This window comes from Natator depressus, chromosome 5, assembly GCF_965152275.1.
Source record: "Natator depressus isolate rNatDep1 chromosome 5, rNatDep2.hap1, whole genome shotgun sequence".
Lineage (NCBI taxonomy): Eukaryota > Metazoa > Chordata > Testudines > Cheloniidae > Natator > Natator depressus.
In genome coordinates, this window is record NC_134238.1 from 125,386,010 (window position 1) to 125,674,367 (window position 288,358).

Consider the following 288,358-nt stretch of genomic DNA (forward strand, 5'->3'; position numbering starts at 1 on the left):
TCTGTATCCTATCCCTAACCTCCAGCGTATCTACCTCTCCTCCTGGTTTAGTGTCATCTGCAAACTTGCTGAGGGTGCAATCCACACCATCCTCCAGATCATTAATGAAGATATTGAACAAAACTGGCCCCAGGACTAACCCTCGGGGCACTCCACTTGATACCAGCTGCCAAGTAGACATGGAGCCATCAATCACTACCTGTTGAGCCCAATGATCTAGCCAGCTTTCTATCCACCTTATAGTCCATTCATCCAGCCCATAGTACTTTAACTTGCTGGAAAGTTTAACTTGATGTCCCTTAGGCCCTGATCCTGCAATGAGCTCCATGCAAGCGGAAGGGTCAGCTCACGCAGAGCTGGCTGCCAGATCAGAGCCTGTGACAACCTGCTCCTAGAAGCAGAGACTACAGGTTCCAATGGGTTTGTACGGAGCCCAGCCTAACAGGGACCATCCTGACTGGCGCCTTGGCACTGTACCATAGCCATGTTATAGTTGCACAGAGGACCCTCAGCTGAGATCAGGGCCCCATTGTGTTGGGTGCTATGGCCCAGAGCCTCAAAGGAATGGAAGTCAGGAGCCTAAACACTTTTGAGGGCCTGGGCCTGTGTGTTCAGAGACATAGTGCAAGACAGCCCTTGTTCTGAGATGTTACACTGTCAACAGGTGAGATGGACAAAGAACAGGAGAAAGGAACACCAGCTCCATTTTAGCTGGCACACAGAGGGTATGTCTACACTGCAATAAAACACCCGCAGTTGGCCCATGTCAGCTCACTTGGGCTTGCAGGGCTCTGGCTGTGAGGCTGTAAAATTGCAGTACAGGTGTTTGGGCTCAGGCTGGAGCCCAGGCTCTGGGACCCTGCCCCCTCGCAGGGTCAAATACGTTCAATGACACAGGGGAATTACTGGCTAGGCGGTTGTACTGCTGAAAAGGAATGGGGTGGGGGGGGTTACAGTGGATCACAAATTGGGTATGGCATCCCAGGGCCAATAGCCAGGCCACACATACCCAGAGAGGGGGTAGGAAAAGGTATTCCCCTTTGTTTTGGGTTGTGAATTTGTTACTTTTTGCTGGGCGAAGGAGCAGTCCTTGGGCCTGCAGAAAATCTTGAGAAACAAACCCCAGGTGGGGAAACAGCATCTGGAGTAGGGCTGACTTACTGCTGGCCCCTACCCACTGCGAGATGGGGAAGAGTTAAGCCCAACGAGACAGAGGAGGTGCTCTGCCAGAGGCTGTTAAAGAGGACGGTGATCAATTGTTCTCCATGTCCACTGAAGGTAGGACAAGATGTAATGGACTTAGTCTGCAGCAGATATTAGGAAAACCTTTCTAACTAGAAGGGTAGCTAAGCTCTGGAGCAGGCTTCCAAGGGAGGTTGTGGAATCACCATCACTGGAGGTTCTTCTGAACAGGTTGGACAAACACCTGTCAGCGATGGTTCAGATTTACTTGGGCCTGCCTCTGTGCAGGGGACTGGATTAGATGACTTGTTAAGGTCCCTTCCAGCCCTACATTTCTATGGTTCTATGACACCTTGCTGTGTTGTGAGTGATCCTCTCCTGGACAGTTATGCTGGCTTCCAGGCAGTTTACACTAGCTAAGTGCCTGCACTGAACCAGAGTGACTGATCTCACATTCCCCTTTTCACTAGTTCCAATGTAGCACTCATTCACTCAGCCCCTGCTGGATTGAACTCTTGGTTCAGAAGCTCCCAGCTGGATTCGATTGTAAAGTCACTAGCATATTCAGTAAATCAGGAACATGAAAACACCATGTTCTGCATCTGCTTCCTTTAGTTTTTGGCTTTTGGTGGACTAGGATGCTTCCTCCTTTGGTTTCCAGCCATGAGATTGCTTCTCTCTGATTAGCTAAAGAACCATGTGGCTGAGTTATTTCAGTATCATGCAATGTTAATACTGGAACAGCTGTTTCATAATAGGGATGATACTTTATTCTGGATTAATTCCTAGAGACTCCCATTAAAATGCTGCTCTTAAAGAAGGCAGATGTTTTTTCCTCCCTTAGCTGAAAGATATCATGGGCTGTGTCCTTTTCACCAGTAAATGTTAAATATCAGTTTGGTACCCACAATTCAAGAAGGATGTTGATAGATTGGAGAGGGTTCAGAGAAGAGCCACAAGAACAAATAAAGAATTAGAAAATATGCCTGATAGTGACAGAATCAAGGAGCTCAATCTGTTTAGCTTTACCAAGAGCAGGTTATGGGATGACTTGATAGTCTATAAGTTCCAATGCTCAGAACAAATAATGGGCTCTTCAGTCTCACAGAGAAAGATAGAACACAATCCAGTGGCTGGAAGCTGAAGGTAGACAAACTCAAATCTGGAAATAAAGCATAAACTTGTGACAGTGAGTAACCATTGGAACAATTTACTAAGGGTCATGGGGACCACGGACAATTTGTAGGCCAATAGTGCATGTGTTTCTAACAGATCTGCTCTGGGAATTATCTGGGGGATGTTCTGTGGCTTGTGCTAGACCCAGGGCCGGCTCCAGGCCCCAGTGTTCCAAGCAGGTGCCCGGGTCGGCAGTTCAAAAGGGGCAGCAGTTCCTCCGGCCGCGGCTGCAATTCAGCAGCAGCTTTTCTGTTCCGTGGCAGCAAATCGGCCGCAGCTTCTTCCTTTTGCTGGCAGTTTTTTCACTGCTTGGGGCAGCAAACTGTAGAGCCTGCCCTGGCTATATGGGAGATCAGACTAGATGATCACAGTAGTCCCTTCTGGCCTTGGAATCTATTATTTGCGTTTGTAAAGCTCTAACTGCCAGTGGGGGAGACTTCCCCCTTTTGTAGAGGGCCAGCCAAGGCTTGGGCAGTGACTGGAGTCCTCCCAAGGTACAATGACTAAAGCCCTATTTTCAGGATTGACGAGACATTTCAGCATTGTGTAGGCCTTGTGCATGGGGCAGGGAGCCTCCCACAATGGAAAGACGTAGACTCTCATTTTAAAAGGGTTTGGTGCATTAAGCTCAAAGTACATTGCTAGGCAGTGACCGGCACAGCCTAGGTGGTGCCTAAAATGTACCCCCCAAAAGCAGGGTACAGACACCCTTCTGAGATGCAATTCCTCCCGTGCTTTTTCCTTGCTCTGGGGGAAGGGGAGCAATTAGCAGCAACAAACTACTAGGACTTCCCTCCATGCAGTGCTGGTTTGTTCCTCTGGCCACCAAGTACAGGGAGAGAGCCCACTCCCTGGCCACCCACTGTGGGGAGGAGGTAAATGGTTACTCCAGAAAAGGTGCCTAAGCTTGTGAAGGCATGTGGTCCAAGCCCTTAACCACTGTCCATTCACCACGACTCTAGGCAAGAGACTCGCCAAAGCCCAGGAGTGCTTTAGCCCACAGTAGAGTTTGCAGGACATCCAGAGTGGGAGTGAAATAAGTCCCCTACAGGGAATTCGCCACCATACATGGGCAATTGGAAGCCTGTCTGACAAACTTCAACAAGCCTCTAACTGGATAAGGTTTGTGCAGATGAGGCTTATTTTCTTTGTTCCCCTGTAGTGCCTGTGTGTGCCAAGCACAGCACAACAGCAGTGGTGTGGAATTATTCCCCTCCACTCCCCATTTAGCTGCACAAAGCCGATCCGCGCCATGACTCTGCAAAACGGCAATAGCCGAGCCGAGGGGGGCTGGCAGAGATGCTTTTATTTTCATCTGCAAGAATAATCATCTGCGATGCTTGATGCGCATCAGGCTGGTTTGTGCGTCTGATCCATGTTATCAGAAGATTAAATTTTGTGAAAAGGATTAGATGGAGAAATGGCACATGCTCTTAAGGAACCATCCTGCGCAATTCATTAATGACAAGCAATGTGGAGTTAAAAGGCAGACAAGTGTCTGGAACAATGCTTGTTGTGCTTAAAAGGGATTTGGCGCACATTCACGTTTGTGCATTTAAGTCTTTGAATCCTGAAATGATTTATCTCTGAACATGGGACTTTTCTCTCCTTATAATCCACACTGAGAATATGTAATAAATGCAATGAATTTTCTCATTACTATGTCTAATTTTAGGTAAGGACAGGTCATAGGAAGACCATAGAGGATTGTTAGTTTAGCATATCTGTTTTCCTCGAAGATATTTGTCAAGATACTCAGATTTAAAGGGAACTAAGTCCTGGAGTCAGCAAAATACTTAAGCACATGCTTGCATCCCCCTAATTTCCATTAGATTTCAATATGTGCTTAAAGTCCAACATCTAGTGAGACTCAAGCATGTCCTCAAAGTTAAACCTGGGCTTAAGTGTTTTGCTGAGTCAGGGTCTGTGCACTGGTCAGTCACTTCTGACGGTTATTGCATCGAAATCCAGAGTCCTTCGACTTCTGTAAGCACCTCCCTGCTGGAGTGGAGTCTGCAATCTGTTTGACACCTTAATCCAGGGCAGACCTGTGGTGGTAACACTCTGCAGCACAAGCTGTTTCCCGCAGCCTGTATGACAGCTACAGCGTGTGTGTGTGTGTGCTCAGCATCCAGAACAGAGCACCTCAGAGTCCCATCTCTTCCATGTCTCAGTGCTCTCTAGACAGTGTTGTAGCCGAGTCGGTCCCAGGATCTTAGACACAAGGTTGGGGAGGTGATATCTTTTATTGGCCCAACATCTGTTGGTGAGAGAGACAAGCTTACACAGACCTCTTCTTCAGGTCTCCATTCCATTGCATAGCATCTGCTGTGCTTCATGCATGGTTTGATTAGCCATGTTGAATCAAAGGGGTTTCCAGACCTCCAGTGGTTTGACCTTCAGTGCAAAAACCTCTTTGACGGTGTTCCCAGCCCTTTGTGACCTAAAGCCATGGACAGCTGGTCAGGCAGCACAGCTGGCTTTCAGCACACCAGTTACTCAGAATGCCCCGTTGTCTGACTTCTGGGCTCCTGCTCCCCTTACAAACCAGGTCAGACCACGTACACGATCCCACTCCTCACTGGTATCCTAGGGGCAGTTTCTGCACTGGACATTCAATCACCTGCCCTTTGATTGGGTGTGCAGTTGGGGGGAAGAAATGAAAGGCATGAGGAGACTCTGCTTCCCCCAGCTTCATGTGCAGCCTGCATAAGGGCTGGAGAGAATGCCAGTCCCTATGTTCGGGGGGGGGGGGGGGAGGCACTGCTTCTAATCCCTTGGCGGGGGGGGGGAGGCCAGAGGTGGAGCTACAGCTGTGCTCCTCCTTCTCACTGGCCAGTGCTCCAGGAGCTGAAGCATCCTGGTTCATTGAGGCAGAGCAGCATTCTGGGCTCCCTCGCTGCCAGTGCAGGGCTGTACCTGGATAGCAAGGTCCAGGGAAGGAGGGGTGGAGAAGGGAGGGGTGGGGCCATGGTTGTCCATGCATCCCAAGTGAGATTTCCTGCACCCCATGAAGGGTGGAGCAGTGGGTGCTCTCCCGCAGTGCGCTGGAGGGATTCCCTCTCCCTGCAGTAGGATCCTTCTCAGAGCTCCACCAGGGAGCTGCGCCGATTGACACATAGGTGCCGACTCAGTGGGTGCTCTGCACCCACTGGCAGCCAAGCTCCCCTCCCCCCATCTCCTCTCCCCCCTGAGCATGCTGCGTCCCCACTCCTCCTCCTACATCCTAGCGTTTCCCACCCATCTGCCACCAAACAGATGTTTGGCAGGCAGCATTAGCATTCTCCTGGGGGTGGGGTGGGGAGGGAGGAGCAGGAATGTGGCATGCTCAGAGGAGAAGATGGGGAAGAGGTGGGGCCAGGGCAGGGATTTGGAGAAGGAGTTGGAATATTGGCAGGGAGGGGGCAGAGTTGGGTTGGGGACTTTGGGGAAGGGGTTGGAATGGGGGCAGGGAAGAGGTGGGGCAGGGCCTCATGGAAGGGGTGGAGTGGGGGCAGGGCTGCGGGGGAGGTCGAGCACCTGCGGGAAAGAGGGGGAATCAGCGCCTATGGATTGACACAGGGGCCTGTTCTGAAAGTTGCTGATTTTACTCCCATGCTGGCTCCCAGAATTTAAAAATAGAGCTGGTCAGAAAATTTCCAGCAACACCATTTTCCATGGGAAAATGCTGATTTGTCAAAACCAAAACCTTACAGGGGAACGTCTCCATTGCAAGAAAATTCTGATGGAAGCCAGGCTGGCTTCCTGCCTCTGAGCCAGGGCTCTCGCGGCTGGCAGGGTCCCTGCTGCGGAGCAGCCAGGGCTCCGGGCTGCTCAGGGAGCCTGGGAAACATTTCCAAATGGTTGCAATGGAATATTGGGGTTTTGTTTTGCAGGAAGTTTCAGAATTCCTGTTCCAAAGGACATTTCAAAATTTGCATCGATTCGGAATGAAATCTTTGTCTGGAATTTCCCAATGTGACCCACAAACCTCTTGGTGCCAACTGGCAGAGGGCATGGGGTTACAGGCACCCCTGGGCTCACCAAAGGGTCAGCTGAGGTCTCTACTGAAAGCCTGTGTCACATTCATCTGAGAAATGTATATGCAGATAATGTGTAAGGAGATATCCCATATATTGGAAATTATGTTCCTATGGCTGACCCTGGCTGACCACTGTGTCTTACAATGGAAGTCTGTTGGCATCTTGAGTCAAATGCTAATGCATAGATTGCAGGTGCTGGAGGAAAAAACACAAACAGCAAGGATCACCCTGTTGACAAGTAAAGTCAATGAACTTTTGGGATGTAACTGGGGACATGGAGGTACACTGGGCATCCTTCAGTCTGGGAAGACAAGCAGCCAGCAGGTGTGATTTTATAAAAGGGGGATCTCAGCCATCCTGGTTGAAAACAGTGGAAGAAGGACTTGGGGTAAGCTATCCTGTAGGAGACAGGGGCTGGCTTATGAGTTAAGTTGAGGCATAAGAATATCATTTTATTTTTATATGTAACTACTTGTTTCCAATATTCTTACTGGCTATCATTTGAATATCTGGTCTTGGCTAAAGAACTGATTCTTGTTTTCACTATCAATGTACCTAAGTGCTGTGTGTCAAGTAGAGTGCTGGTGATCCTGAGTTGAAGCTTGCAAGCTAGTGTGCACTATTCCTTTTGGGAGTAGTGCAACTGAGAGCTCCGTGTGCATTCAGTGGACCAGAGCCTGGATGCTATAGGTGGTGTTCCGGGTAGGTGTGCACCTTTTGCTAACCTGATCTGTCTCTATTATCTTTAAATTCCCTTCCCCAAACCTTCACTCTGTGTGTGTGTGTGTGTGTGTGTGTGTGACAATTTCAGTGCATGCCACTCTCACCAGCAGACAGGGAGGGAGGTAGGTGATGCTGACACTCATTGTGCAAGCTCTCTCTGGATAACCCAAGTGAGATCCATCACACACATGTCCAGAGAGTGCTGGCTGATGATGCAGGGGGCTCGCTTCTCCTCCCCCGAAGCCAGAAATGCTATATTAATTAATGCTGTGCTCCCCCAGCCTCACATCTGTTCATCCCCTACCAGAAATTAAGTTTATGACTTCAGGTCTACATCTATCCCCAGCCCCAGCTGCTTCTGTAAAGGGTCTTCTCCCCATGCCTCCCAGGCCACGGGGGAGGGAGCAGATCCAGTAGGGACCCTCTTCTCCTTCCTAAGCCTGATGGTGCAGGAGGGGAGGTGCTGACCCATTTTTCCCAGGAGGGGAGGGTGGAAGAGGGAGTGGACGAGCCCAACACCTCTGGGCTGGTCATCTGCTCTTCCTCCCCTCCTGTGAGAATGTGTTGGCTGCTCCCTCTCCCACTTGCCCTACTCACAATCTCTAAAGGAGAGGTGGGGGGGGGGGGGAAACGACACACTGTATGTTTCCTGCAGCAGCTCTGATTGGCTGCCTCCCTGCCTGCCCTGCCTCTTGGGAATGAGTAGCCAATCAGTGGGGCTGGGGATTGCATGAAGTTTGGAGCTTGTGGCATCACCCTAGACTGGAGCTTGTGACATCATCCCAGACTGGCCAAAATTCTGTTACTCCTCATGAGCGGCGGCAAACCAGCTGAGCAGCGGGGGACAGCAGAGCAGCACACAGCAGGAGTTTGCCTGGGAGTTCGCCTGCAGTAAGCCCAGTGAGACTTACATCTTGCCAACCTCTCCGAGGAAGCTCATAGTAGGAAGGTGATATGGAAGGGGGGGTTCAGCTATTGTGACCTGCACTGGATGTGCCATGTTTGTCTTTCTTCCACAGGACAGAAGTGACTTTGTCTGTACAAAGTGCAAGCTGGTCTCCATATTGGAAGAGAAGATTGAAGGTCTGGAGCAACAGATAACGACCCTGCGTTGCATACGAGAAACTGAGGATTTTCTGGACAAAAGTCAGGATATGCTTCTACGGGCACAAAGCTCTAAAAATTTAGAGCAGGTTGCACAGCGGAGCCAAGAGGCCAGTGAAGAGGCTTGGCAACATGTGACCTCCAGAAGAAGAAGGGGGGATGTCCAGGTTTCAGCAACGCAGACACAGGTAACTAACCGCTTTCATGTTCTCTCCACAGGTACTAATGCGGAGAGTGGACCAGATGATACGTCTGAGGGAAGGGAGCAGAAGGAGACTCCTCTGGTTGGAAGGCATGAGATGCACTGTCCTGAGATGATGGGGGGGGGGGGTTCCACGACCACCACTCCCAAGAGCAGGAGGCGGGTGGTGGTGGTCGGGGACTCTCTCCTCCGGGGGACTGAGTCATCTATCTGCCGCCCTGACCGGGAAAACCGAGAAGTCTGCTGCTTGCCAGGGGCTAAGATTCGTGATGTGACGGAGAGACTGCTGAGACTCATCAAGCCCTCGGATCGCTACCCCTTCCTGCTTCTCCACGTGGGCACCAATGATACGGCCAAGAATGACCTTGAGCGGATCACTGCGGACTACGTGGCTCTGGGATGAAGGATAAAGGAGTTTGAGGCGCAAGTGGTGTTCTTGTCCATCCTCCCCGTGGAAGGAAAAGGACGGGGCAGGGACCGTTGGATCGTGGAAGTCAACGAATGGCTACGCAGGTGGTGTCGGAGAGAAGGCTTTGGATTCTTTGACCATGGGATGGTGTTCCATGAAGGAGGAGTGCTGGGCAGAGATGGACTCCATCTTACGAAGAGAGGGAAGAGCATCTTTGGGAGCAGGCTGGCTAACCTAGTGAGGAGGGCTTTAAACTAGGTTCACCGGGGGAAGGAGACCAAAGCCCTGAGGTAAGTGGGAAAGCGGGATACCAGGAGCAAACATTGGCAGGAACGTCAGTGAGGGGCGGACTCCTGCCTCATACTGAGAAGGAGGGGCGATCAGCAGGTTATCTCAAGTGCTTATATACAAATGCACAAAGCCTTGGAAACAAGCAGGGAGAACTGGAGGTCCTGGTGATGTCAAGGAATTATGACGTGATTGGAATAACAGAGACTTGGTGGGATAACTCACATGACTGAAGTACTGTCATGGATGGTTATAAACTGTTCAGGAAGGACAGGCAGGGCAGAAAAGGTGGTGGAGTAGCACTGTATGTAAGGGAGCAGTATGACTGCTCAGAGCTCCGGTACGGAACTGCAGAAAAACCTGAGTGTCTATGGATTAAGTTTAGAAGTGTGAGCAACAAGAGTGATGTAGTGGTCGGAGTCTGCTATAGACCACCGGACCAGGGGGATGAGGCTTTCTTCCGGCAACTCGCAGAAGCTACTAGATCGCACGCCCTGGTTCTCATGGGTGACTTTAATTTTCCTGATATTTGCTGGGAGAGCAATACAGCGGTGCATAGACAATCCAGGAAGTTTTTGGAAAGCGTAGGGGACAATTTCCTGGTGCACGTGCTAGGGGAGCCAACTAGGGGGGGAACTTTTCTTGACCTGCTGCTCACAAACAGGGAAGAATTAGTGGGGGAAGCAAAAGTGGACTGGAATCTGGGAGGCAGTGACCATGAGTTGGTTGAGTTCAGGATCCTGACGCAGGGAAGAAAGATAAGCAGCAGGATACGGACCCTGGACTTCAGGAAAGCAGACTTCGACTCCCTCAGGGAGCGGATGGGTAGGATCCCCTGGGGGACTAACATGAAGGGGAAAGGAGTCCAGGAGAGCTGGCTGTATTTCAAGGAATCCCTGTTGAGGTTGACAAACCATCCCGATGAGTTGAAAGAATAGTAAATATGGCAGGCGACCAGCTTGGCTTAATGGTGAAATCCTAGCGGATCTTAAACATAAAAAAGAAGCTTACAAGAAGTGGAAGGTTGGACATATGACCAGGGAAGAGTATAAAAATATTGCTCGGGCATGTAGGAATGAAATCAGGAGGGCCAAATCACACCTGGAGCTGCAGCTAGCAAGAGATGTCAAGAGTAACAAGAAGGGTTTCTTCAGGTGTGTTGGCAACAAGAAGAAAGCCAAGGAAAGTGTGGGCCCCTTACTGAATGAGGAAGGCAACCTAGTGACAGAGGATGTGGAAAAAGCTAATGTGCTCAATGCTTTTTTTTGCCTCTGTCTTCACTAACAAGGACAGCTCCCAGACTGCTGCGCTGGGCATCATAACATGGGGAGTAGATGGCCAGCCCTCTGTGGAGAAAGAGGTGGTTAGGGACTATTTAGAAAAGCTGGACGTGCACAAGTCCATGGGGCTGGACGAGTTGCATCCGAGAGTGCTAAAGGAATTGGCGATGTGATTGCAGAGCCATTGGCCATTATCTTTGAAAACTCGTGGCGAACGGGGGAAGTCCCAGATGACTGGAAAAAGGCTTATGTAGTGCCAATCTTTAAAAAAGGGAAGAAGGAGGATCCTGGGAACTACAGGCCAGTCAGCCTCACCTCAGTCCCCAGAAAAATCATGGAGCAGATCCTCAAGGAATCAATCCTGAAGCACTTACACGAGAGGAAAGTGATCAGGAACAGTCAGCATGGATTCACCAAGGGCAAGTCATGCCTGACTAATCTAATCGCCTTCTATGATGAGATTACTGATTCTGTGGATGAAGGGAAAGCAGTGGATGTATTGTTTCTTGACTTTAGCAAAGCTTTTGACACGGTCTCCCACAGTATTCTTGTCAGCAAGTTAAAGAAGTATGGGCTGGATGAATGCACTATAAGGTGGGTAGAAAGTTGGCTAGATTGTCGGGCTCAACGGGTAGTGATCAATGGCTCCATGTCTAGTTGGCAGCCGGTGTCAAGTGGAGTGCCCCAGGGGTCGGTCCTGGGGCCGGTTTTGTTCAATATCTTCATAAATGATCTGGAGGATGGTGTGGATTGCACTCTCAGCAAATTTGCGGATGATACTAAACTGGGAGGAGTGGTAGATACGCTGGAGGGCAGGGATAGGATACAGAGGGACCTAGACAAATTGCGGGATTGGGCTAAAAGAAACCTGATGAGGTTCAATAAGGATAAGTGCAGGGTCCTGCACTTTGGACGGAAGAACCCAATGCACAGCTACAGCCTAGGGACTGAATGGCTAGGCAGCAGTTCTGCAGAAAAGGACCTAGGGGTTACAGTGGACGAGAAGCTGGATATGAGTCAGCAGTGTGCCCTTGTTGCCAAGAAGGCCAATGGCATTTTGGGATGTATAAGTAGGGGCATAGCGAGCAGATCAAGGGACGTGATTGTTCCCCTCTATTCGACATTGGTGAGGCCTCATCTGGAGTACTGTGTCCAGTTTTGGGCCCCACACTACAAGAAGGATGTGGATAAATTGGAGAGAGTCCAGCGAAGGGCAACAAAAATGATTAGGGGTCTGGAACACATGACTTATGAGGAGAGGCTGAGGGAACTGGGATTGTTTAGTCTGCAGAAGAGAAGAATGAGGGGGGATTTGATAGCAGCTATCAACTACCTGAGAGGTGGTTCCAGAGAGGATGGTTCTAAACTATTCTCAGTGGTAGAAGAGGACAGGACAAGGAGTAATGGTCTCAAGTTGCAGTGGGGGAGGTTTAGGTTGGATATTAGGAAAAACTTTTTCACTAGGAGGGTGGTGAAACACTGGAATGCGTTACCTAGGGAGGTGGTAGAATCTCCTTCCTTGGAAGTTTTTTAAGGTCAGGCTTGACAAAGCCTTGGCTGGGATGATTTGATTGGGGATTGGTCCTGCTTTGAGCAGGGGGTTGGACTAGATGACTTCCTGAGGTCCCTTCCAACCCTGATATTCTGTGATTCTATGACATCATGAGAGACAGCCACCCTGCTATAGGTGTTTGTAGCAGGAGGATGGCACACCATAATATGTGAAAATTCTTGCACGTGTCTTGAACACTCCATTGCCAGGAGAGGTCAGTCCATGAATCTAATGGTAAGATAAGTACATTCCATAGCGCGGATAAGCACCAAGACACTTTTTGATATGCCAAGAAGTTTCAGCTAAAATGGGTCAGCAGTGTCCAAGACTGAAGTTGAGCAAACCAGTATGTTTTTCCTATGTTACATTCTTATAAACACTTCATTAAGAAACTCTAGCACCCCTGGACTTTGTAGCAGGGACCTGAAATTTTGGCAGGGAATGTTGCCTGGTGTCAGGAATGTGCCTTTTGTCATCCCTGTGAAAACCTGCTCAAATTATAAGACTGACAATCTCAGTTTGCCCATGCTTGGTACAGACTTGTTAGAGTTTGGCAACTAAATTCGCTGAAGATTCCATCTGTACTGAGCATGCTCCAGCCTGGGGCCAAGCAGGCCTGTTCTTGTGATTACTGCTCCTGGCTCCCGTGGCCAGGGTGGCATCAGGAAGAGAACTGAGAGCAGGGGGATTGACTCTCCCATACTCTCAATGCTCCTCCCTGCCCCTGGAGGAGAAAGAGGTAGAAGCTACACTACCATGCAGAGGGGTGAGTAACAGGAGGGCGGGGATGAGATTGGGAGGGAAAGGGGTGTCACGCTTCCTGGGGGTACCCAGGGCTGTGAGTCAACTTCCCCCCACCAGTCCTTAGTGTGGGGATCTGCTGTGGATCGGCTCCCAGACTGCACCAGCCACAGGCAACACAAGCCCTCCCCTCTCAGTCCACACAGGCTCTGCTCTCCCTCCGCAGGTAAGTGACTCCAGCTGGCTGCTCAGAAGATCCAGGGGGTGAGTCCAGCCCCTGCCATACTGGGCACTCCCAGCAGGGCCAGAACTGCTGTTCCCAAAACAACAGCCCTACCCAGCTACACCTCAGAACACACCTCCGCTTGCACACAGCACATGCATTGGTTATAGTGCAAATGAGTTTATTGAGCAAGGCTCAGCCATGCTAGTGACAGCAAGCAGAAAGAGTGGAAATAATGGGTTACATAGAAACCACAATAACACTCATTCTAGAGCCTTAACTAGCAGAATGCCCTCCTGTCTAACAAGGTGCTATATACCCCAAAGCCTTTCTTCTCGTGTTTTCAACCATGATGGCTGAGCACCTCCTTTTGTAAGACCAAGTCTAGTCATCTCACTAGATGAAGCATGCCAGGATCTTTGTTCTTCAGCTGTAAACAGGGGTCCCTCCCCCGCTGTTCAACACTTCCTGTTAATTTCTTCTCCTGACGTCCACAATCTCTTCACTAGCATCTGACACTGGCTGCTAATAGACTTCCAGTGTAAGATACACAATGGTCAGCCAGGGAGAAAAGTGCCTCCCACTTCCTGTCTGGTGGGACCTGTCTTAAGGCATATTACCTTGGGAGACCTGCCTTAACTATAGAGCCTTAAGACCATAACTTCCCATACATGTCCGTATCTCCTCACATATGATCTGCACATGTATATCACAAAAATGGTGATCCATCTGACACAGGCTTTCAGTAGAGATTTTACATGACATTCTTTGATGGTCCAGTATGTACACACCGGATCCAGGGGATCCCTGTAACCGTTATACACCTATCTGCCCATTAGCATCGAGGTCCTGGGGTCACACGGGACTAGGAGCAGAGGGACAGGCATAGAAGGAGGCAGATGATGGGGATAAGAGGGAGAGAGAGGTGGGGGGAGAGGGGCAAGAGCCAGAAGTGGGGAAAGATAGAAGTGAAGTGTGTGTGTGGGGGGGGGGGGGGAATGAGTTAAGACAAGAAGCAGAGGATGAGAGAGGTAGATGGGAGATGAGGACAGGAGAAGGGGGAGCAGGAGGAATGGGTAGGAGACAGGGAGGAGAGTGGGGTGGAGACAGTCTCAGGAACTGAGGAGGGAGAATAGGAGCAGGGGGAGGTGTCAGGGCAGAAGAATGTGTAATCACTAGTGCACACCCCTGTCCAGAACCTGGAATTGAACCCCGGGATCCTCTGCTGTCCGCAAATTGCTGTGAAAACCACTGGCAAAGTGTGTGACCCCATCCTCCCCTCTAGCGGTAGATTTACATAGCAGTTAACAGCCTACTCCTGCTACCAGTCATGTTGTTAGCTCGAGTGGTAGGAACTGTGGTTTGGATCTCAAGAGCTCACCCCCTGCTGATGACTGGTCTGTGTTCTGTCAACATGGTTCAGCTGAAAGCTGCCCTGGAGAACTGGATTCAATCCATGCCTCTGCCCCAGCCTCCCCATGTGAGGCCAAGCAAGTCACTTAAACCAAAACTTTTTACAGGTGGCCACTAACTGTATTCTTAGGGTACCTGAATCAGACAGTGAGGGTCAGATCTGCAGATGTGTTAAGTACTCAGAACTGCAGTGAGATCAGTGGGAGCTCTCTATTCTGAGCATGTAAAGTGCTATGAAATGCTAAGTACTGTGAAAAATAATGCCCTGGGCTTCTCGCGTTGGGCTCCCCACATTAATTGACGCTTGACAATTGTGACTTTAATCCCGGACACAATTTTGTCCGTACAAACTGGGGATAATGCCATCAGACATCACAGGGGCATTGTGAAGATAAATGTATTAATGTTTGTAAAGAACTAAAATACTATGAGAGCATCAGAGAAAAGTCCACGAGGACACTGGTAATTCTGTATTCAGTGCAAGGCTTAGATGGTGAGCAGTAAATAGTGCATGGGGCTGAAAGATGAGGATAAAAGGAAATATTGAATAGCTGCACATTATGTGAGCACCATCCAGTCTGTGCACTGAATGAAGCAGAGGTCCTGGGGGGAAAATAGTATGCGATCATGTAATTAAAGACTGGATCATAATGCGTACAGTGAATAGAGGTTGCATGGGCAGCCTTAATTTGAGCATTTCCTAACTTTTGCTTGTTTGACACGGCAACCTTAAGTTTCTTTTAACATCTTTGGGGGGGGGTTAATTTTTATATATGTGTGTGTGTATATATATACACACACACACACACACACCAATTTTATGACTACTGATCTTCTGAATGCTTGGTTACATGGACCATTGTTCTGCTGCTGAAGTCGTCATTCTGCTGTCGAATGTGATTTCAGTTCTTCACCCACAGTTCCAGCAGGCGGACAGCTTTGCAAAGATGGATGTAGTGGCGAAGAAGAGATGCAGTTCTGTCAAAGGGAAATCAGGCACCCGGTACATGTGTTCCCATTGGTTATGTACACGATCATTGAATGATTAATAAACCTATGAACTGTAAAGTTGAGATGTTCAATTTTATGAATGCCTCAGTCCTCAATTGGTTAATAAGCTAGGGGGTCCACTGTACATGTGGGTGTTTATAGATCAATAGATTAGCTAGATATAAAAAGTGTGTATGTATGTGAAATCTTTGAGTCTGATCTTCCACAGCCTGGTGCCATATGGGACCAATTTCACTGGCACAAAATGAGTGGAAAGTTAGGGTAAAATTCTGTGGGTCTGATTCTCCAATCAGATAAACCAGGACTAACTCCATAGAAGTCAAGAAAGACATTGGTTTTACACCAGCATATAACTGAGAAAAGGATCAGGCCCTTGGATTTGCACCTTCCATTTCATGCTGATTTTGCACTGACTTTGTGTCCGTGTAAGTGACTGCACAAGGTGTGAGGCAGTAGCCAGCCAGGCTTTGTGGTCTCCAGATGCCCTGCTGAACTAGAGCTTGATTCTGCAAGTCTGAAGTTAATGGGTCAGATCCTCAACTATCGTACCTGGGCCTAGCGCTCTCAACATTTAAGGGGTTATGCCAACCTAAGTCAGCTGAGGATGTGTTGCCCAACAAGAATAGAATCAGACACTTAAGGGGTGTGGAAAGAGCCCACTGGACTTAACTGGTTGGCTACGTTTTATTTCTCCATTAAACAAATCAAAGAAGCACAGCATTCTGACATCACATTTTTATATATTCCATGCATGGCATGTAAGCCCTTTCTTTACATGAATCGCTACTTTTTCAGGCCCTGATTTAGCAAATCATCCCTACTCAGCCAAGAACTCAGGCACTTGTTTAAGTGCTTTGCTGAATTGGGGTGGATTTAACCACATGCTTCGGTCCTTTGCAGAATTGGGGTCTAAGAAGGCCAGTTTCAAAATGGCAAATGAGATGATTCTAGGATTCTGTATGTTGAATTATTCATTAGTACAGCTATTAACTTTCCATCCGAGATCTTGTGTACATAACATGAAATTCAGACCGTCCTCTTTGCCATCATCATGTAAAGCAACTTAATCTCCTTGGTAATGAAAGTTCTATCATGAACAATTTGCACCAATTCATTTCGTGCCCAGTGAAATGTAAAAAATAAAGATTATGGTGAACATCATGGGCTTGATCATTAAAGTCAATGAGTATCTTTCCACTGACGTGATGGACTTTGGATCATTGTCAATAGATGGGAGGAATGACAGTTTATTTGGTTCCTTTAAACCATCTGGTAGTTAGCTAGCTTTTCATCTAAGCATCCCTTCTCCATCCTCTTTGCCAAGGGACTTGAACTGTGCTGGAAGGCTGCAGGTAGCACTGGTCAGAAAATGGAATTTCCATTCCGCAGGAAATTCCCATTTGTTGAAATTTGTTTTCTTTTGAAATTGGAATGAAAACTCAAAAATCTAAAATTTTCTGTGAAACAGAAATCTCCCCCAAATTCTGATATGAGACTATTTAAACATTGTTTTGAGAATGTCAGAACATAATCTAATACACAATATGAGATATAATGGGCATATAGAGTAAAATACTAATTTAAATATAATATAAAAGTCAAAACAATATGGTAAAGTCAAGACAAAACACACTTACCTTTCCAAGATGATAGAAATGAAAGGAGAGACAAAATCCCTCTTTTTGACTTTCTCTCATAGAAAATTTCAGTGGAAATTGACATTCCTGCAAAATGTTTCCATTGATATGAAACTGCATTTGCTGATGGAAAACTGTTCCATTAACATTTTTTCAACCAGTTCTAGCTGGAGCCGTCTTGGGCCGGGTAGCACTGAGTACACTAAAGAGAGGTTCCAAATCTTTCCTCTGCCCAGGCTAGTGTTTAAGGGTGGTCACTGGACAGTGCAACTAGAAGAAATGAGATGGAATTGAGCAAGGGTAAATGTACACCTCTTTCCTTCTGTTCTGGCCTCTTTGTCCCACTTGGGGAATGCAAGGTGGGGGAATCTGGTCCAAGATGGCCAGCTGAGAATTTCTGGCATGGGGAGCTCTCAGCTCATACGAAATGACGTAGCTAGGTTCCACACCACCTCCCTCCCATCCCTCAGCCCTGCTTTGGTGGGGAGGAAGGATTCTGTTGGGGTTGTGGGACCATGGGGCAAAGTATGCCTGCCTTGTGCCAATTCACAGGTCCCATAGGGACCTTTGCCAGTTGGTGTAAACTGGATCAGCCCCATAACTGCTCTACTTTATTTCGAGGGGCTCTAGAATCTTGAATCTGTTCCTGAGGATTTTCTGTGAAAGGCACTTGGATACTGCAGCGATGAGTGGCAGTAAGAAACTAAGACAGATTTCGTCAGCAACACATTAAGAGGGGGAGCCTCTTTCATGAGAGCATCAGGGCAGAGGTGACTAGTAGAGGAAAGGGACTAGTAAACCTACAGGGAAATGATAGATGCAATACTCTTTAGTTATTTTAAGATTTCCGTTGCTGTCGTTTTGACCCCATTCCCTCTGTGTTTCTCTGAATATAACAGGTCAGGGCCCTCAAACCTTTTCATAACCATATATTTTTAAAAGTTCACCATTTTTCTGGGCAGCTGTAGCCTTATTTTAGCTTCCTTAAATGTGAATTATAGGGCTGGTCAATCAGTAATAAAGAAAATCCAGATTTCAAAGCATTTCAACCAGTTCTAGTGAATTGGCGGCTGGCTAAGAGGAGGAATCTGCATCATGCGCTCAGCCGCATCTCCACAGCCCAGCAGCAGGATATGTAAGAACCACAGCATGGGACCTGCTGTGAGAGAGCCATCAAAGTCACCAGAATTAGAGCAGGAGCAATGTTAGGAAGATTTTTGTCACCCCACTCAGGCCCTGAGCCTGCCCCCAGTGAAGTCAGTGGCAGCAGGAGCAGATATATAACAGTCCCTGATCTTGCAATCAGAGACGGGTGGGGAGATGCATGCACCCACACCCTGCCCCAGATTCAATTTATGAGCTACTCTTGCAGCAGTGTGGCCCAGTGGATACAGCATTAAGCTAGGACTCAGCAGGCCTGGGTTAAGTCTCTGCCACTGCTCTACTGGGTGATCTTGGGCTAGTCATTTCCCCGCTCTGTGCCTTTGCTTTCCCATCTGTAAAATGGTTATAGTGATACTGACCTCATTTGTAAATCGCTTTGAGATCTGATGACAAGCGCTGTAGAAGAGCTAAGGATTATAACTATTCTTTTATTACTTGCTCTGGATTTTCTGGACATTCCAACTGCATCAAGCATGCTCCCAGGCCCCCTTCAAGTCAATCGGGCTCCCCAGGGGGACAAAGGCTTGCCTGCACTGATCAGATTCCTGGCGCAGGGACTTAGGCTATGTTGCAGTGAAGCGGTACAGACAACGTATAAACAGAGCTTACTGTTGTTTGGGAGGCTGGAGAGATGTAAGTTTGAGGTCTTTAGGCACAGTTTCCATCAAAAAAATTTCGATTCTCATCTTTGCTCAGTGCTTGGATACTCATATATTGATGACAGCACTTTATGCAGTGCTATTATTATGGAGAAATGTTGCCATTTCTGATTTTACTGCTGATCATTTAGTGTGCTATTAAACCACATTGCCTCCAGTTTCACATGCGGGCGTTCTGACCACATCCTGTTGTTTCCATGCGAATCAGGGATGTTCTATAGATAGCTGGACATTTAAAAATATCGTTGCCCTGAGTGGATGATGTGACCAGTGGCCCTGCTGCTTTCTGCTTTGCTAAAGCAGAGTGCTCTTCCCACTGTCATTGTGCCAGTTTTTGGAGACCTCCCCATCTGTGTTCTCCAGCCTCCTTCCTATCAGAGAATGGCCAAGCTCTTGTTTCAAAATCTGCCTGTTCCAAAGATTTGGTGACCTTCAACTGCCTATTTGGAGATGACCTTAGCAACAGATCTATTCCCTGTATGTATTTTTTGTTCTGTCTTCTTGATGGCAAAGAAGCAGTCTGTGAGCTCTGACCAAATTCCAGTTGTGTGGCCTCCTGCAGGGTTCTTGCCACTTCCTCTGAAGCATCTGGTACTGGCCAATGTCAGAGACAGACCCTGATCTATCTAGTCCACTACCCTGATTCAGTCTGGCAGTTCCCCTGTTCCTATGACATATGAGAAGGGCAGGATCTAAGAAAGGGTGAGAAGCAAGACTCCAATTGGGGTTATGCTTAAGTATACCAAGCCCATCTCTCAAAGACCTCTCTGAGCCGCCTGTCATGTTTCCCTGCCCCTCTCCAGTGACACTGGTCAATCAGAGCTGGTAATGCCAAATTCCTAGGTCATAAAATGCCATCTCTGCCAGCTGCCTGCAGCAATTTTGCCAGCGCAAAGAACTGTTGAGGCCCCAGCCATATACTGGTAATTTCTACCTTATTCTATCCAGGTGCCTTATACCCTGCCCATTAGCTTAGCAGCTGAATGTGTTGGTGCTATGAATGCGGAGAGCTTGGAAAGGTTCCACCACTTGTTGTTTCCTGGTATGACCCCTGGTGGGAAGAATTGGAGAGTCACATGATATGTTACTGGGAAGGAGTGTCTGCCCCACACTGGCTAGTAAGGGGTAAACAGAGTGCTCTGGCAGCTGAGTGAAAAGCAGCCAATAGGAGAGGGGATGTGAGAAGCAGCCAATCAGGGCCCAGCAGACCCATATAAAAAGAGCCTCAGGGCAGAGCAAGGTTAGTAGCTGCCTAGAGCTTGAGGGCTGTGCCTGGAGTAGGCTGCAATCTTGTAGCACCTTAGACAAAGCAGTGCAGGCAGGGACCTGGGGAGAAAAGCAGGAGCTCCAGATGGGTGCCATGGCCACGGGGAAGTGGGCGAGGGAAATGCAGTGATAGTAGAGGCAAAGGAACACAGTAAGTGACTGCAGTTCGGAGGGTCCCAGGGCTGGGACCTGGAGCAGTGTGTGGGCCTGTGTCCCCCCCACTCACCATTGTAGAAGTGGTAGGACTGTTGACTGCAGTCACCACTGGACTAGTAGCTAAACTCCCCCGGAAGGGGGGAACACAGATAGTGACATGGCCACAGGGCTGAGTCATGAAGTGGACACTGCAGTTCCTGTGGCTGCAAGAGGGGCTGCAGGTGGATGGCAGAGATAAAGTGACAGGTGCAAGACTGCAGATGAGGGTGTTGGCCTTGAGCTAACCCCTAGAGCAACCAGAAAGAGATGCTGGGCTGGTGATGAGTGACATGCGCCATTCAGTTACTGTGGCGGTTCAATGACAAGACAGAACACAGCTTTTAGCAAGCAAGCAGGCTGGTCTCTGCTAACGGGCTTCCGCCTGTCAGCTTTCCACCTTCCCCTTTATTCTCTCTCTCTCCCCCCCCGCGCATTACATTCTCCAACAGATAAAAGGAATACACTGGCTTTGTTTAACATTCTTATTTACCAATTTCTGTCTACCGCATTCCTTGCTCTCGGGCCTTGAGCCCAGTCCTGAGAGGCTTCCCACGATACATATCATCTTGGCGAGATTCCAAGGTTGATGCCCTTGGATGGAGCAGTGTGTGCACTACTCCTACACAACACTCCGGGTGTGCCCTGAATGTTGCCAAGCGCATAAACCTTTATGAATCCTACAAGTTACACAAAATATTATTGGACTAGCTCCTGGAGACCCCAAATGAGATCAGGACCCCATTTTGCTGTACAAAGAGGGCTGATTCTAGGGGTGGACTGGTAGGGTGATCACTCAGGGTGCCAACTTTCAGGGGGTCTGGTATTGCTGTTTCACTCTGCTTTTTTTCTCCATTCTGTCTTGCTCTGATTGGCCAGCTGTGTTTGGAGGATGGGGTGCTTCAAAACTCTTTCTGCCCTGGCTGGCAAAAGGGCTAGGCCGCTCGTGTGTACAAGCACATACTAAGAGAGAGTGCCCAGCCCAGACAGCTTGCAATGTAAGTAGACCAGACAAAGGATTGGGGTGGTTAGGTGGGGCAGACAAAGAAGGGGCTGGGACATGCCAAGTCACACCCAATCAGTGGCAGAGCTTGGAATAGAGCTCTAGTATGTGGAGTCTGTACCCGACCTTGGGCCTCTCACATCACTTAAGTGACAAATTGCCGGGCAGCTCTTAAAACATAAGGCTCTACATGTTTTAGAAAGCATGGGCATCTCTGAGACTAATGGAGCCCAAAGTAATGTCAGAAGGAAATTTTCTTGTCTCCCGCTCCCCTGGCTTACCTTCTGTCCTCTGGGTCGAACGAGTGGATTAGCTTGTTCTTTGAGAAGCTTTGCAGAAGTGTTTAGAGTGCCTTCTCTCCTTGGTGGTTTGCATGGTATTGGGGAGAGGGGAATATTTTTACCTTTTAAAAAAGATGCATTGAATGAAACACTTTCAAATACAGAAATAAAGGGTGTGGAAGCAACATCACATCCAGTAGCAGGAAACACAATAACTACACTTAGTACTTTTTATCCATAGATCTCAAAGTGCTTTACAAAGGAGGTAGGTGTAATTAACCCCCCCTTTACGTAAGGGGAAACTGAGGCACAGAGGAACCAACTTACTCAAGGTCACACCGCACCAGAATCAGCAGTAGAACTTGTCCTGCCTCCCTATAGGAGGGGGCAGAACTCCCTAGACCCTCCCTCCCAGGTCCCACTATTTGTCATTTACCTTCTGTACTCCCCCAGTGGCTGCACCTGGGGCAATTGCACCCTGGGAGAGGGCTGGTTTTTCTTCCTCCCTTCCCCTTGTGAGGGAGGAGAATCTGGTTGGAACAGGGGTCAGCCTCTCAGACAGGGCTTTATGGGCTCAGTCTCTCAAAGTCTATTGCCCCTGTGTAGGGTTTACCTCCTACCCCTCTTCCTGGGCGTGTTGCTTGGCTGTCAGCTGGGGCATCTCTGGAAGTGCTGTGACCCCCAGCTGTCTCCTCAACCAGCCTGCCTGTTAATAGCAGTCTCTGCATGGAGCAGCCTTCTGCCTGGTCACCAGCCCTGCCTATGGTAAGCTTCCCCTTCTCCTCCAGGTTGAACAAGCCTTGCAGTTTTTCTTCCTTTGCACAGCACAGACCCAGAGGAGCTGGCTAGCCTCCTCCAGGCCAGTGTCTCCAGGGCTGTCCCTTCCTACTCCCTGAGCTGGGTGCCCTATCCACTGGGCCTCACTGCCTCTGGTTTGTTGGTTTCAGTGAGACCAGAATGAGAGCATCGCGACATCTGCAACAAGAAGAATTCTGGCAACTGTTCTCGGCTGGTTCCTCCCCATTTTGCTGGTGGCTATGATGTTGCTTCCACTTCTGTTATCCCTGGATGATAATAAGCAATATCCCAGGAGCCCCAAGCTGGGATCATTGTGCTCCATGCTGTACAAACGTAACAAAAAGATGGTGCCTGCCTCCAAAGATTTTACGATTTAAGGACAAGTGGCAATAGGTGATACAACACAGATCAGGTCCTGGAAGAGTTAAATTGTGTGACTCATGCCTCCTCGTCATGGCGTTTCAGGTCAGCGGGGACTCTCCTTAGGAGACTTGTCTGACCTCCCTGTATATCAGAGGCCACCAACACCACCCTGCAGCCGCCCATGAAACCCAACAACTGGAATTAGAGCAGGAATCTAGACTATTGTAGGCCATAGAGACAGAAAGGAAACAGGTTCCACTAAGCAGCTGATAGGATGTTGATGGAAAGCCAGGGCTAAAAGGCCCACATCAAATCTGGAGTGGGGATTTCAAGGAGGAACACAAAGGGGTTGGATTGTTTTTGAAAAATGACCCACTAGCTGTCCTGCAGCAGGTACTAGGCTTGCATGCCATAAGATGGCAGGTCTCCCTGAGCTTCCCCTGACGGCATGCTGTAGACTCGCCAACCACTGGGGTTTGCTTTGCACCTCATCCGAAAAAGTAGAGGTTATAAAACGCAGAGAGGCCTTGAATCAGGAGCCAGAGGGGCAGATCCCAGTGAGCGGCGCGTGTGCACCCGCAAAGCAAAATGCAGAGACAGTCTGGTTTTCGGTTCCGCAGCGGCGCATCCGGATTAAGCCCCCGCTTTCAGCGGAGTTACTCCAGGTTCACACTGAAATCAGCACCTGGCCCCGTGTCAGGGCTGGAGGGAGCTGTGCCAGCCCAGCCGGGGAGTGTGGAGTCTCAGAAATGCTGGGAGAAACCTTATGTTGTGTTCCGGCAAAATCCGGACTCCCCAGAGCCTCTGACCTTGACTGGAGCTCTGAGAGTCTAGTGCCCCCTCCCTTCCCCGTCCTGCCCCAACAGGGTCCATGGCTCTGCTGACTGGGGGCTGCAGGGGGACCCTTCCCCATGGCCTCGTCCCTAGTCTTTAGCAATGGCAGGAAGAAGCGAGGCGTGATCCCCCGACCCCACCCCGCTGCAAAACTGAGTCACCCCCCCTCCAGCGGGACCCCAGTTGTCCGGCTCCCCAGCTGGGAGTTGCCCTGCCCTTCCACCGGGATCGGAGCCCAGCCCGCTGAACCGGGGCGCTTGGCCGGGCGGCTCCCCCCTTTCACCCTTCAGCCGTTCCCTGTGGGAGGGGGATCCGTCTCCTCGGGCGCTTGGCTCTCCCGCCAGCCGCCCGCCCTCCCCCCGGGGCGTGCGAGCAGCTGGACGCCGGGCTGTGTGTGTGGACGCTCGGCGCGGGGCAGGGCCCGGGGCTTTGCCCAGGCTGGCGCGGCTCGCTCGTGGCCCAGCACCGCCGCTCTCTCCCGACGGCTCTGAGAGACACGCGGCTCCTCCAGTGGCAGCTCCCGCCTCGGGACTGACAGCCGGGCCCCGCGTACTGAAAGGCCGGGGTGGGGCCGGGGGCCCGCCGCTGCCATTGCCGCCCGGGAAGGTCCCCTGGTGGTGGAGGTGGGGGGGAGTTGGTCCTGCCACAACCCCCCCCCCCCCAACCGCTCCCCCGCAGCAGGAGCGCTGCGAACCCCTTGCAACCCCCCTGGTGCGGGCTGGGCGGGGGTGGGCTGACAGTGTGTGCGGGGGGGGCCGCAGCCAGGCTGGAGATGCCGCCCTAGCCGCGGCAGGGGGAGGAGGAAGCCGCCAGGTCCCTCCTAGCCGAGTGCAAGGAGGGATGGTCCGGAAATCCCGTGATAAAAAGAGGGAGCGGGGCAAGCGGGAAGCTCTCGGCTCGGTTCGGCTCTAACTTCAGGGGACCGCTCCGGCCCGCGCCTTGCTGCGGCTCCCCCATGGACCCGGCCGGCGGGAGCTGCTAGGGCAAACGTCGAGCCCCCGCTGCGGACCCGGAGGGGCAGGTACGTCTCGCTCCCCCACATCCCGCCCCCGGGGCGCTGTCCGCAGCCGCCGGGGTGCTGAGTCCGGCCCGGCCGGGCTGCAGGGACCCGCCGTGGGCCGGGAGGTTGCAATGCCTGAAAAACCCGCCTCTGCACGGGGTGCCTCCGCGGTCCCCTCCCCGGGCTAAGCAGCGCGTTTCCGGGGGGGGACACACCCCGATACCCTTCCTGGCAGAAGTTTGCAGAGGGGGGGAACACAAGCAGTGCGTGCAGCAGCCGGAGCTGGCGGCCCCCCCTCTCCATCTTGCCCCCCGCAAGAGGCTCCGAGCCAGGGGTTTGCAAGCTGTGCAAAGTCCGGCCGGTTACCCGAGCCAGCCTCCCGCTCCGCGGGTTACCCGGGGCTAGAGGAGCGGGGCTCCCCGGCCGCCCGGGCTCTGCAATGCCCGCCGCGGGAAGCGCCCTGCTGCCAGAGGGCTGACACGCCGCTTCCCCTTCCCGGTCAGGCTCCGGAGTTCAGCCGGCTGGGGGGTGGGGGCGTTGCGGAGCACACACAATTTGCGGGCATTTAAAAAGCCGCCCTAGCCGCAAAGCCGGGACCCCGAGCGCCCCGGGGTGCTGCATTCACAGCTTCCCCCCAGCCCCCGCCCGAGCCACGCTGCCCTCAACTCCCGCCTTTGCGTTTTGCACCAAACCCAGAGGCGGCTGCTCCCGGGCGCCCGTCACTGACACGGATCCGTGTCACTGGCCGGACAAACGGGGGCTGGGGCGAGCGCCCGGTGCCCCGAGTCCTGAACCGCCGCCCGCCCCCCGGTGCCCGCAGCGGTACTTCCCGGCTCGGGCTCGGGCTCGGGCTTGTCAGCCTCACGGTGCGGGCTCCTGCACCAGCAGCTGCCAAAGCGGAGCCGGTTCACCTTCAAACGTCCCCGCGGCTCTCCCCGGCTGGGGCTGCTGCCTTCCGAATACGCGCCCCGGCAAAGCCAGCCGCGGCAACAAAGTTGTAGAGCCCGGGCGCGGGGCTGCAGGGGGACCCCGCCAACCAGCCCCCCCGGGGGAGCAACAGGGGCGGTGCAGCGCCGTCCTGGTGAGCGGCCCTGGCTGTGCGTGGCTTGCTGCCAACAGAGGCGGATGGGGATGCGCTTGCATCTGGGAACGAGTGCTACCCGTGTAAGGGGATCACGCACACACACACGCGCACACACACACACGCGCGAGCACACTGCGCAATGAGGGTGGACTCACTGTAGTGTCAAGTAACTTCCACTGTCCTGAAAGCAACTGACAGCAAGCTCTCCGAGAAGGTTCCCCCGTGGGGATAGCCACACACACGCGCGGTCCGGCCCTCTGTCCTCTAGACCGACCTTTGTCTTGTCTTGCTTTGGGGGGTTCCCTCGCAGGCCGCGACCCGAGGACTCCTTCCCGTTCGACTTGCATGTGAGATCTGCCCGAGCGAGGAGGAATCTAAAGCCATCACCATGGATTTTGTTATGAAACAAGCTTTAGGAGGTAAGTGGGGTTGGGGCAGTTGATGCTTTGGGGTGCGTGCCGGACAATGACATGGGCCCCCCTCTCCGTAGCGCATCCCCCCCCCAACCCAGGAGTAAAATTGTATCTTTCAAATCCCACTGGAGAACCCACTGGAGAAGCCCCACGCAGTGCTGCTGGCACTAGGGCATGGCATTGCCCCACGGCACCCTCCGTTTTCTTTCCCCGGGAGGCCCAATATAAAAGTCTTTCGACCGGAGCCAACATCCTGGCCCTGATATCCCGGGGAACGCGGGGACTGCATGTTTGCTGAATTTGATCGCCAGTAGGGGGCAGCACCGTGGAGAGCAACAAACACAGGACTTGATTTCAAGCCCGTTGAAGTCAATGGGAGAGTGTCCATTGACTTCTGTGGGCTTTGGATCAGGCTTGCAGATAGGTGGAAGTTTGGGGCCCTAGGCAGACTGACAAACTTCCGTCGCTAGTAGCTGGTCGCCCATACAAAACAGCCACTGCGTGCTTCACTGCTCCTGATAGCGTGCTGGCTTCCGGGACAGCTCCCTGACTCGGTGTGGTTTTGCCAGTCCAGCATGCTAGTTACAAACCAAAAGCTGCCAATAGTGGTCAGATCTAGCCAGAGTAAGGCCAGATAAGTGGTAAAATCTTAAGTGGAAGAGCTGGCCCTAAATTCTACTACAGACGCAAAACTTTGTGCAAACTCTGACACAGCCAGATGGTGCAGACATTTTGTGCAGTACATAAGAACAGTTGGTTTTCTAGAACGGCTACCACAGGCAGAATCCGTTATATCAGTTAAGTATCTTTTTCCTGGCTTGCACCTGATGCCCTTTCTCCTTATTTTAATGCATTTCTTATTGTGGATGACAATCGTTTTTCACCCGGACAGTGCAAAAACGAAATGAGAGAAAAACACAAATGAAGAAAAATGTTTTATAACAGAATTCCCTCATTCTGTGCTGGCTGTGTGGCCCATTCCAACCCAGCCTTTAGCCGGATCATTACAATTCACTCTTTCTATAACACTGAATATATTTTAGGTACATGGGATGTTTAGGTCTAATAGGTGGTCAAGGGCACAATTCTCTGATTATTCCGGTCATATGGTAACTGCCCCATTTTTCCTTTGTCATTGGACCTACTGCGGTTTTATTGTACCGCGTTACTGAAGTCATTTTCTGCATTATAATCACTTTATAAGGACACTTGCCACGAGAGTCACTGTTCATGTCTATCAGAGGTTTCGATATTCAAGAGAAAATGCAGTTTTCACTTTTTAAAGTGAAATAAATTAACAGTCGTAAATTGCAAAAATCAATCAGTAACAAAGCACAAGTTCGCACTGAGGTGCTGCGGATAAAAGGGTTTAATTTTAATTCTTCTGGGTTGTACAGCATTATTGGGCAGAATATATCTGAACCCATAATTGACACTGCAGATTCACAATGTGTTGTCACATTTAATTAAATTCCGCGCACATTTCAAAGGGGAAATAATTTAATTGAGGGCAAATTCTGCTACCCTTCCTCAAGCCTGCACCATGAGCAATCCCACTGAAATTAATTTCAGCACTGGCAGAGTGGAGTACTACTTATTGCAAGTAGGTACGGGACACTCAGACCCGAGGGACTACTTAAGTAGTCAGGTATTGCTTATTATGATTAAAAATGGCAGAATCTGGCCTTTGCTGGAAAAAAAATAGAGAGACCAAAAGACCTGCAATGTCATATGCTGTGGAATTGTAATTAAGAAATAACAATTGAGGTGCACACCATTTCCTGTGGATTAATAACCAGCTGGGAAGAGTTGATGGCCCGAGGCATAGCTAAGGATCTTTGATCCTAACCAGGCATCAATCCCATCAAAACGCCAATGTCAATATTTGCATTATAACAGGGGCATTCAAAAAAGCTGTTTTAAAAACCATTTTATGTCTCTGTTTTTGCATTTTTGGCGCATCAAGCACATGCTGCGACTGGCATCACTGTCAAGTCACTTTGCAACTCCCAGGCGTTGGTACCATAGACTCGCTCACCATGTGTCTATTTCCCCCCCCCCGCCCGTTTGTCTAATAAAGAGAAGTAACTGCAGCATTGTTGAAAATCATTAAATGTTAATTAATGAGAGTGAAGTACCACAGCCAACATCATTAACAGGTTTCAGTTTTTGGAAGCTGAATTGCCACAGATACATAAAATCACAAGTAAGAATCACTCAGCCAGCTGTTTCAACATAACATTGTCGACACTGAAGAGCACTGACATGTGCATTATGCTGCAACAGCTGGCAGCGTGTTTTTAATTTGCATGTGTTTTTTTATTAATGTTCATAAAGAAATAAGCAATAAAAGCTACACAAAGGTAAACAACTTACAGTTTGTATGTTACCAAATACTGCACATTTCATGGGCTATCCAATGAAATTATGCAATTACACAACTTGTCAAAGCTGCAGGAGCAGACAACACAAAATCAGACAATATTACACAGACATAACATGCTAGGGTGGGAGTAACAATAATAGTAAAAACAGACATACATAAATGGGCACAAAAGGGAAGGAAGAGATGGGGTCGAAGGGGATATGCAGAGAGGGCAGGTGGAATGCCAGTCTGGTATTTGCTGCAATGGTATCTCAGCATTCTTTACCCAAATGTATCAAGAAACAGGGTCCATATTTTTTCATTTAACTGTTTTATACATCAATAAACTATTCTTTCTTTCTCTGCTAACTCAGAGAGGTTCGAATACCCCTGCTCTAGTCTGGACATAAGTCTACTCTTCTGTTTTTGTAAAATCATGCACTTGGTAATCAAGAACCAAAGTCTTTGTGGTGGAGTTAATCCTAGCATAGTAGGTACATAACATATCTTATAATTTGGAAGAGGTTTTTTAAAATTTTTTTTAAAGTTTAAAGAGAATTTTTAAAGTTATTTGTTTTATGTGCTGAACCCACGTAGAGATGCTTTTTGGTGTCTATTTTCTCTGCATTTTTGAAATATGAGTTGATTTTCTAAATCTCCATGTGCATTTCAGAGAACAAGTCCTCATGTCCATAAAGGATTTTATACTAAACGTTACATTTTGTTATTTTTAATAAGTGTCAACCCCTCTTCTTTCATGTGAAGACCCACTGAATCTTGCATTTCCAGTCAATGGAAAAACTCTCATTGGCTTACGGGAAAGAAAGCTTGTTTTTGCTAGAGTATCTTGCATGATATGGTTGTTGCATTTTCCATAGGCGTGTGCTCTAGGAATTATTTTAGGCAAGTCCTTTGGCCTGTGTAACACAGGAGGTCGGACTAGATGATCTAGCCTTAGAATTTATGAGTCTTTCACAAGCTCTTTTTGTATAAATTTGTCTCATTACCTTTCTATTTAATGCCATTTTGACCATCATTGTTTTGTTCTGAGAACATTTTCCACTGTGCAAAGTTATACCCTTCAGGTCCAATTCCTCTCTCACATGGGTAGAAATAAGAATTAATACCATTCAAATCAATGGAGTTACCCACCATGTTAGACTGACACGAGCAGAGAATCAGGCCCACTTACTGTTACCAGCATAATACCTTGGACAATGATAAATTATCCTCCTGCTATTTCAATCTGCTCTTTTATCTGGGTAGGGATAATTTCTCCCCACACGCAGCTCTCCTGACGTTGTGCACTTTCATGTAGTTTGGCCCAGAGAGACCCATTACTCATCCCTGTCGTGTAAGTGGCAAGCAGTGGAAATTCTGACACCAGTTGAATTGCACACCTCCTTGGGACCAGTTAAAGAAAACCAGGAAGAACGACGTTCCTTCAGAGGCTTCTGGAAGCAAATAGGATGGAATTTCATCATGCACTTTCCATGTGAACAGCGTTTTCTTCTCTTGAATCCAACAGCAAAGACATTTGCAAACTAGAGGCACTTAGGGCTGGATTTTGAAAAATCCTCAGCAGTGGGACCAGAGCTTAGTAGAGCCTGGATGGTTACACCAGCTGAAGAGATGGCTCTGAGTTCTACTAAGTCAGTGTGAGCCTGAACTTGGATAGCCTTATGTCTATGAACAGTGATATTGGAATCAATCAGTGCAGTTCTCCTGGCCTTTGGGACTCAACTCCCTTCCTGACTGAAGGGAAACATTGTGAGGAGAACTTTGCAGTTTGCTCCCCTCCACCAGTAGGTTTTCCAGTGGGAGAGGATGGCTTGGCCCTTAACTACTATAACTTCTAGGATACATGTTTGTGAGATTTGGGACCTGGTCTTTGACATGGTCCCTGATGACATGTCATTTGGATCTAATAACATGCTGACAAACAAGTCAGATTTGGTCCATGTATATTTCCAACCGGAGTAGAACAAGGCTGTAAGACATTCAGGGGTGTGGATTGGTTCTTATTGGAGTTGACTGCTGGGTCAGAGGAAATTATCTGTGATGGATCTGGCAAGTTAGAAATGGAATTTTGGTCACTTTTCACCAACATTCATATGTGGGAACTGGGAAGCTTTGTTGTAGGAATGTTCATGGAAGATGAATTTTGGCCTTGTGGCCGATGAGAGTTTTGGAGGGAAACTGTATTCCAGACATAGGAATCTTCCTTTACTACCCAATTGATTCGTCCAAAGAAGAGTGCTGTTTACATGCAGTCAATAACCATGCTTTGCACAAACTTCAGTGCCAGCTGTGCCATCGGCGTAATGCTGTTGTGCCCACACTAGGGTTATGTCTACACTAGAAACACTACAATGGCACAGCTGCCCCACTGTAGTGTAGACACTTATTGCAGTGATGGGAGGGGTTCTTCTGTCACTGCAGTAAATCCATCTCTGCAAGAGGCGGTGGGGCTTAGATTGGCTTAACTATGTCTCTTAAAGGGGTGTGAATTTTTCACACCCCTGAGTGACATAGGTAGGTTCCTCTAAGTTTTAGGTGTAGAGCAGGTCTCTGACTATCCCCTGGCATCTGCCTGGGCTCCAAATGTGTCTTTTTAGCACGTCTGTATCCCACCAGAACTACCTCTTGTTGAGGGTGTGCACTGATGTCCACTAAAAGTGGTGACAAGTACCAGCTAAGCAATGCTTTACACAGCAGAGGGACAGACCTACTAAATATTTCTCTGATCCTGAGCCAGAGCCCTATCACGGGGCTGTTCCACCTCATCCCGGCTAGGACAGACCATGTGCATCTATGCTGCAATTTTTGTATCTCAGTAACTGTGCTGCATAGTAATGGGTGGCAGAAAACTAGAAACCAATCTATTAAAACATTTCTCTTGGTACATTATATAAGCAATATGGTTCCATATGAGACATTGTTTAGTAACAACAGCTGCGGCAAAGGATGGTGTGGCTCCCACACCCCTGGCCAGAGCCCCGACACAGAGACAAATGCAGGGACTTGAGTAGGACCATACATAAACACTGCAGTTACTAATTTGTCTGCCACAGTGACAGTGGCAAATGGTGAGAGGGAACAGCCAGCTGAAAACCGGTAAATGTAATAATTGCACAAGGCAGACTCAGGAAATATTGCTGTATTGTGTTTAAAACCAGCACAGCACCTCTGGGAGGAACTGTGTTCCCCAGAGCCCAGGATGAACACAGTTAAATTAGATGGACGTTGGCGTATGACTTCACCATGGAAAAAGCCCCGATCAGTGCCCTGCCACAGAGACAATTAAATAGCCCAGATGGGAATCCAGCCACAATGTCTTCAGCTGGGATGCTGCATGCAAATGCCACACACAATTATTCTGTTTGACTGTGATGGGAGACAAAGCATTCTAAATCTGACCTCGCCTAGAGTTAGACTTGGCAGAATTAGTAGATGCTGAGATTCAAAAAGTTAAAGCTTTGTGATTGTTAAACTACAAATTGTCAACATCACAGGCCAAAATATACAAAGTAAATGTCCTTAAATCAAACTCTGATAAGTTCTCAAGCAGCATTGTTCTTACTTTGTCCATTTGTCAATTTTGATTATAATCGATGGAAGTATTTTTCTGTTGTTGGTTTGTGTGTATGGTGAAATGTACTGACATTTACCAATAAAAAATTAATCCTTTCAGATTTACCTACAGTACTCAAAAAGTTCAATTTCTCTATCAGCGATGTCTAAGACAAGGCCCCATGCAAGGTCACCTGGCCTTAAAAAAAAAAGAATAGGTTCTATAATTACAGCTGGACTGGAAATGGTTTTCCCATCCCCTGAGTTTAAGATTTCAATATTTTTGACCTGAATTGGGATGAACTACTGAAAACTAATAAATAAATAAATTTGCAAACCAATAATCCAAAAAAGAATTGGATTGGGTCAGTCAAACCAGTTCATTTTGATAATTTCAAGATGTTTCATTTCAATTTTGACCTTGTTATCTTTTAATTTCCCCCAACGTTCTTTTGAATTGGGAGATTCATCAAAGCTGGCCCTTTTCTGTGAACAGTTTTGGTTTTGATGAATTGGCATTTTCCAATGAAAAAATGTTTCACCGGAAAATTCTCAGCCAGCTCTACCTAAAATTCCCTAATCCTGCAGGCTTGGCACCTCCTAGTGCCATAAACTGTTCTCACCCTCTTCCTCGAAGAATCAATGGTCCAGTGACCTTATTGTTTATCCAGTAACGAAAGGAGAACAACACCATGTGACTAAGGTGACCGATCACACTGTGAAAATAACAATCAACAGCACATGCACATTTCAAGAGCAATGCGGAGGCTGACTTCCATTTGCATTGAATATTCAGGCCCCAATCCTGCAAGGTGTCCCAGTTCTTTATGCCTATGTTAGCCAGTGGGGTGCCATATGGACAATGGGGGCTGTCTGTGCTGAACTGCTGTTGGGAACAGGGACTTGCTGAATCACTAACAAATCTATGAACATCAAAGTCTGCTGGCAAACAAAAGACGTGGAGAAAAACGTGCTAAATTTACTGAACACATCTGTCACTGCAAATAGTTTATCCAACTCTAATTCTTACTATAGGTGTTACTCCTATGCATACATATAAACTGATTAGCGAAATGCAAAATCTTTTTACTTTATTAAGTGTTCACTTAATCCACAGACAGTACAGTGAGTTAGACAGTATGTACACTGTAATGATATAATAAACACAGAATAGGTCAAGATCTATCTATCATCAGTATGTCTACCCAGAAATACCATATATGCAATTCTAAGATATGTAAATACAGTTTTCTAATTTTTTCACTTTTCTGTATTATATCGGTATGTTCTTCATATAATACATGCACATCAGCAGTGTAACAGATCTCAGTGAACTAAACATCGGACGTAGATAATTGTGTTTCATATCGGATATTCAGTATGTTGTACTGATCACATTGTTTGGTGTTGGCAGAATAGAGCTGTGGAGTAAAATAACATTCATTTCAAACTCTGCCAAGCTGACCTCGTGGTATTTTTATATGGCATTCATACAGAGTCAGGAGGAAACACTGTGATTGATGGGTGCAGATGTACCCATGCTACAGGCAATGGGAATTTTGTCTGTAATGTATCACAAGGAAAAGTGTCTGTTCCACCCCCCTTGCTTCTTTGCATAATCATGGCTGTGATTCAGCAGCGTACTCAGACACATAGTGAACCTTAAACCCATGAGTGACTTCAATGGGACTGCTCAAATGCCTGAAGTCAGGCATGTGTTTAAGGGCTTGTCTTCACTACTGGAGTAAGTTGACCTAAATTACGCTACTCCAGCTACGTGAATAAAGTAGCTGGAGTCAACTTAGCTTAGGTCGATTTACTGCAGTGTCTTCACTGCGCTGCCTCAATGGGAGACACTCTCCAGTCTACTTCCCTTATTCTTCTCGGGGAGCTGGAGTACCGGAGTCGACCAGAGACCACTCTGCCATTGATTTAGTGGGTCTTCAATAGACACATTAAATTGACCTCTGAGCATCGATCTCCCCATAGTGAAGACCAGCCCTAAATCCCCCTGAAGTCAAGTGGACATGAGCATGGGCTCAAGTGATTTGCTAAATCAGGGCCAGTCCTGGGATTACACTAATTGAATATATGAAGATGTGTGACTCTCAGACACTTTGGGAGGCAGGTGATGATCATTATAATACTATTTCAGTGCCATGGATTTAAGGGTTTAGGATCAGGCCTTTTCCATAGTTTGTTAGGGATGGTTTTTACCTTTGCTGTGTAACCATGAATAATTCATTCACTTTCTCTTTGACCCCTTGTGAAATGGATATTAAAATACTGGCTTATTTCACAGAGCATCATGAGACTTAACAAAATTAAAGTCAATGGGGCTATGCACATGCTTAAAGGTATGCACAGTGATGATGAAGAGGGAGATTTTCAGAGGCACAAATGGGTGTCAGACATCCAAGACCCACTAACTTTCAATGGGTATCGGGGCCCTGATTGCCCTCAGTGCCTTTGAAAATCTCCACTTTATTGATTCGGCCTAAAATCCCTTTGGGTGTCTTGGATTCAGGCTACACTGAAGTTTGAAAGGTTGTTCTTGTTGTAATTAACAAGTAGCTTTCATATCTGCTTGCCTTCCATAGCCTCTGCTTGGATTAGATGAGTTTGAAGTGCATTTGTATGATGAATTGACAGCATAGATTTTTGATGGGTGAATTTAAGAGAAGCACTGACTATTTTTCCATTAAACTGTTGGCAAGTGATTTTCATCAGTGAATCTCAACGCAAATGGCTCTTTGGAAGGCAATAATCATGGTTGTTGCCGAGATGAGACTAGAAATGAAAATCACTGAGGTGACAGTATTATCAAAGGTACCAGAATGTGGTTTCAAGACATAGCACCAGATACTTTGCCAGTGTAAATCAGCATAGAGTCAGAGACCATGCCAATTTAAACCAGCTCAGGATCCAGCCTGTATATTCATTTAGGAACAGACCCAATCACCAGTATTCAATCCTACATGGAATAGCTTATAGAATCGGGGCTTTATTTTGCAGTCATTCCCATTGAGATCAGGTGGAATTACTCAATGAGGACGGTCCTATACAATGGATTCAGATCCAGTGTAAACTGATGTAACTCCATTGTAGACTAACTGATTTACAGCAACCTAGTATCTGGTGCAATGTGGGTAAAAGTGGCAGAATCTGGCCCTTATTTTTTTAGTCTCTATAAATCAGTGGGAGTTAGGTGGCAAAATACCTTTAAAACTCTGGCCCTATGCCTTTCTTTTCTCAATCCTGCTCGTCTCTATGCTTACTTTCTTCTGTTGATCCCATTGTCCCGGCAATAATGTCAATGAAATCCTGCCTGAGTGTTCAGTAGGTATTAGGCCTCCTTTTGTTGTATTTGTAAATTAATATCAAGAGCGGACTGAGCTTATTCAGAGTCCTGTGATGGATGTGTGGTCTGGATCTGCTGATTGTAGGGATATGCTGAACTAGGATGTGTTCCATTTAGCAGCCATTTGTCAGACAGCCCATCCAGAATGCGTCTATTTCGATAAGGAAAAATGATTAAAACTCACCAAGCTGTGAGAAAAATGATTTGCCTCTGGGGACAAAGGAAATCTGAGACGCATCAATGGTTTCATTTAGGACTGATCGTTAAAAAACAACAATAAGCAAACAAAGAATAGAGGAAAAAGAATTACTGTTGATACTGGAAAATCAAAGAGAAATAATTCTTTTTAGGAAGGTTTTGCTTCATCAGCAAAGTGATTTTGTCTTGCACCAAACGCTTTATCATTAAAGAAAGAGCAAAAAGTTACGTCTTAGCAGAGAAAATATTGACACATGAAATCAAAATGTTAAAACTCCATTTTGAGATTTTTCTAAGCCTGTTGCCCTTTGGCTTGAATTGTAGCATCAAATGCATAATTGCAAATGAGCATGGTGCCCAATAGGATAATAGAATCATAGGACTGGAGGGGACCTCGAGAGGTCATCTAGTCCAGTCCCCTGCACTCGTGGCAGCACTAATTATCTAGATCATTCCTTACAGGTGTTTGTCTAACCTGCTCTTAAAAATCTCCAATAATGGAGATTCCACAGCCTCCCTGGGCAATTTATTTCAGTGCTTAACCATCCTGACAGGAAGTTTTTCCTAATGTCCAACCTAAACCTCCCTTGCTGCAATTTAAGCCCATTGCTTCTTGTCCTATCCTCAGAGGTTAAGAAAAACAATTTTTCTTCCTCCTCCTTGTAAAAACCTTTTCCATACTTGAGAACTGTTGTCATGTCCCCTCTCAGTCTTCTCTTTTCCAGACTAACAAACCCAATTTTTTCAATCTTCCGTCATAGGTCATGCTTTCTAGACCTTTAATCATTTTTGTTGATCTTCTCTGGACTGTCTCCAATTTGTCCACATCCTTCCTGAAATGTGGCGCCCAAAACTGGACACAGTACTCCTGTGAGGCCCAATCAAAGCTGAGTAAAGGTGAAGAATTAATTCTCATGTCTTGCTTACAACACTCCTGCTAATACATCCCAGAATGATGTTCGCTTTTTTTGCAATAGTGTTACACTTTTGACTCATATTTAGCTTGTGGTCCACTATGACCCCCAGAACCCTTTCCGCAGTACTCCTTCCTAGGCAATCATTTCCCATTTTGTATGTGTGCAACTGATTGTTCCTTCCTAAGTGGAGTACTTTGCATTTGTCCTCATTGAATTTCATCCTATTTGCTTCAGACCATTTCTCCAGTTTTTCAAGATCATTTTGAATTTAATCATAGAATCATAGAATATAAGGGTTGGAAGGGACCTCAGGAGGTCACCTAGTCCAACCCCCTGCTGAAAGCAGGACCGATCCCCGACTAAATCATCCCAGCCAGGGCTTTGTCAAGCCTGACCTTAAAAACTTCTAAGGAAGGAGATTCCACCACCTCCCTAGGTAACGCATTCCAGTGTTTCACCACTCTCCTAGTGAAAAAGTTTTTCCTAATATCCAACCTAAATCTCCCACACTGCAACTTGAGACCATTACTCCTTGCTCTGTCCTCCGCTACCACTGAGAACAGTCTAGATCCATCCTCTTTGGAACCCCCTTTCAGGTAGTTGAAAGCAGCTATCAACTCCCCCCTCATTCTTCTCTTCCGCAGACTACACAATCCCAGTTCCCTCAGCCTCTCCTCATAAGTCATGTGTTCCAGTCCCCTAATAATTTTTGTTGCCCTCCGCTGAACATTTTCCAATTTTTCCACATTGTTCTTGTAGTGTGGGGCCCAAAACTGGACACAGTACTCCAGATGAGGCCCCACCAATGTCGAATAGAGGGGAACGATCATGTCCCTCGATCTGCTGGCTATGCCCCTACTTATACATCCCAAAATGCCATTGGCCTTCTTGGAACAAGGGCACACTGTTGACTCATATCCAGCTTCTCGTCCACTGTAACCCCTCGGTCCTTTTCTGCAGAACTGCTGCCGAGCCATTCGGTCCCTAGTCTGTAGCGGTGCATTGGATTCTTCCGTCCTAAGTGCAGGACTCTGCACTTGTTGAACCTCATCAGATTTCTTTTGGCCCAGTCCTCTAATTTGTCTAGGTCCCTCTGTATTCTATCCCTACCCTCCAGCATATCTACCTCTCCTTCCAGTTTAGTGTCATCTGCAAACTTGCTGAGGGTGCAATCCACACCACCCTCCAGATCATTTATGAAGATATTGAACAAAACTGACCCCAGGACCGACCCTTGGGGCACTCCACTTGATACTGGCTGCCAACTAGACATGGAGCCATTGATCACTACCCATTGAGCCCAACAATCTAGCCAACTTTCTATCCTCCTTATAGTTCATTCATCCAGCCCATACCCCTCCTAGCTTGGTATTGTCCGCAAACTTTATAAGTGTACTCTCTGTGCTATTATCTAAATCATTGATAAAGATATTGAACAGAACGGGACCCAGAATTGATCCCTGCGGGACCCCACTCGTTATGCCCTTCCAGCATGACTGTGAACCACTGATAACTACTCTCTGGGAACGGTTGTCCAACCAGTTTTGCATCCACCTTATAGTACTCCATCTAGGTTGCATTTCCTTAGTTTATTTATGAGAAGGTCATGTGGGACAGTATCAGAAGCTTTACTAAAATAAAGATCACTTTCACCAAAGCTGCCTTTCACTTTCAAATTCTCAACCAGTTCCTTCCTGTTTGTCAAAATTAAATCTAGAACAGCCTCTCCCCTGGTAGCTGTCTCCACTTTCTGAAATAAAAAAGTGTCTCCAATACATTCCAAGAACTTGCTGGATAATCTGTGCCCTGCTGTATTATTTTCCCAACAAATGTCTGGGTAGTTGAAGTCCCCTGTCACCACCAAGTCCTGGGCTTTGGATGATTTTGTTAGTTTTAAAAAAGCCTCATCCACCTCTTCTTCCTGGTTTGGTGGTCTGTAGTAGACCCCTACCATGACATCACCGTTGTTTTTTACCCCTTTTATCCTTACCCAGAGACTTTCTACAAGTCTGTCTCCTATTTCCATCCCAACCCCAGTCCAAGTGTATACATTTTTAATATATAAGGCAACACCTCCTCTCTTTTTTCCCTGCTGGTCCTTCCTGAGCAAGCTGTACCCTTCTATACCAATATTCCAGTCATGTGTATTATCCCAATACAGCCCTGATACTGCAATGTGGTCTGCTAGCATAGAAATATAGGGCTGGACAGGGCTTCAGGAGGTCAACCAGTGCCCCCGCCAAGCTGAGGCAGGAATAAGTACTCTTAGACTATCCCTGTCAGATGTTTTTCTGTGGTGCGGACCCTTACACTTTAATGAAATCAATAGGACTGGGTGCCTATGGATCCCCTGGCAGAGTCAGGGACTGTGGCCCTGATTTAGCAAGGTACTTAAGTGTGTGCATAATTTTAAGCATGTGAGGGGTTCCATTGAAGTCAGTGGAATTACTCATGTGCTTAAAGTTAAGCATGTGCTTTAGTACCTGGCTGAATCGGGGCCAGAATATGTTCTCTGTGTGTGTGTCCCTTTGCTTGTAAAGCTGTGTCCCTGAGTCATCACTGGTCCTGCTGCACAGGGCTGAGAGAGCTCTAAAATGCTCTGAAGCCTTCAAGACTAGAAGTCCATGCTTTGCCCGTCAGGAGGTTAGGGACCTCCCCTTTCCTATGGCACACAGCTCTTGTTTCTAACCATGGCAGGTCACCAGGATGAGCAGCCTCTCAAATAGCGAGGAGCTCACATAAAGAAGCAGCACCACTGTCGGAGAGGCGAATCGTGCCCATGGCAGGAGTAACTGGACACAGTGTGAGGGTGGTGGTACTGCGGAGCAGGAGGTGGGGTTATTCCACATTTGGTGAGAGAAAGAGGAAACGTTTCTAGGGTGGCTGATCTCTGAACAAGATGGCGGCTGCTCAGAGCTGCTGAGAGGTTTGGAATGTGTCCTGGGGGAGAAGGATTAGTGAGCAGAGGACAGAAGAGACTGTCCAAGGGGTATGGTGACTCCATACCACACGGCTCTGCGGTCTATCCCCACCACCACGTGAGATGGACGGATGTGTGGGCATTCATACATTTTGACACAGTCTGATGGATTTTACATGGGAAATTATCTGAGCTTACGTAGCCAATACCAGAGACAGGCCTGAACTGACCCCCTGTTTCTGACACCTCTGGAGCCAGGCAGAAGGTTAGAAACTGAATCTGGCTCTGACTTTTGCAACTGGCCCCAATGCTCATAATGGGCTGAATCCACAGATCTGAATGCTCCTCGGGCGCTGAAACCCAGATCTGAATTTTCTGGCTCAAACACTCCCTATTTCATACCACAGCAGCATCAGAATAGCTGTTCCTTTAAGGCCTGATCCTGAACTGCTGAACTCAATAGCATTTTTCCCATACATTTCAAGGAGCACAGATCCAATGCCCATTGAAGTCAATGGAAATATTTCTGTTGATTTTGGGAGGATATTGGATAGGCCCCAGTCCACAGGGTGTCTAACTGTAAGAAGGACAGGAGTCCCATTGAGATCAGTGCAATTGCTTAAAGTTAGGCAGACACTTAAATTCTCACTGAATCATGGTCTTATGTAGCTTACTGGCTGGTAGCCTATTATTTTAGCTGTAACTTGATCACAGTGACTTGCCTACAGCCCAACCTTGCATTTCTTGTGCATCCAGAACTCCCACTGGCTTCAGTGGGGACATGAACAGGGTTCAAAGTGGATAAAACTACACATAAGGGTTAATTTCCCCCCATAGGATTTTAGTCTGATGCTGACCATTTTGATGTATGGGTTAAACAATGAAATCAAGAAGAGTGGTAAAATGTATTAGTGCTCTTACTTACATAGCCGAAGATCACACGGCAAGATATTTACAGCAAGCTGGGTCTTTCAGCCTCGATTGATTTATTCTGCAATTTTAAATTAGCTAATTTCAAACTGGTTGGCCTCAGTCATTGCAGAAACACATTAATACAAACAAAATAAATTAAATCTGCTAACTTTTGATGTGCATCTTATTAGAGTTAAAATTTGTCATTACCTATACAAATGAAACTGCTTACTAGCTACTTATCAAGAATTTGCAGCATGACTTGAATCCCGTAGCTTTTTTGTAGAGCTATCGACCTTGCAGCAATGTCAAACGTGCAGCAGGCATCCACACGAGTTTGGAATTCAAAGTACTGAGAAGTATCGTTTAAGGAAGTAAATTAAAACAAACAAACAAGCAAAATGTCCTTTGGTGGGCGAAGTGGTGAAATTGTTTTGATAACTCTATGGGCTGGGAAAATGGAATGAAGAAACAGGAAAGCAGATGGCAAATAAAGAAAAGATAAAAAAGGATAAGAAATCCATCTGGGTGGATGGATAAGTAGATAGGCAGTTAGGCAGTACTTGCTCACTTCTATCTGTCTGATCAATCATTTTCACATTTTTTTTCTCCATCAGAGGGTGTAGGCTCAGCTGGCTGATTTAGAAAGAAGCATCTGCTTTGTGCTTATGGCACTGGGCAAGGAACTAGCTTCAAGTCTCAACCATGGCATGCATTCCTTGTGACTTTGGGAAAGTCACTTACTCTCTGGGCTAGATGTAACTTTACAGTCTGCCCTCAGAAAGAAGCAGTGCACATCTGTATCACCCCGGAAGCAGAGAATAAAACATGCTTCAGAGAGTCATAATAACCATTTTCCTTTCTCTGGGAAGGGAGAAAGTTACTTCACCCCTTCTTGAAGAGCAGTGCTCTCCTCCCAGCCAGCTGCTCTGGCCAGCATGTGGGAAGGAATGAAGCCTGCAGGCTCTGTGGCCTGAGTGTTTGTCCTTGCACTGATATTAGATTCATCCATCGAATCCCAGGAAAAATGATGTTTCAGTTAGAGCTGTTGGAAACTTTTTTGACAATTTTTTCTGTCAAACAATTTTTTTCTTCAAAAATGGTTTATTTCCTTGAAAAATAGTTTTCCATTAAACTATTCATTTTTTGTGCTGAAAATTGGAAAACAATTTTTCAGTTTTAAATTTTTCAACAGAAACTTGTAGGGAAAATAACAATTCCCCAACCAGCTCTGGTTATAATCTGTGGCAAGCAATTTATTTTACACTGAAATTAAACTTACATCAGCCATTTTCCCCATAGCCAATTTCTGATAACAACACAAACGGTGGTGTTTAATGTCTGTAGCCCCATTGATTTTTGGGACCCAGACCTGTTCCTGTTAGAGTTAATGGGAAAACTCTCATTTCTTTTGGGGCTCGGACTGTGCTGCTACAGTTTAAGGTGACCTTTTTCTTCTTTTTTCCAAGCCCTTTTACCGTTAATCGACATCCACCAATCAGATCCTTTTGTTCCAACCTCTCTGCTTCCCAACCAATCAAATACCAGTTCCAGAAACTTCTGTCCAATCTCCACATCCCCTGCTAATAATGTCTCAACTTACTTTTCCAAGAGGGTGCAGTTCCTACAGTCTCCACTAGGTGGCACAGTGAGCCACTTCAATAATGCTCCATGTGAGAACTTGTCTGCACTATGCGTTACTTCAGTATAACTACGTCACTTGGGGTGTGAATAATCCACACCCTTGAGCGTCGTAAGTTACACCGACCTAAGCGCTGGTGTAGGCAGTGCTATGTCATCAAGAGAGCTTCTCCCGCTGACATAGCTTACTGCCTTTTGCAGAGGCGGGTGTTATAACGGGAGAGCTTAGAGCTTAGAGCCTCGCCACTACAAATGGTGCAGCAGAACAGCTGTATTGGTGCAGCTGTGGCGCTGTAAGTGCTGTGATGCAGATGTAGCCTGACTCTTGAACATATAAAGAACTCTGTAGAAGACCAAGCTATCCAGGGGTGCTGGAGCAATTTGTATAGTGGGGGTGCTGAGAGCCACTGAACCAAACTGTAAACCTTGTATGTGATGGAAACCACTTCAGCCTCCCCAGCACTCCTAGTTCCAGCACCTCTGAAGGTTTCAGAGTAACAGCCGTGTTAGTCTGTATTCGTAAAAAGAAAAAAGAAAAGGAGTACTTGTGGCACCTTAGAGACTAACCAGTTTATTTGAGCATGAGCTTTCGTGAGCTACAGCTCACTTCATCGGATGCATAGCATATCGTGGAAACTGCAGAAGACATTATATACACACAGAGACCATGAAACAAAACTTCCCCCCACCCCACTCTCCTGCTGGTAACAGCTTATCTAAAGTGATCATCAAGTAGGGCCATTTCCAGCACAAACGTTCTGGTTAAACTTGGATTATTGCTGTGCACATTGTAAGATGAGCTATTGCCAGCAGGAGAGTGAGTTTGTGTGTGTGGTTTTTGGAGGGGGGCGTGTGGGGGGGGTGAGAAAACCTGGATTAGTGCTGGAAATGACCCACCTTGATTATCATGCGCATTATAAAGAGAGGTTTCAAAGAGGGATGGGCTATTACCAGCAGGAGAGTGAGTTTGTATGTGTGTGGGGGGGGAGGGTGAGAAAACCTGGATTTGTGCTGGAAATGGCCCTCCTTTTTTTCTTTTTTGTGTATTTGTAACTTCCCCCTTTTTGTTTTTCTTACTGCATAGTTGGGAGATCATAACTACACCTTCACTGTCACAGGGCTTGTTTACACTTACTGGGGGATCGATGCATGGTGATCAAAGCATCGGCGGTCGATTTAGCAGGTCTAGTGAAGACCTGCTAAGTCGACCACAGATCACTTTCCCATCAACTCCTGTACTCCACGCGAATGAAAAGAGGAAGGGGAGTCAACGGGAGATGCTCTCCCATCAACATCACGTAGTGTGGATCACATGGTAAATAGGTCTAAGCTACGTCAACTTGAGTTACGCTATTCACATAACTCAAATTGCTTAGCTTAGATCGGCTTTCCCCTGTAGTGTAGACAAGACCATAGATACACAAAAAATGCATTACTACAGATTGAAAGAGGCCTGAAAGAGAAAGCATCCAATTATACAGAGTTTTATATTATTATATTAATTATATTATATTATACGAAAAGAAAATAAGCAATCTATTTGTTAACTGGCAGTTTGGACAAATGTTTTTTGCAGGTTTGTCTGGGTGTGTTGAGGGGAGTTTTAGACTTTGTACAGTTAGAGTGTATTGAGGCAGAGGTGTATAGCTGTGTGGGAATTTTTTGACAAATCATTTTTTTGCCAGAAAATGTCAATTTGAAACCAAGCTTTTCATGGAAATTTATCTGTTTTGATGAAAATTTTGTTGAGACAGGTTTCTCAGGTTCAGGATGGAATTTCTCATGCAAGAGCAACCTACTAGCAATAGCTCAGGGATTAGGCACTCATCAGGGAGGTAGATGACTTAGGTCCAACTCACTGCTCTACCTAATTAGGAGCAGGGACTTAAGCCTAGTTCTCCCACATCCCAGGTGAATGCCCTAACCTCTGAGCTATTGGCTACTCTGGGGTAGAGCTTGCTCTGCTGTTTTTCCTGAAATATTTCAAAGGGTTTCATTTGTGTTCTGCACTGGAATGAAATCAAATATTGAACTCTCAAAATTTTTTCAGAAAACAGAATTCTGATTTTCTGGCCAGCCCTAATCTGATGCAAATTCTCTGCTGGTGTCAATTGGCATGGCTTAACTGAAGTCAACATTGAGGGCCATTGGAAAAGGTTGCCAAGAGGTAAGGTAAATTCTCCAGCACTTGGAAATTTTAAGGTTGTGTCTACGTGAGGGAAATTATTCTAGAATAGGCATGGCATCAACTATTCCTCTATAACTATTCTGGTATAATTTCCCCGTGTGGAGACTCTTTCAGAATCAAAGTGATTTTATTCCAGAATTATTACTCTGCTTTCAAGGTTATTCTGGAATAGCTATGCTGGTAAATTTCCCAATGTTGGCAAGACTTAAGTAAAAATTGGATGTCTCTTTTAAGGATACATCTACACTTGGAGCTGGAGATGTGATTCTCAGTTCAAATACACATAGGCTAGCACTCATAATAGTAGTGGCATGGGGCAGTGGCAAGTGATGGCATGGACTATCTGTGCTGAGTATGTATATGGGGGGCCAGACGGCACAGCTCCAAGTGTAGACATAGCCTAACAGAGATGCTCTAGTTCAACCACAAATTGTTGGGCTGGATGCTGGAATCACGAGATGAAATTCTCTGGCCTGTGCTATGCAGGCAGTCATAGATTCATAGATATTTAGGTCAGAAGGGACCATTATGATCATCTAGTCTGACCTCCTGCACAACGCAGGCCACAGAATTTCACCCACCACTCCTGCAAAAACCTCACACCTATATCTGTGCTATTGAAGTCCTCAAATCGTAGTTTAAAGACTTCAAGGAGCAGAGAATCCTCCAGCAAGTGACCCGTGCCCCATGCTACAGAGGAAGGCAAAAAACCTCCAGGGCCTCTTCCAATCTGCCCTGGAGGAAAATTCCTTCCCGACCCCAAATACGGCGATCAGCTAAACCCTGAGCATATGGGCAAGATTCATCAGCCAGATACTACAGAAAATTCTTTCCTGGGTAACTCGGATCCCACCCCATCTAATATCCCATCACAGGCCATTAGGCCTATTTACCATGAATATTTAATTACCAAAACCATGTTATCCCATCATACCATCTCCTCCATAAACTTATTGAGTTTAATCTTAAAGCCAGATAGATCTTTTGCCCCCACTGCTTCCCTTGGAAGGCTATTCCAAAACTTCACTCCTCTGATGGTTAGAAACCTTCGTCTAATTCCTAGTCTAAATTTCCTGGTGGCCAGTTTATATCCATTTGTTCTTGTGTCCACATTGGTACTGAGCTTAATTCCTCTCCCTCTCCGGTATTTATCCCTCTGATATATTTATAGAGAACAATCATATTTTCCCTCAGCCTTCTTTTAGTTAGGCTAAACAAGCCAAGCTCCTTGAGTCTCCTTTCATAAGACAAGTTTTCCATTCCTCGGATCATCCTAGTAGCCCTTCTCTGTACCTGTTCCAGTTTGAATTCATCCTTCTTAAACATGGGAGACCAGAACTGCACACAGTATTCCAGGCGAGGTCTCACCAGTGCCTTGTACAACGGTACTAAAACCTCCTTATCCCTACTGGAAATACCTCTCCTGATGCATCCCAAGACCGCATTCGCTTTTTTCACGGCCATATCACATTGGCAGCTCATAGTCATCCTATGATCAACCAATACTCCAAGGTCCTTTTCTTCCTCCGTTACTTCTAATTGATGCGTCCCCAGCTTATAACTAAAATTCTTGTTATTAATCCCTAAATGCATGACCTTACACTTCTCACTATTAAATTTCATCCTGTTACTATTACTCCAGTTTACAAGGTCATCCAGATCCTCCTGTAGGATATTCCTGTCCTTCTCTAAATTGGCAATACCTCCCAGCTTTGTATCATCTGCAAACTTCAGTCAGACCGGATGATCATAGTTGTCCCTTTTGGAGTTAAAAACTACAAATTAGGCCCTGTATGGTTAAATCATGCCTCCAGATCATTTTCATCTTCCTCTCAGTTGCTTTATATTTTATTTTCTGCTTCTCCATGCATAAAGCTCTTCTGATGCAGCTCACATAGGGGACAAGTATTTCTACATGCCTGTTTTCAATATATTTGTTCGTTTATCCTACTGGAAACTCTTGGGTCTTTTGCACTTTAGTAGAGAGTGGAATCTTTTCAGAACTAGGTGTTTCAGAGGATTGACTTTGATGGTTTTGGACAGTGTACTGAGGACAAGCTGGTAGGTGCAATTTGTGAACGCCAGCACTCTATTATGTCAACTTCAATTGGTCCCAAACCTCACTTTATGTTCCTGTCCTCCAAGCTGGCAATATCCTTAGGGGTCCATGTGGTAGAGGGCATAGAGATGGGATGCTTCCGGGAAGACAGATGGTGGGCTAGAGCCCAGGGGTGTGTGCCATCCTATCTCTATCCTGCAACCAGCACATGAAATGGCAAGCTCAATAGCAAGGATTTTTAATGACTCCATAAACTTGGGGGCCGTACCCTGTGGCTGGAGAATTGCTAATATAGTACTTATATTTAAGAAAGGGGGGAAAAACATGACCAGGGAAACTACAGATCTGTTAGTTTGATCTCAATTTTTTGCAAGGTCTTGGAACAAATTTTGAAAGAGAAGGTAGTTAAGACCATAGAAGTAAATGGTAATTGGGATAAAATACAACATGGTTTTACAAAAGGTAGATTGTGCCAGCCCAACCAGATCTCCTTCTTTGAGAAGATCACTGATTTTTTAGACAAAGGAAATGCAGTAGATCTAATCTACCTGGATGTCAATAAGGCATTTTATACAGTTCCACATGGGAAATTATTATTAAATTGGAGAAGATGGGGATTAATATGAGAACTGAAAGGTGAGTAAGGAACTGGTTAAAGGGGAGACTACAATGGGTCATACTGTCAGGCTAGAGGGAGGTTACTAGTGGAGTTCCTCCAGAATCAGTCTTGGGGCTATTTTTATTTAACATTTTTATTACTGACATTGGCACAAAAAGCGGGATTGGGCTCATAAAATTTACAGATGATACGATCTTGGGAGGTATTGCTAATACGGAGGAGGACCGGCATATCACACGAGAAGATCTAGATGACTTTGTAAACTGGAGTAATAGTGCAAAGTGCAAGGTCATTCACTTAGGGACTAACAACAAGATTTTTTGGTATAAACTGGGGACTTATTAGTTGGAAGTGACACAGGAGGTTAAAGACCTGGGTGTATTGGTTGATCACGGGATGACTATGAACTGCCAATATGATGCGGCTGTGAAAAAGGCTAATGAAATCCTAGGATGCATCAGGCGAGGTATTTCCAACAGAGACAGGCAAGTGTTGGTACCATTATACAAGGCAATGGTGAGACCTCACCTGGAACATGGTGTGCAGTTCTGGTCTCTTATGTCTAAAAAAGATGAATTCAAACTGGAACAGGTGCAGAGAAGGGCTATTAGGATGATCTGAGGAATGGAAAACCTACCTTATGAGAGGAGACTGAAAGAGCTTGGTTTGTTTAGCCTAACCAAAAGAAGTCTGAGGGGAGATATGATTGCTCTCTGTAAATACATCAGAGGGACAAATACAGTGGAGGGAGAGGAGTTATTTAAGTTAAACATTACTGCTGACAGAAGAACAAACAGATACAAACTGGTCATCAACAAGTTTAGGCTTCAAATTAGATGAAGGTTTCTAACCATCAGAGGAGTGAAGTTCTGGAACAGCCTTCCCAGGGGAGCAGTAGGGGCAAAAAACTTCACTGGCTTCAAGACTGAGCTTGATAAGTTTATGGAAGTGATGTTATGATGAGGTTGCCTACACTGTCATGTAGCCGATCTGCAACTGCTTGCAGCAAATATCTACAATGACTGTGATGGACACTAGATGGCGAGGGCTCTGAGTTACTACAGAGAATTCTTTCCCAGGTGTCTGCCTGGTGAGTGTCACCCAAATGCTCAGGGTCTAACAGATCACCATATTTGGGGCTGGGAGGGAATTTTCCTCAAGGTCAGAGTGGCAGAGAGCCTGGAGGTTTTTCGCCTTCCTCTGCAGCATGGGGCATTGGTCATTTGCATGTCTGAACTAGTGTAAATGGTGGATTCTCTGTCACGTTAAGTCTTTAAATGATGATTTGAGGACATCAGTAACTCAGCCAGAGGTCAGGGGTCTGTTACAGGAGTGGGTGGGTGAGGTTCTGTGGCCTGCGATGTGCAGGAGGTCCGACTAGATGATCATGATGGTCCCTTCTGGCCTTAAAGTCTATGAGGTCTGCAGAGATGGCTGCTCAATTCTTACACCTGCAGCTACGATTGCTCCTGCGCCTGCCTTGTTCTGAGCCTTGCTCCTGTCCTGCTCCTGTCATCCCAGTTCTGCTCCCTTGCCCAGATTCTGACTCTAGTTCTGACACTTGACTTGATTCCTGGTCCCTGACTCTGGCTTTGTCCCATGGTTCTGGCTCCTGTCTCTCATCCTAGCTCTAACCACTAGGCTGGACAGCTCACATTCTGGTTCAGAAACATGGAGACTCTTCAGGAGAAGTCATATGGCTCTGTTTACTGGAAGTGAAAATGAATGTGATCATTGTCCGTTGTCAGATTTGGATGCAAAAAGTGTTTATGATCAAAGACAAATACAGTAGGAAGACGAGGAACTGCAGGAGGCTCATGACTTTTTGGGTGGACCCTATGCATTTTGGTAGATCCACGTTTCTGTTATGGAAGTTATAGCTGGTTTAGAGAGTATACGGGTCCTAGTGAGCCCAGTTATAAACTATCCTGCATCAGTCATCCCAGTCAGACTGCACGGGTTTCTTCTCGGTGGGGTAACCTCTGGTTGGATGCCCTCCGAGGCAGACTCCAGAAAAGGACTGTCAGTTGTGATAGGAAGAGGCTATCTGCAGAATTGTGCTCCTGTGAGAAGCACAGCAGATGCCTGCTTCAGTCGGGTGGTGCAGAGGCCTAAGGGGCTCTGGGAAAGCAGGTATGTTACACCCACAAGCCCGATCTCCATACACACACACATGAGTTCAGAGACCAGCAGGTCATGCCCAGCTCGGGGGGGGGGGGGGGTGAGAGGATGGCTTTAGCCTATTACTGAGCTGCAGCAGAAGAACAAGGATTCTGTCCCTGCTATGCTTGACTTGAGTGACACTCACGTAGGTAGGGCTTTAGGTTGTAACACACCAAGCTCTTTAAAGCCCAGACAAAATATGTTCCAATTAAAATACTGCAGATTAGATGTTCTCTAGACCAAGAAAGAGCAAGTGGATCAGCCAGAGATATCCTGGCACAACAGGATCACCATCCTTGACTGGGTATGACTACATTGCAAATTATTAATAATCAGCAGCAGCAGCTGATATCAATCTGTCCATGTCAAGGGAGCTGTGTTGATTTATATCAGCTGAGGACCTGACATTTGGGGGAAAGCAAATGACTTGCTGGTAATGCAAAGGAGACACTTGCAGATCTTTTTTCCTGAAACTTTAATACCTAACAGGAAAAAAAACCTGAACCCAAATTAAAAATACTGCTTTCATGGCTCAGAATATTTATTGTTTCTATGAAAAGTTCCAGCACTAGGAATCGCGTTTGAGAACCTTACCAATACAAAAAAACATGCTTGTTCTGTACTCTGCCAAACAAGAGCCCCCTATGCTGGTTACATAAGATTTTAAACATTCCCTGCTTGCTGCATTGACACTTCAAAGTTAAGCAATTGTCTCTTTTGCTGCTCTTAAGAACACAGCGACTTAGTTTTGCTTTTTTCCTGAAGAGGTGGTCCACTTAGTTGATTAAACCGCAACTCAATTATAAATGGTCATGCTACAATGTGGGAATAAAGCAGATGTAACAGACTTCAGCTGATAAAGTCATTATTTTTTGCCTTGTTGGTTAACTGGAAATTATGGGAGGGATTAGTTTTAATAGCTCCTGGGTGGCAGGCTTCCCATCCTCGTCTTTGCTAACATTAGAGGATGCAAGAGTGGTTCAAAGAAATTTGTGCATTTCATGCTAGGATACAAAAGGTAATGGGGTAATTTATAAAAGATTTAAACTGAACATTAAATCCAAGAAAAGCCAAAGTAAGCAAATGATGAAGTGACAACTTAGTTAATATTTTAGTTGAAGTGAACCCAGAAAGCATGTTGACATTGGTGCATTATTTATAAGTATAATGCATCTGCAAAACGCCACGTTAAACCATCAAAGATGTCGGAAGGGCAAATAAGTCATCTAATTGGAGTCTGCAGAGCGACCAAAACTCTGCTGGAGATGGTCCCTCCTTGGCACTCTTCACTGACAGGGTTTCCCTTGGAGTCAAGCACATGACAGCTTGGTAGCTGTAGAAACAAAGCCTCTTGATGCTGGGTTCATGCTGAGGACATGCTTTTAAAATGGAATCTGATGCTGGTTCGAGCACAGTGTAATATTCCGTATTCTCCAGGCTGCCTTTTCCTCTTCACTTAATGCTTTCATCTAGTCAGGGGACAGGATGTGGGCTAGACAAATGTTGAGGGGAGCTGGGCTAGTAAATACAAAGCCAATATGTGGTTTTTCCCATGGATACCTGCTAGACCATGGCAACGGAGCACTTCTGCAATTACAGTACCCAACCCAAGAAGGCAAAACATCTAACTATAACCATAATCCTAGAAAGGGGAATGGAGCACCCCCTACAAGTGAGTCATGTAGCAGACAGCAAGATCCGGGCAAGGCAGCAGATTCACCTTGGAACCAGTTTAACACAGGTATTCAAGCTATTCAGACTAGAAGGATGTCTAGTGCTTAAGACATGGGCCTGTAACTCAAGAGTGCTGGGTTCAGTTCCCACCTCTGCTACAGACTAGTGGTATGGCCTTGCGGAAGGCAGTGGATTTCTCTGTAAAGTGGGACTGATACCGCTTCCTTTGTCTATTTAGACTGTCTCTTACTAAGTGTTTTTGAAATGTGTAGCATGAAAGGGCCCTGTGCCTGGTTGGTGCACCTAGGTACTATTGTAAGGCTGTAGTGGTCCCTAGGGCTCAGGCTCCTATGGAGGCCACTCTGTCTCATTGCATCAGACAACAAACATTCAATTAGTAGTCTATGGCTCTGGCCACCTGGGTGGGGCACAGCAATGAGCAATCTTAGCCAGGGCAGACAGCAAACACACAAGCCACAGGCCTGGGGTGAATAGGCGGCCACCCAGGGGTTGGGTAGGCAGCAGCAGGGTAGGGGGACCCGGGCCCACCCTACTCCACTGGGTCCCAGCCCTGGGCCCTAACAGTGGCAGGTGGTTCTGCCACTGGGTCAGCAAGGATCCCACTGCAATACAAGGACTCGTACTGAGACAGAATAACCAGACTAGTGTCTGGTTTCCCTGGGCTACTTCCTATCCCAATGTCATCGTGGCTCCCCAGTCGGTGAGTCCTCCATCTCCTCTGGGTAATCGGCAGACGGCAGCAGCTCTTCTCCGCACTTGGTCTCCTCCGCTGTCAGGGCGCTACATGGCTCGGGCCAGAGTCCTGCAGCAGGGTAGAGACATCTGTCTCATTTCCTGACTCCCTCCCAATTGAGCTGAAGGGCCTGCCTCTTATACCTCCTGTCCTGGCCCTCCACTTCTGGTGCCGGGGCAGGGCTGGCTTGGCTTTGCCTTCCAGGTGGAGTATAGTGGTCCCTTACTCTCAGGCTTGGAGGGAGGCCACTCTACCTCACTACAAACGTCAATAAACAATAACATCACCAGAGTAAAAACAACATATTGGGCTACGTTCTGGCCTTGGTTGCATCCACACAAGCGTACTGAAGTTGGTACCCTGAACACATATACTTACTGCTGAATATATGAAATGCCTCATTTGAAATGCCTGATTAGCTAAGCACAGCCATAACACACTGTCTCACTGCTTGGTCATTACTCTGTCCTCCTGAAAAGATCTAGGTGAGCTACAGCTATAAAATGCCAAATCCCTGTCTCCCAGTCTGGATTGGTCTGGGTTTTTGCCAGCTCTCTGAAGAACTAGCCATGGATTCCAGAGCCTAACTTTGGCACATTGGGAATTACAGATGATGAGCTTCCTTGGTGATCAACCTGATGCTCATAAAGAAGAGGGTGGGAGAAATAGCAGCAGTCCATTTTGTGTACGTTCCTATAGCAGGGAGGAGTGAAGGGGTAGGGGAAACAATACAGCTATTCTGGCCAATATTAAATAAGAGTGACATCAGGTGTGATTGATTTTGTGATTGACCATCAGCAGATCACAAGTTGTTTACAGACGGTGAAGGAGAAGGTTCTGATTGTTGTACCTGGACTGATCCAAATGAACGAAGCCCCCTGAAGTCCAACTGCCCTTGATTTCAAAAGGTCTTCAGAGTTACCCCTGCAGGTAGCGCTTTTAAGATGCTTACCCGCGTCTCTATTTGTTGCTTTCATACTGAATTTCGCTCTTAAGTTTCTTTCAGACCTTTCTCTGCAGCCGAATGCCCAGAGGCATTATCTGCTGGTCTTATTTTTCTCACTTCAGTGAAACCTCTGCCAGAAGGGACTCTGCCTCTCTGTGTTTTGCTCCAGCACCCAAACTGAGCCCAAGAAAGAGCTCCACAGCGGCTGTGTGAGAACTGTCTGAGTGAATCAGAACATCTGTGATCATTGTATCAGACTTAACATCAGGGATAGTGTCCATCCTGAAGGACAGAGGGGCCACGGCCAGGTCTACACTCAAAAGCTAAGAGGACCAGCTACGTCGCTCAGGAGTGTGAAAAATGCACATCCTCACCAACATAGTTAAGCTGACCTAACCCCCAGTGCACACAGCACTAGACTGATGGAAGTATTCTTCCATCGGCTTATCTACTGCCTTGTGGGGCAATGAGTTAACTACACCGATGGGGGGAATCCCCTCCCACTGCTGTAGTGAGTGTCTACAGCCATGCAGCTGTAGCATTTCCAGGGTTGAGAAGCCCTAACTCTGTGGGTCGCACCTGCTCTCTTTACTCACAGGAGTCATCTCTGCGATGGCAAAACCACTACTTGTGTGAGTAAGGAAGGCAGGGTTTGACCCTTTGAGAGAATCCTTCTTACTTGTGGTTTAAAAAGTCGTGTTTGGAGCACTGAGGAGCAAGTCTGCTGGTGTCCTCCATTTAACTCTAGCTCACTTCTAGCAGCTCTTTCTGGGCACCTTGTGATAGCCTGTCATGTTACCGAGCTGCACTGCACAGACGGTTCACCCAGCTGTCTTATGTGTCAGCATTAGGGGGCTGTCCCTTTTCTGTTGTGCTCTTTAGGAACATGGACTTCTTAGGGAGGTCTGCTGGCATCCCAGTGCCTGAACGAATCTGCTTGACATTTTATTAGTGGGATGTTAATGATATACAGTGTGACCAAGCTGCCTTCTGCGTTTCATTAAAATGTCAAGTTCTGCTTTGTCTGCTGGCTTATCATTTAGGGGGAGCTTGGAGTGAGGTTGTGGAAAACCAAATCCAGTTTGATTAAAAAGCTACGCAGTTCAGTTTAGTCCAAGATAAATGTTCCTCGTATTGCTTTTTGCACCCGGGCTCATTTCTTCCACCAGTACATGCCTGCTTTCTGATCCCTGCAGTTACCTCCATCAAAGTGGTTACTGGAACTGGCAATTGGAGAGCAAAGTGGAATGACTACTACTTTTGTGAGTTAGCACACCAGGGGAGGGCTGATCTCTGGGTTAATACAGATAGTGAGTTATGAACTGGGTTTGTGCGAGATGTAAATGGGGCATATAATTCAAGGTTAATGCTATTAAACTCTGTCACTAACTGTCTCTGGCTCTAGTCTGTTCTCATGCGCAATGATGTAAATTGGGATTAACACAAATGAAGTCAATGGAATGCTGGAAGAGCCTAATGTTTACTTCCCAATGTCAGGAAAATCTCCAGGCACTTCTCCCTGGCAGGGGCCTGGATCACTGACCTTATGGAAATACGAGTGGAGGTGTCAAAGAAAAACTCTCTGAGTCCCCTCCAAAATCATTCTGTCCCAGGAGCCAGGAGGGAGTTGTCTGAGCCAGTGACCTTTGGCATAGGTATGCCTCCTGACTAGTGCTGGGCAAGAATTTTTTGGCTGAAACCTTGTTTTGGTGAAAAATGCAGATTTGGCAACACTGAAACATTTCACAAACTCGTATTGGTTTTGCTGATTTGTTTTTGGGGAAAAAAACAACAAAGGAAAAAGTCAGCAAAAGCCAAAATGAAACTTTGATTTTTTCTGAATGGAAACAGCTTTCTGTTTTGTCATCATCTTCCGTTTAATGCTACATTTTAAAAAAAGGCTGAATAACACCATGTAGGGGTTGCCCAGAGCTGTGTATGACCTTTGTGCAGCGCTTGGCAATCCCCAGTCTCATCAGATCTCTGAATGGCACTGGCCTGCCTCTCTCTCTCTATACACACCTGTCACACTTCAGGATAAATGCACCTGTATTTCCCCCTTGTGGGCCAGCAAGGGCACTTATGCTCAGGCTTCCGGTTTCCCAGCCATCACCTCTCTTGGGTGGAGAGCTGGTATCTCCAGGCTGCCACAGCTCCCTGCCTTCACTGTGTTATTCCCAGCAAAGAGAGTCTGCCTAAGCAGGCCTGCTGGCTATCTCTTCAGAGACTGATCACAGCATAATTACCCACAGTTACAAGCTGCCCCACTGCTCTTTCTAAGCAAGCGCATTGCATTCTTAAGGTAAGCACATTACAGAGAAAACATATTAAAACAATAAAGGAGCCTACACACACTACTAAGCTTACCAGTGATTATCCCCACCCCTGCACTCCACAAGGGCTTCAGGCCCTCCCCCCATCTCCACTCTGCTGGGTATCAGTCCATCCAAACCCTTCCGTAAGGACTGGGGCCTCCCTTGGACAGAAGCTCCTGTTCCTTTGCTGGATCGGAATGAAGGCCCTGAGTCATCTTCAACTCCGGCTATTTATTCAAAAGTCCTTTCTTTGTCTGTTGGGCCCTGGAGAAGCCAGCTGGGATCTTTGAACTGTCCTAACATAGCAGACAAAAGGTCCTCCCTCTCCCCTGGCCCAGGGCAAAGCTTCAAAGAGCTGGTAACTGGAGGAATTATATTAGCATATCTCCTCCTCCTAGAGATGTTCCATACAGTCTCATAATAACAGACACACAATTGCATTTTTAACACAATGGACCCCAAAGGCATTAAACTTAATTCAATAAAATTTACCCAGGATATTGTCTCTAGTGTATCTCTAGCCCCATACAGACCCGTAATAGAAATGCAGGGTTGGAAGGGACCTCCAGTGGTCATGTAATCCATCCCCCACCCCCTATGCTGAGGCAAGGTTACATAAGAACATAAGAATGACCCTACTGGGTCAGACCAAAGATCCATCTAGCCCAGTACCCTGTCTTCCGACAGTGGCCAATGCCAGGTGCCCCAGAGGGAATGAACAGAACAGGGAATCATATACATACATACATATACCAAGCCACCTCCGACAGGTGTCAGTCTAAGCTGTAACCTGTCTAACCATCTATTTATCTGTACACACACACACACACGCGTACACACCTACCCACCATCTTTTTTGATCCAGTAAAGTCAGATTGAGGAGCCAGACATGCTTCACTGGAAGAATAAAGAAGCAATGAAAAGCCAGTCATCATTACCTAAAGTACAACTTCATTAACCTGTGATCAACTCATCAGCTTACCTTTCAAGCTGAAGCCTTGAAGTCGCAAACTAAGACCAGTACGGCACTCAGACCGATACGCAATCTTGCCAATGAAAAGTCACCTCGATCATTTTCATGAAAGACTGTTTCACAATGTAACATTTTAAAATGCCTTTTCCTCACGTATCTCTGTCGCTCTGGGGAACATTTGCAGCTTCTTTCTATGACTAAGTGTGTGTTCTTCTCTAACACAAAAGGTGATAATGAAGTCCTTTACAGGATCCGAGCTGCCTGCCATGTACAAGAGGGTGAATTACAGCATCTGAATACATTCTGGCCCCCAGTCTATGAAAGAGGGAGGAAGGTTATTTAAACACTTTAGGCATAATGTAATCATTTGGAACATCAAGATGATTTGCCGCTTGCATTGGGCCCAATCATATAATAAGGAAATGAGTCACAGCTTGCGGCTTGTCGAGTTATTTCACAATATGAACTATCTTTGAGCATATTGCATTGTGTGGCATGTCTTCATGACACTGCAGTACTACCTAGCTCTTATATAGCAATTTTCAGCAGTAGATCTCAAAGCATTTTACAAAGGAGGTCAGTGTCATGATCCACATTTTACAGATGGGGAAACTGAGGCACAGTGGAAGCAATCTGCTGAGCCAGGAATAACCTAGATCCCAGTCCAATGTTCTCTTCATTAGGCAACCCTGCCACTAGGCCATGCATGGAATATATACAGAAGGGAAATGGTGACATTATTGGGTCAAGTATTATATTTGCCAAAGCATGCAGTTTCATGATGAATGAAATTATTCATGAATTTGGGTCAAATTTAGTGAGTAGTTTTGGCTAAATAAAAAAGAGGATTTTTTTTTAAAGTCAAAATAGAGCATTTCAGCATTTTAGAAATGAACAATTTTGACATTTTGTTTCACCAGTTCACTTGGAAACTGTTTCATTTCTAAACGACGTTTGAAATGTTTTGCTCAACCCAAATGATTTTTTTTTTGGTTTCTTGTTTCGGTGAGAAAAATTGAAAAGATCCGGTTCCGTTTGAAGCAAACCAGGTGGGTTTTTGGAGGGTTCTGACTGGTTGCATGGTCTACCGATTCTGCACACCTGTGAAGACCTCATCCAAAGTTTATTGAAATCAACCAAAAGAGCCCGAATGATTTCAAGGGCTTTATGCTTACCCAAGATGCAAATCAGTGGAAACTCAAGCCCAGGTCTCTGCAGCTCTGAGTCAGATTCACTGCTAACAGAAAATGTTTGCAAAATGTTCCCCTTTGTTTTCAGCCCACTAAATTTGAAGTGAGTTAGATAACCTCAGTGCATTCATTTGGATTCTTTCCTTAAAACTGTTAGTGTTCGGCAAATGTGCACAATTAGGCTATTCTAACAACAACAAAGCTTTGGGGAAGGAATACCGAGCGATTACTGGAGCACCACTGGAATTTGATCTGTCGTATGTTATGTGCTGTCAGAGCCCCACAGTTGTCCTGGAACTCATCTCCTCCTTTCAAGGATTTAGATAATAGCATCTGTCTCAACTGTCCATAAAATATATATGTTTTGCTTTAGAGCCTACGCCGATAAGCCTAATTGTCCTCATATCCATATGAAAGGGCACTGGGAATTTGCAGTTGAAATGGTGTTTATGCTGTATTACTGCTGCGAATGTTCTCTCTTCATGGGCTGCATGCTTGATGGCATCTTGCTCTCTCTTCATAAGCAATATAAAACCTACTGCCACCATGACAACAAACAGCCCTTTGTTTAGCCCTCGTGTACAGTCAAAACACCCTTAGAAAGTTGGCATTTGCAGCACTGAGTCTCTGTATTATTTCAATTTGGCAGAGGAAGGCAGAGATGGGGAATGATTCTTTTTGTACTTTCAGCACCATCGGTTGGTATTATGGCACCACTGCATACTTCAAGGCATGCGTGATGGGGTGGACTAGGCCCAGAGGCCCCCTGCTGGAGGGCTCAGGGTCCTGCCACACCCTTGTCCCAGAGGGAAGCAGAAGAGAAGTCCTCCAAGTGGCTGAGAGTGGTTGCGGGAAAGCAGCCAATGAGAGAGGCTGCAGGGAGCAGCCAATCAGAGCTCAGCAGGGCCATATAAAAGAAGCTGCAGAACAGCACAGCAGTCAGTTGCTTCCTGGAGCTTGAAGAGTGGTGGATAAGGTGTTTGGCTAGCTGGAAGAGTAGCAAGATCACGGACAGCTCACTGCAGGCCAGACTGAGCCCAGACTGAGCCCAGGGAAGACTGCTGAAGCTTAAGACAGTTTGTGGGCAGGGACCAGGGGAGCAATGAAGGAGCTCCAGGCTGGCTGCTGGGACTGAGTAAGGACTGAGCCTAGGGAGGGCTGCAAGAAGACAGCCTCTTCAGGGAGGAAGCCTTGGGGGGATGGCCCCGTACCAGGGCCAGGATACGTTTTAAAACTATGTACCCTGGAAGGGGTTTGTTCTGTTTCACGTGCAGAGGCTGGAGGGCTGAGTCCTTGAAAAACCACCTGAGAAACCACTGACAGGGGTCACCATAAACTAAAGACCACAGAAACACCCAACCAGAAGGGGCTGTGCCAAGAGGTGGGTGCCGCTCTGTTACAGTGTGGTCTCTATAAGCTGTTTCCATCTGCTTGGTCTCCCTTTACCTTCTTCAGTGCCACACACACACTCAACTGCACTGTAAGGAGCTATTTCCACAGACATTAAGGACGTGCCATTAAGGACGCAGGGGGCACATCCCTCTGGAATGGGGGTGGCTGATCAGGGGAATGGTGAGTTCATCTTACAAGGTCTGTCTATACTGCAGTGTAAGCCCAGGGTTAGTTGAACTCACGGTAGCAGACTCTGCGCATGTTAAACTAGGGCTTCAACGTCCACACTCATTTGTAACCCCAGGTGAGGAATTGTTGAATCCTAGGGCTCCAGCGTCTGTGTTGCGTTATGCTGGCCCGAGTCCACCCCCCACATCCCAAACTTCCCAGGGCCACTCTAGCTCTTTGTTCTTAGTGCAGTGTGGGAAAACTGACTCTCCATGTAGACCTGTGGAAATGTGCAATACTCTTGGGAGGCTCCCAGCGCACGAGTCCAGTGGGGCTACGTCTACATCACAAAGCAATAGGGCTTGAATCTTGGGTCCCAGTTTGACTTGGTTAGTGCAAGGCCTAGGTTAGGGAAATTTATGTGTAGACCGAAAAGAAGTTAGGCTTGAGCCTGAGTTTGAACCCTGGGCTTATGTTGCAGCGTAAACACACCCTCAAAGAGCCTGGCTCATTTAGCCTAGCAAAACAAATGCTGAGAGGGGATCTGATTGTTCTCTATACATACATCTGTAGGATGCACGCCAGAGAGGGTGAAGAGCTATTGAAGCTGAAGGACAATGTTGGCCCAATAACAAAAGGGAACAAACTAGCCAGAAATATGCTTACACTGGAAATCAGAAAAAGGTTTCTAACCATCAGAGGAAGGAGGTTCTGGAACAACCTCTCAATAGGAGCAGCGAGGGCAAACAAACTAGTTTCAAGATGGAGCTTGATAAGTTTGTGAAGGGGATGATATGAAAGGATTGCCTGAGATAGAAGGGGACTGGACTCAGTGACCCAGGAGGCCCCTTTGCATTTTATGCCCCATCTCCCTGTGACAGGAAGGATTAGCTGGGAGAGTGGGGAGGAAAAGAGCTCTCAGTTATTCTCCAGATTCCCAGTTTTCATTTAAAAACACTCCTAGTTTGTACAGCTGTGGAGAAAACCTTCATAATGCGATCCTCATGCAACCAAGGCAGTGATGCCTGCCTGAATTTGCAGAGAGTCTGAAACAGTAGCTCTATGGTGTGAACTGCTCTGTTCATTTCAGTGGGTTCAACTCAGATGCCAATGCTGGTAGTTTAAATGCTAACATTTAGCATTTCGCATTTAACATTAGCAGAAGCTGGGAATGGACGACAGGGATGGATTACTTGATGATTACCTGTTCTATTCATTCCCTCTGGGGCACCTGGCACTGGCCACTGTCAGAAGACAGGATACCGGCCTAGATGGACCTTTGGTCTGATCCAGTATGGCCGTTCTTATGTTCCAACTCTTTGACTGCTTATCCAAGTACGTAAGAAAGGAGAGGAAGGATCATATTATGAAGTTCTACATCCAAAGTGTGTGTTGCTTACCCTTGGGAGGGCATGAAGGACTAGGTTAGGGAGCATATGAAGTGTATACGTTAGGATGGGTTGGTCTTTAACAACTCCAGGTGGTTGAAAGGAGGGAGATAGGGAAGAGAGGGCATAATTGGTTTCATTTTCCAGAAGCAGGGACTCAACTTTCAAAAGACTGGGGAGCACTGAATTCAGGGATCTTGGTGGAAGGCTATGCAAGATTTAGCATGTGCAGTACATAAAGCAGGACTGTGCCTTGTTATGTGATGTACAAGTACAGGGATACAGTGCCCAGAGATTTACAGTGTCCTCACCAGGCTGGTCACTAGCTAATTTTTACTTTAGCTGGTCTCTTTGTAGAATTGCGTTGAGAATCAAAATAATACTCCATCTTGTGGGATGTTTTCACATGTTATCAGGGCGTGCAAGTTAATTTGGCTGCTAACTTCTGACCTGCTTACACTTAAGCTGCTGAGAGCAGTTCCAAATGGCTACAATTAATGACTGATAATGCCTTTTTTGTACCATGTCTTCAAAAACCATTGGGAAGGTATTTCAAGGCTCTTCTTGAATTAGGCCAATATTTTCAAAAATAGGTGCCTAAAGTTAGACTCCTAAATCTATACTTAGGTGTTCAAATAAGTGGCCAGTTTTAAAAAAACAAGCCAATCCAAAACATCTAAGCAGTTAACATCTCCCACTGACTTCCCATTTAGGATCCCAGCATTGAAACCTTAGTTCTATGCCTTATGAATAGGGAAGAGCTATCATCTGATGAGGGCATGATGTGCTAATGATATTGCGTAGAACTAGGGGCTGCAAAGCAGTGATGGTTGTTGAGCCTCTGTCCAGAAAATGTAGTGTGTCAGGAAGCAAATTTAAGAGGAAATTCTCTGCTGGGTAAAATTAAATCCACAATTTTGTTTCCTAAACAGCCAAATGAGACCCTGTGCCAACTCTGTCCTATGTTCCACACCTGCTCAGCATATTGTGATGTGTCCATTTCCCGAAGTCGCTTGGCTGAAGCTTAGCTTCAGACATGAATAAAACAGAGGTGATTGGACGCTGCTAACATCTAATGCAAGGCGAGTCTCAGTGCTGCAATGCACCAGATCCTCCGCTGGTGTAAATGGGCGAAGATCTATTGGCGTTGATTTCCGCTAGCTGAGTGTAAATCATTCCTGGCCCTTCGTGTGTATCCATTTTGAATGGCATTTTCCTGCCACTGGGAACAGAAAACAAAGATCCTAGAAAGATCAGTACGTGCGTTCTCTCTTTGGGGAGTTGTTCTGTCCCGTCAGGCACCTTTATTTGGGTGGTGGAGGGTTCATACTTTATTGTGTTGTTCACCATGGCGATTGCTCCCTTTTAGCGTATTGATGTTGCTTTGCTTTCTTAGTACAACAGATTTTGTCAGTGCCAGATTGTGTTGGTTCAGGTAGAACCGATTAGAGAAGCACTGCTGAAAGTCATCAGTGACTAAGATGTGCATAGCAAAGGGCTTCTCTGGTGACTCAGCAGGCTATTTCTGCTCCCCGGTGTGCTAGGGTTACGAGTCAGTCAACTTCGCTTTGGGGTTGAAAGCACCAAATCACTATTTTTACACACACACAGTAGCACAATGTATATGAGACAGAGGGTCAGTAGGAAAAGAAAGACAGAGTAGACACATATCTTGAAAACAATGGGTATGGGATGATTTTCCAAGGCCAAAGGGAGCAAGGCGTCCAGCTCCTACTGACTTCCAATGGGATCTGAGCACCTTCCTGCTCTTTTTGCCTTTCAAAATCTCCCCCATAATTATGATGCTTTGTGGAACTGAAATACCCACATGGCTTCTGCCACAGCAGCCAGAATGAGGCAATGAGGAAATGAAATATCCTGGGAAAACATCTCTCCTATCACCCCCTTAGTGGATGAGATGGTATATTTCATCAACTGCACATCTTCATCTTCCTCCTAAACACGATGCTGATGGTAGCGGGCCTTCAAGTGTGTCTCATTTCAATGCCTTGGATTCTCTTGAATTATATATTGCTTTGGACCAGAGAATTAAAAAAAAAGCCCCTTCCTCTCCCCAAGCCTATGTATCGGAAGTAGGAGCAGGGAATGATGTGCCGGGAGTCTGACCCCTCTCTACTGCTGGAGTGGCATGTGATATCCTAGTGTTGAAGTTCATTTCCATAGCAGTTTGCAATGTGATAGTTATGCCAGAACTGCTGGGAATAAGATGTGGCATGGGTACCACTCCCACTGTTATGTCAAAGTAGGTCCAGTATTGCTATGATGCCCGCCATTGGGGTATCATGTGGAGTAAGGTGTTCCTCTAGGTCAGATATTCTCAAACTGGGGGGTGCAGAATGTATTTTGGAGGGGCATGAGACACTTAATTGAAAAAAACTCACTGCGCACATTTAGAGTTGGGCAGCCAAAGAGAGCTGGCTGCTGGCCAAGTGCCCAGCTCTGAAGGCAGAGCCACCACCAACGGCAGCAGGGAAGAAAGGATGATATGCTATTGCCACCCTTACTTCTACGCTGCTGCTGGCAGCAGCGATGCCTTCAGAGCTGGGCACCCGGCCAGCAGCCACCGCTCTCTGCGATGCCTTCAGAGCCGGGCACCCGGCCAGCAGCCACCGCTCTCTGTGCTGCCTTCAGAGCCGGGCACCCGGCCTGCCGCCACTGCTCTCTGCGCTGCCTTCCGAGCCGGGCACCCGGCCTGCAGCCACCGCTCTCTGCGCTGCCTTCCGAGCCGGACACCCGGCCTGCTGCCACCGCTCTCTGCGCTGCCTTCCGAGCCGGGCACCCGGCCTGCTGCCACCGCTCTCTGCGCTGCCTTCCGAGCCGGACACCCGGCCTGCTGCCACCGCTCTCTGTGCTGCCTTCCGAGCCGGGCACCCGGCCTGCTGCCACCGCTCTCTGCGCTGCCTTCCGAGCCGGACACCCGGCCTGCTGCCACCGCTCTCTGTGCTGCCTTCAGAGCCGGACACCCGGCCTGCTGCCACCGCTCTCTGTGCTGCCTTCAGAGCCGGGCACCCGGCCTGCTGCCACTGCTCTCTGCGCTGCCTTCCGAGCCGGGCACCCGGCCTGCAGCCACCGCTCTCTGCGCTGCCTTCCGAGCCGGACACCCGGCCTGCTGCCACCGCTCTCTGTGCTGCCTTCAGAGCCGGGCACCCGGCCTGCTGCCACCGCTCTCTGCGCTGCCTTCAGAGCCTGGCACCCGGCCTGCAGCCACCGCTCTCTGCGCTGCCTTCCGAGCCGGACACCCGGCCTGCTGCCACCGCTCTCTGTGCTGCCTTCCGAGCCGGGCACCCGGCCTGCCGCCACCGCTCTCTGCGCTGCCTTCCGAGCCGGACACCCGGCCTGCTGCCACCGCTCTCTGTGCTGCCTTCAGAGCCGGACACCCGGCCTGCTGCCACCGCTCTCTGTGCTGCCTTCAGAGCCGGGCACCCGGCCTGCTGCCACCGCTCTCTGCGCTGCCTTCAGAGCCTGGCACCCGGCCTGCAGCCACCGCTCTCTGCGCTGCCTTCCGAGCCGGACACCCGGCCTGCTGCCACCGCTCTCTGTGCTGCCTTCAGAGCCGGGCACCCGGCCTGCCGCCACTGCTCTCTGCGCTGCCTTCCGAGCCGGGCACCCGGCCTGCAGCCACCGCTCTCTGCGCTGCCTTCCGAGCCGGACACCCGGCCTGCTGCCACCGCTCTCTGTGCTGCCTTCAGAGCCGGGCACCCGGCCTGCTGCCACCGCTCTCTGCGCTGCCTTCAGAGCCTGGCACCCGGCCTGCAGCCACCGCTCTCTGCGCTGCCTTCCGAGCCGGACACCCGGCCTGCTGCCACCGCTCTCTGTGCTGCCTTCCGAGCCGGACACCCGGCCTGCAGCCACTGCTCTCTGCTCTGCCTTCAGAGCCGGACACCCGGCCTGCCGCCACCGCTCTCTGCGCTGCCTTCCGAGCCGGGCACCTGGTCTGCAGCCACTGCTCTCTGCTCTGCCTTCCGAGCCGGGCACCCGGCCTGCCGCCACCGCTCTCTGCGCTGCCTTCAGCGCCGGGCACCCGGCCTGCCGCCACCGCTCTCTGCGCTGCCTTCAGCGCCGGGCACCTGGCCTGCAGCCACCGCTCTCTGCGCAGCCTTCCGAGCCGGGCACCCGGCCTGCAGCCACCGCTCTCTGCGCTGCCTTCCGAGCCGGACACCCGGCCTGCCGCCACCGCTCTCTGCGCTGCCTTCCGAGCCGGACACCCGGCCTGCCGCCACCGCTCTCTGCGCTGCCTTCCGAGCCGGACACCCGGCCTGCCGCCACCGCTCTCTGCGCTGCCTTCCGAGCCGGGCACCTGGTCTGCAGCCACTGCTCTCTGCTCTGCCTTCAGAGCTGGGCACCCGGCCAGCAGCCACCGCTCTCTGCGCTGCCTTCAGAGCCGGGCACCCGGCCTGCAGCCACTGCTCTCTGCGCTGCCTTCAGAGCTGGGCACCCGGCCAGCATCTGCGCTGCCTTCAGAGCTGGGCAGTTGGAAAGCAGCAGGTATGGCTGGGCGCTTCAGGGAGGGGGGGCGTAACCTACTACAGATACAAATAAAGGGGGCACGATCACTCCCCCTATCATAGCACCTTACTCCATGAGAAGTCCCATGGAAATCAATGGGGCTACTTTGGAGGAAGGTCGCCAGCATGGGTAGTAGGGATGTCAGAAACTGACCTTTACAGATTTTCCATTCAGGCACAGACCCAGCTGGACCCTAGTGAGCTTATGAAACAGGGATCTTGGTGGGGTTTCACCTTCCTCTGCAGCCAGAATTATCTGTGTATATCTCACTTAATTATTTCATAGAATCATAGAATATCAGGGTTGGAAGGGACCTCACTAGGTCATCTAGTCCAACCCCCTGCTCAAAGCAGGACCAATCCCCAACTAAGTCATCCCACCCAGGGCTTTGTCAAGCCTGACCTTAAAAACCTCAAAGGAAGGAGTTTCCACCACCTTCCTAGGTAACGCATTCCAGTGCTTCACCACCCTCCTAGTGAAAAAGTTTTTCCTAATATCCAACCTAAACCTCCCCCACTGCAACTTGAGACCATTACTCCTTGCTCCGTTCTCTGCTATCACTGAGAACAGTCTAGATCCATCCTCTTTGGAACCCCCTTTCAGGTAGTTGAAAGCAGCTATCAACTCCCCCCTCACTCTTCTCTTCTGCAGACTAAACAATCCCAGTTCCCTCAGCCTCTCCTCCTAAGTCATGTGTTCCAGTCCCCTAATCATTTTTGTTGCCCTCTGCTGGACATTTTGCAATTTTTCCACATCCTTCTTGTAGTGTGGGGCCCAAAACTGGACACAGTACTCCAGATGAGGCCTCACCAATGTCGAATAGAGGGGAACAATCACGTCCCTCGATCTGCTGTCAATGCCCCTACTTCTACATCCCAAAATGCCATTGGCCTTCTTGGCAACAAGGGCACACTGTTGACTCATATCCAGCTTCTCATCCACTGTAACCCCTCGATCCTTGTCTGCAGAACTGCTGCCTAGCCATTCGGTCCCTAGTCTGTCGTGGTGCATGGGATTCTTCTGTCCTAAGTGCAGGTCTCTGCACTTGTCCTTGTTGAATCTCATCAGATTTCTTTTGGCCCAATGAGGGGGCCATTGAGGGGGCCTCGGGAACTGGTGCGCCTCGGGCCCTCCTGTTCTCTGCCTGTGGCACATAACAGTCTAGTCTCCCATGGGCTGTAATACTTTGGTCTCATTTCAGTTGCTGGGTTAGTGTGTGGGGGCTGGGGGGGTGTTGGTGGCCTGTGACTTACAGGAGGTCAGAACGGAGAATCTGATGGTCTCTTCTGGCCTTAATGGTGACCCTATGACACGTTTAACTTTAAGCTTGTGCTTCGGCCCCGTTGGAGTCACTGCTTGGCTGGATCAGAGCTCTGTGGAGCAGCGGAGCTCTGGCTCTTTGTCCCTTACTTTCCTTGACAAGAGTATTTCCTATCCCAACTGGCCCACCTGAGAGAGCGGGGTGTTTTCTCTGGGGCAGCTACCAGGACCCGCGTTCCTCCTTCCTGTGCTTCAAACCAATTTGTTAAACTCATGACCACGGGCTGCACAGAGTTAGATTTGATATTTAATTGGGTAATCAGAAGTTTGATTGGGGGTGGGGTCATAAAGAGTGAATCAGATAACATACAAACTGTCCCATTAGCGCTGGCAACAAAATCAAGGGTGTTACAGCTGGAAAGGTTTTACCCAGGAACTTTCAAATCATTCTGTCCCCATCCTCTCTCTCTCTCTCTCTCTCTGTCATTTTAATTTGAAGTTGTCTTTAAAAAAAAATAACAGAAAGGATGGCACTTCAAAGGGCTATTTGGCTGTTACTGGCTGTTTCTCCACCCTTCTCATCTCCTTGTCTGTCTGATGGAGTCGCTGTCTGTCAGCCTTGCCTCAAACACGCTTCAAAGGGAAAAGAAACAAAAACAAAAAACAAAAACAAATAATCTCCTGGCAGTTGTGTTGGCTGCCGGCTGGGTAGCGCACTCTGTAGCTTGGTAATGAAGCTCACTCTTCTTCACTAGCCTTCTGGGAAGTGGCAGGGAGGCGGAAGCCAGGAAGATCCCGATGCATGTGGAGCTGGCTGATCATCAGAAAAGGAAGAGGTCCCTGGAGCTCTGGTCTGAACCTATTTGTCATTATATGCCACCAGGTTTCCACATATTGCCCCCTATTCTACCAAAGCCCTTAACTTTAAGCCTTGAAGGCAATGGGACTATTCATGTGATTTAAATTAAGCAAGTGCTTAAATACTTTGCTGGATCAGGAGCTGACCTCTGTCCTTTTCCATACAAAAGAAGAATATTCCAGTCAAACTTCTATCTGTAGATTTATTCACCTCACACTGGTTCTAAGTTCCTTACAAATGGGTGCCTAAAGCTAGTGCTGTAGAATCAGCATCTCCCGTTGACTTCATGGGAGCCTCTGGGTGCTCAGCACTTGTGAAAAGCAGGACACTAATATAGGTGCCCAAATCTGGACTGAGGAGCCAACTTTAGGGCCCTATTTTTGCAAATCTTGACCTTGGCAACATAAATCCCAGCTACTGCCTAATATTCAGCTTCTGAACGTTTCCCAAATCATTTGGCATCTCTTGCACTCCACGGACATCCTGAATACACATCTCACCTGTCTCCTCCTGTCCCATGCCAAAGGTGGCTTTGCATGATTTAAAAATCCTAGTACCTTTAAAACTGTTTTTCCTCTGTCCACTATTTATGGTCAGCAGCAAACAATGGAACAAAACGGACCTGCTTTAAATATCGTATGGGACCAGAACCTCCACCCATGTAAATCAACATAGCTCCATTGACTTTACTCTGTTCAAGTCAATGGGGCGATACTGATTTATATCAGCTGAGCATCTGGCTGCAGATCGTGCTGCTGTTTTCTGTGCATCCATGCTACAGAAACATTTTTTTCAGAAACGTAAAGGCGGGTGAAATGGTGTAAGTAAGTCTGTACCTGATCTCGCATCAAAACACCACAATATGCTGCCAGTCTCTTAATTAAAGCATATACAGCAGCATCAGTACTGACAGTCATTTAGCGATGTCACTTCTGGGTGATGCCGTTTTACATCAGTTTAGTAACAAATGGGAACACCTGGGTTAAGAGGGGATTCCGCACTTCCTCCATTATACACTCTCCCAGGGTGTTTTTATTCCCATGATGACGTAACTTCGGGGAGGTTTGGCTCTTTTGCTAGACAGTCGATCAGACAAGCACTTTCTGGTTCGAGCTATGTGGATTTTCACCCATGAGCTTTGCTTCAAGGTTTAAGTTTGAATGAACTCACAATCTCAAAGCAAAACTCCATTGAATTGGCCAGGTTTTGATTTGTGTGTGTGAATCCTACATGTGACAGTGAATTTGTGATGATTTCAAGTGTATTTTGCCAAGTCATTTTGAAACTTTCTGAACACTGGGGATTTGAAATTCAGACCTGGGTGGTAACTAACTGCAGGAAACATCCTCTGGATTGTACGCCGTTTAGGGGAATCTGCATTTGTTACACTTTGATCACATTGCATTTATACTTTTTGATGCATGTGATTTCTACCAAGCCCTGTGTATGAATTACCAGCATGCTATTTTCAAACTGCTTTGACAATGTGTATGAAAAATAACAGCCCAGTAGTTCCCTCAGTTTATGCAGTGTATTTTTTTAAAACAGACTGTGAGTGGTAGGTGCTCTGTGACCCTGAGGCAACAGCTAATGTAATAATCCCTACTTTTATCACCAGCAGATCTCAAAGCGATTTATGAAGGAGGTTGGTATATTATTCTTATTTTACAGTAGGGGAAACTGAGGCACAAGGAAGGGCTGTGACTTGCCTGAAGTCACCCAGTGGTAGAGCTGGGATTAGAAGCCAAGTCTGCTGATCCCAATTTAGTGCGCTAGCTGCTAGGCCACAAGGGAGGAAAGAGAAACCATAGGCTACCTGGCAAAGGTGCTGAGAGAGCCCCCATCACTGTGGCTGAATGCCTCCCATGGCCCCTGAGAGAGGGCAGTGCTATTACCCCCACTTTACAGATGGGTAACTGAGGTGCCGGTCACATAGTGAGTCTCCGTCAAAGGAGGGAACTCTTTCCCAGGTCCGACCCTGGTGCCCTAACCACTAGTCCAGCCTTCCTTTTTAGGAAAAGGTATTCAGATTCCCCTGCCCCTCCCCACTCTGTGTAAAATATTTCTCTGGAATCCTTTGTGATGAGCTGCCTAATTCTCTGGTGACTGTCATAATGTACATAGCCCCAACTCCTACTGAAAACCCCTTTGCATCCTGTATGCCGCAGACATATTATACTTAGGCTGGGCAGAATTTGACTTCTATTATTTTTTTATAACTTTGACAGTTAATACTGATTTTTCATTTTTTGATTGATTTAAATGTTCACAGGTGTGGGAACTTATGGGTGATGGTAATCAGACAAAGGGGAGGTCAGACAATAATTATTTAATAACAGTAGATGTTGAGATCCATAGAGCTAAAGCTTTTGGAATTGTTAAAACACAAAGTGTCCAAATGGCAGGGTCAGAATGTACAAATCAAATATCCTTAGCTCAGTTCTCAAGCAGCATTGTTCTTACTTTCCCTGTCTGTAAATTTCAGTGATCCTGGATGGGAATATGCTGTGTGTGTGTGTGTGTGTGTGTACCGTGAAATCGACATTTACTGATAGAGATCTAATCCTTCCCAGCCTATGTATGCTATATGGATGTTTGTAGAGCGCATTGGAGAAGTAGGATGTTAGATGCAGTGACAGATTAGATATAGTCAATTTCAGCTGGAAAACCAAATGCAAAGATCTGGGAGCAAATGCTCCTCCCCTGGTTCTTGCACGGGGAGCATCCGCCGGCGGGAGGGCCAGCCTGGTAAGGGAGTAATTTGGGCTGCTGCTTCTCATAGCCGCATATTTGTCACTGCCTTCCTGCTTCTGCTCCAGCCCGCCGGGCAGCCGGAGTGCACCTGGGATTTGCTGCTCCATTACACAGCACCAAGGAGACACTTCCTCTGAGCACCGCTGTGAGCATGAAGGCATCCGAAGCTTAGGTCACATTCCCACAGAGGAATAAAGCAGAACTTCTGAATGCCTAGGACTAACCTTCCTAACAGAGGCAAAACAAGACAGATACACTTGAACCTCCAGGCCCCTGGGTTAACTCTGCTCATGGGAAGTGGGGGAAGGGGAGGAGGAGAAATAAGATTATAGACCCCTTTGAAGTTGGCTTCAGTTGCTTCTGATCTCACTCCTGTTCCAACACAGTTTGGATCTAAGTGGAACTTCCCCCGTGCCAGGCTGGACAGGAGGAATAAGAAGCTGTCTATTTCATACTACTGCTGAGGCTGGATTGGGGCTTTGGAGATACACAGAGGACTTGTCAGGCTGCAGTTCCTGAGATATTCTTTCATGGGTTGAGTAGATAATTCATGCATTCTTAGGTACTTTCCTGGTGCCCATCATGTCAGTATCTGAGCACTGCATGATCTTTACCCTCACAAAGCCCCTGGGAGGCAGGGCAGGACTGTTCTCTCCATTTGGGGATGGGGAAATGAGGCACAGAGAGACGGAGTGACTTGCCCAAGGTCACACAGGAAATCAGTGTGAGAGCAGGGACTTACACCTGGATGTCCCAAAGTCGCAGGCTACTACTCTAGCCGCTGGAGCATTCTTCCTTTTCTGTCTTGCTGAATAGGTGTTTGTTATGAGAAACAAATTTCTCCTGGCTTTCACGGCGGAAATCCTTCCCAGTTTTGGCTAGATCAATAGAAAAGTGTAACTGTCTCGCCTCACCACTGTGGCGCCGCCTGCTGGTCATTCTGGGAATTAGCTCAGTCTTTTCACAGGGCGCCCTCCTCCAGTGGTGTCACTTCTGCTCTGGACCCGCATCACCTCCAGGATCGTGGCGTCCTCTTCAGGACACAGCCCTCCGGCCGTTTCCCATCCCGTTCTCCCCCCGTTCCGAGGGAGCAGGAGTCCTCTGGCCAGCCACTCACCTCTGTGGCCAACTGCAGCCCAACGTTCTAGCCACTTGCCTCAGTGGCAAACTGCAGCCCTTCGCTGGCCACTCCCCACAGTAGCAAGTGAGGGGCGGGGAGACCCAGGTCCACCCACTACTCCAGGTCCCGACCCAGAGACCCTTTAAGCAGCAACACATGCTGCATCTCCTTCAACTCCTGCTGTCCGTTTCCCTGGGCCACTTCCCTGTAGCCCTAGCACCTTCTCTGCCCCTGTATCATGACTTCAGTCTTTCAGACAGTCAGGCTGGAGTTCCCTCTGCTCTCCTGACCCAGCCCAGCACTGCCCTATGCTGGCGGTTCCCTCCGCCCTTCAGGGACCAAGTCCTTTCTCCCTGGACTCCCAAGAGGGAACTGACTCCTCTGCCCTTCAGTCCTCTTTATATATGGGCCTGCTCTGCCCTGATTGGCTGCTCCTTGCAGCCCCTCACTGATTGGCTGTCTGCTGCGCAGCCTCCCCAGGGCTGCTTTTTTAACCCTTTTTCCACCAGTGTGGGGCAGATGCCCCATCACAAACAGACACAAAAATATTATCCTGGACCCAGAGATTCTGAGAAATACATGTGATTTTGGATGTTTTTGTTTCTTTTCATCTGCTTTCCTATCTCTGATTATACATATTACAGTGCAATATGGAGACATGTTGCCCTACAATCACATGAACCGATAATGTCCTTTTAAGCATCGAGATAATACTTTTAAGAAGATCTACAGCATAATTAAGTTGTATTGCATTTAATGGGCTACCCCAGTAAAACCCTATAAGCCCCCTTCCTGAAGAACTCCCAGTGACAACAATGGGAATTACACACATGTAACCTGCTTTTTGAGGCAAGGATCATCTTTCTGTTAGGTATTTGTACAGCGCCTAGCACAATGGGGCTGGGGCCTCTAGATGAGACGGCCATACCAATAAATAATAAGTAACCTGAATCTGCAAACATCTACTGCCAAGCATAGTGCCACTCTAACTGCATTGCCTGGTAAGCCCTACTCTCAGTAGTAATTCTTTGCAAGTTTGAGACTAGGACCAAAGTTTTTCTCAACAAGACTGCATGCCTGAAGACATGCTCTTTTTCTTTCTTTCTTTTTCTTTCTTTCTTTCTTTCTGATGGAGAAATATCTGAGCATTGTCTGACACTCTGGGATCTGTACATTCTCTTTGTATTTTGGTTACCTATTTTACAGCTTTCCCAAACTGTACATGAAAGGACCACAGATCTGAATGTATTTGGCCAGATCCTCAGCTGACATCGACTTCACTGGAGCTATGCTAATTTGCACCAGCTGAGGATCCGGCCCCAGACCTCTAACTACAACTCAGGCAAAAGCTCATCTGGTACGTAGCAGTATCACAAGTCGACAAATGTGCCTTGGACAAAAGACACAGCAAAATCAGCTACCTATGGATGTGACATTTTGAAAATGCTGTAAGGTCATAGAAGCTTTGTATTTGTTCTGTCCTCTAGATTGGAAATCCAAAGGGCAGAATAAATTACCCAGGCCTGGGATTTCTTCCTTGCCGAAACACAGAGCTGTTGACAATGGGGTAATTTTTTACGGCGCATCCAACAGGGAACAGTTTGTTACGAGTAAACCCAGAGCAAACAGGGACGTGATGCTGAGAGGTACCGAGTGCCTCCTGAAAAGGGCTGAGCCTGGCTGGCTGACTCGGAGTAGGTGCTCAGGGTGTAAAAAGATGAGGCTGTAACTTTGTAGCCAGCCAGCAGCAGCCTACCTGCAAACCCGGAAATATCAGATAAAACCCCTTTTATGCACTCCAGATAATGGGGACACAAAAACAATAAACAAATGAGATCAACAGTCAAATCTTAATATACCTGTGGTTTGATACTGCCATCCTAAAATAGCAGCTTATGCTGTGAGTAGCCCTTTGAATCAGAGACCCAGGAGGAGGGGCAGCAGAATCCGCCCCCTGAAGAATATTACTCATGCTAGAAACCAATTCCTCTTTACAGAAACACTTATTTTAAATCCCGTGGAGACCCACCTTAGTGACCAAGGCTGGGAAAGCCAGTTCTTTAGCTCTGTGGCAGAAGTCCCCTATGGAACACTGAGGAGTCAGTCCAGTTCTCCTCTGATTGGCTACTCTGCCCCAAACTCCCTGAAACATGGGCATGATTGGCTGACACGGGGCTCTGAATTATTCTCCATGTAGCCCCAGCAAAACCACCCTGGCTCTCAGCCACAGGGCTGTCATGAGGGTGAGTCTGGCAGTGGATTCCCCTAGAGGTCAAATTCCAGACCCCCTTGTTAGAGCTGGCATTTGTGTCTGCAGGACCCAGCTGTGGCGACAGTCATAGACTCATAGAAGATTAAGGTTGGAAGAGATCTCAGGAGGTCACCTAGTCCAACCCCCTTCTCAAAGCAGGACCAATCCCCAACTAAATCATCCCAGCCAGGGCTTTGTCAAGCCGGGCCTTAAAAACCTCTAAGGATGGAGATTCCACCACCTCCCTAGGTAACCCATTCCAATGCTTCACCACCCTCCTAGTGAAATAGTTTTTCCTAATATCCAACCTAAACCTCCCCCACTGCAACCTGAGACCATTACTCCTTGTTCTGTCATCTGCCACCACTGAGAACAGTCTAGATCCATCCTCTTTGGAACCCCCTTTCAGGTAGTTGAAGGCTGCTATCAAATCCCCCTTCACGCTTCTCTTCTGCAGACTAAATAACCCCAGTTCCCTCAGCCTCTCCTTGTAAGTCATGTGCCCCAGCCCCCTAATGATTTTCGTAGCCCTCCGCTGGACTCTCTCCAATTTGTCCACATCCCTTCTGTAGTCGGGGGGGGACCAAAACTGGACACAATACTCCAGGTGTGGCCTCACCAGTGACGAACAGAGGAGAATAATCACTTCCTTTGATCTGCTGGCAATGCTCCTACTAATACAGCCCAATATGCCGTTGGCCTTCTTGGCAACAAGGGCAGACTGCTGACTCATATCCAGCTTCTCATCCACTGTAATCCCCAGGTCCTTTTCTGCAGAACTGCTGCTTAGCCAGTCGGTCCCCAGCCTGTAGTGGTGCATGAGATTCTTCCCTCCTATGTCATCCACATAGTCACCTTTTCTTAGACTGTTGCGATTCCACTTTATTATAATAAGTATTAGGAAACACTATTTCACTAGGAGGGTGGTGAAGCACTGGAATGGGTTCCCTAGGGAAGTGGTGGAATCTCCATCCATAGAGGTTTTTACAGTCCGGTTTGACAAAGCCCTGGCTAGGATGATTTAGTTGGTGTTGGTCCTGCTTTGAGAAGGAAGTTGGACTAGGTAACCTCCTGAGGTCTCTTCCAACCCTAATCTTCTATGATTTTATGATTCTATTTGCATTATTTTTAGATCATTTGGGTGCCAAATTCTGCCAAGGGAGAGTCTCTATTGGAGAATAGAAAATCTGACCTGCATAACATAGAGAACAAAGTAAACCATGTGTACATGGAATTTTGTCATTAAAGGGGCACTCAGCTTAAAAAATATGGGCTGGTGTAAATCAGCATAATTCTGTTGATTTCAGTTGAGGATTTGGCCCTATCTATTGTACAAAAAAAAAAAAGAGTTTAACTGTGTGACTATTAAGACCTTTAACTATTAAAAAATGAGATTCCTCTTTCCTTTTTACCACATTTACTGCTTGTTTAATTTTTGCACTTCACTGCGGTCGGTGAAGATCGATGGAGTCCATTTCACTTTGGTTTTTAGTCGGTCACTTACAGGTTCCCTCCATGCTGCAATAGGTTGGTGCAGGTCAGTATTTATTTATTTTAAAAAAATCACACCCATGGAAAAATGTCTGTTGTTCTGAGGTGTTGTAAAAGCTCGTTTTCCCAGATCTGAATTTTGGGTCAAATTGGAATTGCCAGCATCCCTTTAAAAAAAACCCACCTTAATTGTAAAGGCTGGCTACAGCAGTAGCAGAGTACAAAAGGCAGTAAGTGTCAGGTTGTGATGTGGCCAGTGCCCTTTACTTCTTTCCACTCAGTCTGGGAGTGAAAGCAGTAGGCCTGAAAGTCTGGTTGATGCATGATGCAATGTGAATAAAGAGCTTTTGTGGCATTTGACATGCTTGCTTTCTGGCTCTGATGATGAAGGGTGAAGGTTATCTGCATAAAACAGCCATAAATCATACTCATTGTGCTAGATAAGGCTGCTGATTGAATTCACCACTGAAATTTGTACCTTATTTTCTGGAAATTAGTGACTTGCAAGGCATGATAATAAGATCCTACACCAGGCTGACTCCATTGTGGTGTGTGCAACTAATTGACAGTTGGAATCTACACATAGTGGATATAGTAGCTGGATACATTAGTTATCAAAGTCAATCTATCAGCTAACAGTGCTGATTTAGTCATTAGTGTATATTGTCTTCACCTGCATTAACTAAGGACATACTTTTAAGCCTGCACCACTGAAATCAGTGGGAGGTCTGCCAATTACTTCACCGCAGGCAGCATCCTGCTGAGCATTCTGGCCCTGATTCTGTACCCATTGGCTTTCAAGCGTCTACTCACAGGCTTAAAATTCAGCCTGTGTTGAAGTGCTTTGCAGTTCTAGGATCATAGAGACCAGCATTCTCTCTACACAATCAGAGGGTGAAACCTGGCCACGTTAAAGTCAATGGCAAAATTCCCATTGACTTCAGTGAATTTCACCCAGAGTCTCTGACGTTTCCTTGAGATTATGGTGCATATTCTTAAAGGGATTGAATTTTGGCTCTACAACGGCTCCTCTGAACAGAGCCGCATGAAGAACACAAAAGCAACTCATGCCAACGTTCATTCCGATCCTGTACCGCACTTTGATTCAACCAAGCGTGTGCCCTTTGGGGGTCACTGTTCCTGAACATTCATGCAAATGTGCATTTGTTCCCACACATCGTTAGCCAATGGCTGTCCTTTGTGGTTGCAAATCACCCTTGTGCAAAAGGCTAGCACAAGGCAAGTGCATTACTTAAGCCCCTCTTAAGCCTTCAAAATAAGAATTAGGTGGTGCATGGCTTTCTTGCTTCTCTCTGTCCGTAGGAACAAGGGTTATTCATAATTCTCTATTTGTTAACAATTGTTTGCCTGTAAAGAAACTTTCACTCATCCTATCAAGGAGCAGAAAAAATATCATATGACAGGCAACAAGTCACATATCCTAGGTCACAAAAATAAACAGCAAAGATCGAAAGCAAACGGTTCATGAATAACCCTCACTCAAATGCATTGCATTCAACGCTTATGATTAAAAGATTCATTTGCAGAAATCAGGATTAGGACATGATTTGTAAAACTGCTACATTCACAGTCAGTATGATTTGCAATGAATAATTTGACCAGCTCTGCCTCTTGGTCTTTCAATAGCTTATGTGGCAGGATGATGAATTCACTATTTCATATAAAACTAACCAAACTGAGTAATAGAGTGACTCAGGATATACACCAGAGTAACTGAGATCAGAATCTGGCCTGTGTTGTGTAGAAAGTCATAGAACTGATCGGTTTTTGAAAATGATTGTGATCATAATTTATCTCAAAGCTTTTGACCTTTGAAAACTTGAACAGATTCAAATAAAATATCAGCACACAAAGGCGACACTTTGCTAGTTTTTCACAAATTAGACATTAGAGCAAGGTACAAATGGTTGGGAATTTTCCATGACAATATTTTTCAGATAGAAAATATAGATTCTGCAAAATCAAAATTTTCATGGAAAAATTTCAGTTTGGGGCTTCTGCAAAATCAGAATATTCTGGTGAAACATTTTGATTTGCTGATTTTTTTTTTTTTTTTTTTTTTGGTTTTCCCTCTGAAAAATTGAAACTAAATGTTTGGTTTCAGGTTATTTTGACACTGAGTTGTGTCCACCTGAGCTTCCTTGGTGTCTCCTGGGAGTTGTAATTTGAGTACTTCATTCCCCTACTTTTCCTCTATGGGCTGGACTTCCTAGCTGGACTACATCTCCCATGATCATTGTCTCCTTTCTGGCTGAACTGTTGGGATGCATCATAGGAGGCTGTGATGCATTGTGGGTGATGTAGTCTGGATGAGTAGCCCAGCCCATACAGGAGAATGGGGTCATGAGATACCTGAACTACTACAGTTCAGTATGGTGTACTGAACTGTATGTATGTACTACAATGCAGTACAGTGGTGGCTCTGGCAGATCTAATTCAATGCTGACTGAGCTGAAATAAAATATCTTGAATTTTCTGAATTGAAATTTTTCAGAATTTTTGTTCCAGGAAAAACTTCAGTATTTTGATATTTCATCCTACTTTGGGACTGTGCAAAACATGGGATTTTTATGCATTGTGTGTGACTCAGTTTATCTGTTTAAACTTGCGCTGCTTGTTACATGACCTGAAGGGTTTAACTTATTTCAGAGACACTCACTGGGAGTGGGTAATCAATGGGCTGGTGTGTGTGTCATGTAGCCATGTCTGTTTTGGGCTAAGGGACTATAAAGACTCGCTAACCTATGAATAGTATACTTGGGCAGTACAATAGAGATGTAAAAGAAGGTGGCCAAATCAAGAAAACTGGTTCTGGCACGTGGGCTGGGAACGAAGCAAAGGATCTCCTGGTGCGGGACTTTGATCACCTCACAAGGCTGATCGGGGGTCACATGACAGAGAACAAACCCTTTGTAAGAGGGAAGGAGCAATACTAATCTCTTTCCCTGGCCATTTCACCACCACACCTGCTCAAGGCTGGGGAGCTGCCTGCTGAGGTGGGGGACTCTGCCTCACTGCACACAGGTGGACCCTCAAGGCCTCCCATAGGAAAGGTGAGCTAGAGCGAGGGGGACATGGTGGTCAGCCAGCTGGTGTTTTCCAAATGGTCTCTGCCGTGCTAGCTGTGAGTATGGCTGTGGGTTTGGGTTGGAATCCATTTGCAAAGCCTGGGTCTGTGCACTTCAAGGGTCACATGTCCCTGGAGAGATGAACTCTAACCTGGAAAAGGGTGGACCTAAGCAATTGGGAAGTCTCTGCCCTACTCTCAGGGCTGAGGCAATTGGGCTGCAGGCTCTCAGCCCTTGGAAGAAGGTGCTAGACTGAGAATCTGCACCCTGTGGGTTGCTCAGCACACTCTGAGCTAGAGGCAGTGCCTGGGCACTGCACAGACTCAGGGAGCTGAAAGCACCTGGGGGGACCCAAACGCAGTTGCCTGGTGAGTATCCAGCAGGAGGCGCTTGGCCAGAGCTGCCCCAGGCATGAGAACTGATGTTGAAATATCAGAATTTCCTTTGGGACAGAAATTCTGATTTTCAATCAGTGGCAGCGCAGAAATGTGTTATAAAGTGTATGAGCAGCCCCTAAGGGCATTAGGCACCTGATTCTCATTGAAATTCAGAGTTTTGGGTGCCCAACTCCTCTAGGATTCTACAAAAAATCCCAGCTTTATCCCCAGTTTCTTATCAGCAGTAAATATGCTACAGCATGAGCCATGCAATCTAAGGACTTGCGTACATGATGCCTTGATAGGTTTCATTAAGAAAATTCCAAAATGTTTCATTTCAATTTTAACTCTTTTCTTTTTTAAAAAACACCCCTTTTAGGCTATTACCATGAAATTTCTAAACAAAGTCACTTTGAACTAGAAAACCAGAATTTTTCACTTTTTGAAATGCCAAGTTTTGACAACTTTGAAAGCTTTTCTCTGTGTTTTTTTTTTGTTTGTTTGTTTGTTTTTTTGAGTTTGGAAATTCAACCACATTTCACAGACAGCTTTGGTTTTGACAAATTAGCATCTTTGGGTGAGAAAAAATGGTCATATTCCCAATCAGCACTATTCCTAGGGTCCTGTCAGTACCCTTGTATTCCTTGATTGAATCAGAATCTGTGCCTATGTATTTTATCTGTGACAAAACTTACTAAGGCTGAGATTGTCAAATTTGCCACAGGCAAACGGAGACCCAGTTGTCAACACTTGTATGGGAATTGAGCATCCAAATTGTTCCAACATCTTGGGGAAAAATCTCAGCACAACAGATTGTTTCAGCCCCCATTGCAGTCTGGGGAAATCCTTCCATTGACTTCCATAGCTACTGAGTTAGGCGTGATGCTGGTATTTTACCCATCTGTGGTAAAAGCAAAGGGAGAGGAGCAGAAGAACTAGCAGGCTTAGGGACACCATGAGGTGAAGATCCCAGCTAATACATCCCACTCAGAGAAGGTTTAGATACCAATTGTCTTCTCAGAAGGCCACTGAAAACACAGTGTGTCAGCCTCAAAAATAGACCCATGACCAAGATCTACAGGGAATGGAAGCGCTACCCCAGCCTCCCTCCCTTTTCTTCCTGGTGGCATGGCTTCGCCAGCAACCAAAGGAAGTTGTCTTCTGTGGGAATGGTGTACGTGGTATGTACACGCATTCCTGGCTCTGCTTGTTTAGATGATCTTTGTCCATGTTCGGTGGTTTGGGGTCAGAATTTTCTTTGTCTTTCCTGTGCTGTTCATCTCTGCCAAATGCAGGGGGTAACCAGGTTAGTGAAACATGGGCCTCCAACTCTACAGATATTATCATGACCTCCCCACTGCGAAATGTCAGTTATAGCACGTTTGCCATCCAGATGGAGAGCTGTGAGTAAACAAAACATGGTGAGGGGGAGGGAGTGTTAAAAGCCCCAGAATGTGATTAAAAATGAGAAGAAATGAACGCAAGCAATAATAGCAAGGTAACAAAGGTAGGAAGGGCCTTGTCTTTCAAGGCCTGGGACTCAGGAGAGCTGGATTCAACTGCCAGCTTTCCCCCAGGCGTCCTACAGATCCCAGCGAGTATGTGAAGTTTGGGGGTGAGGGGAGGCAAAACTACAGACCCTTTGGCCGAGCCAGTTCCCCCAACTCTTCACCAGAACTATTTGAGGAAATTTTTGCAAGGGGAGCCATGCAGGGTTCCTGCAATCCAGATCCCTTGTGAGAGTGTATCCAGAGGAATGGGCGACCCAAATTTCTCTTCAAATTCAGTCTGGTCTGGGCACTCCTAATGTCCATGGTCTGTTCCCAGCTGGCTGAGAATACAGGAGATGATCATCACTTGGAGAGGAAATGAGACGTTGCCTGTTGAGATGTTTACCAATCTGGTGACATTTAAAAGCTCCATATGATTATTTATTTGCATTGCAGTCGTGTCTAGCCCTCCTAGCCCCATTGTGCTGGGTGCTGTACTGAGGCCTGATCCAAAGCCCACTGATCTCCATAAAAAGGCTGCCTCTGACTTTAATGGGCGTCACAATGATCAGGCTGGTCATGCAGAATATGAGCAAACTGCTACAACATATTTTGTTTGCAGAGCAATGGGAGCCATATTGGACCCAGGATGTTGGACAGAAAAGGCAGGTGAGGTAATACATTTGCTGGACCAGAAAGAGACAAGCGTTCGAGCTACACAGAGCTCTTCTTCAGTCTGTGTAGCTTGCGAGCTTGTCTCTTTCACCAACAGAAGTTGGCTCAGTGAGAGAGATTACCTCATCCACCTTGTCTGTCACAGCATATTTTGACAGTTGTACAGAAGATCTGTGGATGAGCGGTGCCATAAAATTGCAAAGGAATATTTACTGGATGGCTGCAAACTTGCCTCTGGTTCTTTACCCGTGTCGTTTTTCAAAGGGCTATGGGATGATATTGGATGTAAGGCTTACACAATTGTTTGCATGCCTTATGCTCTGTAGACCATAACAACAGGCCCTATCCAGTGGATTAGGGAGATATTGCTAAAATCAGCTAGTCAGGAACTAAGTTATTCAAGAAAAACTTAGGGCAGAGCCTCAGCTGGTGTAAATTGGTGTAGCTTCATCAAAGCAGCTGGACACAGATTTACACCAGCTGAGGATGTGGTTTTGTTTCACTGATGAAACATGAGGGGCTAAATGTTGCTTTCCATTCCTCCAGGGTCAAACTACAATGCAATGACCCCAGATTTAAAGAAGAGCAACAGAGGCAGAATTTAACCTAATAGTTTGCAGCTGCCAGGTGTTAGAGAACTACTGCTGGAAAAATATTCTCAAGTTTTCTTGAAACAGAGGACCAGATACTTAGATTGTGTAAACTAGTGTCGCTCCATTGACTTCAGTTTGCACCTGCTGGGACCCTGGGCCGAGTAGCCCTGTGACATTTTAAAAAAAAAATCTTTCCTTCTAAATTCTGCTCCCAAATAGACAAACAATTCACACAAAGATTTTCCAAACTCTTGTTTGAGTCACTGAAAAATGCAAAGTATCTTGACAATAGCCAATGTATTTTTTAGTGTACCCAAGTCATTTAAAAAAAACACAATTGTGCATTTGGTGAAGCTATGAAATATTGCTTTTTCTCAGGTAGAGAGCTCATAAACTAACCCTGAAAATCTGGGCTTATAATGGAAACCCTGACAGACTCTTAGCTATTCCCGGCACTACTGAGTGCCTCAATAAATTCTCCCTGGCTTTGCACTTCCCATCATGATTCCCCCCAAATGTAATATATTTATAGCAAGTAATCACTTGAAAATGTAGGCAAAAGCTTTTAGATGAATAACCTGCTGTTTTGTGAATATCTTTATTAAGGAACACTGATTGAAATATTAGTTTCGCAGCGGGGGCGGGGGGAGTAGCTGTATTTTTCTGAATAGGGTTCTTATCAAAGTCCTTTAAACATTTAGCCACAGATGTTCTTTCTCTTTCATTAAAATTTTTAACAAATCTCCCCAGAGCTTTTATTCCAATTGTTTTTTTTTTTTCTTAAGAGCAAAACCCCTCTAAGATATTTCAAAATGGTTGTGATGAACTTTGTTTTCTTTAGGCTGCTCAGATCAGGTTTCAATGACAATCAAAAGAGGAAAGGGAAATGTGGAAAAGAGAATGTAAATAAGGTAGAACCACAGTGATTGGCACCTGTGCCTGGAGCTCTGATCCAGAGAAGTCCTTAAGAACATGGGTAACTTTCAAGCTGTGCATAAGTTTAATGCTAGGTACAAGCTTAAGTGCTCTGCTGGATCAAGGCCCACTGTGGAAAGGGCTGAATCCTGCACAAAGATCAAGCTGTTGGCTTGTGCATTGGAGTGATCTGGGGCGGTCTGGGTGTACGTCACAAAGTGGGAGGCTGTTAGTTTCAGCCCAAGCTTCTCCACCACTTCCAGACTATGCTAGAGGTGAGGAGAAAGGTGAAGATGGAAAAGGAGCTCATTCCAGGTATCCATTGCCTAAGCCCCTTACATTACCACCATGGGTACAATGTCTATAATCTCATCACTGGATCCTCCATTCTGAAAACACAGGGAATGAGATTTTAGGATGCAAGCTTGCCCACTGGCTTCAATAGGAGGAGGGAGCAAGCCTTTAATGCAGGAGGCCTCACTGAAGACCGCTGCTCTGAAATCTTTACTGAGGTGTCAGGTTAAGATGGCTCTGTGGTGACATTCATCTGGTTTGTGGATTAGCAAAATGGGATTTAGACAGGTCCTGATCCACTGAATGTTTGTTTCTAGTGGAAGTTCAAGGTGAATAAAAAGTCATGGAATATCAGGGTTGGAAGGGACCTCAGGAGGCCATCTAGTCCAACCCCCTGCTCAAAGCAGGACCAATCCCCAATTTTTGCCCCCATCCCTGAATGTCCCCCTCAAGGGTTGAACTCACAACCCTGGGTTTAGCAGGCCAAGTCTGTGGGGAGTTGAGCTTAGAAGCATTTCATCTCTTGTGGGTCAGTGGCATTTTGAAAGAGGGCGTTGTCAGCAGAATGCAGGTTAGTCTGAAGAGGTGCCAGACTGAGAAGAGTGTTTGATTTTAATAAAGCTAAGACAAAGCCAGAAGTGCCTTGAGAGCTCCTCAGTCGGAACAAATCCAAGAGCAAAACTGACCAATCTAAAAGCACAGGTGGTGTGAAAAGAGCTGATCTGATCGCTGGCAAAGGAGTCCGCCTCAACGTCAAAAGAGCACAGATCTTGCCGCTGTCTGCACTAATTAACAAATGAAAGCCTGCAGAAATAATGTGCCGTCTGTCAGATCCTTTATTGTTTAACGTGTAAAAAAAAATATATGACAAGCAGCTTTATTCGGAAAGGCTTTGAGATTCCTATTTGCATACCGCACTAGGAAAATGCACTGCCACTGCTCAGATGCGCTTGTCCGTCAGAGTGACGAGCCAAACCCTCAGGGCCAGATTGTGGCGCAAGCACTAAGTAAGGGGACGTGTGCAGTCGTGCTGCCCCGGCAGCAGAGGAAGGGCCAGATGTCATAATCTGGTCCCTGGCTCCTGCTCCAGGTGGAAGTAATCTTCAGCCATATACCGTCAGTGAGTAGGTGTGTTTCCAGTCAGGTCTTGCTGGACTCAGTTCTTGGCCCTACACTATTTAATGTTTTTATCAATGACCTGCAGAGAATATAACATCGTCACTGAAAGCTTGCAGATGACCCAAAAATTGGGGGAGTGGTAAATAAGAAGAGGACAGATCACTGAGTTGGATTGCTTGGTAAACTGAGCACAAGTAAACAATATGTCTTAATTACAGCTACATGTCAATATCTAGGAACAAAGAATGCAGGCCATACTTACATGACAGGGGACTCTATCCTGGGAAGCAGTGACTCTGTAAAATATTTGGGGGTCATGGTGGATAATCAGCTGAACATGAACTCCCATTGCGACGCTGTGGCCAAAAGAGCTAAAACAATTCTGGGATGCCTAAACAGGGGAGTCTTGAGCAGGAGCAGAGAGGTTGTTTTGCCTCTGTATCTGGCACTGGTGCAACCACTGCTGGAATCCTGTGTCCAGTTCTGATGCCCAGCGGCGGCAGGTTTGTATAATTTTTGGCGGTGCCCAGAACGTGTCCAAGTCCGCCGCCCCCCCCCCAACCCACGCCTAGGGCTCTGGGAGGGAGTTTGGGTGCAGGAGAGGGTGCAGGGGGCGGGCTCTGGGAGGGAGTTTGGGTGCGGGGTCTGGGTTGGGACAGAGTGTTGAGGTGCAGGTGGGATGCAGGGGGCAGGCTCTGGGAGGGAGTTTGGGTGCAGTCTGGGCTGGGGCAGAGGGTTGAGGTGCAGGTGGGGGTGCAGGGGGTGGGCTCTAGGAGGGAGTTTGGGTGCAGGGTGAGGAGTCTGAGCTGGGGCAGGGGGTTGGGGTGCGAGAGAGGGTGAGGGGTAAAGCGCTTACCTCGGGTGGCTCCCGGAAGCGACCCGCACACTCCTCTGGCAGCAGCTCCTAGGTGGGGGACTGGAGGAGTTTCCATGCATTGCTGTCTGCAGGCACTGCCACCTCAGCTCCCACTGGCCTCAGCTTGGGGCTGGGGCAGGGTGTGGGGGGACCCCCCCCACCAGGGGCCACAGGGACCTGCCGGCCGCTTCTGGAAGGGGAGTGGAGCGAGCGGGCAGGAAGCCGTCTTAGCCCCATTGCGCTGCTGGTGGCGGCGGCGGGGTCCTTTAAAATTGCCCAGGGGTGGCAGGTAGGGCCGGGGGGGACGCTGAGGGGATGCTCCAGGGGCACCAGGCAGGGTTGGGGGAGAGACCCGACCCCGAACTTTGGTGGAGCCGGGCCCCCATGCTCTCATATTGGTGGAGGACGGCCGCCCACAACTGAAGAAAGATGTTGATAAACTGGAGAGGGTTCAGAGAAGATCCAGGAGAATGATTAAAAGATTAGAAAATATGCCTTGTAATGATACTCAAAGAGGTCCATCTATTTAGCTGAACCTTCTCTTTGCTAAGGAGTGACTTGATCATGGTCTAGCAGTACCTGCATGAGGAACAAATATTTAATAATGGGCTCTTCAACCTTGCAGCAAAAGGTCTAACAAGATCCAATGTCTGGAAGTTGAAGCTAGACAGATCCAGACTAGAAATAAGGTATACATTTTTTACCAGTGAGGGTAACTAACCATTGGAACAATTTACCAAGGGTCATGGTGGACTCTCCATCACGGACAATTTTAAAATCAAGGCTGAATGAATTTAAAGATACATCTCTGACAGAGCTGTGCGAATAATGGCTAGTTTATTTCACTGGCAATTCTGAAGAATAAAAAAAAAGGCCTTGGGTCAATATGAAAAATGAAATTTTTCAAAATCTTCTTCAGCAAATTGAAAAGTCTCTCTAAAAAATTCTTTTCAGTTGAAAGAAACATTTAATTTGACTTGAAATATTTTGTTTCGATTTTGAGCTCTTGTCTCTCACCCTTAATTTTATTTTAAAAAGAAAATCTTTGGAACAAAATCACCCTAATTGAAAAGTTGTAACACTTTTTGTTTAGAAAATAACATTTTGATTTTTTAATTTTTTTTTGGCAAAGCAATATCAAAATAGACACAAATGCAAAATGTCTGTCACCTCAAATTGGCATCTTTTTTTTTAAAAAAAAGGTTCGGTCAAAAAATGTTGCCCAACTCTAGTCACTAGAAATAAAAATGGAGGGTTCCCAACCCAAATAACTGGAACCTGAAGAAGAGCTCTGTGTAAGCTCACGAGCTCATCTCTCTCACCAACAGAAGTTGGTCCAATAAAAGTTACCTCACCAACATTGTCTTTGGAATCAGAGTCATTATACAGACCATTAGTAAGAGACCCATTTCGATCTTAATAGGGATGGATGAATTGTGTTCAAAGCCAGCGTTGATTTTGCCAGGATCCATCCAGCTACTGTCTCACCGGTGACTTGTCAAGGCAGGAGGTCAGATAGAAATTGCACGGTAGGTATCCTGGAGAGTGGATGGGAAACAGACAGAGGAGGAAGACTCTTGAGGCTAGAGAGAGAAGACAGCCCATCTAGCAGTACCATGAGTCTTTGAAAATTCCCTACAAACATTGGCTACAGATCACAAGATGATTAAACAAGACTGTGGGAACTTCCAGTAGTGATCACAGAATATCAGGGTTGGAAGGGACCTCAGGAGGTCATCTAGTCTAACCCCCTGCTCAAAGCAGGACCAATCCCCAATTTTTGGCCCAGATCCCTAAATGGCCCCCTCAAGGATTGAACTCACAACCCTGGGTTTAGCAGGCCACTGCTCAAACCACTGAGCTGTCCCTCCCCCTGAATGATACAGTTGATGCTGCAACTGATATTCTCTTATTGATTAACTAGCTAGGTGCTTCTGTATCTAGATGGTACTGGGTCTGATTGCAATAGGAGATTCAGATAAGATAAAGTTGAGAAGAGAGGATTTCCTCCCCTTTCTCCTCTTTTAAGTCCTCAATTTATGTACAAAGCATAAAAAGAGAAAATACAATAACATCAGAGGGCGAGTAGGAGGGGGAGTACTTTAGAACTGAAGTAACATCCTAAGTATGATAGACAGCTTTGATAGCGTGAAAGAGAATCAACATTGAATAATGCTTCTCAATTACAGGAGGCAGCGCCAAACCATTGCGCCACAAAGGGAAAAAGGCATTGAAATAAACCAAGATTAAGATTCAGCCTGCCTGTCATGCTTTCTAAAGCAGAGCCTGATGCTGGTTTCTCAAAAGACATCAGAGAGGGATGGGTTGCAAAGGGCCCGATCCAAAGCTCACGTGGCTGAGATTTTGAAAGAGGCTTTTAGGATCTCACTCTGAGAGTCTTGTCGTTGGCTAGAATGGTCCTTAGGCTAGTCCCAAAGCTAGGCTCCCAAATGCAACTCTGACATCGACTTCAGTGCCCTTAAATAGCCGCAAACATTGTGCTCGGACTTTGTAACAGACCCCCTTCTAGGGCAGGCTGACCGACCCTCCTGAGAGCCATGCACAGAGGCGACGGGGGGGGGGCATGTGGGGTCAAGTGCCCCCAGATTTCAGACCCTGGCCGGGCTTGCTCTGCTCCGCCTGCTGGCCAGAGAGGCGGGCTCTGTCCTGCGGCTGCTGCACCTCTGCCCCGGCATGTCCAGCTCGCTCGGCCCCTAGCCCCGGCAGCCGTGCCTGGGTGGGGGTGGGACGGAGCCACTTCTCAGGGGGCGGACACTCCCCAGCGCAGCCCAGCAGCCGCCTTAGAGAGCGCCCAGCTGGGGAGGAGGCGCTGCCCCCCCGTCTCTCCCCACCTGGCTGGCAGGGAGTGGGGCCGAGCGAGCCGGACACGTGCTCGGGGCGGGGGAGGGCTCGGCGGGAGGAGGTCAGAGCCCTGCCCCCAGGTGACTCTGGCGGGGAGAGCACAGCGGTCGCTGGGAAAGGCGCCAGGAGCAGGGTCCCTCCGCTCAGCATGAGCTGGGGGCACTGCCTGTGCCCCTCCCCCTGCTCATACGTCCACGGGCGCATGGGTGCTGCGGGGAGACCGTGGGGCTGTGAGTCTCCCCAGGCTGCGGCCAGCCCCGGCCCGGCCCGGCCCGGCGGCGCGTGCTCCCGTCTCCCGTGGCCCCAAGACCTGGCGGGATTGGCTGCTCTGGCCCAGGGAGGTGGGGCTGGAAGGTTCCTCCTGGAGGCAACACATAGGGCAGTCACTTGCCCCACCCCCGCCCCCGCCCCCCGCCTTTACTTTGTGCCCCCTCAGTATCAGCAGGGACCAGGCGTCTCCGGCCATGCAGTTCTCAATGTGGCCAACAATTCTCTGTTCAAGTGCTTTTTTTCAGTGGAAAATGCCTTTAAATGAAATGGAAACTTTTGCAACTAAAAATTCTGCTTTTGTCAAAAAAAAGAGAACTGAGTTTTTTGTCTTGAGTTTCACTGAAATCTCCCAAAGAGTGTGAAGAAAACTTCTATATGAAATCAAATCATTGTTTTCATATAAATTTTCTGGAGGAGTAAAAATTTGCCAAGCAGCCTGAGTGGTGGGTGAGTCCAAATTATTTGACATTTTCATTTTTTAAAAAGACATTTTTGCATTCTCAGAAAATGGCCCATAACTAAGAGGACTTCACATCCATCTTCACTAGTCAAGATCCTCTAGTTAGAGCATTGGACAAATACACTTCTTGTTGATCTTCTCATGCCAGGTGAAGTGTTGCCAACTCTCACGATTTCATCATGAGCCTTGTGGCATTAGGTGTTTCCTTTAAAGCCCCAGTCCCTGGAGTGCTGTGACTTCATGAGATTTTCAGCTTTTATATTAAGGAGGAGATTTCTAACCCTCACGGTTACAGAGAAAAGCTGGAAAACATGATCCAAGTGGAACATAAATGTACAAAAGCCAGAAAGCAAATAAAAAGAACTCTTAACTTATTTATTTTTTAAAAGCATGATTTTTAAGCCCATCCTAGGCTATTTTGGGGGGTGACTCCAAAGAGCAAAAAGTTTGGGTTGGTGATATTGCAGGCAGAGAGAGGGATGTATGTGTTTTTTGGCTTTCCAGCCCCTCAAGTTCATGGGTCTTCGGTCTGATGGAATAGTGTGGACTTCAAGCCAGCTGGACTTGAAAGCTAGGAGGACATTAAAAATGGGAGTGAGGGAATAAGGTGGGGAGCTAAAGTAAACCACAGCAGGGATAAAAAGTTTCCAGTCTCCGGCAGGAATCAAGGACATAAAGCACAGAGGTGATCAGCAGATTCATAGATTCCAAAGCCAGATCTTCTAGTCTGACCCCCTGTATAACTGTTAGCAGCTTGTGGTGTGGTGATCAGTTAGCTGGTCAGTGGAAATAATACAGTAAGGGTGAAATTCACCCTTGTGCAGAGGGGCAGTGGTGTATTGTCCTTGCATTGGCTCTGTGCACTGGTGAACTTCATCCAAAGGCAGCAAAGAGACCACAGTGTTTTTCTTAGGGCTTTGGACGGTCTTGTCCCAGTTTGTTTTCTTTTTCCCTCAAACCCAATTAAGTCTGAGCCAAAACAATGCTTGAGAAAGAGAGACTGCCATCTCTAATTCCCACTTGTTCTCCCTCCATTTGTATAACACGAGGAGAAACGTGGTCTGGTCATGCTGCCCCAGAGAAAGGCTTTCACTCTGATCTGGGACACAGCTTTTAGTAACTGCTGTGAAGCTAGGATTTTAATCCCCCAGTCGAGATGCTCAGCAGTGTGGCGTGCAAAAGCTCCAGTGTGCAGTGAAACCTGTGTGTTTGGGCCTGGTCCTGAGGCTGAAGGAGGGTGAAGAGGAATCTCCCCTGATCTCAGATGGGAACCTCAGAAGTGCTTGGGGAAAGGGCCGGTGAGTTCATACAAACCAGCTTCCTGCCCCAGTGCCTTTAACAACTCCTCACTCTCTCTTCTTCTGGGGCAGGGGAGAGGGGCCAAGTTTCCATTCATGTAGGGAGGTGAGCAAGGATCCCCAACCTTGTTACATCATTGGCCCAGTGGCCCTGGGCTGAGCGCTTTGATTCAGGTTGCCAAGCAGGACAGACTCAAGTCTTGCACCCTCTGATCCATTCAGGTTCCTCAACTGGGAAGGGATGTGCAGCCTTTCCCACAGCCAGGACCTCAAAGAGGCACCATCTGAGGTGATCTGTCCGCCGGAGCGCTGACAGCCATACATGTCCACCTGGCAGGGAAGGCCATGGGATCACAGACTCTAGCTCTGGGAAGGGGTTGGGCTTGTGCGATTGTGTAAATGCCACGAAAGTACTAAGGGCAGGGGGTCGAGCTAGCAGCATGGTGTCATGCTGTGGGCCGGGGTTCAGCTCCCTCGTTTTGCCAGTCTGTTCCCGCCTGAACGACTAGGCTGTTACTGCTTTGGCATGGCGCCAGGGCTACAGAGCATCGCTGGGGCTGCAGAGTTGTTAATGCTGCTCGTGTTGCTATTCTTGGAACTCTGGCATCAGCTGCACTGGCAGAGAGTGAGGGGGGTGAAGCACTGGAATGGGTTCCCTAGGGAGGTGGTGGAATCTCCATCCTTAGAGGGTTTTAAGGCCTGGCTTGACAAAGCCCTGGCTGGGATGATTTAGTTGGGGTTGGTCCTCCGTTGAGCAGGGGGTTGGACTAGGTGACCTCCTGAGGTCTCTTCCAACCCTAATCTTCAATGATTCTATGAGAGTGCTGTATGTTTATTCAGCACACCTCAGTGTTAGAGACCAGCTCGGTTCGGTGGTGAAGGCGCCCGCTGGGCCAGGTATGTCATCACTGAAGCACACTCCAACAGGTCACAGGGACACTAATGCCCGTGCCAAGGTAATGGCTCAGTCAACAAAACAGGATGCTGTCCCCTTGGCCGATACAAAGTTCCCCCTCCTATGATTTCTCAATTAGTACATTGAGATGAACAAGTTACATATCACACTGCAGATGCGTTACCACCCTTCTCCTTGTACCTGCTTGTTCAAACCAAACATCCTCATCTGTTATCCCGTCCTCCCATCCTTACCTTACAGGGGTTGGTGTGTTCCTCTACCATCTCTTGGGAATGTGTTTACATTGTTACTTGAGAGCTTGGGTGTTCTTGTACTGTCCTCCCCGATCAGGAATGTGCTTCTGTGGTTAGCTGATACCTGGTGGTTACTCTACTGCCAAGGCTACTCTGGTTCATACTCTGAGTTATGCCTTGGGCTCCAGCAAGGCCTCTGTGGCGCCACTCTTATAATACATCAGTACTCACTCTGGGCTGCATCGTGGCTGGCCCTTATGCAGGTGCTCGATGTGTCGGTAGAGGGAGCGGGGACATGCCAGGAGCCATTGCTCCACAGTGTGGTCCCCTTCTGGACCAGCCAGACTTGCAGACCCTGTTCCCCAGGGTGTGCAGAGACGTTACCTTCCCCGCGTCTCAAAGAGGGTCAGGAAAGGGAGGCGAGAGCACACAGGACCATGGCCCCATCCCCTCCATGTCGTGCTGAGCAGTGAGATGGGTGCTCGGGGTAATGTACGCTGCACCCCCTGCAAAGATATAGTCACTGACCCTCTCCCCCATCTGAGAGCATCAGAAAGGACAGGTGATTTCAGGCTCTACAGTACCGCCTGCAGGGCTGTTCCTCAACAGCCTGCCTGAACTCAAGGGCTTGAAATAGGGAGCCAGAGTCTGATCCCAATCTGCATGGGCTCGCTTTACAAACAGAGGCAGCTTTGCTTACGAGGAGAGCAGAAGAGCACATTCCCATGTGTGGAATGACTGCCAATGGTGCTGCCTAGTGGTCATGCTTGGCGGAATGTCTCCCTGTTGAAGCACAGTCCTGTCCTTCAGTGCCCCCTCCCAAGGGTTCTTAGCCGCCCCTTTTAGCACCGGGGCTGGGAGGGCTGGGCCCTGGAACAGTCAGTCTTTTGTTGCTGTATTGTCCTCTGACAATCTGCTGTATTGTCCAGGGCCCAGTGTGAGCAGCTACATCCAACACCTTGGGGTGCTAAGCCACTTCCCCCTAGATCACTTCGCACCGCAGTCTTCTTCCGCTCCCCAAAGTAAATCACTCCAAGCAAGTCTCTGACCCGCACACCCCGTCCCCTGCTTCTCCTTTGTGGGTTTGCCCAGGTCTGTGTCATCAGGTCCCAGGCAGTGAACTCCTAGGCAGTACGCTCTGCTCAGAGCCACCATCTGCTGCCTTCCACTGTCTGCCTCTGAGAGCTGTTCCCTGCTCTCCAGTGCGAGGTCTGTACGCCCTGTCACGTTCTGCTACAGACGACCCAAGATCCATGATTGGAAGTGACTGCTAGGCTAAAGCAGAGGGATTACTCTTCAAGCATAGGGGCTGATTGACTTGTTTCAAACCCAGGAGGACAGACTGTAGCAGATCACAACCTGTGCTTTTTTTTGTTACAAGGTTGACTCTTAACAAACACGTGTACTGTAGGCTTCCAAAATGACCTGCTAACGTTCGTACAGCACTTTGGCAAGGGGAAAAGGCCAGATATACTGTAAGTGCTGAGTACTGTTCTTTATATAAAAACAAGAACCAAGAAACAATTTTCTGGAGGGTTGTTTTGCTTGCTTGGTGACAGTAGAGACTGTATAGACACTCTTGTATTCATTTTATTGAGGGCCTGATCTAATTCCCATTAAAATCAATGGAAAGATACCTGTTGACTGCCATGGGAGCTGGATTGTACCCTAACTAGTTTACTAACAGGGAGATCATGCCCCATGTGAAAGGAGGGCTGTTTGACAATGTTTTGCCAACATGTTAATTTGGAGAAAATAACGACACTTGGACCAATGTGAACAATGTTTGTATTCTAACTTCACTTTAAATTCAAAGAAAAAATGTATTTGAATTGCATGGAACTGAAATGAACTTCCTTTAATTTTCAGGGTTTTCCCCCCACTTTCTGTCTCTCCCTTCCCTCCTTTCTAAAGGAAAAAAATCTTTAATTTCAAATCAAGTTTGTGGAAAACTCAAAAATTTATGGGGGAGGGGGAATTAGAATTTGGGGGAGAACTTCAAACAAAATGAGAATTTTTATTCTAAATTTTTTTTCCAGAGAAAGGCTTTCCTGCTTTTGAGCCATTCCTGGAGGGGCGGGTTCTTCTGTGTACAGATCTTTCTCTACTGAGTCAGAGTCAGCCACTTCCTCAATGATGTCTATCTCTTTCCAGGGGCCCTCAGAGATGTCTCCATGCATTTGGAGAGTGGTCAGGGGGTATGAGAGTCCATATTCTCCCCACGCAGAGCCTATGCACGTTTGAAATGAGCAGTCATAGTCAGAAGCTGTATTAACTTTCCTCTCTGTGGGGGCAACTGCCCTTTAAGGACGCTTCAGTCAGTTATGGTTGGGAGTCAGCACGAAGGCACAAAGCCACCACTTCCTTGTGACAAGTTGTGTGGCAACTCTACAGGGTAGCACACACAGAGGCAAAGGAAAAATGAGGGCATTCCAGGGCATGTCTCCCCAGTGTGGAGTGTGATTGCGACTTCAGAGGTATTCCCACCAGTCATCATATAGTTCATTTGCATACTGCAGTCTTATTGGTTAAGATTAGTGCTAGTCAGAAATTTTTCATCAAAATGATTTTCCAGCAGATAATGCAATCTCTGCAAAACTGAAATTGTCTGTAGGGAAATTTTGATTTTTTTTCTGCAATTTTTCAGTTTTCCATCAGGAAAAGTGAAATTAAATATTTTGGTTTGGGTGGGTTTGACCCAAATTGGAATGTTTTTGTATTGTTAAATGGACACACAAGATTTTGTTTCGTGTCGGTTAAATATCAAATAGCATATTCCTATGGTGATGCATTGCCTCATGGGAGCTGTAGGTCAGACCCCCATTCTCACCTATGGACTGGGCTCCCTGGCTTCCCTCTCACTAAGCAGCATGGTGCATTGTGGGAGTCACATGACTACAAGTGCAGATGGGAGATGTAGTCCAGCCAAGGAGCTTTGCAATAGGGAAGAAGTGGGGCATGAAACTGCCTCATGGGAGTTATAATTCAGGCTAATCCCCATGATAGAGGAAAGTAGTTTAATGGTGAACTAACTTGAAACAAAGTGTTTCAAGCCAGTTCAGTGAGTGAAAATGGATCTTCTTGAAAGATTGCCTTGAAGTATGGCTGAAATTTTCCAAAGCAACTCATTATGTTGGCTGCCATTCTGCAGTGCCAACGTGAGATGGCTGAAAGGGTTCTGCTTTTTTCAGAGGCTAGGTGCTAAGTATTTCTACAAATCAGGAGCTCTTAAAGTGTTTCAAATCGAGTACCCTAAATCATTAGCTACTTCTTAAAATTTTGGCCATGTTGACTTTTTCAGCTAGTGGTATCTTTTGTGAATCCATTCAATTAATCCGCCTTTGCCGTCAACAGATTTAGTTGGGGATTCGTCCTGCTTTGAGCAGGGGGTTGGACTAGGTGACCTCCTGAGGTCCCTTCCAAGCCTGACATTCTATGATTCTAACCCATGCTCTGCTTCCACAATGAAGTTTATAGTGGAAAACTAGTGCCTTTGGATATTTACTAGGAACAGTGCAGTTGTGAACAGCTTCTGTTGTCACTAAAGATTCTGTGGCCAGGCTAGCCCTGCATGCATTAGATAGTAACGGCTATCATAAAACAGCTGAGATTCCTTCTGTTGAGTATGAAAAGTATAGTCTCATTTAGCAGCAAAATACTTCTGCAGCAGATGTCCCAGCATAATTCAAGATTCCTAGGGAATATAACATAGAATATCAGGGCTGGAAGGGACCTCAGGAGGTCATCTAGTCCAACCCCCTGCTCAAAGCATTACCACCCCCCAAATAGCCCCCTCCAGGATTGAACTCAGAATCCTGGGTTTAGCAGGCCAATGTTCAAACCACTGAGCTATCCCTGCCCCCAATGTTTACATGCATAATGCTGGATGACTGCTTTTTGTTGTTGTTCCCCGAATTGCTTAAAATTTTCAAGCTTTTGTTCTCAACAGCTTGGGGACTACCTTCTGTAGCTCCACTGATCTTAGCACAGCATGTCAGCATGCATGGAACCTCGTTCCCCATGTCAGCTTTTTACACAGCCTCATTAAGTTTGCAGCAGGCCAACTGATGATTCACAAGAAGAAATATCATCCAGCGGATCTTCTTAGCCCTGCGGAGCCAAGCCAGCTAACAGGAATAAACAATAATAAAATCTCATTTTAGCCAGTAGAAAGCAGACCTGCTTCTGAACACAGCCAGCAGGCAGATCCGTGGAATGCAAAGTTAATATAGTTACCTGGGCATTTTTCAGAGCAGAATCCACACTTTGATATTGATGGAAAAGCATAATTGTGTATTTTACGTAGGGCAAAAGCCTTTTACAAGGACTGGCTGGATGTTGATAATGCTAGCTATGAAAAGCATCTAACCAGAACTATGATGCTCTTCAGAATGCTGGTTCCAAATCTCTGTTCCAATTATGTTCATTCTTATTAAAAAATAAATAAAATCGTGCCAGGGTTTTTCAGCACCTTTTGAGTAAGAACTTTTGAAGAAGCCAGGCTATCCTGGCAGGGTGTGTGAGCGAGAGAGTTGGTGGCGTGAGAGACAGAGAAAGGAGATTCTCTGTGTTGATGTCTGGGAGGACATAAAATATTAACAGGTGGCCAGAGGCACAAGCCTACAGGAGTTCACAGTTTTCAACAGAACAAGGAAATTCTGCTTTCAACCAATGACCACAGGTCAGATTCTCTGCTCTGTTGCAGCCCCTCTGTACCATTGTAACAGTGTAGCCAGGCCGCATGTTGGCCAGATCTCTCCAGCGTAGGGAATTCCCTGGGGTAAGCAGGATCTCCCAGTGGGGGAGTGTTGGCAGAACAACTCGACACCTGCCCCCCTCATGTGCTTCCCGTTGTAGAGGACATGCCAAGGTCAGGGATGGGGAGTGAGGGGGTGTGTTGAGGATGAGGCAGGGCCATGACTCGAGCAAGCGGGGCTCTGGCTATTCTCAGCCGTGGAGAGGCCCATGGAGGGATTGTAACTTAGCGTAGCCCTGTGCTCTCTTCTTCCTTCATCTTTGATTCCCACCCATAGCTCAGCAGTGACAATGGGACCCAATAAAGTCTTTCCACCATGTTCTGGCTTCGTTGGCTTCCTTCATCTTTAAAGCTTTTTGTTCTGTGCCATTCTTCACCGTGTCCATCCGACACATCCTGGGATTTCCTCCATCTCGGGTTCCTTGCAGTCTGGTGTGCCTCTGGAAGTGAACTGGCAGGCCTTCCTGCCTTGGCTGGTGACCCCTTCAGGGCAGGGTCCAGGAGGAGATCAGAAATGTCCATATTACCCCTGGACTGGATGCACCCTCTGGAGGCACAGGAGGGACAGCAGCCCAAGGAGCACTAAACAGTGCAGACAGCCCTGAAACGCCTGAGCTGAATGGGAAAGGGAGACCAGCAGCTCTGTGCCCTGTTTCCTCAGTACTTCTGGCTGCTGGGAGGCCATGCTGGGCAGGAACTGGGCATTATCTGTGGAATGGGGACCAGATCCCCTTCCCTCCAGTATAGCAGTATGGCATGTATACAGCTACCATGATTTGGGGGACTATTCAGCTTGGCTGAGCCGTTGTTTGAGATCTGATGATATGCGCTATAGAAGAGCTAGGCGTGGCTCTGTTGTTATTCAGGTGCGAAGTAACGTAAAGAGCTTTTTATTTAATGAGATTGCCAGATCCGAACATGCCTGACCAAGAGCTGCAGCTCTGCATCTGCTGCCCGCCAGGTAGCCTCGCTCCTCTGGGAACCAAGGGCATAAGCTGGATGTGCCATGGACAGAGATTAAAGCCGTGCACATTCGAGAGGCCGCACCAGAGGACAACTTAGAACTGCACAGATGTCAAGTTCAACATAGCTACAGAAATGTCACCTTCACAACAAGATGGTGCTGCCATAGTCTCTGGTTTAGTGCTGTTTTGTTTGTGTGGATCACAGCATTATCCCGAGGCCAAATTAGTGAGATACGCAAAGGAAAGGGTGAATTGCCATTGTAAAAGGTCTTAAGGCAGAGTGGCCTAGTGCCTAGAGCACTGCGTTAGGATTCTGGAGAGCTGGGGTCCATTCCCAGATCTGCCACTGCCTTGCTTGGTGACCTTGGGTAAGACATTTCAACGTCCTGTGCCTCAGTTTCCCCATTCCTGGAATACTTCTCCTTTTGTAAAGGGCTTTGTGATCTATTATGGAAAGTGGATAAAAGCCAGGCATGTCACTATTGTTTTGTAAACAATTTTGATTCAACTGAGCTGAAGCTTACAAGCCTTGAGTCTGGCAAATACAGTACATTTGTGTGAACGAAATGGGGGGGCCCAATCCTGACCCAGTTGAAACCAATGGAAGGTTTTGCCTGCCTCGGAGGCTGACTTCCCTGCATTCTGTCACTGCAGGTGAAAATGGGTGATTTTACAAAGAACTGATGGAGCTAACTTTCAAATCAGCGATGTCGTGCTATAGTTCTGGGCTGGATTGTGGCCAGCTCTTTCATACTCCCCCTTCTTAATTCTTGTCAATTCTTTGTATTCCATTAGTACCTAGAGACCCTTGCCAAGATCTAGGCCCTGCACAGGCAGAGTAAGACAGACCATACCCCAAACGGCTTCCAGTCTACATAGCTGAATAATATAATTTTTCAATATCCCTGCGGTGTGGCTCCCCAGAATTGCAGCACTTGCACTCAGGTGTGGGTATGTCTACACAGCACACTAAGCCCGAGTTCTGACTCAGGTTTGAGCCCAAGCCCCCCTTCCGTCCACACACAGATCAGTCTGATTCAGGACAGCAAGCCCTCAGGGCCCAAGTTCTAGGATCCTGGTGGTCAGAGCCTGACACAGGTCAAGCCACAGACCCAAGTCAGCAGGTCTTTGTAGTGCTGTATGGATATGTTAGCATGGCTGTGAAATTGTAAATCACAGAATCATAGATTAGGGTTGGAAGAGACCTCAGGAGGTTCAACCCCCTGCTCAAAGCAGGACCAATTCCCAATTTCTGCCCCAGATCCCTAAATGGCCCCCTCAAGGATTGAGCTCACAACCCTGGGTTTAGCAGGCCTGTGCTCAAACCACTGAGCTATCCCCCCCTTCTGTCATCTACGACCCCTGAGAACAGCTGAGCTCCATCCTCTTTGGAACCTCCCATCAGGTAGTTGAAAGTAGCTATCAAATCCCCCCTCACTCTTTTCTTCTAAAGACTAAATAACCCCAGTTCCCTCAGCCTCTCCTCGTAAGTCATGTGCCCCAGCCCCCTAATCATTTTTGTTGCCCTCACTGGACTCTCTCCAATTTGTCCACATCCCTTCTGTAGTGGGGGGACCAAAACTGGACGCAGTACTCCAGGTGTGGCCTCACCAGTGCCGAATAGAGGGGAATAATCACTTCCCTCGATCTGCTGGCAATGCTCCTACTAATGCAGCCCAATATGCCGTTAGCCTTCTTGGCAACAAGGGCACACTGCTGACTCATATCCAGCTTCTCATCCACTGTAATCCCCAGGTCCTTTTCTGCAGAACTGCCACTTAGCCAGTCGGTCCCCAGCCCGTAGCAGTGCATGGGATTCTTCCATCCTATGAGCAGGACTCTGCACTTGTCCTTGTTGAACCTCATCAGATTTCTTTTGGCTCAATCCTCCAATTTGTCTACGTCACTCTGGACCCTATTCCTACCTTCCAGCATATCTACCTCTCCCCCCAGCTTGGTGTCATCTGTGAACTTGCTGAGGGTACAATCCATGCCATCCTCCAGATCATTAATAAAAATGTTGAACAAAAAATGGAGGTTACAGTGCAGTGTGGATGCTCAAGCACAGGCTTGGAAAGACAGAGTCCACCAGCTCTGAGGCCCACTGACCTGGAGTTACAAAGCAGTGTAGACATACCCTATGTGTGCCATGTAAGCTGTCCTTTCAAGGGCTTGGGCAGGCGTCTGGGATGCAGTGATTCTTGCTGATTTTATGTGAACATACGAAGGTAAGTGGGGCAGGGATGGCTCTGCCTGTTCTGCTCTGTTTTGCCTAAATCCTGTTATATCAAATAACCATTCCAGTGGCACAGTGCCAAGGAAACTCATTGCCAGTCTCTGAATTATTGGTGGATCTCTCTGGCCTGTTCATAATTCCACCCAATATGTGGGGGGTGATGGAGAACTGACAGCTAGTCTTGTTCATCCCCAACTGCCCTCAGGCATGTAACCGTGAGTCCCATATAAACAATCCAATAGCAGCATTGGGACTGTGATTCTGTGCCCTTACCCCCACTGAGCAGAGCCTCGATCAGCATATCTCTCCCTGCTTATCTTTGTTCTATGTCGGATGGTAAATTGCTGCTGGTCTATCCCGCTAGCAAATTCCAACTCCCAGTCCACCCGCTCTAGGGCTTGGAGAACGGTCTGGGGAGTTGGTGTGGGTGCATGGAGGATTCCTGCTTCCCTGCATAGGCATGTGGCACAAATCACACTCAAGACCTAACCCAACATGTTCTCAACACCTAGTGATCTAGGCTGGAGTTTCTATGGTACCTGAGGAGAGGAGGGATGGTCCAGTGTTTGCCCGGGCTGTGGAAGACTTGGGTTCGAGTCCCATTGCCCTGCAGACTTCCTGTGTGACCATGGGTAGGTCACTCAGCCTCTCTCACTATGTCTACACTACTGGCTGGGGCTGGCTTTCCCCGGTTCATGTACACGCATTCCAGTTAGTGCGAGTATCAATAGCGCTATACCCCCGGTAGCAGCAGAGACATGGCTTAGCCATGCTGCGTACATAGCCAGGGTGGGTTTGCACTTGGCACTGCTATTTATACACAAGCTAGCGCAAGTACCTAGAATCACACTTCTAGCTCGTAGTGTAGAAATAGCCTCTGTGTCTCTATGGCACTGCCCTGCCTCCCGGGGTGTTGAGGATAAATACATTAGATTGTGAGGTGCTCAGATGGGTGCCAAATAATTACCTTAGATAGCCTAACTCTCTTAGGTGTCTTTGAAAATCCAACCCCTGTGTCATCAATCTGGAGAGTCCTGGAAACTAGGCCACATGAGCTGTTTCAGTCTTGGGTGTCTGATGCTTGCATTTGATTTTTGACTGACTGACAGCTTGAATCCAATCCAGAGCCCAGCCAGGGGCTAACTTTTTGAACTAATCAGGTTGCTAATGTACAGTAACGTGGCTGTATAGATTTCACAAATTCTTTTGAAAGCATGAAATGCAGCAAAGCTTTAAGAACAACCATGCCAATAAATTATCGTTTAATAAACCCAGATTCATATTCAGAGTAGATTTCTTTGATGGATGCGTACAAGTCAGGCTTAGCTGTCCTGTAAATAAAGCTGCTGTCAAGTGACTCTGAGGCATTGTTCGGGTTTTTTTTAATATTCACAGGAAAAATTCAAAGTCTCGTGTCAAAGGGAAAAAAAGAGAAACCCACTGATGCTGAAAGATTAATGCACAGTGTGATGGAGCTTGTCAGAATAAACAATTCATTATTAAAAAGAACTGGGGCAAATCATGGCTAATCCTTATTTTACACAGAATGGGGGCAGGGGGGGAAGGAAGGCTACTATTTTTGTGGAATTGGTTTAGTGCAGAGGTATTTTGTGATGGGCAATTTGCACTTTGCGTTGTAGTCTTCCTGCTACCAAATGCCACTTTATTTGTCTTCCCAAAGGCTTGCATTCAGCTGATCACAGATCTTAGGCACTCTTTCTGCTGATCAGAAAGTAAACATTTCTCAGTGTGCATTGGATGAATCCAGAGGGGGCCTGATTCACGGCATGTCGAAGTTTAATCGGAGTCTTTGCTCTGACTTCTGTGGCTCTTTGCACCATTGATCCAGATTCTGCTTTGTATTCTGGCTGCTTTGCACCACTCCACTGCCACAAAATGGCGCTAGGGCTGGATTGCCTGTCCACTGTGGACTGTTCTAGCGTAGGAGGATCCCGTTTGGTACAGAGCTGCACTTCCAACCACCTTAAGCAACCTCTTCTTCCCCAGCTTCCTTTCCAAATGCCCCATTATGTAGTGTTCTCCCACTTTCTCTCTGCACCTTCTTCCACGAGGCCTTTGCATGCTGACCTGACCTGAGCAGGCACACAGCTCGTGTATTATACAGGACCGCACTGTGCCGTTGGTGTCCAATCGCAGTGTGAGACTCCTCGGGGCCAGACTGTCTTCCTCTTGGTTGCCACAGCACAGAGCAAGCTGACAGATCTTGGCAAAGAATACACCGTAATCAGCCGGCTGAGGACTCTTTTTGGTGATGATTCCGTATGAAGACAAAGAAATCTGAAAACTGATGAGAAGGACAGATGTACATTTCACTTACTGGCCTAGTAGGGCTCAAGCAAACACCTCCAAACTTTGGAGCACATGGATCTCAATCGCCAATCAGCTCCAAACTTCACCGCTGGACTCTATCTATCTGTCTGCTCAATGGGACAAGCCAGAACACTGGTGCCAAACAAACACCCTCAAAACTCAGGGACATTCAGCTGTAGGACCCTCATTCAGCAAAGCATATGGAAGGCACAATGTGATCTAGTCGTTAGAACACCAGATGGGGACTCAGGAGATCTGTGTTCTATGTGTGGCACAGCTACTGGCCTGGTGGGTGTCCTTGAGCAAGTCACTTCCTCTCCCAGTGCCTCAGTTTTCCCATCTGTAAAATGGGCATAATGATCTCTATCTCCTGTGTAAAGTGCATTGTGAGCTGGGAGGTATTGTTCTAATAATATAAACATGGGCTTAACCTGAAGCATTCAATTAAGTGCTTTGCTGAACAGGGATGGGATTACTCCTATGTTTGAAAATAAGCATGTGCTTAAGAGCTTTCCTGAATCAGGGCCTAGACCTAGATCTGGATCTGAATTTTGTAGCTCAGGCTCGTACTTGCTGGCATCAGCGCCGAAGAAGCAGTCTGTCCTGTGCTGTTTGTCTTGGATAATCCCCTCTCATCCTCCTGCCCACCCAGATACTACCCATTGGGAAGTAATTCAATATTTGCATTTATCATTCTGCAAACGTCGCGTCTCAAATGTTCTGTTCAAATGGAATGAAGGGAAAAGTTCAATTTGAACGCACTTCTAATGATAAATAACCGGTCCCATTCGAAAAGAAATTGTAGACAGAAGTCCATGTCTGCATAAAAATGAGTGACTGCAGAGTACCCACGGTGGATGCAGACATAACAGTAATGAGGCCTTGCACCTATATAGCTTATTCCCCTTCCTATATGGGAGTAAGTTATAACGGATATAAGCACATCTATACCCTGATCACCCCATCCACCCAAATGGGGGTTGTATCACTTTAACTGCACTGGCACGGTTAAAGCAGCCCAAGGGTTGCATGTAGATGAGCTCTGAATAAATGCCTTGCTTTGTTCAGCACTTCCCAGTGACTTCAACAGGAGCCCCTTTGTAAAGCGCTTTGAGATCTATGGATGAAAAATCCTGCTTCGTTACCGGATGCTCCACCCTTTGGGAAACGAAGCCACATGGTGGCTGATCCTGCACCCTCCTAAAGCTAATGTCAACAGTCCCACTGACTTCAATGAGCACATGACTGAGCAATTAGCCCCTGAGCCTGCAAGCCCTGACATGCATACTTAACTGTAGTGCCCTAAATAGACCAAGGGCAACCAATGGACTACTCATGAGAGCAGCTCAGCACAAGTGTAAGTACTATCAGGATCGGGGCCTTGTTTAGGAGTCTAAATATGGTATTTGGGGCCAAGCTTTGGGCACTTTTTAACAACCTTATCCCATGATTTTTGCTTCCCCCAGAAAAGAGCCAGTGAGCCAACAGCCTCTTTTATGGCATGTTTGCATTACATGAGTAGCTCCACTCGATTTGCATTTCAAATGAAGCATGCTAGTGTTGGTGTTTAGTAAAACATGACCAGCGGGGTACCTTCTAATTCTGTCAATGAGCAGATGGGGAGACCTCCTCTGTTTTATAGAGACAGCACTTTGCACTTCACAGAGGAAGCAAACACAGCAGAAATTTGACCACTGCTAATGGAAAAATACCGAGGAAGCAAAGACAGCCTGTGGAAACGCATTGCATGTGTGTACAGAGGATGTTATGAAGAGATTCTGTTTCAAAGTGCTGTACTTCCTAGCTTTAAAGAGGACGTGTGTATGTATGTGTGTGTGTGTATATAGCTATATATATCCCATAAGAACAATGCAGCTGTGATGAATAATAACCTACACAGCTACAAAGCAGAAGTTTCTCTTAGAGTATGGGCAAAATACCCTTTTTACCTTGGTACTGGTGGGACGACTGGATATATATTTTTAAAAGAAGTTAGTTTTCAAAGGAAGAATAGTTAATGGGTCCTCAGGAAGTAGATCTCTTTCCAACACTACAGTGAAGCCCACTTACAGTGCTAGGTAGGATAGCACTGGTATTATACCTGAGCGTCTGCAATCTCTTATACACTGTAGTATGATGAGCAGAATTGCATTAAACCCCAAACTGCTGTTTGAGCTGAAGCCTAGCTTTTAGAAAGACATCCCATCTTGATTTAAAGCCTTCAAGGGATGGAGAATCCACCATTTTCCTAGGCAAGTTGTTCCCCTAGTTAGTTACCCTCAGCGTTAACGTATGACCAGATTGAAAGAAATACACAAGTGTCTTGTTTTTTCTTTTTTGAACAAGAACCTAATGTTTAAGGTGGTCCAAAAAGAGACTGGAGACTGGGGAGGAAGTACAAGAAACCCAAGAAAAATGTCCACAAGATGGGGAAGTGGCTGAACTAGGTTTTCTTACATGAACCTTCCAAATTATAGTCTTAAGCAAAGCTATCTTGTGCAAAGACACTGCTTATAAGTACAGCAACAGGGTGATACATGAAGAAAACTTAAGATGGAATAGACACAGAAGAAGAGAGAGAAGAGAAAGGGGGGAAGTGGAGAAGAAGGCAGAAGAGAAATTTTGATGAGGACGCTCCAGGTGGCCCCGCCCCATACTGGGGGTGTGATGGAATCTTTAATGTAACCTGATGAAACATCTGTTTTCCCTGTTGCATTCTTCCCTTTGAAGAGCAAGAGAAGGCCAGATTCTGATTTTCATTACTCAGGTGTGATTCCACTTTCTCCAGATTTACACTGCTGTAACTGAGATCAGATTCTGGCCTGTGTTTCTTCACTTACAAATGATCTGTCAGTTTTCATGTGGAACCTAAAGAGAACTTTACATGCTAAATCAAGAACACATAAGTCTTTCTCAGCTGCTTCGATGCAAGGCTATAAGTAAATTCTCCCCAGGCTGTATCAATAGCCAAGATTTCCAGCCATTTATTATGAATGAAGACTGCTCTGGAGTTCAATGTAGAGGTGTATTTCCACCCCTTAGTGAGTAAGAGACATCCGTTTTATGAAACTAACAAGACTCTTTATATAAAATGTTCCTGGATTGTCTGTAAAAATTTTTCTGTAGGTGATGTCAATATAAGCTCACATATCATTTTTCTCCTATGACTTGAGGGAGTACCCCTCCAGCTAGTAATGAAACAGAAGCAAACATCAATTTAGTAGCCTATACATAGCTGAACTACATTTTGATCCATAAAGGAGTGGCCTTGATGGAACAGATTTTGGTGAGTCTGAACCATCTGAGTCTTCCTACGATGACAGATTTCCCTGAGGATTTTTTTCAAACCTCCAAGTGCTTGCCTAAGGAGAGAAAAGTCACAGACACAAATCAGCAGCATTTTTAGAACACCTTCCCTTGCTAGTCACTCCGGAAGATGAAAGGTAACAAAAGAAATTATTCCTTAATGGGCTGTGAAATGGAAAATAGTCCACAAAAGCTAATGCACATTGATCACGTCTGGGTTTATGAAAGGAAAGCTAAATGTTATGGTCAAGATTTTCAAAACGGAGGGCCTAAATCAGGGACTCAATGTAATGTAATGTACTCAATGCTTTTTTTGCCTCTGTTTTCACTAACAAGGTCAGCTCCCAGACTGCTGCGCTGGGCATCACAGAATGGGGAAGAGATGGCCAGCCCTCTGTGGAGATAGAGGTGGTTAGGGACTATTTAGAAAAGCTGGACGTGCACAAGTCCATGGGGCCGGACGAGTTACATCCAAGAGTGCTGAAGGAATTGGCGGCTGTGATTGCAGAGCCCTTGGCCATTATCTTTGAAAACTCGTGGCGAACGGGGGAAGTCCCGGATGACTGGAAAAAGGCTAATGTAGTGCCAATCTTTAAAAAAGGGAAGAAGGAGGATCCTGGGAACTACAGGCCAGTCAGCCTCACCTCAGTCCCTGGAAAAATCATGGAGCAGGTCCTCAAAGAATCAATCCTGAAGCACTTACATGAGAGGAAAGTGATCAGGAACAGTCAGCATGGATTCACCAAGGGAAGGTCATGCCTGACTAATCTAATCGCCTTTTATGATGAGATTACTGGTTCTGTGGATGAAGGGAAAGCAGTGGATGTATTGTTTCTTGACTTTAGCAAAGCTTTTGACACTGTCTCCCACAGTATTCTTGTCAGCAAGTTAAGGAAGTATGGGCTAGATGAATGCACTATAAGGTGGGTAGAAAGCTGGCTAGATTGTCGGGCTCAACGGGTAGTGATCAATGGCTCCATGTCTAGTTGGCAGCCGGTGTCAAGTGGAGTGCCCCAGGGGTCGGTCCTGGGGCCGGTTTTGTTCAATATCTTCATAAATGATCTGGAGGATGGTGTGGATTGCACTCTCAGCAAATTTGCAGATGATACTAAACTGGGAGGAGTGGTAGATACGCTGGAGGGGAGGGATAGGATACAGAAGGACCTAGACAAATTGGAGGATTGGGCCAAAAGAAATCTGATGAGGTTCAATAAGGATAAGTGCAGGGTCCTGCACTTAGGATGGAAGAATCCAATGCACCGCTACAGACTAGGGACCGAATGGCTAGGCAGCAGTTCTGCGGAAAAGGACCTAGGGGTGACAGTGGACGAGAAGCTGGATATGAGTCAACAGTGTGCCCTTGTTGCCAAGAAGGCCAATGGCATTTTGGGATGTATAAGTAGGGGCATAGCGAGCAGATCGAGGGACGTGATCGTTCCCCTCTATTCGACACTGGTGAGGCCTCATCTGGAGTACTGTGTCCAGTTTTGGGCCCCACACTACAAGAAGGATGTGGATAAATTGGAGAGAGTCCAGCGAAGGGCAACAAAAATGATTAGGGGTCTAGAGCACATGACTTATGAGGAGAGGCTGAGGGAGCTGGGATTGTTTAGTCTGCAGAAGAGAAGAATGAGGGGGGATTTGATAGCTGCTTCCAACTACCTGAAAGGGGGTTCCAAAGAGGATGGCTCTAGACTGTTCTCAATGGTAGCAGATGACAGAACGAGGAGTAATGGTCTCAAGTTGCAATGGGGGAGGTTTAGATTGGATATTAGGAAAAACTTTTTCACTAAGAGGGTGGTGAAACACTGGAATGCGTTACCTAGGGAGGTGGTAGAATCTCCTTCCTTAGAGGTTTTTAAGGTCAGGCTTGACAAAGCCCTGGCTGGGATGATTTAACTGGGAATTGGTCCTGCTTCGAGCAGGGGGTTGGACTAGATGACCTTCTGGGGTCCCTTCCAACCCTGATATTCTATGATTCTATGACTGATTTTTCCCAAACCTTGAGCATACACTAAGTGGGACAAACATACTTATCTTACCCTGGTCCTAATCTCCCATCACATTTCAGAAGCACAGACTGTTGCACCCAGTGGACTCCTATTTATTTCCATGGGACAGCATACAGATCCATGCAAGGAGAGATCCTGTGGCGCAGGGTCAGGTTTATAACAGTCAGCTTGGGTGATGCAAGTGGATAGAATTATAAACTGCATGTGCATTGTACAAAATGTACACCACACGTCTTTAACACACACGACACCATATTGCTGACATTTCTAACATTGAACATGTAGACCAACTTTACATTCTACTGTTAAAATGACCAGACCCTCCTCAGGGTAAATCTTTCAATGGCCACTGGAGTGAAGATGCTGCAAATTGGTGGAGGATCTGCCCCATCCCACTTAAAATCTCTTACTGTTGCCAGGCACAGCTTGAGCTGTGAGTTCAGAGCAAGAGCCTGAGCCCAGCCGTGAGTGTGGGCCCCATTGCAGTCAACTGAGGTTCAGCATGCAGAAGGATCAGGCTCTTTCATAAGCAATGACCAATTCCATCTCCTCACAATAATTTTTACATACATCATTTGTGAAACTTTCCACCCTCTGCTGCTGCTTTTAGGTCCCAATTCTGTCGTCTGGCTGAGCAAGACTCTGGGGTGCTGAGTCAGGAAAGCACCTAATCACATGCCTAAGTCTCGCTGACATCGGGGGCCTGAACTGGGGCCTCTGTGAAGAGCCACGGGGGTTGTGACAGAGGTGGCGTTAAGTGACGGCTTCTTTAGTGCTGGCGGGAATCCTGTCTATTTCAGGCTGGGAGGTAAATTTCACTCTTAATGGAGCCACTGCTGATCTCTGCTTAGGGGAAGCCCAAGAGGTTCTCCCCTTTCATCAGCCAGGATGGGTAGAGTCACAGGTGGTGGTTCCGACTGCAGATCCAGGGCCATGATCTTGGAAGGAGGGTGTTGTGCTGTCAGTCCCGTGCTTGCGTTGTTGCTCCCAGAGTCCTGGGAAGCCATTTTGGAGGCAGATGATCTTCGCTCGGCAGTAAAAGGTAGCTCCCAGTAGCGAGCGTCTCTGAGTTGTGACCACCTGGGGGCAATTGGGGTTCCACTACAGAGTGTGGGTTTTTTGCTGCCTCTTGCAGCAGAGATGCAGGTGGCTTTTGCCTCTAGCACAGCAGTGATGAAGGTCAGCAGGAATTCCCTGTCTGTCTGTATTAAACTATGTTTTGCAGAGCTCATGTTCTTGCTTCTTCTGTCCCAGGTCCTCCTAGGACCATGCGATCTGCCTGGCAGGGAAGGTGGCACTTTGGTGCTGGCAGACCTATAGCAGTAGACAGGGAGTGATTGCATTAATTCTTGTACTCCTCCTTCACCTCGTCAGCGGGTAGGGTTTTCTCTGCAAACACTGCTGGGAATTGGGCAGGATCAGTCATTTTCAGGCTGTGCCGTGGTGGTGGTTCTTCTCGCCTGTGGTGGGGAAATGTTTTTGGCTGCAACTCTGATTGCCGTCCGCCTGCTTTGCACCATTTCCAGGGGTGACTTAAACAGCTGCATAGCAATCCCCGTACGCTATGCTAGCTGGCTGTGATGTCCAAGAGACTTATCTGCCAGCTGGCAATAGCTGGCGTTCAGGGGCACTCCGAAGATGCCTGAAGGGCCTGCAGAGGGCAGTGGTGTAGGATCCAGCTATGCCAGCTGCGGACTGTCCTTCACTAGAAGACTCCCCAGCTGGGGAGATGCAGCCACTTTCTGGATCCTTTGTGCCCCTGGAGGGGCTGTAAGAGGTCGTATCACAGCTGAAAATATGGCCACTGTCTGAAAATCATCTGCAACCTCCTCTCCTCCCCCTCTGCTGCAAAACTCTACCATTTGCAACATCATTGCAAGGGGTAGAATGCTTGCCACCTTGAGCTTAATGGTGCTGAGCAAAGAACTGCAGAATTTCCCTTCGAATCTATGCCATTGCAAAAAAATAAAAATAAAAAAAAAATCTCTGTTATGCTATAGTTACTCCATCCCCCCAGTAGATGTCAGGCTATTTCTAGACCCATTTTTGCAATAATGACATACGGAGCAGTATTAACATTCAGCATAGTCCCCAGACAATGGACTGGGGGGAAAGAACAAAACAGGAGAATTTAATAGTCATCCTTGCCTGTGTGGGAAGGGGACCTCAGCATGACAGTGTTCAGACATCTCCGATCTCTCTGTTCAAACTGTCCAGTTAGTGCTGAACATGTTACTTTGCAGATTGGTTTGTATTAAAATCATTAAAATGCCGCGTCATGAACACAGGGATCCAGAAGAAGCAGGCACAGACATTTTCCACATAGACTGTCTAGTATAAGAAAGGAGACAAATGGGTCTTTAGTGTTATGTGTATTGATTCTGGAGCTTTCTAACCAATTGGATGGTTCCTCTTTCTTCAAATGAGATGTCCGTTTCAAAACTATTACCCAATGGCCTGGTGTAAAAAGAGAGAGAGGACACAGCTTTGTAGAGGGGTTTTCTGTAAAGAGCATGATATCCATCATTCCCAGGGACAATTAGAGACAAATCCTGCCCTCCGTACATGAGCCAAACTGACACGGAAGTGAATATTAAAGTTATCATGTTGATTGTCCATTCATAACCTCGCTATAATTGAAATTTGTTTCCAGTTCTTTGAGTACAGCTATTGTGCACCACTCATCCTTGTCAATGAGTCGCCAAGCTGCAACCCTTACCCATGAATAATCTTTACTTATGTGTGACCAGATTTCCCCCCAGGTGCAGCCCTTGAATGCCCATAAATGCAGGGACCTCACGCTCCATGTTTCCTGGAACACAGGATTCCTCCCAAGAGCTGGGAAGTTTTTAGGAGGAGCCAAGGCTGCGGTCCTGCCCTTCCATCCAGTGGCTATCAGAGCTAGCTGGCCAACCGAGAGATGGGGCGGGGTTTGGTGCCCTCCTGAAGGAGGATGGTAGTGGATACATTTCCCCCTGCAAGCTGGATTTCTCAAGGAAGAATTCTGCTCTGTTGAGGTATAACTTCTCCCAGAGCAACCTAGTGGGTTGCACCCTTCCTATTGTGGGACTCTGTCTTTAAGGCATAGTTGAGCCTCTGGGTAGTAAGTCAAAGGGACTATTCACATGAGCAAGGTGTCCAGTCAATATGCTGTCCCCGTGTAAATCCACTCCAACTCCAAGATCTAACTCTGGAATTTTTGGTAATAATTTTTTAAAAATAGCTCTCTACCCAAAATTCTAACTTATTTTACAACCCAGTTGACAAGCCTTCATTTGTGTAGTGTCTTTATGAGCGGTGGTATTGATCAAGCAGCGAGTCATTAAGCCTCACTTTAGTGTCCTCGCTAGATGGGAAGATGGATACATTTTACCATTAGGTTACCTTTACCAATCATAAATGGAAAGTAAATAGAAAAGTTTCTAAACAGGTTTCCCCTGGCTCTAAAGTGTTCTGTGCTCTTCGGTTATCTTTTGACTTTCTTGCAGGAAAAAAGGAAAGTACAAAAAATGACATCAATTATTTTTCTTGTCCAATTATCTCTTGATCCCCTGAGTTCTTCTAAGTAATTCCATAGACTGAGGTGACTCCATACCCGCCGTTGAAAACAGCATGGATCAATAGCAGACATGGCCTATATATTAAAAAGAAAGAAAACCTCAGCTATTCATTGAGAACTGAAAAGGAACATGCACAGCTCTTACAATCAGGGCAGTGAACAGACGTAAAACAAGTCATAGCGCTCTTGGTGCGTAACATTGCTGTAGAGCTTTGCTCTCCCACTGATATAAATTCCTGTTGATGGAAGAATAGGCACGGTAACTATATATATATATATATATTTACTCCATAGGAATATTAGGCACCAAGAGGTCTATGACTTGTTTGAGTTCTATTCACAGCCTTGACTGTGAGAGCTGTGCGTTTTCTATTTTCTCTCTCTCTCTCTTTCTCTCTCTCTCTCTCTGTGTAATATACTTCTAGAAGTGTAGTCAGTAACATTTTTCCACGACGGATTTCACCCCTTTGATTAAATGTGTTTGTATGGAGAGCAGGGCCTTGTAACAGAACTTTTCAGATCCTGGTGGGATGGGAAATGGGTTAAACTGAGAGCCCCCAAGAGCAATGGTTCAGATGAATCTCTACTGTCTTCCCCTTATTGTCCTAGTCAATGTTTGGATTTTTTTCTTTGGGTGCTCAGCGCCTTTGGACAACCAGGCCACTAATTTAGGCGCATAAATATGGATTCAGGGGCCTGGTTATGGGCCTGACCCAACACCCCCTGAAGTCAGTGGAAGGATTCCCATTGACTTCAGTGGGCTTTGGATTAAGTCCTAGAGGCAGCCAGATCTCGGTCTTCCTGTCTAGATCTTGATAAATTGGGATAATAACTGGGGGGGAGTGATTTCTATGGAATTTTCTGGGATGCAGGGAAATGCCACCCAGTCCTTACTCAGGTGCTGAGAGTCAGGGAAAGAATTTGGGTGGGGTATGGTTAGAGGCTCCCTGAGCCTGAATAGGCTCTTGTTGCGTTTCCCTTTATCGTATCTGCCCCAGCTGGGTTGAGGGGGGCTGTTTCCCTGGTAGCACTGCTGCCATGTTGGATCAGGTCAGGCTGATGGCAGGAATGAACATTTTGTCAGTTCTAAACCCAGCATGACCCTCACAAGATCGTAGTTCTCTTCTTAGGCTCTTTAGGTTTGACCTGAGTGTGTTTGGAATCAGCCAGCTGTCCCTAACTGTAACACTCAAGCGTGAAAGGTGTGCTTCTTGTCTCGCTTGTGCTGGTTGTGCACTGGGGCAACTCCTCAGTGGAGTTGCTTCTGCTTTAACTTGTGCACTTAAAATCTGAACAGGACCAATACAATCTAGACACCTAATCTGTCATAGGGACCTCCTGGACAATGCAGGCATCTTCTTTGTTGCGCGGTTAGTTTTGAGTTTCTAGTGCTTTTGTCCAAACTAATTATAAATGACCAAGGAGTGGGGGCTTCTGCTACTTTACTTGAGATCTTTTTCCAGAGCCCAATTGCCTCGCACAGCAAGGAAGTTTTACCAACTACTCAGCCTAAACTTTTTGTTCCTTGAGTCCATCCTATTACCTCGTGTTATAGCCTTTCCTTTTTCATTACACTAAATGATTCCTCTCCCTCTTTGGTGTTGACCTCCTTCAGATCTTACACATCTGAACTGTTCAGCCTTTCCTCAGAAGGCAAACCCTCAGTCCTAGAGCCAATCTGGTCTCACTTTGGTTTGTCCATACTTTCTAGAAAAGAGCTGCTGAGATAGGGGCACTAGCCCAAGTGTGGCTGTGCCACATCTGTATAGAAAAGGGACCTCTTCCCATGACATGAGGGGGCCTAATTCTCATTGACACAAAGGCCTCACTCCGGCAGTGAAAAGGGCCTTAAAGTAGGTATCAGTTCAGTTAACACCCACTTTAAAACCCCTTTCCACTGTCAGCGGGATATAAAGGTACCTTCGTGTCATGCCCTGCAGGTCTCAAACTTGGGTCTGTGGGAGGCAGCATACTCCAGTCTTCCACCCAGCAACTCGCACCAGGGTCCATGAAGCCCAACAGCGGCACAAGCCTCACCCCGAGATTCGGACTGGGTGAGCTCCAAGGCTCCTGATTGGACCACAGCCCCTATTTAAGCCAGAGGAGGAAACAGGAAGTTGTCTGTAGAAGTGGGCCTCACCCTACTGTGGATGGTTGATTGGGTGTGTACCTGTTCCTGCCTTATGATCCTGACCTCCTGGTATCCTAACTCTTGATCCCTTCCCTCCCATTCGTCTCGTGCCATTCCAACCTGGCCTGATTTCTGGCTCCTGGCCCCATGGCCTGCACCAGGTGCTAACTCCTAGGCCAGGCCAGCCATGCCCTGGCCCTGACACTTAGGGTACATGAGAACCTGGCTCTATGGCTCAGCATCTTTAGCCCCAAATGGCCTTTCCTATTTCCTCATAGAAGCCTGGTGAGAATTAATTCACATTTAAACATATGTAAATGTATTCCCCTCTGTGCCTGATCCTTAACGGACATGAGTCTGGTACAGCCCCAGCTGTAATTCTCAAGCTGTAGAGAATTAGGGGTCTGGAGATCCCTGGTTCAGTCCCTGACTGTCAAAGATGTAGATCCCACAACCTGAAATGGCTCCGTTTCACACATCCCGTTTCTTGACCTGTGCTATATTCTCCAATTTCTTCCTGCTCCCGTTCAGGGCAGGATTGGGGGCAGGCCACTCCATAATGTATAAGAGGCCATTTCTTTTCTACTGAGACAGATCATTATTGCTAGTGAAACATGCTGCTCATTGAGATGTCAAAGGCATGAAGCATTAGCCAGCAAGACCATCTCCACTCTAATTCTTGCTTCATCACTTTAACATCAGACATATTTCTTTTCAGTTCTGTGTGGCGAAATATTGCTTTCCTTTGCTGTCCAGAGCTAAGCATGAATAGGGGGAGGCAGAATAAATGTTCTCTGGTTTCCTTGGAGAAGTCTTGGCTCAAGTTCCTTATAAACAAAATCACTCTTGCCAACAAAGATATGAAAATAAACCACATCAAATTTCTCCAGCTAGAGTTATTGCAGCTGGAGCAGAAAAAACTTTAGCCAACTTTCCCTTTAAAATATGGATTGAGCAAATTATTCTGCTTGTTCCCTTCTCTTTCTTTCCCCGCCCTTATCAAACACTTTCAGACCCGCAAAGTCTCAAGTGGATTTTCAGCATTCTCATCTGTGCGGTGGTTTCTTGCAACTGGAAGCAATCTCACTTGTTAATGATCTACTTGCCAGCCTTTTAAAAGTGAAACTTTACATTCACTAGTGAAAGTTGCTTCTGCTTTTTGTTGTTTAATTGATGAGCTCTGGCATTTTGTATGTAACCCTTCTGCCCGTCAGAGTTGGCAGCAACAAGGGCCAGGTTCAATATCTAGGGGATCCATTCCAGTAACACAATGCAAACCGGCTCGAGCCCCCACCCAGTGACCTGGGACAAATATATACCACCCCTGCTGGGCGCCTCCAAGAGGCAATACTTCCCCTCTCGCAAGCACAGAGTCTGAGTGTAGCAAAAAGCCTTTTAATAACAGAGAGAAACAATGTGGCATTATGTTGGGGAAACACCACCAACAAGATTCATAACACAACCCATGAACAAAAAACCCACCCCAAGCAAATTGGGGCATGCCCTTTCCCTTTGGTTCTTGAGTCCAGCAACCCGAAATCACCCAAAGTCCCAAAAGTCCAATGACCCAAAAGTCTCTGTCCCTGGTCAGGGCAGCCCCAGAGTTCGAAAGTTTATCTGCAGAGCTTTACCTCCCAACCTGGGTGGAGATGGGGGCGGGGGTAAGAGGCACATTACATGATCTGAAGCTGACCACCCCACAGCTCCATAGGCCTTCGCTCGGCTCTGCCAGCCGCCCCACGAACTGCTTCGCTCAGCTCCGCTCCGCGGCCCACGAACTGCTCCACCAGCCGGTCCACAAACTGCTCCGCGTCCCACCAGCAGCTCCCGCCATCCCATGAACTGCTCCACCAGCCATCCCACAAACTGCTCCACAATATATCTTCAGGCTCCCCCACTACTTAACACAACGCTCAGTGATTTCAGCTCTTAGTCAGTTCAGCTCTTTGGTGAATTCACCTTGTAGTAGGGGAGCATCAGTGCTGGTGCACTACTAGCCCAAAGTGAGCTCAGCAGCCTGTAACTAGACTTCTAACGAAATCAAAATTAGCTCTGATATTCCACAGTGGAGAGAGGAGGAAGTGCAATTAGCATGTAAGGCCCTCACCAAGGGGCCCATGCTACCACATATTAATGCTTGTCCCCAGCCTCTCTCAATTCACAGAGTTTTGGAACCCATGACCCTTGCCTAGCGAATGCTACTTAGTTGATGGTGAGTCCCTCCATCATAACAAAAGGCCAAGTACAGTTCCAAGCACAGTTCCCATAATCAGGGTAATAACAATTTATTCTTCCTGCCCCAATAACAGAGACACTGGGGATCCCACAGCAGCCAAAGTGACCATTTGGGCAGCTATGGCCTCATTCTAGGCGGGGTGGGTGTGCCTATGCAAATGAGATCGGCCCCTGAAGTTCTTTTCCACAACTTGCCACACCTCACCACCAGATGTCAGGGTGGAGCTCATCCTGACACTGCTTACATCTACATCCCGGGGACCACGAATTCAGCAGAGACCCAGTGCTGTAGCAGGGCCCCCTCTGGTAGTTCTCAGCTCCTCTATGTTCAGAAAACTTGTCAGACAGAAATTCTTCCATGCAATTGTGCCTATTTCTTAACAGCCCATGAAAAACCATCTCTCTTAACTTAGTAAAAAGCAACTGGAGCAAAACCTGGTGGAAAAGGACAGAACTGGTAATAACTTTCACTGCCAGGTCCTGTGTCTGGCCAGTAAGAATTATGACACTGGATGTCTAAAGGGGTAAGAGTCAGACGAGCAGGTTGCTGAATTGTATGTCTGTTTCAATAGACCAGGAAGCTCAGTGCCTCATGGTAATCTTGCCTGCAGGTAGGCAGACTGTCACCTTGTTTCAGGAAACCGGTTCAATGCTCCCAGAGGGCCACTGTTGCCCTAGTGTGGAGGTTGGGGAGTGAGCAGAGGGGAGGGGAGGGATGGAGATTTTGTACATATTGTTTGACATTCACCTGAAGGACAGGCAGTGGCATCCGACAACAGGCGGTGCTGAGAACACGTCGGCAGCATTAGGAGCATCGACTGTGCTGACTGCATTGCAGGGCTTCTCTGCCAGCATACTCTGCCCTTTGCACCGTCAGTGGCAGCTTGCTGCATTGGTGATGAATGTGTAGAATGAGGAATGATGTGGTGGGAGGAAAGTCGCTCTAGATGCAGCAGGCTCGTGCTGTTAGATAAGCCCAGCTCAGAGGACAGCCCTCGGCGCTGCACTGCTCGGTGTCTTTTGTAGGGGTACTGCTCAGATAACGCTTGCCTGGCTCTAAGGGAACTCTATAAGGGTGAATGTACAATACGTGCCTATAAATAAGTCAGCTACAGTCCATGCAGCCTGCTCCATCAGTCCGTCTGCCTTACTGCAGCATTGCCAGATAGACAGCTCTCCTTGCAAAGCCTCCCTCACTTTACAACCACTGCAGAGAGCAATTGCCCTCTCAGCTCAGCCTGGCGCCTACTCCCCTTCGTGCTTATAGCCAAAGACAACACCTGCCACATGCAGGAAAGGCCCGATCCCACAAAGCACTTGAGTATGTGCTCAGTTTAAGCACGATTAGTCCTGTTGACGTTAGTGGGGCTACTCATGTACTGCAAGTTAAGCAGTTTGCAGGATCAGACCCAGAGAGCGCGTGCGAGAGAATGCAAGCTCTTTGTCAGGCAAGGCTTTTTGGAGAACAATATTAAAAAACCCCAAACCCTGAATGATGCTGTGTTTGTTAATGTGCCTAGTGAATTGTGACGTGGCTGGATATCAGGCAGAGGAACATCTCTGAAACAGTCATTCTGTTCTCGCTTTTTGGGAGTGGGGGAGGGCTTCGAGAGTTTCAGATGTGTGAGGTTTATCTTTTACTGGCTGTATTTCTCCTTCCATTCATCCATCCATCTATTGATTTGTCTGTCTATCTAGGATTTTATATGCCACCATCCGCACAACATCTGAGTGCCTCCTAAATAGAATGGAAAGAACACTAAACATCTTTTTCCTCCTTCCCAAGCTGTAGGGAAAATAGTTTGATTGGTGTCAAGGATTTTCATCTGTTTGTTTGTTTGTTTAGGGGTGTGTGTCTGTCTACCTCTGTTTGCACAAGAAGAAATAGCTGAGGGAAAGCTCACCCAAGAAGAGTTTTGCATTTAGTCCTAGGAGTGATCACAGTACTCAACACTCTCATTTCCTGTAGCAGGGAGTTCCACAGCCTAGACCCACCTCTTTTGAAAATTCTGTCTCCAGTCCTCACAAGCCTTTTGCTTCTCACCTATTGACTGGTGGACTCTGCCACAGTTGGCTAGCCAGTTATTAAACCACTTATTAATAATTGGTTAACCCTTTAACTATTTAGCAATGGAACCTTAATAGAAAGTGTGATTGTTAACAACACAAATAGAGGTGTTTGCATGGGTGCCCACTCTAGAGGTCTTAACTTCCCCGTTAGATAAGTAGCTTTCCCTGCTGAAAGGGAGTGTATAAATGGTGCTTACATGGCTCGCACTGTTACTGAACAACATTTTGCAGCAGTTTCTGATCAATGCGCTTAAGACTTAAATGATCTCTTCCACCAACTGGGAGGGTCTAGGCCTTAAGTATCTGTGACAACATTGGTGCAGAGCTTGCTCTGTTTGAGAGCCCTCTGACACTCTGCTGCAGCTGTGCTGGTGTCAACAGGAGGACTGGCTGTGAGCCGGATTAGAATGATGCAGGATTTCAGGGTTTGCAAAAAGAAAAGGAGTACTTGTGGCACCTTAGAGACTAACCAATTTATTTGAGCATAAGCTTTCGTGAGCTACAGCTCACTTCATCGGATGCATACTGTGGAAAGTGTAGAAGATCTTTTTATACACACAAAGCATGAAAAAATACCTCCCCCAACCCACTCTCCTGCTGGTAATAGCTTATCTAAAGTGATCACTCTCCTTACAATGTGTATGATAATCAAGTTGGGCCATTTCCAGCACAAATCCAGGGTTTAACAAGAACGTCTGAGGAGGGCGGGGGGGGGGTAGGAAAAAACAAGGGGAAATAGGTTACCTTGCATAATGACTTAGCCACTCCCAGTCTCTATTCAAGCCTAAGTTAATTGTATCCAATTTGCAAATGAATTCCAATTCAACAGTTTCTCGCTGGAGTCTGGATTTGAAGTTTTTAAGTTGTAATATCGCAACTTTCATGTCTGTAATCGCGTGACCAGAGAGATTGAAGTGTTCTCCGACTGGTTTATGAATGTTATAATTCTTGACATCTGATTTGTGTCCATTTATTCTTTTACGTAGAGACTGTCCAGTTTGACCAATGTACATGGCAGAGGGGCATTGCTGGCACATGATGGCATATATCACATTGGTGGATGTGCAGGTGAACGAGCCTCTGATAGTGTGGCTGATGTTGTTAGGCCCTGTGATGGTGTCCCCTGAATAGATATGTGGGCACAGTTGGCAACGGGCTTGTTGCAAGGATAGGTTCCTGGGTTAGTGGTTCATCTACAGCCAAGCTCTGCGATACAACCGCATTTGCTCCAACCCCTCAGACAGAGACAAACACCTACAAGATCTCTATCAAGCATTCTTACAACTACAATACCCACCTGCGGAAGTGAAGAAACAGATTGATAGAGCCAGAAGAGTTTCCAGAAGTCACCTACTACAGGACAGGCCCAACAAAGAAAATAACAGAACGCCACTAGCCGTCACCTTCAGCCCCCAACTAAAACCCCTCCAACGCATTATTAAGGATCTACAACCTACCCTGAAGGATGACCCAACACTCTCACAAATCTTGGGAGACAGGCCAGTCCTTGCCTACAGACAGCCCCCCAACCTGAAGCAAATACTCACCTGCAACCACACACCACACAACAGAACCACTAACCCAGGAACCTATCCTTGCAACAAAGCCCGTTGCCAACTGTGCCCACATATCTATTCAGGGGACACCATCACAGGGCCTAACAACATCAGCCACACTATCAGAGGCTCGTTCACCTGCACATCCACCAATGTGATATATGCCATCATATGCCAGCAATGCCCCTTGTTTTTTCCTAACCCCCCCCCCAGACGTTCTTGTTAAACCCTGGATTTGTGCTGGAAATGGCCCACCTTGATTATCATACACATTGTAAGGAGAGTGGTCACTTTAGATAAGCTATTACCAGCAGGAGAGTGGGTTTGTGTGGGGGGGGGGGGCGGGGGGGAAGAGAAAACCTGGATCTGTGGTGGAAATGGCCCAACTTGATTATCATACATATTGTAAGGAGAGTGATCACTTTAGATAAGCTATTACCAGCAGGAGAGTGGGTTGGGGGGAGGTATTTTTTCATGCTTTGTGTGTATAAAAAGATCTTCTACACTTTCCACAGTATGCATCCGATGAAGTGAGCTGTAGCTCACGAAAGCTTATGCTCAAATAAATTGGTTAGTCTCTAAGGTGCCACAAGTACTCCTTTTCTTTTTGCGAATACAGACTAACATGGCTGTTACTCTGAAACCTGTCATTATGCAAGGCGATTTCAGGGTTGTTTCTTCCCTCCAGTCTCACAACATTGTCCATTCCAACAGATCTCACTGTCTTGCAGTGGCTCAGTGACAGACAAGAAGCCAGGCACAAACCCCAGTTTGGCTGTGTTAGATTTCACCAACCAAGCATTGGGTGCAAACTCCTCAGGCGTGATAACAGCATAACCAGGGAGTCACAGACAGTCCCCAGGGTTACGCCAGTCAGTCTTGTCCCCTAGGCAAGCTTGCCTTTGTGATAGCTGGTCCCTTACACCAAACACCACAATAATATTCAGGTTACTCTCAGTCCCTAAGGACCAGTCACTTACCCCAGGTCAATTGCAGTTAGATCTCACACCAAAGACAATGGGAAGAAAATGAAAGGGAAAAAGGAGTTCAGGAGAGCTGGCAGTTCCTCAGGGAGAGTGTTAAAGGCACAACTGCAAACTATTCCGCTGCACAGGAAAGACAGGAAGAATAGTTAGAAGCCAATATGGATCCATCAGGAGCTTTTTAATATCCTGGAATTCAAAAAGGAAACCTACAAGAAGTGGAAACATGGTCCAACTGATGAGGAGTAGAAAAGAATAGCACAAGTATGCAGGGACAAAATCAGAAAGGTTAAGGCACAAAATGAGTTGCACCTGGCAAGGGACATAAACAGCAGTGAGAGGAGGTTCTTTAAATACATTAAGAACAAGAGAAAGAAGAAGGAAAGTGGAGGTCCTCTACTTGGTCAGAAAGAGAGATAATAAGTGAAGACATCAAGAAAGCTGATGTGGTTAATGTCTATTTTGCTTCAGTCTTCACTAAAAAGGTTAAGATAATCAGATACTCAACGCAATTAATACTTACAACCAGGGGGAAGGAATGCAAGCCAAAATAGGGAAAGAATAGGTTAAAGAATATTTAGAAAAGTTAGATTTATTCAAGTCAGCAAGGCTTGATGAATTTCATCCTAGGGTATTTAAAGAACTAGCTGAAGCAATCTCACAGCCATTAGCATTCATCTTCGAGCACTCCTGTAGGATGGGATAGGTCCCAGAAGATAGGAGAAGGGCAAACACAGTACTTAACTTTAAAAAGGGGAACAAGAAAGACCCAGGGGAATTACAGACCAGTTAGTGTAACTTCAATATCTGGAAAGATACTGGAGAAAATTGTTAAACAATCAATCTGTAAGGACCTGGAGGATAAAAGGGTTACAAGGAATAGTCAGCATGGATTTGTCAAAAACAAATCACGCCAAACCAACCTAATTTCCTTCTTTGATAGGTCTACTGACACAGTGGATAGGAGGGAAGCAGTAGACGTGATATACCTTGATTCTGACGCAGTTCTGCATGACTCTCTCATAAGTAAACTAGGGAAATGTGGTCTAGATGAAATTACTATGAAGTGCACAACTGGTTGAAAGACCATGCTCGAAGAGTCGTTATCGATGGTTTTGCAGTAAAATTGGGAGGGCGTATCTAGTAGCGTTCTGCTGGGGTCAGTCCTGGGTCTGTTACTATTAAATATTTTCATTAATGATTTTGATAATGAAGTAGAGCATATACTTATAAAATTTGCAGACGACACTAAGCTGCGAGGGGTTGCAAGTCCTTTAGGGTATGTCTCCACAGCAGCTAGACACCATGGCTGGCCTGAACCAGCTGATACAGGGCTTGGGCTGTGTGGCTGTTTCATTGGTGGAGCCTGATCTCTGGGACCCGGGACAGGTTTAAAGTACAAAATGACCTTGACAAATTGGAGAATTGGTCTGAATTCAACAAAATTAAATTCAATAAAAACAAGTGCAAAGTAGTTCACTTAGGAAGGAAAAATCAAACGCACAACCACAAAATGAGGAATAACTGTCTAGGTGTTGTACTCAATGATGAGCTGGAGCCGGTTCACACCGGTTCGCTAGAACCGGTTGTTAAATTTAGAAGCCCTTTTAGAACCAGTTGTTCCACGAGGGACAACCGGTTCTAAAAGGGCTTCTAAATTTAACAACCGGCGAAAAGTGGCACCTTAGGCGCCGACTCCGTGGGTGCTCCAGCCCTGGAGCACCCAAGGGGAAAATTTGGTGGGTGCAGAGCACCCACTGGCAGCTCCCCGCCCCACCCCCCTGGCCCCAGCTCACCTCTGCTCCGCTTCCGCCTCCTCCCGTGAACGCGCCGCCCCGCTCTGCTTCTCTGCCCCCCAGGCTTCCCGCGAATCAGCTGTTCGCGCGGGAAGCCAGGGCGGGCTGAGAAGCAGGCCGCGGCTTCCCGCTCAGGCCCAGGGAGGTGGAGCGGAGGTGAGCTGGGGTGTGGGGGGGCACGAGGAGGGCCGCCCGTGCCGCAGCAGGTAACCGGGGGGGGAGGGGAACCGCTCCCAACCCCAGCTCACCTCTGCCACCCTTGGCCTGAGCGCGAAGCCGTCGCCTGCTTCTCAGCCCTCCCAGGCTTCCTGCCGAACAGCTGATTCATGGGAAGCCGTGGGGGGCGGAGAAGCAGAGTGGGGCGGTGCATTCAGGGGAGGAGGCGGAGTGGAGGTGAGGTGATCTGGGGCGAGGCGCGGGGCGGGGAGCTGCCGGTGGGGTGCTTTGCACCCACCAAATTTTCCCCGTGGGTGCTCCAGCCCTGGAGCACCCATGGAGTCAGCGCCTAAGGCGCCACCTTTGATGTGATCAGTGGGGGAGCGGCTGCTCTCCCTGCTCCCCTCAACTACGCTTCCCTGCCCCTAGGAGCCAGGGGGACCTGCCAGATGCTTCCTCAGAGCTGCCCCAGGTAAGCATCTCCGGGACTCCCCAGCTCGCCCCCCAGCAGGTGCCTCTTGCTCTTACGGGTGGGCACCCACTACGGTGGCCCATGAGACCCTCCTGCCCGGTTCTGGGGGCAGTCAGGGGACAGGGGAGGGGGGTGGATGGGGTAAGGGTCCTGGGGGGGGTGTCAAGGAATGCGGGGGGGGTTGGATGGGGCAGGAGTCCCCGGGGGGGCGGGGGTGGGCAACGACCCCCTCGTGGGGTGAGGAGGGAACCCGTTGTTAAGATTTTGGCAGCTCATCACTGGTTGTACTGCTGAAAAGGATCAGGGGATTTCAGTGGACAACAAACTGAATATGAATTGTCAGTGTGATGCAGCTACAAAAACAAGTCTAATATGATTCTGGGGTATATTAACAGGAGTGTTCTATGTAACACAGAGGAGGTAATTGTCCTGCTCTATTTGGCACTGGTGAGGCCCCAGCTGGAGTATTGTGTCCAGTTCTGGACACCACAATTTAGGAAGGATGTGGACTAAATGGGGAGAGTCCAGAGAAGAGCAATGAAAATGATAAAAGGTTTAGAAAACTTGACCTATGAGGAGAGGTTGAAAAAACTAGGCAAGTTTAGTCCTGAGAAAAGAAGACTGAGGGGTGACCTGATAAATGTCTTCTAATATGTTAAGGGCTGCTATAAAGAGGACAGTTATCAGTTGTTCTCCATATCCACTGAAGGTAGGATAAGAAGTAATGGGCTTAATCTGCAGCAAGGGAGAGTTAGGTTAGATATTAGGGAAAACTTTCTAACTGTGAGGGTAGTTAAACTCTGGAATAGGCTTCCAAGGAAGGTTGTGGAGTGCCCATCTCTGGAAGTGTTAAAACAAGTTAGACAAATACCTCTCAGGGGTGGTCTAGGTTTACTAGGGAACTGGACTTGATGACTTCTCAAGGTCCCTTCTAGCCCTACATTTCTACGATAAAGGAGTTACAGTCTTAAGTTTCAAAAGGTAATAGAAGCGTCTATAATAAGCAAGCTCTATATGTACTTTAGGGCTAACCCAGGCCAAGCACTGGGGATCTTTTGCTTATGCCTAGTAATCCTTGCTCCTCAGAGTCCGAGCAGCATAAATGACACAGTCCCTCCTTGTTCGGGCATTTTATTCCTTTCTCCTTTCTGCTTTGATTGGAAAATTCAGCTGTTGGGAGGAATTCAGCTATACATCTTCTCTTCATGAGGGTGTCTGTGGGGGGGGACCAGAACCTCTGGAGAGTCTGCAAACAGAACTCAGTTTATTGAGCACAGAGGAGCTCATTCTTAATGGTGAGGGGCTAAAATGTCTCTCTTCTGCTGTGTTTCTTAATCTTTTCAATATTTCTAACCCTTAGTTTATGAGGGCTTGTGTATGTAGGGAAATTGACCTACATAGCTATTCATGAGTCACTCTGATTTGCTGTAGCTAATCTGGAATAAGTGTCCACATGAGGATTTATTCCAGAATAGCTATAGCACTTTAAATTCACATCCTCCCTTATTTCAGCATCACTTCCTCATGTAGACCAGCCCTAAAATGGATTGTGGGAGCACACAGGGGTGTGAGCAGGAGTAATGCCTCCTCTTATGTCCCTACATGGCCGCCTTGTCCCTTGTATCTGGGTGCGCAGGGGATAAGTGTGCACCTGTTACTTCCTCTCCCAGCAGGTGAGCAGGGAGTATGGTCCCCAGTCCACTGGCCAATGTAGCTAAGCGAGTCTGGGGTGGGGTGGACAGGTATAGTCACTTCTAACTGGTAAGTAGCAAATTCCTACCTCCCTGGAGCAAGGCCACGAGGGAACCATACTCTGATTTCAGGGGGACTACTCAGGGCGTAAGGTATTACTCAGCAGGAGTAAAGGTATCAGAATGTGGCCCATTGGTGCTCCCTGCACGATAGCTGGTAACCTACACGTCTCACTTGTACTATCAAGAGTAATACCAATGCTGAGCACCCAGGTAGGTAAGTATCCTCCCCATTTCGCCAGAGATAGGGGGCAGATTTTCAAAAGGGCTCAGCTGTCATGTAGCCATGTATATAAGGGGCAGATTTTCATTAGTGCTCTGCACCCAGCATGCATCCAGTAGGTTGAGTGAACTCCTTGAGAAATTTGGGCCAGATGGGTCCGGTGACTTGCCTAAAGCCATAGAGAGACAGAGTTATTGTCACAGTTAAGAGCTGTGTCCAGAGTCCCAGTCCTGCTCTTAGATCACTAGACCACATCTCTGTTACCAGCTGGGAAACAGTGTCTGCTGTAATGTGGCGGTGTATGTTCCATCACACTCAGTGGCTTCCTGAAAACAAGAGGCAGACTCCGTAGTCTGAAGAGTCATTGGGAAGTGTTGGGTATTATGATACAGCCAGGCTCTTTTTTTGTGTCTCACTTTTCAAACACCTGACCGCAAGCCCTTTTAAAACAGGCTAGGACCTGAATGTTGAATTCTGTGTATTCCCGTGAAATAAGTGTTAAAGAGATCCAATTTTCCAAGAGTATCCCGTTTCATTTCCACGAGAGCACAGCCGCAGCAGCCTCAGTTACCTCTTCCTATTAGGGGATGTCAGATGAAGAGCTGCATATAGGACTGTTAATGTATATAGGCCAATGCAACCCTTTGTACTGCCATGGAAGCCTACAAAAAAGATACTAGATTTCGTGGGCAAATAGAAGTGACCCAGAGTCTCATAAGCAGCATGTGTTAAGATAACTGGGATTTTAATACTGCACACTATTGTGATTCGTTCTTTCCATTCATGATTTTCATAGTACGGTGCAGCTTTAAGAGTTGAGGTGAATGGGAAGTAAATTGATGTGAAACAAAACTAGTTGCTTGATGCGGTACTGCCTCCTTTGCTGGGATCCGTGGCAGCTTTGCAGCAGAAACGTTTGAAGAAATGCTAACACACCAACCAGTACCTGGGAAACTCTTGTCAGTGCAAGGAGAGCCACTTGCAGGTTAAGCTTTGAAGTTGGAAGGAAGCGTTTCTTATAGGAAGTCTGAGGACAATAGGGCAAACATGTCACAGGAAACTCCTCATCCAGAGTTCATCATCGAACAGTGTTCCATTCATATGGCAAACGGCGCTTCATTGTGGGAAATTAAAATACCAGCCTCTGGTTAGAGAGGTGTTATAATTATTTGTACTGCCTAGAGGTCCCCAACTGTCAGTCATTTTGGTCCAGTGTGTATGAAATAATGGTCAGGTCAAGGAAAGGTGGAGAAAAGGTCTCTCTTTTTAAAGCCAGGATTTTTCTCTTTTCAATGTGTGTGTGGGGGGGTGGGGGTGGGGGTGGGGGGTGGGAAACGTGAGCTGGAGGGGGTGTCTACCCTAGAGTTTTAACCAAGTTAATGGATTGCCAGTTAACTTGGGATGCTACCACATGTACCACTGTACATGCAAGTCTGGCCACTGCACAGATGTTTGTTCCTTGCTCACGGAAGGCTGATCCTCAGCTCCAAGCCTGTCTGTTTTCCATCGGATTGCAATCTCTCTCCCCACGGGCTGAACTTCATCAGCCTCCCCTTTGCGGCCAGACTCTGAGAAAAAGGAGGATGCATGTGGGCATAATTGCACTGACTTCACAGAGGTGATGTGAGGATAAATAAATTAGAGAGTGAGGCATTCACATACTCGGGGGTGGGAGGGGGCATGCAAGTACCTTAGAAATGGCTGGGGCTATTCTGGATATGTCAGCAGGGAAATCCTCTCTGTGCTGGTGCTGAGTGGTGATTTTAGGCCCATTTGCCTTCTACACCTGGGGCTCCTGAGCTACCTGAAAAGGAATTAGATGAAGAGATGCACAGGCGGGCTCCTGCTGTCTGTGTTTGCCTTGCGAGCAGCAGGAACCCTTCAGCTCTGTGAGCTCTTGGTTTCACAGATGCCCGCTATTGAAATTGATAGTGACAGCTTGATCAGCAATTTTTGACACGTTGCTCTGCATCAAAGAAGGGGAGAGGCAATCTCCTCTTTGTGGAAACGTCAGCAGGCTCAATTATTCCAAAGTCGTCTGAGCCATCCGTAATTAGACCTCTAGATTGCCACTTCCTCCTAGCTGCCACTTCACCTCCCAAGGTGAAGGGTTTGCCTTGGAGGGTGCGTTTACATTAGGGATACCATTTAGATTTGGGCCAGACAGAGATCCAGAGTGGCCCATGGTATCTTTGCAAAAGGAAAGCAGCTTTTTGATTTTTAAAGCAGAAAGGCTTCCCATGCTCCGGCCTTGCTCCCTGCGCATTACAGACACCGGTGAGACTTTAGAGGGGCTGGAAGCAATGACTTAGCTTTAAAAAAAAAATTTAAAAATGGAGAGCTCTCAGGTAGTTCAGTAACTAGCCCAAAGGCTCTGAGAGACCGGGAGCGTGTCCCAAGCCCCAGGTGTGTTCTTTTCAGTTTCCCGCTCTTTTGGAAACATGATGCTACAAGCAATGGTGGTACAGTGCCTTTGTGCGGGGTCTGCAATGGGTGCGGTGGGAAAGATTCTGCGGATGACTTATGAGACTAGCGGGTTTATTTTGCTTCGTCTCTCGGCTTTGGCCAGCCTGCCACTGCCAAAGTGGCGAATGGTCTGCCAGACTGCTGAGGCACTGCCCGACCTCTTGAGCCACCAAGAGTTGAAGTGAGATGCCAAAAAGATCCATGAAAGGCACTTTAAATGCTGCCAGAGCCCTTCCTTCGGCATAAATGGTTCTCGGCAGCTGCCGGCTCCAGAGGTTTTCTTACTGTGGTAAATAATTTTCAACTTGTGTGGAATGTGGGTAACTTTGGGGTGAGTGAGGGACGTTCCAGAGGTGTGTCCATTGCTGAGAGTGTGTTCCCTATGGGCATCTAAGGCTTTCACTTCACCACCACACAGCTGGCTTATTTCCAGAGTGATAGTTATCTCGTTGTAATTCCCAAGGGGAGACCAAGTACTTGGGTTTACTGCAAGGCCAGCGCCGTCTCCCACACTCACACCCCATCTGTGGCTCACCTTCTCTGGTTAACGTTGCAGTACAACTCAAGTGCCTTGTCTCTGCTGCACGTTGACAGGATAGCTCTTGTCTGTTTTTACAGTCTGTGGGGGAGCACTTCTCTCTCTTCATCATTGGGTGCAACCACAAGTTAATTGTATATAAATGAGCTGCCAAGAGGAACTAATGAAATTGGCTCCTGGGGGAATGAAAGACACAATTTGAGGCCACTTGCATACATTGAAGCACTCACAAAGGCTGGGATATACACCAGGGCGCACACTTCATGCATATGAACCCACCTATGCACATAGCCACAAACATAAAGATCTCTGAGTGACCCATAAGACAAGAAGATGAAATAGCATTTCAATGGACTCTCTTTCCTTGGAGATATTTCAGACCAGCCTGGAGAAAGCACTGATAAACGTGCCCTGCCTTGGTAGAGAGCTAGACTAGCCGGCCTATGTCTTTTCCACCCCTCCTTTCTGTGGTAACCAGGTCCCTACATTTCAGCACTAATAAGGTTATCCAGGCAATGGATGTATGGACAATGAGTGGTGGTTTATACAAGAGCAGGAGAAACAGAAAGGTTCAGGTTTGGGGCCCACTGTTCATCACAAAGATGTACACAAATCAAGTTTAAAGAAACTGAATCTCAAACTTGGTGGTGCGATGTGCAACTGTAAGCCGGGCTTGCCAGGCCACCAGGCCTCTGTCCTGTTTCCACACCCTGGCACTGAGATGGAATTGGGAGGCCCACGCTGGGCTCACTCCAGTCTCTGCCTCCACGCTGCTCTCCACTGGCCATGCAGCTCAGGGAGACTCCTGGCTTCTCTCTAATGAGCGTGCTGGTTCCAGCGCTTTCCTCTTCCTGCTGATGTACTGGGTAACTGTTCTGATCCATGGTGCTTGCTTCATCATTGCCTGCTTCCAGCCTTCCCTCCATTCAGTGTGATTCCCCTGCCCAGGCTTAGCTGACCAGATGTAGCCTCTGTTCAGTCTCCTCAGAACTCAACATGGTTCTGGTTCTCGCTCTGGTTCTCCACTACATTGGAGCTTGAATGCTCATATGCAAAGGGGCATCATGGAGCTACAGCTGGTGTGAATGAGTGCAGAGTTCTGATTTTGCACGTGGTGTCATTTCCTTGATGTGCCAGGCACCGGACAAGCAGATCAGAATTGTTCACCTGGCTGTTTTGTGCTTTTTTAGAAGGCACCAATATTGAGGCTCATTGATTTAAACCTGCAGTGAAGTCAGATCTTCGGCTGGTGTGAACAAGGTTAACTCTGCTGGCTTCCATGGAGCTTTGCTGATTCACACCAGCTGAGAATCTGGCCCTAGACATGTTGCTAAAGAATTGTTCTGTGTGGAGTGATTAAGCTGGTTAAATCGAACTTGCATGTCAGAATAAGGGTAAGAGAAGGATAGTGGGTATGAGATACATGAGGAGACATCACAGACAGCCAATCAGGAACTTTAATTTGTTCGCAGCCTTCTCAATTTATTTCACAACTGGATTTAAAATGTCACACTGACTTCAACAGTAAAGCAACGAAGTAGGGCCCTTCTAAATAACTGCTACAACTAACACACTGACTGTTTCATTTTTCTGATTGTTTTTACGAAATGGAAATAGTAAACAACCATTGAGGGGGAAAATATGAGCCCCATGCAGCCTAGATATTCTTATTGTGGGTCTGACATCACATCTGAAAACTCAATTTTTAAATAGCTTCCTAATATATCACATGGATTTATTCCAAGGAAACTTTCCTGGTACAGCTAGTGCAATATAAAAAGGACTCTTAGCACCAATACAAAATAATAAATCATCTGCTACCTGAACAATTCAGTTAAGTGAGTGGATCAATAGGAATGTTCTAGGAAGGAGAAATATGCACGGATTTATAATGTCCACTTATGGCACAGATACCACTGAAATTAGCTATGGGGTCACGGACGTGTGCTTTTTCTACACAGCGAGGCAGCCTGACAGTGTATGCAGGCTTCTGCCTTCCAGAGAAAAAATAAAGAATGTTTTAAAAAATTACGAAATTATAAATGTTTTTAAATCTAGCAAAAAAATATGCTACCAACCTCCCGCGTGTCTACAACTGCATGACGGTTGCTGTGTGGCACATACTTGAAACTAGGTGACAGCAGTGGGCTTAGAGTTCCTCTCTTCCTGCTCTACAAGTGCAAGCTTCTTCCGTGTCACTGAAAGGAGAATCTCCTACAACTTGCAGTAAGAGCGAGTCTTTATTCTTAGCTGTATTGGGTATACGGCACACCCAGTGAAGCAGTTTGGTTTGCCTCCGGTAGAGGCCAGTGCCATTTCACTGCTGTACTGTTAACTTAGCACAATAACTCAAGGTCAAAAGTGGTGTGTGTTGCTTTTTTTAACCAGTTTACCATTTTGCACTTTGGCATCACATGCATTGTTGTGCCCCGAGGAAGTCAAACCTGAGCCAATATGAGCTGACTTGATAAAACAAGAATTCGCCTGCAAAGAGTGGTGTGCATGTACATATTTCAAATACTCGTCAGAAAGAGCTTCTGTAACCTGAAAGGCTGATTCCAGAGGAGAAGTTCTCTTGGCAACAAAGTCTGTAGGGATACCTGAATCGTAAAGGATGTTTACATTGCCAGCAAGACCAGTGTCAAGAAGGATGAGTCTGAAATAGATTGGACAGCTGAGGTTAAGATGACCTGTGACAATCAGATTACTGCTGGAGCAATTGTCTGACCTAGGGGCTAGAGCCCCTTGAGGGTTCTGTTCCTGGCTCTGCCTCTGGCCTGTTGGATAACCTTGGGCAAGTCACCGCCCCACCCTGTGCCTCAGTTTCCCTAGCTGTAAGAAGAGAATGACACTGGCCACCTTTGTAAAGCGCTTTGGGATCTACTGATAAGTGCTATGTGAGATCTAGGTATTATTATTTTTATTTTATTTTATTTTATTTTATTATTACTGTTGAATCAGATCAAATGATGGATTATGACTGGGGGGCTGGATCTCCTGCCCCTTTGTAATGGCTCAGTATGCTGGAAGCTCTGCAAAGGTTTCCCCTGGAGTTTCCCATCATTCCAGTGAGGAAGCAGGGGTGGAATACAAATGCTAGAGATCCCAAGGTATCATCAGACCATCCCATGCACAGAGGTCCTGTGTCTGCACACTAGTTCTGGAGACCGGGTGCTCTCCCTATGTCTTTGGAGCCTTCCTTGAATGGGATCCACACTGGGCACGGGAAAGCAAACACAAACCAAAGCTGTTACCCCCAGGTAATTACCACAGGGCTGGTAGGCAGGGCAATGAGAACCATATTACCTACCTTCATCCTTCCCCCTTCCTCCTCATGGATCCATCACCTATGGGGCTCCCCACTGCATAGGGGGACAAGGAGAGGCGGATGGACTCCTCCCCTTCCTATTCAGAGGTTGGGAGATCTGTAGGTAAAGAGCCCTCTACTCAGATCAGGGACACAACCTGTCCCATTGTTATCACATGCACTTGCAGGCTTCCCACAGCATCCACTAGCCTTCAGCTAATTACCATTGAGAGTCTGAATGCTGAAGCAACTTCTCAAGGAGGGTTTGAGTTTAATCTGGCCATTGGAAATTGCCCCAAGTGTTGAAGGTCTCGCTGTTTGTTTGATAAAGTGCTCAGTCAGGACCTGATCCAATGGACTCCAGCAGCCTTCGGGTCTGATCCAAAATAACCATTCCAACAATTCAGCCCAGGTTCCTTCTCTTGCAATACAATCAGACGAGGAGGAATCCGAATACAACTCCCTGCTTTTGTGGCTCTGGAGAATATTGTATCCATTCTTCTTCTCAATGTGTCATGGATTCTCACAGGTATGCATGTAGCAACAGCTTCTGAAAAGAGAGCAATGATGAATGAATGAAAGAGAGAGAGATTGTGATATTATACCAGTGTAGCAGAGAGATGAATTTCTTTCCATGGCATGTGGCTGAAAAGGTGGCTATTTGTGTAATGGATTCAAATGGTCCAGCTACTTTTAATGGAATGCACTTTTCTTTATCCTTTTCCTAATGGCCAAGCACAGGAGGGGAAGTTAAAATGTTCTGCAAATCTCCAAAATCTTTGTGTCTGCTATGATTCAGAAAAGGAACAAATGTACTTCTCCCCAACTTGATTAACAGAAGGCCGATGAATACCTGAAAAGCTCGTTACAATCATTCCGAAATAGCTAAATGGGAAGAGGAAAGAAAATCTATGCTAAAAAAATCTCTCCAGTCTCTTTTTCTCGTAAGCTGGAGGCAGAGGTTTGCTTTTATCAATGCAGTAACCTGAGATTTTTGGGCCAACAAACAGAGTTGAAAAGAGAAACTTTTGTTTCCCAAAAGTGCAGAGCAGGATGCTAAAAGTGCTCATTTAAACCTCAAAGCAGAACTCTTCTGCACCTTCCAGTCCCCGCACAGCCATCATTATCTGAGCCAAATGATTCAAATCCAGGATCTCTCATTTAGCTATGCAAATCAGCTTGCTTTTTATTTGTTTTAGCACACCAATGGCTCTAGGTGGCAGGGTGGCCTCCATCAAATCTACGTTGAAAATGCAGTGTGAACTACTAACCCTGTTTTTGTTCTGTAACAATCGGAAGACTTTGGAATGGGAAGGGAAAGCTATTTGGGATGCTAGGATTTTACATGGAAACTCTGGACCATGTAAAGCATTTTGGCAAAGCTGGAAGTGGAGGGAACAGGGACAATTAGAATCTGACCTGAATTCAGAGGTCTTCTGTGGGTGACACTTCCTGCAGGGCTTAGTCCCCCGCCCTGGCTTTGTAATGCATGGATCTGGCTCTGGCTCACAGTTGCTGGGTGGCAGTGTGGAAGCATTGCTCACCTTGAGCTTTGCAGACCTGGGTTTTCGTTCTCCAGCTCCCTGCAACATCCAGCCTAGGTGATGAATTCAGATTGTCCAGAATCTAAGCTTTAACTGACTCATGAATTGAGTTTCTAGCCCTCATGGACTTCAGAGAGAACCTTCCAAAGGCACGGGAGACCATTGTCCCCTATGAATCTGATTGGAGGGTCAACTTCAAAGCCCATCTGCAGTGTCAAGATGAACTACTTAATCGCTGGTCATGTCAATGGATGGAATGGGGAGTAGAAAATGGCAATGAAGACAGCCGGGTTGAGAATTGGGGTTTATTGCCAGAAAAAGGACAGAAAAGACTTTACAAAACGGGGAAGGGAGAGAGAAACAGAAGAGAGGATGGGGAAGGAAGAGAAACAAAAGGTCAGAGATAGCAGTGGCCTAAAGGGGGTAGCAGTGCTGAATGATGCCTGCAGATAACACAAGAAACGGGGTTACCCAATGACAATAATAGGCAGCTGTTTTAAAACAAACATAAGGAAGGATTTCTTCACACAATGCAGAGTGAACCTGTGGAACTCACTGGTGAGGGAAGTTGTGAAGGCTGAAAGTATAATTAGGTTAAAAAAATAATTAGAGAAGTTCATGGGGGATAGTTCCATCAATGGCTACTAGCCAAGATGGTCAGGGATGCAACCCCATTCTCTGGGTGTCCCTAAACCTATGACTGCCAGAAACTGGGTCTGCACAAGAGGGAATGGATCATTCAATAATTGCCCTGTTCTGTTCCTTCCGTCTGGAGCACCTGGCATTGGCCACTGTTGGGAGACAAGATACTGGGATAGATGGACCATTGATCTGACCCAATATAGGCATTCTTATGATGAATGCAGCAAAAAGACACTGAACAAATAGGTTTAGACCCAGATTCCTAAAGATATTTGGGTGCTTAACTCCCATTGGAACAAGGCTCCTAACTACCTTTGAGGATCTAGGCTTCATTACTACAAAAGGTCTTACTCTCTCTTTAATCTCTTTTTAACCATCCCACTGCCATCAGTGGACATCTTACTGTGTACTCTGGGGAGCAGCTGGTCGTGAATTCAGACTGCAGCCTAAGGGCCATACATAAACACAGAATTCAGCTGTCTTCTTCAAATGAGTTTGCAGCCCTGCTCCAGGCTGTGTGTTGGCAGTGCAGAGAGGGAGTTTTGGCCGGAGACATTTCAGCTGTGAAGAGGATCGCTGAGGAGCAGGGACAGAAAATTAAGGCTGCCATTTTTCAGTAAGTGTCATGCAATAGTGGGCCCATAAAGGATGTCACGTCTGGCTTGAGTTTTGAATTCCCTTTGTGGTTTTTCTCTTTTCAGAAAGAATAATAGCCCTTCACAGAGACCTGTACTGCACCTAGGAGACTAGAGTGGCCTCTTCAGAACTCCTGTGGTTCCTCAAGGGACGTTTTAGTTGGCATCAGCTACATGCACATTAGGGAGGCCTCACTAGGATGCTGGTATTATTTATCTGATAAATGATAATGGTTCCTCTGGAGCCATTAGGTTCTAATGGGTAAATACATATCTGAGTTTGCATAGAGTGCGTCTTTGGAAAACACGCATTACTTACCTGATGGACTGGTAAATCTGTATTTACGACTTCAATCAAAAGGGGATTTTTGATTAAGTAGGCCTGCCTCTTGTTTAGCTCCCTCTTCCCATTCACTCGATTGATGATAGTGACAAGGGGGCTAATATGGCTGCTAAAAAGCCGGCCCAAATTCCCGTTTTGCTACCCCACTGAAGCCAACAGAGAGGCGAGAGAGGTGGATTTAGGCCACTACGTTTAAATCTTAAAACTTCTCACAAGGGGTTTATTTTGCAGAAGGATGTGGCCGTTTGCAGAGAAACGGGTTCCTACACAGAACACTCATCATAATTTCTGTTTGATTTCTAAAAGCTCTGCTCCACTTTACTGACAAGTGGCCTGAAAACTGTGTCTTAATACACTAATTTGGACTAAATGGCTCCAGCACTGGGTCCAAGCCCATAACACCTTTCTCCATGAGTGGTTTCAGTGGGATTCAGTGCTACTCAAACTGACTAAGGAATTAGAAGCTACCACATTTGTCCATAGGTCTCAAAGCAGTTTACAAAGGAAGTAAGCATCACGATCCCTGTTTTATCAATGGGGAAACTGAGGCACAGAGCTGGGAAGTGATGTACCCAAGATCACACTGTGGGCTGATTACAGAGCTGGGAGTAGAAAGCAGGTCTCCTGATGCCCATTCCAGTGCTCTATCCACTAGATCACACTACCTCCTTATATGCCTGTAAAAGAACACCTGAACATTTGCAGTATTGAGCAGTAATCTTCTAATGTAAAATTACTGGAAATACATTTTAATCTGAAATGTGTCGTACCTGAGGTCTTCTATGCCAAGTTTCAACCTCACGTTAACATTTTCAAGATTTATATTTTAGCCCCCTGAAAACCAGTTATGACACTACAAGCTAAAATGCATTGCATTTCAGGAGTGCAGCATTCTAAAAGATCTGCAGGTTTAATGCTGGAATCATCTGCAGAAACCGCCATTTTTTTATCTATTTAGTTATTCAAACTATAGTAGCACCTAGAGGCCTTGATTAAATCTGGGCTCTCTTGGGCTAGGTGCTGACGTAGAGTGAATAACAGCCCCTGTCCCAAAGAGACTGCATTCTAGAAGACGAGATGTGACAGGCAGGTAAGACAAACGAGCAGGCTGTGGGGAAGGAAGACAAAATAACAATAATAACTGCATGTTGCCATCTAGACCGGCGGCACACACGGTTCGGAGATGTGGGTGACCCCATCGATAACTGAGAAATCCTTCCTCGAGCTCCTTGAGCCGTAGTAATGATGGGTCTATGGGGCCTTTGACCTGCAGTGCAAAGGGATGAGGTTCACATGGTCTCTAGTGAAAGCAGGAAAGTTCCCATGGCAAGGAGCTGGAGCTGCTGGAGGGCGGCCTTTGGAGCTCAGAGCTCAATCTGTAAGCCAGCCTAGCTCATGTGGCTGAGGCATGATACTGGAGGTCATTCATTACAGAAACCTTTGAATGCCTTGACATTAACCAGAAGGGGGGAAAACCCCTTGTACTCATTTATAAACAGATCACAAATTCCCTTTCACAAGGGCCTGAATAGCCCATAGACAGGTGTGTTAGGCTATTTGGCTCTGAATTTTTTAAAAAATCTTTTGGAATAAAGCCATCAGTGAGCATAGGAGCATCCCCCTCAACTCTCAGGCAAGGGCTGTAGCCATTAAATTCAGCTCTCTCTCTTTCCTGGCTATACTGAAGCTGTGTGGGTAATTTCAAATGGATGGGGAAATTACAGGTGCCTTGGCATCATGTATGGACTAATGCAGAGATGTTGGCTTTTCACTCATGGCGGTTTTGCTGACTTTGCCCCTCCAAAGCTACTCCCCTGGTGTAGCTGGGTCACAGGGACGGAGGAGCTGAGGATTAATGTTGAAATGCAGTGTCTTGCCTTGCTCAAGTCTTGGCCTGAATGGCATGCATGTAATCATCGAATGTAGTCAGCACCACTAGGAGGCCCTCGTGAATTGCAGGAGAGTTTAGATGAAAACTAACACCAGAAAAGAAGGGCCAAATGCAAAAGTTCAGACTGGGAGAGTGTAGCAGATCGCTGACTCACCAGTGCAGCACCTACTGCTGGTCAGTCCCGGAATTAGTGTACCCAGCTCAGGAGCGCCTTCCTCTGGCTGGTTTCTCCCTGCCCTTACCTGTCCCTCTGCAGTCCCTTTATCTCCACCACGTGTAGGCCCCATGTCCCTCCTGGACCGTGGTGCCCCTTACCTTGGGGTTCTGCCGCTTACCCAGGGAACTCCACTCCCCTGAGCCCATCTCGCCTCAGTGACCCCCTGCCAGACCTCATCTAGCCCCTTTACTCAGGGGCAAACTGCAGTCTGCAATGGCCACCCATCATTGGCTAGGGGGTTGGAGCTGCTGCCTTTCCCTGCAGCCCCAGTACCTCCTTAGGCCTCAGCCTGGGAGGTCGCCAGGCCTGACTTCCCCAGCTCAGCCTGCCCCTTCCAGAGCACTGCTCTTTTGAAGGTACCCTTGGTCTTTCTCTTGTCCTAATGTATTTGTAGAATGTTTTCTTGTTACCCTTTATGTTTCTAGCTAGTTGAATCTCATTTTGTGCCTTGCCCTATCTAATTTTGTCCCTACATACTTGTGGTGTTTGTTTATATTCATCCTTTGTAATTTGATCTAGTTTCCACTATTTGTAGGACTCTTTTTTGAGTTTCAGATCATTAACGATCTCCTAGTTAAGCCAGGGTGGTCTCTTGCCATACTTCCTATCTTTCCTATGCAGTGAGATAGTTTGCTATTTTGCCCTTAATAATGTCTTTTTGAAAAACTGCCAATTCTTTTGAATTGTTTTTTCCCCAAGACATGCTTCCCATGGGATCTTACCTACCAACTCCCTGAGTTTGCTATAGTCTGCCTTCTTGAAATTCATTATCTTTATTGTGCTGTTTTCCTTCCTACCATTCCTTAGAGTCGTGAACATGGATAGCTATGCATGCAAAGAGGATGAGAATGAAGTCTCACGTTATAAGGCACCTACTGAAGGGTCAAGAAGGGACTTTCCTCTCTATGGCACTGTCAACTGATACATACATTTCTGGGTTTGGAAAGGAGATTTTTTTTGTTTGGGGTTTTTTGTTTTTGCCTTAATCTGGAGCACTCTGGTGCTAGAGGTGGGACACTTGACTAAAAGGACCAGTGGCCTTACAGTGTATGGCTAATCCTATATTTTGTTTAATGAAGTCAAAGCTAATGAGAAGCAAGTGTTGCCACAGACAGAGAAGCTGTGAAGGATACATGCACTCAGAAGAGCAAGAGGGAGACATGAGGTCATCTGCTCAGAGGACACATACAAAGCTTTCTTCTCCATCATCAAGATGAAATGGCAAAATACTAACCAGGAGACTAGGCAGGTGAGGGAATATCTTTTATTTGACCAACTTCTGTTGGTGAGAGAGACAAGCTTTTGAGCTTACACAGAGCTCTTCTTCAGGATTAGGAAAGATATTCAGAGTGTCACAGCTAAATGCAAGGTGGAACAGATTGTTTAGCATATGTAGTTAACACATAGATGTTGCTGTTAAGTTTCTCGTCAACAGAAGTTGGTCCAATAAAAGATATTGCCTCACCCGCCTTGTCTCTCTAATATTCTGGGACCAACAGGGTTATGACACCACTGCATATGGCAAAATACTGTCTGTTTCCTTATTTAAAATGGATCCCTGTTGTCTCATGAATTAGATCAGTCAGAAAACAAGAATCCCGTCTGCCATCCCCAAAGATCACATAACCTCGGCAATCCCTGCCATGAGAAGTTGAGACATGAGGCTGATGTTGTTTAGCTGTGTGATGCCTCCACACAAAATCAGACTAAGGAAGCCAGTTCTTCCTGTCTGATCTCTGCTGAGGAGAGAAAATGCAATGAAATATGGGAATTGACAGCAAACAAAACGTGTCTCCTCATAACACAAAGAATAAGACATTTTAGAGATAGAAAAGATCTCTTTAGGTCACCGAGCCCATCCTGCAGAGACCAATTCAGGACGGTTCCCTTAACAGGATAGTCTCATCTGCTTTTTTCAAGCTTGCTTGTTAAGTATCTCAAGACCACTACCTTATCCCACAGTCCTAATAGATCTCACTGACTGAAGTTTTTCCTCCTATTCAATCTAAATGTTGCCACAGGAGACAAATGTAACAGTATTTTCCACTTATACGAGAGAGCCAATTTCTATGGCAATTTCATTAGAGAACACTGCGAGTCTGGAAATCTGTGGATGTCAAACTTCATTTACAAGGAATCATTTATGAAAATCAGCTAATGCAGCAAGGAAAGAAGCTGCAATTTTTTTCAAACCATGAAATCCATGCGTCAGATCTGGTTGATTTACCCCACCTGTGGATCTGGCCCTATATTTATTTTTTCTGGTTTAATGTTTTGATTTAGAATGTCTGAAACTTGCTAACAAGTATTAATGAATAAGGTTTTGTGATATCTACACACACACGTACCTCACATGTGTTTGGAGGTAGAAGGGAAGTCCCTTATGAGGATGTGGTGTCCATCATTGCCAATGCAAATGTACCACGTGGACATTAGGGTGTGGCTGAAGAGGTGTCTCATAACATGTTATTTCCTTGCTTTCAATGGTTTGTGTTGGGAGACATTGTCATACTTAAACCAGATTAATCTCTTTAAAGCAAATAAGTTTATGGGGTCTGTATCCAGACCTAGATTTATACCTGTGCCTAGATGCAGAAATAGATTTGCTGGTTAGCAAAGTTGTTGGCTATGTCAAATGATGAGTTACTAGATCTCTACTATTGGTTGAATCTTGCTCATCTTACACTAGTAGCCCTGTTGATCTCAGGTGAACAAGGCAAGGGGGTCAGAGGTCTATATTTTCATTTATTCCTGAGAATTAAAGGGGGGGGAGTGGAAAATTGTCACATACATTTTTGCCAGGCAACTGAGAATAGCATTATGTACAGAAGTGTCTCGTTGGCTTGGTAACAGAGAAACTTGGTGTCACTACAGTCAGAAAGAATTGTTTGGAGGCATTTGTGGAATTTATCGGTAACTTGGCAAGATATAAAAGCCAGGAATGAAAGTAATCTGATAAGAAAACATAACTGATTCCTCTGCATATTTTTCTTGTTTAGTGGCATTTGCATAAGAAAGCCCTTTGTGAAGTCTCAAAATAAATATGGCCTTGGCTTTCCTGCCAAACGAGCAAGTGGTAAATGAAGATTTCTCCTTCCCCACTCCCTAAGAAAACAGTTACCATAATTATTGCTACAGACTTTTTCAGTAGCTTCAGCTTCCTGGTATTGAATTAATCCTTGTTAAAGATATGGTGTGACTAAATGGGAAGACACTAATGAAATGGAGAACAACTTTTATCTGCAATACAAGAAATGTAACACTGTAGCCTTGAAGAAGAAAAGTCTCTCTGGGGTGGTATGTAAAAAGCTGGCTTAGATGTGAAATCAAGCTGAGTCAGTATAGAAGGAGGGCAGTTCTGAAGAGACATTGCAAAGAGAAGTGACCCTTTGACTTCTCCAGGCCCTCTCCTTCGAAGCACGCTAAGATTAGCTTCAGGAGTTCAGATGATTAGATCAAAATCATGCTGTGACTCAGAAACTCAGAGACATCAGGTTGTTCCTTCTGTTAGTTCTAAATAAGGCTCTGATACAAATAGAATGATCAAAAAGTCAGTTCTTAGGCTCTCTATAGTGTAAAGCACAGCAAAATGTTAACATCTTTTGTGGATCTTAATGTTTATGGCTCTAGATGATAGCACATTCAGAAAGTAGCTCATTGACATTTCATAACTTGAAGATAAAATTTTCAGACATTGACTCTGAAAATTTGGTCAGAATGTTATGAAATATCTATGAGCTACTCTCAGAATGTCTACCAGCCAGAGCCATATGTTGCACCCTTAGAATCTCCTTGCCATATAAACCTCACAAAGGCACAAGCAAATTGTCATTGGGGGGTACTTCTGCAAGCCGTTTTCAGATGGGAAAATGCAAACAAGTCTTTCTGCACATTCAGATGTAAGCTCTATGCATTCACCTTGTGCCCACACAAGCACTGCTGGCACAAATCACTCTTCACTGACAAGGTGTACCTTCTAGTCCATGCCATTTATACTGTATGGAAATTTCCAGGGTCTCTTTGCTTAGAACATTATTTCTAACATATTTCTGCTACTTTATCCCCTTACAAATCTCCTCAAAACCCACCATTTGCCATAGTCCACCCACCAAGTCCCCGAAGCATAAATATATCAGTAAAATTTTTAGGAAATTAACTTGGGCCCTTATTCAGCAAGTTAGTCCAGCAGGTACCCAACTTTAAGCACAAGAACTGCATTGGCTTCAGTAGGATTACTGATGTGCTCAAAGTTAGGCATATGTGGGGGTACCTTGCTGAATCATGGTGCCTGAGCAAAAGTCCATTGCAGCCAATGAAAAGACTCCCCTTGACTTTTGGGTCAGGCCCCTGATGCCTTGCCACCTTACTTTATGAAATCATCCCCTAACCAAATCTTGTCTCATGCTATTTTCCCCAGTTATCGTTCTCAAGGCAGATCCTTAGGGCAGGAATAGCATCTCTATGCAGTTATGGTGTGTGACATATAGGAGGTCAGACTAGATCATTGCTTGGTTCCCTCTGGCTTTCAAATCTATTGATGTTCTGCATCTTCCCATGGTGCTATATACAGCAATTAAATAATGAGTTAAAGCAGCCCACTGAATTACAGCTAGGTAGGAAAAATGGCTTATATCGAGCTGCTTCATAAGTGATGATACAACACGATGATGCTCGGACAATGAATATTAATCCCAATATGAAAAAAAGTCAGTATGATGCATCACAGGAAGTCCCAGGAGACAATGACTAAAGAGCCCAACGTCAACGATTTTACTGGGCAGTGACCACTCAGAGGCCTACTTCTCTTGGCTTTTAAACATGACTCAGAGTAAGGAATTCTAGGGTCACACAAATGGGAGATGAGAATTGTTCCCCCAGAGAAGCATGGATGATGTCATAGAGTTTAAGGCCAGAAGGAACCACCAGATCATCCAGTCTGACCCCTCTACATCACAGGCCACCAACACCACCCAGCACCCACACACTAACCCAACAACCAAAATAAGACCAAAGTATCACAGCCCACGAGAGACTAGACTTTTATGTGCCACAGACAGAGAATAGGAGAGACTGAGGGTAAGGGACTGACTAAGTGAGATACACCCAGATAATCCTTGCAAGCAATCCACACTCCATGTTGCAGAGGAAGGCAAAATCCCCCAAGGTCACTGCTAATCTGACTTGAGGGAAAATTCCTTCCCATCGCCACATATGGTGATTGTGTTAGACCCTGAGCCCCTGAGCAAGAACCAGCCAGCCAAGCACCTGAGAGAGAGAGAACGCTTGGTGTCAACTCACAGCCGTGGCCCACCCAGTGTCCCATCTCCAGCCGTGGTCATCCCTGATGCTTCAGAACAAGGAGACCAAAAGCCCCCAGATTACATTGTGGGGGAAGGAAATCCCTTCCTGACCCCCTTCAGGTGGCAGGCTGAAGCCCTGAAGCATAAGCTTTAGAAACATAGTTCATTAAATCAGATTCTCTTCCCTGCTGTGACTGGTTTGCCTGTCTCTGTAGCACAAAGAGGCCAGAGAATGGCTGCATATTATTTATTATTATTATTATTTATTATTATCATCAGGCCTAGGATGCCTAGTCATGGACCAGGACCTGTTGTGCTATCCCCAGCTGGAGATTCCCGTATCACATGGGATTCCTGGTGGGAAAAGCATGAGAATAACCAGTTCCTACCCCACCCTTCCCCTGCAGATTCAATATACACATTCAACCAGCAGGGTCTTGCTTTCTTTCCGTAGAAGCTTCAGAAGGCTAGAGGGAAGAACTGTCTACTGTTTCCTCCTGCCTGTTACTGTAATTGCAAGTCTCAGTTGAATGTAAATTAATTCTTAGGAGTCCTGTCACTGAACTGCTAAAAAACCCAGCTAAAAGCTGCTATCCAGTGGCCAATAATGGTGAAAACTGAACATTTGGAGGAGGAATAAAAGAGACATAAAAAAGCATTTCCACACCAAAATACGAGTTAAAATGTAACATGACATTGCAGCTTTTTGTAATACATTACATTCCCATCAATTAACAATGGGATCACAATGTAATATTCAGAGCAATTAGAGAATGGCTTTGAATTCTCTGATGAGTTAAAAGACTCAACAAGAACCCTGGGAACTAGGTTTCCTTTCTTCAAGGTGCCCTTTACACTGAATGATTTTAGAATTAAATATCTACAGGATTCAAAAAGTCAGCCATGCCTAGTGCAGGGGGGAAAAAGAGGATGTCTAGTCTATTTCATATATAACATGCCAGGTTGTGGCTGCATTATGACATAATGCTGGCATACAAAGCAATGCTTAAAGGCAATAGCCCTATCACTTTTTCTGTTGCAGAATTCAGCTTCCTGAGTAACTAGTTCACTGTGGTCCAGGCAGCTCCAGCTGGAGATAAACTAAGGGCAGATAACCTAGCAGTGCACTGAATCTAAAACAGTGTGGTTACCAGTGGAAATATTTCTGGGGAAATCAAGCTACTAAATATATATCACAATGGATTGTGAATGTATAGGCACAGGAGGGCTGCTTCAGAAGTTCACTGTATAATCAGCCCTGTGTATACCATCTTACCCTACCCTCCTAAGTTCTAGCAAGCCAGACAGCCCTGTTTGAGTCTCAGTTGGCCACCTGCTCTTTGGCCTTGGGCTCCATCAGACATGCAGCTCAGGACCCCCAAGTTGTCAGGCATGGGAAAGAAAGGACTTCCTTATACCCTCTTCCACCCTGCTCAGGAGAAGACAGAATGTAGCAAACATGAGCTTCTCAATAAGATTCATTCTGTCTCAATAGAATGCACAGGTCTGTCAGTGTTCATGGCAAACGCTGGGCAGGAACATGTCATGCAGAATGCTAGGGGGGAAAAGGACCGCCAGAAAAAAAAATCCCTGTAAACAATGAGAGTGTACGGGACTAAAAACCGCTTGTTCATCATTATTTTCCCTCATACAATTAGAACCACATGTAATAACCAGCTAAAAAACTACACAGTTCTCAGCTTTCATGGACAGGAATGGTGAAACAATGCACTCTTTGGATGAGATTTGGGAGAACACTCAGTGTAAGCTAGACACTTTAGCTTACCATGCTGGCAAAAGTCGAAGCCCAGCGAAATCTAAAATAGGCAGAGAAGAAATGTGCAGGAAGAAATCAAAAGATCTCAAAAATATTCCTACAGTTACTAAGTCATTCTGCTGTGCCTGAGAACCTTCTCATAGGTTTTGATTTAGAACAAAAACCTTTGAGATGCTGCCCAATTTGTCCTCCATTTCTGAACCAAGCTGATCATGAATTGTTCTGTAATTTGTTGAAAGATTTCATAGCTAGGACAAGTACCTTCCATTCTTATCCAAATAATCAATTGATAGAAGAGTTTGCCATAAAGAACCATAAAAGCTGATTCTCCTACTTCACCCAGGACTGGAGGGCAAGATATCGAGGTGCTATCAGTGTCTGTGCATGAACTTTGTCACTTTCATATCGTGAAGCGCTAGGTCAGGCTTTTGTTATGTTCTCCGCATACACAAAGAGAACATGAGATGGTCAAGTTCAGGATCCTGACATAAGGAAGAAAGGAAAGCAGCAGAATACGGACCCTGGACTTCAGAAAAGCAGACTTTGATTCCCTCAGGGAACTGATGGGCAAGATCCCCTGGGAGAATAACATGAGGGGGAAAGGAGTCCAGGAGAGCTGGCTGTATTTTAAAGAATCCTTATTGAGGTTACAGGGACAAACCATCCCGATGTGTAGAAAGAATAGTAAATATGGCAGGCGACCAGCTTGGCTTAACAGTGAAATCCTTGCTGATCTTAAATACAGAAAAGAAGCTTACAAGAAGTGGAAGATTGGACAAATGACCAGGGATGAGTATAAAAATATTGCCTGGGCATGCAGGAGTGAAATCAGGAAGGCCAAATCACACCTGGAATTGCAGCTAGCAAGAGATGTTAAGAGTAACAAGAAGAGTTTCTTCAGGTATGTTAGCAACAAGAAGAAAGTCAAGCAAAGTGTGGGCCCCTTACTGAATGAGGGAGGCAACCTAGTGACAGAGGATGTGGAAAAAGCTAATGTACTCAATGCTTTTTTTGCCTCTGTCTTCACTAACAAGGTCAGCTCCCAGACTACTGCACTGGGCAGCACAGCATGGGGAGAAAGTGACCAGCCCTCTGTGGAGAAAGAAGTGGTTCGGGACTATTTAGAAAAGCTGGACGTGCACAAGTCCATGGGGCCGGATGCGTTGCATCCGAGAGTGCTAAAGGAGTTGGTGGATGTGATTGCAGAGCCATTGGCCATTATCTTTGAAAACTCATGGCGATCCGGGGACATCCCGGACGACTGGAAAAAGGCTAATGTAGTGCCCATCTTTAAAAAAGGGAAGAAGGAGGATCCTGGGAACTACAGGCCAGTCAGCCTCACCTCAGTCCCTGGAAAAATCATGGAGCAGGTCCTCAAGGAATCAATTCTGAAGCACTTAGAGGAGAGGAAAGTGATCAGGAACAGTCAGCATGGATTCACCAAGGGCAAGTCATGTCTGACTAATCTAATTGCCTTCTATGACAAGATAACTGGCTCTGTGGATGAAGGGAAAGCAGTGGACGTTTTGTTCCTTGACTTTAGCAAAGCTTTTGACACTGTCTCCCACAGTATTCTTGCCAGCAAGTTAAAGAAATATGGGCTGGATGAATGGACTCTAAGGTAGATAGAAAGCTGGCTAGATTGTCGGGCTCAACGGGTAGTGATCAATGGCTCCATGTCTAGCTGGCACCCGCTATCAAGTGGAGTGCCCCAAGGGTCGGTTCTGGGGCCGGTTTTGTTCAATATCTTCATTAATGATCTGGAGGATGGTGTGGATTGCACCCTCAGCAAGTTTGCAGATGACACTAAACTGGGAGGAGTGGTAGATACACTGGAGGGTAGGAATAGTATACAGAGGGCCCTAGACAAATTGGAGGATTGGGCCAAAAGAAATCTGATGAGGTTCAACAAGGACAAGTGCAGAGTCTTGCACTTAGGATGGAAGAATCCAATGCACCGCTACAGACTAGGGACCGAATGGCTCGGCAGCAGTTCTGCAGAAAAGGACGTAGGGGTTACAGTGGACGAGAAGCTGGATATGAGTCAACAGTGTGCCCTTGTTGCCAAGAAGGCCAATGGCATTTTGGGATGTATAAGTAGGGGCATTGCCAGCAGATCGAGGGACGTGATCGTTCCTCTCTATTCAACACTGGTGAGGCCTCATCTGGAGTACTGTGTCCAGTTTTGGGCCCCACACTACAAGAACAATGTGGAAAAATTGGAAAGAGTCCAGCGGAGGGCAACAAAAATGATTAGGGGACTGGAACACATGAGTTATGAGGAGAGGCTGAGGGAACTGGGGATGTTTAGTCTACGGAAGAGAAGAACGAGCGGGGATTTGATAGCTGCTTTCAACTACCTGAAAGGGGGTTCCAAAGAGGATGGCTCTAGACTGTTCTCAGTGGTAGCAGATGACAGAACAAGGAGTAATGGTCTCAAGTTGCAGTGCGGGAGATTTAGGTTGGATATTAGGAAAAACTTTTTCACTAGGAGGGTGGTGAAACACTGGAATGCGTTACCTAGGGAGGTGGTGGAATCTCCTTCTTTAGAAGTTTTTAAGGTCAGGCCTGACAAAGCCCTGGCTGGGATGATTTAATTGGGGAGCGGTCCTGCTTTGAGCAGGGGTTTGGACTAGATGACCTCCTGAGGTCCCTTCCAACCCTGATATTCTATGATTCTATGAACTTAGATCAAAACATAAATACTCTGGCTGTAAGGTTGCCACATAACACAACTTTATTTCTTAGAAATCAGACTAACACATATGAGACAAAGACAGAGAGAGGAAAAAGGCTGCTCCCTAAAGCAGTGAGGCCCAACTCATCCCACTTTGTTTTAAGCTGGCTCTTACCAGACTCCTCTGATTGTACCCTTCACTCCAGAGCCCCCTCACTTGTGAGCAGGACCAGGAAACCCACTGCCGCACACATACTCTTAAAGTGATAGTTTGTAATTCCAACACAGTCCACAATATGCCACTGGGACTGGATTAGCACTTTACAGCCCACCCCAAGGAATCATAGAATTGTAGGACTGGAAGGGACCTTGAGAGGTCATCTAGTCCTGTCCCCTGTCCTCATGGCAGGAATAAGTATTATCTAGACCATCCACTATCTAGACCAAGGAAGGGTAAACTTGTAGCAGGGCAGGGAACCAAAAAGTCACAGTCTGCTTCCTGCTCTCCCCTTGCTCCAGGGTGCGAGCACTTCTTGCTAGTGCAGATTTCTTCCCCCTCTGTGCCCATTCTGGAGCAGGGGCCAGGACACATTGAGGGGTGGTGCTTCTGTGCCTTTTGCCTGCCCATGCCCTGGTCCCCAGGGTAGAAGAGGAGTGGGAGTCTGTCAGTGGCTGCTCGGCATGCCTGTATGGGTGCCTGCAATGCAGGTGAACCCGCAGTCTCCCTTACTCCACTGGCAGCCTGTAGAGCCTGGGTCTGTGTGGTCAGATTGATCGGTGTAACTGTGGCATCGCTCAGTCCTGTTCATATCAGTGGGACTGTAATGAAGCATTGCAGCGAATACCCACCCGACAGACCCAAAGGATCAACACCGTGCCCATGGTTCTAGGTGCCTCCGGCCTTGTCTGTAAGTGGCCCGAGTGCAGCTATGGGGGGGCAGTGGGGTGCATGCGAGAAGCATGGCTGGGCAAGGGCCACACACAATAGTGGAAAGTTGGCTCCGGAGAGCACCAGGCCTAGGAGCCAGAGACCAAAAAGGGAGACGAGGAGTATTCATAGAATCATAGAACCATAGAATATCAGGGTTGGAAGGGACCCCAGAAGGTCATCTAGTCCAACCCCCTGCTCGAAGCAGGACCAATTCCCAGTTAAATCATCCCAGCCAGGGCTTTGTCAAGCCTGACCTTAAAAACCTCTAAGGAAGGAGATTCTACCACCTCCCTAGGTAACGCATTCCAGTGTTTCACCACCCTCTTAGTGAAAAAGTTTTTCCTAATATCCAATCTAAACCTCCCCCATTGCAACTTGAGACCATTACTCCTCGTTCTGTCATCTGCTACCATTGAGAACAGTCTAGAGCCATCCTCTTTGGAACCCCCTTTCAGGTAGTTGAAAGAAGCTATCAAATCCCCCCTCATTCTTCTCTTCTGCAGACTAAACAATCCCAGCTCCCTCAGCCTCTCCTCATAAGTCATGTGCTCTAGACCCCTAATCATTTTTGTTGCCCTTCGCTGGACTCTCTCCAATTTATCCACATCCTTCTTGTAGTGTGGGGCCCAAAACTGGACACAGTACTCCAGATGAGGCCTCACCAGTGTCGAATAGAGGGGAACGATCACATCCCTCGATCTGCTGGCTATGCCCCTACTTATACATCCCAAAATGCCATTGGCCTTCTTGGCAACAAGGGCACACTGTTGACTCATATCCAGCTTCTCGTCCACTGTCACCCCTAGGTCCTTTTCCGCAGAACTGCTGCCTAGCCATTCGGTCCCTAGTCTGTAGCGGTGCATTGGATTCTTCCATCCTAAGTGCAGGACCCTGCACTTATCCTTATTGAACCTCATCAGATTTCTTTTGGCCCAATCCTCCAATTTGTCTAGGTCCTTCTGTATCCTATCCCTCCCCTCCAGCGTATCTACCACTCCTCCCAGTTTAGTATCATCTGCAAATTTGCTGAGAGTGCAATCCACACCATCCTCCAGATCATTTATGAAGATATTGAACAAAACCGGCCCCAGGACCGACCCCTGGGGCACTCCACTTGACACCGGCTGCCAACTAGACATGGAGCCATTTATCACTACCCGTTGAGCCCGACAATCTAGCCAGCTTTCTACCCACCTTATAGTGCATTCATCCAGCCCATACTTCTTTAACTTGCTGACAAGAATACTGTGGGAGACCGTGTCAAAAGCTTTGCTAAAGTCAAGAAACAATACATCCACTGCTTTCCCTTCATCCACAGAACCAGTAATCTCATCATAAAAGGCGATTAGATTAGTCAGGCATGACCTTCCCTTGGTGAATCCATGCTGACTGTTCCTGATCACTTTCCTCTCATGTAAGTGCTTCAGGATTGATTCTTTGAGGACCTGCTCCATGATTTTTCCAGGGACTGAGGTGAGGCTGACCGGCCTGTAGTTCCCAGGATCCTCCTTCTTCCCTTTTTTAAAGATTGGCACTACATTAGCCTTTTTCCAGTCATCTGGGACTTCCCCTGTTCGCCACGAGTTTTCAAAGATAATGGCCAATGGCTCTGCAATCACATCCGCCAATTCCTTTAGCACTCTCGGATGCAACTCGTCCGGCCCCATGGACTTGTGCACGTCCAGCTTTTCTAAATAGTCCCTGACCACCTCTTTCTCCACAGAGGGCTGGCCATCTACTCCCCATGTTGCGATGCCCAGCGCAGCAGTCTGGGAGCTGTCCTTGTTAGTGAAGACAGAGGCAAAAAAAGCATTGAGCACATTAGCTTTTTCCACATCCTCTGTCACTAGGTTGCCTCCCTCATTCAGTAAGGGGCCCACACTTTCCTTGGCTTTCTTCTTGTTGCCAGCATACCTGAAGAAACCCTTCTTGTTACTCTTGACATCTCTTGCTAGCTGCAGCTCCAGGTGCGATTTGGCCCTCCTGATTTCATTCCTACATGCCCGAGCAATATTTTTATACTCTTCCCTGGTCATATGTCCAACCTTCCACTTCTTGTAAGCTTCTTTTTTATGTTTAAGATCCGCTAGGATTTCACCATTAAGCCAAGCTGGTCGCTTGCCATGTTTACTATTCTTTCGACTCATCGGGATGGTTTGTCCCTGTAACCTCAACAGGGATTCCTTGAAATACAGCCAGCTCTCCTGGACTCCCTTCCCCTTCATGATAGTCCCCCAGGGGATCCTACCCATCCGTTCCCTGAGGGAGTCGAAGTCTGCTTTCCTGAAGTCCAGGGTCCGTATCCTGCTGCTTACCTTTCTTCCCTGCGTCAGGATCCTGAACTCAACCAACTCATGGTCACTGCCTCCCAGATTCCCATCCACTTTTGCTTCCCCCACTAATTCTACCCGGTTTGTGAGCAGCAGGTCAAGAAAAGCGCCCCCCCTAGTTGGCTCCCCTAGCACTTGCGCCAGAAAATTGTCCCCTACGCTTTCCAAAAACTTCCTGGATTGTCTATGCACCGCTGTATTGCTCTCCCAGCAGATATCAGGAAAATTAAAGTCACCCATGAGAATCAGGGCATGCGATCTAGTAGCTTCCGTGAGTTGCCGGTAGAAAGCCTCATCCACCTCATCCCCCTGGTCCGGTGGTCTATAGCAGACTCCCACCACTACATCACTCTTGTTGCACACACTTCTAAACTTAATCCAGAGACACTCAGGTTTTTCCACAGTTTCGTACCGGAGCTCTGAGCAGTCATACTGCTCCCTTACATACAGTGCTACTCCCCCACCTTTTCTGCCCTGCCTGTCCTTCCTGAACAGTTTATAACCATCCATGACTGTACTCCAGTCATGTGAGTTATCCCACCAAGTCTCTGTTATTCCAATCACGTCATAGTTCCTTGACATCACCAGGACCTCCAGTTCTCCCTGCTTGTTTCCAAGGCTTTGTGCATTTGTATATAAGCACTTGAGATAACCTGTTGATCGCCCCTCATTCCCAGTATGAGGCAGGAGCCCTCCCCTCACAGACATTCCTGCCTGTGCTTCCTCCCGGTATCCCGCTTTCCCACTTACCTCAGGGCTTTGGTCTCCTTCCCCCGGTGAACCTAGTTTAAAGCCCTCCTCACTAGGTTAGAGTAGGCAGATTTGTGGCCCTACCTGCCCCAGCATGTCCAGTGGGGCCGATGCAGTCTGTGCTATCCCAGTGGGTGGGGTGGAGCAGGTGCCCCCTGGACATAAGGAACAGCCCAGAGATGTTGTTGGCACAAATTTGTCCGGTGCTGCTTCTAGGGAGGCCTCGCTCTGCCGAGTCCCCTGACCAGGGCCGTGGCCTCTCAGCCACTATCTAACCCTGCTCATCTATAGCGTTAAGGCGCTGGGGCTATGTATTAACTCACAACTGCTGCCAGAGTGCTCCTTCGGCCTGGGATACTAACCTCTGCATTCAGGATTTTCTCCTCTGCTCTTGTAGCGTTTCCCTTGCAACACCAGTTAAATTACAGCGCCGCCAGAGCTCTGCACAGCAGGCTGGTTAACTGTCCTGCTACAGCAGCGCACACCCAAAGGTCAAGAGCCACTCGTGTTTACATCAACTAGGCACTTACATGGCGCTCTCTGCATTCTCCTCAATGCTCCATCTTACTGCTGCTGGGTAACCACGTCAAATGGGTCAAACCCACAATCACTGGCTGCAAGCTGGGGACTTGCAGAAGAGCTTGCCTGTGTATTTTTTGGCCTGTTTTGCTGTTTCCTTTGCTAAGTGTAGACCTTTTCCTGCCTCTGAGCTTGGCTCACCTCCCTGTGGCTGATGGAAAACCCTTTCCAGAGGCAGAGGAAGTGGGATGGGCTCATACTTTTAGCTAATGAACATACAGGAACAGAAGTTTTGTAAAGGGACCACTTAGTGCAATGAAATCCCCTCTCTACTCACAGGACTGCAGGCTGGGACCTTGCTGCTTTATCCAACTACCTAGGAGAGTTGGGGGGAAACTCCTACTGATGAAACAGGAAGTAAGGGGGGGTGGAGCATGGCTCCATCCCAGAATACTCTGGGTAGCCCAGTTAACCCCCATTATGGCCACTTTACTACAAGAAAGGGCTGGCTTGTATTCACCCGTCCCTTAATTGGTTCTTCCTAACATGCACGCTGTCTTCTTCTTGTGTATTTTCTTTAGGGGCTACCAAAGACATGGGGAAGATGTTGGGAGGAGATGAAGAGAAAGATCCTGATGCCGCCAAGAAAGAAGAGGAACGACAGGAAGCCCTGAGGCAGGAAGAGGAGGAAAGGAAAGCCAAATATGCAAAGATGGAGGCTGAAAGAGAAGTGATGCGACAAGGGATTCGAGACAAGGTAGGTGTTGCTTTCAGAGCATGCTGTGCGAACCTATGTGTGCCCTTCCTAACAGGGAGCTGGTATTTTATGCTGATTATGGAATCACTACGGGACGAGTTTGTTGAGTGATCAGGAAGCACCAGGTAAGTGCCTTGCTGCACTGAACTTTTAAGCTTGTACTCTTGCCCTGAGCCTTCTCCTGGCTAAACCTGCCTCATGTGTTGAAAAGTGTTGTGATGCCAGAATGGGAATTCTGGATGGATGGAGACGGATGGTCAGTACTTTGTACATTGCTCATTAATCAGTACAAAAATAACTGAAACATACCATGACCTTTCCCATCCCTACCCTTATGTCATTTGACTCTCCAAAGTCATATAATTGATTTATACAAAATACCGTCATCCAATGGTTTTTGTTCTAAGAAAGTCCAAATATCTCCTGCTATTCAATGCGTTGTTTCCAAGATTTCCTGAATGCTTATGAATGAAAAGGGACAACTAATCTCTACTTCCCATGTTTGTTTGCATGATTCTTGTCACTGAGGAACCAGTTTGTCTGATAGAACAGTAAAACAAGAGAGATTCACTTAACATCTGCAAGAATTAAATATCAGGAAACATTGTTCTAGCCTTCTTTGCACTGATGTTAATGGGAAATCCAGGTGCAGAGCAACCACAGGGTTAGGCCTGACAAATAAAGTAACACAATAATTGTGAGGATTTTAAGCAAAGTTTAAAGGGTGACTGGGGAAAAAAAAAGTACAAATCCAAGCATTGCCAGGGAGACTGATGTAACTTAACATGACTGGAAACAGATATGGCAGTGTATCAGCCCTTATGGCCCTGTGCGGAGGTGTAGAGCAGTTCTGCTGACTCACTGTGGTAACCAGATCAAGAGGGTCTCATTAGAACCAGATCCAAGATCTAAAAGTCTGAGTGGCTCTCAGAGGTGGGAAAAATAGCAGAAGGAACAGGAAGTCCTGCAGGGAGACATCCTGGAATTGAACAGACCTGAGAGGACTCTTGGACAATAGTCTGTAGAGGAGTCTGCAAGTACAGTTGTGCACAAGGGCTTTGTTACTTATGTTGCATGTCCAGAGGTAAAGGGTAACAGCAGATCCCAAGAAAGAAGGGGTTGAGTTTCAGACAAGATCTTATCGCATGGTGGTGGGGACAGGGCCAATTCTCAGAATATATTCAGGTGACCAATATGGGGATAGCATCAATCAGACTGGGGCTCTCGAGTGAGATGATGGTGCTGACTGTCAGAATTGGTGCTTGTCCAATATCTACCTCTAAGTAGGTTATGATGGCCTCCGAAAGAGACAAAGAGAGAATTTAAATCCTAGCACAAAACAGAAAGAATCGGGGTCTAAAGGAAATGGTTATGGACCGTAATGTAGGCAGTCTGGTGTAGTAGTCCAAGCAGGAGTCAGGTCTAGTGGGCAGAGCAGCATCCAGGTTGTGGAACGAAGCCAATGGTTAGCACCAGAGTCAACTGTCAGTTACCAGAGCCGAGGGTCAAGCCAGAGTCAGAACCAGGAATCGAAGCTGAGGGTTGGAGCTAAGGTCAGATACCAAATGCCAGAGCCAAGGATCAGGCCAGAGTCAGGGTCCAAAGTCTGAGGCTGGGGTTGGAGCCAGGACTGGTAACTGATAGTTGGAAGCAAGGTGTAAGGGCAGGAACTGGAGGAAAGGCAAGGATCAAGCCCGGAGGAGGAGCATGTAAGGGGTGAGTCAGGAGCGGAGCAGGAATCAGGAACAGGGTAGAGTGCAAGAAGAAGGGTCCAATGTAACCACAACAGGAAGTCACCTTGTTGCTCAGACTAACTTCCTGTGCCTCCTTCTGTCTTAAATAGTGCAGCTGGACCAACTGGTGGAGCCGGGTGAGGCTCCAGTGGGTGGTACCTTGGCTGAGGCCCGCTAGGTTTTGGCAGACATTGGGGGGAGGCCAGAATACAGTGGCTGTCTGGGAACTCCCAGGCCTGGGTTAAAGATCTGGGGCATCCAAATTGGGTCGACCATTCCAAACAGATCATGAAGATTCAGGAAAGGGATGCTCTATGAATAGATTGTTCTTGTGCCCCAGGTGTGAGTCTAGATAAAATACCAGCTTTCAAGGAGAATAGTCAATAACAAAATTGAGGGATTTCATTCTAAGAAAAAATGCTATTGAAAGGAGCTTGTCTCCTTGTGATGGTGGTAGATAGAACATTCATTAATGGGGAAGATAAAGGAAGCTCTGCTTTGCTGGATTGGTTCTTTAGCCAAAGCCAGCGGGCTATTTTAAATATAAGGGGGATAACGTGAGTAATACATTTCTTAACAGGAGACGAATGAACCCCCAGCACATAAGAAGGGTCAGACTAATAGTCCATTTAGCCCAGTATCCTGTCATCTGTCAATGGCCAGTGCCAGGTGCTTCAGAGGAAATGAACAGAACATGGAAATTATTGAGTGATCCATCCTCTGTCTTCAAATCCCAGCTTCTGGCAGTCAGAGGTTTAGGGACACCCAGAGCATGGAGTTGGGACCCTGACCATCTTGGCTAATAGCCATTATGGACCTATCCTCCCTCAATTTATCTAATTCTTTTTTTAACCCCGTTATACTTTTGGCCTTCACAACGTTCCCTGGCAATGAGTTCCACAGGCTGGCTCTGTGTCCTGTGAAGAAGTACTGCCTTATGTTAGCTTTAAACTGGCTGCCTGTTCATTTCATTGGGTGACACCAGGTTCCTGTGCTGTGTGACAGGGTAATTAACGCTTCCCTCGTCACTTTCTTGCCACTGCTAATTTTTTTATAGACCTTGGTCATGTCCCCCCTTAGTCATCTCTTTTCTCAGCTGAACAGTCCCAGTCTTTTTAATCCCTCCTCAGATGGAAGCTGTCCCAGACCTGTAATCATTTTTGTTGTCCTTCTCTGTACTTTTTCCAGTTCTAATGTATCTTTTTTGAGATGGGGCGATCAGAACTGGATACTGTATTCAAGGTATGGGCATACCATGGATTTAAGAAAGGACAGTATGATATTTTCTGTCTTATCTATCCTTTTCCTAATCATCCTGACATTGTTCACTTTTTTGACCGCGGCTGCACATTGAGCAGATGATTTCAGAGAACTACCCACAATGACTGCAAGATCTCTTTCCTGAGTGGTAACAGTCAATTTAGACCCCATCATTTTGTGTGTATGGTTGGGATTATGTTTCACAATGTGCATTACTATTCAGTTTCATCTGCCATGTTGTCAACCAGTTTTGTGACATTCCTTTGTGACTCTTCGCAGTCTGCTTTGGTCTTAACTATCTTGAATATTTTGTATTGTCTTCGAATGTTGCCACCTCACTGTTTACCCCCTTTTTCCAGATCATTTCTGAATATGTTAAACAGCACTGGTCCCAGTACAGACCCCTGGGGGACCCCCACTATTTATCTCTCTTCATAATGAAAACTGGCCATTTATTCCTACGCTTTGTCTCCTATCTTTTAACCAGTTACTGACCCATGAGGGGCCCTTCCCTCTTATCCCATGACAGCTTACTTTGCTTAAGAGTCTTTGGTGAGGGACTTTGTCAACGGCTTTTTGAAAGTCCAAGTACACTATATCCACTGGATCCCCCTTGTCCATCCTCAAAGAATTCGAAGAGTTGTTGGGGCATTATTTCCCTTTACAAAAGCCATGTTGACTCTTCCCCAACAGATTGTGTTCATTTATGTGCCTGATAATTCTGTTCTTTACTATACTTTCAACCAATTTGTGTGGTACTGTGGTTATGCTTACTGACCTGTAATTGCCAGGATCACCTCTGGAGCCTTTTTTAAAGATTGGGGTTACATTAGCTACCCTCCAGTCATCTGGTACAGAGGCTAATTTGAACAATAGGTTGCATACCATAGTTAGTGGTTCTACAATTTCATGTTTGAGTTCCTTCAGAACTCTTGGGGTGAATACCATCTGGTGACCTATTACTGTTTAGTTTATCAATTCGTTCCAAAAGCTCCTCTATTTACACCTCAGTCTGGGACAGTTCCTCAGATTTGTCACCAAAAAAGAATGGCTGAGGTGTGGGAATCTCCCTCACATTCTCTGCATGAAGACTAATGCAAAGAATTAGTTTAGCTTCTCTGCAACAGCCGTGTCTACGCTGAGTGCTCTTTTAGCACCTTGGTCCTCTAGTGCCACCTCTGCTTGTTTGACTGACTTCCCGCTTCGGATGTAGTTACACATTTTTGCTGTTAGTTTTTGTTTCTTTTGCTCATTACTCTTCAGGTTCTTTTTTGGCCTGCCTAATTATATTTTTACACTCAGTTTGCCAGAGTTTATGTGCCTTTCTATTTTCCTCAGTAGGATTTGACTTCCAATTTTTATAGGATGCCTTTTGGCCTCTAACTGCCTCTTTTACTGTATTGTTTAGCCATGGTGGCATTTTTTGGTCTGTACTGGGTTTTTTTTAATTTGGGGTATATGCTTAGTTTGTGCCTCTCTTATGCTGTTTTAAAATAGCTTCCATGAAGCTTGCAGGCATTTCACTCTTGTGACTGTTCCTTTTAATTTCTATGTAACTAGTGTCCTCATTTTTGTGTAGTTCCTTTTTGAAGTTAAATACTACTGTGATGGGTTTCTTTGGTATTTCCCCCCCCCCACAAGGATGTTAAATTTAATTCCCTTATGGTAGCTATTACTGAGCAGTTCAGCTATATTCACTTCTTGGACCAGATCCTGTGCGCCACTTAGAACTAAATCAAGAATGGCCTTTCCCTTTGTGGGTTCCGGGACAAACTGCTCCAAGGAGCAGCCATTAATGGTGTCTAGAAATTTTATCTCTGAATCCTGTCCTGAGGTGACATGTTCCCAATCAATATGGGGATATCTGAAATCCCCCTCTATTATTGGGTTTTTGTTTTTTTCATATCTAATCTCCCTGAGCATTTCACTATCACCGTCACCATCCTGGTCAGGTGGTCAGTAGGAGATTCCTACTGCTAGACTCTTATTCCAGCATGGAATTTCTACCCATAGAGATTCTATGGTACTGTTTGATTCATTTAAGATGTTTACTATATTTGATTCTATGCTTTCTTTCACATATCATGCCACTCCTCAACCAGTGCAACCTACTGTGTCATTCCTATATATTCTGTACCCTGGTGTTACCGTGTCCCATTGATTGTCATCATTCCACCAAATTTCTGTGATGCCTATCACATCAATATCCTCTTTTAATACCAGGCATTCAAGTTCACCCATCTTAGTATTTAGACTTCTTGCATTTGTATATAAGCACTTATAAAATTTGTCAATATTTATTTGTCTGTCTTCATGTGATGTAATTAAATAGGACTCTTTTTCATTTCACTGTTTCTCTTCAGTTCCTACCTGTGCTTTATCAACTTCTATCCTCTCCTCTTTACTAGGATATAGAGTACTGCTTTTAATAAATCCTCCCCTTAGGTATGTGCCTGTCTGAACTGTGTGCTCCTCCATACCTCTCGGCTTTCTTCCAGCTGTTCATTTAAAAACTCCTCTCTGACCTCTCTAATTTTATATTCCAGCTGTTTGGTTCTGTTTTGGTTTAGGTGGAGCCCGTCCTTCATGTTTAGGCTCTTCCTTTCCCAAAAGCTTCCCCAGTTCCTAGTGAACCTAAATCCCTCCTCCCTACACCGTCGTCTCATCCACACATTGAGACCCTGCAGTTCTGCCTGTCTAACTGGTCCTGCGTGTGGAACTGGAAGCATTTCAAAGACTGCTACCATGGAGCTCCTGGACTTCAATCTCTTACCTAGCATCTGAAATCTGGCCACCAGGACCTCTATCCTACCTCTCCCTATGTCACTGGCGCCTACCTGTACTACGACCACTGCTTCTCCCCAGCACTGCGCATAAGTCCATCTAGATGTCTTGAGAGATCCGTGACCTTTGCACCCAGCAGGCAATTCACCATGCAATTCTCCTGGTCATCAAAACCCAGCTATCTCTGTGTCTGAGGGCCACGCATTCCTACACGCATAAGCCCGCCACCTGCTCATAAGGCAGGTAATCATACAAGCTGCGCTCAGTGCAATAAACTGGCTAGCCCCCATTCTGCTGCTGGACTTCGGCCTGCAGTATTGTTACTCTTGCAGGGCTTTTTGTTTGTGCTTTGTTTTTTCAGGGGATTATTGGCCTAAGCTTAGAGTAGGTTTGTTCGGTGTATTTGCCTCACGCACTCCCTCGTCAAACTCCCATTTGCTAGCACCGCTGGTGGCTCAGGGGCTGGCTTTTAAACCCCTGTTCTCTCTGTGTTAGCTCCAACCCATTGCCAAGGGATTATAAAGGGGTTAGGAGTCAAAGGGTGGTAGGCTAGAGCCTTCTTAGGAAGCTCTCAGTCTTGCCTAGCCAGTCACTAGCTTCAGCACACAGTCCCCCCATACAGGCCGCATTATAAATGTCAAGCAAGCAAGCACACAACAAACAAGCAAACAACGAACTCACCACAAGGATCACATGGTCGCTCTCCTACACCAGGAGAACTCTTCCTCCCTCGCACAATTCCCCTGTTCGCTGCTCCTGTTTGCGAGGAGGCATCTCGGACTGCCTCTCCTGCTGTGCTCCGGCAGTGTCTCTGCAGCCAGGCCTGAGCAGAGACCTTGCTGTAATGTCAAATGTTAGGTCAATATTTAAAGTAGGAAATCTGAAACACAGCCTTTTATAAATCAAAGGCAATCTAGATGAGACCATACAATTCTTCGATATGACCAGGAAGTGGACCAATACTTTGGTGTGTCATGGGAAAAAGACAATATCCAAACAAAAGATATTCATCTAAGACATCCTAAGTAGTTTGGATCTGGCTGTCTTGGGGAGAAACATGGCTTGGAAAATGTCTATGTTCCCGAGTGACTTTTCTGAGCAAGGGATCTGGTCCTCAGTGAGTGCAAATCAGAATCATTGAAGTCAAATGGAGCAGCACCATTTGACAGCAGCTAAGGGCCTTTCCACTAGATCATAGAATCATAGAATATCAGGGTTGGAAGGGACCTCAGGAGGTCATCTAGTCCAACCCCCTGCTCAAAGCAGGACCAATCCCCAATTAAATCATCCCAGGCAGGGCTTTGTCAAGCCTGACCTTAAAAACTTCTAAGGAAGGAGATTCTACCACCTTCCTAGGTAACGCATTCCAGTGTTTCACCATCCTCCTAGTGAAAATTTTTTTCCTAATATCCAACCTAAACCTCCCCCACTGCAACTTGAGACCATTACTCCTTGTCCTGTCATCTTCTACCACTGAGAATAGTCTAGAACCATCCTCTTTGGAACCACCTCTCAGGTAGTTGAAAGCAGCTATCAAATCCCCCCTCATTCTTCTCTTCTGCAGACTAAACAATCCCAGTTCCCTCAGCCTCTCCTCATAAGTCATGTGTTCCAGACCCCTAATCATTTTTGTTGCCCTTCGCTGGACTCTCTCCAATTTATCCACATCCTTCTTGTAGTGTGGGGCCCAAAACTGGACACAGTACTCCAGATGAGGCCTCACCAATGTCGAATAGAGGGGAACGATCACGTCCCTCGATCTGCTCGCTATGCCCCTACTTATACATCCCAAAATGCCATTGGCCTTCTTGGCAACAAGGGCACACTGCTGACTCATATCCAGCTTCTCGTCCACTGTAACCCCTAGGTCCTTTTCCGCAGAACTGCTGCCTAGCCATTCGGTCCCTAGTCTGTAGCTGTGCATTGGGTTCTTCCGTCCTAAGTGCAGGACCCTGCATTTATCCTTATTGAACCTCATCAGGTTTATTTTGGCTCAAACCTCCAATTTGTCCAGGTCCCTCTGTATCCTATCTCTGCCCTCCAACGTATCTACCACTCCTCCCAGTTTAGTATCATCCGCAAATTTGCTAAGAGTGCAATCCACACCATCCTCCAGATCATTTATGAAGATATTGAACAAAACCGGCCCCAGGACCGACCCCTGGGGCACTCCACTTGACACCGGCTGCCAACTAGACATGGAGCCATTGATCACTACCCGTTGAGCCCGACAATCTAGCCAACTTTCTACCCACCTTATAGTACATTCATCCAGCCCATACTTCTTTAACTTGCTGGCAAGAATACTGTGGGAGACAGTGTCAAAAGCTTTGCTAAAGTCAAGAAACAATACATCCACTGCTTTCCCTTCATCCACAGAATCAGTAATCTCATCATAGAAGGCGATTAGATTAGTCAGGCATGACCTTCCCTTGGTGAATCCATGCTGACTGTTCCTGATCACTTTCCTCTCGTGTAAGTGCTTCAGGATTGATTCCTTGAGGACCTGCTCCATGATTTTTCCGGGGACTGAGGTGAGGCTGACCGGCCTGTAGTTCCCAGGATCCTCCTTCTTCCCTTTTTTAAAGATTGGCACTACATTAGCCTTTTTCCAGTCATCTGGGACTTCCCCTGTTCGCCACGAGTTTTCAAAGATAATGGCCAATGGCTCTGCAATCACATCCGCCAATTCCTTTAGCACTCTCGGATGCAACTCGTCCGGCCCCATGGACTTGTGCACGTCCAGCTTTTCTAAATAGTCCCTGACCACCTCTTTCTCCACAGAGGGCTGGCCATCTACTCCCCATGTTGCGATGCCCAGCGCAGCAGTCTGGGAGCTGTCCTTGTTAGTGAAGACAGAGGCAAAAAAAGCATTGAGCACATTAGCTTTTTCCACATCCTCTGACACTAGGTTGCCTCCCTCATTCAGTAAGGGGCCCACACTTTCCTTGGCTTTCTTCTTGTTGCCAGCATACCTGAAGAAACCCTTCTTGTTACTCTTGACATCTCTTGCTAGCTGCAGCTCCAGGTGCGATTTGGCCCTCCTGATTTCATTCCTACATGCCCGAGCAATATTTTTATACTCTTCCCTGGTCATATGTCCAACCTTCCACTTCTTGTAAGCTTCTTTTTTATGTTTAAGATCTGCTAGGATTTCATCATTAAGCCAAGCTGGTCGCCTGCCATATTTACTATTCTTTCGACTCATCGGGATGGTTTGTCCCCGTAACCTCAACAGGGATTCCTTGAAATACAGCCAGCTCTCCTGGACTCCTTTCCCCTTCATGTTAGTCCCCCAGGGGATCTTACCCATCCGCTCCCTGAGGGAGTCAAAGTCTGCTTTCCTGAAGTCCAGGGTCCGTATCCTGCTGCTTACCTTTCTTCCCTGTGTCAGGATCCTGAACTCGACCATCTCATGGTCACTGCCTCCCAGATTCCCATCCACTTTTGCTTCCCCCACTAATTCTTCCCTGTTTGTGAGCAGGAGGTCAAGAAAAGCTCCCCCCCTAGTGGTCTGTGTACCGCTGGGTGTATGCAGAGTTTTTTCAGGGGGTAATTAACTCATCTGGATCAGTGTTTCTCAACCTTGGGGTTGCAGCCCCCAGGGTGGTCATGGGATGGGTTTAGGGGGATTGCAAGTGCAGGGCTAGCATTAGGGGGTGGCAAGCAGGGCAGTTGCCTGAGGCCCCACACCACAGGGAATCCTGCCAAGCCAAGATACATGTTTCAGCCCCACCGCCTGGTGCTTGGGCTTCAGACAAGGCTCACAAGTGAAAAACAAGCTCAAGTCTCATACTGAAATGTAAGCGCAATATTTATATTCCAATCAATTTATTTTATAATTATATGGTAAAAATGAGAAAGTCAGCAGTTTTTCAATACTAGTGTGCTGTGACACTTTTGTATTTTTATATCTGATTTTGTAAGCAAGTAGTTTTTAAGTGAGGTGAAACTTGGGGTATGCAAGACAAAATCAGCCTTCTGAAAGGGATACAGAAGTCTAGAAAGGTTGAACTGCACTAGATGAGTGGGGTGGATCTGAGTTTAGTGACAGAAATGATAGTGTTTCCTGTTTGTAAGGAGTGGCTGCCTTGAAAAGAATGATGAAGAGGCAAGGGACTCCAATCTCTTCATTTTTCTCTTGAGCAAAATCCCTAATCGCCAACCTTTGAAAGAGGGAGCTGTTTCCTGAAGAATTGGAAAAGTTGTATTAAGTCTTTAAAGAGAAGCTTGAAAGAGTAGACATCTTTTTAACTGATAGGTCCACTGTGGGGGAATAATACCCTGCCTGTCAGAGAAATTGATTTGATGATAAGAGACAAAGACTTGCAATAACTTCGATGAGATCCTAATGGATGGAACTGGAGAATCTGAAATGAACCGAGATGCTACAGAAAGAAATTTCCAGTATTTGACAGTGTTACATTTTTGTTTCTCAGTTTAGTAATTGACCTTGGTCTTTGACAATCACTGTGAAACTGGAACTCTGGGGAAAAAAACAGAATATGGAGTGCAGCATGGATATATGTATAATATTCAAGATTCAAGAAGATCTTAGCCTCTTTCTTTCTTTCTTTCTTTCTTTCTTTCTTTCTTTCTTTCTTTCTTTCTTTCTTTCTTTCACTAACTTTTGAGTGCTTGACTTTGCATCCTTAATAGCTTTTAATGTGATTTTTAATGTAATTTCCTGCATTTTAAAAAAGCAAATTGAAAAAACAGAAATTCCATCATGTGAAACTCTCTTGAATTCTCATCAGCAGGGTTAGACCCTTCAGAGCCAGAGCACAGACCCTCTTCCACTTGAGCTGCAAGACGGACTGATAGCAATAATACGGTATCTTTCTCTTTGTGGACCCACCAGTAGAAGGGGGTGGGACACACATTTGGCCAGTGAGTTTCAAGCTATTTGCTGACAACAGAGGAATGCTGAGACTCGAGAATCATGAGTTCTACTCCAGATTCTGAGACAAGTGTACTCTCGAGGTAACAGACACTTCTGTCCCCATCTTGTTCCAGTAGTCCCATTAATTTTAATAGGCAATACAATCCCCTGGATGGTTTTGAGAATCTCAGCCACTGGCAATAAAGTTCTCTGCCATCCTTGGAATTTTAGAACTAAAACACTGGCAGAAACAAAAAATGAACTCCCTTTCCCCAGGAAAAGAATAAAAATCTTGAACCTTGATGAGGACTGCATCATTTCCAGAGCTCCCATGAGATATGCTAGCCTGTGTTGATTTTAACCTTGAGGAAGGTGACAACATTTGGGATGATCAGATTTGGATAAGCTGTCTAGAGGCTATCCCACCCACTCTTGCTAATGCTGGGCCTGCTGGCTTCCTTTTTTCATGTGGAAAAGTGTTGTCTTAATGCTGTCTTTTTGATCTGGTTGCCAAAGTCACCCTCAGGCTCTGAGTCCCAAAAAGATGAAATTGAGGTTTATATTTGTAGACCTACATCCTAATGTGAGATGATCAACCTGCAACATCACATAACTAATTTGCCTTGAATGCTTCACTCGAGTATTTGCATATTTAACTGATGCTTAGCCATGAAAATCTGGTCTGGAGGGCACTGGAATAACAGGATGTGTATTGACTCCGCTCTGCAATAACATAATTCCTTTGACAATAAGCTCCAAACCCAGCAGGGCAAATTTTCTCTTGGTAAAATTTTGCTTCTGTTAAACAGCTTTACAGTGTTTGCAAAGCTCTCTGATTTTAGGGAAACTGGGGGATGTTTTATTCTTGGAAAAGAACAACTTCAGATGTAGCTAGCATCAGGGGGCTTTAAAAATGCCAACTCAAACCTGCTTGAAAACCTGGTTGTGAAGATGTACCATTCCTGTGGAGGGAAATATAAAATTCATTCACCATCACAGACTACTCACAGCTAAAGAGAGCCAGAAGAATATTCTCCTCAAGTCAAAAGTTAAGGGCCTGGATAATACTTTCCCCAGCAATTAATCGTGTTCTGCTATTCCAAAGGTAAAGTTTATGGCCTGGGCAACTGAAATGTCCTGTCTGACAGACAGTGCACCTTTTACAACCCTAGGGAACTTTTCAGTTCAAATCTGTGGCTGGGGTGTGGTTAAGGCGCTGGCTCTGGGTTCAATTCCCTAACCCTAAGCTTTGCAGGGCAGTGACTGTGTTGGTGTATCTACAGTGTCTAACACAATCGGGCTCTGAGCTCGGCTGAAGCCTTTAGAAAAACCCACCTGCCTAAAAATCCTAAAGAACCCAGCTAGCCTATTTCCGTCTAGGAAGTCAAAAGAAGCACAGGTGGTGAGGGGGTTGCCTCCATGGAGACGTGAGCAGCCAAGGAGTTCCCTGAGCTCCCCGGATCCATCTATAACTCCACACCCAGCACGGTGCGACATCAGTGTGTATGAGGAATCCATTGGCTCATATCTTCTGCTCACATGCCAAGGATGGGCAGGGCCCAAACCACCCTCTCCTGCCACCTGCTCCAATGAGCTGGTGTTCCAGTATTATTCCACTGCGGTGACAGTGAGTAGGTCCCGGCTGAGAGGGCAATTGACTGAGGAGATGATTGTCTTCTGAAGGGCTCTGATCCACCTCCAGTGGGGTCAAGGAAAGGAAGGGATATAGTGGGGCTACAAAAGGGCAGGGCATATAAGCCAATATCTTCTGGCTGGGATTCTCAAAGGAACATAAAGGAGTTAGGGGCTCAGATTACATTGAAAGTCATTGGGAGTTGGACACCCATCTCCTTAGGCCTCAAGCTTTAAAAAGTTCAGGTTTAGTTTGGTTCTTCCTGTATCTCAACAACTTTCCTAGCTGCAGAGAGGGCAAATGACCCCAAGGGACTAGGAGGAAATTATCAAGCTAATCACCACGTGTAACTTCAATGAGAGGTGAAGAGTGAAAGACTGGCAGAGCTAACTCATTGGACACCAGCCTTGCGGCCTCAGCTGAGACTTGAAAGGCAGGACTGTGCTCATGGAAATGTCCTCCAGAACTGAGTGGAATTTGACAGCAATTTCTGAACCGACCTGTATTGTGGTTGTTGTTGTTTATTTGTATTGTGGCAGTGCCCAGTCAGAGACCAGGGCCCCACCGCGCTAGGCACTGTATAAAGAGACGGTCCGAAGAGCTTACAGTCTGTGATATTCTGTAGCGGAGCTGTAATTACATTTGTATGATAATTTTAAGGGGTCTAGAGAGGGAGATCCCACTGGGTATCTACAGTGTGTTGTAAACTCTGGTCTATGAGACCCATCTTTGTCTTTCCGTCTGTCTTTCCAAGCCTGCATCCACACTGCATTGTAAACCTGGGTTTACAATTGCTGGACCCAGGTCTCACAGTTGTGCTAATGCATCCATACTGCACGATGCAGACCTTCCGACTTGGGTCTGCAGCTTGAGCTGAGTCCATACGTCACAATGACAGGGCCTGGACCCAAGTCACAACAGGACTCGGACTCCTACCCACCCACCCCCAGCAGAGTCCTAGAACCTGGGTCCTGACTGATTGTTGACTGGAGTCATACTGGTTGTGTGTGGACAGAACGGGGGCTTGGGCTCCAACCTGAATCAGAGCCTGGGCTTAGCGTGCTTTCTAGACATACCTATTCTTTATTACATTCTATAGTTCTTTATAATAATTCTAGAGAACCTTAATTAGATACCCTATAACCACATTGGTTCAATCCTCATTACGTTCAATAGCCCTTTTCCATAAGCATGCGTGTACAGGCTCCGTTTTCATTGACTCTTTCATATAAACAATACCGAATTTTCTGGGCCATCTGAATGCAAGTCTACAGACCAGTCCCTCAGCTGGAGTGAACCAATATAACCCCACTGACCGCAGTGGTGCTCCGCCAACTTTCGCCAGCTGATTTTCTGTCCTTGTCACTTTTGATACTTTAAAAATTCAGCAAAGGAAGGCACCATTCCACAAATGTTTTATCTGGGAAACAAACTGACTTCATTTCTCCCCCTCACCCCCCCAAGTAATTTTAATTCAGTTATTTTAGAAGACTCCACTGGCTTAGTTTTTCCCTACTGTATTATTGGGCATGTATAGTAAATTGGCTTCCACATGCAAGACTGTTCTTGTTTAACTACATTCCAGTGTTCAGGGCTAATCCCAATCCCCTCCTAATTGCTGTCAACGAGATACTCAGAATAATAGGACAGCTCCTAACTAGGTCCCATGGGAGACACTCCCGTTGTTACTGTACTATTTTTAAAAATGAGGAATTAAAGTAATATTTTCTATTTACATAGCATCTTTCAGGATCCTAAAGCACTCAAGCGCTTCATCAATCACTTCATCCAGCGTTAAAAGAGAGGTGAAACACAACAGCTGTTTAAAAAGTGCTTGGCACTATACAACAATACATGGGCCCAAACCGCTGATGTTGGTTGCATGATGGTGATTTACACCAGTTGAGGATCTGACCCCTTAGGACTGGATTGAAGAATACCGTAATCCAAATTGCAACTCTATTTAATGTAATTGCCAGGACTGTAATTGAGACAGGGCATGAGAATGGTGCCACAGGCCTTTCATAACTGTAAACAATCACCCTGTGCGCTCTAGGCATTGTGGTTCACTGGCTAGCGCAGGGAGCTAACCGTTAAGAGTCCTGGGTTCTAGTCTTGCGTCTGGCAGTGATTCACTGTGTAACTACAGACAATTTATTAAGACTTCTTTGCGCTTCAGTTCTTCAGCTGTCGAATGGAGAAATTCACACTTGCTTTTCCTTGTACAGCACTTTGAGATCTACCAATGCAGCAGCATGTCAGTGCTTTATATCATCATCCAGTCGGCACTCCTGTATGATGCCTGTTCTATCACTATAACTGTAGCAGTACAGTTACACCGGTATAGTCCTGCCGCTGCCAGTAAATTTCCCCACATAGATAAGCCCTGAGCTGAGGGCTTGGGCCATTTGTGGAAAAATGTTTTCTTTCCTAACAAAACCTGACTCCGAAGGGCTCATTGAGCCTTATATAGCAACAGTCATTATCAAACGAAATATGGAGCAAGGACTTCCTCCAGATCCACTATCTCTCTAGGCACTGGCATCTCTCTCATCACTGAAGCATGTGAGTGCCTCACATTCATTGATGAATTTTATCCTCAGAACACCCTTGTGAAGCAGGGCAATGCTATTACCCTCATTGCACAACTGGGGAACAGAGGCACAGAGACCAAGTGACTTGCCCAAGGTTACACAAGGAGACTGTGTCAGAGGTAGACATTGAACCCGGCTCTCCCAAGTCCCAGGCCAGGGACATACCCTGCTGCCTAAAGAGCAGACAAATGGCATCACTTGAATCAAATTCCTGACCATTTCCTCATAGCCAGCAAAAGAATCATTAAAATGTAGGCCGTTATTGTTCTCCTGGGACCAGCAGCACTACAGGTGTTGTGACAGGGTCGGGCCAGATGGCTATAGGAGAGTAATAGAAGGCAGATATATTAGCCCCAGGCTAAGTAGGTCCCTTTTCCCTGGGTAAGGTAACAGGGAAGGTTCCAGAACAATCAGGAACCTTCTGGAGACAAGACAGGCTGATTAGAACATCTGCAGCCAATCAAGAAGCTGCTAGAATCAATTAAGGAAGCTAATCAGGGCACCTGGGTTTTAAAAAGGAGCTCACTTCAGTTTGTGGTGTGCGTGTGAGGAGCTGGGAGCAAGAGGCACTAGAAGCTGAGAGTGAGAACGCGGACTGTTGGAGGACTGAGGTGCACAAGCATTATCAGACACCAGGAGGAAGGTCCTATGGTGAGGATAAAGAAGGTGTTGGGAGGAGACCATAGGGAAGTAGCCCAGGGAGTTGTAGCTGTCGCACAGCTGTTCCAGGAGGCACTCTAGACAGCTGCATTCCACAGGGCACTGATACAAGCCACGACTGCCCAGCAGGAGGCTACTCGTGTCCAGGCAGCCGCCCAACAGGAGGCAGTGGGGCTGCAGCAAGAGACTAATCGCCTGCTGATGGACCAGGCTGCTCAAGACTGGGCCATGTTGCGGGAACTGGTAAACCAGGTAAAGGCCCTTACAGAGCTGAACCGCGGCCATGATGGGACGCAGATCATGCGGGCCAGCAATTGGCTGCAGAAAATGACCAGGGAGGATGATGTAGAGGCATACCTCCTGGCCTTTGAGAGGACAGCCCTGCGGGAGGCTTGGCCCCAAGAACAGTGGTCTGGCATCCTCACTCCATTCCTGTGTGGGGAGGCCCAGAAGGCCTACTATGATTTGCCTGAAGAGGCTGCGGCAGACTACCCCCAGTGGAAAGCAGAGATCCTGGCCAGATCTGGGGTAACGACCGCAGTGCAGGCCCAGCGATATCATGAGTGGAGATACCAGGAAAACAAAAGCTTGCGGGCCAAATTATATGACCTCATCCATCTCGCACGAAAGTGGTTACGAACTGAGTCCTGGAGTCCGGAGGAGATACTAGAGGTTCTAGTCATCGACCGGTACATGAGAGGACTACCGCCAGAACTTCGCGCCTGGGTAAGCCAGAACAAACCCTCCACCTACGACGAGGTTGTCGCTCTGGTAGAAAGGCGAAGGACGGCGAGGGAGCTGACCCGACCGGTTAAGGAAGAAGCACCCCGGGTTAAACTAGCAGCACCAAGCCCTAGAGCTCGGGTGACTGGGCCACCAGGAGAGCCCAGGTGGAAAAAGAGGGGGGCTGAAGGCCCACCAGAAGCCACAAAGAGTCGGAGCACTGGGGGGGAAGAGGATCGTGATGTTAGACTACCCAAACCAAGAGACCGGGGAACGCCTAGGGCTCCATATAGATGTTATGCCTGCGGGGAGTGGGGACACAAAGCTGCACAGTGTCCCAATGCCGAGGAGCCGATGCAGTGTAACCTGGGAAACTGGGCAGACCAATCCTCCCTAATCCACCTTGTGGGGGTCTCACTAACCCCACATATGTACACTAGACCAGTGAAGCTAAATGGGGTAGAGACCACAGCACTGGTTGATTCGGGGAGTGCTATCACACTTGTTTCAGGGAAGCTCGTGAAGCGTAGTCAGCTGCTGTGGGCTAAGCGTACGGGGATAACATGCGTCCATGGGACAGTTGGTTATTACCCCACCATCCCAGTAAAAATCGAGATTCAGGGGAACACTACTAAGGTAACAGCAGGTGTAGTCCCTAAACTCCCATACCCAGTGCTCATAGGGAGGGACTTCCCAGGGTTTGGAGACTTACTCCCGGTAGGGGAATTGGAGAAAGGGGGAAGCCCTGAAAGTAGTGAGGCATCCACAGTAGACTGTCAACCCCCAACCTTCTCTGAAATATCCCCAGATTTGTTCTCCACTCCCAGACAGCGTAGAAAGACGAAAAGGGAAAGAAGGGCAGCTAAGGCCTTGGGAACCAGAATACTGGCCCAAAGCCAGAGGGTCGCTCTTGTAGGTAGGCGGACCTGAGCAGCTGAAAAGGAGGCCACCCAGGAGGGAGAAGCACCCGAGTCTGACCCACACCCTAACACCTCTGAACCAGTAGAGGCAACAGAGACTGGCCCCCTAGAGCTCGGGCTGATTAGCCCCGGGAGAGGAAATTTTGGACGGGAGCAGGCTAAAGACCCAAGGTACGACAACATTAGGAAGGAGGTGACTGAAATAGATGGGGTCCCCATGGAAGGGAAAACCCAGGGACCAGGACCCTACTTCATAATGAAGAAGAATCTCTTATACCGGGTTGCACCAGTACAGGGGCAGAAGGTACAGCAGATCCTAGTACCTCAAAAACACCAGAATGCTGGATTAAGTCTGGCCCATAGTCATCTTTTTGGGGGGCATTTGGGGATAGAGAAGACCCTGGCACGGGTCCTGCGACAATTCTTCTGGCCCGGAGTACATGAAGAAGTGTGGAGGTACTGTGCGTCCTGCCCGGAGTGTCAGCTGCACTGTTCCCGTCCCCACTTGAGGGCACCTTTAGTACCCCTTCCCATCATAGAGGTCCCCTTCGAGCGAATAGCCATGGATCTAGTGGGACCCCTGGAGAAGACAGCCCGGAGCCACCAATATATACTTGTCGTTCTGGATTATGCTACTCGCTACCCAGAAGCCGTCCCCCTGCGGAACACAGCCTCTAAAACGATAGCTAAAGAGTTGGTGGGGATCTTTGCCCGAGTGGGGCTACCAAAGGAGATATTAACAGACCAAGGTACCCCATTCATGTTGAAGCTAATGAAGGACCTCTGTACACTGCTCCATATACATACCCTGAGAACTTCAGTCTATCATCCGCAGACCGATGGGCTGGTAGAAACATTTAACCGAACCCTCAAGGCAATGATAAGGAAAGTGGTAAGTTGAGATGGGAAGGATTGGGACACCCTACTACCCTACCTTATGTTTGCAATCTGGGAGGTACCTCAGGCCTCAACTGGGTTTTCCCCCTTTGAATTATTATATGGACACCACCCCCGTGGCATACTAGATATTGCAAAAGAAATCTGGGAAGAGGAATCCAATGAGGGGAGAAATATAATTGACCATGTGTTGCAGATGTGAGAACGGATAGCCTGGGTCACCCCGATTGTACGGAAACATTTGGAAAAGGCGCAGGAGGCCCAGCGAACCCATTATAATCGCCAGGCAAAAGTCTGACAGTTCCAACCAGGGGATCGGGTGATGGTGTTGGTACCCATGGCAGAAAGCAAGCTTTTGGCCCAATGGCAGGGCCCCTATGAGGTGGTTGAACCCGTGGGGGAAGTAACCTTCAAGGTGCGGCAGCTAGGACGCCTGAAACAAGAACAAATTTATCACATTAACCTCTTAAAGCCTTGGCACCAACGAGAGGCATGTGTAGTGGCCCAAGAGACCCCGATCCAGGGAAATAATATGCAGGAGCAGATCAGGATATCCACTGATCTGACACCAAACCAGAAGAAGGAGGTAACTGAGATGATCAACCGATACCAGGACGTGTTTTCAACCAAACCGGGCCGGACCACTGAAGCATATCACCACATTATCACAGACCCTGGGGCAAAGGTAACTTTAAGGCCCTATCGGGTCCCAGCAGCAAAAAGGGAGGAGATCAAGGCAGAGGTAAAAAGGATGTTGGAGCTGGGAGTCATCGAAGAGTCCCACAGTCAGTGGTCAAGCCCGATTGTGTTGGTGCCCAAACCCGATGGCAGCACTAAGTTTTGTAATGACTTTCGCCAGCTGAATGAGATATCCAAAGTCAATGCATACCCCATACCCCGTATCAATGAGTTAGTTGACCGCCTGGGCAATGCCCGATTTTTGATCACCCCTGATTTAACAAAGGGATACTGGCAGATTCCCCCTGCCAAAGATGTGAAAGAAAAGATGGCATTCTCTACACCAGAGGGTCTGTTTCAATTTACTGTTCTTCCTTTTGGACTGCATGGGGCACCTACCACCTTCCAGCGTCTTATGGACAAGCTCCTACGGCCCCATACCAGTTATGCAGCGGCATACCTGGATGACGTGATTATTCACACCCCCGACTGGGAAACCCACTTAGGAAAGGTGGAAGCAGTTCTGGACACGCTAAGGCAGGCTGGCCTCACAGCCAACCCAGCCAAGTGTGCTATAGGGCTAGCCGAGGCTAAATACCTTGGCTACATTGTAGGAAGGGGCATGGTCAAGCCCCAGCTAAACAAACTAGAGGCTATCCAAAATTGGCCCCGGCCGAATCAGAAAAAGCAAGTCTGGGCATTCGTGGGTGTGGTGGGGTGCTACCGACAATTTATTCCCCATTTTGCTACCAGAGCGAGTCCCCTGACAGACCTGATAAAAGCCCGGGGTCCAGACATGGTGAAGTGGACAGATGCCACAGAGAAAGCATTCATGTATCTACAGAGAGCCCTCTGCAGTAACCCCGTGCTTATAGCCCCAGACTTCAGCAAAGAATTCATTTTACAAACAGATGCATCTGAAGTAGGATTGGGAGCTGTCCTATCGTAGATGGTCGGAGATGAAGAACACCCAATCCTCTACCTCAGCAGGAAACTCCTCCCGAGAGAGCAGAAGTATGCCATGGTTGAAAGAGAGTGCCTAGCTGTGAAATGGGCCATGCAAACACTACGTTATTACCTTCTGGGACGACGGTTTACCCTTGTGGCTGACCATGCACCTCTCCAGTGGATGCAGCGAAATAAAGAGAAGAACTCAAGGGTGATCAGATGGTTCCTGTTCCTACAACCTTTCCAATTCACCATACAACACCGGGCTGGAAGCCACCATGGCAATGCAGATGGCTTGTCACGAGTACACTACCTGACGTCCCAAGTTGCCCAACCCCATAGTGTTGAGCAGGGGGGGTGGGATATGTGACAGGGTTGGGCCAGATGGCTATAGGAGAGTAATAGGAGCCAGATATGTTAGCCCCAGGCTAAGTAGGTCCCTTTTACCTAGCTAAGGTAACAGGGAAGGTTCCAGAACAATCAGGAACCTTCTGGAGACAAGACAGGCTGATTAGAGCACCTGCAGCCAATCAAGAAGCTGCTAGAATCAATTAAGGAAGGCTAATCAGGGCACCTGGATTTTAAAAAGGAGCTCACTTCAGTTTGTGGTGTGCATGTGAGGAGGTGGGAGCAAGAGGCACTAGGAGCTGAGAGTGAGAACGTGGACTGTTGGAGAACTGAGGTGTACAAGCATTATCAGACACCAGGAGGAAGGTCCTATGGTGAGGATAAAGAAGGTGTTGGGAGGAGGCCATGGGGAAGTAGCCCAGGGAGTTGTAGCTGTCGCACAGCTGTTCCAGGAGGCACTCTAGATAGCTGCATTCCACAGGGCCCTGGGCTGGAACCCGGAGAAGAGGGCGAGCCCAGGTTCCCCCCAAATCCTCCCAACTCCTGGTCAGACACAGGAGGAGTTGACCTGGACTGTGAATTCAGAAAAACGGCCAAGCTGAGGGCTGCTGTGAAGCTCCAAGGCGAGCAAATCCGCCAATAAGCGCAAGACCCACCAAGGTAGAGCAGGAACTTTGTCACAGTGTATAATGTCAGGCACATAGCACATTATTACTGGGTATCGGTCAATAGTGCCTACAACCCCAACCCACCAGTGTCGCTCAGGGACTCCCCCCACATTACTACCCTGAGGGCATAAGTTGCCCCAGAAGATGTGGGGTGAAAGGCACTGCCATAGATCTGTCCCATACCTTGCCCATAGGAGCTAGCTGGGCCACCTCTGGGGGCAGAGAGCTACACTGAGCAAAGGGGTGTATGACGGGGCAGACCACAAGATGGTGCCCTGGGGGTGATGGGAGACATTCTGCTTCCCAGAGGCAGAATACTTGCTGCTTTTTCCTTCATGCCTACCCTTAGCTCTGCCCACCAGGCAATATCTAGCTCATTGCTGAGAAAGAGGAGGGACATGTGCTGTGTTTGCCCACCATTCTAGGGCTATACTCATCGAAGAGCCAGATAGTCAAAGGTAGGTAGGTGCCTAAAGATACATGTAATGGGGTTTTGCCTAAGCAGGTTAAGCACCAAACTCCAACTGATTTGAAGTGTCCTAAGGCACCTAACTCAAAAATCCCACTAGGCATCTATTTGCACCTTAAGGGACCTAAATACTTTTGAAAATCTGGTCGTTGGGGTCTAAGCCCCACTGGCTTCTAGTAAGACTTAGGCTTTCAAGCATTTAGGTCACTTGGGCTCTTTTGAAAATTTTAGCCCAGGCCTTAGTCTAACACCATACTTCAAAAATCAGAGGAAAAGAGCAGAAGTAATGGTTATCTTATATGGCTCGGAACATCAGCTTTGCCATAGTGGATAGATCCATAAGCCTTTTAATTCCAGCTGCTGTCCCCACTTACCTGATGCTTCCAAGGAAGGTTAAAAGTAATGGCAGTGCCTCAATAGGTGACTAGCTGCATCTTTAGGCACCTAAATAGCTTTGACAATCTGGGCCTAGTGCTAACCTTTCCACCCAGTCACAGCGAGGGACCTAAATGGTTAGTGAGACTCGTTAACACATTTTAAAGCACAGTCCAGTTCCATCACTTCTTATTAACCTTCATTTTCAGTCACCGGTGTACACCATTAACAATAGAGCTGCTTGAATAAGATTCACCCAGCAACTTACTTGATAGATTTCATGCTATGTTGAATAGATCACTCAGTGAACATTATCCTCTATTTCTTCATTACTCACCCAGTTTTCAATCTGGGTAGAGAATTTATTAATATTGACACATTTCATGACTTTTCTCTTTACCAAAACATTTGCAAATAATCTTTTCTATTATCTGCCCAGCTCGGTTTATGAATTCATCCCTTTCCCCTTTCCTGATTATTCTGTTTGTTTCCTCAAGACTGAGGAATATGGTTCTCAGAGTAAAGAGAAGTAGTTGTTGGAGGGATAGCTCAGTGGTTTGAGCATGGGCCTGCTAAACCCAGGGTTGTGAGCTCAATCCTTGAGGGGCCATTTAGGGATCTGGGGCAAAAATTGGGGATTGGTCCTGCTTTGAGCAGGGGGTTGGACTAGATGACCTCTTGAGGTCCTTTCCAACCCTGATATTCTATTCTATGACTTCACATCAAGAGTGGTTCAACATAAATGTTTCCTGCTATACTAAGGAGCTATGTATAGCATATATGTGTATATATATATGTATAGGGTATATATGTGTAACACTGACAGACCCTGGTCGGCAGGATTGAACCTGGGACCTCTGGAGATTAGTGCATGAGCCTCTACCACATGAGTTAAAAGCCAACTGACTGTTAGCTAAGGCTGTAGAGCAGACTTATTTAACTCTAAGTGTCTCAGCACCACTAGATGGGACAGAACACCACACCCAGAAGGTGAACTCATTTTTGATGTCACTCTGAATATATCTCAGTGCTGTGTGTTAAGTGGGGCGGGGAACTGGTGAGCTGGGCATGCTATTTCTTTGGAAGCAGCAAATCAGTGAATACTGTGGCCACCCAGTGGACCAAGGGATGGAAACTCCAGGGAGATGCATGGAGGGCTGGAGTGGGCCTATCGCTAACCTGCAGCGCGACAGCAGGGCCTGTGAGGCCTAGAGGGGAGGGACCGTGTTGACAGTGGGCAGTGGGGCTGGGGAGCTGACCCATGGCAGGCGCAGACAAGGATTTTCTTCACGCTAAGGGCAGGTGGTAGCGATGTGCCTCAAAACATCACATATATAATATTGCTGCTCAGTATAGGAGTCAGCATCTATGCTAAACCACTGTACACTGACGTCAGTGCGTGTTGGATCAAGCCCTTACGCCAGTGCTAAGTGGCTGTGTAAGTCTGACCTGTCAGATTCTAGCACGGCAGCCATTACAGCCATTCTGTCATGACTGGTCTGGATCCGGTGTCCACTGAAGTCAGTGGAAAAGGCTCCTGTTGACTTCTTTCTACACTGGATGAGGCCCTCTTTGGCCTAGATCCTCCAAGAGCTTTCAGTGGGAGCGAGGCGCCTAAATAACTTTGAGGGTCTGGCCCTAAGTGACGATGCAAGATGCCGGGTGGTGGAGGACCAGACCCAGCCTGCTCACCTTCCCCAGTAAAGCTGACACAGCAGAGAGAAGTAGATGAAGACCCAAGCCTCTTCCCCCTTAGCTCCTTCTTCTGCTTGTCTGAGAAAAGCAGAGCTCATGTACCTGTGCTGATTGGACAGCTCTCTCTGCATACATCTATATGTGTAATTAGATGAAGTGGCAGCTCTTGCTGTTCTACGCTGGGATACTGCTGTTTGACGAGACAGAATCAGCTCTTGGATCAGTTCTTGCCTGTGATCCAGGACAGTTACATCCCTAACAGGGAGAGTTATTACTGGCTGGTAACAGGAAGTGAGAAGAGGAAAAGCGTGAGATGCCATTGCTTTTGAACCAGTAGACTCCTGCCTGGGATTAATTGGCAAAGGCTGACAGTAATAGGATAGCAGCTTTCATCCCAGAGCCCTTTGCAAACTCCAGCTCGATCCTGTGAATGCTTACTCTCATGAGTTCTTGATGGAACTACTCCATCATGAGTAGGCATTTGCAGGATCAAGCGTTAGACAATAATTCCTATTTCCATCTGTAGATCTCAAAGCATGCAACAAAATATGTCAGTATCGTCAACTCTATTTTATAGATGGGGAAAGTTTGGAGCACAGAGATGAAGTGCATTGCCCAAGGTCAGCCAGTAGGCCAATGGCAGAGCTGGGACTGGAACTCCAGAGCTCTCTCCACTGGACCAACCTGCCTCCCAGTTTACATTTCATCCAAACGATTACACTGTCAGCAGTATGGGGTATTACTTCACACTGCAGCTGTATCACCATCCAGCAACACCTAGGGATCCAAACTGTGCCCCTAGATTGCACAGCTGAGTCACAAATGGCAGACACGTCCATTAAAAGTAGGAACAGTGGTACCTAGATTGAACACAGTCAGCATGGATACAGAACTATCATCCTGCATCTGGAGGAGACCATCCACTGATGTCACCAGTTCATAGACTGCACCCAGACTGAATGAATCAGGGAGGTCTGAGGCAGCTAAGTACTTGGAGAGTCATCTTGCCACAACCTTCTCTAGGGCCTGCACTAGAAATGGCAGATGTGATGCTGGTTATCCAGGTTTTCGTCCTCAAGTGTGTGTTCTTGGTCGAAGGATGCACCCCAGCTTCTTTAAGAGAAGCTGGCACCCTGCCCTCCCTAACGGAGGTGTTGGCAGTGCTCTCCAGCAGTGGACCCAGTGCTCTCCTCCTGGCCTTCACCAGCCAAGAAGGACATGCATCCAGTGGACAGGTTGCAGGATGAAGTGCTCTTAACTCCACTAGTGCCTCAGAGAGCATCACGGGCTAAACGCAGCCCAGGGAGACCAAGCCCCTTGAGAAGTCTCTGTGTACTGAGGAGAGCAGACAGCTTAGCCTGGTTTTATGCACAAAATGATCTGGAATTTCCTCACAAGAAACACGATTCAAACCAGCCATGGAGTGGAGACAGCTTGGATTAACAAAAGTGTCTACCAATTTAGACCCCTCCACCAGTAGATGCTGTGGTACAGACAAAGAATCTTCCACACAGTGATGGCATTAACCTGCAAAAGTTTTTTGACACCGTCAGTCTGAACCTGAGACAGCCACCTCCAACCATGCTCTAGCCATCTGTTTGCAAACCTATGAATGGCGAGGAATACAACGCATATCTTTTAAAGCCAGAAGAGACAACTATGGTTATATAGTTTGACCTATGTAACACAGGCTAGAGATTTTCACCCACTGATCTCTTCTGTGTATCTGAATACAAGCACAGTAATTTGTGGCTGCACTAGAGTGTATCTTTTAGAGAAAAAATCTAATCTTGATTTAAAGACTCCAAGGGATGACGATATAAAACCCTGCCAGCAGGAGCAGTGGAAGCTCCCCAAAAGTGGGGCACCACCAGCACCCGAGCCCCTGCCCCCTGCCCCCTGCACCGCCCCTTCCCCCGAGCCCCTGCCCCTGCCCCACCCCTTCCCCAAAGCCCCCGCCCCACCCCTTCCCCCGAGCCCCTGCCCCCAGCCCTGCCCCTTCCCCCAAACACCTGTCCTCGCACCTCCCCTTCCCCCAAACCCCTTCCCCCACACCGCCCCTTCCCCCAAACCCCTTCCCCCACACCACCCCTGCCCCTGAGCCCCTGTCCCCCTCCCTGCCCCTTCCCCCGAGCACCTGACCTTGCACTGCCCCTTCCCCCAAGCCTCTGCCCCCTCATCGCCCCTTCCCCCGAACCCCTGCCCTCACATCGCCTCTTCCCCCGAGCCTCTGCCCCCTGCCCCACTCTTTCCCCCAAGACCCTGCCCTCGCGCTGCCTCTTCCCCCGAGTCCCTGCCCTCACACCGCCCCTTCCCCCGAGCCTCTGCGCCCCACCCCTTCCCCCTTCCCTCATGCTGCCCCTTCCCCCGAGACACTTCCCCCACACTGTCCCTTCCCGAAGCCCCCTGCCCCTGCACTGCCCCTTCCCACGAGCCCCTGTCCCCCTCCCCGCCCCTTCCCCCAAGCACCTGCCCTTACACAGCCCCTTCCCCCGAGCCTCTGCCCCCTGCCCCGCTCCTTCCCCCGCGCCCCTGCCCTCACACTTCCTCTTCCCCCGAGCCTCTGCACCCCGCCCCTTCCCCCTTCCTTCGTGCTGCCCCTTCCCCTGAGCCGCTTCGCCCACCCGCCCCTTCCCCCGAGCCCCTGCCCTCGCACTGCCCCTTTCCTGAATCCCTGACCTCGCACCGCCCCTTCCTCAAACCCCTGCCCTCACACCGCTCCTTCTCCCGAGCCTCTGCCCTCGCGCTGCCTCTTTCCTCGTGCTGCCCCTTCCCCCAAGCCCCTGCCCCTGCACTGCCGCTTCCCCCAAGCCCCTGTCCCCCTCCCCGCCCCTTCCCCCGAGCACTTGCCCTTACACAGCCCCTTCCCCCAAGCCTCTGTCCCTGCACCGCCCCTTCCCCCGAACCCCTGCCTTCGCACCACCCCTTCCCCAAGCCTCTGCCCCCTGCCCCACTCCTTCCCCCGAGCCCCTGCCCTCACGCTGCCTCTTCCCCCGAGCCCCTGCCCTTGCACTGCACCTTTCCCCTGAGCCGCTTCCCTCACCCGCCCCTTCCCCCAAGCCCCTGCCCCCTGCCCTGCTCCTTCCCTGAGCCCCTGCCCTCACGCTGCCTCTTCCCCCGAGGCCCTGCCCCCGCTCACTCCTCTCCGCCCCCTCCTCCCTGTCACTCGCCCTTCCGGCCTGTAAAAAGCGATGGGACCCTGGCCCCCTGTCACGATGCCCCTGCCTGCAAGGATTTCATCTGGTGGTCTGTCGGAGGAACCCTGACTTCCCTCACACCCCTCTGCTTTGATATCAATAGTCTTTGACAGTGGACCATCAAAACCTTGTCCTAACAGGTTAGGTGAGCAACAACTGAGAAATGCAGGAGAGGATGCTGATAAGATGTTGGGCTGGGATGCATCATGGGGCACTTGCATCAGTCATGTCCTATTTCATGGACTAAGTACAATGACATTGTCATCATTTGCCTAGTTTTTCACGTAGCATCTTTCTTCCTACCTAATTCAAGGACAAAAGACACTTTGAAGGTCTCCAAATGAGGAATTAAAGATCTGTTCTCCTCCTGCTGTATCTAAACTACCCCATTAGTTCTTAAGATGCAGTAATTAACCACATGGACCCATGGGGAGATTACACCCCTTCGAGGGGAGGTTAGTTATTGGAATCTTGAATAATCAGATAATAACTTACAGGGGCTTAATGAAATCAGCAGCATTGCCCTGTTCTGAATGCAGCCCAGTGTTCCCATGTAAGCTGCTTCACAGATCCATAATCAGATGCATCATTCTCTACTGTTAAGAGTAATACAAGCCAAACTCATCCTTTGAAATGCCAGAGCTTAGAGCAAGATCATGGAGCAGAGCTGTGCATCAGTTCTGACATGGCTTTCACTTTCTTCTCCTGGGATTTGTGATTGTCACAGAGAATTAATCATTTTAGGTGCCTAAAGAGGAGGACGATCTCAGGATATTATTAAGGTCATATGCAGGGCAGCGTGAGAAACTTTGCAGTATGTTTACTTGCAGTATTAGCCTGGCCTTTGCCTTCCTTTTCCAGTGCTGCTGAATCCCTTACCTGAGGGCTTGTCTACACATGGAGTCATTCTGGAATAGCTGTTGTGCCTTAAATTCACACCCTGCCCTAATCTGAATTAACTTTCAAGTGTAGATGAGCCCTAAGAGCCAGATTCTGCCACCCTTACTCATGTTCAAAAGGGTGTCACTGTGCAAGAGGCAAAGGGTTACATCAGTCATTACCCAACTCTAAGCATTCAAAAATCAGGAATCAGGGCCCCTGAAATCATGACATTTTAAACAGTGATAAATTTGAGGGAAGGTTCTTTACTCTGTTGGTTTTGAGCCTGCAGGATTCACATTTCCAAGCTTTTCGCTGCAATGATGAGGGCTAAACTCTTACCTTTTATAAAATTAAGCTGAAATTTCTCTTGTGTTCACCTGACTCCAGCAGCTGGGACTTTAAAACAGCCCACCAAATATCGAGACTCACGATAAGATTACGAGAGCTGCCGTGGCTTTGGCAAAAGCCATGTAAAGTGGGGTGCAGCACTCAATTGCCACATACCAGGAGAGTGCAGGGAAGGAATTATGCCTCTGAGATGCCCTGTAGCCTCCATATTCCCTTCTCACACTGGTATAAGGGATGGGGAAATTAATTTGCCAAATACAACATCTTGTGCGCCAGATCAGCTGCACTGACGGACACACTGACAAGGGGAGAGCTAATGCTCCAGCCACCCTCCAGCGCTGCACTCTCACCTGCTTTGGAATGGAGTGACAGGTACACAGAGCCTTCTTAGTCCTGCTTGTCTAGACCAAGATACCACACAGAGGCATCAGAGCAGGCCATATAGTCCCATCAGAATCTAGCCCAATGAGATCATTTGCAATATAAGGTCATCCTCTCCCTGAGTAAGGGTAGCAAAATCTGGCCCTAAGCTATTTTCCATGCAATGACATCCGCTTAAATGAACACTGCCATCACGGTCCCCGCAAGACACAGGAACCCTGCAAAGCCCTGGGGATGGAATGTTCTGAAGATCTCTGCAGATCTGGGTCCAGATTTCCAAAAGGGCTCGGTATGTCTGGGGTGACGCTAATCTGGATGTGTCCCACTGGGAGCTTCCGCCTCCTGAGCTGTTTTGAAAACCAGGCTTGATGTAGCTCTGTCCAGCCCCTTTTCTCTGTCGCAGCTTCTGAGATATTTCCTTCAAGTCACATTAACCAGATCCCAAGCCCATCTTCAGCTCTAGTGGTGCAATGGGTTAGCACACAGTACTTATAGAGGAGTTATGCTGAGGTTGTGAGTTCAAACACCGATTTCTTAGTGGTTTTTAAGGTCAGGCTTGACAAAGCCCTGGCTGGGATGATTTAGTTGGGGATTGGTCCTGCTTTGAGCAGGGGGTTGGACTAGATGACCTCCTGAGGTCCCTTCCAACCCTGATATTCTGTGATTCTTATTCAGAAGCAGTTAGAGATCTACACTGTGTCTGGAGGGAAGCAGAGGGGAGACAATAATAAACAAACAACCAGGGCACAAGACGGCCAACAATGAAAACTTAGCCCTCAGCCCCTTGTGTATGAAAGCATGCCAGGGCTTGTTTGGTTTTTATTCAGCAAGCCCAGTGGTTTAGTTTCCATCTTGTTTAGAACAATGAAGTAGCTTTCCATGCACTGCTGAAGAGACCAGGGTATTGAAACAAATGTTTTCCCAGTTTACATCTATTGGACAATGCATCACGATGTTTTGACAGCTCCTTTTTCCAGATTTCTTGCTTTTGAAGCACGTTGATTTTAGGGAACTGCAGAACACTCTGGTTTTTCACTTCTCTAACAAGCCTGAGAGTTGATCTGGGATTGCACTATCCAAGAAACGGCATAATGATCCTGCTCATTTTGACCATAATCTTGCAAACTGGCCAGTGAAGGAAAATCAACAAAACAATCACGTAGGTCAGAGGGAGATTGTTTTCATAACTTCTGTGCGCTCTGTCCAGGCGCTGGTTCAATAAGAAAAGTTCTCACTTATCTTCCTGTTTTCAGAGCTAGTTAGTTCCCTCTCACTGTGATGCTGTGAAATTGGCTTCATGGGAACACCTCATTGTAGGCTAGACTGAGTATCAGAGCAGAGAAAGGGGCAGTGTGTACCCAAAGTGTCCTGGGGTAGTGCTGGTTGGGAAGTTTTTGGTGAAATGTTTTTTGTGAGGGAGGTAGCTGAAAAAAAATCCCATTTTGTCAAAACCAAAACTGTTCACAAAAGTGTTGGGTTTCACAAAATACCTAAAAAACAGTTCTGGAAAGTTGTGATTTTTTGATTAAAAATGACTTTTTGTTTGAAAATTTCAGTAAATTTACACTAAAGGTATAAAAAAAAAACAAAAAAAAAGGGGGGGGGGGAGGTTGAAATTGAAACAGACCGTTTCGGAATGATCCAAAGGAAACATTCCGATGGATCTGGCCCGAAACATTTTCGGTCCATGAAATTTTTGAGATTTCGATTTCTCGTCCTGATTTGGGATGGGAAAACCCATTGGAGATGTTGAAAATGCTTGGTGGATGGGAAAACCATTTCTCAGCCATCCCTACCTAGGAAGAGCTGTGGGAAGCATGCATGATGCACGCACGGTCCCTGCCTTACTCTCCCCCATTGCCCTAACAGGCAGTAAATTACTTCCTCTTTTCACAGTGCAGTTCACTCCTCCCCACCCACGTGTCCAGCCAGCTACTCTGGCTGGCGAGTAAGATGGGCAGGGCCAAGGCTCCTCCCACACCCCTTCCTTTATTTACCCACTTGCCATGAGGTTGAATACTGGGCAAGCAGCCCTGGCTTCTCCGCGACATGCCTGGGGCCGTAGTCCGAGCAGCTCTTACTTGGTCCAGCCAGGGAGGAAATGCAGTAAGGGGCCTTCTTCCCTGGCATAGCTAGATGCAGTCTAGCCCTGGGAGAGGTCCAATAGTGCTGTGAAGGGGTCAACTGCATCATCTGCTACTCTCTCCTCAGCCCGCAATGGCACCATTCATGCTGCGATAACCAGCCGTGCAGAAGATGGGCTTCCGATGGATTAGTGCATTGAGGTCCAAGACACTGCACCTGCTTGAACCAGGCCTGAAACTGGCCCCCAAAGGATGACGTACAACAGCCCCTTTGTGGAAATCTTCCCATGTCAGGGCACAACCATCTTTCTGGGTCACCACCTCCGATGGTGAATTCAGCCAGCCCAGGCCCAAATGTAGGGATGCTAATTTGAATTTAGCTGAACTTCTTTGCTCTGGAAATCAGGCTGGAAATCTCCCAGGAATAGAGCTTCTTGCATGATTTCCACTAGTTTGGGCGCCTTCCATTCTTTGCTGTCTGGTCAGAATGAGTACAAGCCCTTCCTTGTGACATGTTGTGATCTGTTGCTCCTGGTCTGGTCAGAAGGGGCAGAGGGATGAGAAAATTAGCAACAGCAACAAGGTGAGATGTTATCTAGGTATGTCCAAACCTCCAGAAAGGACTGGAGTGAATACAGTGCCAAGCCGGCAAGCAGCTGTATGTGAGCAGCCCACTGGCCCCTGTGCAGAGCCCCGTCAAAGGTCATGCTACTGGCTGGATTGGGACATAAGTTAGGGAGGAAGCAGTGAGCCTCTTAACAAATTCACCTGTCCCTCCCAGCTAAGTGCCTCAGAGTCCCTCCAGACTGCACTGTCACTCAGTCTTGCCTTTGCAGTGAAACGCAAAGATGCCCTTTCCGATTTAAATAGACAATTTTCAGTGCTAACTACTTTGACTCATTTAATAAATGTATTGTCAGCACACGCACTCACAGCACTTCCTGCTGCTTCAGGCCTCGGTTTAGCTCCTTATTTCCTTTGCTGGGAAATTGAACTCTTCCTGAGTATGGAGAAGGTTTACATGGGGTTTTCAAAACATGCAAGTGACTTAGGAGCACAAATCTCACCAAAAGCCAATGGTCGGTGGTTTATGCTCCAGAGTCACTTCCGGTCTAGCCAGGAAGCTAAAATTAGCAGTGTGGACATTGCAGCTCGGGCTCTCAAGCCCATCTGAGCCTGGGAGTTTGAGCTGGCTAGCTGTAGTCTCTGCCACAATGCTCACATTGATATTTTTAGTGCACTAGCTTGAGCAAAGTTAGTGTGAGTCTGTCTACCAGGCCTGAGAGGCTTGGTCCCAGCTGCAATGTAGACATACCCTGACATGCTTTTGTAAATTGTGCTGGTGTCGATGGGAAAAAAACTGTGCCCAATACCAGGTCAGAAAGTGTGATTGAGACTTGGTAGGATGGGCAAATGGGCTTTGTCATGTCTACAGCAGTTTGGGGAGCCTTTTGTTCTAAACGATTTTCAGCAACAGTTCTATTTCCTAGAGCATACAGAGCATACGCCTTTCTTTCACTCAGGTTCAGTGATAAGAGGTTCCAGTGTTGACAGATGATTTTCCCTGGTAGAAAGCCTTAGAGGTAGAGCTGTGGGAAGCCAGTTGGATAAATTTCCATGGAACCATATTCTGTTGCAATATGGGGATCCATGAAAATGCATTGAGCGATCAAGTTGATTTTGCCAGAGTTTTGTCTCAGAAGACAACCGGAACAAGTTCTGACAATGTCAAAACGTCCTATTTCAACATTCTCAGAATGAAACATTTAGGTTTTCCACTCTGAAGCAACTTTTCATTTCAATGTTTGTATTTTGCATTATATATTACAATTTAAAAACGTCAAAATAGAAACAAGAGATTTTGAACAACCTTGAAACATTTTTTTGGTTTGAAATTTTCCTTCATGGAGAATTTCATAATTTTTTAATTTCATTCCCACTTGGAATGATGCCAGAGTCAGGGTCTGCTAGAGTCAGACTGCTACTCAGTGCTTGTGAAAACGGCAATCTGCGTGCAATGCAGAAGGAAACATGGCATCTGGCGGAAGAAAGTGATCTCGGGGGAATGCGCTACTTTATTTTTTGTTTGTAATTTTTTCCATTGTTTTGTTTCCCATTTTGCAGTTTTTGCAGAAATGTGCAGTTATCCATTCTCACAACAGTCAGTTTTGATCACCTATGAAATAATTTACAGGAGAAAAACCTCGATCCAAAAGACAAACTTATTTCAGTGTTTTGTGCCTCATTTCTGGCATGATTTATGTTTTAAATAACCTCTTACACAGGCAGAATTATTGAAAAGACAGGGCAATATGTAAGATTATAGGATATAGGCTAAGATCTACCCCAGAGGTCTCTGCGCAGATAAAACTCCATGCACAGATCTATCTGTTGCAGTGCTAATTGCACCTCCTTAGCACCTTCCTCTCCCATCGCACACTCCCCTAGCCCCATGGAGGACTCTCTGTATATTTGGGATCCCCAGTGGGGGAGGGGACAGAAAGTGGGTGGGGCAGAAGGAGGAGATGGGAGGCGGGGCTAGGAGGGGACAGCATAAGGTTGAATCCTGGGGGTGTGACTCCACTGGCACTGTGCTGCCAGGGAGCTGTGGCAGGGGGTCACTGCCGGCGGACAGAGCCAACATGGAGGACTAGGGCCTCTGCATGGATAGCTCTGGCCTCTCACAGCTTTGGAGATGTGTCCTTTTCTGTGAGGCAGTTGGGGAGGCAAGCCCCCCCCCACCCCCCCGATGGTGCAATCAGGGATTCTCCATGGGAGGATCGCTGCTGAGATGTCTCCCCCAGGGCACTCTCCAGGAGGTTTCCTGCAGGAGAGGATGATCTGGCCCATAACTCGTCATTATTCTGTTTCTTGAATGTTTAATTATCCCAGAGGTGCCCCGTGAGACCGCGCCAATCCCTTGAAGTGTCCCCAAGTATCTTTCCATCTTGCCTTCTTGAAATATTTCCATCCATTCCGAGACTTAGCCCGAAGTGCGATTGGATGGTCTCAATTCAGTGTCATGGGAAACGTCATTTAGGCTTGTCAAGCCCTGTCTCCTACTTTGCCACCTTCGATTAGAGGCTGCCTAAAAGGAGCACCCGGCATGTCAAAGGAGACAAAAATAAGATCTCCAAAACCCAGCCAGGCTGAGCTCCGCGGCAGTCACATGCTGTGTCAACAAACCTCATTTGGATCCGTTGCTTGAATTTGGGGTGTCGCAGGTGGCGAGGCCGTGACCCCACTTCTCACTGCTGCTGGTTGGGGGGAAAGGTGATTTGGAGGTGGAATAAACAGCACTATCGCCTTTTTATTTATTGGTCACCCTCACCCCCACACTGGGAGGGGCGCTGCTCTGTGTAAAATCACATTTAAGGCATAGAATCATAGCATCATAGAATATCAGGGTTGGAAGGGACCTCAGGAGGTCATCTAGTCCAACCCCCTGCTCAAAGCAGGACCATTCCCCAATTAAATCATCCCAGCCAGGGCTTTATCAAGCCTGACCTTAAAAACTTCTAAGGAAGGAGATTCTACCACCTCCCTAGGTAACGCATTCCAGTGTTTCACCATCCTCCTAGTGAAAATTTTTTTCCTAATATCCAACCTAAACCTCCCCCACTGCAACTTAAGACCATTACTCCTTGTCCTGTCCTCTTCTACCACTGAGAATAGTCTAGAACCATCCTCTCTGGAACCACCTCTCAGGTAGTTGAAAGCAGCTATCAAATCCCCCCTCATTCTTCTCTTCTGCAGACTAAACAATCCCAGTTCCCTCAGCCTCTCCTCATAAGTCATGTGTTCCAGACCCCTAATCATTTTTGTTGCCCTTCGCTGGACTCTCTCCAATTTATCCACGTCCTTCTTGTAGTGTGGGGCCCAAAACTGGACACAGTACTCCAGATGAGGCCTCACCAATGTCGAATAGAGGGGAATAATCACTTCCCTCAATCTGATCGCTATGCCCCTACTTATACATCCCAAAATGCCATTGGCCTTCTTGGCAACAAGGGCACACTGCTGACTCATATCCAGCTTCTCGTCCACTGTCACCCCTAGGTCCTTTTCCGCAGAACTGCTGCCTAGCCATTCGGTCCCTAGTCTGTAGCTGTGCATTGGGTTCTTCCGTCCTAAGTGCAGGACCCTGCACTTATCCTTATTGAACCTCATCAGATTTCTTTTGGCCCAATCCTCCAATTTGTCTAGGTCCCTCTGTATCCTATCCCTGCCCTCCAGCGTATCTACCACTCCTCCCAGTTTAGTATCATCCGCAAATTTGCTGAGGGTGCAATCCACACCATCCTCTAGATCATTTATGAAGATATTGAACAAAACCGGCCCCAGGACCGACCCCTGGGGCACTCCACTTGACACCGGCTGCCAACTAGACATGGAGCCATTGATCACTACCCGTTGAGCCCGACAATCTAGCCAACTTTCTATCCACCTTAGAGTCCATTCATCCAGCCCATATTTCTTTAACTTGCTGGCAAGAATACTGTGGGAGACAGTGTCAAAAGCTTTGCTAAAGTCAAGGAACCACACATCCACCGCTTTCCCCTCATCCACAGAGCCAGTTATCTCGTCATAGAAGGCAATTAGATTAGTCAGACATGACTTGCCCTTGGTGAATCCATGCTGACTGTTCCTGATCACTTTCCTCTCCTCTAAGTGCTTCAGAATTGATTCCTTGAGGACCTGCTCCATGATTTTTCCAGGGACTGAGGTGAGGCTGACTGGCCTGTAGTTCCCAGGATCCTCCTTCTTCCCTTTTTTAAAGATGGGCACTACATTAGCCTTTTTCCAGTCGTCCGGGACATCCCCAGATCGCCATGAGTTTTCAAAGATAATGGCCAATGGCTCTGCAATCACATCCGCCAATTCCTTTAGCACTCTCGGATGCAGCGCATCCGGCCCCATGGACTTGTGCTCGTCCAGCTTTTCTAAATAGTCCCAAACCACTTCTTTCTCCACAGAGGGCTGGTCACCTCCTCTCCGTGCTGTGCTGCCCAGTGCAGTAGTCTGGGAGCTGACCTTGTGTTTGTGAAGACAGAGGCAAAAAAAGCATTGAGTACATTAGCTTTTTCCACATCCTCTGTCACTAGGTTGCCTCCCTCATTCAGTAAGGGGCCCACACTTTCCTTGACTTTCTTCTTGTTGCTAACATACCTGAAAAAACCCTTCTTGTTACTCTTAACATCTCTTGCTAGCTGCAACTCCAGGTGTGATTTGGCCTTCCTGATTTCACTCCTGCATCCCCGGTCATTATACTCTTCCCTGGTCATTTGTCCAATCTTCCACTTCTTGTAAGCTTCTTTTTTGTGTTCAAGATGAGCAAGGATTTCACTGTTAAGCCAAGCTGGTCGCCTGCCATATTTATTATTGTTTCTACACATCGGGATGGTTTGTCCCTGTAACCTCAATAAGGATTCTTTAAAATACAGCCAACTCTCCTGGACAAGCAGGGAGAACTGGAGGTCCTGGTGATGTCAAGGAACTATGACGTGATTGGAATAACAGAGACTTGGTGGGATAACTCACATGACTGGAGTACAGTCATGGATGGTTATAAACTGTTCAGGAAGGACAGGCAGGGCAGAAAAGGTGGGGGAGTAGCACTGTATGTAAGGGAGCAGTATGACTGCTCAGAGCTCCGGTACGAAACTGTGGAAAAACCTGAGTGTCTCTGGATTAAGTTTAGAAGTGTGTGCAACAAGAGTGATGTAGTGGTGGGAGTCTGCTATAGACCACCGGACCAGGGGGATGAGGTGGATGAGGCTTTCTTCCGGCAACTCACGGAAGCTACTAGATCGCATGCCCTGATTCTCATGGGTGATTTTAATTTTCCTGATATCTGCTGGGAGAGCAATACAGCGGTGCATAGACAATCCAGGAAGTTTTTGGAAAGCGTAGGGGACAATTTCCTGGTGCAAGTGCTAGGGGAGCCAACTAGGGGGGGCGCTTTTCTTGACCTGCTGCTCACAAACCGGGTAGAATTAGTGGGGGAAGCAAAAGTGGATGGGAATCTGGAAGGCAGTGACCATGAGATGGTCGAGTTCAGGATCCTGACGCAGGGAAGAAAGGTAAGCAGCAGGATACGGACCCTGGACTTCAGGAAAGCAGACTTCGACTCCCTCAGGGAACAGATGGCCAGGATCCCCTGGGGGACTAACATGAAGGGGAAGGGAGTCCAGGAGAGCTGGCTGTATTTCAAGGAATCCCTGTTGAGGTTACAGGGACAAACCATCCCGATGAGTCGAAAGAATAGTAAATATGGCAGGCGACCAGCTTGGCTTAATGGTGAAATCCTAGCGGATCTTAAACATAAAAAAGAAGCTTACAAGAAGTGGAAGGTTGGACATATGACCAGGGAAGAGTATAAAAATATTGCTCGGGCATCTAGGAAAGATATCAGGAGGGCCAAATCGCACTTGGAGCTGCAGCTAGCAAGAGATGTCAAGAGTAACAAGAAGGGTTTCTTCAGGTATGTTGGCAACAAGAAGAAAGCCAAGGAAAGTGTGGGCCCCTTACTGAATGAGGGAGGCAACCTAGTGACAGAGGATGTGGAAAAAGCTAATGTACTCAATGCTTTTTTTGCCTCTGTTTTCACTAACAAGGTCAGCTCCCAGACTGCTGCGCTGGGCATCACAGAATGGGGAAGAGATGGCCAGCCCTCTGTGGAGATAGAGGTGGTTAGGGACTATTTAGAAAAGCTGGACGTGCACAAGTCCATGGGGCCGGACGAGTTACATCCGAGAGTGCTGAAGGAATTGGCGGCTGTGATTGCAGAGCCCTTGGCCATTATCTTTGAAAACTCGTGGCGAACGGCGGAAGTCCCGGATGACTGGAAAAAGGCTAATGTAGTGCCAATCTTTAAAAAAGGGAAGAAGGAGGATCCTGGGAACTACAGGCCAGTCAGCCTCACCTCAGTCCCTGGAAAAATCATGGAGCAGGTCCTCAAAGAATCAATCCTGAAGCACTTACATGAGAGGAAAGTGATCAGGAACAGTCAGCATGGGTTCACCAAGGGAAGGTCATGCCTGACTAATCTAATCGCCTTTTATGATGAGATTACTGGTTCTGTGGATGAAGGGAAAGCAGTGGATGTATTGTTTCTTGACTTTAGCAAAGCTTTTGACACGGTCTCCCACAGTATTCTTGTCAGCAAGTTAAGGAAGTATGGGCTGGATGAATGCACTATAAGGTGGGTAGAAAGCTGGCTAGATTGTCGGGCTCAACGGGTAGTGATCAATGGCTCCATGTCTAGTTGGCACCCGCTATCAAGTGGAGTGCCCCAGGGGTCGGTCCTGGGGCCGGTTTTGTTCAATATCTTCATAAATGATCCGGAGGATGGTGTGGATTGCACCCTCAGGAAGTTTGCAGATGACACTAAACTGGGAGGAGAGGTAGATACTCTGGAGAGTAGGGATAGGATACAGAGGGCCCTAGGCAAATTGGAGGATTGGGCCAAAAGAAATCTGATGAGGTTCAACAAGGATAAGTGCAGGGTCCTGCACTTAGGACAGAAGAATCCAATGCACCGCTACAGACTAGGGACCGAATGGCTCAGCAGCAGTTCTGCAGAAAAGGACCTAGGGGTTACAGTGGATGAGAAGCTGGATATGAGTCAACATTGTGCTCTTGTTGCTAATGTCCCAGTGGCATTTTGGGATGTATACGTAGGGACATTGCCAGCAGATCGAGGGACATGATCGTTCCCCTCTATTCGACATTGGTGAGGCCTCATCTGGAGTACTGTGTCCAGTTTTGGGCCCCGCACTACAAGAAGGATGTGGAAAAATTGAAGAGTCCAGCCGTGGGCAACAAAAATGATTAGGGGTCTGGAACACATGACTTATGAGGAGAGGCTGAGGGAACTGGGATTGTTTAGTCTGCAGAAGAGAAGAATGAGGGGGGATTTGATAGCTGCTTTCAACTGCCTGAGAGGTGGTTCCAGAGAAGATGGTTCTAGACTATTCTCAGTGGTAGAAGAGGGCAGGACAAGGAGTAATGGTCTCAAGTTGCAGTGGGGGGAGGTTTAGGTTGGATATTAGGAAAAACTTTTTCACTCGGAGGGTGGTGAAACACTGGAATGCGTTACCTAGGGAGGTGGTAGAATCTCCTTCCTTAGAAGTTTTTAAGGTCAGGCTTGACAAAGCCCTGGCTGGGATGATTTAATTGGGGAATGGTCCTGCTTTGAGCAGGGGGTTGGACTAGATGACCTCCTGAGGTCCCTTCCAACCCTGATATTCTATGATTCTATGATTCTATGATTCAGCTTACATTGGACAGTTTAATTTGCTGATGGGTCCCATGTTAGAATATTCGGGGAGGTTTGAATGATAAAATAGTCACGGTGTTGGTACGATCTGCATTGCCTCCAGGCTGTGGTCAGTGTAGCGCCAACAAACAGGCTGAGCTTGGTGACAAGTGAAGGTTATACTTCCATTGGTTAGAGTGACTGTGAAAGCTGCAGATCCAGCAGAATGGAGTTTTGGAGATAAATTCACCTCTGGGTCATCACAGAGGGGGAAATTTCACTCCCAGTACCAGCCTGGCTTTTTTGTTCATTATTAGTTATATTATGATAGCACAGAGAGACCTCCAAAGAGATCAGGGCCCCATGATGCCAGGTGCTGTACAGATATATAGTAAAAGATAGTCCCTGCCCTGAAGACTTTACAGTCTAAACAGACCCATGGTGGAAGTGGACACAGAGAGGGGAAGTGACTTGTCCATGGTGGATAGCAGAGGCAGGAATAGAACCCAGGGCTCCTGAATACCACTCCAGTGTGGACAACCCTGGATGCAGATTGTTCCTGACATTGAGGTGCTGCGTGGAGGGATTGAATGGATGCAATGTGATGGTTTGAATTGAATTACAATCTGCAGAAGCCATGGAGGGCATGATCTTGCTGACTCGAGAGCTGAGCAGAACTCGGCTTCGGCCCCCTTCATGACAGTGATGTAGCTTGTAGCAATCCGACGTGACTGCAGCCACTCCTAGTGCTCAGCTTTTCTTCCCTCCTGCTTTTTCTTCACAAGCCGTCTGAGCACCTGGCTGGTGTGAATGGACGGTGGAGTGGGAGATGCCAATAGCAGCAGTTAGGGAGTGGTTGAGGGGCATTACTCAACGAGAGGCAGGATTCTCTCACTCTTGCTTTGATTTGCGGGGTCCTCGTCATAGGTGATATCGCTACTATCACTGGGCAAAAATAAATGGAAAATTGATGTGACTGAAAACTATGAATTATAGTGAAGGCAGAGGAGAGGAATATTAACCAAATTCACAACATTGGGTTACAGTCCCTGCTATTCGGTGGCAAGGTCTTCATTGTGTCTCAGACCTTTCAGAGCAGTGCACAATTGCATTTTGTCACCCCCTAACTCATTTCATGGTGCCTGTGCTCTGTCTGTTTTACTCCTGGAAGAATACCATGAGGCCCGAGGGCCCAATGCAAAATCCATAGGAGTCAGTGGAAGGACCCTGGTTGACTTTAGTGGGCTTTGGATCAGGCCCGGAGGTAGTTTGCCCTTGGCGCTCCATGAGTGGTAGCTTATAAGCAGTGCTGTAACTTGTTTCTTCTGATGTCACATTCAGAAGTTGGAGGACTTAGCCAAGGCCAACCTCAGTTCAGCTATCAGAGGAACAGAAACCCACCGGCCAGGCTGTGATTCTCATTGAATCCTGCTATTGTCAGGTTGCTTTCCCTATTTCCCTGCATAGGGTGCTTGGTAGTGCAGCCAGTCAGGGATGGTTTCAGTTACTTTCTGAGATCCTATATCTTAGCATGCAGTGTAACAGGTCACCCTAGATTTCTGTACCAATCCTTGGCTAATTTCTGCAGTCAGGAGGAGAGGTTTCAGCAGAACTCATTTCATTAAATGCTGCAACACATCTGCAACTGGGATAATGGTTTAGCCTTCTGTAGTTCCACCCCTGCATAACGCAGGTAACTGTCCAATTCCAGGGACCTGGCATTTCACACTCTAATGGCCGTGAAATTAGTTCTGGACTTAATACGTTCAGTCATGGCCATAAAAAGAGGCATAAACAGTCTGGAATGTCATGAAAACCCCATGCAGAGGAGAGATTCAAACAACATCTCCCTGGGTAGGTATGCAGTTACATGCCATTTTGTGTTATTGTTTGGTTAAAAGCCATCCTGGCAGCTAAACGCATGGCAAGAAATCACAGAGGGCCTGATCCCAAGTCCATGAGACAATGCCCGTTGACTTCAATGAGTTTTGAATCAGGTCCCTTAAAATATGATCCCTGGCTTCCCAATGCAATCTGGCACTCTGGTGCTTTGGTGGGGAGCACAGGCACTGCTACTGAGCTGCCCTCGCCCAAGAGTGACCTGCTGCAAAGGAGAGTGGGAAAGATCGCGGAGCAGGGGGAGCCGTGGCTATGCCCACCCCTATGTGCTGATGGAGCCGTGAATTGGGATATCTGCTGCACCTCTTAATTTTTGCAGCAAATTGCTCTCCCTATATGCTGGGAGGCAAAGTGCCTGTCTGGTATACAGTGCCTCCTGGGCCAGTTCGGCTCCACCGCACCCCTTCCAATGGGTGGGGGCACGATCTTCCCCTGGATGCTGCCTGGTGTCTGATGACCTCTAACAATGGTCCACAGTGGACAGATGCTTGAGTGGAAGTTCCGGGCTTGGAGTTGATGTGGTTGGAGCAGCGGAGCTATTTTCCTGTCCTGTGAGTTATCTTCTCTCCGCTCTGCAGAGGAATGCCCATCACACTATTCTGCAGTGAGATGTTCTGCTGCACAGTTATAAAATGAGCATCTGCCTTGGGCTCAGCTAAGGGCTTGCTATCGAGTGGAACAGCACAGAAACACGGGTTCCCAGCGTACCCATGGCAGAATCCAGGGTAACTCGGGGTGACATTATGTGGAATATGAAAGCAGCATTTGAAGACCTGACACCAGCTTTATTATGACCAGGATGGCCTGCATTGATGCCTGCCACTCTATACTGTCCTGCGTAGCCCCCTTCCTGGTCTGAGAGTCTCATGGCTGGGGATGGATATTTGTTTTGCAGCACAAGTGACCATTTTATAGACTTATTTAAGGACCCCATCATAGCACCCTTACTCATGCGGGGTAGAATCTACTCCTCTGAATAACCCCATTACCGAAGGGAATGATTGCACTTGATACGTCCCAAAGATCTGACCCTGGGACTGCTGCATATTGCGTGAAGCACAGCTGTCTCAATGATGCCTTGTGTTCAGCCCAGTCTGTTTGTTGTATCCGCCTGGTCGTCCCCAATCAGAGAGTTAGATTGTAAGCTCTTCAGGGCAGGGCCTGTCTTGACGTTTTAGTTTAGTGCAGCACCTAGCACAACGGGGCCCTGAGTCAGACCTCTGTGCATGACCATGATGCAAATAAAAGATGACCGTGAGAATAGCAAAGACCCCAAGTCATTGTCCTGACTGCTGATTTCATGAAGGGAAGGCTGCACAAGCTGCATTTGGAGCAGCTTGAACCAGTCAGTATCAACGGGAAAAATGCCTCAAAGGCTCTTTTGTAATTGCCAGGAGAATTAGCGGCATTCCCACCTATAGATCCCCACACTCCAGCGTGTGCTTCACTTTAAGCACATGTGTAGATCCACTGAAGCCATGTGCTGAGATGCTTTGCTAGACCAGGGGCCCAGTGCAGGAAATATCTAGAATCCCACCTAATTCAAAGTCACCCTGGGTTGCCTGCTTAAACCAGATAATTTAAGTATGTTTAAAAAAAATCACTTCATACTAGCTGCAAATTAAAGTGACTGACAATTTTATTTAGAGCTCTTAAACTGCACAGAAAATGTCCTACAGTATTTAACTTATTTAAATGCAAATTTACAGATTAATACAGGAACAATGACATTGTTATGCTAATCACAACATCTTTCATTTCTTCCACTAAATACTGATTTTCTCTTTCTTTTGTTTCATGTGCATTATTTCCTTCTCCGCCTCCCCCGTCACCACTCCAGCGCAGATAAACCTCTTCAAGGTTTTCTCTTAATGTTTCCATTCTATAGAAAGTCATGTTCTCTGAGCCTTTGTGCTCAATAAACATAGAATGCTCTCTGGAAAGGGTGCAGGGCTGCATTCACATTGGTAAAGAAATGTTGTACCTACTGTGAATGGAGAAACATTGCATTGCCTTGGTTTCAGACAAGAAGGAACACCTCTCCTTGTGAGCCCCTTTGGAAGGGTAGGAGAGAAACTAATCACTGTGAAACTATGTGGTACACCTGAGGAAAAACCTTCCAGCTTTTGTAAGCTACTTTACCTTCCTCACAACAAGAATAAAAGCAAACAAATATGGGCAATGTCAAAAAAAAATCACCAGCCTAAACATATAAGACACTGAAAACAATTAGATTCTGTTCCTCTCCTCTGGATAATACTCCTTCTTTTCTCCCACCCTTCGTTTGTCTCATCTGTTCAGGCCCTGATTTAGTTTAGATTTAAGTGTGTGCTTAAGTACATCCCTATTCAGCCAAACCCTTACGCACAAGCTTGATTTAAACCCCATTAAAATCAATTAAACAGTTAAACATGTAAACAGTTAAACATGTGCTTAAATGCTTTCCTGGATAACTTGGACTTAAACATGTGCTTAAATGGTGATTAACCACTGGAAAGAGCTACCATGGGAAGGGGAGGATTCTCCTTCTCTTGAAGTCTTCAAATCCAGGGTCTTCACCCCGGACTGCCTTTCTGGAAGAGATGCTTTAGTCAAACAAGTTATTGGGCTCAATGCAACTGTAACTGGGTGAAATTCTGTGGCTTGTTTATACCAGAGGACAGACTGAATGTCCTAATGGGCCCTTCTAGCCTTAAAATCTATGAATCTTAAAACTAAACATGTATATTGGGAGCTTAGGGGCTGATCCTGCTAAGAGTTATGTGCATTCTTAACCTTAAGCCCATGAGTATTCCCATGCACATGAATAACTGTTAGCAGGGTTGAAGCCTTTCTCTTTCCTTATGCATAAGGCCCTAATGAATTTGCAATATTGTGGACGTTGCGGATTCCACAATATTAGGCTTCCACTGTAATTTTGATTTTAATTAGCTTACTTTGCACACTTCACAATTTTGCATACATTTTGAGGTTTACAACACACTTTTCTTCCCACTAGCACAGTAGAACTGCATTTAACCGAGCTGATAGCGGCTGGGGCTCGGGCTGTCAGCCCCGCAGGTGTCTGGAGTTCCCACTTTCAGACCCGCACATTAATGACTATAATATAATTGCAGCAAAATGTCTGGTTATCAAAACAATTAGCAGGCATAACATAATACTTGAGTGTTCATATTGTTCCAGCAAATTTTTCTTAAACAAATACGTCTTCTCTGGCTTTTCCAAATTACCGCAATTAATGAAGGTCCCTTGTTACTTTTCTGTGATTTTCCATGTCTTGGCCACAACTCAGCTACAGCTATTTGACAATCATTCTGCAATTCAAGTAGGGCCTTACCTATGCATGTACCAAAATAATAACAATACTCAAAAATACAGAAGCAGTAATCCAGCCTACAAGAGTGACCAATATCAAGTGTTAAGTCACACCTGTTCTGTACAAAATCTCATCCCCCAAAATGAAACTGAATTCCCCATCCAGCCATTTCCCTTCTACCCAAGTATAGGCCAATTTAAACCCTGGTGCCACAAACCACAATTCCACTGATATCAGTGGAGTTGTACCTATTTATGTCCATCCTAGATTTGGCCAAACATGGCGTACAAGTGTTAATCTGTCCCAGTGGGTCTCAACTCTGGTCCACCGCTTGTTCAGGGAAAGCCCCTGGTGGGCTGGGCTGGTTTGTTTACCTGCCGCATCTGCAGGTTCGCCACTCCAGGCCAATGGGGGCTGCGGGAAGGGCGGCCAGCACATCGTCACAGTTAAATGGAAGCAGAGCTAATGGAAATAAATACCTCTGCCGTGTAACCCAGAATATAAATTCCAAAGGTCAGATGTGCCTATTGTCTCCCATTCATACAGGCTTTCAGTAGTTACTTGTTTCAAATATAATGTTTAAATCCTTTCACAAAGACTCTCATTTTAAGTATATATAATGAGAGAGAACGATTTCTAATGCTGGCTGAGTAGTGTATAAAATATGAAGTCTGTCTTTGTGCTGAACCTAGCACAATGGGGCCTTGGCTTGAGCTCCTAGGCATAGCACAATAATAAATAATGCTTGTACTACTGCTACGGATGGAGGACAGTATCTAGCTTTGCTTCGCTTGGCTCAGTATGAGCATGTTTTCAGCTAATAATGCTAAGAATGAAAACGTGTGTCTGTGCTTGGATTAGACTAGTGCACACTCCACTTGCACGCTAACCCCTGGTTCATGTGGCGCCTCGGTCTCTGGAATTTGAAGCTTCCATTTAAAAAACGAAGAAGGGCAGGTCTACAGCTAAGACTTGCCTACCTTCATTGCTCGGGGCTGTGAAAAATGTTACGCCCTGTGTGACATATTCAGATCAACCTAGCCCCCACTGCAGAGGCAACTTGTTCAACGAAGAATCATAGAACTGTAGGACTGGAAGGGACCTCGATAGGTCATCTAGTCCAGTCCCCTGCACTCATGGCAGGACTAAGTATTATCTAGACCATCCCTGACAAGGCTTTGTCTAACCTGCTCTTAAAAATCTCCAAACCCTCCTTAAGCAATTTATTCCAGTTCTTAACCACCCTGATGGACGTTTTTCCTAATATCCAACCTAAACCACCCTTGCTGCAATTTAAGCCCATTGCTTCTTGTCCTATCCTCAGAGGTTAAGAAAAACAATTTTTCTCCCTCCTCCTTGTAACAACCTTTTATGTACTTTAAAACTGTTATCATGTTCCCTCTCCATCTTCTTGTCTCCAGACTAAACAAACCCATTTTTTTCAATCTTCCCTCATAGGTCATGTTTTCCAGACCTTTAATCATTTTTGTTGCTCTTCTCTGGACTTTCTCCAGTTTGTCCACATCTTTCCTGAAATGTGGCGCCCAGAACTGGACACAATACTCCAGTTAAAGCCTAATCAGCGCGGAGTAGAGTGGAAGAATTACTTCCAATATTTCCTGCTCTTTGTCTGGCCAGATAGGGAGCAATCATTGTTTTCTTGGTACACCAGTGCTTCTGCACCAGAATGGCAAGAACCAGGAAGCAAAGAGACATGCAAACAACGGAGGGGAAAATGTATTCAGACGTCCAAAAGTGACATTTCAGTCTCTTGTCAATCTGGTGGAGAAAGTTCAAGTCAGTTTACATATAATCTGAATTTATTAATCCATTCCTAAATGAAGCACTCCTGAGTGCTCCCTGGCAATACACTTCCATTGCGTTCCTTAGCACATGTCACTTTTTAAAATAGGAAATACAACTTAACAGGGTCGCTGCTGCTGGTAAACAGTATAGGATTGCCCCTCCTTTTTTGGCCCCCACAGACTCAGACAGAAGGGTGAGCTAGCGAGGCGTAGAAACAAACCATCTGAAGTAGAGGTGTGGGAGGAATCAACAGGATACAAAATTGTGGGGAACAACACCAGCATAACAAAAAGCTCTCTCACAGCATGGCAAATATTTAAATATACGAGCATGTAAATATGTGCATACACGATGTCGAGCCCCAATCCTGCAAAAACACACACACACACACACACACACACACGCATCATTTTAGGGTGAAAAGTAGCTCCAGCCCTGCATTGCCTGCTTCCCTGGTGGGCTGTAGGAGCCCCAGGCAGAGTGGGATAGGTGCTCGACTGGCTCTGCCTGAGCCCAGGGAAATAGTTAAAATATTGACCGAGGGCCCCTGACCTTTGCGAAACAATATGTTCAGCCCCCAGGATGGTGAGGTTGAATGTTGCTGACTGAAGGAAAGCTGTAACTGTTCCATTTCTTGGAGACCAATTTTATACTTGTTAACCACCTTTCTACGCTGGGTGTTCAGTTTTGCAACCACAGCGATGAAATCCATGTATTGGTTGCAGCCTCAGGGATCCTTCACAGGTGTCATTCTTTAATGTCAGTAAATCTGGACCTTTGTCAACTCTCTATTGATAGGAGTCCTCTCCCTGAAAGAAGTCTTATATCACATCCTGTCAGAAGTCCTTCAGTTTGGGATTTTACCAGAAGATAGTTCCCCATACCATGGTATTCCTGCCAGCATTTTTGCTCTGAAGTTTGTGTCCGGTTTGTAAAGCTGGCATGTGAAAATATTGAATCCTATTGGTGGAAATATTGAATTTCCATTGGTGTTCTTCCCACAAAAGGGAAATCACACTGTTCATAGAGGTAAGCGCATATCTTTCCATTCTACAGGACAGATCTACTGATTAATTTCCTTCCTCCAAATTAACCTCATACTGCCAGTATTGCCCAGTAGTTCTGTGGAAAAGTGATCACCTTATACTGTAATTGCTTTCTGTAGTCTCTTGTTTGGGATAAAGCTAGTTAAAATGTCTCAACTTCATGTGGTTGTGTAAGTAACATCTGAGCTGTAAGAAGACAATAAATTCCTGATTTCTAATTTATAGTTCTCTTGCAGTAGTGTGAAAGATTTCAGTTCAGTTTTGTCACTGGATTTTCTTATGTACTCGAATGATGCTTTGCCCATTTTCCTTTTCTATCTTTTGTGAAATTAGGAACAATGCATCAGGGTATTAATCAATATAGCTCCAGTGAACTCACACTACAGCAGCTGGAGAGCTGGTCTAGTATCTGGGATATTACAAATGGTGATCAGTTTTTAAATAGCCCTTACAGCTTCCGCTAGGTTCAGCGCACTGAAAATCCACAGATTATCCCTTGTGAATATTTTCTGATTTGAGTGAGCAATTAATGATGATTTTCTGTAGTCCTTAATTGTGTGTGTCACTTTTCCAGACTGTAACTCATTAGCTCTGATCCAATCCACCATAAACGTTAATGGGATTGCACAGTGATACATTTAATCAGGTGGCAAGGTTGTGAATATGGAAAGGCAAGTCGTACATTTTTTTTCTTCCTCAGCTGCGTTTGTGCCAGATTTTACTCCCGTTCCATCTGAGTCACAAATTCACCCCCTGGTCTTGCAGTGCCTAGCCCAGTGGGGTCTTGGTCCAGGACTGAGACACCTAAGCACTATTGCAGTGTACATAAAACTAATGAGTTTGTCATCAATGTGTCTGGATGCAGGATCAGTCTCAAAGCCAAAAGTAACTTCTCTTGTGAGATCCAGAGCTGCTGTTCCATGAACCAATCATTTGTGCTGTGAGGAGATTGTTTCTCCAAACTGAGGTGACATTTGACCATTTAACCTTTGGGTAGAAAAAGTTTCTCATTAGCAGTTGAGGCTGGGATTTTCAAAGGAGCCTAAAGGTACGAGGTGCCCAGCTCCTGTTGAAAATCAAGAAGAATCTAACTCCCTTAGTCCCTTCTGAAGACCCCAGCATAAGGGTGATGAAGTTGAAGGCATGCAGCATCTCATTAGTGGTGATCAGCACCTCACACGACGGTCCCTACAAACCAAAGCAGGGTCGCGTGCACATTCATGAGACTGCATCTTCAGGCTGCTAGGAGAATGGAAACAAGCCCTTATAGTAAACCAGGATCAGAAGTGTATTGAGAGGAGGCAACATCAGTCTTTCAGTTTTCTTCAATACTTTCAATGCATCGTGTTGTCCTCACTTAGGGCAAGATCCAAAGTCCCCTAAAGTCAGTGGAAAGACCCCCACCCCCAGGCCTTCACACCTGTGCAAACTCGTCTGGCGTCAGCAGGGAGGGATTTTTGCAATTCAGAGCAGAATGTGCCCCTCGGTTCTCAGGTCTGCTGCTGAGCTCAGATATGTGACATGCGTTATGGCCAGGAGAACCCGTGCAGAAGCATGGCAATGGATCACACGTCTGAGATTAGAATCAGACACCTTCAGGTGAGGATTTTCTAGAAAGCAACTCATGAGCGCTGGGCTGTTCTAGGCAGGAATCTCCTGTTGTTTCAGATAATGGTGTACTGCCCAGCTTTTCTCTGAAGCAGTAACTTTGCACATCATCCCACTGCTCATCAGTCACCTGGCACTCCCCAGATTCCAACTGTCTTCAGCGGGGACTCTGGATGTGCAAGGAATGAGGGATCAGGCCCCTTAGTGCTCAGATACTAAGTCAGGGGCTCATTAGTGGTGATGGGTCAGGTTCTCATTCGCACTGATGCCAATTTGCACCACTGCAGCAGCATAATGGGCCTCACAGTGAGTGTACACACAACTCAGTCCCACTTTAACATCCCTTTAAACTTCCTGGGTGATTTTGATGGGCCTTCGTGTGAATGGGAATCTGGCCTGATCAATACAGACAACGAGACAGTCACTGAGGGGTTGCCCTTGATCCAACGAGGCCAGGATTTCACCTGTTTGGGGCATCAGGTAATTCAGACTTAGCCTTGATTTGTTTTACACACACGCCTTCCATATGCAACTAACCCTCCCCTAGCAGGGAACATGATGAGCTGTTCAAAATATGGATGTAAGAAGAATATGAAACAGCAGTTGACACCTGGAAACTTTCAAAATATTATGATTAGAAGAATTTCTTCCTCTTTATTTAGTTGCGGTGTTTTTCTTCCCTTGTTAATGACATTTGCATAAAAAGTGGGCCTGAGTCTGATCTCCAGGTGGTGTAAATTAGAAGTAGCTCAGCGAAAGTGGAGGCCATTACAGCAGGGTAAATCGGGTGCAAGGGAGATGAGAATCGCGCCGGATGCTTTGATTCTCAAGAGCCCATTTGTGCCTGCTGCATGTTCCCCGTTTGAAGTGATAAGCTTCTGTGACATCATAATTGCCTGCTGCGGAGAGAGGCTTACGGGCCCAATCCTGCTGATACAGATGTGAGCGAGTGACTTGTGTGAGTTCCATGGGACTCCCTCATGTGCGTAAAGTCGCCCATGTGCCCAAGTGCTTGCAGAATTGGACTCCTTGGTGGGGTGTAAATCAGTGTAGCTCCAGTAAAGCCAATCAAGCAAGGCCCATTTAGAGCTGCTGAGGTTCTGGCCATGTAGGATTTTCAGTGGGGTCCGTAGGAGTAGGCGGATGGACTAGATTAAGAGCTGGGAACAAAGGCTCTCATTTTTATGCAGTTGTCTGTGGAGAGAAACAAAATGTCTGATATGTACGCAAAAGCATTTCTATACAGGTTCCTCGTGAGATGCCAAGAGCTGGAATGGGTTACCTAGGGAGGTGGTAGAATCTCCTTCCTTAGAGGTTTTTAAGGTCAGGCTTGACAAAGCCCTGGCTGGGATGATTTAGTTGGGGATTGGTCCTGCTTTGAGCAGGAGGTTGGACTAGATGACCTCCTGAGGTCCCTTCCAACCCTGACATTTTATGATTCTATGATTCTATCCCAATGCACCCGAGCAGTGTTCTGCCCTGTTCTGCCTAGCAGCTGTGAAAGATGTTTGCATCTCATTAGTTGGAGAACTCTGACAATAATTACACACAGAGATAAAAACGCCCTCAGCTGGTGCGGGGGCAGGATCAAGAGTTTTGACCACTATGTACCTAACACCTTTTTTACACCAGTAACAAACCCTGAGCCTCTGGGGTCTCTGCTGAGAACCTGGATTTCTTCTAAGAGCTGCTGCAGGTTTGCAGTGCTGAGCTATGTTCCTGGGTACAAGCATGAAGACAGCAGCAGGGTAGGCACTTGACTGCTGATGGACAGCCCCAAATAGAATCATAGAATCATAGAATATCAGGGTTGGAAGGGACCTCAGGAGGTCATCTAGTCCAACCCCCTGCTCAAAGCAGGACCAATCCCCAATCAAATCATCCAGCCAAGGCTTTGTCAAGCCTGACCTTAAAAACTTCCAAGGAAGGAGATTCTACCACCTCCCTAGGTAACGCATTCCAGTGTTTCACCACCCTCCTGGTGAAAAAGTTTTTCCTAATATTCAACCTAAACCTCCCCCACTGCAACTTGAGACCATTACTCCTTGTCCTGTCCTCTTCTACCACTGAGAATAGTCTAGAACCATCCTCTCTGGAACCACCTCTCAGGTAGTTGAAAGCAGCTATCAAATCCCCCCTCATTCTTCTCTTCCACAGACTAAACAATCCCAGTTCCCTCAGCCTCTCCTCATAAGTCATGTGTTCCAGACCCCTAATCATTTTTGTTGCCCTTCGCTGGACTCTCTCCAATTTATCCACATCCTTCTTGTAGTGTGGGGCCCAAAACTGGACACAGTACTCCAGATGAGGCCTCACCAATGTCGAATAGAGGGGAACGATCACGTCCCTCGATCTGCTCGCTATGCCACTACTTATACATCCCAAAATGCCATTGGCCTTCTTGGCAACAAGGGCACACTGCTGACTCATATCCAGCTTCTCGTCCACTGTAACCCCTAGGTCCTTTTCCGCAGAACAGCTGCCTAGCCATTCGGTCCCTAGTCTGTAGCTGTGCATTGGGTTCTTCCGTCCTAAGTGCAGGACCCTGCACTTATCCTTATTGAACCTCATCAGGTTTCTTTTGGCCCAATCCTCCAATTTGTCTAGGTCCCTCTGTATCCTATCTCTGCCCTCCAGCGTATCTACCACTCCTCCCAGTTTAGTGTCATCTGCAAATTTGCTGAGAGTGCAATCCACACCATCCTCCAGATCATTTATGAAGATATTGAACAAAACCGGCCCCAGGACCGACCCCTGGGGCACTCCACTTGACACCGGCTGCCAACTAGACATGGAGCCATTGATCACTACCCGTTGAGCCCGACAATCTAGCCAACTTTCTACCCACCTTATAGTACATTCATCCAGCCCATACTTCTTTAACTTGCTGACAAGAATACTGTGGGAGACCGTGTCAAAAGCTTTGCTAAAGTCAAGAAACAATACATCCACTGCTTTCCCTTCATCCACAGAATCAGTAATCTCATCATAGAAGGCGATTAGATTAGTCAGGCATGACCTTCCCTTGGTGAATCCATGCTGACTGTTCCTGATCACTTTCCTCTCGTGTAAGTGCTTCAGGATTGATTCCTTGAGGACCTGCTCCATGATTTTTCCGGGGACTGAGGTGAGGCTGACTGGCCTGTAGTTCCCAGGATCCTCCTTCTTCCCTTTTTTAAAGATTGGCACTACATTAGCCTTTTTCCAGTCATCCGGGACTTCCCCCGTTCGCCACGAGTTTTCAAAGATAATGGCCAGTGGCTCTGCAGTCACATCCGCCAATTCCTTTAGCACTCTCGGATGCAACTCGTCCGGCCCCATGGACTTGTGCACGTCCAGCTTTTCTAAATAGTCCCTAACCACCTCTTTCTCCACGGAGGGCTGGCCATCTACTCCCCATGTTGTGATGCCCAGCGCAGCAGTCTGGGAGCTGTCCTTGTTAGTGAAGACAGAGGCAAAAAAAGCATTGAGCACATTAGCTTTTTCCACATCCTCTGTCACTAGGTTGCCTCCCTCATTCAGTAAGGGGCCCACACTTTCCTTGGCTTTCTTCTTGTTGCCAACATACCTGAAGAAACCCTTCTTGTTACTCTTGACATCTCTTGCTAGCTGCAGCTCCAGGTGCGATTTGGCCCTCCTGATTTCATTCCTACATGCCCGAGCAATATTTTTATACTCTTCCCTGGTCATATGTCCAACCTTCCACTTCTTGTAAGCTTCTTTTTTATGTTTAATATCTGCTAGGATACTACTGGATCACATCAGCGCAAAGGTTCCCAAATATTTTCATGCCACAACTCCCTTTGGGCCTGGGGGTGGGGAGTCGGGTGCTGCCCCCAGGATGCAGGAATCTGGGGGGAGGAGTTGCAGAGCAAACTCATCCTGCACTCATCCCCAGAATGGTGGCCTCTGTCCTGCAGGGCTGGTTGGGGGCCGCTCCCTACTCCAGAGTAGCCAGGCCAACCCTGAGTAGCTCTGTGTCCCTGGGGACCAGACACCAGGGCACAACTCGCAAAGGGAGGAGCCGAACCTAGCCACTCCTATGGGGTGACCAGCTAGCACTAGCAAGTGTGAAAAATTGGGACAGGGGATGTGGGGGGTGATAGGCGCTTATATAAGACAAAGCTCTGAATACCAGGACTGTCCCTATAAAATCGGGACATCTGGTCACCCTACACCCCTATTAGACAGGAGCTGCTTCAACTGGGATGGGGAGGGGCAGGCGGTTGTGGGTCAAAGCGGGACAGTCTTGTGATCTCCCCTGGTGCCGTCTCGACCCATAGTTTGGGAAACTTTCCATTAGAGCATTAACGTCCAGCACACATGTGGTGGCTGCATTCAGTGTAGCCCATAGTGGCCTTTGCTATGTTGGAGAGAACAGCTAGGAATGATCCTTTTCATATATAGATGTTTGAGGCTACTGTGAAAGGGCAGATGGCTAAAGGCAAGTGCAATCTCTGAGAGAGGAGGTTTCCATTCATCCTGGGTGTCCACTGTGGGGGCATGCAAGCTGTCCTTACTCAAAGCTGCAACAAGTGCTGGGAAAGTTGTGTTTAGGCCAGCAAGGGCTGGCTACATGGAAAGTCCAAGCATGAAGCTATATTTGGTGGCCAAACACTGAGGGTTACATTGGAAATTTTAAAGTCACGGGTGGATGTTTTTCTAGTTCAATTAGGAATTAATTCGGGGAAGTTCTCTGGCCTGTGTAATGCAGGAGGTCAGAGTCCAATGGATCGAGGAATCTATGCAATAACAAATCTATGAAATAACTATGTTGGCCAAAGGTCTGTCAGGGTGACAACCAACACAGAATGCGTCCACTCTTGGAAGAAGTTGAGGGCACCATGGCAGCTCATACATATGAGCCAAATGAACTTTTTTTATGATGGATGCCTAACGAGATTAGACAGAGGGACTGCACATGCCACCTACCACATCAGTCCATAGCACTAAAGTGTTACATGCAGCATTGGTAAGAACAGGTATCACAGAGCAGAGGGTGAGCAAGAACAGATCTGAAGAATCCATGACGTTGTGTGGAAATATGCCTCTAACCACAAAGACAAAGGTGGTGCAGACACGTAGATCAGTTGCATGTGGCAGCGCTACTAGCTAACTGCAACCGACCTGTTACAGCAACAGTTTTATGACCCCCTGGCTACGCTATCTGCTGAGCTACAATGGAGAAAGCCAGGGATGACTTCCAGTTCTCCCTTGCTTGAGGGGGGTGACGAAGAACTAAATACGGCTGCCCCCAAGGTGACTCCAGATAACACCGTTCCATAGGGTCGAGAATTTGTCCCTTAGCAATCAGGCCCTGATCCTGCATCATTAAAGTCAGTGGGAGTTTTGCCATTGAGTTCCATGTGAGCAGATTGGGGCCCTAGTGAAAGATCTGTCTACTTCTCATAAAGATGATTCTTTAGTTAACTAAATGTTGCATTCACAGTGCTGTTTGTGTTCAGTGCAGCATTAGACTTATAGGTATGTGATGTGATGTTATTAAAGCACAGAGAAGAAGGATGGCCCATTGCTTGGGGCAGTAGTCTGGGACTTGGGTGACCTTGGTTCAATTCTTTGCTCTTCCACAGATCCCTGGTTGGCCCTTGGGTAAGTCACTTACCTCTCTGTGTCTTGGTTCCTCATCTGTACAATAAGGTAATAGCACTGGCCACCTTGCTGGGGTGCTGTGCGGATAAACACAGTTCAAGGCACTCTGTGGCTGTGGTGATCAAGTCCATATCAGCATTTGTTGTAGACAGACAGCGTTATCCATTGCTTAGGTCTGATTTATCTTCAAAATGCAAATCAAGACAGCAGGTGCCTTGGTGCTTTCTCCCTGCTGCCTCTTATATCTGGCACAAACTCCCCCCCCCACTACCCCCCCAAAATATGGAAAGCCAACACCTTATCCTGCATAAGGTTCACTTCTGCTGTGATGCCTGGAGTAGCCTGCCAGCTGCTCCCCAGATGGTGAGCTACTGTGGCACACAGCTAGTCTACATGAAAACACACCGGGGTTATTATAGCCTCACTATAAGAGAGGCTATCATAACACTTCAAGATGTAGCAGCAGGTGCAAATGGCTGGACCTCTTCCAGTCGCTGAGGTCCAGCCGTTTGCTCCTGCCGCTGCATCTTGTCCTTGTTCTAGATTCTAAATTCTTTACGGCAGGGATTGTCTTTGCCTACATGCCCCAGTGCAATGGGGCCATGATCTCGCTGCTTCGGCAAAACCTACATGAGTAATGATAATGATTAGACAAGTGCCAAAAGGCTTGAGAAGGATGGAGGAGTCTTTTATTCTGAGGCTATTGATAAGAATCACTAATACATAGCAAGGGCCTCTTTCTCGGACTCCGCTCCGATCTATGCATGGTGGAACAACTCCCGCTCATGCCTTGATCCTCCGGGGTTGCGGCAACCCTGTCGCTCTGGATATTGTCCAGAGTAAAAGGCTGGTGCATTTTGCAGCATTTAGAACATTATCAGTCCTGTGCTGAGCAGAAACGCCTGCTCCGAAAGTCAAGTCAATGGAAATAATGAGAGTCCCCAAGTAAGCGAAGCAGCACGTTTCACCAGGCGTAAGAAAGGGGAAGGAAAGCCCCACCCATGCGAGCGCCCTTCCGCCGCTTGATCAAAGTCGTGTTAAAACGTGTTAAAGCCCCACGTGCTCACACAGATTCCTTTCACAGGTTATGGGCTATGAAGGAAGATCCCTTTGAAACTGAAGCCAATAGGATCCATTTGTGAGCAAGCGGAGAAGGAGTCTGCTGCAGGGAGTTTATCCTCCCTTTCCTGGGGCTGTGGTTTCTCACCGGCTGCTCGCTGTGAAACGATAGTGCCTGGGACGTGCTGCGTGCGCCTCACAGCTGCCCCCGCTTTCAGCAGCAGCCTGCAAGCAGGTTTCCAAGCCCTTTCCTTTTCTGCAGAGGGAATGGATTCGGCAAAGAGCTGTCCAGGGGGGACCGCTCTCCCTTTCCCTGATTTCGGCGTGGCAGGGAGTCTGATGCCGAGCAGTTAACAAGCTGCTTTTTACTGCAGTGTTTCCGTGAAAGACCGGGATGCTGCTCCGCACGCCAGGGTAAGGGTGACTCCAGGGAGTTGAATCTGAGGCTAAAGTGGGACCTTAAAACGGGGTCTCCTTGTCATGCCAGTCCCGGCTCAGTCTTCAAGGGCTCTTAACATCTCCAAAGCCTACCTCGATCAGCATGACTGCGAGGCGTTTGTCAGGCTCTCGGCAGAGGAGGGTTTCGGCACAGAGGCTGACTGGCTGTCACAGTGTAATGAAAGCAGGCAATTTGTTTTCTTCTACGGCTTTATGAATAATTTTTTTTGGTGCCCCTGGAGAGGATAAATTTCACAACACGTGGAAACTTGCTGATTACATAGGTGTGAATCAAATGCAGCACCTACCTCACTGTTATTACTTACTACTGGTATAAAGGTAGCACCGAGCGGCCCCTACGGAGATCAGGGCTCCATGGTGCTAGGTGCTGTACATGCATATAGTGAGAGACAGTCCCCGCCTGAAAGCGCTTCCAATCTGGCTAGACAAGACAAAGGGTGTTCGGGGCAAGAGAGGCCCAGAAATGGGAAGTGTCTCCCTCAGGGTAAGTAGCACAGCTGGGAATAGAATCCAAGTCTTCAGTCCAGGTCCTTTCCACTGGGCCATGCGGCCTCCTTCACCCACTAAAATAGTCTCAGATGCATCAAAATGTCTGACTGAGGTTCAGGGAACTGGCAGACATTTAAGCAAAGCTTCCTGTGCTCCTGGCCACGTGCTAAGGGTCCATTGCTCACACTAAGAGCTCACCAGGAACATCTCAACAAAACCTTTTTTCTTCGGAAAATGCAAATTCGGCAACACTGATTACCTACTTATGGAAAAGTGTCAATTTTTGACAAAAATGTTCTTGGGGAGGCAGCTCAGGGCCAAGATGGAATTTACGGTAAGACAGACAGAGATCTATTCCAGGGTGGCCAACAGGGCAGGGGTGAGGATAACCCCATGGCGTGTGGGTGACTCAGGGCATGTCTACAGTTCAGCCACTGCAACAGCACAGCTACCCCACTTCTGCACCGTAGTCTAGACATCTCCTACGTCCATGGAAGTGGTTTTTCCATCAATGTAGTTCATCCACCTTTCCGAGAGGTGGGATTCTTCCATCAGCTTGGCCGTGTCAGCGCCAGGGGTTAGGCTGAAATGTTTCACAGCCTGGAGTGACATAGCTGGGTTGGTCTAATTTTTAAGCGTAGACCAGGCCTTAAGGTACAAGTCCCTGCTCAGCTTGATCTGGACCAAGGTCTTGAACCTGGCTCTCACCCAGCTCACGTGAGTGCCCTCACCTCCAGGTTATTGGCTATTCTAATGGAGGGAGTGGTCTCTCTCTCCATTTTTTTCCCCAGAAAGCTTAGAAAGGTTTTGGTTTTGTTCCACACTGGAATGAAAACGAATTCCAAACACTCAACATTTTTTGTGGAACAGAATTCTCATTTTCTGGCCAGCCCTTCTTACACATTAGTACAGACCAGAATGTCCTTTTACACACTTAGCCCTTGCTCCTTCTTCCTGAATTCCTTGTAACCATTTGCAAAAATTTATTTACAAAATAAGCCACTTTAAGGGGATCGTAGGAATCAAGAAGTTAATCCTGGACAGTTTGCTACTATGGTGTAAACAAGGCAGAAAGCAAGCTGGTGCCCCAGGACTCGCTGCCCCCATTCTGATGGCATTGTGTCTCCCTAGTATAGATTCCATTTAACAGTGAGAGTAATTGACCACTGAAACTATTTACCAAGGATCATGGTGAATTCTCAATCACTGACCATTTTAAATTCAAAACTGGGTGTTTTTCTAAAAGACCTGCTCCAGGAATTATTGTGGAGCACCAGCCTGTGCTATATACAGAAGATCAGACTAGATGATCACAATGGTCTCGTCTGGCCTTGGAATCTCAGAATCTCTGACTTTGCTTTCTGCAAGCTCTCAGACAGTTGACCTTGCTTGGAATGAATCTTTGGGGGAAGTAAATTTCAGCAGTACCTGCATGTGTATTCACTAAAAACAGATTGTAAATTCATGCCTGGGAATACTTAGGCTGAAAGTGCATATATACTCAACCAAGCGGGGACCAAAAGCAGTAGTATGGGACTTATCTGACCAATCTGACCTGAAGAAGAGCTCTGTGTAAGCTCAAAAGCTTGTCTCGCTCACCAACTGAAGTTGGTCCAATAAGAGATATTACCTCACCTACTTTGTCTGTCCAATCACAATAAAATGAGACAGCTCAGTATCAAAGACTGATGATCACAAATAGCCATTTGTCATCTATCCATACTGTTTAAAAATGCCATATTGGAAAGAAAAAGAAAAAGAACGCACCATGTATACAACACTTTCTAAATATAGATCAACTACTCTTTATAACAGCCATGTGAGGTAGGTAATATAATCTTTGTATTATAGGTGCAGACCAGAGAGACAGAGGTTAAGTGACAAGTCTATGAAAAGTGTGGATCTCCAGGCAATGCCATATCTTTTCTTTTGCATTTGCTAATAATGCTATTTTTTCTTTCATTCTTTTCATAAGGGGCCCTAACCCTATGAACATGAACCTACCCCCCCCCCCACACACACACACACACAAAAAAAACCCCACCACTTTCAATGTACCCTGGTAGCAACTGGAGGGTAGACTTATCCAATATGGGTCAATCTTCAGGTGGCATAAATCAGCGTAGATTTGTTGACTTGAATAGAGTTATGCAATTTACACCAGCTGACCATCTTTGTCTCCTAAATTTAATTCTAGCTAATTGTCTCTCATACTCAATCTTACCTTTATCCTCCCTTCCTGAGTTGCCCAAACACTTAGATTAGCAGCTATAGCTCATCTCTGGGCAATAACAGATCTGCCTGTAATAATAGAATGGGTTGGGAATTTTCTGACAATTTTTTTTTTCATCTGAAAAGATCAATTCGTTGAAACTGAAACTTTTTTCCAAAACAGTGTCAGGTTTGATGAAATACTCATCTCAAAAACTTTTTGGTTAAAAAAACTTTCAGATTGTCAACCCAGAAAGGTTTTTCTTTGGGGGAAGCAGGAGGAGGGGAGTTGAGTCAAAATGACTTTTTGTTTGAAATTTTAGTAAATTTTCAGAAAGTTGTAAAAAGGTGGGAGGGTTGCAATCAAACCAAACATGTTTAAATTAAAGAAACAAAACTTTCTGATTTTCCTGAACCAGGATTTTTAGTTCACAAAAAGATTCAGGGTGGAAAAACAAAATCTGAAATGTCAAAAATGTTCACAGGAAAGGAAACCCATTTCTCACTCAGCCCTGGCCAATATAGGATACAGGATTGATACTGGAGCAGCTCAGAAGGGAAGTCACTCAGCAGAGTTTCTGTCAGCCAGCCCTGGAATATTACCGCAAAGGGCTAAAAGTGAAGTGGTACAATTACACCATCCTTTTTTAATAAGGCTTTCATGGTCACGATTAGTTGGCTGGCAGGCAAATTTAGGAAGGTTTTGCCTTTGAATTTTGAGCCGCATTTTCATTTAGTCAAGAATGAAAAGAAAATAAATAAGCGTAAAACTGTATTGATCTGTGTGCAGTCCATCAAAGAACAGTTCTTAAAACCGGCTGCAATTGAATATAGGCACAGCCCTTTGCAGCAGTAATTACAACTAATATCGGACACAAAAAGATCCTGCAAAGATAGCGCTGATCCCATCTGGAGTGTTATTTCTTTGTCGTGGATTTAAAGTGCTCTTTAAATGTTGCTGGCAGTGGTGCCACAAGGGCACTAACAAATGATTTAGGAGCTCAATAGAACAAATTAACTTGCGGCTTCTTGCAACTCGCCCTTTTCATTGTGCAAGCAACTGATTATGGCGAGGACTTTTCTGGTGACAGTAAATAAATGGGATCACAGTGTCACAGGGCTAAGCCTAATGGACATTTCAAGACCTTTCTCTGAAAGGCTTGTGTCAGTGTAGGAGTGTGGCTGCCTGCCCGGCACACAGTGCCTCAGTTTCCCTTCTTGGATCCCCAAATAAATTCCCATCAGGATTTTTCCAGTCCAATCACAACAGGCCAGAATCTGATTTATTAACTTAAAGTTCAAAGCTAAGCACAGATGCCTTCCCTCCAGCCTTCATCTGGGTGCAGCCCAAACTCCCCTGGTCTGGTCAGAGCCCTTCCTGCTTTAGCAGGTACTCTCAGACTTTCCTAGCAGCAGCAATCCCCCTGGTCTGAGGGTCTTCCCTCTCTGCAGTCTCACTACAGGCTCTGGGGCTCCCCTCTAACTGCAGCCACCTTCTGCTCTTTATAGGGAATTGGCTGATCCCCTCTAGGGAGGCGGGGCCGGGGGCAGGCTCATTCTGTAGTCAGGGCTGGCTTGGACACAGGCTCTCTAGCCCATAGGCAAGCCACCCTGTGATGGAGAGCATGTGCCCCAAGCAGAGAGCTCAGCAAAGTCTCTTCATACGTGTTTGCTGGGGTTCTTGGTCCATGAGTCAGCATCAAGAATGGCAGTGGTATGCTGTCTCTGTGCTGAGGAAGGGTTGTTCTCTGGAATTTCAGGGATCTCATTAGAGAGAGAATACAGAGCATGGCATAGGGACTCTTTATTGGGAATTGAAGGTTAGGCGTTTTCTCACCCAGTAGTATTGATGGGAAGAAGCTGCTCTGGCAGCTTTCCTTCCCCCTCTTCTTTCCTACAAGACACTCCCCTATGGACTAGGGGGTTGATCAGTGCTAATTTGTAATGAAAGAGGTGCTGAGGCTCAAGCAATTAGGTGCCAGGGCTCAAGCCATTTTTTTTATTCTCAAAACTGATGCGGCAAGCCAGAGGGGCTGGGGCTATGAACGGCCAGGCCCAGAGGAGCCGGGGCTATGAACGGCCAAGCCCAGAGCGGCCAGGGCTGTGAACTGCCAGGCCCAGAGGGGCCGGGGCTATGAACTGCCAGGCCCAGAGGGGCTGGGGCTATGAACGGCCAAGCCCAGAGGGGCCGGAGCTCAGCCCTGGCACAAATTAAGCATTGGACTGGATTGTACGCTCACTGAATTCAATGCCAAAGCTCCCATTGACATTAAGGATTCAAGATCAGAGTCCGAAGTGGTGCCTGTATAGTGTCCTATCCTCCAGGTTGGGTAATGTTGCTTTTCTGTGTTTGGGTGCTTTTGATTTTGCTCCAGTGCTTGTGCCTTTTCACAGAAATGTTTGGGGAAAACCAGCTGGCTTGGGTCCCAAATGTCAATAATCTTTCACTGGCAATCCTTCAGCTTCTAAATATTTGTTCGTTTGCTATTCCCCACTCTGTTGCTGAGATTATAAAGGGACCCATGACCCAAAATAATCCACTTCTGCTAAATGTATGGCCTTGCATTATGTTTACTCAGATGGAACAGAGGAAGTGATATCAGAGAGCAAAGGAAGCTCCAGTGAATAGAACTGGGGCACTATAGCACAAAAAGGGGGTGCACATATGCCTGCTGCTGAAACCTGCTGATTGGCTTCTCCACTAGGCGCAACCCCTGTGATCTGAGTTGTCATGAGTTCCCAGGTGAGCAAAATTTTCCTGTAAAGAATGTTCATCAGCAGCACCCTGAATACAGCCAAGTGTCCAGAGCTGCCAATAATTGACTAATGATCCTTTGCAAATTCTCCAAACAATTACTAAGCCACACAGATAATTATTTTCAAATTCCAGGGTATTTTTAGACTCCGTGAGTAGCACCTCAAGGAAGACACTGCCTTGGGGTAGAAAAGACTGGCATTCAGTTCTCACCTCTTCCACAGACTCCCTGGGCAAGCCCTTGAATGTCTCTGCGACTTGGTTGATGGTATTCGTCTTCCTTTGTCTATTCAGCCTGTAAACTCTTCAGAGCAGTGCCTGTCTCTTCCTATGTGTCTGAATAGTATCTAACATGATAGGGTCATGATCTTAGTGGGGGCTCTTCAGTTCAGAGGATAATAAGAAAGGGGTTTTTATTTCATTTTTATATTGTAGGTTCCCTTGCAAAGCCGTCGTACATTGTTTACGCTCCTAAAGTATCGCACTAAATATAGACAGCATTTGGTAAACTGGAATGTCTATGAAACTGCATTCAATCTAACTGCGAAGCTGCTACGAGAAAGCTTTGCTGTGTTAGCCTTACTGCTTTTCTTGGCACAGCTAAAATCAAGTAAGCATTCGGTTGCCTCAGCTCCTCCCATGACCTTGCAGAAGTCGCTCATTTAGAATATGAGAAATAGGTCAGGCTAGTTTTCCTGTGCTAGATGATTAATAATTCACCAACAGCTATTGTGAAATCTCTGTTAAAGAACAGGTCACATCCTTCTTCGGCTGGGGCTGGGGGACTGCTGGCTGAACACTGGCAGTAAGGCTAGTCAAAGAGAACATTTTGCTTGAACCTGGTATGCTCATAGCTGTGGTTTGCACAAACGTGCATCCCTTTCTGAATGGTAAGGAATCCGGGGATGGGCGTGGGGAGTTTTTAAAATTAAGAAATGGTGCTTGTTTGAACGCAGCATCCCTCAGGGGCAGAGAGACTGCATTGCAGGGAATCTAAGCACAAACACTTCACTGTTTTCAGGGAATGCGGCTCGGCCCGGTAGCTTCTCACAGCTTCTCACTTAGCTGCAGCATTGCAGGGCCCTTACCCACACAGTGTGGTGCCTGACACCTTTGCTTTCAGCTGGACTCCTTGTGGAGTAGGGGACTCACAGGGAATAAGGGGATCGCTGTCTGGCTGCACGTGACTAGATATATGGGGTGTGCTTCTTTATGCAATGCATAGACCTCATCCTACAAACACCTGGGGCCATATTGGGCTACCTACCCTTACCCACAGTGAGGTCCTATTGATGAAAAAGGAATCCTACAAAACATGGAATAATGGACTAATTACTAAGGAGGGGGACAACAGAATAGCCTAAGCATGTAGGGACAAAATCAGAAAGGCTGAGGCAAAAAAGGGTTACACCTGGCAAGGGACACACAAGGCCATAAGAGGAAGTTCTTTAAATACATTAGGAGTAAGAGAAAGAAGAAGGACAATGTAGGTCCTTTACTTAGCAGGGAAAGGCAGCTGAGAACTGATGACCTCAAGAAGGCTGAGGTCTCTTCCAGCTCTAAATTTCTATGATTCTGTAATTGCAGTGGGGCTGCCCGAGGAGGAAGGGGCTACGTGGTGTGAGGGGAGGGTATTCTGGTCTGGCTCTAACTTGTATTGTGTGTCCTTTACTCTCAGGGCCAGATCCTCAGCTGGTGTAAATTGTCATGGCCCTATGGGCTCCAGTGGAGCTAGGACCATTGCCCCGCAGCCTCCAAACCCCTCCGTCCAGCTGCCCCTCTTCATCCTACCCCGCCCCCCCATTCTCACTTTCTTCCTTTCACCACCTCGATTCTCTCTCTGCCCATCTGAGCCTGAGCCTGCGGGTCTCTCCCCATGGGCCTCCCCCGGCTCTGGGTGTGTCGTTGCTGTGGAGACAACAGAGCACTACTGAGGGGCGGTGATTTTCCAGTGTAACGGGAGTCCCCGCTCAGCCCCTGAGGTAGGGGGTGGAGATGGAGCCATCCTAAGCTCCCCCTAGCAACCGGCCTGACCTCCATGGGCTCAGAAGAAAGACAGTGCGGCTGCACTTGGCTGAAGTGGAGGGGACAGGGACGGCTGCTCCCTGGACAGGCAGTATGGACTGTACCTCCACCGCCCAGCCCCTGGACTGGTCCTTGATGCCTGTGAAATCCTATTGACACTCACTGTGCTCAGCTGTAAAAGGGGACACAAGCAGCCAGGTAGCAGGATCCAGGCTGGAAGTTATTGTTACAGCCACAAATACCCCAGATTCACCCATTTGGCTGAGGTGGTGGCGTGACTATCTGGATTGGCCCTCAGAACACTGGCCTGGCATGTGAGGGGCTGGAAGCATAAATGCTTACCTACCCCACTGTAAGCTTAGGTGGGGTTGGTCCCACTGATTGCAGAGATGCTGCCGGAGGAGAGAAGGGTGGTTGGTCTGGCCCTACATTGTACAGTGTGCTCATGATGGGCTTAGTCATAAATCACCTTCCTGACTTCTCTTCACGAGCTGCCACTCACATCACCCAGCTGTGCGCATGGGAGAACAGGCACAGCTCCTCCCCCTCCCATGCAAGTGGGTGGGGAACGGGTGGGCAAGGTCGGGGAGTGGGCGGAGCCTTGGCTACATCTCCATAATGCACTAGCTAGCACAGCTGAGCTGGCACGGAAGGGGAAGTCATCTGCACCAGGTACAGGACTGGTTCAGATCGCTGCTCCCACCCGAGATCAAAGGTTCATGGTAATGTCCTGCTGGGAATGCCCTACAGAGACCTCGTCAGCTCACAGAGGAGCCTTGGGCCCTGAGGGTATAGCCAGCAGTGTGACCTTTAACAGGACAACCCAGGATCTCTGCCATTTGTCCTGGAGACCTCTTACAACAAGCCCTGTTGTTGCGACTGTGCCTCTCATTGTGGCTGCTGTGCTGGGTGTTGGCCCTTGAGCTTCCGACTCATTCGTGCTGCTGCTGGCACAATTCTCGGTCTCGACACAGTCTGTGTTTTTCAAGTGGTGTTAAAAAAAGAAAAGAAACGCAAACTTCCCGGAAGATATTCCACCAGGGAAAGCTGCCGGGCAAAGTTGGAGCAATGTTACTAAGGGCTGCTAATTACATTAATTAAAACAAAACAGTTTTCTGCGTTCCGAATCCTTCCTTTCAGATGTGCTCTTATTTCTCATCCAATGCAGCACAGCCAGCGCCAGCACTCGTACTATGGATTGTCGTCTACAGAGAGTCCCACGCCTGCTTTGAAAACGCTGACGTGGAGAGAATCCCAGGCAATCCGATTTCTAAACACAGTCAGAATGGCCAAACAAATGGCGTTTCTGCCCCTCTTCACTGAACACTAGCATGCCATCCTTGGGGCCGCTTCAGTTTGGTGGCAGGTGCATGATGAAATATTGATGGGTAATCATCTTTTCAGAGCTGGGGAGCATTGCGTCTTCAGTGATGAGCCTGTCTTTCAACGAGATGTGACTCTATGCAGCTGAGTCAGATTTCCTTATCTCTTTTCTTCTGGCGAAAAGATCTGGAGGTGCTGATGGCCCGGGAATAAGGAAATTAGGAGATTCCTACATGTGACGATCCAGCAGGAGGAGGAATAGTTCATCTGAAATATTGTGTCAATGTTTAATTTAAGGGTGGGATTTTCAAAGGGGCCTATGTGATGTCAGGCTCCCTACTCCATTCATCCTTATTGAGCCTCTGAAAATCACAGCCTAAATAAAGAATATTAGAACATAGGAACAGCCATACTGGGTCAGACCAAATGTCTATCTAGCCCAGTAGCCTGTCTACCAACAGTGGCCAGTGCCAGGTGCCCCAGTGAAAATGAACAGAACAGGGAATAATCAAGTGATCCATCCCCTGTCGCCCATTCCCCGCTTCTGGCAAACAGAGGCTAGGGACATCCTGGCTAATAGCTATTCATGGACCTATCCTCCATGAACTTCTCTAGATCAAAGATCAAATGTCAAAAGATAAGCTGCCATTCCTATCACTAACAGGAGAGCAATAGGCCTTGGCGCCATGGTAAGTTTTAAACAAACTGGTCAAAAAAATGGGGAAAATGTTCTCAAAAACTTTTGAAGTAAATACATCCCTCTCTTTCCTCAGAGAAAATGTCAGAATTGGAACTGGTGTGACCAGCTCTGTTATCAAAGTACATTTCACAGATTGGAAAAAGCTGACAGTAAAAATACCTTTCTTCACTGCACAAGGTGCTCCCAAAACCCACTGCTTGAGCTCCTCTGTCCCAGCTCCATCATAGCTCGCATTCCATTGGGATGCCCTGGGAGGATGTGCTTTGGGGTGAAATCAGCAACTGGCCAGAGCCTAGCAGCCATGGGGAGCCAGATGGCAGAACTGCTCAGGACCTGCAGGAAAGTGGTAGTTCCAGAGACATGGGCATGTTGCAGGTCCCACCATAGCATTAGTGTTCAGGGATTTCAGATACCCACTGCCTCATCTTCACTTTGGGGCTGCCCCCTCCTCCCTAGATCGGAACAGGATTGGACAATAAGCTCTTTGGTTGCCCCCATCCTATCCTACCTGTATAAGGACATTTTAAAGGACAAATTTTCAGATTCAGTGCTGGAGGGTTGAGTAGGCTGCATCCTAAGACGCAAGGTAGCAAGTAGAAACTGCTTTGAACACTTTGCAGAAGTTCAATTCAAGGGATGAATGGAGGTTCAGATCAGTTCTTGTCTTATTCAGACTAGCTTGCCCATCCCTTATCGGAACAGAAGTGCCCTCTTCACGGGCTGCTTTTCGCTATATGCTTTCCTCTCTTTTCTGTGCCTCTGCACGGAACTCACCACTGGGCCGAAGTGCTCGTGTTCCAGTGTCTTGTTCTCCAGGGCATTGTCACCGGGCGCTGCTCCGAGCTCTGACTCAAGGCGGTTTGCCTCCGACAATCAAATTTTACATATTCTCCTTTGCCAATGAGTCAGCTGTCCTGTCCATCCCGCCTGTGTTCTAGTTTCCTAGCCTGCACTTTGTATGCGGCACAGGCCTATTCATGCAGCTCTTGCAGCTATAATTGGTTTTAGAGGCAGTGTTCACATTGACAAAGGACTCTTTTGTGGCAATAAACACTGAGACCTGAAAGGGTTTCTTCTGTAGCACAGCAAAAGCCAGCAACAAAAGACTCCCCGCACTTATCGACAGCATCAATTTGGGCTATTAAAAGACAAATTATTTTGTGTGCATAGTTGAGTTAGAGGCACATTTTATTTTATAGCTGAAGACCATCTAGCCAAATAGACACCATATTAGCGACTCGCATCGACGGAAAGCGTGTAATTGAGGAATGCTTAAGATACACACTGGTCTGCTGCACTGCAGGCTTGCGTGGATAGTTTAGGCTCACGGATAAATCCTGCCCATGGTGGTATATTAGCTGGTCGGGGAGGGGAAATAGAGGGTTCCTGCTATGGTGATGGCAGCTATATGATGACCTAGCTCGTTGGGGTAATGCAGGCAGGGGTGTACGCGATCATTGCTTGAAGAGCAGCAGCACCTAGTCCAGTGTAGCTCATACTCTGCACCGTAGCACAGCTGTGTGGCTTGAGCATGGGACTCAGGAGACGTGAGTTCTATTCCTGGCTCTGCCAGAGACTTTGGGCACCTTAGTTTCCCCATCTGTGAAAGGGGGAGAGTGGTACTGCCCTCCTTTGTGATCTCCTGAGGAAACGCACCAGATAAGAGTTAGGGATGAGGGTGATTATGTCAGGGACTGGCTTTAACAAAATCCCAAGGTGTTATTTATATAAAGGGAAAAGACACCCGCCCCAGACAAACAAAAGAAGCTCCAGACCACCCGCCCTGAGAACAGAGAGCGCCTGTGCATTGCAGAGTCAGGGTCCTGCCCCTAAACAGTTACAGTTACTTTTACTACTAGCTCTCGCTAGCTGACCTGCTGTGGAGGCCTACAGGGATAGACAGGCCTATAAGCCACAGCAGTCGCACCTTGGAGCAGGGGAGTACAGGCAGACATAGCAGCCAGACCTTCCTTGAAACAGCCCCCTCCGCCCTGATGTTGTATTCCAGAGGGTGGAGGCTCCACAGGCCCTCTTCCGCTGAGTGTGTCCATGCAATATAGCCAGGAGATTACCCTCCTCATGGTCCACCTGGTTCAGTATTTAGAATGTTAACTCTTCGAGGCAGGGACTGTCTCTCACTGCGTCTGTACAGCTCCTAGCACACTGGGGCCCTGAACTGGGTGTGGGCCATGTAATGACCTGAACTCTAGATCCGGTCGTACTGCACATAATAATAATAACAACCCTATCTCCAACAGTGGCCAGTTCCAACTGCTTCCAGAGAAGGTGACAGAAACCACCAGTAGGTAGATGTGGGGTAATCTGCCCCACCCCACGAGGGGTCAATCTCTGCCTAACCCCTAATAGTTAGAGATTAGTTTAAGACCTACAGGGGGTTTTAATAATTTTGAAAATAATGCCTTGATCATTTCAAGTACAAGCAATGCCCTTGAAATCACACTCTCTCTAGCATACGTAAGGGCTAGGTATTGTTAGCATTTTATAAATATGATGATATCTAGCTCTTTTATAGCACTTTTCACCAGTAGAGCTCAAAGCGCACTACAAAGGAGATGAGTACCAGCATGTCCATTATACAGATGGAGAAACTGAGGCACAGGGCGGCGCCATGACTTGCCTTAGGTCACCCAGCAGGCCAGTGGCTGAGCTGGGAATAGAACCAAGGTCTCCCAGTACAGTGCTCTATCCCTTAGACTATACTGCCTCCCAGTTTGGTGCAGGTTGGTGCATTTGTGGGTTTTTATTATTCAGTAACTCACCCCACAAAGACAGGTTTCAGAGTAGCAGCCGTGTTAGTCTGTATTCGCAAAAAGAAAAGGAGTACTTGTGGCACCTTAGAGACTAACCAATTTATTTGAGCATGAGCTTTCGTGAGCTACAGCTCACTTCATCGGATGCATTTTGTTAGTCTCTAAGGTGCCACAAGTACTCCTTTTCTTTTCACCCACAAAGGCTCTGTAGACCAAATTTTGCCATACAAAAAGCTTTTAACATAACTTCTGGTCCTACAAGGCATGAGAGGGTCCCTTTCAGACTGTAGTTATCTTTCATTTTGCTAGCTAAAGTTGTTCAAGATGTAACCACAACTGCTCTTGCACAGAGACCTTCATTCAACGATTTCCAAGTGCTTTACAAACGTTAAATGAATTCAGCCCCCTTTCCCGCTGTAAATCACCTCTGCTGTCAGTGCACACAGCAGTGAAGTGACTGGTCCAAGCTCATACAATGAATCCGGATAGGACCCAGGTGCCCTGAGCCCCAGTCTCTCTTCTGAAGACTGACCCATCCTCTCACTTCTTTGTGGCCTGGTGGGTCAGGTACTGAACTGGGAGTCAGGTGACCTGCATGCTCATCCTGTTTCTGGTCTTCTGGTTGACCTTGGGCAGGTAATTTCATCTCCCTGTGCCTCAGTTTCCCTCTCTGTAAAACGGGGAATGATCCTGACCTCCTTTGTAAAGTGCTTTGAGCTCTACCGATGGAAAGAGCTGGGGATTGTTGTTGTTTAAAGGCTGTGACAAGTAAATAAACATGCAGTATGATCTTATTGAATTCTCTTTGCTGCTGGAAGCTTTTTTCTTCTTCTAAGCATTCCCATGAAAGGGTTTTTACTCTTCCTTGCTTTTCTAATGGGATTTAAAAGCGTTTTTTGCATTTCAGAGTGAGGTTCAATTCAAAGGGTTGAAAATAATTGATTAATCGCCTTTGATTTTAGTGAGTCTTGACTCAGCCTCATGGTCTCTTCAGATGTATTATCAGGCGGAATGTTATAATGAGAGGATCCACACAAGAGGGAATGGTACAGTTTGATTGTATTCAGCAAAATCCCAAGAGCACTGCCTAGAAAACCGAACTCGTCTCACAACAAGTACTAGATAATCACCTAGCTCACCTCCCCGGAGCTTTTAGCAAAGCAGGATTGTGCCTTGCTGCCCGGACTGCAAAACTGACTCGGAAAAATTGGAAGAGGCAATTGAAAAATAAATAAATAAATGGAACCTTTGGATGAGCCTAACACACTGTCAAAATGCATGTCCAATAATCCCTTCCATTCAAGGAAGCTATTCAAGACAGACTTCCTTTATGAAACGTGCTGCAAAGCAACACTTTGGGCCTCCTGGCAATTGCATCATGGGTGCTGAGCACATATTGACCCCATGCTCCATTGGAATTCCAGTGGAATGTGCATCTAGGAACATTCTGTGTCCCCGTCTGCCTGAAAAAATTTGTTGCCGTCCGGATTGCACTAAACCTGGAAAAGCACAGATGCAAGCATGATAGCTGGTTCCATTATCCAAGGGGAAGGTCATCCTGGGGGCCGTGTTCCCTCCAGCTTTGCCCCCAGGAGTTCAGAGAGTTCATGGTGTAATGGTCCCTGGAGATCAGACCCAGCATCTTCAACAAGAAAAACCCCGGCCTCTGCCACATGAGCTGGATGAATGCTCTGCTAGCTACTAGTCAGCAATAGACTCTAGAGTCACTGAGACCATCACTGGAGCGAGATGTGATCGCACTCCCTAGGGCCCTCCTGTTGCATCTCGCAGTGCTGCTCCACCTTGTGCACAGAGCATACAAGGCCCACAGGGAACGTCAGCATTGAGGCCAGTGTAACTTCCACATATGGGCTACACAGGAGAGGGGAAAGTGCTGCGACACCTTACCTGGGAATCACAGAAAGAGAGACGTCTGCCTTACAGAGACAGCTGCTGCTTCTGAAAGCTCCCTTCCTTGGCTGGCTGCTGAGAGATGCTCAACTCTCCCCAACTGCTGCTTTATGATGAAAGATATGAATCCATAAGATCATCTTCATGCTTGGCTGGCCCCCTTTCTATGTCTCTGGCTAACAGCTCTATTTTGAAGCTCAACCAGGGGGAGTCAGCACAACCTCATTATATTTCTTCTGCTTTAGAGAACCAGGGAAGAGGAAGCTCCGCACCCTGTTAGACCATAAGAGAGCAGTGGGCTTGGGGAAGGACACAGCAACAAAGTCAGTGGGTCTCTGGCATCGTTCCCAAGAATCCAGTTGACAAAGAGCATCATTTTGGTGAGGAGGACGTGTGCTTCTGTTTGAGAAGAGTCTTCAGTGATTGTGAAGGTATCCACAGAGAAGGAAGGATGGTCTTGTGGGTGAGGCACTGGACAGGTCCTAGCTCTGCCACTGGTTTCCTGTGTGATATCAGGCAGGTCACTTTATCTCATGGGTCTCAGTTCCTCCTCTGTAAAATGGGAATAATATTACCCTACCTTGCAGGGATGTTGCTTATGTGAGGTGCTTAGAGTCTATAATGAAGGTGGCAATGTATGAACATAGGCTGATAAGGGAGCAGCCTCTGTGGTAGTGGATCTCAACTGGAAAAGTGAATTTGGGCTAGAGAGGGACTTAATGTCTTCTGGGCAATAATATCACTTCATAGAATCATAGAAATGTTGGGCTGGAAGGGACCTTGAGAAGTCATCTAGTCTAGCCCCTTGTGCTGAGGCAGGACCAAGGGAACCTAGACCATCCCTGACAGGGGTTTGTCCAACCTGTTCATAAGAACTTCCAGTGATGGAGATTCCACAACCTCCCTTGGAAGCCTGTTCCAGAGCTTAACTACCTGTATAGGTAGGTTAGATATTAGGAAAATCTTTCTGTGTTTCCCTTGCTGCAGATTAAGCCCATAATTTCCTGTCCTACCTTCAGTGAACGTGGAGAACAATTGATCACAGCCCGCTTTATAACAGCCTTAATATATCTGAAGACTTGCTACAATGCCTTTTGATTTCACTCTCCTACTGTGGTCATATGTACTATGCTCTGTCACTTTTGCTTAGTGGGTACTACATTCAAAGTACTTTGAGCACTTTTATCAAATGTACAGTACAGCATAAACTTGTAATGTGAAGATCAACTGCACCTACTTGAAAACAAATGTAACACACCAGAGACAGAACACGTTTCAAAAGTTTTGTAATTCATTATTAGCGGTTCCCTAGAAATTCTGAAGAGGCCATACAGGGAGCGTTGAAATAATTCAGCTGTCAATCGCTGACCTGCAGAAGAATTAGCCACTTGGGATTTAGCTTCTGAACATCACTTGACTTTGATTCATGGGTTTGTGAAGGTTCTTGTGATCAATGCGGCAATCCTCAGAATTGCATGTCCAACCAGCACTAATTCAGTAACACAGAGCAGGAGCAATCCCTGAGCCTCCCAAGCTGCAGATGAACTCCTCTGAGGGGGCAGATAGGTGTTCTCGTTTGCTGGCTGATGGCATCAACGTCACGCGTCACTTGGGACAGCCAAGCTATCGGCTCCTCCCAGCACTGAGCCAGGAACATCCACATGGGGCCTGTCTCATAACGTGCCCAGACATGTGCTCCTGGGTTATGAGCACTACAGAGCTACTGCAGTAATTGAGAAAATAATGGATGAGACTGTGAAAAGGAAAATAGAGCTTTTCACACCTGGCAAGCAGGGTCTGGCAAAGCAGATGACTGTGCCTAATGGAGCATCCTGGTTGCTTATAATAGATTGAACAGCTCTGATTTGTTCTTGCTGTACTGGGAGGAGGCAGGACACAAGTGTTTTGGGGGTTGATGCCTTGAGCCTGGTGTGTGTGTGTGTGTGTGTGTGTGTGTGCCTGCCCCACACCCAAGCCTCTGTTGTTAGCACCAGGACTTTGCACCATTTGCATATATAAAGAACTGGATGCTAATTGTTGCACTGCTTGGTGAAGCAAATCAGCCCCCCCCCACCCCTTTCCCACCCAGGAATAAATGTTCTGTGCAACAATATACAACACCACTGGTCCAGGGGTGGAACCTGGATATTCTAAGTGTCAGTGATCAGGAGGCAGAATTGAGGGTGTATGAAAACCAGTAGGAAATGGGATTCTAACTTCCAACGCAGGTGCCTCCTGTGTGTTATAATTGCATCTTCTCCCTTACCTTCATCTTCTGTCCATTCCTTTTAAGGAGTCATTTGGCTCATCCATTATCTCTTCTGTTCTCTCCCTCTAGCCATCTCTCTTGCTGTCTGTTTTGCTTTGAAGCTCCAACAGCAAAGACGTGTCACAGTCCCAGCTCTTCAGAAATAATTAGCTCCTACCGCTGAATGGGCCTGCAGTGATTTCCCCCCCATAGTTTTGTAATTGTTAATGCACCAGACACCATATTCTATACTCTGCAGAAGTGCTGTGGAGAGTGGCCAGGCTTCGTTATCCCCAATGACATAGTTGTGCCTTGGTCCTGCTCTAAGTAGCAATCTTTGTTATTTGTGTTGCAGGACCAAGCAGAGGCCCCAGGCAGGTACTGGGATCTCATTGTGCTAGGGGCTGTACATATATCTAATAAAAACACAGTCCATGCCTCAGAGAGCTTACTATCTCAGAACCAGCAGCTTGGTCCTACTCCCGACATAGTGTTGCCATGGGTCAAATCTGGTCCCACCGCACAACCTGGAGAACTTGAAGGCAGACCTGATCCCACTGCCATCTCAACAGGCAGGGCACACCGACTATTCAAAGTGTGACAGGGTCAGGCTAGATGGCTATAGGAGAGTAATAGAAGGCACATACATTAGCCCCAGGCTAAGTAGGTCCCTTTTCCCTGGGTAAGGTAACAGGGAAGGTTCTAGAACAATCAGGAACCTTCTGGAGACAATTAAGACAGGCTGATTAGAACACCTGCAGCCAATCAAGAAGCTGCTAGAATCAATTAAGGCAAGCTAATCAGGGCACCTGGGTTTTAAAAAGGAGCTCACTTCAGTTTGTGGTGTGCATGTGAGGAGCTGGGGACAAGAGGCACTAGGAGCAGAGAGTGAGAACGCAGACTGTTGGAGGACTGAGGAGTACAAGCATTATCAGACTCCAGGAGGAAGGTCCTATGGTGAGGATAAAGAAGGTGTTGGGAGGAGGCCATGGGGAAGTAGCTCAGGGAGTTGTAGCTGTCGCACAGCTGTTCCAGGAGGCACTCTAGATAGCTGCATTCCACAGGGCCCTGGGCTGAAACCTGGAGTAGAGGGCGGGCCCGGGTTCCCCCCAAATCCTCCCAACTCCTGGTCAGACACAGGAGGAGTCGACCTGGACTGTGAATTCAGAAAAACGGCCAAGCTGAGGGCTGCTGTGAAGCTCCAAGGTGAGCAAATCCGCCAGTAGTAGAGCAGGAACTTTGTCACAAAAGACACTGAAGAGCAATTCAATAAGTTAATTTTAGACGTTCGTTTTCAAAAGCCTTCATTTTCTGAACATTGTTCAATTTCCTTTCTCATTTCTGGTGCCTGTTGAATCCACCAGCACCCGCACTGATCCTCCGACTGAAGAATGGGATCTGTGGAAGAGTCATTTTCACCTTTCACAAAGAGCAATGCTTGTTCCCAAGCTGAAAACTCGAGCTGGCCTAGACTTTGTCGATTTTTTTTTTTTGGTCTGAAAAAGCCAGTTCATCAAACCTGAAACTGTGGGAACATATCGGTTTTGATGAGCCTTGTGTCAGGCAGGGGTGGCAAATCCAGGATGGAATTTCTGGTGAAAGAGTTTGCAAGACTAGGATACCCAATAGCCCACTGGTTAAGGATCGACCCTGGGGTACATGAGACCCAGGTTCGAGTACCCCCTCTGACTGGTTGAACCTGGGTCTCTCTCTGAGGTATATCTACCCAGCAGTTGGGAGGAGTAATTGCCTGGAAGGAAGACAGACATGAGCTAGCACCTAGAAATAGCTCATGATAGCTGCCTCAGTAGGTGACCATGGGGTTGGGTGGAACTGTACCAGCAGACCCTTAAAGACACTTCCAGTGGTGCTCCTTGCAGTGCTGGTAACAGAGCCCTATGAGCTGGAAAGCCAGTTCATTGGGATAATAATCCACAAGCAGTACTTGGGTTTATACCAGGGCTTTGTTCTCAGATCCCCTTTGAATGATTCAGTCAGTCACTCTGGGCCTGATCCAAAGCCCTTTGGTGCCTGTTTACGCCTTCACAAGGCACCAACTTATTGACAGTGGACCAAACTGGCGAGGAAGTGATGGATTCTCCATCTCCTGAAGTCTTCTGTTCCAAGCCGGCTGCCTCTCGGCTTCAGTCACACGCAAGTAATTGAGCTCAGTACAGGAGGAACTTGATAAAATTCTCTGGGCTTTGTTATAGGAGATGTCAGACTGGATGATTGAATGGTCCCTGCTGGCCTTAAAGTCTATGAATCTATGAATTGAGCAAGCATTTACATATATGCCTAACATAAAGAACATGCACAGTCCCATTGACTTCAACCTCAAGTACTTAACATTAAACATGCGCTTAAGTACCTTGCAGAACTGGGCCCTATATTGATGCAAGTAGTGGCATGGAAATCCATGGCATTTATCAGTGACGTGCATTTGAGCCTGCTTTTTAAAGCCTTCATAGTGAAACAATAGTAATAATTTCCCTAAATCAAAACAAACAGGCATTTGGTACCTTGATTGGTGAGTTAAGGACATGATTGTGCTTCCATACAAGACAGTGGAACAACTCCCATTGACTTCAGTGGGCTAGGATTGAAACCTAAGAGCTGTGCTACTGGCTAACAGTCCATCCAGCTCCTCCCAGGAGCTGATTAGCACCAGGCCTGTTCTCATTTCTCCCAAGCTGTCTGGCACAGCCCTAGATCACTGCCTGCTTGTGGCAGTGGGGTCATCCCATGAAAACGTTCTGTAATCCTTGGGATAATTAGGATGTAAAATTACAAGGGGTTTTTAGAACAGGAGCAAAAAATAGATACTGAGCGAAAGAACCGTTTCACCTTAATGTCAAAATATGCGGAAGAACAGGGCGCCGCTAAGACACAGCTGCAAACTAGCTGTGAATTAAGAGAAGCTTAGAAATATGCAAGTGCAAGTGATCGGGGCATAACACACTCTGAAAAATGCAAGCCTTAGCAAAGTCAGCTAGAGAAATAAACACGGGTGTCTGCCATGGACCTGCTCTAAAATGCTGGCAAAGCAAAACACAGCCACATGGGGGGGGGGGGGGGGAATGCCCAGAACACCCCTCCTTGATTTTTCTTTCAATGCCTGGCAGTGCATATATCCTGCTTCTAAATCTTATTGTGTTGTAATGAACAGACTGGCTGGCAGCTACTTATAGCTTCACTGTTAGACGCCTTTTGGGGGGAAGGGTGAGCCAGATTCCACCCCTTTTATCTCACACTGAATACCAGCACACGGCATAAATCATGCCATTGACTGAGTGGGATCAGCAAGGGGCTCCGAGCTCTAATGTATTCAGTGTAGACAGGGAAATCCCCACCCCGATTTCTGATGAATAGTTCTCATTGCTAGTTACCTAGCCCTTCACAGGGAGCTATGCATTTTGCAGAGCTCTATGAAACCAGGCCCCTGCCCCAAAGAGCATGTTACACCACACAGAGACAGAGCATGGTCTACTAGCTAGGGCCCTGGGCTGTGAGTGCAGAGACCTAAGTCATGTTCCTAGCTCTGTTACTGACCTGCTGGGCAAAGCTGAGCCAGTTTGTGTTAGGCCTCTGTCTGGCTTGTCTATTTAGATTGCGAGTCCTTTGGGCGGAGGCTTGTCCCTGGATATGCCAGGGAAAGCACCGAGCAGAAAGGCAGCTGCGGTCGCTACATACCACTGTAATAGACATAAAAATTGGCCATGGGCAGGGGTGTTGTGGGGGGGCCGACAGCAGCCCCCATCCCATGTCCCCGCCCCCCAGGGCGCACTGCCCAGGGCAGGTGGAGGGTCCAGGTCTCCCCACAGCGGCCCGGGCTCCCTGGGCAGGGCAGGGGGTGGGGCTTTGGGGCAAGGGGAGGAGCAGGGGGCAGGGCCCCATGGTGAGTGGGGCGTAAGGCCCACCTTAGCCCCCTATCATGAAGAGGCTAGTGCTGCTCGCAGGGGCTGGGCTTTGCGGTGGGGAGCTGATCACGTTATCAGCTCCCCTTTTGCTAAGCCTAGCCCTTGCCGCTCTGCACCTGCCCAAGGTTACTACACCATGTTAAAAAGTGGGTGGGCATGGCCCCCCCCTGGCTCCCCCGATTCTGGCACCCCTGGGTCTCCGGGGTCTCTTTGTGCCCAGGGCCCCAGTGAATCTTAATCCGCCTCCGGGCTGGATGGCAGCCATTAAAACCTTCCAGCATAAGAATGTTGGGGGCAAACAGGGACACACAGAGCCCCTGGCATGGGAGAGGAACCTGGGTGTGGGGGACACACAGAGCCCCTGGCATGGAAGGGGGGAGGAGAACCCGGGGGGGGGACACAGAGCCCCTGGCCTGGAGGGGTGGGAGGGGAACCTTGGGGGGACACACAGACCTCCTGGCATGTGGTGGAGGGGAAGCAGGCGGCACACAGAGCGCCTACCAGGAGGGCAGGGGGAGGGGAGTTCCAGGGAGTCCCAGAAATAGAAGGGGATGGGAGTGGAGGGATGCAAGGAGACATTGGTCTATATGCAATGAGCTCAGCCCCCGGAAGCTCTGCAGGGTGCAGCCCCCTAGTGGTAAGTTCTGCTCCCTGAGCTCACCTGAGGCACTAAGCAGATAGAAGAGACGGGAGGGGGTGAGATCCAAAACTCCGCCCATCACCAAACGACCGCCTTTCCTTTTTGCCATCTTTCCTGGTATTTTATTTCCTGTCTCTGTTGTACCCTGACTGCTTTGCTCTTGAGTTGTGCATGCTCAACCCGACCATTTGGCCTTGGAGCACATTTTCCAGGCAGACCAGGTTCTGCCTGGCTTTTTTCTATCATTAATAAACTCTTAATCAACACGGGAACGACTCAGCACTGAAATCTACAGGACTGTGTGATACTAAAATTCAAACTCAGGGAAAAGCTTTTGTGCTGTGCCCGGGGAGCCGGTGAAAGCTGCATAATTCCCCGTGTGCGGTGCTAAATATGTACCCCTTATGTTATCTAAAAATCCTTTCTCTACCTTCCTTTCTCCATTCAACCCACCACACTACCGAGATTGCCAGGCTCTGTTTAGTTTGGCAGCCCCTCCAGAGTCATTTGGGATGACCACATGTGAATCCTTTTCATGTGCTGACCTCATAAGCCCTCGGCAGAGCCAGAAATTAAATGGATCCGTTGCGGTGCTGGGTTCTTAGCTCTCCCACAGTAAAATGTATCCCCAGTGATGTTCCATATTATTTCCCTCCCACCTCTGACTTGTCTGAGTTTCATTATGGAATTAAATTAGTTAATACGAACAAAGTAGCAAAAAAACCCAAACAAACAGACCCATACTGTTGTGGGGTTTTGTTTTTTTCAGAATTAAGGTTTTTTGTTATTATAAAAGAAACGATTCGTAAGTCCAAATGCAACGGCATATATTGGCACCATCCAAAATCCCGGCACGTTTGAACCCACTAGGCATTCCCCTGAGAGAATTCAGGGGCAGCCTGGGGGCAGGGAGGGCACAGAGCCCCCTCATTAGAGTAGTCCTGGCTAGATGGCGGGCAGTTTGTGTGCCAGGACATACCGACAGTTAACACCAATGGTCTCTACTGTTCATCTAAGGAAATCTTTCATATTTGGGCTAAGCGATAACGGGCCAGATCCTTAAGCGGGTATTACCCCAGTGCCATAAATCGAGTGACACTGGTTTACACCAGCTGGGAATCTGTCCCATTGACCTCAATGGAGCAACGTCAATTTCCTTGCCAATTAACACCCGCTGGAGATCTCATCCACGGAACGGACATTTGTATTTTTGGCTGCTGGTCCCTCTTAGATGGATTTTTAACTTTGCGGCAACTTGAGAATTTCTTCCAACAGCTGCTCTGAACATAAACACCTGACGTGGCTACCTGGCAAGTTACTGTGTGTCTGCTTTGAGCAGGGGGTTGGACTGGATGACCTCCTGGGGCCCCTTCCACCCCTGATCGTCTATGATTCCCTGTAGCAAGCCAGGGGGCGAATCTACAGCTACGGTGCAGTGACAGTCCTGTCGCACCCAAGCCACACTCGGTGGCTGGGCCCACGTGGGACGTCACCGCGGCAAGCCGGGGGGCTGTAGATTCACACCCTGGCGTGCTGTGGAGAGAAACTTGAGAGAAATTGCGGAGGGAAATAGTTTCAGTGTGTTAACTTCTGTTTTGCAAGGACCCCAAATCATAGTTTAGGTGAGAGCAAAATAATTAGCTGCCAAAAAAAAGTTGAAATAGTTTGAAATGATTACAGAGCAAAATAGTAATTATTCTTTAATGGTGACGGGAGTAGGCACGGATATTTCCAGAGACCACCAAATTAATATATTAACTCACTGACTGCGAGCATAGTAGCAGGTTTCCCCAGTCAGGCCCACACCGTTTATTTTAATTTCGTTGCCTGTCAAGTGAACTGCAGAGGATGACAGCAGCTGATTCTGAGACAAGCTTATATAAGCACCAAGCAAGTGGCATGCCAAGCAAACCTTTCCGGATCTATGTAATTGGTTGCTTGTTCCGGGACAATCACAGAATATCCTTCAAATGGAAAGGTGCCTGATGAGCATTTAAATCATGTTGCAGCGGAAGCGAAACTGACCTGGCTTTGGCTACCTGGGGAAGCTAAGTCAGTTTCACTCAATGCAAAACCAGATGTTTAGCTCTTGTAAGTATCGCTCCCCCCTCCCCCCCCCCCACCCCCTTGTGCGTGTTTCGGTGCACAGGGAACTCCAGCTCTGCGCCGCAGCCCAGCTGGGACTGTGAATTTGTTTCAATTTGAACAGTGCCCATGCGGTCGCCAGAATTCGTAATTGCGACGGGAAGCTCTTCGCAGGAGGAGCGGCCACACTGGTTTAGCTTCTGCTGCCAATCTAAAGCTCCCCATACATACAGTTGAACAGAAAAGGCCATCGGCAATCTTTTCGGAACTTGCTTTTTCGTGTTTTGTTGTTCTCGTTCGGTTTTGTGGGAACGAAGGTGAACGGGGAATAACAGACGGGGCTGTGTGAGGAGAGATGAGACATCTGTAACAGGGATAATAGTACCGACCTCCCTTTGGAAGGGGCTTTGAGATCTGCTGGTGGAAAGAGCTGGGGGGGGGGTGCTAAGGGGGGCAGCCAGCGCCCCTGTGGGCTGGGTAGGGCAGGGTTAAGCGTGCGGAAGGAATTCTCGGGCTGACCATTCAGCCCTGGCGAGAGGCATGCGGTCTCTTCTTGTGCTTCTCAGTAGCCCTAATCCTGATTCGTTGCCCACGGTCCGTTGTAGCAAAGCATTTAAATGTGCTTCACTCCCATTGAAGCCAGCGGGACTTACCCATGTGCCTATACTTACGCACATGCTTAAATTCTTTGCTGACTTCAGACTGCAGTGTGTGCTGGGCGCATCAGGCTTCCATTCCCGCAGCCGGGGTATGCGCTTGCCCGGTCCAGCTCGCACGCCTGGTGCTGTCCACACACGCCGCATTGGGCAGTCCAATCAGAGCGGGCGCGCATGGCGATGGTTCACGGCTCTCCCGCGGCCCGGAGCCTGTGGACGCTCTGTGGATAATCGCATGCCCGCTTCTGGGGAGGAACAAACAGGTGTGAGCAGCGCCATCCAGGACTCCCGGCTCTACAGTCCCCACCCCACTCTACAGACTGAACGTGCAAGGTGCGCGGGGAAGAATCTTCCTTTTGGCCCTCTGCACCCCGGGGTGCCGCCCCCTGCGCAGCGCAGGATTGAAACCGAGCAGCTCTGTGGCTCGTACAAAGGCACCGGCTTTTTCAGGCTACGGGCGCTCGGAAAGGCAAACGCCTCTGAGAGTTATCAAGGGGCATCCTTGGGACCTCTGCGCTCGCCTTTCCTTGCCACAGAGCCGCAGACTCCGCCGACCACTGCAGACTCGAGAAATGAGGACTAACGCGGGGGGCGGAACCAGGTCGCCCACTCAGAGAGCCGGTGGAACCGAGGGATGAGAGGGATTTCCGTCGAAAGGCATGTCTGGGGACGTGCATATTTGATGGAGATAATCTAACATTTGTCAGCTAACTGAACACCACAGAGCAGCCCACGGAGTTGTTTCCTCTGCGGGGCCCCACCAGCGGCCATTCCGTCCGCGCCCCATCGGCTAGCACACGACGGCCGCCACCGGCCCCTCACCTAACTGCAGAATAATTTGTCTTCACAAACCTTTCCCTGGAATGTCCCTGGGTTGGAATGGAAGATATTCGAGTGCTGCCTAGCATCAAACGGAGGTAAAATAATGAGGCGAATATCCCCGACACACACATAAGAGGGGGCTGGCATTTGCAATTAATTGGACTTTAAGGAAAGCGTTCCTTTAATCTCCTGTATTAATTTTGGGAATCTGTCACTCTCAGATCAAATGGTGAGGGGGAGGGAAGGCAGGGAAACTTTTCTTCAATAGAAAATGTTGAGGAGTTTCTTGATGAGACCTGCCACACTTTGGTCTGGTAGAGTTTGCGAGAGGCTGGAGCTGAATTGTTGGCATTACAACAAATTACGCCAGCTCTATGTAATGGGAGAAATAAAAAGAGCAAATCATGAAAAGTGCATCTGCAGCGTGCCTATTCCACCGCACTGTACTGATGGTACCAGGAAAATACAGAGCACTTTGTGCCACTCTGATCCTTTGAGCTCTTTGAACTCCCATGTAATTTTCTTTTCAAAAACACTTATTCTTGCAAAGTGTTTTGCTGGCCTTTACAGAGGTTCAGGCTAGTTAGTCACCCTGTGAATCTGCTGTATCAAATTTAATCTTAATTCCATTCAGGGCTTTAATTAGAATGTGGGCAAGATGGAAGGAAGGGATATGGATGCATTCAGAGCAGGCAGACAGGTCTTCCCACAGAAAATCTCAGCTACCTCTAGACTCCTCTTCACCCATTCAGCTAAATTGAAATGAAAATGAGCCTACAGGAGTGCCCTAAAGGTATTTTGGATGCTGTAGGTTTGTACATAACTTGGAGCTGAAGTGCTTTTTTCTAATATTCCCGTAAACTCAAAGCAACTTCTTCTGGAAGTAACAGGAACGTCTGAAACTACCCTGAAAAGTGTAATGGCCATCGGGGAATTGGGAGTGGTGGTATAGAAATTATTCCTCGAGGTGGGTCAAACCCAGATCTTGGCAGCCAAGATCTTTCCAGTCTTATGCCTGCTTCTGAAACACCTGGTTCTGACCACTGTCATAGACAGGATACTTTTTAAAAATAAATAAATAAATATTTGTATTTAAAAAAAAGGGGCAGGGAGGAGGGATAGCTCAGTGGTTTGAGCATTGGCCTGCTAAACCCAGAGTTGTGAGCTCAATCCTTGCGGGGGCCCATTTAGGGATCTGGGGCAAAAATTGGGGATTGGTCCTGCTTTGAGCAGGGGATTGGACTAGATGACCTTCTGAGGTCCATTCCAACCCTGATATTCTATGACCCAGTCTGGCAGGTCTTATGTTTCTCTAGTGAATGCTGTTGTTTAAATATAGAACCCTAGAATAAAATTCTGTTACTCATGTAGAGTCTCGGCTTCATGACTTTAATTCTCAGGGACAGTAGCAAATCTCCTCTCCACTTGCAGGCTTGAGAATGTTTCTGTTCAAACAGTAATGAGTCAGATTCGTACACAGGAGTACGGAAGCTTGCTGTGCCTACAGAGGCTGCAGCTCAGAAGAAGGTATGTTTTAAGCTAAAAGGTCTCATTCCTATCTAAAGGATAAGGAAGAGGCAAGGTACGGGGCCACATCAGTTCTGCTAAACTCACCCCTCTGCTTTCATGGATTGCTGTTGCCTGCTAATCATTTTTTTCTCCGCAGTGCTGTTACCACCTGGTCCCAGGATAGAAAATAAAACATTGAGGTAGGCGAAACTACTTGGTCAGGGGTGTGAAAAATCCACACCCCTGAGCCCTGTAGCTTGCTGATCGAACCCCTGGGGTAGGTCCACAGAAGAGTGCTTCTGTCAACCTAGCGACCATCGCTCAGGGAGATGGTGTTCTTGCACGAACAGAAAAATCATTTCAATCAGTGTAGGCTGTGTCTACACGATGGGGTTATGCTGACATAGCTACAGCCCTGTAGTGATGCCGGTGTATTCTCTGTAGTGTAGACATACCAAAGTCTTGTGCTGCGTTGAGTCCTTCTCAATTGTGCAGTGTTGGCCTAACTCTGCTCCCAGGGATAAAGCTCCCCTTGACTTTGCAGGTTCAGTATTAGGGTTTGTCTACCCGGGGACACTCAGGGCTTGTCTTCAGGTACCGTCAACACAGTGCTGTCTACATGGGGGGGGGGGGCTAGGTCAGTATAACTAGATCGCTCAGGGGTGTGGATTTTTCGCAGCCCCGAGCAACATCATTATAGTGATACAGGTTTGCAGTGTAGACCTGGATTCAGGAAAGTTAATCCAATTTGACAAGGTGTAAATTTGAAGTGCATTAGTTCACCTGCATTAAACCACTGTATGGATGCTCTTCCAAATTAAAGTTTCCTGAATTTGGTTTAGCTTAATTCACTTTCAAAGCAAATTAAGCTAAACTATATTCAGGCCACTGTAAATACCGAATAGGGGCATCCACCCAGGCATTTAATGTGGTTTAACTAACCCACTTTAAAAGTGAATTCAGATTAACTTTCCTGAGTGTCTCCATGTAGACACTCCCTTATGCTAACACTGAGCACTATGGATAATGCCACCCAAACGTTTTAAAGTTTAAAAAACACAAGTTTGTATTGTCTTGGTGAGGGACATAATCATTAGAGTAATGGGCAGCGGTTAGGAGGGGCTGCTTTTAACAGGATGTCTCTGCTCCCTATGTAGGGAACAGAAGGCTGCTAACAATTATGCAGATATTGCAGCAGTCAGAGGCATAGTTTTATTTTCATTAGCACCTCAGGTTTCTACAGCAGGGCTGAGCTGACATTTGGAAGCAAATTCCTTTTTAAAGGTTCATGATTATTTAACACCATGCGCTGCAGTGGGCCAGGATCCTTGTCAGAGCAAATGTCAATGTTTGATGGACCCCCTCATGTCCTCCGCCGCTCTGTTCGCTGGGTGTCTGACAGTATGTTCTTTCCCCTTGCAGTACGGGATAAAGAAGAAGGAAGAAAGAGAAGCCGAGGCCCAGGCCGCACTGGAAGCCAATGCTGAGGGGAGTCTGACACGTCCAAAGAAGGCCATACCCCCCGGCTGTGGGGATGAGGAAGAGGAGGAAGAGGAGAGCATTCTAGACACAGTCATCAAATATCTACCTGGCCCTCTTCAAGACATGTTCAAGAAGTAATGGCTGCAGCCTGTTAGACTGTCATGAACAGTAAAGCAATGGATTTCTCAAATGAGAATTTACAATCTTGCCACACATCACACAACCCCACTCTCTTCCTCCACTCTAACCCCCGTCCCCGACCTCTCCCCTGGTCCCCTGAGATTCCATCCATTCCTATTTTGTACATAGTCACATCCAGTAGACGCCTCTGAATGGATGTAAGGATTAATGAGCTGCAGTCTACACAACTTTTATTATAAGCCATAGTACTATGTATGTTAAATAAGGCAACTGTACATTAAACAGAGCAAAGGAAAAGCCTCATGTTTGTTTCCACCCAAAGCAGGAAGGAGTGTTCACTAACAGTGAGCAGTGGCTTCTTTTATTTTCCTTAATTATTATTATAATTTTTAATATGATAGTTGATCAAGCCACCCTGGTTGTTCATTGTTGGGTACATCTCTTGTAGCAAGGGATGCCTCCATCTCCCATGGAAACAGACCTTTTCCATTTTATTCCATAACCCTCATAAATAAGAGATCATTTGGAAAGTGAACCATGTGCAACTCCTATCTCCAACACCATTCTCAGAGCTGTGGAAGAGCTGAGCCTTCCTCACCAGGTGTTGATGGTAGAAACCAGCCGCCTCAGAATCTAAGCAAGAGTCTTGTTGCTTTGGGAATAGCCATACAATGAATAGCATGACCAGAGTGTAGTGTGGACGGTGCTGTCATTAGATCTAGACCAGACTGGTTCGGTGGTGTTGTAGTACAGAACTTCCCAACCCAGGGGCCTTATAAGCCCACCACTGAGTGGAGTGGATACTTAGACTCCCCAACCTTCCTCTTTCGGCAAAGATCCCCAGTGGCATATTCAATCATGCCGTTCCCAGCTGTGTTTCCAGGAATGGCATTCCAGCTCCAGCAAATGCTGTGGCTATGCTCTGTTCCCCCAGGTAGCATCAGAGAGGGGTGGGCTTCTGGTCAGAGAGCAGGACCAGGGTCAGGAACTGCTCCTGAGTTCTAGTCTCCATTCTGACTCTAATTCCCTCTGTGACCTTGAACAAGTCACTTAACCTCTCTGTCCCAGTCCCCCCATCTATACACTGGAGATAATAATACTTACCTACCTCACAGGGATGTTGTGAGGGTCAACAGGTGAATGCTTGTATAGTGCTGCACAGGGGCTAAGTATTATTATAACGTTGGGTGGCATCGTTGGGTATTTACCCAGTAAATACCCTTGCGTATTTACCCAGTGATGGGAAGGTGGGACCAGGACTCTCGTACTGTCACATTTAAAACCTTCTCAGATTCAGATGGATTTAGAATGTCTCCCAACCTAATGGTGTCAGACAACACATTGTCCCCAGATGATGCTGTCTTGCTACCGCAGTGAGTATATGTGTACACTCTTATTTGTTACACAGTTATTCATCATTTCATCTGGTCTGTTATTTGTAGAGCTGACCTTCGGTTCTGGGACTCTCTCAGCTCAGTCACTGTAAATGTCTGGAGCTTCTGGTCAGCACCATGTCTTGATCTCATGAGAAAAGAAACGGTCTCAGGCGACTTCTAACAAGCTGATCATTTGTCTGGCAGCATTACACTGCCACATGCCCTGTGCTAGCCCAGGCTTGGAAAACAAATGGTTACTCGTTATTTCGAACATATTTGCAAGTAAATAGCCACTTAGCATGGACGGCAGCGGGGAAAATATCCCATAGATGCAGATTTAGTAGGAGACGTAATTCAGCTCTGTGTGCCTGCTGCCAACTGGTGCTGAGAACGAGACGTTTTTATTTGCTAGTATAAAACCGACTGTTGAGTTAAGTACGCCTGGGATTGCCATTGTAGAATATCCTGTTCATCAACAGCCAAATTGTAGGACTGGTGCCAATTCAGGCTGGGGTTGGTGGGTGCATTGCTGTTGACTTCAGTGGCAGTGTGCCTGCTTTATTCCCTGTGAGTCTGGCCTGAGGGGTTTTGCTCTGAATACCCATTCTGAATTTTATTTTTTCTTGAGCTCGATAAAACCTTGGGGTCAGATTCTCTGCCGGTATAGACAGACTACACTTCCCTGCAGTGAGCGGCGCTACACCCACTGAGTAGCAGCAGAGAACTCGGTCCTTACATGCCACAGATAGCATTTGAGCAATCCCATTGGCTCCAGTGAGACTATTCATCTGCTTAAAGCTAGGCACATGCTTAAGCATCTTTCTGAATGGGGCTCCTAATTAGATTCTTACATGAGCCAGGCAGGAGCAAGCTGTGCTGGATTTAAGCAGGGAGGTGGAACAAGGCTGTAAACACAGTCCCTTTAGCATCACCCATAGAACCACACATACCAACTGCAACAGACGGCCTACGGGATGTACACTCCCTGCCACTTGTGGACCGGTGTAATGAGCATGCTCCAAAGCCCTAGCTCATGCTGGCGGACTTTTGCTTTCCTTCGAAGTCAGTGTCCAGAGAATTCGCTAGAGTAGGAATGGGATTTAGAAAACCAGCCCCAGGAAAGTTGTGTGCTGGATGCTGAGAGCTGCAGGTCAGCCTCCCATGGGCAAAAGCAGAATGTTGTGACTTCTTAAGATAGCGTCAGTATTGTTTGCCCTCGCTTTCACTAAAGATACGAATTTCCCTGCTCAGACTTCAATCGCCCGCATTGTTTCTTATCTGTGTGCCTAGATTTGATACCAGAGCAGCTGTCAGTGATTTGTCATTTCCTAATGAAAGCGCTCCGTTCTCCCTTTCCAGAGCTAGCAAGCTCCCGCTTGTTTCCATTTAAAGTATAAAAATCCTTCCTCATCCTTAAAGCCATCCTCACCCCCAGCAGACTGCAAAAACTACTGTAGGTTCCACAAAGTAAATGGACATTGCTCACTCTGCTCCTGCTTTAGACACCAGTCATCCTTTGGCCATCAGCGTTGATTTGCTTTCCTCTCCATGCAAGCTCTATTCCCGAGACACAAGCATGCAAGCTCTATTCCCGAGTGCCTGCTGTCTTGCCTTTTCTTTTCTCTTGTTGTTCTATGTTGGGTTTTTCAGGGTCTGCCTTGCGGAGAGAAAATACATCATTATATCCAGCTCTAGGTGACTTTACAAGACTTTGGTTTAATCGAATGGGCCACAGCGGTTGAGCCATTCACTGATTGGGTCCTGGAGTAGCTAATACAAGAGCCTGTGCTGCATGGTCTCACGGATCAGGAATAAGTGTTGCTGCTCCTGGGGGGACAAGTGGGTTTGTTTTTTAAAAGTTCCATTCCCCTTTTTGATTTGGCCTCCTAGGAGACTGAAATTGAGCAAAAATATGGGGCCTATGTAGTCTTTCCACTGGGCTTGGAATCAGGATCATAAAGCAGAATTGGGAGAGTCATTTGTCTAGCAAAATTCACAAGGTCTATTACTGGTGCCATCAGAACCATTGTAGGGTTTCCCAGCTCATCCCAGCTGTAGCCAATATCCCTCTCACCTGAGCTCCTAATGTATGGTCTAGTCCTTCTGCCATTAAACTCAACTGGAGTTTGCCATTGACCATGGACTTCAGGGGGAGCAGGTCTGAGCCCACAGTTTTTATATTGTCATTCGTTCAGTAAAGAAACCTGATGGATAGGGTACTCTGCCTGTGAATTACATACAGGTCAGTCCCTATGGGAGAGAAAGGCAGCATGTGCTGACAAGATTTGCCTCAAATTACTTTTTGGACCTTGACTAAGTTATTGGTCAGCTCAGAGGGTTTCTCCAGCTCCACAGTGCCTCAACAGCTTTGAATGAAATTGAAATGGGCACTTCCCCAACCCCGAATTTGACAATCATCACCCCCAGCCCCTTCAGCTAACTTGCATTGTGCATGAACGTGAAGAGCACTGTAAAAATGCCACATGCTCAGTGCTCAGTCAGATGTCAAAGCACTTAAACAAGACCAAAGAGAAACATGGTTCATTGTTTGGATTCTGAATATCTCTTTGTCTTTCCATGCCATCGTTTTATTTGCATCACCAATATGTTCAATCTCAGGAAAATGAGGTCTTCTGTTTTTAATTGGTTTTTATTTACACAGAAAGGTGGGCAGCCATTTTTTTTTAATTTTTTTTTTGCCATACTTTCTCCTTCATAACTCCAGGGCCTTTCTGTTTAATAAAAAAAATCAAGAGGTCTCCACTTTGTGGAGGGCAGCTAATTTAGTTTGACATTGCCCTTCATGGACTTACATCTATCTTTAGAGAAAGCCATATGAAATTAGACTGCAATATTAATTATGAATGCTACTCTGTGTTAAAAAAAAGAGAACAGATCATGTGCTAAATCACTCTGGCGTTTCTCTGTCTATGTTTCTAGTATTGTATGTTAGCCTAGTTTTTCCCTAGCCCCTTCCCTTTGTCAAAGAAAGACCATACCAATGCTGCTGAACACATCTTTTTGACAAGCTTACCGCACCAATATAACTGTTGTTTGCAATCAACTGTTGTGACCTGAATGTAATGTCCTATGTATCTGAAATGTGTCTGTATCTGTTTTACTCTGTTACCAAGATAATGTTTTTCATGTGCTGAGTCGGTAAAATGTTTCAGTAACTGTCCTCTAAAAAAAAAAAATGCTTGTTTTCATACATACACACACATACATACACACACAAAGGCGAAACTCTAACTAGCTGGTGCATTTTTCTAAAAGAAATGCCCCCAGGTGTCTCCAAGATGCATGCAGTACCTTCCAAGCAGCCAGAAGATGATTTAAAGTAGAGACTTTGTGAATGTAAATTTCATTTGTAATTTGCCTGCTACCTTTTTCTGCATGACATGGATAAGTGATATGATGTTCTTTTAAAATGGAATCACAGCCAATAAAAAAAAATAAAGTGATTTCATGCCTTTTTTGTAATGCTTTCATATTAAATCCCTACCATGCTGACCTGGGAGAAGAAAATTCACTTGTACATATGCAAATAAAATTGTAGTGGAGTAATTTAGAAGCATGAGCCTGCATATGCCAGAAAACAACAGTGGCATGTTATTTTTTTTTTCACTTGTCCAAACTTCACCAAGATAATGTTACACCCACGGGTAATTAACCATAAGTTATAACCATGTCTATGTTAACAACGAGGAGTCCGGTGGCACCTTAAAGACTAACAGATTTATTTGGGCATAAGCTTTCATGGGTAAAAAACCCACTTCTTCATATGCATGTTTCATTGTTTTTGTGGATACAGACTAACACGGCTACCCCTCTGATACATGTCTATGTTATTGTTAGTTAGTTTTCCTTGGGAAAACCAGAAAAGACATCCCTATCATAGAATATCAGGGTTGGAAGGGACCTCAGGAGATCATCTAGTCCAACCGCCTGCTATAAAAGGTGGAGGATCAAAACCTATGGAAGTTTAGCAGATTTGAAGATTAAACCAGGGAGAAGATGAGCTACTTTGAAATTGACTGTATCAGCGAATCCAGTTCTCGTGTTTATACAAGTTGTCAGGTTGTTGAAGACTCTAAAGACCTGATTCTCCTCTAAGTTATGCTGATGCAAATCAGAAGTAACACAACTGAAGTCAGTGGAGATACACAGTGTAAAAACAGCATGTGGGGAATCAAAATCTGGTCCTAAATTGTTCTAGCCTTATGTTTTCCCTTAGGAAATATTTTCTTTGGGAGCATACAGTAGGTGATACTTTCTCTGCCAGCTACTGAAGATTAGGAAGGACCATGAGTGAGTACTGGATATCAAACTGACCTTCTTGTTAGTCTATGCAGCATTTTCAGCAAATAAAAATATATCCTTTACATCATGTATATTCATCATGTGGCTCCTGAGACAAAGCCAATAGGAAATCCATATGGACTTGCTGATAGTAGGAGTTAAGCCTCATGACAGGAGGAAAAATATCCCTGCTTTTTCCCCTCACCACCAAAAAAACTCTTGAATGTTCAAAGGAAGGATAGGCTATAATAACTCTGCAAACTATTGAGCAGCTGGGTGTTGAGTGAGGCATCTAGAATTTGCAGAGCAGTGACTGGGGTTGATAGGCGTCCCCTGTATCTGGAAGGAACAAGCTTTGTTGTGACGTGAAGCTCTCGACCAAATTGTGCTTGGGCCAAAAAGCATTTGCGGTGATTTTTAGATGGCTGTGGCCCAGCAAGGTCACCCTGTGGCAGTGAAGTTGATGGCTGAGGCATGTGAACATAAGAACATAAGACTTGCTCTACTGGGTCAAACCAAGGATCCATCTAGCCCAGTACCCTGTTATGATCTTGGCCTTCACAACATCCTCTGGCAAGAAGTTCCACAGGTTGACTACGTGTTGTGTGAAGAAATACTGCCTTTTGTTTGTTTTAAACTGGCTGCCTATTAATTTCATTTGGTGACCCCTAGTTCTTGTGTTATGAGAAGTAGTAAACAACACTTCCTTATTTACTTTCTCCACACCAGTCATGATTTTATAGACCTCAATCATATCTCCCCTTAGCCATCTCTTTTCCAAGCTGAAAAGTCCCAGGTTTATGAACAGGGCCGGCTCTAGGATTTTTGCCACCCCAAGCAAAAAAAATTTTGGATGCCCCCCCACTTTTTTTTCGTGCCCCCCCTGCCCCCGGCTCCACCCCAACTCCGCTCCTTCCCAACCCCTTCCCCAAATCCCTGGCCCCGCCTCCTCCCCCGGGCGTGCCGCATTCCCCCCCCCCATTGATTCCTGCGGCTCCCCCCGCCCCCTGCAACCACCCGCTCTAGCTCACCTCCGCTCTACCCGCTCTCCTGAACATGCTGCTGCTCTGCTTCTCCTCCCTCCCTCTCAGGAGAGGGAAAGGCAGCACATTCAGGGGAGCAGGCGGAGCGGAGGTGAGTGGGGGGAGCGCAGGAAGTAGGAGGGGGAGGTAGAGGAACCGCTCCCCGCCCCAGCTTGCCTCTGCTCCACCACCGCCGCCTCCCCTGAGCACGCCGCCGCTCGGCTTCTCCTCCCTCCCTCTCAGGCTTGCCGCCTGAAACAGCTGTTTGGCATGCAGCAAGCCTGGGAGGGAGGGGGGAGAAGTGGAGCGTCAGCGGCGCACTCACGGGAGCAGGCGGAGGCGGCGCGGAGGTGAGCTGGGGCGGCAGGGGCACATTTCTAGGGGCAGCATGGCCGGCGCCGGAATGCCACCCCTAGATATGTGCCACCCCAAGCACCTGCTTGTTTTGCTGGTGCCTAGAGCCGGCCCTGTTTATGAATCTCTCCTCATAAGAAAGCCATTCCATGCCCCTAATCATTTTTGTTGCCCTTTTCTGAACCTTTTCCAATTCCAGTATATCTCTTTTGAGATGGGGAAACTACATCTGCACGCAGTGTTCAAGATGTGAGAGTACGATGGATTATATAGAGGCAACATGATATTTTCTGTCCTATTATCTATCCCTTTCTTAATTATTCCCAGCATTCTGTTCACTTTTTTGACAAACGCTGCACACTGAGTGGATGTTTTCAGAGAACTGTCCACAGTGACTCCAAGATCTCTTCCTTGAGTGGTAACAGCTAATTTAGACCCCATCATTTTATATGTATAGTTGGGCTTGTGCTTAAATACCTTGCGAATTTGGGCCTAAGGTTTTGAGAGCCCAACATGCCTTTTATGATCTGCTTCAATGCCAGTGCACAGGAATGTTTGGAGCTACTGCCCCAATCCTACCCACTCCCAAATACACATCCGTTGACGTCCCACCCAAAATCCCCAGGCACTGAGGACTGAGTTCAGGTTCACCGCTGGCCATTGATCAGTTCTTCACCAGAGCATGAAAGTCATGCCCACTCTCTGCTCAGCAACCGATTGGCACAAAAATAACTAAGTGTATGAACCAGACTGCAGCCTACACGGTTGGGAAGGTGAGTGGGAGCTGGAGAGACCAGACAAGAAAGAATCAAAATATAAAGAAGTGGAGGGGCCCTGTGAGAGAGGGCAGGCAGCCCACTACAAGTCCAACCCAAAGCCGAATGAAGGCTTTGGATCTGACCTACAATGGAGAGCCCAGATGCTCTCCACTGGCACAGGTATGGGGCTAGGACAGATGTTTCAGGTGGGCCTTTAGTTCCCCTGAAGGCAGTGGTGAAACATCCACTGATGTCAAGAGTTAGGCCAAGGCAGAGCATGCTTGAAAATCCTGTCGCTGGAAGCCAGTGAAGGCAAAGGGGGAAAGAGAACAATACAATGGTGTGATGGATGGAGGAGCCCGTTTACAGTTGTGTTTGGGGCTCACATCATTAAGCTGTCATTGTGCTGTAAGATGAGGCAGGAGCGGGGCCTACAGAATGTCCCCTCAACAGTGACTGTAATGTGTTTAAATACAATACAATGAAATGTCTTCAGAAAGGCAGGGCGCGGACAGGATACAGAAAACAGAATCCTGAAGAGCCAGTGTCCTGCTAAAACCCCCGAGTGAATGAAAGATTGATTGTGTTGTGTTATCTGCTCCCAAGTGGGAAAAGCAAAATCCTGTTGTAAGCCTGCAACAGCGATGACCGGGATCCTGGCTTATTGTGTCTCAAAACCATCACAGAGTGACAAATTGGTGCAATCCGCTGTCTTTCTTAAACCTGTGCTTTGTCACATAAAACACTCTTCCAGGAAAAGACGCAGGACAAATGTTGTGGGCTGGTTAATGTGAATCATTTAAAAGCCCTGCAGTTATGTAGGTTTGTAGTTAAAAACATTGAGCAAGAGTGATGCTCTGCGTAATGACACTGGTTGTCAGGGTGACAAGAGAGTCACATGAGTGATGGCTATTTCTTATTCACATTGGTATTAGTAAGCATTGTGGGCTAGTGGATAGAGCACTGGACCGGGACTCAAGAACTCTGGATCCTAGTCCTGGCTCTGCCACTGGCCTGCTGCATGACATTGGGCAAGTCATTTTCCTCACTCTGTGCCTCAGTTTCCCCATCTATAAAATGGGTATAATGACATTAGCTTCCTTTGCAGAGCACTTTGTGAGCTGCTGATAAAAAGCACAATATAAGAGCTAGGTATTAGTGGTCAGTGACCCAGTATGGAGAAAACAAAGAGTTCTAAGAGTTCATCCACACACAGAAGTCACACTGGTTTAACTTAAACTAATTTCAAAAACTAATTTAGTTAAACTGGTGCAAACCACTGTGTGGATACACAGCCATGTGTTTAAAACTGGTTCTGTTGCGTTAGCTTCCTCCTGTACACTAAACTGCTATAAGCCAAGTCTAAGCCAAACTAAGAGCATCCAGACACAAAGATTTGCCTAAACCAGTTTAACATCACACTTTTGGTTAAACCAGCACGTCTTTGTGTATAGACCAGGGTACATTTTCAGAAGCCTCTAAGTAACTTAGGACTCGAAGTCCCATTTTCAAAAGAAACATAGAGGCAGATTTTTCAAAGGTATTTAAACCCTTACAGTGCCAGATAGGCGCTTAGTGGGCCTTTCAAAAGCATCAAGCAGGTTAGGTGTCTAATTCACATTGATTTTAATCGGAGTTAGGTGCCTAACTCACTTAGATCCTTTTTGAAAATCTCACTAGGCACATATCTGCCCCAGTGAATACCTTTGAGAAACTGGCCCTTAGACGCTTAAGTCCCACTGGCTGCTAATGAGACGGGCATCCGACGAAGTGGGTTTTCACCCACGAAAGCTCATGCTCCAATACGTCTGTTAGTCTCTAAGGTGCCACAGAACTCTTTGCCGCTTTTACAGATCCAGACTAAGACGGCTACCCCTCTGATAATGAGACTTAGACTCTCAAGCATCTAGCTCACATGGGCATGTTTGAAAATGTTAGCCTTAGTCTAATGACATACTTCAAAAATCAGAGCAAAAGAGAGCAGAAGCAACAGCTTTCTGATACAGATTGGAACATCTGGCTTGTCGTATTGGATCAAGCCACTGCTCCTTCAATTCCTCCAACTACAGCTACTACCTGATGCTTACAAGGAAGGTTAAAGAGGACAACAATGCCAGCGAGGAACTCTGCCACAGCTCCTGATGTAACAGCATGCATTTGCACGGCCCCCCCCCCCCGGTGCAGGGCTGGGCCTTCATGTGGCAATCAGCACATGGTCAACATAGACTGATCTGTTAACAGTGCTGAGGGGAAATGGCCAAAAAATGAGCAACGGGTGAAGATGGTGCAAAGAAAATAATTTCGGGCCGGGGGACGGGAAATAACCGAACTCTCTGTATCAAGATTGACGGTGCGGTAGGGGTGGTCTGAAACCAGGAGAAAGCAAGGAACAACACATATCCATGGAGAAACAAAAGGCAAGTGACCAATGCCTGTACTCTAGGGGTCATGCGATGGGACTGAGTCACCACTTGATTACGGCTGGTCCATGCTGATGTAACACTACTCTAGGCAACACCCTCTAAGAGGTCTCAAGTTGGGGTCCAAAAGTCAAGTTCAAAACATCTTGATCAAGACTTTTAACCTTCCCCCGTAAAAAACCGTGGTTGATGTTGCATTATACCTGCTTGTTAGTCCAGCCCTCTCTAAAATATCCCCCTCGTGATTGCACAAGCCTCTGAAAGCCATACTAAAGGAGCTGGTTAATCGAAACAAATGGCACCAGCATACAAATGTTCATCCAAGACTTTGATACCCACAGACAGGGCTGGATTTCCAATTAGGCACAGTAGGCCCGTGCCTAGGGGAGCCGGTGTTCTAGGGGCGCCTAAAAGAGGGTTAAAAATTAAAAAGTGAATACATACAGATCCCCTACAGGCAGCCGGGCTCCTGGTGTGGGTTGGTAGCCGCCCAGCGTGTGGGGCTGGAGCACGGTATGCATTCGAGCCAGACTGCCTGGGGGTGCTGTGAACCCCAGCCAGGCAGGGCAGCTGCTAAATGTGCTGGGAACGCCCCAGCCCCTTCCCAAACTCGGCTAGCCTGCTGCCTCTGCCCTGTGCCACAAAGGGAGCGGGAGGAGCATGGCCAGAACCTCATTCACTTGCATGGGCAGAGCCGGAGTGCGGCTGCCATGCCAGGCTGCAGGAAGGGTGGAAAACACTCGCCATGGGGAGAGGTACAGTCCACCCCTTGCACCTCGCCTGGGGCAGGTGGGCTGTGTCCTGATGGGGGCTGGGAGCGCTGTGCGTGGGAGAGGGTCTTGTGCCTTCCCAGGGAGGCTGTGTTTATATTTCTTTTTGTTTTATTTGTTATGGAAAACACAAAGGTCAGCTGTAGGCGGGGGGGGGCATTGAGGATGCTGTGCCTAGGGGCGCGTAAGGTGAAAATCCGGCCCTGCCCACAGTGGTGCGCTCTGCAGCTTCATACCCAGAAAGCTCTAACCCGCTCGGTCAGGCAGAAAGATTGGACAACTGGACAAAACAGATTATTAGGAGAAAGATTTATTAGGAGCCTTTGTGATGCTTTATTGGGGTGGGGTTCAAGTTCTCGGGCAGGGTTCTGGAAACTTGGGGAGAGATTGTCAAAGCCACAGTGAGATTTGGATGTCCGGTTATTGTTCATTTGAACACGGCTGGCATTTCTAAGCCTTGAGGCATCGCTAGAAGCCCAGGATTAAATGAGACGTGGATGTGTGGTGAGGCTGTTCATGTTCTCTTAGCTGCTACAGATGTTGAACACAGTGGACAATTTCTTGCCCTGTGGAAAATTCTAAAACCACCTGAGGCCAAATTCTGCTCTTGGTGGCCCGTCCCCAGCCTTTCCCCAGGCTAACTGTGGGAAGCATCTGGCCCTTAAAGTGGATTCACTCACAAACACGCGTTTGCTGCTACCTCTTGTTTTCTGGATGCACCAAGCAGCATCTTCGCAGCAGCTGTCACCATGGCTGGGCCAGACGGAGATGCACGTTGCTGTGACGGGTCTGAGCAGACGCCTGACCATTGTGATTCTGTGCTTGCTTGGATGTTGGAGGCAAATACTTTCATGGTGGGTCCTGGGTGTTTATTAAAGATCCCGGTGGTGGAAAATCTCATTGCATATTGGTTTCCGAGGTGAAAAATACAGCTTGGCTTGACGATAACTCTCGCGAGGAGTTTATTCTGCTTTTCTGCCTGTGTTTTTTTCAGATGATATTTTCAGTGTAAACAGCATAGGATTGTTTTCATTACCCCACGCCAGAGTGAACATGCAGGCTGTAGATCGGTTGGTGTTTTCAAGAGAAAGCCAGGTTGCTAATCCAGACGACACTTGGTGTACATCTACACGGCAGCTGGAAGTGAGCCTCTCCACCCAGGCAGGCTAACTTGCTACTGGGACTCGAACTAATGTGCACAAAGAGTGGTGTGGATATTGCAGTGCTGGCTCTCCAGCCTAGCAGGCTGGGGGTGCTTGAGAACCCAAGCGCCAGCCAAGCTGTAACATTCACATTGCTATTTTTAGCATGCTAGCTCAAACCCCACTAATACAAGTCTGTCTCCCGGCACTGGGAGACTCACACCCTGCTTCAGACTGCGTAGACATACCCGAAAGGTCTGGGAGTGACAGAAATGAGTGGGGCATCTTCAAAGATGAGCATGTGTGTGACTCGGAATATGAATCCCCTAGAGCCACTGTGAAACTCTGTGCCTGATCCTGATCTCACTTGCATTGGTGCAAATCAGCAGTAAGTCCAGAAAAGCCAGTGGCATGACTTGTCAATCAGAGGGGAGTCAGTCCTTCCCTGGGAAGGACAGACGGGGCAATGGCATTTGTCATTGTTGCTTGCTGAGATTCATGGGGCTGGAAGGGCTGGTCTCTGACCTGAGCGTGGTGTTATGCACTGGGTTAAACCTCTTTGGAACTGGCACGGGTAACCTCTGGCCCAGGGGATTTCCTGACATAGAAAATGCCGGGGCAGAGGCATTGATTGGATTTGAACAGTGTTTTGTCCAGTTGTCTGAGAGACACAGCAGAAAGACCAGAGACGCTAAGAGAGAAAGCAGCAAAGAAGCACCAGGCATAGCCAAAGAACTGGTAGCATGGCCCTGAAAAAAGCCTAGAGAGAGATTTTGGGCTGGGTGCTGGCTAAAAGAGGCTGTGAGCTAGGGCACTGTCTCCTGCTGTGTTCAGGGAAACTGGACTTGGTATGTTCTTTGTAAACAAACGGGATTGCATCAAAGAAACGTCTGCCTCTGTCATCAATTTTCTTCTCTTAACTGGAACAATAAGCAGGGTCCTGTCCTTTGGCTCTCTGCTCCCATCAAAAAGGGGTAAGCTTCGTTCCTTGGTTGGTGGCTGTCAGCAAGCTAAGCTGGTGGAGCTTTTCTTCAGGAGGGCAAGAAGCCAGCTTATTTTAAAGGGAGGATTTGTTGGGCCATTACGCTAAAAGCCAGCTCTGGATGTTGGCAGATATGCCAACTATCATTGTATCATGGTGGTGAGACAGGGAAGTCCACACCTGCGTGTGGTACAGGGAGCACCCTGGGTCAGTGATCTAATTCTAGTGATGGTAAAAGATCAAGTGTCCATGACAATCTTTTTGTATTTGTGTCCCCTTTGGTCCTGTGGATGGGGAGGTGTTTCTGCCCTATCTGTTGACCCCACGTGGCAGATGGAGTTTCCCAAGAACCCAGAAGGTGGCATTGCCATTTTAAGGGGCTCTCCCATGCAGAGTTCCATTCAGACTCACCTCACGCCCAGAAACATAATTTTTTTGCAAATGAAAATTTAAGTGTTGCTGAATGCACCAATCTTTTTCAATCCTGGGATGCACAGGAGGTGTGCTAACTAACTCCTGATGAGAGACAGTCCCTGGGCCAGGATGCTCCTGGTCTAAATAGAGAGGAGAGACCAAGGGTGGGAGGGAAAGTGATTCATCCTTGGTCAGCATCAGAACTGGGAACAGAACCCAGGCTGCCTCTTGCCTGTTCCACTACACCCTTCTACCTTTCTAACCTGAGGGGACATGCGTGGCAGCTGGGAGGCCCGATTCCCGGAGCGGACTTGCAATTGCTCAGCTCAAGCTAGCATGCTAAAAATAGCAGCACGGAAAGTGTGGTGTTGGTGGTGGCTTGGGGTAGCCATCCAAGCCTGCCTGAACCCCTGGATCTGAGCCTGGGCAGCTAGAGCCTGGGCCAGTGTCACAACATCCATGCTGCTATTTTACCCCAGCATCTCATGCTGAGCTAGCTCAAGTCTGTCACACCTCCCTGCTGCAATGTAGACATACCCCTATATACAAGTAGCGGGGTTTGGTGGATTATAAATGGCCCCAGATAAGCACTCCCAGGACTTGTCAGTCTGTTCAGGGAGAATGTGTATTGTTACATCACAAAAGAGATAAGCCCTCCTTATGTTCTGCTTAAACGTTTATCCAAGACCTGCTGAGCATGCTCAGAGCACATCTGCAATCTCTTCTAATTGTTATTAGCCAATCTGTCTTTTTCAAACTCAGTTCTGGGCAAAATCAAAATAAGCCCATTTAGCTGCCAAGCTCCAAAATCCCGGCCTGTCTGAGTGATCTGTGTGTGGGAACAGAATGTCTAGCAATAATCTAGCTGAACAGATGGCCATCAAAATTCCTCCTCTCCTCTGCAAAAATTCACCTTTTGGCTGAGAAGAAACATGGGAAATTGCAGCCCAAAATATATTGTTTTGGGTTTATGAGTGAAAAATCACCATAATCAAAAATGTTTGACCACTCAAATTAGTCAAAAAAGGGACCATTTTTCACGAGTGCATGTGAATAAATGTCACTTTTTTCCCCATCAAAAAGTTTTTGTCGTTTGACAATCTCCCCGCAGCGCTATTTCCATTCTTCCATGGGAGGCCCAATTTTCAAACTAGCTCAGTTCCTAGGTCATCATCATTATGTTCCGATTACGCCTCTGGCGTTTAGGGCTGCAGTGAAGCTCCTCCATTCCTGTCTGTTTCTGGCAAATCTTTCAATGGTTCCCCAGCTATGGCCCAGGTTTTTCAGCTCAGCTTCCACAGCTTTTTGTAATATTGTTTTCGGGCGGCCTCATTTTCGCTTGCCTTTAGGAGTCCATCTTATTGCTACTCTGGTGATGGAATCAGTTTCCATCCGAAGCACATGACCGATCCATCTCCAACGCCTCCTGGAAATGATGGTGTTCAGATCCTCTTGGCTGCAATGTGTCAATAGATCTTGGTTTGAGATTGTTCTGGGCCAAAAGATACAGAGGTATTTTTCTGAGGTAGGTTGTATGGAATGAAGACAGTTTGGACACGTCCTACTTTCTCATTCCCCAACATTCCGCACTATAAAGTAGTGTTGAAAGAATGCAGCTCTGATAAATCTTGAGTTTGGTTTTGGTGTTGTATTTTAATCATTTTCAGACTGTATTTAAGATCCTGGAGGTGTTCCTGTCTTTACTGATTCTGTTCCGGAGGTCCTGGCTTGTTCCACTGTCCTGGCTGATGGTGCTGCCCGAATACGTGAATGTTTCTACATTGGTGAGAACATAATCCTCTATCCATACTGGTGATGGTGAGGCACTATTAAAGGTCATGAGATCTGTCTTACTGCGGTTGATTTTCAGTCCAATTTGCTGGCTGAAAGCGTTGTGTCAAGTTGTTTTTTCTTGTATATGGTGTTGGGTATGTGATAGGAGAGCAACATCATCTGCAAAGTCCAGGTCTTCAAGGGATGAGAAGAGTGTCCGTGTAATGCCTCTTGGCATATCTTCTGCTGTACGCTGCGTTACCCAGTCAATGGCAATGTTGAAAAGGATTGCAGACATGACACACCCCTGACGTATTCCTCTTTTGACTTCAAAACTGAGCTCACTGCGATCAACACTACATGTAAAGTTGAAATAGAAGCTTTTGATTACGTTGATTATATGGAAAGGAATTCCATATGCCTGCAGAATGTGCCATAAACTGGTCCTGTGAATGCCATCAAAAGCCTCCTCAAAGTCTATGAAATTTATGTAGAGTTGCCGTTGCGATTATAAGCACTGTTGTATTATGTTTTGTAGAGTGAAGATCTGGTCTGTGCATCCATGCCCTTTCCGAAAACTGAACATGCAGGCTCAAGATGGATAGTAACGGCCCAGATTAGAATTCGGCCAGGACACCACGCTTTTGCAGAAACTGTATTTCCTGTTGAAAATTCCTGACCAGCTCTAGTCTTGACATTTTCTGGTGCCGCTGCTGTGAGGGATTCAATCTGCCATCCCGTTTCCTGGGAAGTCTCAAAGATTTCCTCACACAGGCAGCTTTCGAGGTTGCTTACTGCTCAATTATTCCAGTGTGACCTTGTGGGTAGCGTGCTGGTCTAGGACTCAAAAGAGATGGGTTCTATAGTGGCCTCTGCCACTAGCCTGCTTGGGACAGTTATTTCGCTGCTCTATGCCTCCTTTTCCCCATCAGTAAAATGGGGCTAATGACAGTAACCTGCCTTTTAAAGCACTTTGCGAGCTACTCATGAAAAGTGCTAGATAAGAGCTAGGTATTGTTATTCGTTACCATCTCAACACAAACACCTACAATTAACCATCTCTGGAGCCCAGCCATCTGGATGTCAGATAAATCACTGTTTTATCTAAACAATCCAAGGAAAAACCACCTGGGAAACTCAGCATCAGTGTTCTCCTACCCCCAAATACTGTGTGAAAGAGGGTGGAACGCCGTCTTACAAAGCTAGGCAAGGCAAATTGGAACATTCCCTTCTCATCCTCATGCTATTGCTTTCCAATGGCCCAGCCTCTTTATCTGCTTGCTCCAACATGCCCTATGAAGGGAGCAGCTCAGTACTATAAAAAGGCTGAAGAGGAGGTGGGGTTTAGAGGCAGGAGAGTTGCTGGGGATTTGGGTGAGAGCTCACTGGGGCTGCTGGGAGAGGATTAGGTGGTGTTTTGGTAGGTGTGTATATAAATTTAGTGGTAAGTTCTGTGATTGGTCTAACCCAGACCAATGGTTCACCACTCATTGTGGTTTGGGTTTAAAAAGGGAAGGAAATCCATCCCTTCCTGGCGGTGTCAGTGGAAGACCTGCATTAAGGAAGGTGTCTTGGAAGCAAAGTGACTAAAATGGGGGTAAACGACGTGATTATCGGCTAAGCCTAAGCTGTCCAATAACAAGCCTGTCTGCTGGACTGCACAGACCAGCCTGAGCTGGGAGTAGGAACTTCTGGAGGTTGGTTCTTCAGGTGGGAGCCGCTTGGGATAGCTAAATCCATGAAACACAAACCTGAGTGGAGCAGAACTAGTGTAAACCATTCCTGGGCACCAGAACCAGCAATGATCTAAGAAGAGGGGAAGACACGCTCACTTAGAATCATAGAATTGATTTAGTTGGTGTTGGTCCTGATTTAGTTGGGGTTGGTCCCGCTTTGAGCAGGGGATTGGACTAGATGACCTCCTGAGGTCTCTTCCAACCCTGACATTCTATGATTCTATGAATCATTGAATTCCTACAGTGAAACCTCGGGTGGGAGAAAAAAGCTTTCTAATTGCTGCCTTGACGATGCCACTTCCAGTAGAACAAACTTGATGTCATTTCCCCTTGGACATATGACCAGGGAAGAGTATAAAAATATTGCTCGGGCATGTAGGAAAGATATAAGGAGGGCCAAATCGCACCTGGAGCTGCAGCTAGCAAGAGATGTCAAGAGTAACAAGAAGGGTTTCTTCAGGTATGTTGGCAACAAGAAGAAAGCCAAGGAAAGTGTGGGCCCCTTACTGAATGAGGGAGGCAACCTAGTGACAGAGGATGTGGAAAAAGCTAATGTACTCAATGCTTTTTTTGCCTCTGTTTTCACTAACAAGGTCAGCTCCCAGACTGCTGCGCTGGGCATCACAGAATGGGGAAGAGATGGCCAGCCCTCTGTGGAGATAGAGGTGGTTAGGGACTATTTAGAAAAGCTGGACGTGCACAAGTCCATGGGGCCGGACGAGTTACATCCGAGAGTGCTGAAGGAATTGGCGGCTGTGATTGCAGAGCCCTTGGCCATTATCTTTGAAAACTCGTGGCGAACGGGGGAAGTCCCGGATGACTGGAAAAAGGCTAATGTAGTGCCAATCTTTAAAAAAGGGAAGAAGGAGGATCCTGGGAACTACAGGCCAGTCAGCCTCACCTCAGTCCCTGGAAAAATCATGGAGCAGGTCCTCAAAGAATCAATCCTGAAGCACTTACATGAGAGGAAAGTGATCAGGAACAGTCAGCATGGATTCACCAAGGGAAGGTCATGCCTGACTAATCTAATCGCCTTTTATGATGAGATTACTGGTTCTGTGGATGAAGGGAAAGCAGTGGATGTATTGTTTCTTGACTTTAGCAGAGCTTTTGACACGGTCTCCCACAGTATTCTTGTCAGCAAGTTAAAGAAGTATGGGCTGGATGAATGCACTATAAGGTGGGTAGAAAGCTGGCTAGATTGTCGGGCTCAACGGGTAGTGATAAATGGCTCCATGTCTAGTTGGCAGCCGGTGTCAAGTGGAGTGCCCCAGGGGTCGGTCCTGGGGCCGGTTTTGTTCAATATCTTCATAAATGATCTGGAGGATGGTGTGGATTGCACTCTCAGCAAATTTGCAGATGATACTAAACTGGGAGGAGTGGTTGATACGCTGGAGGGGAGGGATAGGATACAGAAGGACCTAGACAAATTGGAGGATTGGGCCAAAAGAAATCTGATGAGGTTCAATAAGGATAAGTGCAGGGTCCTGCACTTAGGATGGAAGAATCCAATGCACCGCTACAGACTAGGGACCGAATGGCTAGGCAGCAGTTCTGCGGAAAAGGACCTAGGGGTGACAGTGGACGAGAAGCTGGATATGAGTCAACAGTGTGCCCTTGTTGCCAAGAAGGCCAATGGCATTTTGGGATGTATAAGTAGGGGCATAGCCAGCAGATCGAGGGATGTGATCGTTCCCCTCTATTCGACACTGGTGAGGCCTCATCTGGAGTACTGTGTCCAGTTTTGGGCCCCACACTACAAGAAGGATGTGGATAAATTGGAGAGAGTCCAGCGAAGGGCAACAAAAATGATTAGGGGTCTAGAGCACATGACTTATGAGGAGAGGCTGAGGGAGCTGGGATTGTTTAGTCTGCAGAAGAGAAGAATGAGGGGGGATTTGATAGCTGCTTTCAACTACCTGAAAGGGGGTTCCAAAGAGGATGGCTCTAGACTGTTCTCAATGGTAGCAGATGACAGAACGAGGAGTAATGGTCTCAAGTTGCAATGGGGGAGGTTTAGATTGGATATTAGGAAAAACTTTTTCACTAAGAGGGTGGTGAAACACTGGAATGCGTTACCTAGGGAGGTGGTAGAATCTCCTTCCTTAGAGGTTTTTAAGGTCAGGCTTGACAAAGCCCTGGCTGGGATGATTTAACTGGGAATTGGTCCTGCTTCGAGCAGGGGGTTGGACTAGATGACCTTCTGGGGTCCCTTCCAACCCTGATATTCTATGATTCTATGATTCTATGATTCTTAGTCAGACCTTTAAAGGTGAAAGGCAAAGGGGACATTCTCGGTCTTGAGTCCTTTACTGCTCCTTTCACATAGCAAGTGTTTTCACCCCAAAAAGCTAGGAACAGGTGTAAAACTTATAGCCAACTCCACTGGTTTTTTCCTGCCACCTTCTTCTTTCCCCTCATCTCACTCTGGCTCTACTGTAGCACCCGGGCCCGCCCACAGCTCCTGGTCAGGATGTCCAGTGAGGGCATTCAGCTGGGCCAGTCTCCTGCAGACAAATTAGGGTATTTCATGTACATCCTGGTGCTTCATGTTCCATGGTGACCTGTTCAGGGGCCTCTGTTTCCCTTCACTATCAACCTGCAGGTACCTCCTGTCTCATGGACTGCCAAATTCTAGCTCTCTCAAGGCAATGTCAAAGCCTGTTTGACAGCTTACTGGAAGAGCTACTGAATTCTTCATAGATTTAGATTTTTCTCTGTCCAGACTTCCCATGTAGCTTCAGGATGTGACTGGTAAGCATTGCCTGCTTTGGCCCATCTTCAGGGTTCTTCTGATCATGCTGGCATTCCTTTTGCACTAGGGTAGTTTCCACTGAAAGTATCAGGACCAGTTATACACTCCACATCTGATGGCCTGATCTGAATCTGCTGGTGAGTTTTCACCATGCCTGTTGGAGACAACAGTCACAGCAACTGATAGGTTACCAAATTGTGGCTCTCCTTTCACTCTTGGCAGTTGTCTCTGACTTCCATGTCTTCTAATGGTAAATCAAATTCTACTTCCACAGAGACCAGGCTACAGAAGCAGCAGATAAGCCAAGTGTGTCCTGCTGGGTGGAAAATCAATGCTTTGGGTGAAACTGGCCTGACTTCAGTCCTTGAGCTTTGACAGTCATTGCGATAGTGAATGAACAGGGAGGTAGAGTTACCTTAAATGGGCGATGGAGATATGGAGGTACCAGGGTCTGAGTGGTCTGTTCTTGGCATGTACACAGAACTTGGATAAAAACATAAAGTGCTCTCTGGAAGGTTGCGATGTAGCACTGCTTTATTTCTCAGAACTGTAATACACCAAGACTCAAAACCAGAGAGCAAACTGCCTGCTCCCTCAGAAACACAACTGGCCCCACTTTACTCTAGGCTGGCTCTCTGTGGCCTGACTTATCACACACTTCCTTACAGAGGCCCTTGCCTGCAAGCAAGGAAACCCCTGGCAAATTAAAGTGATAACTTTGTAATGCTAACAGATTTCAATGCACCACCGAGGACCGAGTTCCTTGCTCTCTTCAGCTCTCCCAAAAACTTGAGCAGCATCTACCACTAATACGTAGTCATGAGTGTAGGGGACTGGACTAGATGACCTCTCGAGGTCCCTTCCAGTCTTACGAGTCTATGACAGTGGGCACTATCAGACATGGGTTGGGCTCTGACTAGTATCTGGAATGCCAAGGAGGGCTCTGAGTTAATACCACTCTGTGGGGCTAGGGGCACTGTACACCTTCTCACCTAAGCAGGGTAATGGGTGGAAATAGCTTCCATTTGAGGTCTGCTTCATCCAGATAAACTAACAGACTCCAGAAGCAGTTGGCAGGCTGCTCCACTCCCAACAGTGCTAAGGGACTTCAGCATGGTGGGTCAGGCTACAGTCCCAGCCTTCCTGAGAAGCTAGTGGCTTAGAAAGACAGATGGTGGGGCTTAGCTTTTTAATCTGTTGCATATCTTCAGTCACTGTCCACTGTCACCCCTAGGTCCTTTTCTGCAGAACTGCTGCCTAGCCATTCGGTCCCTAGTCTGTAGCGGTGCATTGGGTTCTTCCGTCCTAAGTGCAGGACTCTGCACTTATCCTTGTTGAACCTCATCAGATTTCTTTTGGCCCAATCCTCTAATTTGTCTAGGTCCCTCTGTATCCTATCCCTGCCTTCCAGCGTATCTACCTCTCCTCCCAGTTTAGTGTCATCTGCAAACTTGCTGAAAGTGCAATCCACACCATCCTCCAGATCATTTATGAAGATATTGAACAAAACCGGCCCCAGGACCGACCCCTGGGGCACTCCACTTGATACCGGCTGCCAACTAGACATGGAGCCATTGATCACTACCCGTTGAGCCCGACAATCTAGCCAACTTTCTACCCACCTTATAGTGCATTCATCCAGCCCATACTTCTTTAACTTGCTGGCAAGAATACTGTTGGAGACCATGTCAAAAGCTTTGCTAAAGTCAAGAAACAATATATCCACTACTTTCCCTTCATCCACAGAACCAGTAATCTCATCATAGAAGGCGATTAGATTAGTCAGGCATGACCTTCCCTTAGTGAATCCATGCTGACTGTTCCTGATCACTTTCCTCTCGTGAAAGTGCTTCAGGATTGATTCCTTGAGGACCTGCTCTATGATTTTTCTGGGGACTGAGGTGAGACTGACTGGTCTGTAGTTCCCAGGATCCTCCTTCTTCCCTTTTTTAAAGATTGGCACTACATTAGCCTTTTTCCAGTCATCCGGGACTTCCCCCGTTCGCCACGAGTTTTCAAAGATAATGGCCAATGGCTCTGCAATCACATCCACCAATTCCTTTAGCACTCTCAGATGCAACGCGTCCGGCCCCATGGACTTGTGCACGTCCAGCTTTTCTAAATGGTCCCTAACCACCTCTTTCTCCACAGAGGGCTGGCCACCTACTCCCCATGTTGTGATGCCCAGCGCAGCAGTCTGGGAGCTGACCTTGTTCGTGAAGACAGAGGCAAAAAAAGCATTGAGTATATTAGCTTTTTCCACATCCTCTGTCACTAGGTTGCCTCCCTCATTCAGTAAGGGGCCCACACTTTCCTTGGCTTTCTTCTTGTTGCCAACATACCTGAAGAAACCCTTCTTGTTACTCTTAACATCTCTTGCTAGCTGCAGCTCCAGGTGTGATTTGGCCCTCCTGATTTCATTCCTACATGCCCGAGAAATATTTTTATACTCTTCCCTGGTCATTTGTCCAATCTTCCACTTCTTGTAAGCTTCTTTTTTATGTTTAAGATCCGCTAGGATTTCACAGTTAAGCCAAGCTGGTCGCCTGCCATATTTACTATTCTTTCGACACATCGGGATGGTTTGTCCCTGTAACCTCAATAGCGATTCCTTGAAATACAGCCAGCTCTCCTGGACTCCTTTCCCCTTCATGTTATTCCCCCAGGGGATCCTACCCATCAGTTCCCTGAGGGAGTCGAAGTCTGCTTTCCTGAAGTCCAGAGTCCGTATTCTGCTGCTTACCTTTCTTCCCTGTGTCAGGATCCTGAACTCAACCAACTCATGGTCACTGCCTCCCAGATTCCCATCCACTTTTGCTTCCCCCACTAATTCTTCCCGGTTTGTGAGCAGCAGGTCAAGAAAAGCTCCCCCCTAGTTGGCTCCTCTAGCACATGCACCAGGAAATTGTCCCCTCCATTTTCCAAAAACCTCCTGGATTGTCTATGCACCGCTGTATTGCTCTCCCAGCAGATATCAGGAAGATTAAAGTCGCCCATGAGAACCAGGGCGTGTGATCTAGTAGCTTCTGCGAGTTGCCAGAAGAAAGCCTCATCCACCTCATCCCCCTGGTCCGGTGGTCTATAGCAGACTCCCACCACTACATCACCCTTGTTGCTTACACTTCTAAACTTAATCCAGAGACACTCAGGTTTTTCTGCAGTTTCATACCGGAGCTCTGAGCAGTCATACTGCTCCCTTACATACAGTGCTACTCCCCCACCTTTTCTGCCCTGCCTGTCCTTCCTGAACAGTTTATAACCATCCATGACAGTACTCCAGTCATGTGAGTTATCCCACCAAGTCTCTGTTATTCCAATCATGTCATAATTCCTTGACATCACCAGGACCTCCAGTTCTCCCTGCTTGTTTCCAAAGCTTTGTGCATTTGTATATAGGCACTTGAGATAACCTGCTGATCGCCCCTCAGTCTCAGTATGAGGTAGGAGCCCTCCCCTCACAGACGTTCCTGCCTGTGCTTCCTCCCGCTTTCCCACTTACCTCAGAGATTTGGTCTCCTTCCCCCGGTGAACCTAGTTTAAAGCCCTCCTCACTAGGATAGCCAGCCTGCTCGCAAAGATGCTCTTCCCTCTCTTCGTTAAGTGGAGCCCGTCTCTGCCCAGCACTCCTCCTTCATGGAACACCATCCCATGGTCAAAGAATCCAAAGCCTTCTCTCCGACACCACCTGCGTAGCCATTCGTTGACTTCCACGATTCAACGGTCCCTGCCCCGGCCTTTTCCTTCCACGGGGAGGATGGACGAGAACACCACTTGCGCCTCAAACTCCTTTATCCTTCTTCCCAGAGCCACGTAGTCCGCAGTGATCCGCTCAAGGTCATTCTTGGCAGTATCATTGGTGCCCACGTGGAGAAGCAGGAAGGGGTAGCGATCCGAGGGCTTGATGAGTCTCGGCAGTCTCTCCGTCACATCGCGAATCTTAGCCCCTGGCAAGCAGCAGACTTCTCGGTTTTCCCGGTCAGGGTGGCAGATAGATGACTCAGTCCCCCTGAGGAGAGAGTCCCCGACCACCACCACCCGCCTCCTTCTCTTGGGAGTGGTGGTCGTGGAACCCCTCCATCTCAGGACAGTGCATCTCATGCCTTCCAACCAGCGGAGTCTCCTTCTGCTTTCTCCCCCCAGACGTATCATCTGGTCCACTCTCCGCAATGGTACCTGTGGAGAGAACATGAAAACGGTTACTTACCTGTGTCCGCGTTGCTGGAACCCGGACATTCCCCCTTCTTCTTCTGGAGGTCACATGTTGCCAAGCTTCCTCACTGGCCTCTTGGCTCCGCTGTGCAACCTGCTCTAAATCTTTAGAGCTTTGTGCCCGTAGAAGCATATCCTGACTTTTATCCAGAAAATCCTCAGATTCTCATATGCAACGCTGTTTAAAAATAGCCAGAGCTCCGCGAACCAGCTGAACGGCGGCGAACCAGCTGAGCAGCAGGGAACAGCAGAGCAGCACACAGCAGGAGTTTGCCTGGGATTGGTGAGTATCCGAGTGTGTGTTTGCTGAGTGAGTATCCGAGTGCGTGTTTGCTGGGAGGGCAGTTTGAAAGCCTGAGCGAGTGCCTGATTGGGTGGTAGCCTGCAGGGGGCGGGCATTGGGGCTGTCTGTTTGTTTGTTTCAGGGAAGCCTGGCTGTTTAAAAATAGCCAGAGCTCCGTGAACCAGCTGAGCGGCGGCGAACCAGCTGAGCAGCACACAGCAGGAGTTTGCCTGGAAGTTCGCCTGGAGTGAGCCCAGTGAGGCTTACATCTTGCCAACTTCTCTGAGGAAGCTCATAGTAGGAAGGTGATATGGAAGGGGGGGGGGGTTAGCTATTGTGACCTGCACTGGATGTGCCATGTTTGTCTTTCTTCCACAGGACAGAAGCGACTTTGTCTGTACAAAGTGCAAGCTAGTATCCATATTGGAAGAGAAGATCGAAGGTCTGGAGCTACAGATTCAAAAATAGATCTTCATAGAAATAGAGCTCCTAACTGCCACAGTTACATGAGACAGCATGCACCAAGAATACAATAAATCCTCCAGTTTCAGGGCATAATCCCAAAGATGACATCTAGAGAGTAGGAAGAGAATTTCCTATTGGCAGGCAACTCTCTACTTGTCCATGTTAATGGTTTTTGAGTATTCTTTTGAAACCACTAATACCAGGCATTGTCATGCAGGATGCTGGCCTACCGAGATCTGTCTGAGCTAGTGTGATTGTGATGTTCCATCCAAACACTACACTGGATGATGAATATTCAATCCTCTTCATTCCCTCAGTGGGCTTTGCCACCATAAAACTATATGAACAAGAGGTTTGTCAGCAAACTAAACTGAGCTTTGCTCACAGTCACAGCAGCAAATGAATATGCTTGCAAGGGTCTAGACCAGTGGTTTTTAAAACTTTTTTTCTGGCTACTCGGTTGAAGAAAATTGTTGATACCCATGAGCCAAAGGTGTGTGGGAGGGGCTCAGGATTGGGGCAGAGGTTTGGGGTCCGGGGGTGAGGGCTGCAGGGTGGGGCTGGGAATGAGGGGTTCAGAGTGTGGGAGGGGGCTCTGGACTGTGGCAGGGGGTTGGGGTGCAGGAGGGGGTCAGGGATCTGGGCTGTGGGTGCAGGCTCTGGGTTGGGGCTGGGGATGAGAGGTTTGGAGTGCAGGAGGGGGCTCCAGGTTTGGTGGGTCTCAGGGCTGGGGCAGGGGGTTGGGGTGCAGGAGGGGGTCAGGGATCTGGGCTGGGGGTGCAGACTCTGGGGTGGGGCTGGGGATGAGGGCTGTGGATGCAAGAAGGGGGCTCAGGGCTGGGGCAGGGGATCGGGACATGGGATTGGGGCACGGGTTTACCTCAGGCAGCTCCCAGTCAGCGGTGCAGCGGGGGTGCTAAGGCAGACTTCCTTCCTATCCTGACACTGTGGACTGTGCTGCACCCCAGAAGTGGCCAGCAGCAGGTCCGGCTCCTAAGTGGAGGTGTGCAAGCTGCTCCAAGTGGCTCTCACCCACAGGCACCACTCCCTCTGCTCCTATTGGCCAGTTCCCAGCCAGTGAGAGTGTGGAGCCAGTGCTTGTGGTAAGGGCAGCACGCAGAGTCCCGTGGGCCACCCACTTAGGAACCGAACCTGCTGCTGGCCATTTCTAGGGCCCAGCGCGGTGTCAGAACAGGTAGGAACTAGCCTGCCTTAGCCGGACAGCACTGCCAATGGGACTTTTAACGGCCCGGTTGGCAGTGCTGAGCAGAGTCACCATGACCCAGTGCCTTCCATGTGATTTTGTTTGCCTGGCTTGAGATTAGACCAGTCCATGGGATCAGCCTGGGTCAGATGATGATGCACAGCCTGGATGCTCTGCTGGATGGAGGAGCTGGGGGAATCACTATCACGCAATGAGAGATGAGGAGGTGGGTCAGAGCTCACCATATGGGCAGTCATTCCCTGTACTGCAGGGATGGCAAAGCACCCACCTCCCTCATTTAAGCTACATCTGGGTTCTGTGGTTTGGACATCTGTCTCACTAAAATAAGCAAATGGCTCATTTTAGGGTTAAACTGGGTCCTTCGAGGTGGCTTTCTGGACATAGAAAAGACCTAGTGGCCTTATCCATTGCTCTTTTTGTGATCCTGTCACAACCTCAGGGAGGGCATCAGAATATGCCCTCACTAAGGCCCATGTGTTTACCAATACCTCTGCATGTGTTTGAAAAACCACTGACCCCAAGGTGCCCCTTAATTTGCTGTTACAGTCTTAGGCGCAAAATTTTTCGGTGCATTGGCCAGCAGTTATGAAAAGTATGGTGAATATCTCTATGTTGTGTTTAATTTTTCACGGATTGCACCCAATGTTTTCCTGCCCTTGACGCACACCCGGGAACAGCTGACCGTATTTCAGATGCCTCCTCCTTTACGGTGTTGCAATACGTGTTTAATGTGAATAAAGCTGCCTTTGTCACAGCCATTCGGATGGGGCATTTATGTCAACAGGGGAACGTGTTATGCTATATTACTACTGCAGCCAAAAGCCACTACTGGCTAGTGTATGCAATTGTTGCCGCCCTGACAATCTTGTTTGTGCAATAATGCTGTTTATGGCAGCCAACCATGACCCTAGCCAGAGTGTCAGAGGGAGAGTGGAAACCTAAGTGGTGACCCCTCACAACAAAACGTTGATTCGGGGTCAAGGGGGGATCTGGGGAAGGCAGATCAGCACTGAATGTTGCTAATGCTGTTGCAAGCATCACAAAGAGTTTTGGGGAGGGTCAAAGGTGTGAGTGAAGAGTGAAAGATTCTTTTGCAGGCTGCAAGAGGCCAAAGGGGAAAGGAGAAAGAGAGCAGAGAAGAAGTTAACTCAACACTTCAGCTAGCAAGCTCAGTCCAACAATAAGACGCTGGCCCCAGTCCCAGGTCACAGTGCTAGATGAGAAGTTTATCTCTCACGCAAACACAGCCAGCCATAAAAAACTAGGGCTGCAGAGATAAAAAACACAGGTGAGACGACAAGGGGGGAGCAGAGCTTCGCATCCTTGGAGCCATTGTGTTTTTAAAAAGCGAAAAAGACCACAGAAAGCCAGTTTGGACCAGCACAAAGAGCGCCAGGAACAGAGGTCGCGGAATGGAACACCCCCAAAGGAACCCAGGACTTAAAACCCTCCTAAAAGATGGAGTAATTGGGAGATCACAGTGGACCCCGGACGACCTGAGCCCAGGACAGAACTCCTGTCCACCCTCCCCCCTCTTCTGCTTACATTACACCCAGGCTTGGCCAGCCTCGGGTAGAGTGTGTGAGGGGATGAAAGTGGGTTAGGGCTTGAGGCACTAACGCTTTCTTCCTTCCTCTGAGTGACATGGGGAGCATGCATCACTCTCTGCTGTTATTTTATTATTTTATCAATAAAGCTTTAAAATTTAGACAGTTGGTGTGTTTCGTCATCTCCCCCCCGCCCCCCGAAATGATCCTGTGGCCTCAGCCTAATCACCTGACGCCTCAGGCAGATTGGTAACATAAATATGTCACAATGGTCCCTGTCTCGTCATCAGCGAAGCACCATGCTTGCTCAAACCCTGCCTATGCAATCAGCGTGAGAGCGAGAATACCCATAGTGAGAGCTCTGCTCCTCAGGCTGACTTCCTCCCCTCCCCGAGGGAAGACACTAACGGGGAGGACTCATCCAGATATCTGTAGTTCCTGGACAGCTTCTTTCCAGAGTCTTCTCCTCTCTGGGAAGCAGGGGTTGTAAACAGGGCAGCTCTGTGAGTGGACAACCTGCGAAATTGGGATAAAAAAGGGATAACTTTCTCCTCCTTAACCAAGGAAACGGCGCTTCTCCAAAATCACTTCACCCCTCTCGAGTGAAAACAGGCTACTGAAAAGCTAAGCCTACTGGAGATTAATTTTAATGGGAGATTTATTTCATTGATGCAATCTCCTAGGCTGCTTTCAAAAAAGAAACCCTGTGAATAGTTGGTCTGTGAGCGCTATCGGCCCTAATATGAGCTTTGGCCTAGAGCAGGCTGGATCGCTTAGTTTTTGGTTTGCTGGCAGTTCAGGTGGGGTGGAAGATGGGGTGGACTCTGTGTGAGGTGAACTGAATTTGAAAAATTTCAGTGAATCAAAAGGCCATTTTAGGCCAACTAAACACTTGTTTCTGGGTGTTCATAAGGGGCTAGAACTCCCAGGGAGGCTGCCTGCCTGGTTTGTAACCTGTAGCCTGATGGTGAAGACACTCACTTGGGCTGTGGGAGGGCTGGGGTTACTTGCGAGAATGTGGAGACAGAATTCATATGAATGTGGGTAGTCTCTATTACAGAGAGTGTCGCGCCACTGGGTTCTGGGATATTCTGCAGTGGGGCTCTCCAGGCTCTCCTCTGTGTACAAATAGCCAGTGGAGTGGGGAGTTGGGTCTCTCCCCCCCCAAGTTCGGCCGTATCCATCAAACTGTAGTTACTCCCTCGCTTGCTGGCCCAAACGGAACAATTTATACCCAGTGGGAGGGGCTAGACACATCTCTACCATGTAGGTGTACTGGCTTCACTTATGCTGCTCTTTTAGTGTTAGGAAGTGAAGGGTATGAGTTATTAGTTACTTATCTCCCACCTGAGACTGCTGCCATCATTGTGACATCTCCCTAGCTCTCTGTGTAGGCCCATCAGAGCATCCCTGAAAATCTTGTCTATGCTAAGGCGAGGAACTTGGAGAAGGCCAGGCTGTCCCCAAAGCTTGGAAGTGTTTTGACTATTAACTAACTTGCAGCAATCATCAGGTGGCTAAACAACTTCTTTCCCTTGACCTCAGTGATGTAGGTATTCCTAACCCAAAAGGATATGCCTTCGCAAAGAACTGAAGGCTCACAGACTGTTGAAGAGGGGAAGTCTGTGCTCCTGGGCATAGTATTGGTTGCTCTGATTCTTCTCCGGCATGTGTACAGTCTCCATTGAACAAAACCCACCAACCCATTGTCTTGATTTTTGTAGCTGCAAAGGAATTATCCCCACTGGTCAGTGGAAGAGCATGGACAACTTCCAGGTAGCATAACAAGCTGTCCTGGGGAACAGCTGACTCTCCTCCTCCAGAAGATGATAATCTTGGCTGGCAGCTTAGGTTAGTTTAGCTTTTCAATTATTGCTATTGTGGGAAGGTCTGAGCCCCAGCCATGGAGAAGGACCCCCAATGTGCTCAGTACTGTATGAACCAATCTGTCCCTGCTCCCTGCGTGGCCTGAGTTAGGGGTTTCACCTTGGAAGCCAGTGGATACTGTGAATACCCAAAGAGGGTAGGATGACTGTTTAGTGAAGGTTTGCATGAACAGACGTTCTGTGTGAATGCTTCCAGGGCAGAAATAAATTGGGCATGTAGCCAATCACCTTGTTTCCAGGGGCAGCATTGTAGCTGGGATTCTGCAATGGGAGATGAGGTAGGAAGGTGGTGTAAAGAGATGGTGGCTGGATATGGAGCCGGGGGTGGGGGGAAGAGTAGACAAGGCTGGGAGAATGCTCACTCTTTTGGAGGCTGATTGCTGAGACAAGACCCCTATGAAAGGGCAGATGAGCCAAACTATCTAGCACAGTGCTTGGCATGTGCACCCTCCCCTATTCCTGATCACACCCATTCTGCTCCTGCAGAAGGGAAGATGGAGCACAATTTGCCCCTGTGTTCTTCCATCCAGCTAGACTTTGAAGCCTTTCGGCTGATATTTTTAAATTCCTTAGGGAGCTTTGACCATTCAGTTCCTTTTCAGTGTGATGTGAATGGGACATCTAAATCCCTTAGCCAGCTTTTAAATTGTTCCCCAATTAAAGTTTTACCCATAAGAGCTCGGTATTTATGTGAAATAAGTCTTCCCTCTCAACCTTATAGTGCTAACTACCTCCATGGCATTTCCATGTGTCACCACTGAAGTTGCTCATTTGACCTCTAGGTTACTCTGCCTCAAAGATGGGAAAGACATACGGCAGGTTACACTGTTCTAGGTGTATAAAGGAAATTGCTGATGGCCAGGAAAAGTGAAGAGTTGGGACCCTGTTTCTGTTCTTAGCTGGGTCCTTTTTCTACTGTAGGCCAGTGCAGAATAGAGCTTGGGAGAACTGCAGCTTGGGTGGGAAGAGATGACTCCAGGTTAGAACTTAGTCACCTGGATTGTAAAAATAAAGGGCAAAATGCCAAGGCAGTTTAAGCAGCTGCCCCACCCACTAGGGCTGGCTAGCAACAAAGAATAGGGACACTTGGGCTACCAGCAACCCGACCCCACCATGATCGAAAGGAGCAGAGAGGGGTTTCCCAAAACATTTTGAATGAAAACAACTTTCTGGACTCCATATTCTCTCCCTAGCAGTCAGGCCCTGCTCAGCACCATCAGGTAGGGAGTGTCTGCTTTCAGGCAGACTGGCCCCTTCTGCACCTCTGAAAACCAGCTGTAACATGCCCACCTCTGTGGGCGCCTCACCCCATAACACGCCAAGCAATACTGGCAGCTGACGAGCTGTAGAATTTGTGCCTTGGCCATGCCCTGCATGCTGCTGGACCCAGGATATAGCTCACTGGAATTTGAGCGGAGATGAAATATTTTTTAGTGCAGGATGTTTAAGTGAGCTGTAGAAAGCAGTGGCGCTGGGTGTAACAGCACACTTGTAATAGTCTCCCGCTTGGGTCAGTGACAGGATAGATGGGGTGCTCAACAAAGAGAGCTCTTTACCAAGACGTGTTTTCTGTAATGCCCGCTGCATCGCTAAAAAGCCAGCCTTTGCTAGCAGGATTATCTGAGCTCGCACTGTAATTTCCAGCCTGTTTACGAAGAGGCTAATTGAGTTATCTCAGATTCTCCAGTGCGTTAGCGGTTGGCAAACAGTCATTTTCTAATAGCAATCCCTGCAGAAGAGAGTTCAGTGCAGCCATAATGTTCAAGGCCAATACTGCAATGAAGTGGGTGTTCGATGCTCTGGAGAGGAATGAGGCAGTTACATCTCCGCTTCAGAGAAAGAGAAGCAGAGCAAAATACATAACCGATTGTAGGCTTAATCATAATTGCAGGTCTAAAGAAGACCTCCCTTGTTTTGCACTGTACTATCAATGCTGAATTACTACAAATGTACATGTAAAGGGGGAGACAGATTAATCTCTCAGCACTAAACAAAGCCTTAATAGCCTCCTTTCTTCAGTGCTACTGTCTGCCGTTACACGGCAGCATTGCTGCAGTTCAGAACAAGTCAGTGGATGTGGGGCTGCGCGGAGTCTGACTTATCTAAATTGGGTGACAAATCCATAAAGCACGTGCAGGAGCCGGAGGAAGAAGCTGCAGTAGGAGGTGAGACCAGCATGAAATCACGCCAGGCGCATGTTCCCAGCCTTTACAAATACAGGAAGGATCCCTTGGAATTGTTGCATTTCTGGCTTTCAAGCTGATCCCCTGAAAAAACACAATTGAAAAGCATGCCTGCTTTTCAAACACTTGCCCTGAACTAACTGTGTTGGCTTTTGGGGAACTGGGGGCAAGGAGGGGGCAGTCCAGGCAGATCAGAAATCGTTTTTTTCCTTATGAGTTCAGTGAGGGCTGAATCCTGCAAGGTACAGAGGCCTAGATCCTCAAAGGTGTGGAAGTGCCTGACTCCCATTGACATCACGGGGAGTTAAGTACCTAAATCCCTTTGAGGAGCTGAGCCCACAGTTCCTAGGGTGGTACGTGACTGTGCCCTAGCTATTCAGGCTGAAAGGCATAAATAAAGATAAACAATGAATGTGCTGGAATCTCTTTCCCAGAGGAGAACTGGCCATATAATGCCATAATGTATCATTATATCACTGAGTCAGCACCATGGGAGGAGCGTGTCCTAGAGAGAGGCAGTGCAGTCCCGTGGAAACCTGGGTTCTCCTCCTGACTGGCTTCCTGACTTGCTGTCTGAGCATGTGCAAGCCCCTCCCATCTCTGTGCCTGTTCCCCTCTCAGCCTTTGTGTGCCTGGCCTATTTAAAGGTCCACTCTTTAAGGCAGGGACTGTCTGTCTCACTGCATGACTCTACAGCACCTTGCACAATGGTTAGGGTTGCTAACTGCCACTAGCCTACAAGTTATTTCCCTGTCCGGAATAAAACATCAGGGATGGGACCTTCCAAGCTTAATAAAATGAAATGAAACGAATGGCAATTAGCTGTCCAAACCCCCATGGCCCCTGAAAAATCTCAGCCCAATTTTTAGACACCTAGTTTTTTATCTGAGCTCTTAAGTAGCTATTGTATAGTAGTGCTATGCATCAGCTGCTTCAAGCAGCAAGGGGAATAAACCATGTATTCAAGAGTTTTCCTATCTTAGTAGCTAACTGAGATCTGGATTGTTTATGAATTTGGGCCTCAGACATGATTTGCTACCTGAAATGTACATTCATTCTGACTGTGGAATAAGGGGGTGGGGGGGGGTTAAAAAGTAGAACACCAGCTGAGCATCAAAGGGAATGTTACAAGACGTAGAAATAAATAAATATAATATCCTACAGGCTGATAGGCATCATTAACTAGGGAAAGAAATAAATATGCAACTTGAATCAATATCACTGATTTAAAACAAACACACACAAATTATTTTAAACCACAGTCAGCAAAAGCTGCTATTTTGCGAAAGGCCGTATTGTGCTTAGCGGCTTGCTCATCACTGGGTTAAAACCCAGCGCACCTTGAAAAATGACATGGCTCTTGAAATGTAGGTGGTGCGTGATGTATGTATGCGACTGGAAAGTGTTCCACATCAGTTACTGGCGTGTGCTTGGATAACGTTGTGCAGAAGCAGCTGGCTTGCAACCCTGCAAAGATGGCTCACAAGTCAATCCAATAGAGTGGCACCAAACAGCACTGGGAAAAGCCATTGAGTTTTCAAGGGCAAAGGAAGGTTACAAGCAGAATATTAACGTATTATATTGCCATCTTTAATTCACCTCTCGATTATTGTTCTGCTAAGTATTAGCCCAATGTGTCTGAGATAACCGAACAAAAATTGTGCTTGTAATAATTTTATTTAAAAGGGAAATTATCTCCCAGTTTTGTAACACACAGAGATATTCATGTATGAAGCTTTGGTAAAGTTGACAGCATGATATTTTCCTTCCCATCCCACAAGAGACTCCAGTGTTTGTGTGTGGCAGTGGGGGCAGGGTGTGTGTTAAAAGTCAAATACTTCCCCTCCTCCCCCTCCAAGCATTAGATGCAGAGAATAAGACCAGGTTTAAATGGATTGTGTGTGAACAGTGTCTGGTGCTAATACACACACCAGTGAGCCTACAGCCCACTCACGAGGTGTTGCTGCTGAAAGCTTGGCAAAGCTCCTGTTTAGTAAGGCGATGTCATTAAAGGGAAAGAGGCTGCGGTGGCAATTTTGCTGTGATCCCCGACTGCACTGCCTTGGCTGGATGGCTCCACTGATTCCAGTGAACAAAGCTGTTCCCAGGTTTGCTCAGCCCCGCCACGAGCCATGCAGCTCACATGTCTCTGTGCGTCAAGATGGGGCTCAGAACAAGCGGGCTGCCCATTGGGGTTCTCCTGCCCCCAGACACAAATCAGTTATCCCCAGACATGCAATTGCTTCACACCTTCCACATAAAATCAACCCATCAAACCATCTGGGGCTCCCCACCCTCCTGCCCCAACAGCTCTAACGCTCACCTCTTCTCCCTCGCGCCACCGCCTCCTGGCAAGGAACAGGTGCTCCGCTCCCTTGCACCCCATCCTTCACCAGCTCACAGGCTTCCTCGGCTCTCCCTCTCTGCTGTGCCCCTCGCCAGGTCATGGGCTCCCCACGCACCCCTTTCCTCCCTGGTCACAGCCCCCTGTCTGCTACCACCTTGCAATTGCAGGCTGGCTAGCACCTCCCTCCACCTCAGTTTTGCCCCCTTGCCCCACCCTTGGTCCCCAGGTGGAAAAGGCTTATTAAAACCCCTGCTGTGCACTCTAGGCTGCTGGCTCCCTTGTCCTGCTGGAGAGAAAGAAGAAAAGGGAGGCATCTGTCCCAAGGCTTTTTGTTTGCTTAAAGAAAGAAATAGGTCCACTGGCTCCAAACCCATGTGAATTCGCTAGCACTGGCAGTGTGTAAATGAAAACTGATGGCTTGGCTAAAAGAGCTGCTAAGATACAAACAGGAATTAATTCTGAGAAGTCCTATAGCCACACATGCCAAACACATGAAAAAACCTCAGAAATTGGGCTCACTTTTGGTTTAATTGGCTTGTGAGTTGCTTGTTGGCAAGTTTTTGGCTTGTAGCTTGTTGGGCTTGTAGCTTGTTGCTTCTTTTTTTTATATATTTGCTCCCGCAAATAGGGGCAAGGGGCAAGCAGGGGCAAGGGTGGGGAGAGAGTCAGAGATCCACAGTCCCTGACTGCAAGCCGGGGGGGGGTCTAGTCACATAGAGTGTTGGGATTCTTAGGGATTGGTTTGCTTAGGCCTTGTTTTGAAATGGGATTAGCTTGATTTTTGGCTTATTGTGAAAGTCAGGGAGCTTATTTACCATGTGAAGGGTGGCAACTGTGCCTATAGCCTGTGTTGTGCAAGCGTTGAGTCTAGATGCTCGTTGTGGTCCCATCTGGCCTTAGGATTTATGATTTACCAGTTACCATTGGGCTCAAAGACTTTGCAGACTCAGGGATAAAACACAATACTCTGTAGACAGCATCTAAACATAACTTGACTCGAAAGTTCTGTGAACATTAAAATATTTTTGCCAGTGGTCAAAATAATTTTTGTAGGCGGTAAGTTATTTTTTCCCTAGAGCTCTTTAGGCTAATTGTGCCATTTCTCAAAGAAATGCTTAACAAATGCTGACATCATTAAATTACATAATGGTTGAAACTCAGTTCATGCGGTTAAATGAAGATGTTGGTTTAATTGGCTTTTTAAAAAAATGTATTTGCCTCAGTGATGTATTTCCATTATTAAATCATCTTGTATTTGCAGGAAGATTTTAAAACAATGTATTTTTAGACTGACTCATTTTCAATCAATCATCTTAATGGGACTGACAGAAGACAGCAGAATAATCAAGAACAAAAGAAGCCCAGCAGAAATGAAATCTATTTTATGGGACTCATAGTAGTCTATACAATGTATGACTTCTCCATTTGACTTACTGATAGAGCTGGCTGGGAAATGGATACGTATTTTTCCAGGAAAGAAAGTAAGAAAGAAAAAGAAAATGCCTGCTTTGAAATGTTTCACAGACATTTTCTATTTTGTTTTTTTCTACGTGGAAAAAAGGGGAAAATGCTAAAGAAAAGTCAATTTTCATTTCCGAAAGGGGCAATTTTTGAGGGAAAAAAATCATTTCTCTTAGCTGTACTGGAATGCTTGTTTTCACTAAAGATGGACCTGACCTGCACAGGGCTAAGTCTACAACCTATGACCCAGCTGCGAACAAACCCCAAATTTGGGGAAATCAGAGATGAGCCCATCTGTTGTGCTTTGATACAGAACCTGGCTGGGACAGGTTTGAGTTTCTGGGGTCAGACGGCCCCGGCTTCATTAACATCTCAGCTGTAGCCTGACCAGCCCCCACCACTCACAGGTACAAACTATATTCCACAGAGACGCTTTCTTCCCTTCCCTAGTGGTTTAAATTCACTCACAACAACACAGCACAAGGGAACTAGGGTCTGGGGGCCTGATCAAAGGCCTTTAGAAGTTGTTGGGAGTCTGAGAACAATGGAGCGATTCCCTTTGACTTCAGTGGGCTTTGGATGACTTAGCCAGATTTTCAGAAGCTCTCAGGAATCAATGTTTGCTCTGCCTGCTGTGCTCTTTTATAATATTTGGTTCCAATTGTGGGGGCTGAGCTCTTCTGAAAATTGTGAGCATACTGCACAGGTAGAATGCCAGTCCACTGCAAGATGCACGAAACTTTGGGGCCTCCGATCGCCCCCATTTTGCTGTGGAACCCTGTAGATTTTTCACTTGTTTTATGCATAGCCATGCCCCAATCCTTGCAGAAAGTGTTTCTTCATAAATCCTCTCCCTGCAATGCACATGGAGCTGAGTGGAAGAATGAAGCAGAACTTGAGACCTAGCTTTTCTGGTGGGATTTTAGGTGGCTTGTGAGGTTTGGCAAACCAGGTAACTGATTTCTTCTCAGACTGGGGGTGGTACAACCGAGCCTTGCTAGCAACCAGCTGATGGGGCAGGCTTAGCAGCAGCAGACCCAAACCCCAGTGAGCATGCTCCTTTAGGAGATATCCCTCTCTACCTCTTACTGCCGGATCTACATTCTGGCTGTTATCACGTGACTCTTGTTTGCTTTTTCATACATCCACACGTGAAATACTTTTGTTATAGGCACTGTGAGAATGACTCTCAACTGTGTCTCTTCTGGAAACGTTCTGCTAAATTTTCATGTTGTTTCATCTCAGGGCAGAGAAGCCTTCTGTCTGAAAGACAGGGCTGCAATTTTGACAGAGGCCTAAAGGATTTGCGCGCCAAGTGAATGGTAATGGGATATCCAGATCTCCTGAGTCGCTTTGAAAAAAGTCAGCCTAATGGTATGACTTCAGACAGGCTTTGCCTCCTCTGTAGTTACTGCCACTAATAACAAGATGAGTGCACTTCTCCCTGGAATCCTGCTCTCTTCATGCAGGGGGACAGGACCGTTGGTTTTTGCAGGATGAGAGAGAAGCTGAAGCACATGTATTAGAAGACAGGCCCAGATTTCCATCCTCAGCTGGTCTAAACTGGGCCACAGCCTCAGCTGATGTAAACTGGCATTGCATTACTGACTTCAGTACCGGTCAAGGATCTGGCCCTGTGTTCAGTACTTCTGCAGAATTTAGAGCCTTATGTTGCAAACCTTTCGAGCCAGAGACCAGACTTCTTACAACACCACACAAATCTATGGCACCATAAATAATCATGTTAATAAATAGTTTTGTGCTTTGTTTGGACAGCGTCTAGCCTCATGGGTCCCCAGTCCCAGTAATACAAATAATGATAAATAGGCATGCCTGTCACGTGGTGTGTATGAATCTAAAAGATACTAGATCCGATTCTCAGCTGGTGGAAATCGGCATCACCCCACTGAATGCAAATGGAGCGAAGTGGCTTTATACCAGCTGAGACTCTGTCCTGGTGCCACCTTTGTAAAAAAGGTTTGTTATTACTGCACAAACGCTGATGAAGCAAAGCAGCAAGAGACATTGCTAGGAAGATGCACTGACTGAACCAGCATCTTTGTTTCTATTTTGAATACAGTTTTCCATTCCCCAGCACACTAACCTGGACCGTTGAACACACATGCTTTTCCCCAGTTACAGAAAACCTGTTTCACACACTTCTGTGCTCACCACTGTGGACATTTGCTGTATTTCATGGCCCTCGAAATTAATGTTTGGACTCGTTTCCACAGGAAACCATTGATTGGCTCATGTTCACTCGAAACAGGACCCAGTTTTATGGGCAGTTCCTGAGCCCTAGCAAATGTGAGTGGAGTTTTGAGATTGTAATGAACCTAGCACCAGGCAAGTTTGGGTTGGTTTCTGGCTTCATTTGCACAGCTCCTCTAGTGCACACCTTACCAAATCTGATGATGGCACTGAAAAAATTATAGAGTTTAAGGCCAGAAGGGACCATCTCATCAGACCTGAGGAACAATTCACCTGTAGAATGCGTTGCCATGGAATGTTGGGAAGGTCGAAAGTATAACAGGGTTCCAAAAAGAACTACTGTAGATACGTTCATGGAGGATAGATCCATCAGGAGCTGTTAGCCAAGATGGTCAGGACTAAAACCATATGCTTGGGGCAAGGCTAAACCTCTGACTGCCAGTACCCAGGAGGGGAAGCTGGGGTGGAGCTCTGGTACTGGACTCTGTTGGAGACAGGCTACTAGGCTAGATGTAGCATTGGTCTGACCCTGTATCACAGTTCTTATGACATGTTGTATATTACAGACCACTAAACATCACCCAGCCAAGCCCTACAACCAGCATTAGACCAAAATATTACAGCCCCCCAGAGACTAAACTGTTGTGTGCCACCTGCAGAGAACAGGAGGGACCGAGGTGCGCCAATGCTCGAGGCCCCTGCCATGGCAGGGAATTGATGTGGTGAGATATAGCCAGATGAGCCAACCAAGTGATCTGTGCCCCATGCTGCAGAGGAAGGTGTAGCAACCCCAAGATCCCTGCATGTTTGATCTGCATGTAGGAGTTCTAATTCTTTGTTTCGTTAAAAAAAAAACCTCACAGAGTGCTGGCCCCGAATGTTAAGTGCCTAATCTCTGAGTAAAGCTTGAATTTTCAGAGGAGTTGCAAGAAAATCAGTTAATTAGTTTCTGAGGTCTACTCAATTAAAAGCTGGCACCAAACGAGTTCACATTCTGAGTGGGTTTTCTGGGCTGCTTTTGCTTAAAAACGACAGAATGTGCAATAATTGTACCTAGCGGGAGTTAGATGGAGTCTCTAGAGTTACATAATTATTTTGTTAATTAACAAAAATAAGGTTTTACATCATAACTGTTAGTTTACATCATGTATGCAGTGTAGCTGCAACTGTGTCAGAGGTGTCAAGCTCAGGATATTAGAGAGACAAGGTGGGTGAGGTAATATCTTTTACTGGACCATCTTCTGGTCATGGTTAGTCAAGGGAGTTATGTCTCACCATGGAAGTCCATGGTTAATGATGACCAGCATCTTCTATGAAACAATAGCTGTTGGTTCATCATAGCCCAGGAGCACTGTGAAGCCGGCTGCATAGTATCATACATGAACATTAGGATCTTAGCAGCTGTTGCTATGATGAAGTCCAGGATTGGTTTGAACCTGTTGAACAGGTTCAGAACCTGTGTTGTACTGTACTCCTGAGTCATGTCATGATGACCAAGATCCTCTAGTCCAGTGGTTCTCAACAGTTGGGGCTCAGGACCCATTATTTATTTATTTGGCATATGCAATCTGGTCAAGCCAAGCCATAGCGTTCTTATCAACAATGTTCAAGGCACAAAGACCTCCAGTCATTCCGCTGTTTGCAGTTCTGAACAGTGCATGTCATGGTTTGTGGCTGCCTACATTGTCATAGTGGACTGTCTCTAAAAATGCCACTGAAATGCTGCTGCAGCACAAATTCCACATCTAGTACAAAACTGGTGAAGACAGCTCCACTGCCTTCATGGGAAATCAAACTGGGGTTGACATTGAGTGGGGTCCAAGATGAGATAATTATTTGTCACTTTCTCTGCGGCCCATAAAGCTCATCACACGTCCTCTACCGTAAATCCCTTGCCTGTTAAACTTAGCCACTGCGGGCGCCATGTGGGCAGATGACCATGTGGTGGATTAAACAAATCTTTAGTTATCAGTAGATGTAGCATATCACACACTTTCATCATGAACTTTCCTGTGCTTTCCTCTCTGTGAGCACTGGGTGGAGCAATATTGCAGAGAACCACTAACCATGGTATGGGATTACATTTTAGTGTGCCTGAAATACTACGCATGGTGGAATTAAGTTGTACATCAATCATCCTTGTGTGAGACGAGCGAGCCCATACCGAAGCACAGTGCTCCCCCACTGAGTAACAGAGTGCCGCTCTGAAGTGCATAATGTTTGGGCGTTGGCACTCCACATCATTCCGGCCAGTTTTCCGAGCAGGTTGTTGTGCATTTTGACCTTAGTCGTTGTTTTTGTAAGATGGTCACAATGTGTAAGAGTTCCATCCAATGTGACACCTAGATAGACCCAGTGTGAATCATGCTTTATTTGCTGAACATTGAGAACTACATTCAGCTCTCTGCTCGCTCCTGCATGATGTAAGTGGAAGATACTTGACACAGTCTTACTTCCACTTGGTATCAGGTGCCATCAATGACAATAATCCGCCATAGCTGCCATATCTGCATTCAGAACATGCTCAAGTACGTCAAAGGAGTGTGACTGGGTGCCAAGGCATACGTTGTCTGCATAAACTCACTTGTGAGACCTGTATATGGTAGGTCAGTTGAATAAAGTTGGAAATAATACTGACCTTTGTGGGAGGCCTTCAAGCACATTTTCTATCACCAATATGCACATGGAAAAGGCAGTTTCTCAAAAACAGAGCCACGGCACATACAAAGGTACTTGGCATAGGACCCATTTGTAAATGTTTATGACCTGTCTTGACCCAGTAAATAGTCTGGGGGTGGAGGCCCTGGGATGGTTTCACTCGGATCCTGCCTCCCGGGTGGGGTTGCGTCCTGCCAAGGATTCACCCCATGGTGGCAGCTCCTGCAGCTCCTGTGCTGTGGGGCTGGCTGGTCTTGGCTCTCTGCTCCAAGCGTTGCAACCTCTGGGGTTGCAGCGCTGCTCAGGTTTGGCCCCACTCCTGTGACTGGGGGGCTGGGCCAAATTTGTGAGAGTGGAGTTGTGACCCAGCTCAGGGGATTGCAGTGCCGCTCACTCAGATCTAGGCTACCCAGACTCCCGTCATCATGGTGCTGGGACCCCAGAGGATACAATGCCTGGAACAGGAAGACGAGCCCAGCCAGCCCTGTGGGACAGGAGCTGCCATGCGATCCTTTGAAACATTCTGATGACCCAATTTTGGGTCCCCATCCACTGGTCACTGCTGGCTTGTGGAGATCCATGGAGCTGGTCAGGAGAGAGTAGCATCTTTGACAAAGATATAGATACAGTGTGGAAGGTCCAGATGCTGCAGTCCTGTCCTTTGTTGAACTGTCAGGCCAGTGCAGGGGTCAGGCTACTGCGCTGGCTTGGCATTTTCACAGAGATCCTGGTTGTCCATGAACATTGCCAGTGCTGGATTGGAGTTCCTTTCTTAATCTATGCTAGGAGATTAGTACCCAAAATACATGGGAGAGTTACATGGTGTGTGAGTTAAGGCTGCTCTGTATATAGTGAGGAGGTGATTTTACTTCTGTATTCAGCACTGGTGAAATATTTCTGCAAGAGATGCTTGGGTCAAACACAAGTGATTGGGCTCAGTACAGGAGCAACTGGATGAAATTCTATGGCATGCGCTATACAGGAGGTCAGACTAAATGATCTAGTGGTCCCTTCTGGCTTTAAAAATCTATCAATAATGTACCTAACCCAACCCCACAAATGCAGGGAAATGAAAAGTTAGGGCATCTAGCATGGTATTCTGTATGCTGCTCCACCCAGAGATGTACACATCACCCCAACAGTCAACACCTCCCCCCGCCCCAATCTTAGTTCTGCCCCAGTATCTTCCAGCCTTCCCTCCCCCAGCTACAAGCGAGTGCAATGTTTCGGAACAGCGCTGGGCAGAGGGTAAGAGACAAGACTGGGGGGCGTCTGGCCATTTATGATAGCAAGGAGTGTGGGGATAAAGGATGCTGGAAGGCTGGCAGCTCTAAAGGGGCAGAGTTAAGGTGGTGGTGTGCTGACTGAGTTGGCCAGTGGTGAAGTCTCTGGGTGAAGGAGGGAATATTCGATGCCTTAACTTTTCCCTCACTTTTGTGGGTTTGTGTTAGGTGTATTAAGATGTGGGGAACCCTTAACTCACATAGTCATCCCGTTTTTGTGTACTTCTGAATGGTTAATTAGCCTGGATGTTTCCAAGGGCCCTAAGGGAGTCAGGCTGCCCTTGGAACTCAAAAGGGATGGAAAGCAAAGATGACACAGCACTGTCTCAGCCAGGGATTGTCTTTACTTAAGGAAGTCCCCAGGTGTCATAAAGTGGGCATCGTTGTCTTCACGCCACCCATTCCTGGCTGTGAAAGGTGAAGGCCTGTTGGGCATGTGGGTGCCAGTCAGAGGGAGCATGCTGAGCTCTGTCAGTCCTGGACCAGCAGAATGGCCCTGAAGGGATGGCGCTAGCTGGCACAAGTCTGTGCCTCAAGGACTGTGGGGAGGAGCTGAAAGCTGGCCCCACCTCCTTGGTTGGGCGGGGCAGAAATCAGGTGACTCCAAGACATGTGAACCGTTTACCTGCAAAATTAACCCCAAATCTCAAAGCTGTGACAGGTTCAGTTCAAATTTTGCATCCTTCCTAATTTTAAACTGTATTGAAACCTGCATTAGCCTCTCCTCCAGCCACCGAGCAGGAACGCAGCTCTTTTAAATATCGCAGGTATCGGCATGTGATCATGATGTGAGGCAGCTGTGTCAGCACCAAGGAAAATAATTATCGCAGCAGCTTGAGAGTGCCAGGAAGCAGCGAGCCTTTGGGGTGGCATGCCCCCAGCACACAGCTGAAGCATGAATGAGCATCAATGTCATGGAGCCATGGCCTTGAGCTGCGGCAGCAAAGACGGGCAGCAAGGTTTGGACAAGCATCTGGGAGGAAGGAGGGGGCAGACAGGGTGGGAGATGGAGAAGGGAACGGATCCGCCGCATAGGAGCGGGGAGATGCTTGGAATCAGAGAGAGAGAGGTGGGGAAAGGAAGCGAGAAGGGGAGTTGACTGGCTGAGACAAGGTCACGCATATGAGGGTGGGGTCTGCCAGGGGCAGGTGGATAGTGCTGCACGGGGGAGGGGGCTTGGTGTGTAGTCCTGGTCCTGGTTGTGGGTGCAGGTGGGTGAAGATGGTGGTGGCAGCGGAGATGCAGTGGGAACACAGTTTTACCTTTCTGACCATCTGTCCAGGACCAGTGGTTATAACATGGGTCCGGGAACCATTTGTCCTCATCTGTCAGAGTGGTTTCTGTATCCAGTGGGAGCTATTCAGAGCCTCTAGAGGCATACGAGTGCTCAGGGGTATTAGGTTCATCCCACAGTGCCCAGTCTACACTGCTACCCTCTCAGCGAACACAAGTGCGGTGTGGGGGGCCTCACTCCAGACTCAGAGACTCTGACCATGAGAGATGAGAAAGTTGTGCACTACTGGCATGAGGGATCAAACAAGGAGAGACCAATGGCAGGGGCACCTATCATACTTATATGTCCCCGTGATGGGGTTAGGACTCACCACCACTGGTGCCTCCCGCTGGTTGCTCCGGGAATTAGCTCTGCCCAGACATGGAGCACCTTTTTCACGTGGCACCTTGCCCCTCGTCTGCTCTGCTGCTTTGGGGACCTTCGTTGCTCCCCACTCGGTGCCCACTGCTCCGGTCTCACCCCCTTCCGGGGGTTTGGTGTTATCAGCAGTCCACAATCTGCACCTGTTGTAGTGGCCAGCTGCAGCCTCTAAGTCTAGCCACTTATCATTGGGCCCAGCCACAGCCTGGATCAGGCCACACTCCTCTTCAGCCCGGTGTAGCACAAGGGGAAGGGGGGGACACAGGCCCACCCATTACTCTGGGTCCCAACCCAGGGACCCTCTAGCGGCAGCCTCTCTGCCCTCCTTCTCTCCCCTTGCCCTGCTATTGTCCCTGGGCCACTTCCCCTTCAGCCCTATGCACCTGCAGCCTGGGGTTTTCCATGGCCGGAGCTCCCCAGCTCCTTCTGGCCTTCCCCAGCACTGCTCTGTCCAAGGTGCTACCTTCCAGCCCAGGAGCCAGTCCTCCTCCCTTGACCACCAAGGAGAGACTGCCGCTCCCTTCCTGGGCAGCCTTTATATATGGCTGAGTCTGGCTCTCATTGGCTGTCTGTAACGCAGTCTCTGATTGGCTGTCTCTAACGCAGTCTCTGATTGGCTCCCTAGCAGGCCTTTTCTGATTGGCCGCCCACCTGCACTGCCTCCCTGGCCTGCTGAAGCCCCATCTAGGTTAGGAGTGGGGCAGCCACCTCACTATAGTCCCCCTTAACCATACTATCCAAGCACTGCACAGTCATTCATACATGGAAGAATATTTAAATAAGTTAGATGTATCCAGGTCGACAAGGCCTGATGATTTTCATCTTAAGGGGCTAGCTGAACCAATGTTGCAGCTGTTAGCAATTATCTTCAAGAGCTCATGGAGGATGTTTGAGGTCCCAGAGGACCAGAGAAGGGCAAACACAGTATCTATCTTTAAAAAGGGGAACTAAGAGGACTGAGGGAATTATAGACCAGACAGCCTAACTTCAATACCTGGAAAGACACTGGAACAAATAATTAAACAATCAATTTGTGAGCTATAAGGAATAGTCAGCATGGATTTATCAGAAACAAACCATCCCAAACCAACCTAATTTCTGTCTTTGATACGGTTTCTGGTCTCGTGGATGGGGGGAAGCTCTAGACATGATATATCTTGATTTTTAGTAAGGCTTTTGACACAGTCCCACATGGCATTCTCATAAGCAAACTAGGGAAATGTGGTCTATATAAATGACTATAAAGTGGGTACAAAAGTGATTGAAAGACCATACTCAAAGAGTAGTTATCAATGGTTTGCTGTTAAACTGAGAGGGATATATCTCGTGGGGTGTCCTGGGTCTGGTACTATTCAATGTTTTCAGTAATGACTTGGATCATGGAGCAGAGAGTATGCTTGTAAAATTTGTGGGTGACACCAAGCTGGGAGGGGTTGCAAGCACTTTGGAGGACAGAATGAGAATTCAAAATGACCTTGACAAATTGGAGAATTGATCTGAAATCAACAAGATTAAATTCAATAAAGACAACGGCAAAGAACTACAGGTAGGAAGAAAAACTCAAGTGCACAACTACAAAATGGAGAATAACTGGTTAGGCAGCAGTACTGCTGAGAAGGATCTGGGGGAATCACATATTAAATGTGAGTCAACAATGTGATGAAATTGCAGGAAAGGCCAGTGTAATTATGGGAGTATATTAACAGGAGTGTTGTATATAAAAGACACAGTAGGTAACTGGTGAGGCCTCCACAGGAGTACTTCTCCTGTTCTGGGTGCCACACTTTAAGAAAGATGTTGACAAATTGGAGAGAGTCCAGAGGAGAGCAACAAAAATGATTTAGGAAAACCTGACCTATGAGGAAAGGTTAATAAAACTAGGCATATTTAGCCCTGAGAAAAGAGGACCTGATAAAAGTCTTCAAATCTGTCAAGGTCTGTGATAAAGAGGACGGTGATTGGTTATTTTCCATGTCTACTGAAGGACGGACAACAAGTAATGGGCTTAATCTGAAGCAAGGGAAATTTAGGTTAGATATTAGGAAAAAATCTCTAACTCTGAGAGTAGTTAAACTCTGGAACAGGCTTCCAAGGGTGGTCGTACAATCCCCCTCATAAGACTGGAGAAACACCTGTCAGAGATGGTCAAGAGAGACTTCGTCCTACCTTACTACAGGGGGTTCGACTAGAGCAGAGTTTCTCAATGACCAGTCCATGGACCAGTGACAGTCTGGGACAGCCTCCTTGCTGGTCCCCTGAGAGTTCCCTGACACAGAATATTGAGATTTAAAAAGTAAAGGTGTTTTTTGGACTTGCATTTTGCATCACTATAGTCAATCAATTATTTCAGAACCTTAAAAAATAATAAATAAATAAATAACAGAATGGGTTGCCATTGTGCTGATATGCAGAGCACATTCGTGTGCTTTTCTTGAAAGGAAGTAGTTAACAGAAAGTGGCGAGTGAAATTTAAGCTCTAGTAAAACTTTTACTTAGCTAAACCAGACAATGTCATTGTCAAAGCAGTTACCTCTGGATTGATTTTTTGGGACTAACAAAGGTTCAGACAAATATAACAGAAATGCGAGTGACTTCAAACATGATAAGGAAGAACGGTAAAAAGAGAAAAGGAAACATTAGGCCTTCAATCAAAAATACAATTCGTCTTACATTAAGTATAGGTTTGTTGCAAATGAGGCTGTCGAATGCTCAAAACCTCTCTGTGTTGTGTGTGGCCCGTCTCTGAGCAATGATGATATTGAAACCATCAAAAATGATTCCACACCTTCAAACCAAACATCCAAATTTAAAAGAAAAGTCAGTGGAATTCTTCCAAAGGAACCGAGATGAAGAGAAGGGGCAAAAGAAACTACTGCACACTGCCATAACATCAAATGAAGGCAAGTTAAAAGCATCCTATCTGCTGTCCCTACGCAGAACTAAATGCAAATCACCACTTACATCTGGTGAAGAACTAATCAGTAATAGATGCCTGTTGCGAAGTCTGGGGTGACGCAGCTGCCAAAAAAGTGAGCTGCATTCCATGGTCAAATGATACAGCAACACCCTAAATTGGTATTCTTTTCCAACCATTTTCATTTGATTCTCAGACCAAATTACAACCACCTAGGTGAGAGGTTTCTAAAGCCTCTCATCAGTTGAAGCCTGCCATTTATTTCTCTTTTTTAAAAGTCCCCACTAAAGTTAACTTTTAGATAAAACACTCTCAAAGTAGAGTCAGATGCAAGAAATTGCAGCCCCTGCCTTCCCCTCACTAACTTTGCCAATGACTCACCATCAGACCATTTCACAGCAAAAGTTCTGCAAGCAGGTGGTCTCTGAAGCCATGTGTCAGACTCATTAAGGAGCAAAACAAATGATGCCCATTAGCTGACAAGACTAAACTCCATCAGCTATTCCTGATGAAATCTGGGCTGTACACAATAACTCTCCATCTTTGGGAGCACCACAGAGTGCAAGAGAAGCAGAGCAGGGACTACTCAGGATTTCTACATCCTTGATGTTTGAAAGTGGCTCATAGTCCCCGAAACTTTGAGCCCAGGCTCCTGGCTTCAGTGACTCGTGCTGAAAGCAGAACTGTGTCAGACATGAAATGGCTTTTATGAACAGAACCACCCCACACCCTGAAGGTACAGTCCTTCATCCCTGGCATGCCCAAACACGTGTGGAAGTCAGTGGTTTGATTCTGCCCTTTGTGTGGTCATTTACACCTCTTGCAACGTGACCCAGATCAGAGCAGCAGCATTTCACAACCACTTTGCTCGGATGGAGATGACACTGCAGTGTAGAAGACACTGGGGGGATCAGGCCCCTTGACTGCAGTAAGAATTTGGAATGTGCGAGGCATGCAAGTTTGGACCCTTAGACACCTAGAAATCAAAGACCTCTGAGGAGTTCTAGTCTGTCTTTCTGCCCGTCCAGGGTCACTCCAGATGTAAACTCATTGGGCCAAGACCATGAATCATAGAATATGAGGGTTGGAAGGGACATCAGGAGGTCATCTAGTCCAACCCTGCTCAAAGCAGGACCAATCCCCAACTAAATCATCCCAGCCAGGTCTTTCTCAGGCCTGACCTTAAAAACTTCTAAGGAAGGAGATTCCACCACCTCCCTAGGTAATGCATTCCAGTGTTTCACCACTCTCCTAGTGAAAACTTTTTTCCTAATATCCAACCTAAACCTCCCCCACTGCAACTTGAAACCATTACTCCTTGTTCTGTCATCTGCTACTACTGAGAACAGTCTAGATCCATCCTGTTTGGAACACCCTTTCAGGTAGTTGAAAGCAGCTATCAAATCCCCCCTCATTCTTCTCTTCTGTGGACTAAACAATCCCAGTTCCCTCAGCCTCTCCTCATAAGTCATGTGTTGCAGTCCCCTAATCATTTTTGTTGCCCTCCGCTGGATGTTTTCCAATTTTTCAACATCCTTCTTGTAGCGTGGGGCCCAAAACTGGACACAGTACTCCAGATGAGGCCTCACCAACGTCGAATAGAGGGGAACGATCACATCCCTCAATCTGCTGGCAATGCCCCTACTTATACATCCCAAAATGCCATTGGCCTTCTTGGTAACAACGGCACACTGTTGACTCATATCCAGCTTCTCGTCCACTGTAACCCCTACGTCCTTTTCCGCAGAACTGCTGCCGAGCCATTCGGTCCCTAGTCTGTAGCGGTGCATGGGATTCTTCCATCCTAAGTGCAGGACTCTGCACGTGTCCTTGTTGAACCTCATCAGATTTCTTTTGGCCCAATCCTCTAATTTGTCTAGGGCCCTCTGTATCCTATCCCTACCCTCCAGCATGTCTACCTCTCCTCCCAGTTTAGTGTCATCTGCAAACTTACTGAGGGTGCAATCCACACAATCCTCCAGATCATTAATGAAGATATTGAAGAAAACTGGCCCCAGGACTGACCCTTGGGGCACGCCGCTAGATACCGGCTGCCAACTAGACATGGAGCCATTGATCACTACCCGTTGAGCCCAACAATCTAGCTAACTTTCTATCCACCTTAGAGTCCATTCATCCAGCCCATACTTCTTTAACTTGCTGGCAAGAATACTGTGGGAGACGGTGTCAAAAGCTTTGCTAAAGTCAAGGAACAACACATCCACTGCTTTCCCCTCATCCACAGAGCCAGTTATCTCGTCACAAAAGGCAATTAGATTAGTCAGGCATGACTTGCCCTTGGTGAATCCATGTTGACTGTTCCTGATCACTTTCCTCTCCTCTAAGTGCTTCAGAATTGATTCCTTGAGGACCTGCTCCATGATTTTTCTGGGGACTGAGGTGAGGCTGACTGGCCTGTAGTTCCCAGGATCCTCCTTCTTCCCTTTTTTAAAGATGGGCACTACATTAGCCTTTTTCCAGTCATCCGAGACTTCCCCCGATCGCCATGAGTTTTCAAAGATAATGGCCAATGGCTCTGCAATCACATCCGCCAACTCCTTTAGCACTCTCAGATGCAGTGCATCCGGCCCCATGGACTTGTGCTCGTCCAGCTTTTCTAAATAGTCCCAAACCACTTCTTTCTCCATAGAGGGCTGGTCACCTCCTCCCCATGCTGTGCTGCCCAGTGCAGTAGTCTGGGAGCTGACCTTGTTTGTGAAGACAGAGGCAAAAAAAGCACTGAGTACATTAGCTTTTTCCACATCCTCTGTCACTAGGTTGCCTCCCTCATTCAGTAAGGGGCCCACACTTTCCTTGACTTTCTTCTTGTTGCTAACATACCTGAAAAAACCCTTCTTGTTACTCTTAACATCTCTTGCTAGCTGCAACTCCAGGTGTGATTTGGCCTTCCTGATTTCACTCCTGCATCCCCGGTCATTATACTCTTCCCTGGTCATTTGTCCAATCTTCCACTTCTTGTAAGCTTCTTTTTCGTGTTTAAGATCAGCAAGGATTTCACTGTTAAACCAAGCTGGTCGCCTGCCATATTTACTATTCTTTCTCCACATCGGGATTGTTTGTCCTTGTAACCTCAATAAGGAGTCTTTAAAATACAGCCAACTCTCCTGGACTCCTTTCCCCCTCATGTTATTCTCCCAGGGGATCCTGCCCACCAGTTCCCTGAGGGAGTCAAAGTCTGCTTTTCTGAAGTACAGGGTCCGTATTCTGCTGCTCTCCTTTCTTCCCTGTGTCAGGATCCTGAACTCGACCATTTCATGGTCACTGCCTCCCAGGTTCCCATCCACTTTTGCTTCCCCTACTAATTCTTCCCGGTTTGTGAGCAGCAGGTCAAGAAGAGCTCTGCCCCTAGTTGGTTCCTCCAGCCCTTGCACCACATGTTATGTGTTTTTCCAGTTCTGAGCACAAGGGAGTCCTGGGTCATGACTGGGCCTACCAGCCACTAAACTAGTAACAATAAGAAGAGAAAATATTTACTATTGTTTTGTTAAGTCTGGTTTTGACATGAAGAGAGGAGGATTTGTCTTGTGATCAAGACACTGGCCTGGAACCTCAAATTTTGTTCCCTAGCTTTGCCTGGGGCTCCCTTGTGACCTTGGGAATGTCATACAGGCCAAAAATGATCAAATCGAGATGCCTCCAGTTATGCTCCTCAACTAGGCCCCTAAATGCACAGTGTCCTATTTGAAAGGGCTGCACTCTGAGCAGCTCCTATGAACACCACTAAGAGGTGCTGGAGGCTTGGCCCTCTGGAAAAGCAAGTGTGAGTCAGTGCAGTGCAAACCCGACAGCAGAGTGATGCTACCAACTGATATGCCATTGCTAGTTGGCTACCGTCATGACTATTTTTGAATTTAGTAGAGGCCTGGAGGTTAGGGCCCTCCCCTGGGCGGTGGCAGCTTGGGTTCAAGTCCCTGCTCCATTGAATGTTTAATTATCTAAACAATGTGGAAGAGACGTTCCCCACAATAGCCCACATCCGGGTGGCTTGAACTTTCAAGGGGTAGACCTGGGTTTAAGTCCAGGTGCCGATGATGCAGAGTGGGGACTTTTGACTGGAGGGAGGGGCACCTCCGCCTCCCTGTTTGGTGAAGGGCACCTTCATTTCCAAATGTCCTTTGCCTCTATTTAATAAAGGTGAAACAATGCCTGGAAAGAAAACACCTTTCATTTCAGGTTCAACCCAAAACAACATTTTTCTGACTTTTCAATTTGCCAAAAATTTTGAACTTTTTCAGGTTGACCCAAAATGATTTTTTATTTTCCAGAACAGCCAGCAAATGAGAAAACCAGTCACCCACACAGCTGTACTCTATGGCTACCCAGTAGCTATCGGAGGGAGTTCAGTTGTTTTTGCTAAGTTTCCCCATCTATTATAAACACAGTGTATTAAATCCCAGCAATGGGTTTGATGCACCCGTCCCAGCAGGGTCAGCCTGCTGTAACTTCTTATTATCATCCCTTTCATGTCACTGACTGCCAGAAAATGAGATACAGATTGTGGTGGTGAGTCCAGTTCTTCCCCCTTATCCTGCACGACGCATATGATTTATGGCTGTTTAATTCAGAGGACCTTCACCCCTTATTATCACAATTAGATAGCAGGATTGAATTGCACATCAAACGCTTCCAAGCCGCTTTACTCATATTGATCCGTGCATTCTCCCCTAAATAAAGACAGGCAGACTTCCCATTCTAGTAGTTTGACCTCTTTGGTTGGCTGGAAAACAGCAAAGGGTAAATTCACATGCTGACACCTACAGCCTTTTAACTTAACCCAAATTGAATATGATGCTATTTACATTGGACCTGATTTGCCTCTCACAATTGGTGAGTTTGGGTCAAGTTTGAATTAAAAAAAGAACTCAAAATGTCAAAATGGTTTTGATAAAATGTCAAAATGGTTGTTTCAGCCTTTCTGAAATGAAATGTTTTGAGTTTTTATTTGCTGATGGAAACCTGTTTTGATGATTTTTTTCCAACCAGCACTGCCCAAAAAACCCAAAGAGAGAAAGATCTGCCCAGACCCAGGTCAGAAAGAGGTGGACAGTTTGGGCTGGTGGGTCCCTGGCAGGCCAACTAGGGAAACTAGGGAGGGGCTCAGAATTTGCTGCAGGAGGATCTGCTATCTGTTGGCATGGGGCGAAAGGGAGTCTATCTGAGGGGAGATCTTTCCAGATTGGCAGACTTTCTCATCCCAGCTAGGCACCCTTTTGCAAGCAGACAACAGGGTCTACGCTGGAACCCCGAGCTGTACACACAACTCATTTTTTGGTTTGGTGGCAAAATTAAAAAAGATTACGTTCAGCTCAACTGGCCACTTTTTAAAAAAAATTTCTGGAGAAGCAAAACAGTAAAAAAAATTGTTTTAACAAAATATGTTAATTTGTCTTCTTTTGTTTCTGAGATATTTTAAATCTTTTTTAATACAGGATTTTTAATAAAATTGAGTGAAAGTCATACATGGAACATCTTTCTGAAATAAAAACTCAAAACATTTCTTTTCAGAAAGGCTGAAACAAACCATTTTGACATTTTGAGTTCTTTTTTTATTCAGACTTGACCCAAATTCACCAATTGTTTCAGTTTGAATCTTCATTTTTTGGTGAAAAAATGATTCATGTGACACATTTTGCCCAGCTCTCCTGGCCTGTGAACCTCACTCTGAGTGGGTCTCAGTGCAAATACTCTCCACAACTGGACACGCACATCCCACGGGGCAGATCTCATTAAAAACCTCGCGCTGGTGCTTATTTTAAAATCACACCTTCAGATGGGGACCGGGCCTCTTCCAGTTCACAGTGGAGGGTTATTTTACAAGCACGCTGACTGTTATGCCTAACAAATGGTGACCATTAAAGTTACAGTATTACCTCTCAGCAGGATGCCCTGGGAGAAGGCTTGAGATTTACTGATACCTCTAGTTAGTGGCTCAGCTACACTTCCTCTGAACCAGCTGCTGGGTGACACTGGAGACTCAGTCATAACTATCCTCTCATCTTGACTGCACTGCAATACACCCTTCAAAGAAGCCATTGAAATAAAGAGAAATTATTTCTCCGTGCAGCCCCCAAAACAACATTATAGTACAATGTGTAACTACATGTACATACCCAGCAAATGCAGCTTTCTAACATCCAGTCCCACTGTGATGCATTAATACCAAAGACATCCGAGACAGGATTATGTCCCCATCCATACTGAAGAAAATGAACAGGCCAGATCCTCAGCTATGCAAATGGAGGATAATCTAGAGCTACACAGATTTACACTCTGGCTCAGATCCTCAAAGGAATTTAGGCACCTGACTCTCATTGATTTCACTGGGTGGGAAGTACCAAAATACCTTTGAGGATCTGGGCTGAACTGAGGGTCTGGACAATAGAATAGAAATCAGGGGCTACACCGTATGCAGGGAGAAATACCGGTTTCCTCACGATAGATGACGAGATGGCCCCATCTCTTTCACATATAAGGAATGATAGAATCATAGAATCATAGAATATCAGGGTTGGAAGAGACTTCAGGAGGTCATCTAGTCCAACCCCCTGCTCAAAGCAGGACCAACCCCAACTAAATCATCCCAGCCAGGGCTTTGTCAAGCTGGGCCTTCAAAACCTCTAAGGATGGAGATTCCACCATCTCCCTAGGTAACCCATTCCAAAGTGCTTCACCACCCTCCTAGTGAAATAGTGTTTCCTAATATCCAACCTAGACCTTCCCCACTGCAACTTGAGACCATTGCTTCTTGTTCTGCCATGTTGTGCTAACTGTCCAGGAGTACAAGCCCATGGATTTGTCTGGCCAACAAACCTTTAGTCTATACACACCCAGCTCAGTATAGGACTGCTGCAAAGAGCTGGAGGAGAGCTGGCTGAAGGACGACTCCTTTTCTCCAGTGCTCTACAGCGGGTATCCCAGGTGGGGTACAAACCCAGGCAATGGGACCAATGTTTCCAAACCTGGGGGCAGATCCTCAAACTCAGCAAAAGTCCTATTGAGTCAGGCACTCCTCACCACCAGCTGGGGCTGGCAGAACCAGGCTCTCACTGTTTGCACGGGATAACGAACTCTTTGTCTGGGACGAGTGCAGCATGGTTAGACCTTCTTTGTTTCCCTGGGCACACACATGAGCATGTCTCCTAAGCCAGGGATGCTGCTATGCTTTTGCTATTTGTGTTTGAAAAGCAATTTCAGCGCTCTGATCTCTCTCCCTTTTGTTAAAGGGATGTCTTTCTTACTAAGAAAGGAGCATTTCACTGCCAATCTAAGGCCACTGCCTATACCCTGGTTCTTCTCCCAGCCCCACGCTCTCCTCTGTCCCTGCTACACGCAGCCACCTGTCATTTTCCTTCTGTGGTTGCTGTTGTCCCTGGCAGCACAGCACAATTTTGTTTTGTTGTTGCTTCTCAGAAGCCAGCGTGTCAATGCCAACCCAGCATTCATAACCTTGAGCTGCAACCAGCAAACAGATATAGAGCTCTGTCAACTCCACTTAGTCTCTCTGCCCCTGCTAGGCTGGTTTTGTCAAAATAGAGAGACAGTGTTTAAGGTGCAACGCTGGTGGCTGGGCCAGTGCTCATAGCTGTGAACTCCAGCCTTCAGCAGCAAAGAGACTGTCTCAACCTCTTTCCTCCAATACAGGGGTGGCCAACCTGAGTCTGAGCCAGAATTTACCAATGTACATTGCCAAAGAGCCACAGTGATACATCAGCAGCCCCTCATTAGTTCCCATGCCCCACTCCCAGCACCACCCGCCCACCGGCAGCCCCGCTGATCAGCGCCTCCCCATCCCTCCCTGCACCACCCAATCAGCTGTTTCGGGGAGTGCAGGATGCTCGGTGGGGGAGAGGGAGGAGTGAAGGCACGGTAGGCTCAGGGGAGGGGGCGGGAAGGGGTGGAGTTGGGGCAGGGCCTGTGGCAGAGCCAGGGGTTGAGCAGTGAGCACCCCCCGGCCCAATGGAAAGTTGGCGCCTGTAGCTCCAGCCCCGGAGTTGGCGCCTATACCAGGAGCCGCATGTTAACGTCTGAAGAGCCGCACGAGGCTCCGGAGTCACAAGTTGGCCACCCTTGCTCCAGTACATCTATCGGTTTGTATTTATCTAGCAAACAAGACCTGACTCAGGAAAGCAGTCAAGCTCATGCTTCACTTTAAGCCTATGCTAAATCCCACTGGCTTCACCAGCAGAACTGGTTGAAATTTTTTCAAATTAAAAAAAAAAGGCTTTTTGACCAATACAATTTTTGTGGAAATTTTTCATTTTCAACAGAAAATTTTTTTTAAATAACAATTTTCACAAACACTTTTGATTCTGGTAGGTTTTCTTTTTCAATGAAAACAATATAAGCATAACATTCTGACTGAAAATGGTTTTAAAAAAACAAACCCTATTTTCAATTTCAGTTTTTCATTGAAAATCCGCCCCAAAATGAAGAAAAAAAATCCACAAAAAATAATGGCCATTTTCCAGTCAACTCTATTCAACAGGGCTTAAAGTGTGTGAATCGGGGGTGGGGGGCTTGTCACAAGGGGTCATAGACCCAGCCAAAAAACAAATTAAAACTCAAGCTGGGTCACTGAGAGGTGCACAGTGTAAACACGGTTTTACCAAAGTTGCTGCTCCCAGATTATGGTAGATCCCCCCACACCCTTTTTTGAGACCACTTTAAGTACCGGTCTTTAGCATGTGCTCTGGTGTTGTCCTGAATAGAACAGCTTTAGTGAAATGGGGCCATCAGGTGTTTTTATTGTGCCTTTCCTGCACACGCTTCCCTGCTTGCCCCATGTTTGGAAACTGAACCTGAACTGATTGATATTACAGAGGAGACCAAGCAGCAAAATTCAGCAGTTTACCTGCAAAGTTCCCCAAGGTTTGAGTGTTCTGACCTGAGTTGTTGGCTTGGGCCCATGTGCAATATGCTGTTTCAGGAAAGTCCTAGCTGCTGCCTGAAGTCCTGGGTAACATAGCCTCTTCTTGTCTGCATGTGACTTGATCCAGCCCACAGGGCATTCAGATCCCTTCTTCCTTTGACTTTCATTGACACAGGAAAATTCGGTCCATTTCTATGTCTTGGACACAATTTGCTGCTGTTAATTGGCACCATGCCATTGCAGTCAGAATCCTAATTTTTATTAGACAAAATCTTCGATTTTGAGTTTAAAAATGCCAACTGCAGCAAAAGCTCTAGGAAGACCCTCAAACTCCTGGGAGCTACAATTTATTTGCCATCACGATTTTCTACTGGTGCCATGTATGACTCTTTGCAAACCCCTTCCCCAACAGCCTTCAATCTAGTCCTATCTGGACAACACAATAGAAATCCATGACCTAGGAACAAGTCTGGTGGCATCCCATGTGCCTATATTTTATTTGATCTAGGGCACAGCAAAAGGCAATTGAGTTTGATTATGAAAACAGTGTCAGTTGTCACTTTTACTTACCCAAGCTCTTTTTCTGCAGAAAGCTGACATAAGTATTGATGCTTCTTGGCAGGAAGGGAGGGAGGTAGAATGGGTCATGCACACTCAGGGCTTGGATTTACAATCCACAGATAAATTCTAGCCCCAGAATGTCCAGGCGATGGGCTTGCTAGATCCCATTGTCACCTGCTTTCTGCACTGGATGGAAGTGACCCTGGTCTCCAGATGTGAAAAGTGAGTCATTGGCCAAGCTCTGCTGAGGACTTCTACTGGACAGGGGAGAAAGATGAAAGGTTGCTGGCTGGCCCTTATGAGCTCCTCTTCATTAGGAAATGAGGTTGTGTTAGAGCTTGACCTTGAGGGGTCTTATTAAAGAACACAGTGTTAAACCAGACTTGGCAGTCAGTGCAGACAGAGACGAGTCAGCCGGACTGGGGAAACCTGGGCTCTCATGAGTCTCCCCTATTCCACAAAGCCATATTTCACATTGTGACTCCTTCAGGTCGTGTGCCAATAGAAGCTAGTTTTCTAGTCCCTCGGATGAAAGCAAAGGGAGCTGGGGCTCATCGTTCAGTTCTATTTCAGAGCAGGTATCCAAACCTGAAGCGATTTATGGGAACTGATCTTCCGGAGCTGCTGAGAAGCACCCGGTGCTAATGTGAAGAAAATAGCATCCGGATTATTTGCAAGTAAGATGCAATTCTTTTTTGATGACTTCCATCTGGAAACACTCAGACCTATGCACAATAGGAACAGTTTTTGTCATTTTCACTCTTTTTTGCCCCTAAAATGAATTCCAATCGCGTTCTCTTTCCGCACCCTTCATCCTTAGCTATTTCCTCCGCTATTCAAAAACCATTCTTTTCATCCCCATTGTTTACTTTGTCCATTATCAATTCCCCTGAGCTGCCTATTTTACAGTGGCCAGAAGGGATTTTCATTTCCAAATGTAAATATCTACAAACAGTTTTTAGTGCCATGTGATCACTTGAATATCTACAATTTGTGTTTGAATTGGAAGGCACTTACAGTAAAACTGCTTCGTTTATACAGTGTTTGGACTACTTACAAAATGTTTTCTGAATTCAATATGCAAAAAGCTCTTTGATGCACTCTATTAAAAGTGAAATGGACATTTTGTTACTAATTCTTTGTTTATAACAATTAAAGAATAATGGAAGAACTAGCTTAGAGCAACTGCACCTGCACATGCATTTCTTCTTTGTGGGCCAGCAAGGGAACCCACACTCAGGTTTTCGACACCCCGGACAT

General features: G+C 47.1%; 1 protein-coding gene across 1 annotated transcript; it reads left to right on the forward strand.

Annotated features, from left to right (window-relative positions):
* The first annotated feature begins 24,357 nt into the window (after positions 1-24,357).
* Positions 24,358-236,100, forward strand: CPLX1 (complexin 1). Its single transcript, XM_074953588.1, has 4 exons — positions 24,358-24,544; positions 25,918-26,026; positions 148,432-148,607; positions 231,317-236,100. The coding sequence occupies exons 2-4, from the start codon at positions 25,996-25,998 to the stop codon at positions 231,512-231,514; spliced, it is 405 nt and encodes a 134-aa protein (XP_074809689.1). The 5' UTR covers positions 24,358-24,544; positions 25,918-25,995; the 3' UTR covers positions 231,515-236,100.
* The last annotated feature ends 52,258 nt before the right edge of the window (positions 236,101-288,358 follow it).

Excerpts from the sequence above, each read along its gene's own strand:
- CPLX1 (XM_074953588.1), top strand. The coding sequence starts at position 25,996 with ATGGATTTTGTTATGAAACAAGCTTTAGGAG. Across the intron at positions 26,027-148,431 it reads TATGAAACAAGCTTTAGGAG|GGGCTACCAAAGACATGGGG; the intron begins GTAAGTGGGGTT and ends TATTTTCTTTAG. Across the intron at positions 148,608-231,316 it reads GACAAGGGATTCGAGACAAG|TACGGGATAAAGAAGAAGGA; the intron begins GTAGGTGTTGCT and ends TTCCCCTTGCAG.